Source organism: Pinus tabuliformis, chromosome 3_1 (genome assembly GCF_031772625.1).
Source record: "Pinus tabuliformis cultivar Carrire ecotype Pingquan chromosome 3_1, CPIR1, whole genome shotgun sequence".
NCBI lineage: Eukaryota > Viridiplantae > Streptophyta > Pinopsida > Pinales > Pinaceae > Pinus > Pinus tabuliformis.
Genome location: NC_142301.1, coordinates 757,971,918 through 758,260,275, shown reverse-complemented (window position 1 = coordinate 758,260,275; position 288,358 = coordinate 757,971,918). Strand labels below are relative to the sequence as shown.

Genomic DNA, 288,358 nt, shown 5'->3' with positions numbered 1-288,358 from the left:
CCCTCCCATGTAGTTCCATCCAATTGTACAACCCCATCACCCATATGTGAGTCATTTGGCCAAGTAACTAATCTATGCCTGCAACCACTAACTTATCATCAGAATATATATATACATATATAACAGGTTTCAAAATTGACTTAGAATTTCAAAGACAAAATATTAATTTTCATCAAACCAGGTGTCGTCAACTCATCATATCGAGTGCCTCTAGTGGTTTCCTGTCACACTCAATAATCATCAGTAAAAAGGTTTCTCAGTGTTAGTCATTGTCATAATAACATCATCATCATCACCTAGTCATTCACATCATTATTCATTGTGAACCAGAACTAATGCAAGTAGCTAACATAGGGGACACATCCATCATGGCTATCAACATCATAACATCAATGGAAACATACATATCCATCAAATTTATCATCATCGTAACATCAATAGAAAACATACCTATCCATCAAAGCTATCATCATCATGATATGAATAGAGCATACATATCCTTTACTGCTATCATCATCATAATTTCAATAGAGAACAAACGTAACCATTTATGCTACAATCATCATAATATCAAGAGAGAACATGTATAACCATTAATGCTACAATCATCATAATACCAATAGAGAACATACACAACCATTAATGCTATCATCATCATAATATCAATGAAGAACATACATAACCAGGGTTGGTCCCTACACTTGGTATCAAAGCGAGGTTTGAACCCTGGAGGCCTATGGGCCCAAGTTTGAATGTCTAGTAAGGATTTTTATTGTTCTTCTCTAGCTATGTATTAGGAACATAAATGTAATGAGCCTATATAGTCATTAGGCCGAGTATGCAAGTTTTGAACCTGTATGAAATTCGCTTGTATAATTTTGGTTATGGCTATCATCCATTCATTTCCAAACTATCTCCTAACCTTAGTGCATTGTAATCAATGGTTAGTTCTTTTATTGTAGTAGCCCTTTCACTAAGAAATAGGCTAAAAAAATAATATTTTTTTGTATCTATTGTTGTAAACAGGTCTAGGAATGGTTGGTTTATCCTTAATCAAATTTCGTAGAGATACGAAGGAACTAGCCTTCCCACAACAGTGAATATTTTGCACGAACAAACTCTTTTGGACTTACCTTCACTATTAAGCAATAACATTAAAACTATAATTATCCACTCCTAACTGATTAAATTGTTTCAACAACGAATGGATAGGAACCATGTTTCCACACATTTCATTTCCAATCAACTGTTTCAATGTTGAATGTCATGGCAGCCCCTTTTTCCCACATTCATGGTTTCATTGCTAAATGGTGTGGACGCGTACTTCAAAATTTTTGGGTCTTCACTCCCCAAGACACACACAAGATGTCATAATAACGAGATTAGGACTTTAGAGTGCGACCACGGAGAAAAATTCCTTCAAGAGAAGCTTTCTTTGTCTTCTCATCTGCATTCTATGCCTTCACGCAATGGAGATATTATTATTTTCCAAGGACTTCTGGTTGACTCGCACTGAGCTATCTGAAATCAATCCTTGCTTAGATGTCGAACAATTCCCTTGCATTAGGCCATATGATGAACCATAGTCTAGTAATGAGCAACACATTGTAAACTTTGCACAACGAAAGGACGTAAGGATCATGGTTTGAATGACTTAAGCAATGAACTTAAACATATATGTTGAAAAAAAAATACCCAAGAAACATTCACCTCTAGCCGGATGTTTGGAGTAGCAAGGACTTTCAAAACAGTTATGTTAGGTCTTATTATCTAGGTGTAGCAACTAAAGTCTAATTATAACCATTTAATCATTTTAAATTGATTCACAAATGTACCTGTGTATTATTTCTCCAAGTGAAATCATTTTATTAACATATGGTATCTTTAATTGTTGGCAACTCGCAATATCTATCTCTGAACTCTTAATTTCTATATTTTTTTGTTTAGTCAAACTCAGAGTAATTAATAGAATCCATCTTATAAATTACACTTGGCTTAGTCAAATCATGGTAGTTGACATTTTTCGTTTGGAATTTTTACTTTTGGCACGATGGAAACCGATTTACTTGATAAACCCCAACTTGGATTAACATTTGGCGCAATTAATCTTGTTAAGTGATATTATCATTATGAATGGACATTTAGTGTATTCTCTTAAATATTATCGATCATCGTAATTAAAAAAAAAAATCCCTCGATTTGCTAACGCAATTAAATTGGGATTGACATTCCAACTACTATGGAATCAAACCCTCGGTGTAGAGAATGATCCTCATGATTTTCTCTACGATCACTTTGACGCATGCCAAAACAATGTTTCTTTGCTCTTTACTGCTGCAACCATTGCAAAGTCACAATATATATTTCTATTTTCACTAAAATATTGCTTCCTTCGATGGGACAACCCTTAGAAGATCACTTTCACGGCCAGAGAATGCGTAAAAAAGTTATCACGAGCCCCTCAACTCTATCTCCATCTGCTTGCTATAAGTTGTCTAAAAAAAATAAAAATAAAATAAAATTTTATATATATATAGGGTTGGTCCCTACAGGGAATTCCACCTACATGAACGTTGTCCTATTGGCTGCTCCAGATTTATCATCAAAACCACCCATATCTCCAATCTCCTTCTCATTGGCCACATGAGGAAAAGCTCCAGCAGATGTAGTGAAATAGTCTGATCCATGCTTTTAGTCATGGATCAGACTCAACATAGCTATTTTTTATATTTTGTACCTGTAATAATAGTAAATAGTTCAACAAGTAGTTTTTCCTTATTTATGCAACTCATATGCTTGCAAACTTGTATAAATACTATTACATTGTTTGTGTAAGGGGGTTGGTTCGTTGATCAATGTATCAGATTGTACAAGACTGTGATCTTTTCTATATTAATACAAGTTATATGTTATGTCCATTTTATTGAGTAAACCCTTTTAATATTGAAGGGGTTGTGAGTAAGGGAGGGCCCCCTTTACTCACAACTCCATTAGTAGTACTAGCATATTCTTTTGATTATGTTTATGCAGTGATATCGTTGTTGCACAACTAGTGTTCTCTTTTCTGATTCAACAACATATATCGATTGATTTATGGTTCAGATTTATGTGATTCATTTAATCAGTTTCAACTTTCCATTATCAAATTGATTTCTTTTGGCGATGTGTTTGATCTTTTATCTTTTCTAATCAATATTAGCAATATCAGAGTTGTAGAGGGAGGTGAATCCACTCTATAGCCTTTGCTGCCAAGTGTTGATGCAGAAAAGAGGCATTAGTGTTGTGTATATGTGACTGATTTAATTAGGAAGCACTTGAGGTATCAAGCCTGCATATATTTTGCACGACATCTCGCAAGTTTACTTACCCTTGGTTGATAATTTATGTTGGTAAATTATAAGTCTATAATTTAACTCAACAAAGGTTTATCTTTCTGTACTATGTCACATTAGCAAGTAATTCCTTAATGAAGGTTTATCTTTGTGAACTATGTCACATTAGCATGTACCCAATTGTAATGATAGGGACCTTAGCCTCCATGGGCACAAAAGAGAGATGGGCCATTGTTGTTTATTTAGTGAAATATGTTGGTAATATTTCTCATTCAATTCATGTGGAAGGTTGTGAACCCATAAACCATAATTATTATTGTATAGTCCTTTGTCACATATGAATGGTGACAATTAATTAATGATGTCTAGATTCATGAGTAGTGAGTTCTTGAATGCCTTAATGCGAAATATATTGTATGTGACTAACAACAATGGTTACATAATATGAAACAAAGGATTCATTTGTTAAAATGGTCCTAATTAACATGATTTTTTCATAACATAACCATTAATCAAAGTACTGCAAATAAAAACAAAGCGCATAGACAATATAGCTCAAAGTATTAGCCCCTACAAGCAATGCAAATAAAAATAAAATGCTTAAACAATATGACACAATATTTTGAAGGACAAATTCATTGATTACAAAGGTCTTGATTAAAAGCATGTAGGGGATACAAGTAGTAAGAGGCTATATACAATAAAGACAAAGATAAAGTGATTCAACATTACAACACAATATCTCAAAGATTAAAGTGATTGACTACAAAGATCTTTGACAAAGCAAAGTAATGGAACTACATAGAAAGAATACAAAGTATGAGAAGGGAGGATGAAGAAGCATACAATGATTGGGTTTAATTAAAGAGGTTACTATATATATAGAAATAGTATCTCTAACTATTGTAATCTATAACTAATGTTACAAGGTGTAATATAAAGATTTTATATTTCTTACGGAATGAAGTTTTAAATTATTTCAAAAATACTTTTATGTCCAAAGTATTTATATGGTTTATGTGAGAGTCTTCCCAATCTAATCAATATGTCTCTTCCATTTATCAATTAAAAACTAAATTGGGAAAATAATTAATAAGCAATTTATGGAGTGGTATGAAGTGACAAGTTATTATATAATTTTTGTGATAACTAATTGTGAAAAGGAAAAAAGGACCATAAATATTAGAAAATTAATTAAATTACTTTAATTTTAATTTTCAAGATGATAAAATGTGATAAAAAAAGAAAATTGTATGACTATGAAAACTGAAAAATAATAAAAATAAGTATATATTAAAAAATAGACTTATATATATGATAATACATCCTTTTAAAGATGTTTCGTGATCACATGCATGTCAATTAAACTTGTAAAAGATGGATTCATAGTAAAGCCATATATAATTTCTGAATAAAAATTGTAGAGTTAGAAAATCATGTTAAAAATATAAAATCACACTTAGTAAAAAAACACTTATCTCATTGAATGTATTAAAAGTTATTTTCCTATATTTGAGGAACACTATTAATTTGGAACTTTGATGAACATTATTAATTTGGAACTTCACAAAGGGAGTTTACCAATGAATATTATTCCTTTTGTTTATGATTATTAATCTTGTTAAAGAAAATGCAAAGTGTAATCTTAATTTGAATGTTCTGAGCATTAACAATGATAATACTAAGATCTCCATATGGTAATAGTCAACTTATTTGAGTATATAACATAAAGTGGATGGACATGAAGAATGGAGGTAATTTATCCATACCCTATCCTAGATAGTGTGTTAAAGACTTTTGGATGAATAATAGATGTAATATAGTAAATTTATGTTTTGAATATTTTAACAATTTAGTGATGAGATGAATGGGTATGTAGTATTTTTGAAATGGTTTATATGTTCTTCTTCTTATTAATTTTATAATAGAAATGGATTAATGGATAAGTAGTGTGATGTATATTATGAATTTTAGTGGTTATAACATGTAATTTATCGTAATAAAATATATTCCCTAATTTTATTTGTCTATTCTATTTATCAAAGATGTTTTTTAGGGAACAATTCCTTAACAATTTTTATTTATTTATTTATTATATATATATATATATATATATATATATATATATTCTTTTATAACATATCAACCTTGTATTCTCTTTGGTATACCCTTCCCCCACTTTGGGGGTATTGTAGTTATATAGGAACTGTTGAAGGCACATGGGTTCCCTTTGTGGGAAGAGGAAAAACAACAACTCGATGGCTATGTTTTGTTTGTTTGTTTGAAATTTGGATTATATTACTGCAAAAATGGAGTACATAGAGTTTTCATTGGTGATCAGTGTTGTCATGCAGGGAAACCAACCCACGAGGACCAATTTAGAGTCTTCAAATTACAGATACTACACTTGACCAGAGTGCCTTTCAAAACTATATATAGATTTGAGCATCGATTATAGTATTGTTCCACCTAGGACTACCAGACTTCAAAATTCTTAAAATTGTAGAATACATGATTTTAGTTGACCATAGAAATACAAATAGGAAATTGTAGGATCTTGGCAAAGGAGGGAGGACTGATCATGTGCCAGGGGCCGCTATCGATTGCCCATGACTAAGGGTTGATGCTATCATTGCTACTATTGCGCCTTAACACAACTACCTCATTGCCAATGTTGTCGCGCCTCTCCCAAATGTTATCCAGATTATGGTGCACTTCTTACCTTGAGCCTTGTGCTCTGTCGTAGCTCTGTCATGAACCCTTATTCCCAGTGAAGGACCAGACTCTAGGCAATTGGTGCCAATTGATGACAATCGTGGCCATATCACCACATTGTGATGCCAATTCCTCTCTAAGAGAGGAGGAAGCTTAACCAGTGGATGATGCAATGTCAGTTGAGGGTGCCCTATCAGTGTCAGCTTACCATCCCTATGAACTAGAGTGACACTGGTACCAGCTAGGAGCATGCAAGAGAGGTGAGAATTCGCCAAATTTACTTAAGTGTTATCATTCCCATCATGGGAAAAAGATGCTGAGTGGAGAAAGATAGTTGCAGGGCCGAGTTTGTCTCCCATGGAGATCACATGAAGTCTGTTACCCTGTGCAGACCCCATGTCCAGTGAATTGCTAAATCAATTCTCTATGTTGAAGAGAAAACCAATATGCCCCGTCGTTGGTGTTGAGTTGGGTTGCCAAAGAACGACTATTATCCATGACATGGTTTCCACTGACTACCATATCCTTCATTAACAAATTTACCTTATCGAGCACCATGTCGAAATTCAAATGTAAAGCTCGTCCACACGTGCTTGCATTAATCTTCCTCGAGAGGATCTGAAGCAGGTTGATCAAATAATAATGGTTTTCCATCATGCGAAGTTGATCAAAGCATTTATTTATTGGGATGAGGATGGGTTGCACCCTGCGAGTATTAAAACCAAGGTATGCCATGGCTGAGGAAGACACTTGTTGATCCAGCTGGCGTCAAAATCCGCCCAGGGTAGTCTTGTCACCATGATGTTCCTACATTCACACCCGCAATGGGGGAACTTGATGGCTATGTTATTTAAAAATAAAAGTGGTTTTCTCATTAAAGATTTAAAAAGAATCTATTTTAAGTAATATTTTATAAGCGTAGTCTAACTTATAGATGAAATAGCCTTTTTCACTGGAATTCACCAAAATCCGGCAATACAATTTCAATATTTTTTGTTGTTTAAAATACATTTTTGAATGCATAAATGGATTCAACACCCTAAAAAACCCTCGCAACACTCAAATTATGCAGATTAAACAATTTAAACTCAAGTTTTTAAAAATCTCTCTCGGGTTTTGATTAAAATTAATGTGAAAAATGTCATTTCGTCTGTAAGTTAGACTATAATATATATATATATAAAATCAAATTAAAGAGACTTAAGATATTATCAATTCTAAATTACGAGATGTAATCCATTTCTATATCTCAAGTATTATTACTTGTTATCATTCTAATTCAATTAAAGATTGAAAACCATTGCATGATAAAATGAGTATGTGTTAATACGTTGGTACAAATAATCATCATGTTAATAATGTGTCAACATGGATGATCATCTCCTCGATGGAGGTACTTAATGTTGGCACAAAGGTGGCAGAGGATTGGATAGTCTCCACCTTGGGCAATTCCACGCCAAGATGTTCTAGCCAACCTAATGCTTTTATGAGTGTTGGAAATAATACTGAGAGGGGGGGGGGGGGGGGGGGTGAATCAGTATTATCAAGTCAAATATTCCCTTTTTCAAATTCAGATGATATACGCTACTTCAGTTAATTAAACCTGCATATATACGCAACTATGTCGAAATAAAACCGCGTATACAATGCAAACTTATAATTTACTTTATCTGTCAGATGTTGATTGTTAATCTGTGTATCAGAATCAATTAACCAGTAACCAGGAACAGTAAAAACAGAGCAGAAGACAATCACACACAAGAACACAAGATATAAGGTGGAAACCCAATGTGGGTGAAAACCACCTGCTGCAATTCGTCTCTATCTTCCTTTAAATTAGAAACTTCTTTTACAATGTACTGGTGCAGTCCTTTACTAGTACGCAGGATGCAACCTGCAGAGAGCTACAACCCTCTCTCGTTCTCCAGCTTCTCCTGGAAGGGAGCTACAACCCCCTTAGCTCTTGCACTAGCCAAGATACTAGTACGTAGGTGCTGGCCTACAGAAGGCTACAACCTTCTCTTTCTTTCAGGGACCACGTTTCATTAATTTTCAGACTGGATCCACAAATAACATCAAAACATCAAGAATTTTTGCATCAACCAATCACCTTTTCACCAATCAAAACTGAATCAAAATAAATACTTCTCTGACAACTGTACCCAGATCACAGTTACAGTAACCACACCAAATCTAAACCCAGAACACTGCAGTAATAAACAGAAGCAGCAAGATCACAACTCAAAATATATACGCTACTTTAATAGCCTGAAACCTTCGTGCATACGCTTCTGCGTATGGAACAACCTGTGTATACGCTGTTTTATTTCACTGAGCCAGCGTGTATACGTGCCTTCGCTTCACTGAACCTGCGTACAGATCTATAAAGGATAATTCGCTCTTTCAGATATTCAAACACTAATTAACCCAGATGATCAGTTTTATAGATCAAGCAAGTGCCACCTATAACCGATCAAAATCATACAAAGATACTATCATTCAAGCTTAAGGATTATGATCCATCAATAGAACTTATCCATCTCTTTGCGCTAAGGTTCCTCCTTCATTCAAATCCAGATCTGCACCATAACCCAATTACTAGTATTCCAAATCTAGCACTTTATCAGATATTCAATAATAATTCAGATAATCCCTTGCCACATGATCTCCTTCCTCTTTTATAGTTTTAGGCCTTCCACAATACCACGGTCCAAAACCATAATAAACCAATACCACGGACCCAATACTTGGGATCAACACATCTGACGAGGTACCATGGTCCAAAACCATAGGTTAAAATACCAAGGACTAACTACCACGGACCAAAGGTAAGTTCTCCAACATATACGCGCTTTTACTTGCATGAAAGTGCGTGTATATGCACACGTGCCTTTGAAACGTCTAACCCGCGTGTATACGCGTATTCGTCTAGATGAACCTGCGTATATGTCTTTTCCTTCATTCTGAAAGCCTGAACTGAGATCTGTTACGAAAGAGAGTTGTCATCAAGGACAACACCTGTGCCATAGCTCCAAACCTGTGCCATAATGCCAACAATGAGACCATCCTAGATCGACCTACACATTACCTCGCATGGATTATTGACTTGATATCACACAAGAAGCCTTAAACTCTAGAGTATTTAGTAGGGGGCTATCCATGGAGACCTCCACTCTACTGTTATCTATCATTTTGTTGTCTTTCTCGCAATTGTTTACCTTTTTCTCTATGGATTTATTTTGTGTTCCCCCTCTATGGGTCTACTTGATAGTTTAATAAGCTCTTTCGTCCTGCCCTCTTTAGAATTCATAGTCTAGAGGCCGCATTCCCTGTCCAAGGTCATTGGCCTACTTTCCAACTTAGAAGGATTGAAATTATTCACCTAGTTGCATCCCCTCTGACCTTTGTATTTATAGATTCTTAGTCTAACATGACTCTTCCTTCCTTCAACGACCATGACCCGTCAACATGCTCGTTGTCATGGGGCGATGGAGGTTGTGGTGTTATAGTTGTTTCATAGGCCCAAATTCAAGCTAAGGCATCAACACATCAATTCTATAATCCCGAGATCCAGGCTAAGCTTAATGAGGTCAAGGCAAGAGTTCGGTAAGAAGGCAGGGCATTTTAGATGCAAAGTTTCTAAATGGGCTAGCAGCATGGATACCCAACACCAAGTGCACTATAGGAAGGAAAAATCATTGCTTATATGTAGTTGACCTGTATTGTCAGCTGAGAAATTTATTGGGCAAGGTATTGTTGGATTGTAGGGATGCTTGAGAGCAAATTCTAACTAAAATGGTAGACATGAAGATGCTCCTTATGGACATCAAAGGGTGTCTATCTCACATGGAGGTTGCTTCACCTCTAGGTGCAACCAGCAATCCTTACAACAAGGATGCTACTTAGTAGATTGAGGTCGAAACCACATTGTCCTCCTAATTTCTATGTTTCGACTTTTTCTGTTTTCCTCATGAAGTCTAGGACTATGCTTTAAAGTTTTTTTCTACTACAAGTTGGTTTTCTCGCTTTAGGGATAACATTTAAACTTTTTAAACTATTGCATCTTCTTTTTACTCTTAAACTATTTATGACCATTGATAAGTAATTCTATCATTGGTTTGATTTCCCAAGTAGTAAGCTAAAGACAATTAACAACTTTTAGATATTGTAAATTTGGTGAAATTTCAATAAGTCTCTAGCTTACCAAAAGAAAGGAGAGAGATGATTGTCATCCATTACCTTTGCAAGTGATGTAAAAGTCATAAATGAAAGGTAATGGATGTTTGAAAGCTGGAAGATTTGTAGTTAAGCTGAGTAATGGTTGAAAACCTTCCATAAGTGCAAGTCATTGTAAAATAAATATTTGCATATGGATTATCGCCTTTAGTCTTCACAGTGATAGAGTTTCATAAACATTTTGATTGCAAAAAACAAAATACTTGTAACTTTTCTTTATTATTATGTGGAAATAACTTTCCTTACCATGCAAAATATGATTAAAATTAATATTCAACCTTATCCTAACCTTTCATTCTATTTAGAAAAGTACTTTACTTTGAATTCAAGGTCATTATAATAAAAATAAAATAGAAATTATAAAATAAATTTATGAGTTTTTACAATAAATACATAGAATTTTGAAATAAAATTGACGTTCTTTTCAATAAAATATTATTATTATTATTATTATTTATTAAAGATAATACATATTATAAATGCTTGGATAACTGAGAGTGGAAGTGAGGACTGAATTTTCAACTTTTTAAAAATTGATCGGAGAGGTTTTCATCGGGGAAAGGACTAAAAACCTAATGCTAATTTTTTAAATTAACAAGGCATAAAATCACATCATTATTTCGTAGAGTATTAAATTCTTAATGCGTGGCTTACTAGGTGCAAATCTTTAACTTAAATAACTCTTTAAAATATATTTTATTAAATCTTAAACAAACATATTAATATTGGCAATTCCATAACTTTCCTTACCATGCTAGATGTGATTAAAATTAAGATTCCAACTTATCGTGACTTTTCATTCTATTAATACATATTATAAATGCTTGGACTATTGATGGTGGGTGCGAGGACCGAATTTTGAATTTTTTTTTTTAAATTGAACGAAGAGGATTAAAAACCTAATGTTAATTTTTTAACGGATTGTAAATATAAATTAATGAAACATAAACAAGCATCATTATTTCCTAAAAAAATATTAAATTCTTAATGTGTGGCCTCCTGATATAAGTCTTTAACTTGTATAACTCTTTAAAATATTTTATTATTAAATCTTAAAGAAACATATAATATTTGCAATTCAATAACTTTCCTTACCATGTGACATGTAATTAAAATTAAAATTCCATACCATGTGACATGTAATTAAAATTAAAATTCCAACTTATCCCGACCTTTCGTTGTATTTGGAAAAAGGCTTTACCTTGAATTCACGGCCATATATAATAAAAATAAAATAGAAATTATAAAATAGGTTTATCAGTTTTTATAATAAATACATAGAATTTTGAGATTAGATTTACATTCTTTTCAATGCAATATTATTTTTTATTATAAATTTATTTATTATTTGTTATTATAAATTTATTTATTATTTATTAAGAATAATACATATTATAAATGTTTGGACGACTGGGATGGATGTGAACACTGAATTTTGATTTTTTTTTTTTAATTGAATAGAGAGGATTTCATTACGGAGAAGATTAAGTTTTACAATAAAAACATAGAATTTTGAAATTAAATTTACATTATTTTCAATGAAATATTATTTTTATTATAAATTTATTTATTATTATTAAGAATAATACATATTATAAATGCTTGGATTAGTGAGATGGATGTGAAGACCAAATTTTGTTTTTGTCTTTTTTTCTTTTAAAATTGAATGAAAAAGATTTCATCATCACACAGGATTAAAAACTTAATGCTAATTTTTAATAGGCCGCCAGAGTTGTAAATATAAATTAATGATACATAACCAAGTATCATTATTTCTTAAAGACTCTTAAATTTTTAATGCGTGGCCTAGTGGATGCAAGTCTTTAACGTGTATAACTCTTTAAAATATCTTTTATTAAATCTTAAACAATCCTATAATATTTGTAATTAAAATTTTATATATATATATTAATATTTTCACATCCTATCTAACTGTGATGAGTCAAACCGACATTCGCGGATAGCAGCCAAAGATGGCTGTCCTCACTGTTGGTTTTGACAACTGAGTTGATAGGTTTTTCCACCTAGGTGAAAAAAAAAAAGAAATATTTTATTAAAAACGATGATGATTTTCAACGTAATGTATCTTAGGTGAGCACATTGTGGGTCCCTTTGGAGTAGTAGGGGTTGGATTTTGACTAGCAGTAGAGGGTCGGACTTCACTTACCTTACCACATACCTGACTCCCGACGACCGACAATCTTGTGGGTCCCGCCACAACAGGTAGTGGTTAGAGTTATTTTCCCTTTGCGCGTTATTGATTGATCCCAAGCCTGACCTCCGACCAGTCGCGGTCAGAAATCGCTCAATCTTTTTTCTTGTTAGATTTTCCAAGAGCTCGACTCTGACCTTGGCAACGGTCGCCAGTTATTTCAGGCCTCGGTGACTGTGGACTCGGGAGTCTGGATCACTTTACAACATACAGTTGACGAATACTCTTATGTGGGATTGATGTATGGTTTGTCCAATGAGGTTATTCTAGGTTAAAATAATATTTTTTATTAAACAAATTATACTCATTTTAATAGAATCTTTTATAACACTACTGAGACTCATATTTGTTAAACTGACAAACTTCTAATCCAATTTGAGTGTTTAGTTTAAATTAGTGACTTTCATTTTATTTTAAATTTTATGTTACTTTATAAAGCGCGATACCTGGATGCGGGTGAAATTAATGAAATCCAAGGTTCTTAATGATGGACGGACAAGCTTGGTACTGCCAGCTGCAGATCAACGTGGCAACCCAGGAATTCATCTGGCGCAAGATGAATAATCTTAAGCGAGGAAGATTTGGTAGGATTTCTGAATTAATGGCTCGCTTCGTCCAAGGTGAAGTTATGGTTGTTATAATCATGGTGCTCTAGGCTATCCTTCCCACTATTAGCGTTCAGCCTTCATGTTCCAGGCTTTGGCTAGTTGTGGGTCTTGGTGGAAGTTTTGTTTCTGCAAACAGAGGCAAGCTTCCTGTCTGCACGTCGCCCTCCTGTCTGTGGTTTTGTTCTGCTGAGAGTCTTGAAGGCAGGTTAGTCTCTGTTATCAGTGGTAAGCTTTCAATTGCCCTTGAAGTTAGAATTGTGCCGCCCTCATCGTACTCTCAGGCCTGTTCTCTGCGATCAAAGTGGTTCCCTGTGCTATTTTATTACCCTCCCGACATCGCCTCTAGTTTTATTGTGCCTCCCCCTCATCACCTCAACATGGTACGCCAACGTATGAGGAGTCGCTCCGGGGGGAGCCGAGGTGGTCAAAGGCGTTCAAAGGCAAGTTATTCAGTGGATCCTACCCTGCCTCCTGTTAATATCCCCTCCTCCCCAGTGGATTCACCTCCTCTTAGCCCTACTCGCAGGCCAATTCCGAACAATGTGTTTCAGACCACTCACTTCAAGTTTCAGAGCAATCTTAATAGGCCAATGATCACAGCTCATATCACTATTATCCTCTCTGAAGAAGAAATCCCGCCTCATTCTATGGTGCATGTGGCATCTGAGCCTTCTCAGAGCGGTTGTAGGGAGGCGGACAGTCAGAGCAGTGAGCAATTTACAGCAGAGGGAAGCCTGGAGAATCGGAAGGGAAAGATGCTCGACAGGGGCGATGCTCCTAGCGATACTCTGCCTCTTGAAGCCTTTGTCTCGGTGGACGGGGAAGGAAATTCCACTGCCACTCATCCCCTCACGGCGAACCCAACGGGCGAGAATGTAGGAAACGAAGATATGTGGATTGGCATCGTGGTGGTGGAGGAGCCTCTGAATGAGGACGTGGCAATATAAGGCCACCTAGGCCTACCCAAACATTTTCGGTCTTACTGATGTCTCGTATGATCAAGTTCAGGCAGTTTTGGTTGCAGTTCTGGTTCAGCATCTACAGCCAGATGGTTTTGTTATTCCTCTCGGGCATTGGCAGTATAAAGATCTTATGGGTAGCTGGAAAAAGTTTCTATCTTGCTTTTGGGTCTTGTATTCTAGCTAGATGATTAAACCGTCTTTCCTTATGTTATGTTGGTCTATCTCTAGTTTCTACATCTGTTCTCTAGCTTTCTATAACTGGTTCTCCCAAGTTCGACCTATCCTGGAGCAGTTTTGCTGCGTTGAGTGCTCTCAAGTGATGTTATCCGAGGCCTCAACTCCTTGTAATATTATTTTGCTTTTTAGTTAATAGAATTAGTCTTTGCCAAGAAAAAAAATAAAGCGTGATTTGTTTATTTTTTCATGTGAGTGTTTTTCAATTGTTAAAAAAATATCACGGCGAAAAAATTGAAGGCAAGGTATTAATTTTAATTTAGTATATTAAATTTAAATGATACAATGATATAGGTTGTTTACAATGTATTTACACACCAAACATTTTTGTAATAAGTTTACAATAAAAATACCTAAGTATTTTAACTTGATAATGATATTGAGGCATAGTCTATGCCTATAATGTATTAACTTCATAGATGATATAATAGCATAATACATAATTGTAATGTATTTGACACAAAAAGAACCTGAATTTAAATTTGTGGTAATGATACTTATCTTGAAAGTAGGCACTGCGTCGTTGACGTGTCACTATCTTACTTCATTAATATGATTAAACACAAAACCAACAAAATAATGCAAGGTGGAACACAACTCCAATATGAGATATATAAGATACAACATAATTAGATGAATATCATTCATTTAACAATTGAATACATTTAAAAAGAAAACAACCTTTTACATTTTTTACAGGCAAATAAGTTTTAAAAAACAAAGAAACAACATTATGTGTGACATCAAATTCCACACTTAGCCAATAATATTTTTGATTAATATCTTGCGTATAATCTATATCGTCTATATTTTTAATTGTTTATCTTTCATAATTTGTTTTAGAAAAATATTCTTAACCATCAAAATTCCTTTGCAACCTCTTCACCCTCCATTATTTAATGACCACTAAATTATATCCATATGAAAATCTCAATTCATAAATTTCACAATCTATTTTAAAAAAATCCCTTTACAACCTTTTCACCCTCCATTATTTAATGACGACTGAATTTTATCCATGCAAAAATCTCCATTCATAAATTTCACGTCTGGTTAATAATTTTATATTCGTAAAAATAAAATTTAAATATTATTTTATTTAAATATAAAATCAAAAATACTATCCATCCAATATTTAATAATCACGGAATTATATCCATACAAAAATCTCAATTCATAAATTTAGTAAAAATAAAATTTAAATATTATTTTATTAAATATAAAATTGAGAATAGGAGGGTCAGTCTAACGCCTTGCGGTTTCGTGCACGGGCGCGCGCGTTCTTCCCGTCGCAAAGTTAAACTAAGGCAGCGAGCGACCATCGTTTATAGTTAGCCAAGGGTGCACATGAGCGGTGGGCATGCCGACTCATTGTTGGGGCGTCGGTTAACATAAGCGATGGAGATTGACTCAATGATGGCGATTGACTCAATGAAGTTTACACTTGGATGCAGGTTTCATTAGACCTTCAAGGTCCCCTTATGGAGCTCCGGTATTGTTCCAGCGGAAGAAGGATTCGAATGAGCTACGGATGTGCTGTGATTATCGTGCATTGAACAAGCAGACGGTAAGGAACAGGTATCCTTTGCCATTGGCTGCTGATTGCTTTGACAAGATTGCGAAAGCCCGAGTGTTTTCCAAGCTGGACTTGAGGCATGGGTATTATTAGGTGCGGATAGCTGAAGGAGACGAGAAGAAGACCGCGATAGTAACAAGGTATGGTAGCTTTGAGTTCCTTGTTATGCCATTCGGGTTGTGTAACGCTCCTGCTACATTTTGCACTTTGATGAATGATGTCCTACAACCATACTTGGATTCGTTCGTAGTAGTGTACTTGGACGATATAGTGGTGTTCAGTGACAACATGGAGGATCATAAGAAACACTTGGCGATGATGTTCGAGGCACTGAGGGCAAATCAGTTGTTCTTGAAGAAGTCTAAGTGTGTGTTTGCTCAGACCGAGATTCCGTTCCTTGGGCATATTGTTGGTCAAGGTACATACGGATGGAGCCGAGTAGGGTGAAGGCAATCGAGGACTGGGTTGAACTGAAGAATGTCCATGAGATGAGGGTGTTCTTGGGCATGACCAACTACCAACGGAAGTTTGTAGAGGGGTACTCCAAGGTGACATCGGCACTAACAGACCTATTGAAGAAAGACAAGAGGTGGAGTTGGACGAACAAATGTCAAGAGGCATTTGATGACTTGAAGAAGAGGATGGTTACAACACCGATACTGAAGTTGCCTGACTTCGAGAGACCGTTTGAGGTACACACTGATGCTTCAGATTTTGCCATAGGAGGGGTTCTTATGCAGGATGGGCATCCGGTGGCGTATGAGAGTCGGAAGTTGCAGGATAGAGAACGGAGGTATCCGGTCCATGAGAAGGAGATGACTGCGATCATTCACTGTCTTCATGTGTGGAGGCATTACCTGATTGGGAAGCCATTTGTTGTCAAGACTGACAACGTTGCAACAAGTTATTTTGCATCACAACCGAAGCTTTCTGCGAAGCAAGCTCGTTGGCAGGACTTCTTGGCAGAATTCGACATGACTATCGAGTATAGACTGGGAAGGCACAATGCGGTAGCAGATGCCCTTAGCAGGAAGGGACAACTTGCAGCATTGGAGGGAGAAGACCGGGCAGCTAGGAGTAGGAGTCAAGTTCAGATGTCAGAAGAGATGCAGAATAAGATCAAGGAAAGTGTTGAAACCGATACTTTGGCGTAGAATATAGTGAAGCAGATAAAGGAGGGGAAGACATGAAAGTTCTTTCTACGAGACGGGTTCTTGTTCTTTGGAAACCGACTCTATGTTCCAAAGTCATCTGGATTCAGGAGGCACCTTTTAAAGGAGTGCCACGACTCACCATGGGCTGGCCACCCAGGGATGCATTGTTCTTTGGCATTGTTGGAGAGAGGATTCTTTTGGGAGAAGATGCGGGAGGATGTAGAGAAGTATGTACATACGTGCATCATTTGTCAGCGGGACAAATCGGATACTCAGAGGCAAGGAGGACTATTGCAACCTTTGTTGATTCCTAAGAGACCATGGATGAGTGTCTCGATGGACTTCATCACTCAGTTGCCACAGGTTCAGGGGTATAATGGGATTATGGTCGTGGTTGATCGTTTTTCCAAATATGTTGTCTTTGTTCCTACAAAGATACCTTGTGGAGCCGAGCGGACTGCGGAGTTGTTCTTTAAGAACATAGTGAAGTATTGAGGGATGCCATTGAGCATTGTGTCGGATAGAGATCCGCGTTTTACAAGCAGATTTTGGACCACATTGTTCAAGCTAGTCGGGACAGAGTTGTTGATGAGTTCGAGTTACCATCCGCAGACAGATGGACAAACCAAGAGGATCAACGCATTGCTAGAGGACTACTTGAGACATTATGTGATGGCTGATCAGGAGAATTGACCTGAACTCTTGGATATTGCTCAGTTTAGCTACAATATTCAAAAGAGTTCTGCAACGGGGTATAGTCCATTTGAGTTGGTGAATGGACAGATGCCAGTTGCACCACATACCGTAGTGACGGGAGGCTTCTTGAGAAGTCCTCATGCGATAAAGTTCATGAAGGCTTGGGAGGAGATCTTGGAGTTAGCACGGTTGCATTGCACGATGCTGCAAGGAGGATGAAAAAGTATGCTGATCATGGGAGACAGGAGGCACACTTCAGTGTGGGAGATATGGTGTTTCTCAGGATTACCAGGGAGCAGTTTCAGCCAGCCAAGGGGACTACGAGCAAACTAACACGGAAGTATGAGGGACCATTCTGAGTGAAGAAGAGAGTGGGGGAAGTTGCTTACGAGCTGGAGCTTCCGCGCCATATGCACATGAAACATCCAGTTTTTCATGTGAGTCAGTTAAAGAGATGTAGACTTGATTCAGACCATCCAGAGAGAGCTGAACCTGTTAGGATATTCCGACACATAGGAAATAGTTAAGTACAACTTGGTCTAGTATAGAGTTAGGTAAAGTGTGTTTCTTTACCTTGTACATTTTGTAACTTACAATCCGACGGTCACGATATGTAGTGGTCTGACGGTTCATTCTCTCCTCGGTATTACCGACACTTGATCCGTGGCTTGACACCCGATTGGTCCATGATTTCTATTTAAAGCGCATGGAGGGTCATTTGTAGGGTAATCCGTGCATGAGAGAAGCTTATGTAAATTTTCATTCTTTTATTAATAAATTGCCTGAAGTGGCCGCGTTGGCTCAGGCTGTGGACTGTTTCCCTCTTTGAGGGTTTTAACCACGTCAAAAATACTGGTGTATTGATCTGCGATCTGGTTGTGAACAAGAAAAACTCTTACACCTTGGTCTTCTTAATCTTGGAAACTCTTCCAAGAAAGCGTTAGCCGCCCAGCAGCAACCAAATTCAAAGAATCCTAAGAAGTCATGTCCTAAAAAGAATGGTTCTAAACCAAACAAGGGTCCTAAGCAATCTCAGCCTCAGAATGAAAAATCATTTCAACAAAATGATAAGACAAATAAAAACAAATGGAAGAAGACTGATAGACATTGCAACTTTTGTAATCGAGATGGCCACTTAGAATCCAAATGCTTTAAGAAGATGGAAGCCTTGGAAACAGCGATGAAGAAACATAACATCAATTTGGAGCATTCTTCAACTTCAACTTCATCTTCAGGAATGGCACTTTCTGCATGTGGTTGTCAATAATCTTGGTCTGGTTATGCATTAAATGTATCTTCTTCTTCTCATTCTCATGAGTGGCTCATTGATTCTGGAGCTTCTTATCACATGGCCAAAAACAAAGCCATGTTTTCTTCTTTAAATGATTGTAACACCAAAAATATATATGTTGGTGATGATAGATCTCTTAGTGTTGTAGGGACTGGAACTGTTCATCTAGACAATGGTCAGTTTAATAATGTATTATGTGTTCCAACCTTATCCTGCAACCTTCTATCCGTATATCAGATAACTCATTCAGGTGAAGGTAAAATCGTTGAATTTTCACCTCATGATGTTGTAATCAAGGACCTAAGAGATCCTAAACAGATTTTAGCTACTGGCATTGCTGATGATTCTACAAGGTTGTATAAGTTTCACAACTTTGGGTCATCAAATCTTGCCTCACTATTTGCTGCTCATAACGATGAAGTGAGCAAACTTTGGCATGAGCATTTTTGTCACTTAAACTATCGCTCCCTTCAGCATCTATGTAAAGAAAATATGGTGACAGGTCTTCCTATGGTATCTTGCAGAGATGGTGTTTGTTCCGGATGTGTACTCCGAAAACATCATCGGGACAGTTTTGAAAAACGTGCCTCTTGGCACGCCTCAGCCCCTTTACAGCTTGTGCATAGTGATTTATGTGGTCCACTTCCAGTTGTTTCATTCTCTGGCTGCAAGTATTTCTTAACTTTCATTGATGATTTCTCCAGACGCACTTGGGTATACTTCTTAAAACTCAAGAGTGAAGTATTTAACACATTTTTGGCCTTCAAGGCCTTTGTTGAAAAACAATCTGGACATCAAATTCTTAAGCTAAGATCTGATAATGGCGGAGAATATGTTAAAAACACATTCATCAACTTTTGCACTGAGAATGGAATTCTAATGCAACATACTGTTCCATATACTCCACAACAAAATGTTGTAGCTGAAAGGAAGAATCGCACCTTAAAGGAAATGGCTAATTGTATGCTACAATCTAAAGGACTTGGTCTTAGTTTTTGGGCAAAAGCAATTAACTGTGCAAATTACATAATAAATCGCACTCCTACTAAGGCTTTAAAGAATATAACTCCAGAAGAAGCATGGAGCTCAATCAAACCAGATGTAAGTCACTTTCGTGTTTTTGGAAGTGAAGCATGGGCCCATATTCCAGATGAAAAGCATAAAGCTTTAGAACCTAAGAGTGAAAAATGTACTTTTGTTGGATATTCTGAAGATGTTAAAGGCTATAGAATTATTCCATTTAGGTCCAAAAATGTTATCATTAGAAGAGATGTAAAATTTGATGAAAATATATCGGCCTGCGAGCCTAGTCCGGCGGATGTGCCACCTCTCCCTATCTCTTCTACTTTTGAAAACATTTCTTCTTCAGATGATGAAAGTGAGGATGACAATCCTCCCCCACCATCTCAGGATCCTCCTTCATCTCCTCAGCTTCCAAAATGGGTTCTTGCTACTCGAGATGCAGCAGGTGATCTTGCCGGTGATCCTACAGATCAGCGACACACACGTTCTCAGTTTGACAGAGCCTCTTCTTTACTGGCTCAAGCTCCAGTAAATTATGATCCTGACACCTTTGCAGAAGCTTCAGGCCATCCAGATTGGGAAGCAGCTATGAATGAAGAATATCATTCATTATTGGCAAATGATACATGGGATCTTGTTCCTCTACCAAAGGGATGCAAACTTGTTAGATGCAAATGGGTTTACAGAACCAAGTGGACCAGATGGGAAAGTTGATAAACATAAAGCTCGTCTTGTTGCTAAAGGTTTTTCATAGGTTGAAGGCATTGACTACACTGAAACCTTCTCCCCTGTTGCTAAAATGAACTCTATCCGCCTTGTTCTTTCCCTTGCTGCCTCATTCAAATGGGAAGTCCATCAGATGGATGTTAAATCTGCCTTCTTGCGTGGGGACTTGCATGAAGAAATCTACATGGAACAACCTATTGGCTTCATAAAAACAGACTCCAGCCTTGTATGTCGGCTTAAGAAATCCCTTTATGGTCTCAAGCAAGCTCCTCGAGCTTGGTATGCCAAAATGGATAGCTTTCTTTTAGAATCTGGCTTTTCTAGGTGTCATTCTGACAATACTGTCTACACCAAGAAAGTAGGCAAGTCTCTTATCATTCTTGTTCTTTATGTTGATGATCTTATCCTTACCGGTAGTGATCCCAACCTTATAAACCATGTGAAGTCTAGCCTTAAAAAGAAATTTGAAATGACAGACTTAGGACACTTACATTATTTTCTCGGTCTTCAAGTCTTGCAATCCAAGGAGGGTATTTCCCTTTCCCAGTCCAAGTATGCCTGTGATATTCTACGCCATTTTCACATGGAAGACTGTAAGCCAGCCCCCTCTCCCTTCCAGTCTGGAGTCAAACTTTCAGTCACTTGTACTTCTCCTGAAGTTGATGCTACCTTATACCGTCAACTTGTAGGAAAACTTCTGTATCTAACCCATACTCGACCCGACCTTTCCTTTGACGTTGGCCTTGTTGCTCGTTTTATGCAAAACCCACGTGAAAGTCATTGGAAAGCAGCTAAAAGAATACTTCGTTATGTTCAAGGTACAGTTCAGTTTGGGATTCATTAAAGTGCCGAAGCATCTCCTCTATTGGTTGGTTTCACTGATTCCGATTGGACTGGTGACCCTGATGATCGGAAGTCTACTGCAGGTTATGTGTTCACTCTTGGTTCAGGACCTATTACATGGGATTGCAAGAAACAAGGTGCCATTTCTCTTTCTTCAGCAGAAGCAAAATATCGTGGTGTCGTAGAAGCTAGTAAGGAAGCCTTGTGGCTTCGTCAGATCCTGTCAGAGTTTGGCTTTCAGCAGCAGCATCCGACTACACTTTGGTGTGATAATCAAAGTGCCACTCAGTTATGCAAAGATCCAGTCTAACATCAGCGCAGCAAACACATTGAACTGCACATGCACTTCATCAGAAAGCTCATTCATGACCATGTTCTTGAAGTGCAATATTGTTCAACGGATGATCAAGTTGCAGACATCTTTACAAAGGCTCTCACAGAGGCGAAGTTCACTAAACTTCGATTTATGGTTGGAGTTCAGGAAGTTGTCACTAAGGGGGGATAGGCTCTAGTGCCTCCTTCCTTCTCCTATTGTGTCATATTTGTAAATCCTTCAATCCTATCCCAAGTTGTTCTTAAGGGGGATGTTAGGATATTCCGACACATAGGAAATAGTTAAGTACAACTTGGTCTAGTATAGAGTTAGGTAAAGTGTGTTTCTTTACCTTGTACATTTTGTAACTTACAATCTGACGGTCACGATATGTAGTGATCCGACGATTCATTCTCTCCTCGGTATTACCGACACTTGATCCGTGGCTTGACACCCGATTGGTCCATGATTTCTATTTAAAGCGCATGGAGGGTCATTTGTAGGGTAATCCGTGCATGAGAGAAGCTTATGTAAATTTTCATTCTTTTATTAATAAATTGCCTGAAGTGGACGCGTTGGCTCAGGCCGTGGACTGTTTCCCTCTTTGAGGGTTTTAACCACGTCAAAAATACTGGTGTATTGATCTGCGATCTGGTTGTGAGCGGTGTCCTTTGGTGTTCTGTCTGAGGAACTTACCCTGTAAATTCCTACAGAACCGCCAAGAGGACCAGCCGGGATTGTGGACAAGCCAGGACTGGAGTTGGAGAAGATTTTGAGCATCAGAACTACAGGGGTTGGTTGCCACATGAGAAGGGAATTTGTTGTGAGATGAAAGAATGCACCGGAGGAAGAAAGTTGGGAATCAGAGGACTCACTTTGGAGATGGAAGGACAAGATCGAGAAGTACAACAGGAAGCTGATGAGACGAGCAAGATTGTCGAGGGCGACAATGATTTCCAATGGGGGAGGATGTAACACTCTGCGGTTTCGTGCATGGGTGCGCGCGTTCCTCCCGTCGCAAAGTTAAACTAAGGCAACGAGCGACCATCGTTTATAGCTAGCCAAGGGCGCACATGAGCGGTGGGCAGGCCGACTCATTGTTGGGGCGTCGGTTAACATAAGCGATGGCGATTTTGGAGGTCTGCCGAAAGGGAGATCGCAAGCGTTGGAGTGTATAAACATATGGAGCCAACGCTCATTTGGGGACAACGACTTCGCACAAGGTAAGAAGTGCGCACAAGAAGTGCGAAGGTCGCACTTAACCGCAGATCGCATGGTGGATGCGCCCGCTGAGTCGGGCAAGGTATTGTCGTGCAGTACGGGTCGTAGTGCGGGTGGAAGGCGTAGAAGGGCGCCCGCCCGCCGATTCTTGACACGGGACTTGATTGTAACGGGCGCGGGTGTGCACGGGTGCGCCCGCCCGTCGTCAAAAGGTTTATGTGTGTAGTGTGGGTCGTGCACGGGCGCGCCCACCCGGTTGTAAACTTTGTATTGTATACGGTTGGAGGTTGAGGTGTGACCGCCGTGCGCTCTTGCACGGGCGGGCGCCCGCCTTGTTTATGAACGCCGGTGGAGCACCGCTCCCGGTCATTGTAATCTTTCTCATATATAATAAAAAGATTACTTCTTGTATATTGTTGGATTGTTATTGTTCTTATATTATTGATGGCTTCTGCACATTAATAATGTTAATTCATGATTATTATGAATTGTTGAAGGCGTAGTTCGTAAAGTTAATTAACGATGGATAAAGTTATTAACTAGGTGCCGCACCCGACCAATTTAAAGAAAAAAGAATTGGGGGCGTGACAGTCAGGGTCGGGACCTTTCTTCTGCTCTCCCAAAATTACTTCTGACTATGGCCAGACCCAATTGAGATTGAAGTTATAGTGGAATATTAAAAATTGGACATTTTTAATATTGAAATGAAAAAACATTTTTAAATATTTTTGCGTTGTGATATTATGATAATAAAAAATAAAATAAAAACATAAATTTGTGATGTTATGATAATAAAAAAAATTAAAAATATAAAGGAAATCCATTACTTAACAATGCCTCAAAAGATTTAATTTTAAGAAAGATATTCTGAACAATCCAAATTCCTTTGCAACCTCTTCACCCTCCATTATTTAATGATCACTGAATTGTATTCATGATGCAAAAATATCAATAATTTTATATCTGTAAAAATAAAATTTAAATATTATTCCATTTAGATATAAAATCAAAAATACCAGGCGCCCAACAGGTCGGGGTCTCCCTTCTGCTCTGGCAAATTTACACCCAACTATGGTCAGAACCAACAGGTCGGGGTCTCCCTTCTGCTCTGGCAAATTTACTTCTAACTATGGTCAGAATCGACTGAGGTCGAGGTTATTGTGGAATTTTTAACATTAAAATATAAAAACAATTTATAAATACAATCAGTTGCCTAATTTACTTCTTAACTACGGGTTATTGTGGAATGCTAAAATTAGACATTTTTAACATTAAAATATAAAAACAATTGTTTGCCTAGTCTTGTCTTCGTCTAAAATCTAGACATTTATAAATACAATTATTTATAAATCCTAAACATAAAATGACCCTCCCGGCAAAACCTATTCGAAAATATAAAAGTTGGAATTCACAAATAAATACACATGTTACTGACTGTGCCCAAAGTTTATACAAAGTTTGTATAAAGGTAAAGCATTACATTTCATTATGCGAATTTGTTTAGTACACAAAGGAGAAATGCAAAGGAACGTGAAGGAATCTCATCTATCGCGCTCTTCGGGCAAGGGGTGATTAAACCCTCCTCCTGTTCATATACTGCCTGGGTTTCCGCTTGGTGACAGCACGGCAACCAGTCGGCGCTCTTTGTCGTCGTCATCGATCTTTCAACGTTTCTTACTTGCTTGGTCTTTTCTTGGTCTAAAATTTGGACAGAAAAACTTTATGACAATTTGCTGAAAATCATATCAAAGAGATTTAGAAGAGTTGGTGAAGGAGCGTCTTGTTAAGGCGCTCTGTAAATAAAGGTCGTACTCTGTAAACAAATGTTATCAGTTCTAGTTTTGCTGATACCAAAAATTCTAGTATGGTTTTTGCTGGTGCAACTCAGGTCGGGTGCGATTAACAAAAAAAAACAATTTACCTAAAATCAAGAATACCTGACGGCTTAGATACGCACCTTTATCAACCCAAAAAAACATGGTTCAGTCATAAGGTAAGTGTGATTTTCAGGGTTCACCCACTTATAACGGCTTAGATGCGCACCACTTGTCAACCCAAAAAACATGGTTCAGCCATAAGATAAGCGTGATTTTCAGTGTTCACCCACTTATCAACATTTACTAAAAATCAAGAAAAAACATGGTAAACAATTTACTGAAAATCAAGAATAGGTCGAGGTCAGGGTTCACCCACTTATGACGGCTTAGATGTGCACCACTTATCAAGCCAAAAAAACATGGTTCAGCCACTTATGACGACTTAAATGTGCACCACTTATCAACCAAAAAAACATGGTTCAGCCATAAGGTAACCCTGATTTTCAGGATTCACCCACTTATCAACCCAAGGTTCACCCACTTATCAACCCAAAAAAACAATTTACTGAAAATCAAGAATACCGCAACCGGGTGAGGTCGAGGTCGGGGCTTTCCTTACGCTCTCGCAAATTTCCTTCTGATCGTCGAACCCAACTGAGATCGGGGTTATTGTCCACTATGTGGGGTTTGGAAGGGTCCCTTTTTAAAAATAATAATATTTTTAAAATATTATTTATTTATTTAATTTAATAGAAAATTGGATATTTTTAACATTAAAATCAATAATTAATATATCAGTGATATTAAATATTTAATTTGTTTAATTAAACTGTTTTCATTTTTTATTAATATATTAGTGATCTTAAATATTTAATTTGGTTAATTTAAAATGTTTATTTTTATTTTTGTTTTTTTGGGATATTGAATTCATTTATACTTTTAATTTTATACTCAATTCATTTAGATTTCTTTAGTTTAATAATTAAATCTGCTTATAAGTATTATAAATTTATTATTAATAAAAAAGATAAAACACAAAAGTTTAAACATTTATTTTAATTTTTTAATTTCAAAATACAACTACTTTAGGTGATTTAATTTTACTTTTCCCCCCACATATATATATATATATATATATGAGATTTGTAAATACTAATCTACAATAGATAATTTGATTAGAATAATTTAAAATGTTTCCATAATTATGGAGAATATTGAATTTATTTATATTTTTAAATGGAGAATATTGAATTCATTTATATTTTTAAAATCTTATATTTAATTTTGAATTCATTTATATTTTAGTTTAATAATTAAATTTGTCTATAAATATTAGAAATTTATTATTAATAGAAACGATAAATACTCAAAATTATTAGGTATAATCTATAATTTCGTAGAAAGGATTGCCATTCTTCCATTATTAGTAGACCTATTTCATAAATGTCACAAAGGTCAATATGTCTCCAGACTTGAACTCACTCTACTTATACACAAATTATGAACCATATCACTTGACCTAAGTTTTTTTTTCACAATATTGGTATTAATAATAATAACAAATTTAATTTATTAATTATATTTAATGTTTAATAATAATAATTAAATATATTTAATAATAATAATTAATAATAAGTAATAATTAATAGTTAACTATATTTAATCATGATTAAATTAATAAATTTAATTTAATAATTAATAGTTAACCATATTTAATAATTAATAATTAACAATTAAATATATTTAATAGTTATAAATATTAATATTTAATAATTATTATATTTAGATAATAATTAGTTAATTTTTATAATTAATATTTAATTATAAAAAATAATTATTTATAAATGACTTGTCCTAATAAATTTAACTAATAGTTATTGATAAGTGACTTGTCCTAATAAATATAACTAATAATTATATTTAGATAATTACTTTTTAATAATAGACAAATGCGTTATGATGTGATTTTCGGGGAAAACTTTTTTCAAAAACTTATATGGATCACAGAAGCCTAAATTCAACGATTAATAAATAGTTAACCATTAATAATTAATTATGATAATAAATAGTTAATTATATTTAATATTTAAAAATTTTGTAATGTTATATTAATTTTAAAATAAAAATAAAATAAAATATTAAAATTTAAATAAATTCGTTGAGGCCTTTCGAATCAACAAGTGTGGTTCATCATCATCTGGTGCTCATGATGAACCATACTTGTTGGTTCGAAATAGGTTGACAAAAAAATTCTCTTATGTGATTTCTAAGAAAAGACTTTGCTTAATTCATTATGGATCACAGAAGCTTGAATATATATATATATATAAATAGTTATTAAAATAATAAAAAAAATTGACCAATGGTATTGAGCCATGGGATTGATAATTGAATTCTCGCAATGGAAGAAGCATGGAAGAGATAATAAAAATATTCTAAATTTAATAGTAATTAATATTAATATTAATATTGGTATTAGTATTAATACCAATTTTAATTTTAGTATCAATAATAACAATAATAATCAAATTAAATAATATAATTTAATTAGTTAAGTTAATTTAATAATTAATTAACTATATTATATTTGATAATTAATAGTTAACTATATTTAATATTTAATCATTACTCATATTTAAATAATAATTAGTTATTATAATTCAAGCTTATGTGATCCATATCATAATGTATAAAGAATTTTTCCTAAGAAGTCATATTGAAGATTTTGGTCTACGCGTTTCGAAACGACAAGTGTGGTTCATCTTGAGGACATGATGAAGAAACAGATTTAAGAAAAAGGTCAAATAGAGAGACAGGTCAACTTAACAGCTAGAAAAAAAAGATTATGTTTGACTCAGAGAGGGAAAAAGGAAATGTTTAATAATTTTTTTTAACAACTATATAAAGATGAAATATATAATATTTATATATAAAAATAATAATAATATTAATAATAATTATTGATGAAAATAATACTAATAAATAATATTAATATTAAATATATATATATATATATATATATATATATATATATATTTATTAAATTAAATATATATATAACTAAAGATTAAAAATTAATAAAAAATAATTATAATATTACTAAACACTACTATTAATATTAATAATATTAATATCTATATATTATTATTTATCAACTAACGGTTATATTTAGTTAGGGTTTTAATAATATTTAATTCTTTTTATTTTATTTATATATATATATATATATATCAATATATATAAATAACTTAAAGACTAAAAACTAATATTGAATATATAATATTTATATTATTAATAATGATAATATTTATAATACGAATACTAATTATATCAAAATACTAATAAATAATATTTATATTATATTATATTGTAATATATATATATATATATATATATATATACTGTCAATATATATAAATAATTAAGGATTAAAACCAATAATAAATTAATTATAATATTATTATTTTTTTTACAGAAACGGTTATGAGATTTCATTAAATGTTTGGCAAAAAGCCATAATTCCGGTTACAAATAGCGAAGCTGGTTTCTAGGCATCTCTTCAACAAGCGGGACATAGCACATATGCTTGTGAATCGCCTCTTTTTACAATTTATAAAATGAACTCTTGCTGCTAATTTCCCGAGCTTATGAATGCATACAAATTGATTCAATAAAAAGCAGAAGAACATAGATGTTTAGGGAATTGGGTCCCAAGAGGTTTCATTATCTCTGAGAATAGTTTCGGCAGCTAATTGGACTGCCTTATTTGCCTCTATGTCTGCTTTTTTGTTGTTGTTTCTTAGGATATGAAAAAATTTCAAATTTAGGAGCTTTGTCATGCCTTTAATTCTTGTGATTGTCCTTGCAAGTCGTAGAACTGCTAAAGATGTGTTGGTCGCCATTGCTTTGACGATGACCTGGGAATCACTGAAAACTATTGCCTCCATGTGTCCCAGTTCTTTGAGCAGTTTGATCCCTTGAAAAAGGGCCATCGCTTCAGCTTGTATGCTTGAGGAGTGGCCCAGTCCCCACGCAAATCTGTGTATAGATGTTTTTTCTAGATTTATAATGAGCCCTCCTGCGCCAGCCATACTAGGATTTCCCTTAGCTGCCCCGTCAAAGAAGAGAGAAGGGAGTGTTTGTTTGGACATCCAAGATTGGAATTCTTCTTCATTTTTCCTGATTTGCCAATCTTGGAGAGATATAACTGAGGTTTTCGGTTTTTGAAAATTGAGGTTGAGGGCTGCTCCCAACTCAATATCCTGCTGGCTTATATTTGTGTCATCGCTTTTGTCTCTTATCCACTCATTTAACTGACCTTTCACTGTATTTGCTACTAGTCTAAAGTCTTGTTCCTTATTTCTGAAAATCCTTCTATTCCTCTCCAACCAGGTTTGCCAGCTGATGAATTTAGGCAGAGCAGTCCATGCTGCCTTAACTATCTTGTTTTTTGGATTTGGGCCTGGATACCTGGCCATCCACCCAGCAAACAGGTCCGGGACAGAGTGGGGGAAGGTGAGCATAAAATTCGATGGTCCAAGAAGCTCATGCCAGATTAGACCTGTGAATTTGCATTCCAACGTGAGATGAAGAGCGGATTCTGAACTTTCCTTGCATAGTGTGCATCTTGATGGCCCTAGAATGCCCCTTTTCTGTAGCCTGTCATCTGTTAGAATTTTTTGATGGCATAGCAGCCAGCAGAAGTGGTCAATTTTTGGAATAGTAGGGAACTTCCAAATGCCAATCCAGGGGGCAGGATTAGGAGGCACGTGAGGTCTCTCCATGCATTTGGCATAGCCCTGAGCCACCGTATAGCCTATCTGTTTCTGTCCCCAGCCTCTCGTATCTTTCCTTCTTGCGTGCGATGGAGCCAGCCCATGCAACATCATTAACAATGCATCAAACTCTGAGTGCAACGCAGGTGGGACTGCGATCTGTTTCCAGCCCGACCAGCTGTCTCCACTCCAGTTCGATATGTCCCAGAGCGTTTTGATATTGGCTTCGTCCATCCATGTCCTCAGCTTGATCCTGAGACCCGAGTCTGCCAGCGGAAGCCTGTTCATGATGCTATCATCCCACAGACTGATGTTTTTACCATTTTTTGGTATCCAGTAAGCGTGGTTTCTTATTAGAGGGCCAGTTTTAATGCTTAGAGTGCTAAAGGGGGTTCTGATTTGATTTTTGGGCTGCTCCAGACACCGGAGTCTCTTTCCTCTGTAATATTTCCTCCACAGAGCTAATTGAACCCATCCTGGATTTGGAGCTATGATTTTCCAAATCAATTTGGCTCCCATAGCTAAGTTTTGTATACTGAGATTTTTGAAGTTCAATCCTCCCTCCTGAAGCGGTCTGGAGACTATTTCCCAATTGACAAGAGGAATTCTCTTCTCATTATGTTTGCCTCCTTTCCAAAAAAAATTCCTGATTAGCTCCTCCATCCTCTTAATGATTCCCATAGGCGTCAAAAGAACAGAGAATTGGAATAACAACAGGCTGCTAAGCACAGATTTGATGAGCGCTGATTTTCGGGTAATGTTGAGCCAGGAGGATCCCCAGGCCTGCATTTTTGCTTTAAATTTTTCTATCTGTGGAAGCCAATCCTTGCTCAAAGCCCTCTTATGAAAGATAGGTAGCCCAAGGTATTTAAAGGAGTTCCAAGATGCAGAAACTGCAAAGCCTAGACATCTGGCTATAGAACTTGTAGAAGCAGCTGAGATATTCCAGCAGTATTTATGACATTTACCCTTGTTTAATTCACTACCCGAAGCTTTACAGTAGTCCTCCAGCACTTCTTTAAATTTGATTGTAGAAGGATGAGTTGCAGCCCCCAGCAGCAAGGTGTCATCTGCGAAGAGGGCGTGGTTGATGCTCTTAACCCCTCTTGCTATACACATGCCAACTATATCTTGGTCTTGTTGCTTCTTATCTAAATAGAAGCTGAGGACAGAGGCTTGCAACACAAAGAGGAGTGGTGAGAGGGGGCACCCCTGCCTCAGCCTCTGGACGCTTTGAAGAAGTCAGCAACCTTGCCATTCACTAAAGGAGCAATCCAGGGTTCCGAAATACAAGCTCTGATCCACTTGATAAAATTTTTACCAAACCCAAGCTTGTGCAAAACATCAAACAGAAAGCTATGTCTTACACGATCAAATGCATTAGCTAGATCTAGTTTAATAACCATACCTTTTTCTTTTCGACGAAGGCTGGAATGGATCACCTCTTGGACCAGGATGAAATTATCTACTAGCTGTCTGCCATGTATAAATCCACCTTGATTCTCCGGGATGATTTTGGGGAGAATTTTCTTCAGCCTGTTTGCTATTACCTTGGTAATCACTTTATATCCAATGTTACATAAGGATATAGGGTGAAATCTATTAAATGAGTTTGCACCTTTTTCTTTAGGAATGAGGGCGAGAAAAGCTGAGTTTGTGCAGCCTCCAATTTTCTGACACTCTTGGGACTTCTGGATCATTTTAAAGAGCTCCTTCTCAATGATCTGCCAACAGGTCTGAAGAAATCTGGGCGTGAAACCATCAAGTCCCGGGGCTTTGTCGGGATCCATTGCAAAGAGGGCTTCCCTAACTTCATTTTTGCTGATTTTGCCTTCAAGGGCCTGATTCATTTTAGTGGTGATGAGGTTGGGAACAACATCTAGCAGATTGTCATTTTGGCTAGCCTCCATGTCTTCGCTGTACATCTTCTCAAAGTGATCTGAAGCTGCCGAAATTCTTTAAGGTGCAGTTATCTTTTTTGATTTCAGAGATAGAATTTCGGCTTTTCCTGGATTGAGCTTGCTTGTGGAAAAAAGAAGAGTTTCTATCGCCAGCTTTGAGCCATAAACTCCTGGACTTGAGGCTCCAGAATTCTTCTTCTACTAGACAAGCCTTATGGAATTTATGCTGCAACTGATACTCCTTGTCTAGCTCTTCTTTGGTGATTTCAGCAGCTTCTAGATGGAGGTGCTGCTTTTCTAGGGCGCTTTGAATTTTTTTTCTTTCATCAGTAGGATTAAGCAAGGTCTTAACCCAACCTTTCAGCATAGCTTTTACTCTTCGAAGTTTTTCCTCCCAAACAAAAAAATGGGAACCCTTGACTGGATCTTTCCAGCAATCTCTGACCTTTTGCATGAAGTCTGTCTCTCTAGTCCATAGAGAGCTAAATCTGAAAGGAATAGGCCCCAGGTCTTTAGAAGTCAACAACTCTAGGCTAATGGGCTTGTGATCTGATACATTGCTATGGAGAATACACATTCTAGCCTCTAACCCAAGAAGCAAGAAGGAACTTTGAACAAAAAATCTATCAAGTCTTGTCGCTATGTGACCCGGCCCAACTCTCTTATTTGACCATGTGAATGTGCCAGTAATCGGCTTGATATCTAGCAGGTCCCAGTCTTGCATGAGGTCTTCCGCCCATTCTCTTGCCGGATCTCTAACGATGCTACCTCCTCTTTTTTCTGTTGAGAGGAGGGTGAGGTTTAGATCTCCGGCTATGATTATGTTTTCCAGATTCTCTAGATCTGCCAGGCTTTTGATGGAGTCCCAACAATTTTTTTTCTCACCTGCATTGTTAGGAGCATACACATTGAATAGACAAATAATATCCTTAGATTCTAAATGTTGCATTTTTAAAAAAATCCAATGGGTATTCAGGGACTCAGAGATTAATGAAAACTTATTAGTGTTCCAGAGCGACCCAAGCCCTCTCGATGCTCCACGGGCAGAAATTGCATGCGCTCCACTTTTATTCCAAAATTTTTTGCTTGCTTGGAGGAAAGCTGTGTCCTCCAATTTAGTCTCCTGGATGAGGAGGATATCCGAGGCTTCCAATATTATTAAACTATTCATTGCTTCTTCCTTAGCTGTGGTGCCCATTCCCCTACAATTCCATGAGACTATCTTCATCATTTATTCTTGCTGTGGTGAGCTCCCTTGGAGCCCTGGGATTGAATCCTCGTCATCTTCGAGGGTTTTGCCAGGAGTTTCTCTAACGTTGGCTGGCTTCCCTAGAGCTTGTCATTATAAGTTTCTTGTTCTCTTTTTTCCTTAGCAGACTTGCATCCTCTTGTAGATCTTCTAGGAGAAGACTGTGATCCACCTATTTCCCCTTCTTCCTCCGATTCCTCGGACTCTTGGGTTTTCTCCTCCTCTTCTGATATCCTCCCTTTGGATCTCTCCGATGCACTTTTTGTGAGGGGGGAGGCTTTAGATGGAGACGCCTCCTTTGGAATTTCTGTCTCTTGAGTGGTCATGATTTCAAATCCAAGAATCTCGAATTTATTCCCTTGGCGTTCCATGGGTGGTTTTCGGGTAGGATCCGCTTGAGGAGCTTTAGCATTTACATTTGAATTCTTCTTGTGAGAAGTTTTGGAGGGCTTTGCTTGATTCCATCCATCTTTCTTCCCTTTTTCTTCCACCCCTTTGGACGGGCAGTCTCTGGCAAAGTGTCCATAGACGTGGCACTTCCGCATTTAAATGGTAGCTGCTCATAATCCAGTTTTTGTACATGAATCCAGGGACCTACAATTATTTTGATGGCTTCCGGTAGTCCGACCTCCAGATCTACCTCCACACAGATTCTGGCACAGTCATACTGATCTTTGCTGTTAGCCTTGTCTACAAATTTGCCAAGGGTATTTCCTATGTGCTTTAGAGAGTCACAGTTCCAGCAGTGAACTGGAAGGTTGGGGAGTCTCACCCACACCGGTACCGTTGTACGCACATCCACCGTCGGATCGAAGTTTGGCGTCCATTTATTTAAATATAGACCTTGAGGGCCCATGAAGTAAGGACCATTCCAGAAAATGAGATCTTTGTCCTCTTTTGCAGAGAACTCAAATAAAAAATGTCCTCTTCCGAGGAAGTAAGAGGTTACCTTGTCTTTTATCGAAGGTGCCCAGTTCCTGGCGACCCAGTTCTCAGTTGATTTCGGGGAAGGCCAAAGTCCTATAAATTGACCAACCAGAGCTCGATCTGCCAGAGACAAGGCTACTTGGATTGGTCCTTCTGGTAGAAGAGCGATCTCGGGGATATCTTCTAGTTTTTTCACAAACTTTGCAGCTTCCATGCATTTCTTCTTGGGCAGAGAGGCCAACAAGGTTTTGAAGGCCTCAGCGGCAGAAGACGGAGGAGGAGAGGGAGGTCCCTATGGGGGAGTCAGCGCCTCCATGGTGGGCTAGCAGACCCAGCCAGGCCGGCCGTGGCCTGCAGCAAAGCCCTCAGCAGATGTGCGCGCAGGTTTCAAAACCCGTAGAAAGTGGATCCTGCAGGTTTCAGTGCACGCAGAATGCGGATCTCGCAGAAAGCTCTTTTTTATGGGTGTTTAAACTTCTCGTTCCATAGATATTTCATTATCTAATTTTCTAACATTTCCTCCCATGTACCAGGGATAGATACAATGAGAGAGGGTGAGCTATATGCGATCCACCTGACCTGCAAAGAAAATTAATAAATTAATTATAATATTACTAAACACTAGTATTAATAATAATACTAATAATAACAAAATTGATAATACTAATACTAATCCTAAAAACAAAAAAAATATATAAAGGGCCTAGACAAAGACGGAGAAAATTAAGAAGAGAAGGCGGGAATTTTCCAGCCGTCATCCCTAAAATGACTTCCTTAAACTTAAGATGATGGAAATGAGGAATCTTAGCGATAACCCTAGCCTCCCCAATGCATATATGATGCTTAGTTTTCTCTGCATGTTCGGCCAAGGCTGAGGATTTGGTCCTCCCGTGCTTGATATCAACTTCCCAAAAATTCTTTATATAATAATTAGCTATTTTTTATAATTAATATTCAATTATAAAGATTAATTATTTATAAATAATTTTAAGTAATTAATAATTATAATTAATTATAATAAATAGTTAATGATTTAATTATTAATGTATTAATTATTAATAAAGTAAATTAATATTCATTAATTAATATTAATTTAGTTAATAATTAAAATATCTTAATAAATATTAATCAAGATAATAATTAACCAGATTTATATACCTTGAGTTTTTAATATTAATCTTATTATTATTATTATTAAGTTAATAATTAATTCATTAATAATATTAATTACTAATTATTTATTAGTATTAATTACTAATTATTTATTAATAATTAATAAGGTTTATATATTTTGTGTTTTTAATATTAATTTTAAAGTTAATTATACTAATAATAATAGATTAATAAAATCGAGGGATGTGTTTATAAAATTTTCCGATTAAAATTCATGGATAATTTAAAATTAAAAATAACATTATTATTATTATTATTTCTAAGTGTGGTTCACGGTCATTTGAGTGGTCGCTACATCCACATCCACGAGTAATAAGCGGGTAATAATCCAAGCAGATCCATCCAAAGGGTACCCAAAACGTAACCATTGGCTTGTCTGGTCGAGCCTAACCCCAAGGTTGTTGAGGAGATTTGACCCGATGACCTCCCTATTAGCAAGGTACTTAGCAATGAGAACTAGATTAACGGAGCTATCCTTTGGGGCTATTAATATTGCCTTAATAATAATATTATTATTATTATAAACGGAAGGGATCAATAAACCCATAAGATCAATATTAAAAACCAAAAAATTTATTATTATTATTATTAATTAATACTTTATAATATAATAATTATTTAACACTATTTTATTATTATTATTATATATTTATAAATATTGATATTAATATAAATATTAAATTTATATTATTAATATCTATTAATCATATTTACTAATATTATTGTATATGTAATTAATATTAACCACACTTATTTAAATAAATAAATACAATTAAGCTAATTTAATACTATAATTATATATGATTAGTATCAACCACATTTATTTAAATAAATATAATTAAACTAATTACGCTGTAAGGCGTTTCCCTTTGAAATAAACCCCCCAAAATGCTTTTCTGTCCTAATAGTAGCCGTCGGATCTATTGTTAGACGATTGAACAGAAATCAGCCGTCTAATTTAATAAAAAATGTAATAAAACATTAAAAAACCTTAAACAAGGGTTAACGTATCAGTGATAATACCTACCGAATGAACCCGTCCTGCACACGGATATCTGCGTTTGATGCAGAGGAGAGGAGGGCGAGGGTGTTGAGGAGGGCGGAGTTGTTGCAGAGGAGGGTCGGTTCGGTCATAACTCCTGCATTTCTTGTTCGTGTTTGATCTATAAGGCTGCTCAGATGTTAAATATATTTGATTCGGTCTACTTTGTTCTGAGGGCAAATGAAACTCTCCGGGCTTATGAAGGTTGGTTTGAATTGAGGAATTTGGGATATATAAACACTGGCCATGTTCTCTGGACAATGGAATTGGGGATTTCTCCATAGGGTTTTAGTGTTTCAGGGTTTTGAGACTTGAATACCTCGAAAAGATTTGATGGGCGGGTTTTGAAAGTTAAAATCTCGAAAAAGATTCGATGGGAACAGGTCTTCCGCAGATTTGAGGAATGCAAAACATGGAGGACAATGTGCAAAGCAGCTGGAGTCTCCACAACAACAAAGAAATATGTGCCCGTTACGAGATTCTAGAGAGGGTTGGTAGCGGAACTTATTCGGATGTGTACAGAGGGCGGAGAAAGGAGGACGGTCTAATAGTAGCCCTTAAGGAGGTGCATGATTATCAAAGCTCTTTGAGAGAGATTGAGGCGCTGCAGAGGCTTTGTGGGTGCCCCAATGTTGTGAGGCTCTATGAGTGGTTTTGGAGAGAAAATGAAGACGCAGTTCTGGTTTTGGAGTTTCTGCCTTCCGATCTCTATTCTGTCATTAAGTCTGCTAAGAATAAGGGAGAAAATGGTATTCCCGAGGCCGAGGTTAAGGCCTGGATGATTCAGATCTTGCAAGGGCTGGCTGACTGCCACGCCAATTGGGTTATCCATCGTGACCTAAAGCCCTCTAATCTGCTCATTTCGGCTGATGGAATTCTCAAGCTCGCTGATTTTGGACAGGTAAGTATAGATGATTTAGTGGCTTGCCATCTGCTGCCTCTTTCGTGCTTTTTTTTCTTATCACCTTCAATCCTCCAGCTCTGTTTGACCCTATTTCTTGAAGTGTTTGTACATTCTGTTATGTTTCCCATTTCATGTTTTTAATATTTTAAAATATGCTGAAAGCCTGTTTATGGTTAACTGCATCTTCGTAGTAGTTCAAAATGTTAACAAATCTCACACGTGAAAAGTTCAATCTAAAATCTTGAAAATTTTGACTGATTCAAAGCGCTTTGGAAACTAGATAAATGAATTGATTTTGCCTTTTATTATAACTATTCGAGCAAATGTTGCATAGAAGCGCAAGGTTAATAGTTGCCCAAATTGAAACTGAATAGTGCTTAAAGTTTAGTGATTCTTCGTCAGTAGGATGCCTGAACATTCAATAACTTGGTGATCTATGAATTCGAAAATCAATACTTGCAGGCAAGGATATGTTAGGCCCCTATACTACTAGTGTAACCCCCTATTGTTATTAGTATAACCCACTTATTATATTGATGTACCCATGTAGTGCCCATATTGTTACTATTGTGCCCCATAGAAGCCCACTATTGTTATTATTGTGCCCTTACATTATTATTGTTATGTCGGCTTTGATTATGTTATGACCCCTTAGACTCCTATATATAGAAAGGAGGTTTTTTCATTTGTATCATCCAAGAATTGTTCATTTATGTAATGTAAAGGAGGTTTCCCCCTCGAAGAGGCTGAATTCTAAGGCGTTGATCTATCTTTTCTATCTTTTCTTGAGCTGGTTTCATAACATTTGGTATCAGAGCTTTGGATTCTAGGGTTTCGCTGCTCCAAACAGGTCATCGTGGCATTTTCGCTATAACTTTTTTCTGTGACGTTTCAGAAGTCGCAAAAAAAACCCATTTGAGAAGAAATCGCGCTGAACCTTGGGTCCGAATTTCAGAGCTTTTCGCGCGATATTTGCGGAGATATGATCTGAGGAAGTTGGTCTTTTTGCAGATTCCTGAATTACATTCAAAACAGGTGACCTGGGGAAAATCATCATAACTTTCTCTCTGGGGATCAGATTGAAATTTTGTAAGAAGTTATAGAAAGAGGACGGACTGTAGTTTCTTGTATGCATTTTTCAGATCCAAAGGTTGAAACAGTGACTCGTGGCACCTCGTACAAGTTCGCTCTACTGAACTAGTCTATAATCAGGTCATCTTGGGAGATTGTGCATAACTCTTTCTTGGAGAATCCAATTTGGATCAGACTAGTGGCACTGGAAAGAGGACACAGAGGGCTACTACAGGTCACAATTTTAGAACTTAAAGATCCGAAAGTACAGAGTTACAGCCATTTCAAGGTCGAGCTCCTAAAATCAAGAAAAAGCAAGATGAGGAAGTTTGATGGCAAGGATCCGGTAAATTGGATACTTCAGATGGAGCAATATTTTGATCTACACGGTGTACAACTGTTACAAAAGGTATGTATTGCATCTTCATATTTAGAACCAGATCAATTTTTATGGTACAAAGGGCTTTGTTCTCGTAAACAACTTGTTACGTGGTCAATTTTCACGGAGGAAATGATAGCACATCATGAGGATACAAAGAGCAACACCTTCTTTAGAGCAACACCACAACAATTGGAAAGAGTAAAAGGGCTTTGTGACATAGTGGAAAGCAAAATTATGGAAACCAGCAGTGTACCCCTCACAACTATAAATATGGAAGTGTTGTTTCTCCTAGCCTTCCACAACCTACAAGGGTTACACCACAACAATTGGAAGAAAAAGGAGAAAAAGGGATTTGTTGCAATTGTGATAGCAAATGCACTAAAGGTCATAAGTGTGCTGAGAAGAAATTATTTTACATAGAATCTGAAGAGGAGGAAGAAAAGGATCAAGAAACAACAAAAGAAGAAGATATACGTCAGGACCTAACCCCAGAGAAAGAAGAAATGAATCAGACCATATCTTGTAAAGCATTGACAAGAATTACCACTCCTCAAACTCTCAAGATAGAAGGACATATCAAGAAGAAAAAGGTGCAAGAAGTGAAAGATCACATCGAGAAAGAAGAAATGAATCCAACCACATCTTGTAATTCATTGTTCGAAATTACCACTCTTCAAACTATCAAGATAGGACATATAAAGAAGAAAAATGCTCAAGAAGTGAAAGATCACATCGAGCATCAAGAAATGAATCCGACCATATCTTGTAAAGGATTAGAAGAAATTACCACTCCTCAAACTCTAGAGATAGAAGGACATATCAAGAAGAAAAAGGTTCAAGTAGTGAAGGATCACATCGAGCATCAACAACAAGTTCTCCAACTTTTAAAGGATAACGCCACTTCAGTGCAAAACCAAACAAAACAACAGGTAGATCAACATCGTAGTGAAAAATGTTTTGATGTAGGTGTTTGGGTATTTTTACTGCTACATCTCAAGCAAGCTATTTATGAGAAGGAAATGTTGGCAATACTACATGCACTTAAAAAATGGCGACCTTACCGAATGGGAAGACTCTTCAAGGATGAGGATGTGGAAGCATTGTTTTGTGCTATTTATATTATCCAACTAGATTGGATAAACGAAGCAAGGGATGAATGGAAGAAGGATGAAGAAGTATGGCCACTTATTCAAAAGTTGCAAAATATCCCAATTCAAACAATATTGCCAGAAATTGAAGAGGAAAGAAAAATCATATTGGAACCAGGAGTAGTCATAGAAACAAGAACCCGACAGCTACAAAATCGATCAATTTCAGAGTATCTCATCAAGTGGAAGAACTTACCCGCTGAATATTCCACATGGGAGGACAAGAATTTTATACAGAAGCATCAAGAACTACTCAAGCGTTGAGGACAACGCTTTTTGAAGGAGAGGGGCATGTTAGGCCCCTATACTACTAGTGTAACCCCTTATTGTTATTAGTATAACCCACTTATTATATTGATGTACCCATGTAGTGCCCATATTGTTACTATTGTGCCCCATAGAAGCCCACTATTGTTATTATTGTGCCCTTACATTATTATTGTTATGTCGGCTTTGATTATGTTATGACCCCTTAGACTCCTATATATAGAAAGGAGGTCTTTTCATTTGTATCGTCCAAGAATTGTTCATTTATGTAATGTAAAGGAGGTTGCCCCCTCGAAGAGGCTGAATTCTAAGGCGTTGATCTATCTTTTCGATCTTTTCTTGAGCTGGTTTCATAACAGGATACTTGAAGAGCCTGAAGCGATCTATGAAGTAGAGTATGGGCTTCCTCAAGAGGGCGATCTATGAAGTAGAGTATGGGCTTCCTCAAGAGGGCGATCTATGAAGTAGAGTATGAGCTTCCTCAAGAGGATATCATTGCTGATGCCCCAGGAGAAAGGTTGATGGAGGAAGATGATAGTGTTAAGGGAGTGCGGAATGAAGGGGAGGAGGATTCATCCACTGCAGTTGAAACTAATTTTGATGATATGGCAGAAACTGCGAATTTGGATTTGAGCTGGAAAAATGAAGGTGATATGGTGATGCAGGGATTCACATCTGGTGTTGGAACTCGATGGTACAGAGCTCCGGAGTTGCTCTATGGAGCAACGATCTATGGAAAAGAAATTGATTTGTGGTCGTTAGGTTGCATTCTGGGGGAGCTCTTGATTTTAGAACCTCTCTTTTCTGGGACTTCAGACATTGATCAACTTAGCAGGCTGGTTAAAGTTCTTGGGACTCCAACAGAAGAAAATTGGCCTGGATGATCCAATCTTCCTGATTATAGGAAACTTTGTTTTCCTGGTGATGGAAGCCCCGTTGGTCTAAAGAACCATGTCCCCAATTGCTTAGACAGCGTGTTTTCTATTTTGGAAAGAATTGTTTGCTATGACCATGCAGCTAGGCCAAATGCTAAAGAGGTACTTGAGAATAAGTATTTTATTGAGGATCCTTATCCTGTCCTCACCCATGAATTGAGAGTTCCTGTTTGCTATGACCCTACAGCTAGGCTAAATGCTAAAGAGGTACTTGAGAATAATTATTTTTTTGAGGATCCTTATCCTGTCCTCACCCATGAATTGAGAGTTCCCTCACCTCTGAGGGAAGAAAACAATTTTTCAGAGGATTGGGCGAAATGGAAGGATATGGAAGTAGATTCTGACTTGGAAAACATTGAGGCTATTTTCATTTATTTTCATGGTGTCTGGAGGATTGGTTTCATGTATAGTTGAGTTATCATTTGTGACAGATTCAATGTCAGATAGTGTGTGGTGTTGATGCCAAGGTTTGTAGAATGGACGAAATGTTTGCCAATTTGTGATGAATTCTGCAGCAGAATGTCCTATATCTTGTACGATATGGTGAAAGGTTTTGTATAGCATAAGTTCAACTCTGCAAAAGTCAGCATAGCAAGGTTCAGTTGTGGATGGTATGGAGGAGTAACGTGGTATGACTTGAATAATTACTTTTGTAGGTCTTTGTTTCCATTTGTTTGTTTTGTGACGAGGATCATATGACCAAGATCTTGCTACTTCTATAAGTGATGTGGATTCTAGGATAGAAGGGTGCTGGATATATGTATCTATGATGTGTGGGGATGTAGTGGAGGTGGTGTTCGTTTGTGGAAGGTGCATAAGAATTTTTTGGTTTACGTTTAAAGAAAAGAATGGTCGACTACACAATTTTAATGGTAATTTTGGCAGCATATGGCAGGTTTCTTGTGCTACAGTGTCACGATCAACAAGGGTTTCTGCAAGAAATTTTCGAAATGCAAATGTTGCTGGGTCAGCAATGGGTGAAGCGAGGACAATTCTACGTAGCATGTGGTGGAAGATTTCAAGGTTTTTTTTTTGGATGCATATTTGGCGATATATTTTTCTGCAGCGTGTATGGAGAGTACAGGTTGGCAGTCAACATTTGCACGCCAAATAGATAAGATGGTAGGGTTATGGGTATTGAGTCGATCATCGTTGCGAGCAAGGGTGTATGTTTTTTGGCCATTGGAGTCAATGAATAAGGCTGATTTTGGATGTAATTCCCATGGTGCTTTATAACGACATTGGAATGAGGATCCATTCTTTCTTAGGCATGTGATTTCGGTGCATTTTGTGTGATGTTCAACGCAATTGATGAGTTGTTCATAATCATTGAAAGGATTGGTTCTGAAGATTTGCGGTGTGGACAATAGACAAGAGTCTTCGGGATTTGTTTGAGCAATTGGTTGGTTTTAAATTGATGGAGTACGAGGGTTCCAAGTGGAGATATATTTATCGAAGAAATGCCTAGTAATATCAACTGCTTCTATGTCTTCCCAGTTGAGGCTTTCCATATCAGGTGCATTTTCTATCCAAAGGAAACCATGGATGTGTGCAGATCCCCTATGTTGCCATTCATACCTATCAATTATGCATTTCTGTAAGATAATTTTGTAGTAGGTGAGGTATGATATTTAGAGTGTTACGAAAAAATGCGGTAGAATGCGTACATGTACCAGTAGTCTTTTGTCTGCAAGTTTTTCTCTAAGATAACCTCACGAAATGCTGTGAATCTATGGTGCATATATAGTGATGTTAAATGTGGGTTAGAGATAATGTTATCATTTCTCCATTATTATTGTTTTCCAATATCAGAAGGTTGACATCCGGGCATGATTGCATGAAGATCAGGCCATTTTGTATCAGCTTCACTTAATGTGAAGAAGAACGTCGGGAAACCGAGTTGAGATACCATTTCCGTCAGTTCATTTTTAGCTTTGTGCCAAAAAGATCTTGTTCCATGTAAAGAGCAACCAAATCGCATGACTTGCTCTGCCAATTGCTCATCTGGAAATTGTTCTAATCGGATGTTCAGATCTTGAATAGATGTTGGAAAGTTATCTGCGATGTTCTTTTTCACAAAAATCGAGGTTGTTGCTTGACTGCGATGTCGCATCATGAGATTATATATGTAATAACAAAAGTGTGGGTGCTTTCCAAATCTTTTATCGTAGTAATGTATGAGATGAAGTGCATATTCATGTAACTGTACTGCTTTCATTCTTAGTTGATTTGGCATTGCAGCTCTTGCGGGGAAAATGGTGGGGAAAGCAATAGAGAGTAGACCTTCTGTGTTGTATTCATTGATTGGGGATAAGCCAACTGTTGGCCATTCAATTCTAGTATCAGAATGGTGGTTATAAACATGTAAATAATGGTGTATTTCTATATTTGTATTAGGAATGATGGGTACGAATGATGATGTTTGGTGTAGGGATAGGTTTGCAGAATCTTCGGTGGGCTCATGTGGTGGTTCAAGTGAAAGGTGGATAGTTGTTTTTGTAGTATTGGAATGGCGAAGGGAGGAGGAGACATTAGTGGGGATTGCTGGTAAGGATGCTAGTGCGTTGTTATCAATACAAGCATTCTTATAGTATGGGTCATTTGCCAATTTTTATTCTAATGCAGCGAGAACGCAATGTCTACTGACAATGCAATCATAAGCCTTATGGTCACTATTATGACGAGTGACAATTAGAATGTCTAAGTCTTCAACACGTCGTGGCAACATGTTTACGGTTTTTGTAATGTCTCGAGGAAAACAAATTGTGTAGCCACTGTATTTATATTGGCCACCACGTGCATGTGTTACCTGCAGCATAGGGTTAACCCTAGCAATGAGCATTTCTTCTATTTGTGAAAGAGATGTAAGGACAGCTGGTTGAGGACTAGGGTCCATGTTGTTTGATAATGAGAAGCGATGACCCTTTGTTTCAGAGATGCATCTGGAGCAGCAATACATTTGGTTGGAATTGCGGATATGTATTCCAGGATATGATTCAAGACAAATGGAGCATGGGCATTTAGGTGCAAGTTTATCAATCTTTGCATAGAAATCTCGATGTGTTTCATTAGTATAAACGCTGTTGAAAACATGTGCTAAGGATGGGTTAGGGCAATGAGGTATGGATGTATTTGTTTGAGAGGTTTGCTGAAAAGATAGAGAGTTTGATAATTGCAAAGGAGGATTGTTTTTGGGGTGCGTCGTTTCAGACGAGGAATGTTGGTATTCCTTCTGTTTTTTGTGTTTTTGAAATTCTCTGATGCCTTTTTTTGCCTGATAAAGCTCGCGCCGACGTGCATTTATTCGTTCTTTATTTGTTGCATAATATCTTCAGGCATGTTCATAATTACAAGAAGAAGACATTCACAAAAGTTATGGTACCTATAAGCAAGAGAGGGGAAAACATGAATGTTAATTGGAGAGAACAACCATGTTATTGTATAAAAGCGAAAGAAGGGAAAGAAATTTAAGTTTTGAATAGTTTTATGTGAATTTTTTATTTGAATAATGTGTTTGAAAGAACACTTCAGTATTTTTCATTTATACATGTAGATAGTTTCATGTGTAATGCAGCAAGTTACCTCATTTTTTAAAAGAAAAAAGATGATAAGAATTTGAATTTGTCTACTCACATAATGCTAGATACAATGGAGGACAAATACTTATTTCAATGCTATATAAAAAAAATTCGTGAGAAGGCATCCAACAGTATATGGTGTAAAATTATATTTATAAAATATGATAATAGGAATTGTCAAAAAGCAAGGAATACATTTTGCGATATCTATCTACGATATCGAGACGTTCTGAATTTCTCGAAGGATGTTGTTGCATTCTGTCGTGAAATGCAAGGTTTCTTCTTTTATGATAATGCATTTCAACCGTGGTATTCCTTTAAAAGTTTCTGTCTTCACCAATAGTGTGAAGATATGATCTGTCCATAGAGCTTTGGAGACAATTTCCTTGATTAGATCTGGATCTGAGGATAATAAATAGAAGTCTTTGGCATTATTCCCAAGAATTGTAGATCCTACGTCTTCGAAAGCAACAGTTGAAGCTAATTCACCAGTGTGATCTTGTATGTCGATTTTCAGTAAGTATCTGTAATCACAGTCACTTACTTCAGCGTTGCATTTTGGGCAAAACCACATCCTTGTATTTTGTGGAATAAGTTTTTTCATGCATTTTTTCCCATCAACGATGGACGGGCAAGAAATGTAGTAAAAGTTGTCCATCCCAATTTTTGTTATTGTGCCCTTTAATTGGAAGAATGTTGGTTTCTCTAAGGAATCCATACTGTAAATAGCTGCAATTGTTAATTTTTTTTTGTTGATGGCCAAAAGGAGATCTTGTTGTCAAAGATGTAGAAGCTGCAGTCGAACCTTCTTTTTTAAACCATGACTTTAGCATGTGGGCCTCTTCAATGTCAGGATCTACAAGAATAATGGATCTCGTTGTAGTGCCGACATTTTTTTCCATTAAATTCTCCAACACGGGCAGACTTGATTGCAATGATGGGGTTATTTCCTGCAGCACATAGGGAGGAGATTTCTTGTGATACGGCATCAAAATTATCTCCCCAAAAGATTGCATCTATGTTATACCCAGACATGTCTTGAAGTTGTAGTGTTTGTTTAGTAACTTCAGAGCTGTCTTTTCTACGTATAGTGCACACACTGGAAATGTCTGTGACAATACCAAGAATATCAACAATGGAGTTGACGTTTGTTGTTCTGATATCGTTGATTGATTTTATATTGAATTGCACTGTTGGATTATGTTTTTTTCGCTGGCAACATGTTCTATGGTAGATGTTGCATTCAACAAAATTTCCCAGTCATTGTTCAGGTGGTTGTATTGATTATTATCCATTTTCACATTCCCTTTAGAGACAATGTAGACATTTCCATGTTGGATTTTGTCGAAAAAATAATCTGCGACATTGTTGAAACAAGTAATATGTATTTCTCCACCTCTATATCGAACAGGTCAAAACCAAACGCTTTACAGGGTCCGTATTGATTCTGAAATTGTTGAAGAGTTGTTTTCCTTTGGACGTATCCTTTGATGCACCAATTTAAGTGCTAAGGGTTTAGCGATTTGATGGGAATTTGAACTGGTAGAACAGATGGGGTTGGAATAGTTGGATGAGGGCAGTGTCTTTTTGATAAATGATATGGGTTCGATGAGGAAGGAGTGTTTTCATCAGATGTGATCGGGATACTCATAGTTTTTGGATTGCCAATTAAGGGTGCAAATGAAATAGAAATTTCGAAGTCTATTAGCTTTATAGACCTACACGACAAATGAGAGTCGTCAAAATAATTGTTAGACGCGGAAGTGTTATCGATAAAAATGTTAAATTTGAAATAAGAAATTTATAACAAACTTACATTGATGGACCAATAGCTGAAGTAGTCCAACTTTTAACATTTATAACAGAACCCTTTTGTAGCAAGCCTGTTGCTACGAGGTCATTGAAATCTTTTGGAAGCATAATGTGTTTCTTATGTGTTCCGTCTGAGATTGCAGTATGATATTGTGGATTTGGAATTTTGCATTGATTGTTTAGGTTCAAGTTCAACAATTTGTAGGTATGGTTGAATATGAGTTGATCCAAATAGCATTGAGAAAATTGCCTTCTCAATAAGGTTTGTTGTCATTTTCTGGAAGTAGAGATGACAAAATAGGTATTGTACAAAACAAAACACAAAAATGTTGTTTTCTTCGCGTAAGATGTTTAACATTCATTACATTCATATAACAGTACATGAAAATATATGAACTAAAGGGCAAGAAGCATGTTCAATTTGTTTCTAAATGAGTGGTTATCTAAGCTTGTAAACATAACAATGAAGATATTTATTACAACAACTTCTATATGATGATTCTTTTTGAAACATAGTTAAAACTATAAATTAACAATTTCAGAAACCTACGCATGTTAGAAACAATCAGATGGGCGTAACATACTTAATACTGTAAAATTGGAGAATGCACATGAGAAATATACTGTGGAGTATGCCACCGAATATCTCAATACTGGCTTTTGCAGGAGACAACTTACAAAAGAAACAAAACTGATAGAAAATATTGTAAATATTGTTTAAATGACCTGCATAAAAAACCCACAACTAGGAAATATAAAATGTGTTAGGTTCGAAATGAAACACACACCTGACTTCATGAGAAAATTGAGCAGAGAGTAACAAAAAGAAAAAAAATGGTATTGGCTTTATTAGACTGGGGAGAGGGTAACAAACTGTGGTTATAGATGGAACATATATCAAGTTGCTCACTACAAGGTATGGAAATGAATATCCTGAATCCTTTATATGATTCAATGAACTATCCCATGTTTTTGTGCATTGTCCACTCTCAATAGAAGCTTGATTGAAGGAATTGAAACTGAGAAACGGAAACAATCATCATCTTTTTAAATCATGATTAATGGTTCTACCTCCAGATGATTAAGGGGTCAAAGAGGGCATCAACTATCCCCCTTTTCGTTCATGTTGGTAGCTATAGGATTATTGCAGCTTTGCCTAAAAGGTATCAGTGAGGAATTTTTCCATATCATTTGTACATGACATAACTAACTTTATTTGGAGTATAAACAATAAGGAAAGTGTTGGTACTTTATACTATATAGCAAAGCTATAAGTATGGAAGTGAATGTAAACATGTGTTTGATATTATTCAATAAAGAGTTCTATAAACCCAGATGAAATCTAAGCGATGAATGCACATGAGAAAGATACCGTACAATTCTAATAGTCATCCAAGATTCAAAATTATAATAGAAATTATAGCTAATAGACTAAAAAGGTCCATTTTCAAGATAATATCAAAAGAACAGTTTGGCTTTCTTTCATAAAAAAGAAATCCAAAAGGCAATGAGAGCAACATAAGAAGGATTGCATACTATAAGGGTAAAAGAAATTGCCAAAGTTTAGGCTTTTATTTCAAGCCTGATGATTACAAATTATTAAAAAGAAAAAAGAATGGTTTTGACTTCATGAGAAAATTGATTGGAGAGTAACAAAAAGAAAAAATTGGTAGTGTCTTTATTAGACTGGGGAGAGGGTAACAAACTAGGGTTTCAGATGGAACGGATATTAGGTCGCTCACCACAAGGTATAGAAATGAATGTCCTGAATCCTTTATATCATTCAATGGACTAACTCATGTTTTTCTGCATTGTCCACTCTCAATAGAAGCTTGGTTGAAGGAATTGAAACTGAGAAATGGAAACATTCAGCATCTTTTAAATCATGATTAATGATTCTGCCTCCACAATAGTGTATTCTCAAGTTACTTACATAAACTCATCCATGGAAAATATATGGGGGTGAAAAAGAGCATATATATACTACATATAATCAGTGAGACCAGTACAGGTAGAGGTCACCTATATAAGTCCCCAAAAACATGCTTCAAAATACCTCCAATTGCAGACAAGGCAAAAAAAAGTTCAAATAACTAGCATAAGTGAAGGTCCAAAAATAAAATACATTGTAATTATGTTACAATCTATAATCCCGTAGTTGAAAAATTGCAGTCTTCAAAAGCAAAAATGGTTGTCCACAAGTTAAGTCCACTATGCTTGTTAATGTGAGAAACTCTTTTAGTTGAGAAAAATATCTTTGCAGCAAAGTTCTGTCCATGGTATAAAAAATATGAGACACATACCAAACTAGGGTTATAGATAGAACATATACCAAGTTGCTCACTACAAGGTATGGAAATGAATATCCTGAATCCTTTATATCATTCAATGAACTATCTCATGTTTTTGTGCATTGTCCACTCTCAATAGAAGCTTGGTTGAAGGAATTGAAACTGAGAAACGGAAACAGTCAGCATCTTTTTAAATCATGATTAATGGTTCTGCCTCTAGATGATTAAGGGGTAAAAGAGGGCATCAACTATCCCCCTTTTCGTTCATGTTGGTAGCTATAGGATTATAGCAGCTTTGCCTAAAAGGTATCAATGAGGAATTTTTCCATATCCTTTGTACATGACACAACTAACTTTATTTAGAGTATAAACAATAAGGAAAGTGTTGGCACTTTATACTATATAGCAAAGCTATAAGTATGGAAGTGAATGTAAACATGTCTTTGATATTATTCAATGAATAGGTCTATAAACCCAGATGAAATCTAAGCAATGAATGCACATGAGAAAGATACCGTACAATTCTAATAGTCATCCAGGATACAAAATTATAATACAAATTATAGCTAATAGACTAAAAAGGTCCATTTTCAAGATAATATCAAAAGAATAGTTTGGCTTTCTTTCATAAAAAATTAATCCAAAAGGCAATGACAGCAGCATAAGAAGGACTGCATACTATAAGGGTAAAAGAAATTGCCAAAGTTTAGGCTTTTATTTCAAGCCTGACTATTACAAATTATTAAAAAGAAAAAAGAATGGTTTTGACTTCATGAGAAAATTGAGGGGAGAGTAACAAAAAGAAAAAATTGGTATTGGCTTTATTAGACTGGGGAGAGGGTAACAAACTGGGGTTTCAGATGGAACAAATATCAGGTCGTTCACCACAAGGTATAGAAATGAATATCTTGAATCCTTTATATCATTCAATGGACTAACTCATGTTTTTCTGCATTGTCCACTCTCAATAAAAGCTTGGTTGAAGGAATTGAAACTGAGAAACGGAAACAGTCAACATCTTTTTAAATCGTGATTAATGCTTCTGCCTCCACAATAGTGTATTCTCAAGTTACTTACATAAACTCATCCATGGAAAATATATGGGGGAGAAAAAGAGCATATATATACTACATATAATCAATGAGACCAGTACAGGTTGAGGTTGTTATGAAACCAACTCACAAAAAGATAGAAAAGATAGATCAACGCCTTAGAATTCAGCCTCTTCAAGGGGGCAACCTCCTTTACATTACACAAATGAATGATTCCTTGATGATTCAAATGAAAAAACCTCCTTTCTATATATAGGAGTCTAAGGAGTCACAATATAACCCAACCGACCTATCAATAATAATATAAAGCCACAAAAATAACAATAGAGGCATTCTATGGGGCACAGTAATAACAATATGGGGGCAATAGGGGCACAACAATATTAATAAGGGATACAACTACAATAGTAATGGGGTAATCACTAGTATTATAGGGACCTAACATGCCCCTCTCCTTCAAAAAAGTGTTGTCCTCAACGCTTGAGTAGTTCTGGATGCTTCTGTATAAAATTCTCATCCTCCCATGTGGAATCTTCAGCCGATAAGTTCTTCCACTTGATGAGATACTCCGAAATTGATCGATTTCGTAGCTGTCGAGTTCTTGTTTCTGTGACTGCTTCCGGTTCCAATATAATTTTTCCTTCCTCGTCAAGTTCTGGCAATATTGTTTGAACTGGGAGCTTGTCGCCTATAACCTTCTTTAAACATGAAACATGGAAAACTAGGTGCACTTGAGAAGCTGCAGGAAGCTCCAATTTGTATGCCATCGTACCAATCTTTTGCAACACCTTGTACGGACCATAATACTTTGGTGATAATTTATTATCCTTCTTAGATTGCTTGAGGGACATTTGTTTATATGGTTGTAGCCGTAGGAATACCCAATCACTTACATCAAAACTTCTTTCACTGTGATGTTGATTTGCCTGTTGTTTCATTCTATTCTGCGCCAACACGAGGTTATCCTTTAAGAGTTGGAGGACTTGTTGTTGATGCTCGATGTGATTTTCCACTGCTTGAACCTTAGAATTTTCTCTTAAATATGATGTGATGGATGGTGGCTGATATCCATAAAGTGCCATAAATGGGGTCATTTTTGTTGCTGTATGGAAGGAAGTGTTATACCACCATTCAGCCAGAGGCAACCATTTGACCCATTGTGTCTGTTTATCAGATACAAAGCAACGAAGATATCCTTCCAAACATTTGTTTACTATCTCAGTTTGCCCATCAAATTGAGGATGATAAGATGAGCTATGAGCTAACTGAGTACCGAGACAAGAAAATAATTCTGTCCAAAAATTTCCAATGAAAATGGGATCTCTATCACTTACAATAATCTTTGGGTTTCCGTGTAGCTTTTGAATTGTTTCCATAAATGCAGTATAAACTGTACTAGCTTTAAATGGATGTGATAATGCACAAAAGTGTGCATACTTGGTAAGTCTGTCAACTACCACCAAAATGACACTCTTTCCCTCAGACTTGGGTAAACCTATGATAAAATCCATCGAAACCTCCTCCCAACGTTGGCTTGGAATGGATAAAGGTTGTAATAGACCCGGGGTCTTAATTGTTTCAACTTTATTTTGTTGGCAAACCAAACATTCCGCCACAAACTTTTGAATATCTGATTTAAGGCCATCCCAAAAAAATTCCTTCTTAACCCTGTGGTAAGTTTTTAAAAATCCTGAGTGCCCTCCTAAGGGAGAAGTGTGCAATTCCATAAGAATCTTTTGTTTGAGTTGGGAATTCTTACAGAGGTATAAGCGATATTTGTACCATAACGAATCATTTTTCCAGCTAAATGTATCAGATGTATTGAAATCTTGTTGTAACTTTTGAATAAGTGCCCACACTTCTTCATCATTCTTCCATTCCTCCCTTGCTTCGTTTATCCAATCTAGTTGGATAATAGAAATGGCGCACAACAATGCTTCCACATCCTCGTCCTTTCTTGAGAATGCATCTGCTACCACATTTTGCTTCCCTCTTTTGTAGATGATTTCAAAGTCATAACCCAACATCTTTGTGACCCCACTTTTGTTGCTCTTCAGATGATAATATTTGTTCTAAAAAGTATTTAAGGCTGTCATGATCCGTTTTTACCTTGAAGTGTCTTCCCATTAGGTAGGGTCGCCATTTCTTAAGTGCATGTAGTATCGCCAACATTTCTTTCTCATAAATATCTTTGTGTAAAAACTTTCCCTTGATTGGACGACTTTCAAAAGCAATGGGTCTTTCATCTTGCATTAAAACAACACCAATTCCATTTCCTGAAGCATCACATTCCACAATAAAAGTTTTTGTGAAGTCCGATGTAGCTAAGACTGGTGCTTGGCACATTGCCTCTTTAAGATGTTCGAAGGCCTTTCTTCAATAATGTTGTTAGAGGTGCTACTATTCTCCCATAATTCTTAACAAACTTGCGATAATACCCTGTCAACCCGAGAAATCCTCGCAGATGCTTTATGGATGTGGGGATTTTCCATTCCTTAATGGCTTTAATTTTGCTAGGGTCTACCTTAACTCCTTCATGAGATACAATATGACCCAGATATTCCACCTCTTATACTCCAAAGAAACATTTGGATCTTTTTGCATATAATTGTTTCTCCTCCAATAGTTGTAGTACCCTGTCAACATGTTCAACATGATCCTTCCACGACTTGCTGTAGATTAGTATATCATCAAAAAATACTAACACAAACTTTCTAAGGAAGGGTTTGAAAATGGAATTCATGAAACCTTGAAATGTAGAAGGTGCATTGGTAAGGCCAAAAGGCATGACCAAAAATTCATAATGACCCTCATGAGTTCTAAATGTTGTTTTCGGAATGTCTTCAATCTTCATTTTGATTTGATGATATCCTGAACGAAGATCCAACTTGGTGAAGTAAATTGATCCATGCAATTCATCCAGTAATTCATCAATGACAGGAATGGGAAACTTATCTTTAATAGTGAGCTTTTGAGCTCCCTATAATCCGGACACATGCGCCATGATCCATCCTTCTTGTGCACCAATACTAATGGAGCAGAGAAAGAACTTTGACTAGGTTGAATTATACCAGCCTCTAGCATTTCTGCAACCATACGTTCAATTTCACTCTTTTGGGCATAGGGATATCTGTACGGCCTGATGTTTGGAGGAACACTTCCTGGAATCAGATGAATAGCATGATCATGATCACGAATAGGTGGGAGACCTTTGGAAGTCTCAAATACCTTGGAATGATTGTCCAAGACTTTTTGGAGATCTGGAGAAATAGATGATTTCGATGTGGAAACATCTAGCGAACATAATTGTGCAATTTGACCTCTTTGTTCCTTTTTTAGAAGCTTTGTCATACCGTTAGAGTTGATTATCTTTCCTGGTTTCCCTGCAATACCCCTTAATTCAACTTCCTTTCCTTCCGCATAAAATTTCATGAAAAGTTCTTGAAAATTAAAAGCTATTGTACCCAAGGATTGTAGCCATTGGACTCCTAGTACAACATCAGCACCTCCCATTGGAATGGAAAGCATTGGGCTAGTCAATACATATTCTCCCATGGATAGCTTGATATTATGGCACTTTCCAAAGCAATTTATTGTTCCTCCATTTGCAACCATCACTTGACACTCTGGTGCTAGATATAGGAAGCAATTCAATTCTTTTGCTACCTTACAATGAATAAAATTGTGGGTACTTCCTGAATCAATCAACACTATTACCTTTTTCTTCTTGATTTGTCCTTCTATCTTGATGGTTTGAGGAGTGGTAATTCCAGCCAATGCATTACAAGATATGGTCGGTTTCATTTCTTCTTTATCTAGACTTTGTTCCTGGAGTATATCCTCTTCTTTTGACATTTCTTGCTCCTTTTCCTCTTCCTCTTCACAATCTATGTAGAATAATTTCTTCTCAGCACACTTATGACCTTTAGTGTATTTGCTATCACAACTGTAACAAAGCCCTTTTGCTCTTTCTTCCAATTGTTGTGGTGTCAACCTTATAGGTTGTGGAAGACTAAGGGCAACAACACTTCCATCTTTATAGTTGTGAGTGGTATGCTTCCTGGTTGCCATAATTTTGCTTTCCATTTTTCTTGCTAACCTGAATGCATTCTCTAATGAATTAGGTTCCCAAAGGCGAACATCATGTTGGATATTATCCTTTAAAGTCCCTATGAACACATCAATCCTATGCTCCTTTGGAATATTTTTTACCCTTATGTTCAATTTTTGGAACTCCTCAATGTGCTCCATTATTGAACCCTTTTGTTTGAGACTTATCAATTAGGTAAAAAAAGTGTTGCTTTTTTGTATCCTCATAATGTGCTGTCAATTCTTCCGTAAAAATTTCCCAAGTGATAATTTGTTTACGAGAGAAAAGCCATTGATACCATACAAGCTGATTTGGTTCCAAATATAAAGTTGCAATACGTACCTTTTGTGTGTTTTGCACATTATTGAGATTGAAAAATTGCTCCATCTGTAATACCCATGTCACGGGATCCTTGCCATCAAACTTCCTCATAGCTATTTTTGGAATATGGTGGATCTTCGATCCAACATTAGAGTCTATGAAATCATGATTAACATTTTTTTTGTTCGCATCATGAGTTTCCTTTACTACCCTTTCACCATTAGTAAGTATTTCTTGTAGAAAAAATTGTCAAATCTGCCTTCAAATCTATCTTCAAATCATCAATCTTAGCTTCCACGCCCTTTATCTTAGATTCCACGCCATTTATCTTAGCTTCTGTTAGCTTTTGTGAGAGTGAAATTTGTTGCACTTGGTCTTGTAATTTTGATATATCATGTAGCATTTCTTCCTCTTCTTCATGAGTCATGCTAGAGCTTTCAGGTTGCTTACTAGGTGTTTGAATTTTCTTTCCTTGGGGCATCAGTTACCGATAATAATGCTCTACTATGCCCTTTGAATTCCTTCAAAATAATTTTTCAAACCAAGCTTAATCAAAAATTTATAAAAATTCTACACACTTTTTTCACTTTGTAGGAGCTCGATATTGCCTCTGATGTATCTCTGTAATTTTAGATCATCTAGTTCTAAAATTGCAACCTGCAGTAGCCCTCTGTGTCCTCTTTCTAATGCCACTAGTCTGATCCCAATTAGATTCTCCAAAGAAGATTTATGCCAAATCTCCCACAGTGACCTGATTATAGACTAGTTCAGTAGAGCGAACTTGTATGACATGCCACGTGTCCCTGTTTTGACCTTTGGCTCTGAAAAATATATAGAAGAAACTACAGTCCGTCCTCTTTCTTTACCTTCTTACGAATTTTCAATTCGATGCCCAGAGAGAAAGTTATGACGATTTTCCCCAGGTCACCTGTTTGCAATGTAATTCAGGAGTCTGCAAAAAGACCAACTTCCTCAGATCATATCTCCGCAACTATATCGCGAAAAGCTCTGAAATTCGGACCCGAGCTTCAGTGCGATCTCGTCTCAAATGGGTTTTTCTTAGCTTCTGAAAAGTCGTAGAAAAAAAAAGTTATAGCGAAAATTCCACGATGATCTGTTTGGAGCAGCGAAACCCTAGAATCCAAAGCTCTGATACCAAATGTTATGAAACCAGCTCACAAAAAGATAGAAAAGATAGATCAACACCTTAGAATTCAGCCTCTTCGAGGGGGCAACCTCCTTTACATTACACAAATGAATGATTCCTTGATGATTCAAATGAAAAAACCTCCTTTCTATATATAGGAGTCTAAGGAGTCACAATATAACCCAGCCGACCTATCAATAAAAGCATAAAGCCACAAAAATAACAATAGAGGGATTCTATGGGGCGCAGTAATAACAATATGGGGGCAATAGGGGCACAACAATATTAATAAGGGATACAACTACAATAGTAATGGGGTAATCACTAGTATTATAGGGACCTAAAAGAGGTCATCTATATAAGTTCCCAAAAACATGCTTCAAAATACCTCCAATTGCAAACAAGGCAAAAAAAAAGGTTCAAATAACCAACATAAGCGAAGGCCCAAAAATAAAATACATTGTAATTATGTTACAATCTATAATCCCACAGTTGAAAAATTGCAGTCTTCAAAAGCAAAAATGGTTGTCCACAAGTTAAGTCCACTATGCTTGTTAATTGTGAGAAACTCTTTTAGTTGAGAAAAATATCTTTGCAGCAAAGTTCTGTCCATGGTATAAAAAATAGGAGACACATTTGCAACCTCTACCACCATAAAAAAATTCCAACGTCCTTCTCACATTGACAACTTCTCACATTCTACCAAAACATACAAGGTCCCATAAATTAACCTTATAAAAGTTGAACTTGGTATCACATCGACAAACTGTATGGCATGTTTACATTTGCAATAAATATGTTAGCAGAGCAGAGCTTTCTAAAAGCAAGACAGGGAGGAGGTCTGATAAACAACATTAACATTGAGATATTATATTTGAACATTGCCAAATTTGCAAATTCCTCAAAGAGATATGCCAAGGGGAATCAAGTGCCATATATTTCAACTCAAAATCTCTGATCAACAAACTTTGTATTTCAGAGCTTTTCAACTGCAACTGGGAAAAGTTGCTATAGTAGAAAATATTTCCCCTCTTTAAATTTGGTGACTCACTACAGCGTAAAGAGCAAACTCCATTGGTGTTGCAGGGCTTCAAATCTGAGGAAAAGAGTCAGACAAATGAGCAAATGATTTGGACAACAGATATGAGGATCCCATGCTTTCATCCATAATGATTTAATTTCTGCATCACTGAATTTGTAATGAAAGAAACTCAAATCTATATCAGCATTCTGGAGATAAACCCATCTAATCTGCAAGTCATTCATTGTGCTCTCAAACGATTTGTAGTCATGAGAGAAGAGGAAGAGGAAACAAATGATTTCATCCATAATGATTTAATTTCTGCATCACTGAAGTTGTAATGAAAGAAACTCAAATCTGTATCAACATTCTGGAGATAAGCCCATCTGATATGCAAGTCATTCATTGTGCTATGCCCCTTTTCGTTCATGTTGGTAGCTATAGGATTATAGCAGCTTTGCCTAAAAGGTATCAATGAGGACTTTTCCCATATCCTTTGTACATGACATAACTAACTTTATTTGGAGTATAAACAATAAGGAAAGTGCTGGTACTTTATACTATATAACAAAGCTATAAGTATGGAAGTGAATGTAAACAGGTCTTTGATATTATTCAATGAACAGGTCTATAAACCCAGATGAAATCTAAGCGATGAATGCACATAATAAGCGACTTGACTTGACTGTCCAATAACAACTAACTAAATCCCATATTCCTTATGACGCAAAGAAGCTACGGATGGTGGCAAATTCTTTGTTTTTAGCTGTAAAAGTTATAAGAGGAAGAGGAAACAAATGCTTTCATCCATAATGATTTAATTTCTGCATCACTAAATTTGTAATGAAAGAAACTCAAATTTGTATCAGCATTCTGGAGATAAGACCATCTGATCTGCAAGTCATTCATTGTGCTCTCAAATGATTTGCATGCGAGAGAAGAGGAAGAGGAAACAACAGAGTGGTTGAAGGATTTAGGGGATCCTAACAGTGATCTGATGGATTGGGCGAGGGAAGAGGCAATGGCTGCCTTCACCTGCCCTCTTTTGGGGATGTTCCTCCTCGAATGAGTAGCAGTAGCTGTAGGCATCTTGGTATTTATGTTTTGGACTGAATTCAATGGATTAAGCGGTTAAGGAAGATAACAGGCAGTGAATGCTTGAAATATTGAATGAACGGAGTGCAGAAGCAAGGGAGAGAGGGTTTAGAGAAATGAGATGATAACGAGTATTTAAGCTTTACTTTCCATATCTGAATGCAATGTGAATGAATCTAAATTCAGCCCATTTAGTCAAACTGTGCAAAATGTGTTGTTTATTCAAGGGGCGGGCGGCGGGCCAACCAATGAATTGACGAATAAGCGACTTGACTTGACTGTCCAATAACAACTACCTGAAGCCCATATTCCTTATGACGCAGAGAAGCTACAGGTGGTGGCAAATTCTTTGTTTTTAGCTGTAAAAGTTATAAGATTTAAATCTATTCAACATGTTACTGGGTATCTATATCACTCAATGCAGAGTTAAGGTTTATAGCCACTCACTTATGGATCAAAAGCATGATGAATTAGTAAACTCTTAGCTGTTGGATGTAAAAAACAGGATTCAAGTCTATTCTACATGTTAATGGGTATTTCTATCAATCCAATACATAGATGAAGTTTATAAACACCACTAATGGATCAAAAGTAGTTACACATTGCTCTATATTAGTTTAACCTCATTTAAAGACAATGCTGGGTAAAGGGCACTACATGTGTAAAACTCTAAAGACCTTTGATGTTACTGCTTCTTCATTCGGTTCACCCTCCCTTGGGGGCAGTGTTTTGGAGAGTGCCCTGGTTCATTGGAACCAAGATCAACTGAATTAACCGTGAGCTTTGCTGGCTAAAACCCAAAAGAAAATTGAAATATATTCTTGGGGGCAGTGTTTTGGAGAGTGCCCTGGTTCATTGGAACCAAGATCACTATTTCCCACCTCTCAAGTCCCGTGTAACAGAGAATTTTGGGTTATTCTAAGAATTGCTCACCTCTCAGGTCCCGTGTAACAGAGGATTTTGGGCTATTCTAAAATGAGCGAAACCATCGTTCCTCATTTGAAAAATTGACCGATTCTTGTATTCATCAGGAAAGTTAAAGTGCCCTCTGTAAAAGAAGAACATGTTTCCGTGACAGTTTAGAGCATTTAGGACTGCTTGTACTAGGTTATGACTTTGTTAAGACTGGATCTAGCTACAGCTACACAGAAACTTTCACCAAGAATATCAATGTGACCAATCAAGATGCAAATTGTTGCCATTAAGAGCCTAAACTGCCACTGGAGCATTTAACCTGAGAAACAAAAATAACAACTCTGCATTAGTTTCGAAAAGAAACACACCTGTTTAGTTTTCTTTGTTGTTTCTAGCTTGTATCAACAGGTAACTTGTAGGGCTTTGTCCTTAGGTAGAGTAGAATCAATCCTCCATACACCTGAGTTGCAGGTTCTCACGAACAACAAACATAAAGCAAAATATAGTAAAGGTAGGAAACATAAAGCAAAATATGAGATAAGAAAGGAGAACAATGACCCAATATATATATATATATATATATATATATATATATATATATAAACTAATAACTACCACCATAACCATTTGTGATGTAGAGGGCACCATATTCGCATGGAGGGCAAAACGATCCTGCAAAAAAAATGGCCTACGCGGCCCTCATGCAGCCAAGAAGAAGGCCCCTCGTCCTCTGCGGCCCTCGTCATCATCTTTCAATTCTCTGCCCAAACCCTTCTTTGCAGGTCCCCCGCCCTTCTCTGCAGCAACTCCGCCTGCACCCTCCTCTGCAAGAACTCCACTTGTGCCCTCCTCTACGCCCCCGCCCTCCTTTGCAGCAACTCCACCTGTGCCCTCCTCTACGCCCCCGCCCTCCTTTGCAGCAACTTCGCCTGCGCCCTCCTCTACACCCCTGCCCTCCTCTGCATCAAATGCAGCTATCCGCGTGCAGGACGGGTTCATCAACGTGATTAGGGTAAACGGTTCGGTAGGTAATAGAAATGAATTTATTAACCAATAACTAATAAGTTAACGTTTTTTAAGGGTTTCTTAATGTTTTATAACATTTTTTATTAAATTAGACGGTTGATTACGCTTGTATTGTCTAACAATAGATCTGACGACTACGATTAAGATAGAAAGGCATTTAGGGGAGTTCATTTTAGAAAAAAACGCCTTACATCATAATTATATTCAAATAACAAATGTCAATAAGTGAGAAATTAAACCTCTTATCTAACTTTTTAACCCAACTTTATTTTTTCCCTTAATTATTATAAATATATAATTATCTCTAATATCTACCATTTGTTTAAAATCAATAAATACAACTATAAAAAGGGTCAAAACTCTATAATCTAATACATTAGTTTTATGTATGTTTTATACATAAATTAGTATAAACAAAAGCCACTTTGCCTTTCCGTATCTCCACCGCCGTTGCTTATACCACGTGTGCTGCTGGTATGCGTTTTTCTGCATGCCAACTAGCTTTTGTGATAACTTAGATGTTCGAGGGTTCAGATCACAACATATATTTTATAAATTAAAACGACGCGGACAAATGAGCATAAACGAGTCCGGATATTTACAAAAGCAAAAATATTTGGTAAAAAGACAAAAAGGATTTCTTTGTCATCCAGTAATTCACTGTGCCGAAAACAAGGTGGGGCCGGCGGGGTTTTGCGTGGACGTGCATTTCAAAATCCCAAAACCCAAAACAAATTCACTCAGCGGCATCGATCAGCGCAGAAAACTTCAGGAGGACCTAATTGTGGAACCCAAAGGGTTCGTGCTTGGGTTTTGCGGCAACCGTGGGATTTCTCTCCTAAACTAATAATTTACTCCATATCTGAAGATAATATTATCGTTACAGAGAAAAGCTTTTTCGCTTTTCCCACTAAACAGAGCAATTTGGGCAGCAGCGAGAGCAGCAAACAGTGAGCAGTATGAGCAGTGAACAGTCAGCAGTATGAGCAGTGAGCAGTGAGCAGAGCAATTTGAGAGCAGCGAGCAGCAAACAGTGAGCAGTATGAGCAGTGAACAGTGAGCAGAGCAATTTGGGCAGCAGTAAGAGCAGCGAGCAGCAAACAGTGAGCAGTGTGAAAGCAGGGAGTTTTTTACGCAGTGGAAGTATTGAGCAGCAAGCAAGCAACAACAAATGCATTCAAACATGACAAAGGAACCAGAAATTTCAGAACATGTGGAGACAAATGATTTAGGACAAGTGAAAATTGCATCATTCGCCAAAGCTGGGAAGTGGGTTTGGGTCAATGCCAAACAATATCGGGGCATTTTAAAACGAAGAATAGCTCGTCTAAAATGGGAGCAAACAAGGAAGAAACTCCCTCGCAAAAAGCACCCAAACAAGTCTCCTCCACAAGCACGTGGCAACAAGAAGCCCAAAGGAAAAACCATTGATGATTTTGCCTTATATAGTCCCACATCCACACCTCTCACCTGGTCATCTAATCTTTATGTGAAAGAATTGTTAAATGCAAAACAAAGGTTGGAGGTTTTAGAAGCTAAAGGGCAGGAAAGAGATCATAAAATTCATATAATAACGGCTGAGAACAAGGCGTTAGCAGAAAGCAATAAAATTTTAGAAGAACAAGTGGCATTGCTACAGGAAGCTCTCCTGATAGGGAAGACAGAATGGCAACGCATGAAGGCGGATGTGCAAAATGTAAAGAAATCTGTAGTGGAAAGTACAGAGGTGGTGAATGTGAAATCATCCCAGGATAAAGGGAAAATGATTGTCCAAATAAACAACCACGAAGAGAACGCAAGAGAAGAAATGAAAGAAGATTCCACCAAAGTTTCTAAAACTTGGGCTCAAGTTATTAGTAATTCTGCTAATAAGGTTGACAGCATGCAAGATAGTGAAGGCAAGGAAAGACAAAATAGGGCAGCAAACATAATTATTAAAGGGGTGAAAGACTATGGAAAAAATGAATGTACTCTTGACCTTGCAAGAGACTTCTTGAAAGACAAGTTGCTATGGCAAGGACAAATATACCAAGCATGGAGGGTGGGTAAGTTTAACAAGGAGAGAGCCAGGCCCATAAAAGTCATTATGCCTAGCTCACGTGATAAATATATTATTCTAAGCAAGAAGCATCTCTTGAGGGGTTCTCGTTTTTTCCTAGAAGAAGATTTAACTGTAAAACAACAGGAGGAAAGAAGAGAGGAAATTTTAAAGGTTAGGGCAGCAAGAGATGAAGGAAAGAGAGCATGGATTTATAAAGGCAAAGCTGTGATAGCGCAATTTGGACCTCCTTCCAAAACAGAGCAGCAAGATGGTAATAAAGAAGAGGCAACAAACTCTTCAACAGGAAATCAGAAAGCAAGGTCAGTATGGGAAAACAGGGACAAAGACTCAAATGTGAGTCTTGCACGTCAAAATAAATAGCAATCAAGTCATACCCAGGTTTCCTTGAGATTAGTTTGTTGGAACTGCAGAGGTTACCCATGGAGACGAGGACCTGGGTTAGGGCCTATTGCGGAAAATAGAGACATAATTTGCCTCATAGAAACACATGAGCATGAAGGGTGCAAGACACCTTTGTTTGAAGGATACTGGAAGATGGCAGTGTGGAACAAGGCAGCAGGGAATGGCAAAGGGCACGGGGGTATCATGGTTTTAGTAAGGGAGAAAGAAGGTCGTCTCATTCAGTTAGAAAAAGAAGACTCAAATAAGCAATTCATTTGGTTCAAAATATCAGAAAATGGAAACCACATCAGAATTGCAGCATGCTATTTTGCGCCACAGGTCTCAAAAATCTACAAAGGCAGAGGGCTTGACCACAAAGATCCATTTGCAGCTTTAAAAGCGGATATTGCAACATATTCTCAGCTAGGTGAAGTCCTTATAGTGGGTGATTTCAATGCTAGGACTGCAAGTGAGCAAGCTAGCATTCTTTGTTGTAAATATGATTGTGACCCTATTTGGCTTACAGAAGAAAGCAATCATCAGTGGGAAAGAATTTCAGAGGACAAGGGCTGCAATCTCTTTGGTGAACAATTGCTTACTCTATGTGGGGCCTTTGATTTAGTCATTTGTAATGGCTTGACTAGATGGGCAAAGTCCGGTAATTTCACGTGCAATACTTATAATGGAGCAAGTGTGGTAGATTATGTAATTTGCTCGCATGGTTTGTGTGAGAAAATGGACGAAGTTCTGGTTGGAGATCAGCTGTGGGATTTGAAATCAGATCACAAGCCAATTTATTTATGTTTCTCTTGGATTGGAAAGAAACAATTAGAGTCAAAAATTCAGCGTGTCCAACAAAATCTTCCACAGGGCAGAATTCTTTTGACCCCAGAAAATTGTAATACCTTCAAAATGACGTTAGAGAGGCTCTTTGAGAAGGAGAAAATTACAATTCACAACCTTCATAGTCATGAATTAACACATTTAATTCAATGCGCACTTGCAAAGTGCAAAAGAACAAAAATTAAGAAGTCTGAAACAAATTGCTTTCCGGTTAATGCTTGGTTTGACGAGGAATGCAAAAAGGCAAGGAGAATCTGGAAAGAGTCAAACAAGGACAACATAACGCTCAAATCTTACAAGCATTTATTAAGCAAGAAAAAGGCTGATTTCATGGTTTCAAGGAGGGAAGAACTAATCTTCCTAGGGAAAAATAATCCCAAATTATTTTGGAAGGAGCTCCAACCGAAAAAGATACAAATTGGAAATAATATTTCAGCTTCTAGATGGTTTGACTATGCAAGACAACTCTATGAGCAGGTTCCCAAGGTTGACCCTCCCCCCTTGGTCAACACGGATACTAAACTCTTCACGGTACAAGAGGTAGAGATGGGTATCAAGAAGTTGGGTGTTGGAAAAGCAAAAGACTTAGCTGAACTCCAAGCAGAATATCTAAAGTGGGGCTCAAAGATCCTTGCACCTCACATTACAAAAATCTTCAACAACATCATACAACAAGGGCTCCCCACAGATTGGACAACTAGTCTGGCAATACCTCTTTTCAAGAGCGGTGACATCAATAATCCCTCCAATTATAGGACCATCATGATAAACCCTTTGTTTGCAAAGCTATTTGGAAGCATGCTAGAAAACAAAATTAGCAAGTGGGCAGAAGAAAGAAATAAGCGTGCTAAAGGGCAAGCAGGTTTTAGACCTAAGCATTCAACAGTTGATCATTGCATAACTCTAAGGCACATCATTGAAAAAGTTTGGGAGAATAAGGAAGAAGTCTTTTGTTGCTTTGTTGATTTCAGAAAAGCGTTTGACTCGGTTCCTAGGGATAAACTTTGGCAAAGAATGGAGGAACTTGGGGTTCCTAAACATTTGAGAGCAGCTGTGCATAGACTGTATGAAGAGGTGAAAGTCAAAATTAGAACTTCGGCAGGCATTTCTGAAAGTTTTAGAAGCGATATCGGGGTCAAGCAAGGTTGCCCACTGTCTCCGACCCTTTTTGGTTTATATATCGACAAGCTTGAGGAGTGGTTAAATTCGCAAGGAGGTGATGGTATCTATTTGTGCAAGTTTGTTATAAGGCTTCTTTTGTATGCAGATGACCTTATTCTGATTGCTAAATCGGCGCTTGGTTTGCAAGAGCACTTACTATCCCTTGAGCATTTTTGTAGAAGTGTGGGGATGCAAGTCAATATCAGCAAAACGAAAGTAGTGGTCTTCTCTAAGAAAAGAAAACATAATCAACATAAGTTCTACTTTGAAGGCAACATTCTGGAAGAAGTTGCGGAATACAAATACCTCGGAGTTGACTTCAACAAAAATCTAAGCTGGAATGGTTGTAGAAAGAAAATAACTTTGGGGGGTTGGAAAGCATTTTATGCTTTTCAAAATAGGTGTAGAGAGGCAGAGTTATGGGACTGGAAGACCACTCAAACTCTTTTTGGGCTTCTAGTGATTCCAGTGATTCTATATGGTTGTGAACTGTGGGCTAGTAGTACTTCCGACATGCAGTGGAGACAAATTGAGAAAATTCAGAAGCGTTTGATTACAAACAAATTTAAGATCAAAAGTGCAGTGCCTTATGATATCTTGTTAAGTGAAACAGGGGCTGCTCCTATTGAAGCAATTGCTATGGTGCGAGTCATAAGTTATTTAAAAAAAATTGAGCAAATGGAAGATGGTAGATGGCCTAAGGTTGTCTTTAATGATAGATTGTGCAAGAGCAAAAAAACTTGGATGCAACAAAATAACAAATGGTTTAGTAAATGGGATATTTGCTTGAACGCGTGCCCCATAAACAGCAAAGAGATAAAAGCTTTTGTTATGGAAAAGTTCCACAAACGTACTTGGGAGAAGGAGCTAGGAAGAAAGAAAAATTACTATATTGAAGTGTTTAATCCCACTCATAATCATCAACCAAAAGCATACATAGAGGCCAATATCTCTTGGAAAGCCAAAATTCTTATTGCTCAGTTAAGGACTAATTCTCATCAACTCCGTTGTGAAACAGGGCGCTGGAAAAGGCCAAAGGAAGTGTGGGAGGAAAGGGTATGCATTTTTTGTTCTTCCGGAAAAGTGGAAACAGAAAAACATTTTATTTTAGAATGTGAGGCCTTCAAAGACAACAGGGAAAGTTACGCAGATACGCTGGCAGCTAACTCTTGGGATAATCTATTTAACGAGGGGTTTGTCGAGAAGACGGGAGCATTTATTGTGAAGCTTCACAAAAAAAGGGCCGAATACATCAAGCAGATGAAAAAGCAATCTGTCCCATAGGCTATCTTTAGCCTCGTGGACGTTAAAATAATTTCTTCTTCTTCTTCATTTTGAATATTGCACGCTCCCATCACCAAAAATGGAATGCACCATGGAATGCACGCTCCCATGGTGGGGACACTTGCGAAAGTATATATACACACAGCGTGCTTTTCCTTTCATCTCGTCTCTTCTTCTCTACTCTGTATTACATTGGCTCGCCTTATGTTTTCTCCATGCTTCTTTCCTCATTCCTCAGCTGCATGGCCATGCATTTTGCGTTTTTCTGTTTTTTTTGGCTGTTTGTCTGCATTGTTTGGCCGGGCCATTTTTTCTGGGTTGTGTTTGCATTTTTTTCCTTGGGAGATTTTATTTTGTTGCTGCATGCAGAGCAGAAGAGGCGTTAGAGATGAAACCCGCGTACTCTATTATGAGTGAAGCTGTATGTATGCTTTTGTTTTTCGGATTATATATAATTCATATGGGTTTTACAAATTGTTTTTCAGTTTACATAATTTGTATGGGTTTTACAAATGAATTTGTACAGGGAGAAACTGCGTGGTAGAAGATGGTTGGCTGTGGATAGAGCCCTCATCATTCAACCATTTTTATTCACCGTGTCACTGTGCAAGATTGTAAGGGCTTTAACCGTAGAGATAATGCTTTTATTTTTTTTGGCAGTTCTTGCTTGTTTGGTTTTGACGCGATTTTTATCCGTATCAATGTGCTGCAGACACTCTCTGTCAAAGCCTTTGCACGGAATTTAGTAAAAGGTTACATGATACACGTGACGAGGACGAAGAATAAGGACGTGCAATGTACTGATTGGTGGATTGTACATTCATTTTGTTTTAAGGTATGCTACTTACTGATTCTGCACTCTCTTCGATACCTTTTAGCCTCGAAAGGAGAAAACATTCCAATTCGATTTCTCAGAGTCTCTGCAGTTACATATTCTGCAGGCATGCTTGTTTACCCTTATGATTTTATTTTGTATTTTGTGGCTGTATGGAGAGCAGAAGAGTCGTTAGAGATAAATTCTGTGTAGCCCATTGTGAATGGAGGTGAAGATATGCATTTGTTTTTCAATTTATAATATATTCAGATATGTTATTGTAATAAATTTGTACAGTGAATTTTCATCACAACCCTTTTTATTCAGTGCAGCTGTTGGAAATCGCAAGAGCTTTACCTTTAGAGATGATGCTTTTATTTTCTTTGGCAGTTCTTGTTTGTTGATTTTGGAACAGGTGACGAGTACGGCTCGGCAATGAGAAAGATGAGACGGGAAGCTTTGGTTTCTGTGTCTTTTTTTTTTTTTTTTCTCCTGTCTGATTTACCTTCCCATATGTCCATGCGAATCAATAGGACACCATGTTCTTTTTCGATTTTTTTTTAGCTATGTTTAAATGGTTCAGTGAATTTGGAAATTAGATGACACGTGCGATGAGATAGGAAGAATCCGAATGTGCAATTCGATGGTTGGTTTCGTACGTTCTTGCGGCTCATTCATTCGTTGAGGTATGCTGGTTACTGATTCTTCTTTTTATTCGTATACCCTTTTGCCGTAAAAAGAACAGAAATCATTCAATAATTTGTACATATTCTAAGGGCACGCATTCGGGCATTCTCGGTATATGTAAACTGCTAACCCCGTAGAGTATTGGGGTTAGCATTTCTCTTGGTATTTGCATTTTTTGTCAATATAATTCTATTTTGTCGCAGTATGGACAGGAGATTATAGATCGCGAGTCATGGTTTTGTCTGCAATTGTATGAAACCCTAAGAGGGTTGCTGTCTCTTTTGGGTGTTGGATGAATTAATGGAAAAGAACACTATTACTGCTACGAGGCCCTAGAGTTGACGAACACTACTACTGCTACGAGGCCCTAGAGTTGACGAGAACGAGTCTCCGTCGCGTAGGTACAATTCTTTGGATAGCGAGCTTTTGGATGATTGTTTGCATTGTTTGGCTGGGCATTTTTATATTATTGCATGATACAGAGCAGAGCATAGATGGATAGGTATGCTTTTGTGTATCTCTTTTAGCCTATATTTAAATATGTTTTGGTAATAGATATCTACATGGAGAATGGATAGGCGTTGTTATTTATTGAAGTGCTTAAACTTTCTTATTTTGTTTTCAGAATGAAGTTGGACGAAATCGCAAGAGTTTTAAAATCAGTGTCATGTCAATTGATAGTGATGGTCAGGTTATTCCAGATAAAGCTCTTTTGATTTTAATTACTTTGCATACATATTAATTTTGCCCTTGTTCAAACAACGAATTCTGATTTGCAACAGGTGAAGGGCAGGGTTTCATTGACGATGCAGATGAAACGAGAATATGAAGCTTTTGTCTCGACGTAACCTGGTGTCTTCGACAGGTTCGTTTGGGTTGCTTACATTATTTTTATATTTCATACCGTACCTGATTTTAAACATGTTCGCAGTGCTTTATGCTCTTTGAACGAGTTTGGGCCGTGATTTTCACCTTTTTGTCATCTCTCAGATTCGTAAATGAGATATAATGCCGAAGGAGGAGAGCAGAAAATTAATACTATGGTGGTTCAAACAAGCCTCCAACTCTTTTACTCTTCGCCCTGAAACAGGTGCATTTTCTGTACGACACCCTCCTACGTCAAACTTAAACTAGGTTTTACTTGTATGTATTCGATGCACTTTTTAAAGATTAAAATAGAAATAAAAACGGGGCATGCTAACCTTGGTATTATAAACTAGGTTTTACATCTATGAATTCGATGTATATTCGAGAGATCAAAATAGATATAAAAAAAGGGGAAATATTAAGCATGGTGTGATTACATATAAAAAGGGAAAATACTAAGCATGGTAGGATTACAATTTTTGCATATGAGCAAGTTCATATTTCATATTTGTATATTGATATTATTACAACTTGAACTACGACATGCTATCTTAGACCTAGGGTGTACATTTATGATTTATAAAGTGAATTTTGATTGTTACTATTTTGATTAGGTTATTTTATAATATTTAAAAATATATAATGATATGGTTATTTTATAATACTTAAAAGAAATAGAATGATAATAAGGAGTTTATTCGAAAAAACAAAGTTGCTTTGCTGTGCATTTTGAGTTAGTATTTTGCATTTTTTAGGAAATTCCTCCCAAAGTATTAAAGTGATAGGTTGTTTGGAATCTTCATCATGGTAATGGACAACTTCTTGTTATACTTGTTGAGATAAATGTTGAGGGGCTCAATCTGTCTTGGAATCTCAATGTAATCATGGCCCACAGGATGTTTGTCTCCATTAATGGTGTCATTTGTACAATGCCTCTCTAGTGATGAAGCTTATGAATTTGGAGGTGTATGATTTGCTACCTTGGTGATCTTGGCATTGGATGGGAGTTTTCTTCATTATTCGTTTCACGTTGCCTATGGGAAGGAGTCAGTGTTGCTGTTCTATCACTGATTGTAATGAAGTAGATGTGTTTTTAGTAGAGGTGTGTACAGTTCATGTTAGATTGAGTAATTTTGGATTAAAGTTTACATGTTCTATGAAAATTTGAAATTTTGGATTAAAGAGCTAGATGATTCTAGAGCAAAGGTTATCCTGAATTCATAGATGATGTAAGTGATTGTAGTTGTTAGTTGTATTAATACGCTATACTATATTAGATGATTCTAGATGTTTACCTTGGTAATCTTTATTTTGTTACACGTTGTGTATGTTATGTTTCATTTTGTTCCTTTATTTTCAATTGTTAACCTCAATATTTTCATTTTTCAATTTGTAAGCTCATTTTTTTTCATTTTTTACTTGAATCAAGTTTGGGATGCACTATAGTTTTGTTTTTTTGTAATATTATAACATATATCTATTCACCTCATCCTCTAGCTTGTATACAAGGATTGAGATATTCCACATGGCTAAGAAAGAGCCCTAGTCAATAATTGGTTCACAAAGAACAAAGGATGTCACAAATGAGATTTGAACCTGGGTGGGAAGGATTACAATTTCTATTTTCAACCACCTCAAGCTAGGCCCAATTAAGAAGATGCATTGTAGTTATTTGCATAACCTTTACCTTTAGTGATTTATGTTAGTTATATAACCTTTTGTGAGTGAGTGAGGTTATTAACTTATTACATAACCTTTAGTGGACCTTGCATCCAACCATCTCATTTCTATCAAATCTCCTCAACCACGAAGGCCTTCCCATCAATTGTCTAAACCACTACACATGCTATTATTCTTGTCATTGAATAAGAACATGTGTGAGATAGAATTGAGGTTAGAGCATGCTTATGTAGAGGTTACTGTGCTTAGTGGCAACATTATGAAAAAAGAAACATTCTCATGGCTGGAGAAGATGAATGCTACCATTAATAGACTAACGCTACCACTTCATGTCCATTGGACACCCAATGTAGCAATGCTAGTCAAAACTATTATAAAAACACCATGCAAGACCACTGCTCTTGCTTAGTTTGTATTTTTATAATAATGTATATGTGAATTTTTAAATCATAAAAATCATTTTCAAAGTAACTTGAGCATAGATATTATATTCCACCTTAGTCTCATGTTAAGACAAATAGAAGAAGTTCCTATTATTGCATTGCACCAAAAGGCAATTTCACTAGCTTTAAATTGGAATCACATTTGACCTAGTGTACATATTCGACATGACCCAATTCAATTGAAACTGGAGGTTGAGGTTTCTTTCAAGCACAAAATAGTTGAAATTTACAATTTCCACTACAATATTGTTTCAAATCCTAGCATATGCATTGCTTTCAATCTTTTCAATAATTGAAACAAATAGTATTCCTTATTCAAAGCAACAATATCAATAATAGCCTCCTCCAATCTATAGAAAGGATCCCGTATGGGAATCCAAGTATGGCTACCTCCAACGACCTTTTTGCAGATTGCTTTTGAGATTGCTTTTGAAGGAGGGTTTTTTTTTTCAAATTGTATATTCAATCTTCAATTACTTTCACTATAGTTAAGTTTCTGTGTTATAGACACTACAAAACTTGCACTAACCATAATTATGATTGTCTTCTCAATATCAATGAGAAAGAGGGAACTAATAATCAATGTAAAGAAAAAAACCCCAAATCAACTTGCGAAAAGATGTTAGCTATAGCAATTTATATTGACATGTTTTAATTAAATACTTTATTTTAAGCACTATTTTAATATGCACTTAAATGCTATTGTTGTAGGATGATTTTTTTGTTTGTTTAAAAGTGCTTAACTTTGTATAGTTAGTTTGGTTGCTCCAGGTAAAGGAATTTGCAAAGTGTTATAACTTGTACTTAAATACTTGTCCATGTTGTAATATGAAAAATATTTTCTTAGAAATGTTTTAACTTGGATATTTAATAGGGAATCTTCCCTATCCAACATGCCTTAACCTCACCCTTTGCTTCGCGCGTTAACCTATTATTCGTGCCAACACCACTATCAATGGAGACATATCGCAAAACACATGATCAATCAAGAACATTATCTATGATTGGTTAGTTTAATGTGCTAGCCATGCCCATTTAGTAAAACTAATACAATGGAAGATCCCTTACCTTATCTTTTCCTTGGTATTTGTTAATGTTCCCCGTCAATGGTAGGGACCATATGCCTTTTTTTGAGGTGAAGCTACCAACCTTTGCCCTTGACTTTCGATAGTTTGGGTGTCGTTTCTCCTTTTTTCCTTTGAATTTTATGACTTTGTCGATCATTCCATGCAAATTATGGTCTTTGAGAATACTCACCCTTGTTTTGTGTCTCTCAGTCATAGACATGCGACGGGGTGCATGAAAGATCCCTACATATTTGTTTAATTTATTTTATGTGTGCAAACTATTTGGGTTATTTGTCATTGGTATAAGTTGCATGCTTATCCAACTTGTAAAAAAACACTCTCCTTTACTCATTCTCAAACTTAATTATTTAAATTTTGAAAAGTGAAATCAATGACCTTGTTTCTTGGAAATAATATATCCACTAATATCGCCAGAGACAATGGCCTAGAAATCAATTTTATTATGGTATTTTTCAATGATCGCCAAGGAGTCTATCTCTCGTCTCCTACTCTTCTACTTTCAGTGACTAGTCTAAACATGCTAAATAGGCTCATATGAAAGGAGTTAGATAAATAAAACATTTTATTTTCTTTTACTATGGCATATGCAAAACATGAAGCCAAATCCATTGAAGCAAACACAACTCCAACAACCTAAATTATTAAATCTTCTTTTTTTTGTCCTATCATTTCCTTTTCCCAAGATTAACTCTGAACTTCTTATTTTCCTTGAGAAATATCTTTATATTCCATATGAGGAATATACGTGTTTTGGTCCTCGAGGGATTTCTCTCATAATTAACAATAAGGCTTGAAGCCATTACAACAAAAGCTCATCATGTCAGTTGTTGGAATTTAAGTTGGTTGGGGAGGATAACAATCATTCCTCCTAATCACCCAAGGAAAACCCAATTGACAAGATTAATCTCGAACCTTATGTGCTTCAAGCTAGCCGTTAAGCCATTTTCCTCCTAGGGGCATCCTAGTCTACTCGACACATCATCAATATCTCTGACGCTAAGCTTCAAGGACTCAATGTTTCAACATTTGGGGGTCCCTTTGGGTTTCAAGCATCAAGTGAAGTCCTCAAATAGCTCAGCACTCTACTCTGGGTAGGCAACAATGCACCATCAAAGTCAATTTCTCTCTTTGCATTGGATAGTATGAATTTTGTTGCTTTGCTAAGGAGGTGGGGGAATCACCACTAGAAGCCTCTATTGCAATGATGTAGACCACCTAACAAAAATGTCTCAAAATCAAGTGTAAACCAACAATCATTAGGTAACCTCAACCATGGATGCAACATAGTGGACCGTACTTAAAGTTAGGGGCACAACCTTCATACGCACATCACCTTCAAATATCTAGCTAGACCAAGTTTCATATAGGTGTCCCCTCTCTTATGTTTGGGATGGCTAGATGGATAGCCTTATTAGGCATTTCCAACCCCCAAGGGGAATTGACAGGTCCTAGGTCAACCCATCAGTCCATTGGTGCGATTGTAAATGGTGGCAATGGAGTGGGCAAGACCTTAGGGCCAGGTGCCATAGCTAAGTGACTAGTTAATGCTGATCCAACATCCTAGGTGTATGGATGTAACGAGGGAGCAATCGTGGACGATTGAGTTACCCCTTTCCCCAGTGTTCTTTTTTTTTGAATTTTCTACAAGGGGCACATTAGAAACCAATCTTCTGATCTGATAATTACTACCTAATAGTCTGCATATAGTTTACTTATGCCATTGATATTATTGAGCAATTGTACAAAGAATATTTCAATAGTAAATGCAACAAAAATAGTAAAGATCATAAAGAGACAACCATGCACGACAGAGACAACAAATTTACCTTGGGAAACACAAACTTCGGAGAAAACCAAACAACTTTTGTTCTAGGAGAAAATATTCTTAAGCAAGGTTTAGAATTCCAAAAATTGTCTAGAAATTTGTGCCAAAATCCAAGTCTAAACACCAATCAACCTGGTCAAAATTTAAGCTAGTCAACAATGGTCAAACTACCTATAAGTCAAATTTGGTCAAACTTTTGGCTTGGTCAACTTAGCCTCTACGATCAACTCAGAGTTGCAGTTGACTCTTGTGATCAAACTTGAACCTACGGTCAACCCATACAGTCAAACCTACAGTGAACTTGTCCTCTTCTATGATCAAACTCAGCCAGAAATATTGGTCTGAAAATAGTTCAAACTCGGTCAAATAGTCAAGAACTAGCTTGACCGAACCTCCAAGAATCTTCTCCTTTGACTTTGTATGTGTGGCTGGAATAGAAGAGAGAAAAATGATGTGATCCAAATTGGTCAAATGAAGATGTCACATTTTGTATTTATACTTGTCAAATGGGTGAATTTTGACATGAAGCCCAAAAGTTAAGATTTTATTTTAATTTCCATAATTTTTCTAGGCCAACATAGGAGGCCTCTTGGCATGCAAGAATACTTCTCTATGATACAAAAATCAACACTTCCTCTTAGTGAGGGAGGTATTTTCCTTGGTTGCAACAAATTTCCCTTAGCTGAAATTTCTCCTCCATAAGAAAAGTTCATGAGCTTGCTATGTTGATGCATGTTTATAGATAACTCCATCCTAGAGTGGGCAATGTAGTTCCTCATATTCCTGTCTATAGATCTCTCCATCCTTGAGTAGGCAATGTGAGTATCTACGACCTTTCACCTTTAGCCAAAGTCCTTAATGGCTCCTTAGGTAAATGTATAATCTTCTCTAGTCAAAGTCCTTAATGACCCAACCAAGTTCTAGCTTCTCAGGAGAGAATCTACCCTTGGACCATTCACCTGCAGCCAAAGTACTTTATCTCTTATCAGTTGAATTACATCTATTTCCTCTAGTCAAAGTCCTTTATGACCCAACGAAGTCCTTTTGGTAGCCATGTCCTTCTGGCTTCTTAGGAGAATTTCTGTACAATCTTGTAATTGCCTTGGGCCATTCACCTTTGGTCGAAGTCCTTTATGACTCAGCCAAGTCCTTTTGGCCTCTCAGGTGAATGTATCCATCACCCTTGGTCAAAATCCTTTATGACCCAATCGAGATCATTTATAGATTTAGGAGATGGTCTGCCCTGATCTTGCAAAGATATCAACTCTCCCCCTTAATGAGGAAGACATTTTGCATCACTCCAAGCTTGTCTTTGAAGTATGCAAACTTCACTCTAGATAGAGGCTTGGTGAGAATGTTTGCAATCTGCTTATCTGTGTATATGTACTGGAGCTCTACTACCCCTATTTGCACCATGTCTCTAATGAAGTGTCTTGATCAAGGAGTCTTGCAAGAAGCTTCCGAAGTCACATTGTTTCACAACTTACGACACAGGCTATGATATACTCCGATCTTTTTGTACTGAGTGCGACAAAATTCTTCTTCTTGCTAAACAAAGATATCATAACTAATCCCAAGCTGAAGCACCACCATGATGTACTATTTTTGTCCTCTGTACTCCCGGACCAATCTAAATTTGTATATCTTACATCCTCACTTGACCACTCGAGACATATCTAAAACCATTTCTATTGTACCATGTAGGTACCTCAACCATGCTTTTCTACAACCCAATGTATCTGCCTTGACTCAACCATATACTGGCTCAGGGTGTTCACTGCAAAGCAAATATCAGGATTGGTGTTAACTAAGTACATCAAGGATCTAATCAACTTACTGTACATTGTGAGATCCACCAAATCTAAATCTCCAATCCCAAGAAATAGTGTATCTGACTAGAATCCTTCATTTCAATCTTCGAGACCAACTCCCTCTGACACTAAAGCAAGTCTTTTTATGGTAGTTCTAGTTGCTCCCTTTGACACGGAAGCAAATCCTCCTGCCATTGTTGCTCCCCCTATCACATAAGTAAGTCCTTCTTCCACTGCTACCCCCTCTGTTACGTAAGCAAGTCCTGTTGTTGTTGCTCCCTCTATTATGTAAGCAAGTCCTTCTGTTGTTGTTTTTCCCTTTGCTATGTAAGCAAGTCCTTCTGTTGTTGTTTTTCCCTTTGCTATGTAAGCAAGTCCTTCTGTTGTTGTTTTTCCCTTTGCTATGTAAGCAAGTCCTTCTACTATTTGACATGGTATTTTCAAAGAAGGCATATTTCTCCTAGAGACCTTTTGTCTTTGAGCATCTTGAGAATCTCAACCCATGACATCCTCTAGGAAATTTTCTCCTTCCACTTTGTATGACAGTTTGCTCCCTCGGAACTCGAAGCTCTTCCTATCATTTGGCACGATTCTCAATGCCCTAACAATTTGTACAATTTCTTCCTTTTAATACCAATCACACTGTGGAGTCTGTGCTTGAGCCCTTAGATCATACAAAAAACTGATCATCTTGTCACTGAAGCAAAACTATCTTAGTAGTCCGTTTCCTCTTTCTGGGAGAACCCTCTTATCAAAAGCCTTGATTTGGTCTTCCCAATGCTACCAGAATCATTGCCTTGGTAGCCTTCATGATGTACTCATCTCTTGATTAAGAAGGAAACCGCTGAGGGCTGTAGGAAATTCAACTCCCTCTTGATCCTTGCCTCGCAGAAATCAATGAAGTCCATATGCAATATCATGAATCTTGGATTCTGTTGTCTTCTTCTGAGGTGGATCCTCATCCCCAACATCAGCTACTAATGCTACTTTCTTTCTTGCATGATTAGTAAGAGCTAGGGTTTCTTCCTCCCATTGATTAGGCTTATCAAGCCATTCATTGAGCTATCTAGCCACACCAAAATCTCAACAACAAGCTAGCATTAACACCAAGTTTACACTTGGATCTTCCACTTGCATTCCACATTCTATCAAGGAGATAAACAAAGTATACATCACACAAACTCCACTTGCATCCAATACTCCAAGTCTTGCTCTAGGGTTTCATCCCACATAGTCTAGGACTTTCTCACCCAAGACATCAATACAAGTCATAACGTCCAAGTATTCTCTAGAGTTTACTTCACACAACCCTTAAGTCTTCCAATCCTTGTACCACACACAAATAACACACTCCAAGACGAGTACATCAATAAATACTCCTCAACTCCCTGACCATAACAATCACTAATCACTTAGCTGTTAGCCCCTTTTCTTAACATACTTCCTTGTAGCCCTTTAGTCCTTTGCTAGACTTATGTCCAACCCTTGTCCAAGCCATGACCACCTCTAGTCTGCCCTTGAATGACATTGGTCCTAACCTTAAGGGTCTCGACCCTGCTCTAAATCTTCTTGTAGCTTATATTGGATTGTGGTAGGCCATAATAGAGCTTTCGATACGCTCAACCAACAACCTTTTAGACCCAAACCAACCTCGATCTACCTTAACTAGGCCTCGACCCTTCTTACATGGTCAGACTCCTTGATTCAATGTTCTTCTCTTGGATGCCTGAGGTTCCTTTGGGCTTCTCTTACAAACAAGTGAAGCCACTTCTCATTGCTTCTAGGTTGAATTTAATGGCTCCTCTTTAACAAGCTTTGATTCCATATTGAATTCTCTACATGATGCATAGTAGAAACCAATCTTCTAATCTAATAATTACTACCCAATAATCGTCATAAAATTTATCTTATGCCACTGATATTATTGAGCAATTATACACAAAATATTTCAACAGTAGATGTAGTGGAAATAGTAAAGGTCATAAAGCGATAACTAGGCACAATAGAGACAAAATTTTTACCTTGGGAAACCCAAACTTGGGAGAAAACCCAACTTTTCTTCTAGGATAATTCATTCGTTAGCAAGGTTTACAATTCCATAAATTGTCTAGAAATCTTTGCCAAAATCCAAGTCTAAACACCAGCCAAACTTGGTCAAAATTCCAGCTAGTCAATGCTAGTCAAACCACCCAATTAGTCAAATATGGTCAAACTTTTGGCATGGTCAACTTGGCCCTTGTAGTCATCTCGAACTTACGGTAAAACTCAGACCTATGGTCAAACATGTGGTCAACTTGTCCTCTTCTACTGTTAAACTCGGCTGAAAATCTCGGTGAGATAGCAGGTCAAACTCACTCAAATAGTCAAGAACTAGCTCGGTCAGACCTCTAAGAATCTTCTCCTTTGATTTCACATGTGTGGCTAGTATAGAAGAGAGAAAAATGATATGATACGAATTGGTCAAATGAAGATGTCACAATGTTTATTTATACTTATCAAATGGGTGAATTTTGACCATGGGTCACATCCTTTCATGGTGGGGTCGACTTGACAATTTGGAGACTACATGAAGGTCAAAAAATAAAATTTATTTTAATTTCCATAATTCTTCTAGGATGAATTAGGAGACCTCTTTGCATGTGGGAATACCTCCCTATGCTACAAAAATCAACACTTTTTCCATCCCTCTGGTGAGCTTACATGAAATTGATTTTTTATTTTATTTTATTTTAATTTCCATAATTCTTCTAGGACGACTTAGGAGGCCTCTTGGTGTGCGGGAATACCTTCCTATGCTACAAAATTCAGCTCTTTTTCCATCCCTCCGGTGCACTTTTTAATTTATGAAAATGCTTTGCTATGGGTGCATAGCTCAGGAGCCCAAGCATGTTTCTGAAAGATTTTGCATTTATTACCACATAAGATGAGGTGGTTTATTACACATCAGGGTTGGAACAATACAAGGGGTCTTTTTAATGACTAGAGCATCAAGTGCTCTAGGAATAGAGTGATGGCTAATGAGGGGGGTAGAGCTCATGCTAGGCTTTTGCCTACATGCTACTTTTAGTACTGAGCATCTTTTGCATTCTTCCTTTTTCTTTCAATGTGGATTTCTTTGTTTTTATCTTTCTTTTAGTTGCATCGACCTCCAGGGCAATGCTTTCCAACCTAGACCCAAGGATGCACTAATTTTAGTCCCAAAAATATTTTAAAATTTTCCTTTTTCTTTCAATGTGGATTTCTTTGTGTTTATCTTTCTTTTAGCTGCATCAACCTCTAGGACAATGTTTTTTGTCCTAGACCCAAGGATGAGGATGATAAAGTGCCAATCTTCATGACTAATGACCACTTTCCCAAAGAATGGATGTGAAATATAGGGAATGTTGAAAAGTAGTAAGTAAGGAATATAATGGGTACACTACTTCAATTAAAGCCTCCCTAATAGTGTCCTTCCTATAACCCTAAGGCCTTATAGGAGGTCCTACTAAACTAGGATCAAAGATGAACCACCCAGGTGAAGTGAGGATAGAAGAATATAACAAAGACTAGCCAATCATTCAGATCGCCCCTTGAATCATATTAGTATGCCCCAAACAATAAGAAAAAGCACATGATTACAAAATGTTAAGAGTACATGTCGATGGATGACCCACCTTCCTTAAAGGAGGAATGCCGAAAAAGAGAGAAATTTGATTGGAGCATATATGTGGAGGGTCCATGGCATATGTCAAGTGTTGATCAATAGGGTTGCTGGATGGTTGGCAATTTGTTAATTTTAGGTATGTTCTATGCTAGAGCAATTTATTTTAATTTTCCAATATCTCTTCCAGATTAGCAATCACATCAACATTAAAGTAAACTGCAGATAGAAGTTAAATATAAATCACAGAAGACAAGCCAAGACAAGAGGACACAATATGTGGTGCTAGCCAGGGACAAACCCCACAATGTGGGGAAACCCTTGATCAATTCTTCTTTTATGTTCTTCAAAGTTCAACAGAGAAAGTGAGAGAGATAGTACATTTACAATATAAGTCAACACTTTGACTTTTGATATTTGCAGAGATCAGTTGAAGACATATTGCTTCAACTGATTCTCTAAGGTGACTCCTTCACCTATCATAGTGCTGCATCTCGTCCATTTGCTGCACCTTACCGTGTAGTACCATCATGCTACATCATGCATCATCATGCTGCTCATGCTCTCATCACTATGCTGCCCATACATCATGCTGCCCATGATCTATTCACTATGCTGCCCATACATCATGCTGCCCATGATCTACTCACTATGCTGCCCATACATCATGCTGCTCATGATCTACATCATGCTGTCCATACATCATGTTGCCCTCTGCCATTATACATAGTGTGCCTTCCATGCCATGCTATGCCATGCCATGTCAATGAATATGCTGACACAATTCCATTCTAGATTATACCATTGACTGCTATCAACATTACTGCCCATCAAGTCATTGTACCTGAACAGGTCATAATATTGAGCCGCAGATGATATATGTGATCACTGTTATTATGGCAGCGGCTATATGTCAATCCATGAGCAGAGGATGAACATGTCTCTTCTAACTGCGTGAACATGTTTCTCATGACAATGATTGTGTGAACATATCTCCCATGACTGCGTATTAGTGTCCCTCATACCAGCGTATAAGTTTCTCTATATACCAGCGTATAAGTGTCTCTACAACTGCGTTAGGATGACATCATTGACAACGTATCTGTCTTCAAGGTCATGAGTCTTCATGACTTTGTATTAGCGTCCCTCATACCAGCATATACAGCGTATAAGGTCTCCACCATTTGCTGTGGATATGTATCTTCATGATCTGTACATAAGAGTTTCTATAACTGCGTATTAGTGTCATCATGTACAACATATATGAGACTCATTGATTTGCGTATTAGTGTCAACATGTACAGTGTGAACATTGACTGTGTGAATATCTCCCATGACTGCATAAACATATTTGTTATGACTGCGTGAAACCAGCGTATAACATCCACAATGTATCCACTATGAACAACGTATATCATTCACTATGAGCAGCGTATATGTACAGCGTATAAGGTCTCCATGATCTGTGTATAAGAATCTTTATGACCTGTGGCTAGGGCAAGTTTGTACTGCGGCTAGGGCATCATACACTTAGCCCAGCTTACTCTTTTGTGTCTCTCCTTCACCAAAAACCCAAGACGTGGAGAGGAGATCACATAAAGAGTGTGTACAAATGACTTCAAGTCCTCTTCTATTTATACTAAAATGTAGATGATGAATAGGCATGTCTATTGGGCTTCTGAGCCTACTCAAGTTGCTGGTCGGCTTGATAATAATTCCATAATCAAAATAAATTCATATCTCCATAAATACTTATCGGAATCGCATGATCTTTAGATCAATCCTACACCTCTCGACGAGAGGGATCTAATAAAAATATCAGCTGCCATAAATACGCTGACCCACATGGAGTTTGGCCCTAGTTGCCAATTTTAACACATTCCAACGAGGAGAATAAATTATTCTATGGGTTACCCACTTTTTGGTAGGTAGCATTTGGGTCTAACTCAAGGACATGCTCATTGTAGAGTGCATGATCCAGATACTTGAATGGGAAGTGCATGAGAAGTCCAACATTCCTTGGGGCTTTGTAGATCTATTTCTATTACATTCAAAGGAACTTGTTGATAACAACTATGTAGGGTGTTGATCATCAACCTTACGATATAGGATACAATAAAATAAAAGATAAAACACTAGCTAACAAGGCATCTAACTAATATGCAAACATATCAGCATGAATAATGAATAAAGTAGGATGGATACACACTAATGCAAAACACACAAACACAACGCAACCATCTAAATGTAGATGCATTGGGTTATACTAGGGAAATACTCCTTTAGGAGTTGGCCATTCACTAGTAATGGGATGGGGTTCCCTTCTGGGGTTTCTAGGATGCATGCAATAATTCTCACCGCGTTAGTCACTTTGTATGGTCCTATCCAAATTTGATCAAATTTCTTATGCATTTTGGGTTTTTTTTTTTTTTTTTTGTTCTCTAGCAATAAGACCAAACTTCTTGGCTCAAATTCTTTGGGCCTAGCCTTTCGATCAAATGTGGCCTTGATCTTATCTTGATTGTTATTTATTTGGTTTAAAGCAAGGCGAATGGATTCATCTAGCTCAATGATTTGATCAATTCTAGATTGCACAACGCATTCATGATCAATATGGCTTTTAAGCACTACAAAATGGGAAATTGTAATTATATTGGGAGCTTTCCTTCCAACCCATGCACTAGCTCAAAATGGCTATATCCTATAGCTTCCTTAATATTTGTGCGATTGGTCCAAAGAGCATACCTGATTTTACTATCCCAGCTCTTCTTATTATCCCCTAGAGTCTTTTTGATGATCACCATGAGGTTCTTGTTGATTGATTCGGCTTGCCCATTCCCTTGATGATAATAATTAGAGGAATAACCTAGTACGATCCCATATTTACAACAAAAAAAAGGCAAAGGCCATAGAGTTGAAGGCTTTAACATTGTTAATTACAATCTTAGCAGGCACACCAAATCTTGTAATAATCCACTTTTCAAGGAAATTTATCACCATTTGTGTGTTTTAGTGGGTATAACCTCTGCCCATTTGGTTACGTATCAATAGCTATTAAAATCCATTTGTGACCATTACTTGAATTATTTTTGAATTCATTGATGAAGGCAATGCCACATTGTTGAAACGATGATTCAATGTGTGAAATTTTATGATACTGTTGCAATTATTGATTAGTATTTTGCTATCTTTTCATATTATTTGTCTAATGCAATTAAATTGCACCAAATACTGAATAAAAAACAAATGCAACTTCATTGAAAAGAAATAATCACAGGAACTGAGAAAATTATACACACACAAATTTTTAACACTAGTATTTTTGGACAAATGTCCCCGGAAAAATCCTGAAGGGAAAACCAGTTTGCAAATGAGGATTTTATTATTAATTTTTTTCAGCAAAAATATTACAACAGGCTGTTGTAGAGTGGAAAACCTTCAAAATTTTTTTCATCACTTCTGCAAGTCTCCCTGACCTCCTGGAATCAAATTGTCCCACCAAAATCAATTCAGCCTCCCTTTGAAGCTAATTTCAGCTCACGCGTGCAACTTGGATGAGTAACTTGGACCTCCTAGCAACTCGCACTGCCTGGGAAAATTATCTTAGTCTCCACTGGAAAATCTTGAACTCTCCTGACAAATCGATTCTCTTGTGCAAATCAATCTCTCCTGTGCAATTTTCCTTGGTTTGGAATTTCTCCCTCTCTTAGCAATTCACATTGCCTGACAGGGTAATTTGCACTTCCTACTGGAGCAATTCGCATTGCTAGAAAATCGATCTCTCACTACGGAAAAATTGATCTCCAACTCTCCCTAGAAATTGCTGTGAAGTATCTCTCCGGAAATCTATGTTGAAATCCTTGCTGCTAATGTTCTTGTGCTGCATTTGCACCCCTTGCTGTCACTACAACTCTGTGTTTTTTCTCCAAAATGCCCTTCAATTTCCTCTTATGATCTCTCGTTAATGAATCAACGACCATGATCTAATCTCAATCTATGGCTAAGATCATCTTGACCCCATCAAGTGACTTTTCTGGAAGTCTCTAGAGGAAATTGTTGAAAAATGTGTAACTAGGTTCGATCTTTGTAAATATGAAATGTACTTTTGATTCTTGTATATTGTAAAATGAAAGAAAAATTATTATTATTATTATTTTTGAAGCATGGGTTTCATGCTCAAGGTCTTTTATTTTAGAGGTCAAGCACCCATTGAGTGCTTCTAGGGTTTGTCCTAGGTCAGCAAGTCAAAAGAGTTATTGTCATAAGTTAAGGACCCCATCGGGCACATTGTAACTTGTAAAGAAAATTATTTTTGTATTAAAATGAGTCAAAACCCCCTTCAAGACCAAGTCGGCCTGGCAGCTGAGAACACGACCTATTTTGAGGAGCCACGTCCACCTTGAGAAGCCTATATAAAGGAGGGAAATTGATCTCCTTTGGACACACTCATCACTCACTCATTCAAGTGAAGGAGGAAGAAAAGAAGGCTAGTGAAGAAGGAAGAGGATGAAGAAAGATTGTTTCTAGGCTCATTCTCTCTCACGCGTGCGAAGAAGGAAAGCTAGGGTTTGCTGCTTCAAGGTTGAAATTCTCTATCTACTGGAAGAAGATCAAAGTTGCTGGAAGGACCTAATAGGTCACCTACTAGCCCTAGACAAGGAAGTAAGGCAAGCGAAGTTACTGGAAGGCTAATTTCGCTCACACGTGTGGATGCAGTAGCAGTTGTAGGGGGTCGAAAATTTCCAGTGTTCCACGGGGACGCGTCCCACAGGGTCGGGTGCGCGCACCCCTCGCACCCCACGCACCCGGGACGGGGAGTCTCTTGGGGGTGCGTTTCCCCACGCATCCTTTTTGGGGAGTCTTGGGGAGACGCAAGGGGGTGCGTTTCCCCAGTGTGGGAGTCTAGACTCCCCAAGACTCCCCAAAAAGGGTGCTTCTGGGCGTCCCCCTTCAGTGTGGGAGTCTAGACTCCCCAAAAAGGGTGCGCCTGGGCGTCCCCCTTTAAATTTGTCTAATAAGACTTAAAAATTAAAAATTAAAAATCAAAAATTCAAAAATCAAAACCATTAATTTTTTTTTTTAAAACTAAAATTAAAACTAAATAACTAAAACTTAAAAGTCTAAACCTTAAAGTTAAAAGCTCATTTCATTTCAACCCAAAGTCATTTCCATTTCACTCTTAACTATTTTTGAGTTTGAACTTTGAAACTTTGACTTATATAGATTTAGTGTTCAAACTTTGAAAATATAATAGTATGTTTTACTTTCAATTTAGATTCTAGAATAATGAATGATGAATTTAGTCTAAAAAAAAAATTAAAATTAAAACTAAACAACTAAAACTTAAAAGCCTAAACCTTAAAGTTAAAAGCTCATTTCAGTTCAACCCAAAGTCATTTCCATTTCACTCTTAACTATTTTTGAGTTTGAACTTTGAAACTTTGACTTATATAGATTTAGTGTTCAAACTTTGAAAATATAATAGTATGTTTTACTTTCAATTTAGATTCTAGAATAATGAATGATGAATTTAGTTTTTAAATCAATGTAGATTGTAGAATGATGAACCATTGAATGATGAATGATATCGATCAATGTATTTGAATATTTTATTATTGATTTTTATTTTTGTTTTTCGAATCTCATGGTATGTATGAATAATAATTAATTCAATAATGAGACTTGTCACTTGAGTATGTCATATGAATGATGTATGTATCAAAATTAATGATGAGGGTGGATCAATGATTCAAATTTCAATTGTCTATTTAATATTTTTATGCTTTCATTATTGAACAGTGAACAATGAATATGAACTTGAATTATATATATATATATATATATATATATATATATATATATATACCTCGACGACTCCCCGCACCCCCGAAATTTCCCTAAAATTTGAGGGTACTCTCACACGTCCCCCCTGTGCGTCTCCCCGCACCGGAGTCTTGGTGGAACATTGAAAATTTTAGACATGTAGTAGAGGCTGAAATTCTAAAGTTGGGGGTCAAAGTTGTGCTGCTGGAAGAGATTTGACGGATTTGACTTGGACCAAGGAAGCACATCATCAAGAGAGGTTGGACTTGGTCTTGGTTTAGAGGTCTTGGAATTCGTTAATTGAAGAATCTATAAGAAGAGGAGATTTATGGGTTTTCCTCTTAAGTGGAGAGGTTTTGGCCCTGGCTTGCAGCCTATATCTTGTGTATGTGTACTTTTGTTCTTCTTGTTTTTGGTAGCTGTTTGATGATAAAAGAACATAATAATAAGAGAAGAAGCTAATAAGTAAGAAAAAGTAAAAAGATATCACAAGCAGTTATCATAGAAAGAGAAATCATCCTATCTATTGTCCTATAGATTTCTCAACATGGTATTAGAGCTAAGGTTGGCTAAGGGCATAATGAAGATCTCTACATTAAAGAAGTTCTTGAAGAAGTGTATGAAGGTGGCAAGTCAACTCAAGAAGGGCATCAAAGAAGTATGGAATCTCCTATTTTCTTCTAAGAAGAAAGTGACCAAGACATATATAAAGAATGAAGGACTATTCTCAGCACTCACTAGCACATTTCAAGATGAGAATATTTGGGTGATCGATAGTGGAGCATTGAGACATATGACTGGTCAACACAAGCAATTGAAGACATTATCAAAAGGAAAGTCCTATACTCCATAGAACTTGGTGACAATGCGAAATACCCTGTAAGAGGAATTGGATCAACTTCATTTGAGTTGGAGAAGGGAGGAAACATTCATCTCAACAATATCTTATTTGTTCTAGGTTTGCACAAGACTTTACTTTCCATTTCAAGTCTAGAAGAGAAAGGTGATAGAGTTGCTTTTGTTGATGGAAGAGTTGTAGTATGGGGTAAAAACTCAAGCATAGAAGATGCAAGAATGATTGGGATCCGTGAAGGAAGACTTCATAGATTGTTAACAGCCCTCGCTCAAGCTTTCGTTCACATTGAAGTTAGCCCATGTGAACTTTGGCATAGAAGATTCAGTCATCTCCACTCCGAAATCCTTCCAACCCTAAATTCAATAGTAAATGGCATCCCCAAACTGAAAGAAGATCACGAAGGAGTATGCAAGGGATGCGCATTAGGTAAGAAATCTTGGATCTTATTCATTCTGATGTTTGTGGTCCTATGACTCCTAAATCACTTGGAGGTAATCTATATTTGTTAGTTTCTGTAGCATAGAATGTGTTCTAGTCACGAAACTTGGTGGAGAGGCTAGAATATATGAGATCTCCACAACCCATAAATTGTTTCTGGATATTCCACCTAGAGATGGTTTAATTAGATTATTAATCTATTTTTTAATGTCTCCTAAGTCTAAACTTAGGGAAATTGGTTAATTAATCAAAATTAATTAAGTCAAGGTGAGAATCCTCTACAATATCACACAGATCGATCCAGAAATGATCTGAGCCACCAGTTAAGATTTAATTTTGGTCATTGGAGTCCCAACAGGAAGATATAAGAAGGGATTGATGTGGTGATAGAGATGAGACACTGGAGCAACAGTTCCTTGTGTAGATCGAGCTAGCAACAATGGAGTTCATGCCAGAGAGGGACACAGTGTCTACGAGGGGCAGGGACAATGATCTGGAGGAATATTTTCAAATCCGGAGAGGCAGCAGCAAGAGGCTGAGTTATTTTCAATGCAGGTACGTTAGTGCAGGAAGATCGAGTGCAGGGGTTGCTTACGGAATATCTTTGCCATATTTTCTTGTTGTGGATTGCCAGTGATCAACATCCAGATTGTACTCAGAATTTCACTGCTGCATAATAATAAAAACCCTCACTGCTTCACCGGTTTCCCACATTGGGTTTTTCTGGGGACATTTGTCCAAAAATAGCTGTGTAAAATTTATGTGTGTGTGTGCTAAATTTTCTCAGTTTCCAGCGTTATTTTCTATTGTAGTTAATTTGTGAATCACAATATGAATTATTTGGTATTTGCCGTAGCAGACAACAAATAAATTGTAAAATAATTTAACAGTTAGAAAAATAGTTTCTAGTTGCTGTGATAGATGAAATTTCCACATGGTATCAGAGCGTGAGTGATCAACTGGGAAGCTTAGAAGCGCAAGAGAGAATTTCGCTGTTGAGAGGGAGCAGCAGGCCGAAATTCCCAGAGGCTGCGTAGTAACCAAATTGGTAGTTCGTATTGTTGGGGTAGGAGTTCGACTTTTCAGTGTAGGTTGGCATAAAAATTTGATTTGCCTAGGACAGTGATTCCAGCAGTCAGAGGGAGCATCAACAACTCAGATTTTTTGCTAAGCAGATTTCTGGTTGGACTCAAAGGGTTTTGCAGCAGCAGAATCAACGTCGGGTGGAAAAGAAAAGCACACACGGAGAGAGGAATTTCCAGATTTCTCAGAGGGTCTCCAAATCCAGCTTTCTGGAGGAGATCCTAGATTTCTTGTTGTAGTAGGCAGTGCGGGTTTGCATAAGCAGTTAGCTCAAGTTGCTAGATCGTAGTTTGTGTGCTAGTTTCTGGAGAAGGACATTCGGAAAGGTTGAGCGAGTAGTCTCAGAGAGTAGCTAGAGACAGAGTTAGGCAGACAATAGCAGTTCAGTGCATTCCAGGAGGGAGTGCGAGTTCTAGAGTTGGTAACCGAGTAGGAAAGGGAGGAGATTCCTGTTTAAATCTCCAGTTATTTGAGTTTCACAGTTTTTTGCAGCTTTCTAGAGATGGTCATACGAGATTGTTAGAAGAGGCCATGAGAGCTAGCTACAATGCAGGTCTAGGTGGTAGATCGACTTCCAGTTTCCAGAGACAGGGATGGAGGAAGTATGAGTTGTCTAGTGCGAGTTGCAAAATGAAAAAGGGTCCCAACTAGGGACTAGGCTCAAAAGGAGATAGTGAGGTACCAGATCCAGGAGGAGGAGAGGAGTATGAAACTCCAACATGCCGAATGAGTAGGGTCCAACGTAGTTGCAACAAGAAGATCAATGAGATCAATTTCTGATTGTTGCAATGGGACTATCACCTTTGCTACAAGGGCCCACAGTACCACAATAGCAGATTTAGTGTTAGTAAACGCATATAGTCATTCAAATGACAGTTGCATAGCTAGATGTAGTCAGTAACCGGGAGACAGTTGTAGTTAGTACCCAGGAGACAGTGGCAAAACTATTTGCAGTGACATAGGCAGTGTGAATCGCCAATTGCAGTATGCAAGTGCAGTTTTAGCCAAAAGATTCCCAGCGCAGAGCTACGTAATTCAGTTCTAGTGTAGGAGGACAATGCGAGTTGCCAGGCGGGGATAGAGAGATTTCTCATAGGGAGATCAAAACTCAGAGGGAGTAGTCCTATGGAAGTTAGCACTTCAGGATCTAGGAGATTCGACTCATTATTGTAGGAGTTGCAGTAGCAGTGCGGAAGCATTAGCAACAATAGTATGAGTAGATCAGACTTCGCTATGATGGCAACCATACCTCCAGGAGTGAGGTGTGGTGACTTGGAGCTATAGTCCAGAACTTCAGAGATTGGGCAGGATCCTTGAGGTTCCTCTACATGGATCATCACTTGGCTACAGAGGCCCACAACATTCGGTCGCAGGATGGATCATTGTCAGAGATGTAGTTAGATTCCAGAGTGACAGTTGCAGAGTAGTAGCATTCAGGTGTTGGGGAGCATATTACAAAGTTGGCAGCAATGTAGAGTCAACAGTAGTCAGATTCCTTGGTGGACAGTGTAGTAGCTAGTAGCAGTCAGGACTCGGGAGACAAATACATCATATTGAACATAGGTGATTCAATATTTAGGATGATTCTCAGTTGCAGTAGTTGCATTTGCAACAACATCAGATGAGAGGAGTTGCAGTGCAGATGCAAGATTGGCAAAAATATGGCAATGTTAGCAGCAGCAGAGATGTAACATTAGAGTTGCGAAGTGTTTGGTGGGCAGTATCGCCAGACATCAGCAGCATGACAGGGATGGTATAGAGACAAGGTGTTGTGGTAGGATGTGCAACACTATAACACAGACCTTGCTAAGAGGGAGCGTTAGTTTTTGTAGCATCAGATGTGTTCTAGTCATGAAACTTGGTGGAGAGGCTAGAATACATGAGATCTCCATAACCTAGAAATCGTTTATGGAAATTCCACCTAGAGATGGCTTAATTAGATTATTAACCTATTTTTTAATGTTTCTTAAGTCTAAACTTAGGAAAATTGGTTAATTAATCAGAATTAATTAAGTCAAGGTGAGAATTCTCTAGAAACTCACACAGATCAATACAAAAATGATCTGAGCCATCGATTAAGATTTAATCTTGGTTGTTGGAGTCCCAATAGGAAGATATAAGAAGGGATCGATGTGGTGATGGAGATGAGACACTTGAGCAACAATTCCTTGTGTAGATCGAGCTAGCAGCAGTAGAGTTCGAGCCAGAGAGGGATGCAGTGTCAGTGAGGGGTAGGGATAGTGATCCGGAGGAATATTTCCAAATCTGAAGAGGCAGCAACAGGAGGCTGAGTTATTCCCAGTGCAAGAACGTGCGAGTGCAGGAACATACGAGTGCAGGAACGTGCGAGTGCCGAAAGACGAGTGAGGGAATGCGCGAGTGCAAGCAACGCGAGTGCCAGGGTTGCTTAGAGAATATCTTTGCCAGAGTTTTTTTTGTGGATTTCTAGTTTTCAGCATCTAGATTGTACTCGGGATTTCACTGCTGCATAATAATAAAAAACCCTCACTGTTACACCAGTTTTCCCACATTGGGTTTTTTCGGGGACATTTGTCCAAAAATGATTGTAAAATTTATGTGTGTGCTAGATTTTCTCAGTTTCCAGCACTATTTTCTTCTGCAGTTTATTTGTGAAAATCACAGTATGAATTATTTGGTATTTGTTGTAACAGAAAACAAATAAATTGTTAAATAAATTAACAATTAGAAAAATAATTTCCAGTTGTTGTGATAGATGAAATTTTCACAATACTATGTCACATTCATAGATGACCAGTCAAGGAAAACTTGGGTTTACTTAATGAAATCCAAGGATGAAGTATTCATCAAATTTCAAGAATTCAAAGCTAAAGTAGAGAACCTTGCAGAAAGGAGAATGAAGGTATTAAGGTCTGATAATGGAGGAGAATACACATCCAAGGAAATTATAGCCTTTTGTAAGGAATCTGGGATTAAGAGGGAGCTGATAGTCCCATATAATCCCGAGAAAAATGGAGTTGCAGAACGAAAGAATCAGTGCATTGAAGAAAGTGTAAAAGCTATGCTACATGATCAAGATTTACCAAAATTTCTGTGGGGTGAAGCTACGAAGACAACTGTATACATACAAAATTGAAGTCCCCACAGGTCACTAGATAACATGACTCCTGAAGAAGCATTCACTGGGAAGAAACCAAGCATGGATCATCTCCGAATTTTTGGTTTTCCTGTCTATATTCATATACCAAAGGACAAGAGAAAGAAGTTGGATCCATCAGGCATGAAGGGAACATTTGTTGGCTACAATAATTTGTCTAAGGCCTATAGGATCTACATAAAAGGACACCGAATATAAGTTAGTTGAGATGTGATAATTGACGAAAGTATTGCATTCAAGAAATCAAAAGATCTCCCTGTGGACTTTGATGTTGAAGAACTACCAGTATTTGAAGAGGAAGTTACCAGGGAGGAAGACAAATCAAATCATGAAGTTGAAGGTCCCAGTGAACCCATTCAACTAGTGGTAATTCTCGAAAATAGAGAGAGACCTAACAAGTTGAAGTCTATAGTACTAGATGCAGAAGGTCATGGAGAAGTTCAAGGCATTGTTCACATATTGACTAGATGAAATCAACATAATATGTCCTCATATGGAATATGAGGTGGTTGACAAAGATAAACGAACAATGGATAAAAGTTCCTGGGGAGCAATATGTGGAGAAAGGAAGAAGAGATCGTAAAAGATGCAACTATGATCACGAAAGGAATCAACATCTGATGAATAAAATAATTGACCATGAAAGGTATGAAGACTCTGATGCAGTTTGGAAAAGAAGAAGACCCTTGACATTGTATATCTTGGAGATGTGTCAATATGTATGCAGGATGTTGATGATAAAAGCATATGTCATGATGTAAGGCCATCACAAAGGTAATGTTAACTTGATGTTTATTTTTTATTTTTGAACAATATTTGGATGGGCTAATATAGGGATACCAAAGGAAGTGTTATGGATGTCATCTACAACTGGTACACATGTGGTGGGATGAAAGATCCTAAAGAAAACATGATGTGGAGAAGGTAGTTGTATGATGGGAAAACCAGATATGGATTAATGGATCACTTTCCAATGAAAGAAAGGATGACATGACTGACATGATTCATGAATGAAAGTGATTGATGGTCTATGCCCTACAAAGAAGTCCCAAAAGATGAAGGCTCCATAACAAAGAAGATGAAATTCATGACATCGAAAGAGGGAGCCTTACAAGCAACTTATTGTCCAATGATCTCCACCTAGAGCAGAAAGCTGCTGAAAGCAAGTCCCTGGTTAAGAGGGAGCTTGGACAAGTCCTTGATGAAGAGGGAGCTTGGACAAGTCCTTGATTAAGAGGGAGCTTGGGTAAATTCCTTTTATAGGAATGGGTACATTCCTTCACAGGAATAGGTATATCCTCCTTGGTTGAAAGGGAGAGATAGACACACCATTCTTGTCTTCACTTTGGGAAGAAATAATGGAGGATTGGGTAAGCATTGTTGGAAAATAAGAAAGGCAGTAAAGATTGTCTTGATCTTGATAATTACTTGTGATGTTTCTTATTATTGTTATTCTTGATATTTTCTTTCTTTAGTTCATCAAGCAATTACCAAAAACAGCATCACATAAAACAATAGACACCAGATGTAGGCACATGCTAGGGCAAAATCCCCCTCGAGGGGAAAACCCAGTAAGAATAATTCTTCCTTTCAATAGTATTCTTTGAGACTCTTCACCCTAGACCAATACTAGCCCTTCCATCCACACCAAGTCAACCACGACAAGATTGGTCTCTTCCCAACAACTTTGACTATGTAGCAACTTGCAGCAACTAACAACTTCTGACAGTAGTCCAACTTGGAAGACTTCGATCTCCCAATCCAGAGCACGAAACAGAGAGAGACCACCACCAAAATTTCGATTTTCCTTGACTCCTTAGACTCACCCAAACTTGCATTCACTTCGGCTTCTCGACAACAGACTTTCTCAGCTATCCACTTCGCACTTTTGCCCAACAATAGGATTTTCGCACTTCTTCCTAGTAGAGTAGAGAGAATTCAAACTTGATGAGAAGTGATGCTCCAAATGAATTCAATGACCTTCCTTTATAGGGTTCTTGTGGGGTCGAATAGGGTCTTAGGCCGACTTGATCTTCCCTTAGGTCGACATGGTGTGGAGTTTCCATAATTCATATTTGACTCAATATTAAACCTTTTTACATGATTCAAAAGCCCAAGAAGGGTCTCTTTAAATGTACAATAATTCTATAGACTCAGAATAAATCCTAGAAATCCTCAATGGGGACTTTGACCTAAAACATGGTGACCCAAGCATGAAACCCATGCTTTAATAAGTCACAATAATAATAATAATAATTCTTTTCTTTATTCTTTTGACAAGTACATTACATGATGACTCAAGTACATTATTGAAGACCAAACATAGTTACATTTTCCAACACTCCCTCTTAACTACAGAGGTATTCACAATGTACATATACAATGGAATATCTCAAACTATATGAACCATAAAGAACTTTAGGCACTGCAATGCCATGGACTAGATTCCTGACTAGAGCAATCTATCCAAACAATCACTCAATAGTTTAGGCACCACAATGCCATGGACTAGATTCTTGACCAAGGCAATCTATCCAAACAATCACTCAATAGTTTAGGCATCGCAATGCCATGGACTAGATTCCTGACCAAGGCAATCTATCCAGGTGGGACTAAGATGGACTTAAGCTTTCAGCCCCTCTAGGTACCATCAGTCTTACTTGCTAACCATCAACCCAAAAATCCAAGTGTGTATCCAAAACAGAGCTCAATAATCAACACCACCTTTCCAAATTCTTAGACATCAACACAATGTGTTGGCTAGATGTCCTCCGAGGCAATGCTTCACACACAAAGCCTCAACACCCCTTGATCTAGCAGATCAAGAATAACCAATCTCTCCCAATCAAACTAATTGGTATCCAGTATCCTATCAAATCCTTTAAGAGATTCATCTGTACAAACACAACCCCAATCAATAATATACTTTCGCATGTACCATAATCAAATACAAACCTCTAGGGTCTTACAGACAACTTGATGTTGCTTCTCAACTTTTCATAGTAGGAATATCAACCAAATCTTTGATAGAAGATTCCTCAATCATATGTTTTCCTTCCTGCTTCTCATGCAACAACATATCGTCTGAGATTCATTCTTCACTTAATACCAAGCTATGCTCTCCCTCTCAACTAGAAAGCACCTCTTTATCCAGATTCCCTCTTAATCTTAAGGAGATCTCTTCTATTCATGCTTCCTCCGGGAGATCAACTTCTTCTTTTTGTCATTGGAGAATCTTTCATGGCTTCCAACCATTTCATCAGAGTTATAATCATCCCCATCATGCTTATCACATCAATGAACATCTTCACCAAGTTGAATATTGTGTACCTACACAACTTCAATAACAAGTATAACCAAGTCTATAGAAGCATGATGTTAGCCATATTAAAAACATGGAAGCATTTCAACTTTATTCATATCAGATACCCAAACATACAAACAAGAGACATATACTCTTCAACATCTTGCTAGGGACCCTAGACTACTTCATAACAACATTTATTCTGTCTAGGGTTTCAATGTGTCTTCCAAAGGTATGACATACATTACTACAACATATAGAAAACCCTAGAAACAATTCAAAATACATATAGATCTACAAAGCATCTAACAACCTTTCAAAATACATATGTTAGACTTCTCACTAGGGGTTCATATAACCCCGAGATTTCATATAAACAATTCCATCAAAGTCAATCACAGCTTAGTCATTAACCTGACCAACTTTCACTAAGGTTAGTTCCAACCCGTAGCTTTTCAATCAACCATCAATCAGTCACTAACATGACGAACTACCACTAGGGTTAGTTGCAAACCATATATTTCAAGCAATCATTAAACTCAACCAAAAATTCAAATTTCAACAAATCTCTCACACATCTCAAGATAACATTCATCAGAGATTTCTACTTCCACTAAGGTTCAACTCCAAAACCCTAGAATTTCACAAACTCAACAATCATTACAAATCTCAAATCATCATATTTCAGAGATTTTACTTTGACTAAGGTTTAATTCCAAAACCTTAGAATTCCATTTTCACACTCTCAACAATCATTACATACAAATATCTCAGATTGTTACATTTTACACTTGACAATGTCACTACAAGGATTTAATTGCTAAACCCTAGATTTTCAGATATTATCATCCTAGAATCTTAGACAAGGACTTCCATTAAATCCTATAACTCATGACCACCAATGACTAGGTCAATACATATCTAGGAGTTCATAACCATACACAAGCATATCATATCTCCAACAACATTAATACATCTTGACCTGGATCAACCTAAGATTTTAACCAAAAGGACATATCTATATATATGCCTAGATTTGATCATCATGCAAATACATTTCATATCATGTGTTAGTCAAACCCAACTTCACAACAATATCAAATAAGAGTTAGACACACACTCATTTTGATTACACTAGGGTTTGATCAGACAAACATACACATACCAAGGAAAACATTTTTAAGACAATGTAAGGGTCTTGCTCACACATTCCACCAAACCCCAATGAGCTAGGGTTCCAATGTAGAAACATAGCAAACCCAACATTACCAAAACTTCAAAGGTTCGGGATTTTAGACCTCATCATTCAACCCTAACAAGTTAGGATTTCCAGATCACACCAAAATTCCAAACAAGACATCATCAATAAAACTTCAACTAGCATTTCACAATCACCCTAAGCAGCTTAGGATTTCAGACATTCACATTAGCATACCCTTCGGTTAGGGTTTTCCAAAACTTGTCTAGGGTTCTACATAGTCAATCAGGAATATGAGTGGGTTGGGTAGATTTATCAAGAGATGAATCACCCTAACCAAGACAACAGAGGGAGAAAGGTGATTAGTATTTAATATAATCAAAACTAAATGAGTACATGAACCGAAAACAGAAAAGACATGAGATACTTATCTATGAGAGTTGTTGGGAGTTCCCTCCAAAGCTTGAGGGAAACCTACAAACTTAAAGCAATACAAAAATGTCTTTTCTGAAGATATGTTAAAAACCTATAAATTCTAAAACATATAAAATAAGTTACTAAAGAAAATGACTTAATAGTGTAAGTCCCTAATGTCAAATTCTTCAGGCTTGACTTTATTTGAGTCTCCTTCTTCAGCAAAGTTGGCTTGATCTATTCCTCTCTTCTTATTCCTTGGATTCTCGGGACAGTCACTCTTGTAGTGACCTTTCTTATGACATTGATAGCACTCTATCTTAGACATGTCAACTTTCTTCCTTGGCCCCTTCGATCTATTTCCTTTATGATGAGCAACATAAGCATTTGATACTTCTTCAGGATTGGCAACCATTGAGATCCTTAATTCTTCTTGACTACATGTGGTCCATAGTTCTTCAAATGTGGGAGCTAGCTTCCAACTGTTGAGACCTGAAGCAAAAGCAGCCCAAGAGGGTGGCAATCCTAATATAACAATGATCACCAATTCTTTGTCTGGAACAATCTCATTGATGGCCAAAAGATCATCCTTGAGTCTAGCTATCTTTACAAAGAAGGTTGCCACAACATCTTCTTTAGTCATCTTCGTATTCCTCATCTCATTCTTCAAACTTGCTACTTGACCAATGTTCTTAATAGTGAACAATTTCGACAAGGCTTCATACATCTCTTGAGCATGATCAATTTTAGCTATGAATGGGACAAGATTGTTTTTTATCCTTTCTACCATCAGAGTCATAGCCACCAATTCTAGATCCCCAAGTTTCGCTTTGTCGGCATCACTGAATTCTTCTGTAGGCTTCTTTACATTTCCTTTAACCAAGTCTAGCACCTTGTTCTTATCGAGGATTAGGTCAATCCTCTTCTTCCAGGATCTGAAGTTATATGCTCCTTCAAGTTTGTTCTCACCCTTGATTGAGTTACGCAACTTTCTTGAATATAATAGACTCTTTCCCTGAGATAGTGCCTATGAATGGATCTGCCTTTTTCTTCTTTCTTCACCAAAGCTTCGATACCATGTTGGAAAATCAGTAAGGCAGTAAATATTTTCTTGATCTTCATAATTACTTGTGATGTTTCTTTATTATTGTTATTCTTTATATCTTCTTTCTTTAGTTCATCAAGCAATTACCAAACGCAACAGCACAAAAAACAATAGACACCAGATGTAGGGACATGCCAGGGCAAAACCCCCCTCGAGGGGAAAACCCAGTCAGTGTAATTCTTCCTTTCAATAGTATTCTTTGAGACTCTTCACCCTAGATCAAGACCAGACCTTCCCTCCACACCAAGTCAACCTCCAGAAGATTGGCCTCTTCCCAGCAAATTCGACTATGCAACAACTTGCAACAGTTAACAACTTTCGATAGTAGTCCAACATGGAAGACTTCGATCTCCCAATCCAGAGCACGAAACAGAGAGAGACCACCACCAAAATTTCGATTTTCCTTGACTCCTTAGACTCACCCAAACTCACATTCACTTTAGCTTCTTGACAATAGACTTTCTCAGCTACCTACTTCGCACTTCTGCCCAACAATAGGATTTTCGCACTTTTACCTAGTAGAGAGAAATCGAACTTGATGAGAAGTGATGCTTCAAATGAATACGAAGACCTTCCTTTTATAGGCTTCTTGTGGGGTTGAATAGGGTCTTAGGCCGACTTGATCTTCCCTTAGGCCGACATGGTGTGTTGAGGTTCCGTAATTCATATTTGACTCAATACTAAACCTTTTTACATGATTCAAAAGCCCAAGAAGGGTCTCTTTAAATGTACAATAATTCTATAGAGTCATAATAAATCCTAGATATCCTCAATGGGGACTTTGACCTAAAACATGGTGACCCCAGCATGAAACCCATGCTTTAATAAGTCACAATAATAATAATAAAAGTTCTTTTCTTTATTCTTTTGACAAGTACATTACATGATGACTCAAGTACTTTATTGAAGATTGAACATAGTTAAATTTTCCAACAAGAATCTGGCATCCAATACTCTTTGAGGATGTGGTAGGGCATCCAATATAAGAGTAGTTGTAGAGGACTGATATTCTTTGAGGATTGGGAATCCAAGATAAGAATAGTCTTGGAAGGACATACCCTGAGAGAACCCTGGTGGGGTATATTCCTTGAGAGACAATGGTGAAGGTGTCTATAAATCATTGGTCTCGCTAGCATTGTGCTATGAACTTGTGGAGAGATAGAGCTATTAGTCAAGGCCTTGCTATGTGACAATGCTGGATGATATGATGCTAAACTGATGGGTTGCCAATCCGACTCTTCTTCAACCTTACAGCTTCACAGCTTCGACTTTGCAGCTCCACAACTTTGATGCAACTTTAGAATTTCGTCTAGCCCAGTAACTGTAGAAACCCTAACAAAAGAGAGAGAGGGAGAGAGAGGCCCAAAAATTCAATCTTGTTTTTCTTCTTCTTCTTGATCCTTTTCTAGCTTCTACTTTGAGGAGATCGAACTTGCTTGAGAGTGTGTCCAAATGAGGTCGAGTTCCTTCTTATATATAACCTTTTGAGGGGTATGGATTGCTATCTTTAGGCCAACTTGTCCCTTCATGTAGGTCGACTTGACCTTCTTTTTGCGATGACGAGGTCTTGGAGGGTCTTTTGACTCTATTTTGACTCAATAAATTTTTCTTTACAATATGTAACATGGCAGGATGGGTCTTTAATACATGACAATGACTCAATTGACTTTATGACAAACCTAGAAGCACTCAATGGGTGCTTGACCTAAAAATAATTTTTCCTTGAGCATGAAACCCATGCCTCAAGAACAACAGTAATAAATTTATTTCTCTCTTTTCATTAAATCCATAAAATCATGATAACATATGTCATTATGAAGACTGAACCTAGTTACATATTTTAACACTCCCTCTTAACTAGGGAGGTCTTCAGAATCCATACAAGGTACTTATTAATACTGACTAATTAAGTCATTTCCCTAATCGATTTATCCCAATTAATAGTGATTAATTAAGCTATTTCCCTAAGTTAGACTTAGGAAAATTAATTAATTGCTTAATTAAATCTAATCAAGGCCTTTTCTCGCGAAACCAATTCTGGGTATTGGAGAAAATGTGTTTCCTAGCCTCATAAACACGTTTTGAGACTAGAACACCAGTCAAAGCTACACAAACTAACACAATGACTATAGACTTCAAAGGGAGAGCAGGGATTGATTTTTTACTAGCAAATAATTGCCATGCCCGACAAGCTCTTACAAGTGTATATTAGCAAAAATTATAGGCCAATAATAGCTCGCCCTTAGGATTTTATGAGTCGTGGTTTTGGCCACATAATGTTCCCCACAAAACCATTCATATCATTCATATGAATCCATTATAGCAGCTAGTCCTTTGGTTTGATACCGTTGCTAGTACATTAGAGTCTTAAATCTCCTTCAATTGGTATTATATTGGATCAGTGTCCTCCATTTAAATATTCCTTATGTCTGCTTGACCACCTCTTGCAAATCAAACATGAGATGAATACAATGATTCACGAGGATAACTATATGCAATATGTATAGGTCACTTGGATAAACCCTAAGGGTGGGTTACATCTGAAGATGGCTTTCTATATGAAGTGATGAGGGATGGAATCATTGTTTGTCCCCATTACATGTTTCACCATTGGATGCACACCTTTTATAATCCCTTAGGATAGTTCAGAGTTAAATCTCACCGTTTGCAGATTAAGACAAGCCCCTAGATAGATTATTTAGATAGATCTGCCAGCTATGTCATCTTTGAGAGATTGAGTTGAAGGAGCACTTCATCTTCTATTGCCCTATTTATTATGAAACTCGTGGAAGATTTCATTACCTATTCATAGGGATCCAAACCCTTTCCAGTTTCTTCTAGTACTCACTAAATAGTTCTAGCCCTTTACATCCAGGTGTCCCTTACACATTGTACCTGTTACTGCAAATCTAGCAGACCTAGTGCAAAGCCTCACTAAGAAAACTATTTCTTATGGCAACAAGAGATTGGCTACCACTTGTTGATTTTTCATATAATAGAAATTGATCTTCTAATTTGATAATTACTTTCCAATGATTTCCAATTGTTTTATCTTATGTCACATATATCATTAAACAATTATACATAATAAAATCTCAACAATAATACAATGATAACAATAGGATCATAAAGAGACAACTAAGCACAAGAGTGACACAAAATTAACCTGGGAAAAACGAACATTGGGAAAAACCCAACAAACTTTTCTTCTTAGGAGAAATTGTTCTTTGGCAATAATTACAATTCCAAAATTAATCTAGGAATTTGTGCCAAAATCTACGTCAAATATACCAGCCAGACTTACTCAAGGTATTAGTCAATTAATGCTAGGAAAACCCTCAAAATCGCCACTTTGGGTGAAGTTTTGTTCTAGTCAAATAATCTTCTACGGTCGACTTTGGGTTTGTGGTTGACCCTTGTGTTCAACTCGAACTTGTGGTTGACTTCCTGTAGTCACAACTGTCAAACCTACAGTCAAAGCTCTTTTTTATGGTCAAACTATCCAAAATTTTAGTCAAATAAAGCTTCTTTTCTGTGGTCAAAGTCAGCCAAAAACTAGCTCAAACACAGCTAGTCAGTTTGGTCAATCAACATGTCAATAATTTGCCTTTGGTCAAACTTTAGATTTTAGTCAAAGCTTTGTAATTTCGTCCTTCTTCTACTCCCATTTGTGGCTGCTAGATAAAATTAGTTTAATGATCTGAATTTGTCCAAATTGAGTAAGTCGAATGTGTATTTATAATTGTCAGTTGTGAGAAATTTACCAAGGGTCACACTCTTTCAAATAGTGGGGTTGACTTGACAGTTGGGGCTTGCATGAAGCCCAAAATAATAATTTTAGTTTTTTTATTTTATTTTAATTTATTTCTAAAATTTTCTTTGGTCGACTTGGGTGGCCTTTTTGGCATGTGGGAATACCTCTCGATGCTTCAAAAAATCAACACTCCTTGTTAACAAGGGAGGTATTCTTAGCAACAGATTCCCCTTGCTGAAATTTCTCCTTCCAGAGAAAAGTTCAAAAGCTTGTCATATTGATGCATGTCTATAGATAACTTCATTCTGGATTGGGCAATGTAACTCCTTATACATCTAGGGTTGGCCAAAGTCCTTGATGGATTCTTAGGAAAATTGTATCAATCTCCTTTTGGTTGTTAAATTATGCAACTACGGTCAAATTCCGCTTTGGAAAACTAATTTGATGGAGATGATGATTTCATTGAATTCCTCTTTTCAAGAGGACCAAAATCGACCTAAAAATCACCAAATTTGGACAAGGGAAAGTGTACTTATGAAGAAAAGCCCACATATGCACATTTGGACAAGGTTGGCCCTAAAACAAATTGGTCACCCAGGGAAGCCTATACATACAAGTGACCTCAAGCTCATTTGGACACCACCAAGCATATTTTGCTTCTCTTCATTGATTGGCTTGGACAGGTTTGAGGTAGGGATGGCAACAAAAGTTCACAAAGGTTTGAAATTACAGGGTTCGAGGCTCTCATTTGTTTTATGGTTTTTGGGTTACAGTCGCAGGCACTTCATAGGGAAAATTCAACCACAGTCACTAGCTTGCAGGCATCAAGGGCGCGACTGGAAGCCTCCAGTCGCTCACATAGCTCCTCCAACATGTGACAGGGAAGTTTGACTGAGACCGAAGTTGACCGCAAAAAGGAAAAGTTGTCTCTAATAAATTATGATGCTGGAAACTTATTTCTGAAAGTTGTTGGGTTGTTTTGCTGATGATATTGTATTGGGCTCATTGTATTCTTTACTAGGCATTTTATGAAAATCTAATAGAAGAAGAATTTCAAAGGGTTTTCCCCCTAGTGGGGTTTTTCCCTGGTCTTTGACCAAACTTGGTGTCTCTTGTTGATGTGTTCATTGTCTACTTTGTCATTGCATTTATTATTCTATCTTGAATTATTGTTGATGAATGGAACAAATAATTGTAATTGGAAAGATTGCTAATTGAAGCATTGAATTGGGCTAAGTAATTGATATAGCATAGAACAATTTGAAAATTTATCATGGCATCAGAACTAAGGTGAAGGACAAGACCAAAAGGAGACAAGCATTGAAGCAATCATCTTTGGAAAGTTGAAAGAGTCGACCTAGCCAAGTCAAGATGACTTCCTTCTTCAAAGAAAATGAGAAGTTGGGTGACTCATCCAAATTCGCTGCATGGAAAATCAGGTTGGAGATCATAGTTGATAACAATGATGTTTTAGACTACATTCAAGGAAAAGTACCTGAGCCACCAGAGAATGCTTCTGATGCTGTCAATAACAAGCACAAGAAAGGTGAGTTAAAAGCAAAGCAGATAATAGTTGATGGTGTGTAAGATAATTTACTTGCATATGTTGGAAACTTGAGGTGGTCTAAGGACATGTATGGTAAGGTAGTTGGCATGTATGAAGTCAACAATTTGAATGAGATCATATCCTTGAAAGATCAACTCAAAGACAAAAATATGAACAAAGGAGAGTCTGTGCAGTCCTACATAATAAGGATATCTCGTCTTAGAGATCAATTGCAAAGAGTTAGGGAATTTGTGCCTGACAGGGAATTAGTGATCGTGACTCTAAGAGGTCTCCCTCTTATTTGGGAAACATTTATTACTACTATAAGCAACAACAATGACCTCCCATCATTTGATGAAATTGTTGGAAAGCTCACTCAAGAAGAATGAAGGATGATATCAAAAGGAAGGGTTCAATGATCAAAGAAGGAAAGATGACAGAAATAATGATCACAATGGAAGTGATGGAATAAGAAGAAGAGATGCTCCAAGTGACCATAAAGAAGATTGTCGTCCACAAAAGAAGTCAAAATTTTCCAGGTATGAAAGAAATGTCGTGAATCAATCTGAATATATTCTTATTTCTGCCCTTGCTAGTTCATCTCCTCCGGATTCATGGGATAATTGGTTGGTTGATAGTGGGGCCACTCATCATTTCTCTAGTTATAAGGAAGTTCTCTCTAATTTGGTAGAGAGGGAGTCAAATTTAAAATCGTTCTTGGACATAACTCCACTCATCTCATTAAAGGTTTTGGGTTTGTCAAATTTCATTTGAATTCCGAGGAATCTATTTTGCTCCATGATGTGATGTATGTGCCTGGATTGAAGAAGAATTTGGTATCAATATCCACTTTGGAAGACAAAGGGATGAGGGTTGCCTTCATCAGGGGAAATGTTCACTTGGCCTGTTGGATCACCTATGAGAGATGCATTCACTTTGGGATCAAGATATGAAGGACTCTACAAGATTACTGGAAGATCAATTCTAGCATTAGTCCATGATACTAATCATCTAAGCGACCTATGGCACCGAAGGTTGTCCCATCTACATTATGATGCTCTTCCGAAATTGGTCTCAAGTATTTCCAAGGTTCAAGCCCATCATGAGGGAGTATGTCTAGGTTGTGCTAGTGAAAAGAAGACAAGGGGACCAATCCCCTCTAGCGAGAATAAGACAAATGACATCCTCCATCTCATCCATTCTGACATATGTGGTCCAATGCCCGTGCATTCTATTGGTGGCCATCTCTACTATATCACCTTCATTGATGACTTCTCAAGAAAGACATGGATATATTACTTGAAGCACAAGGATGAAACCTTCAAAATGTTCAAGGAGTTCAAAGCTTTGATAAAAAATCAAACAGGGAAGAAAATCAAAATATTCAGGTTCGACAATGGTGGAGAGTACACATCAAAGGAGTTCATTGATTTTTGCAAGAAGGAAGGTATCAAGAAAGAGACAATTGTGCCCTATACTCCTGAACAAAATGGAGTGGCTGAAAGAAAGAATAGGTCCATTATAGAAGCTTCCCGTGCCATGCTCCATGATCAAAAGTTGCCAAAGTTCCTTTGGGGAGAAGCAACAAATGTTGCCGTATATGTTCAAAACAGGGTACCTCATCAAGCATTGGACAACAAGACCCCCAAAGAAGTATTCACAGGTGTCAAGCTTGATGTTGGTCATCTCCGTATCTTTGGCTGCCTCGTATACTTTCATGTGCTGAAGGACAAAAGGAACAAGTTGGAAGCCTCAGAAAGAAAAGGTATGTTTGTTGGATATTGTGAAAATACTAAAGCATATAGAATATATATTCTTGGTCAAAGGAAGGTTGAAATTAGTAGGGATGTTACATTCGATGAAGATTTTGCCCTTGGAAAAGAAAGGGACCTTCCTTCGCCTCCTCCTCTTGAGAAGAATGGGGATACGAATATTCTAGATGGTCCGTCCATGCCTGAATCTTAGACAGATATTGTTTATGATCCCATGGAGCCCATGGATCCCTTAGATCCTCCTCCATGTGATCCTCTCGCCAGGAAGAGGCCACTTTGGCTTCGAGACACATTACAAGATGATGAGAGACGTGTTCCTGTTTGAAGATAATTTAGAGAAAGGAAGAAGCCATGCAGGTACGATGGATATGTTGTAGCCATGAGCACTATGATTCAAGCCAAACCTCCCACATTCGAAGAAGTTGTGAAGGAACAAGTTTGGAAAGATGCTATGGCCAAAGAATAAGAATCGATTATGAAAAATGACGTATGGGATGTTGTGTTGAGACCAAAAGGGATATCTGTGATGACTTCAATGTGGCTATTCAAGATCAAGCATGGATTTGATGGTAGCATTGAGAAATACAAGCCAAGGTTCGTGGCTCGAGGATTCTCCTAGAAAGAGGGAAAAGATTATGATGATATATTTGTACCTGTGGCTCGATATACAACCATTCATTTGATAGTTTCCATTGCCGCAAGTCAAATATGGACCCTTCATTAGATGGACGTGAAGACTGCATTCCTCCGTGGCATGTTACAAGAAGAAGTGTATGTTGGGCAGCCACAGGGATTTGAAGTAGAGGATTGAACGACACATGTTTGCAGGTTGAAGAAAGCATTGTATGGTTTGAAGCAAGCCCCCAGAGCATGGTACGCCCGCATAAACAATTATTTGGTGAAGTTGGGATTCACAAAAAACAATGTCGATCCCAACCTCTACTTCAAGGTAGTCCAAGGTATGCCGTTGATTTCAGTTTTATATGTTGACGATCTATTCTTGATAGGTAGTGAGCCCCTGATGATAGAGTATAAGAGGGAGCTAGCCTCTGAATTCGAGATGAAGGACCTTGGACTCATGCACTACTTTCTAGGCCTTGAGGTGCGGCAAAGGCCCTATGAGATTTTCCTTTCACATGGAAAATATGTTGTGAAGCTGTTGGAAAGATTTGGAATGTCAGAATGCAAGTCTCCACCCACACCAATGGAAATGAACTTTAAGAAGTTATGTAGAGAAGCTACAAGACCCAATTTGGCGAATCCATCCGAGTATAGACAATTGATTGGGGCTCTAATGTTCTTAGTGAACACCCGTGCAAACATATGCTATGTAATGAATACATTGAGTCAATTCATGACTGAGCCTCTCCATGCACACTAGATCACTGCCAAACACATTTTGAGATACTTGCATGGGACAATCACACTTGGTCTAATATATTCTGCTGGAGATGTTTGACTTCACGGATACATCGATGTTGACTGGGCAAGAAACATTTTCGATGGGAAGAGTGCGTCTGGATGTTGTTTTAGCCTTGGATCTTCCATGATGTCTTGGATGAACAGGAAGCAGAAGTTAGTAGCTTTGAGTACCGTCGAAGCAGAGTATATTGCCGCTAGCATGGCTAGCTACGAAGCAGTTTGGTTTAGGAAGCTCTTTGGAGAGTTATTTGAGCAGGTCCTAGATACTACAATGATATATTGCGACAATAAGAGTGGGATATGTCGGGGAGAGAATCTCGTATTTCATGACAAGTCCAAACACATAGAGATCCGATATCACTTCATTCGAGACATGGTACAAAGAGGAGTCATTAGACTCTATCACATATTGACAGATGAACATATTGCAGATATTCTCACCATGGCTTTGCTGAAAGGGAAGTTCTTGGTCTTCAAAGAGCATCTTGGATTGATGGATGTGACCGCTCCAGATAAGGGGCATCGCTGATCAAGGACACTGAGCTAGCTCTTCCCCCCTGTTTGAGCTCCTAGGGTGTGGAATTGAGATAAAGGGCTCTTGGGGTTGAGGGATCTCTGAACAAATGGGTATTAACCCTATCTGTTACCCATAGGGTTGGAGATGTTGCTCCCCTATCTTTGTCTTTGCAGAGTATACCATAGTTGGCATCATACCCACAAGACAGGCTTGTTGTGATTGTTCCTCTCCGTTTGGCGAACAGGTCGAGGAGGCTTGGGGCCGTGTTATCCTTACCTTTTGGTAAGTCGGGTATGTTGCCCAAGCTCAGATTATGATGCAGGTGTTCTACCACATGACTCTTGAGGGGCATTGTTGGGAAGATCGGTAGGCAATGGGATGGGTTGAGATGTGCTCCCCTATATCACCTATTGCTTGATATGGGTTCGAAGATATTTAGCTCCTCCATGAGAATCTGGGCTGAGATGTAATCCCAGATTAGGTTTCAGATTGATATATTCTCTCCAACGATGTAGAGGGTGGTAGCGTTAGCTCCCCTATGATTCTTCTTCTTTAGATTCAAGAATGTTTCAGCAGATAGAGCTGAGAAAGAGATGGGACATGATATGAAAACATGATACACTTGACATATTGATCGATAGTTAGGTGGAATTCTCCCTAGTTGAAAGGGAGTGTTAAATTATTCAACTACAATCAAATTCCACTTTGGACAACTTATTTGATGGAGATGATGATTGCATTGAATTCCTCTTTTCAAGAGGACCAATACCAGCCTAAAGATTACCAAATTTGGACAAGGGAAAGTGTACTTATGAAGAAAAGCCCACATATGCACATTTGGATAAGGTCGGGCCTAAAGAAAATTGGTCACCCAATAGAAGTGACCTCAAGCTAAGCTCATTTGGACAACACCAAGCATCTTCTTCTTCTCTTGTTCGTTGATTGGCCTGCATAAGTCTGAGGCAAGGACGACAACAAAAGTTCGCATAGGTCTGAAATTACAAGGTATGAGGCTCTCATCTATTTTAGGGTTTTTGGGTTATAGTCACAGGCATTAAGGGTGCAACTAGAAGCCTCCAGTCGCTCGCACAACTCCCCCTGCATGCGATCGGGAAGTTTTACTCATATTTGACCAAAGATTGAAGTTGACTGTAAAAAGGAAAGGTTGTCTCTGATATATTCTGATGTTGGAAAGTTATTTTTTGAATGTTGTTGGGTTGTTTTGCTGATGATATTGTATTGGGCTCATTGGACTCTCTGTTGAACATTTTATGACAATCTAATAGAAGAATAATTTCAAAGGGTTTCCCCCTAGTCTTTGACCAAACCTGGTGTCTCTTGTTGATGTGTTGATTGTCTACTTTGTCATTGCATTTATTGTTCTATCTTCATTTATTGTTGATGAATGGAAAGACTAATTGTATTTTGAAAGATTTCTAATTGAAGAAATGAATTGGGCTAAAGTAATTGATATAGCAAAGAACAATCAGAAAATTTATCATTGGTCATGACCTAGCCTAGGCATCTAAGTTTTTATTCAGAGAGAATTTGCCTTTGGACCAGTTACCTTTTTGGTCAAAGTCCTTTACAACCTAGTCATATACTTCTAGCTTAAAAGATGAACTACATCTATAACCTTTGGTCAACACAGCCAAGTCTTTTTGGCTTCTAAGGAGAAGATCTGTCCAATCCTATAATTTCCCTAGGACATACACCTTTGATCGACCTAATCAAATCCTTCTAGCTTCAATGGTGAATGTGTTAGCCCTCATTATTTCCTTCTAAAGAGGGATACAATTAGCATCAAACTGAGCTAGCCTTTGTCCACAATCTATTTATTTGTGGATATGTAGTGGAGCATTCTTGCTCCTCTCTGTATCATGTCTTGGATGAAGTGGCCTAGTCATATCCTTCTAGATTTTGAAGCAGGTCTTCTTGTGGTAGTCATGGCTGCTCCCTTTGTCACGTAAGCAAGTCCTTCCACTATTGTTGCTCCCTTTGTCATGTAGGCAAGTCCTTTTTCTATTGCTACTCCCTCTATCACGTAAGCAAGTCTTTCTGCTATTGCTACTCCCTCTTTCGCATAAGCAATTCCTTCTCCTATTGTTGCTCCCTCTTACTGGGAGAACCCTCTTGCCACAAAGTTTGCTTTGTTCTTTCAAATGCTGCTTGAATAACTGCCTTGGTAACCTTCATGATGTTGAGATATTAGGTCTAATGATTAAAGAGAAAGGTATTGGCCAAACTTTGAGAGGTTGAGATAAGAGTTGCAAAAGTTCAAGTACACTTTCCTAAGATTTTTGTGATTTAGAAGAAAGTTGTTATAAGTCAAGATTTTTATGATCTATAGAATTAGACCATACATTGGCATATAATAGCTTGAGAAATAGCCTATAAATTATATGATCAACAAGGGGATAAAGGCTACCAAAGTGGCAAACAAGGGATAAGTAAATAATGAAGTTTTTATGGTTGAAAAATATATATGACAACGATAATTATCTGGACGCCAACCCTAATTTTGGGGTCAAAACATGCAATACATGTTGTATGTTTCCTTTTTTATAGTTATTAAATGCAATCCTTATCTATAGGGAACAAGTAGACATAATATTGCTATAAAATGCAAATTTGAACTAACCATAACCCTAGTTACCATGCATTAAGAAGAAAAGGAATAATTAAGACGATCACCACCAACTAGTCTAGTGTCTTCTCTCAATTGGGCAATGGAGTCAATACTGGCGAAGTCAAAGATAGAGCACTTGTGTGAAATGCATGGAGAACTAACAGGGCTATCTTAGAAACCCTAACGACTTCTTTAAAGTGGCAATTTATGATCAAATTATGCATAGACCAAGTTCCTTTTATGGATTCTCGTAAGACAATTTTTTCATAACATATAAAAACAAGTTTTCATGAAAGATTTTGCACTTTTTATGGCACAATAGAAACCCTAATTTCAAAAAATTGCATGCAAAATGGAAGAAAATAAACTATAAACCTATGCTATTCAATCGAGAATCACTTCATTAATCCAAGATGTCTCCTCATGCAAAAATATCCCTCCCAAGATAATTCACTCCATTACTCATCCATAGCAACCAAGAAAAAAGGGCATGAGAGATAGTGTGCACTTTTGAAGAGAGAGAGAAGTGTGATGAATGTGTGATGATAAAAATGAAAGTGAATTCCCTCTTTTTATATGAGGGACACTAAGTTACTTGTCATAATTTTACAAGTAAAAGCCCTAAAAGTTTGCTTAAGCGTTCAACCGGGACTAAAGGTCACAAAATGACCTTAAGATAGCTTCAAAACATAATAAATACATCAAAATCTCCTACATGTGGGAATAAATGCTCTCCATGATGTTTCCATCTTGCCAAAATGGACAATCTCCAACAAGCAAGTGATAAAGTGGCTCAAGTGCTCCTCACTCAGAAAATGATCGAAGTGCATGAGTACTTCTTGAAATAATCCCTTCTCCATTATGACATCATCTCTAAGAAGGTTCACTTCACCCTTGTAGGGCATGTAGGGATGACATGGAAAGATTTGAGGCCAGCATTGGCATCTAGGCATTGTGTACTATCCCTCCTAAATCATCTTAGTTATCTCCATCATCATTTGGGATCTGTTAACATCCATCAAACAAGGTTAAGGCTAGCCTGGGGGAACCTTGGGTCCATTTGGGCTCATCATCAAATAAGACAACACCTTGGCATCCTAGTACATCATTTCAAAATTTCGAGGTGTAGCAAGGACATACAACCTTGTGGAGTCTCATCACAACCCAAAGTACATCTCATGAGGGCAATGTTGGGGCTACAAGGTCATATTTGCTCTCAACAATGGGAAAAACATCCTTTGAATGGTGTTGGACAAGTGTCAAGTATTCCTTCAAAGGACCTTTGCTACATAAGTAATGAACCACCTAAAACATATGCACAAGATCAAGTCAGATCAACATCATTAGGGACAAAAACCCTTAAATTATCATGGTGGACCATAGTCAGTATTAGGGACACAAAAATAATTCACACAAACATTGTCTTCCAATCTTTTTCTAGGTTAGGATTTGTAAGCAAGTTATCACGCTTGTGTTAGGGATGATTATACCTTTACCCTTATTCATTGCTTCCATCCCCTAAGGGGAAGGACATTTTACTGGTATACCATCAATCCATATGTGCATGTGATAATGATGGTGATGGAGTGGGTAAGGCTTCAAGGAAGATAGCCATGGTACAAGCTATAGAGGGTCCAACATCTCTAAGTACTAAAATGAGAAGAGGGAGCAACCATGGAGATATTAGTTACCTGTTTTCTTGGCCTGCTTTTTCCACGCCTTTGTTGTGCCTTCTACTTTAATGATTTATCTTTCTTTCTTGCATTAACTTAAGAGACCAAGCCCGCTTTATGATTTTCCAATATCCCTCAAAGATGTAGCAATTTATTGCTCATTAGGGTTCCTTTATGATGGAGCATGATACATTGATGGTTTGGGTGATGGCTAATGATGGGGGTAGAGCTAATGCTAGTGTTTTTCCCATGTTCTTACCATATCACATCCATCTTTTTCCATTTTTCTTTTCTTTAGTTGTGGATTCATACGCTTTTATCATTCTTTCAATTGCATCAACCTCTTAGGGAAAATTTTGATGCCCTGACTCAAGAGATGAGGATGTAAGGTGCCAGTTCCAATGTCAAATGACAATCAACCCAACGAATGGATGTGGATAATATGGGGAACATTGAAACATGGAATGTGATAAGTATGGATTACCTTGTTCACACTACTTCAGTTAGTGCCCCTTTTGAAGGAGTGACTGTCACACTGGACTAGCGACAAAGGATAACCTCTCAGGTGAAGCATGGGAATGAGGGTACAATCAAGAGCAATCAATCATCCAACTTGGCCTATGGCCCATATTAGTATGCCCAAAAACATTAAATGAAAGCACATGTTCAGAATAATGGTTAATGTACCTTTGGATAAATGATTCATCTTCCTTCAAGAATCATGCTAAATGGAAGAGAACACTAATTTAAGCATAAGTGGAGAGCTTTGGCATAAAGCTATTTGTGGGTCATCATAGGGCTACTAGTTGGTTGGTTGACAAATGAGGAGAGAACTTTTCTCTTATGGGTTACACACTTTAGGTGGGTAACATTTGCCTCCAACTTGGGGACGTGTGCTAATTGTAGAGCGCATGAGCCATGGGCTCGAATGGGGAGTCCATGAGAAACTAAACAATCTCGGATACTTGTAGAGTTGTTACCTGTACACTCACAACAAATTGTTGATAGCAATTGAGCAAGGTGTTGATTGCCACCCTTGCAATTTAGGAGAATAATAATAATAAAATGTTAGCTAAATAAAACATGAAATCTAACTAGGATGAAAGTAAAAATCAACATGTAGAAAATAAAATAAGGATGTAAAAACAAGAATGAAAAGTGCACAATCCTACTTTAACTATGTATTACTAAATGTGCAAGTTTCCATTGAAAGGTTGAAGTGCTTGCCATCCGCTGTATGACAAGGAGCTCCATAAAAAATGGTTATTTAGAAATAATTAACCCCCATCTTTCCTTGAATCTTATAAGGGTAAGGGTTGTCATTAACAAGGACAAGATCCCCAACTTGGAAATCTTCTTCTTGCGTCTTGACCCATTGTTTCCTCTTGTTTTTGTTTCTTTTCCTTTTTCTCTGGAGGAAGGCAATTGTGTTAAATTTGGAGTTAACATGTTCTAATCATGAGACCGTTACTTCAGATATTCATATCACCCATTTTTCATTAACAATTACATAAAACCATTATCATGACTGTAGCTGAAGAAAGAACATAGACAAAGGAAGAAGAAGACAAGGCAAGGCAAGAGTACACAGGGTATGGCTCAAGCCAGGGAAAAACCCCAAGATGGGGAAACCCTTGATCAATACTTCGTACTATTCATCATCAAAATGTTCAACAGAGAGAGATAAGATACAAGGTCAATACTAACTTGACGTTCTGAAGATCTAGACAACAATACTTAAATAATGAGTGATCTACACATAACTGTAATCTATGCATGAACTGGAGATAGCCAGAAAGGATAAGACAGGCTAGGGCAACATATAGTCATCCATCAAAATACTGAGTCTGGTTAGGGCTACACAAGAATCACTGACATCCATCCAAAACACATCCCCATGACTACGACTAACTTTAAGATAAAAGGATCTTCCATTAGAGCGAGTTTCTGATCATGAAAGGCATCTCAGCCTCCTTTACTTGGGATATACACAACGACCCTATCTGAAATAAGAGGACAATGGTGCGGCCTCATAAGGAGAGGGTTTCTCCTTCATCTTATCCACAAACAAGCCAAGAAACAAACTCGCTCTGTCATTCAACTCCCTAACGTAAATCTGCAATAGTAAGATAGCCCATACAAACTTATCTAGATCTATGGTTGTCCATCAAAGAGATATTCGACCCTAGAGCAAAAGTGAACCCAGAAACAGATTATCCTTTGACCGCCTTGAAGACTTCGGCTGCCACAAACATAGATCCAAGCCTTCAATGATCACAAATGAGGGAGAAGGATCCTCTATATATACAATTCGGTGGAGATGAAGAGACATGTCTTTTGAGATGATTGAGCCGACATATGGAAGAGGCCAACCTTGATAATTTACATGAGAGAAACATAGATTCAAAAACTCATTTTTCCTTATCCGAATTTGGCGATAATTAGATCGATTTTGGTCCCCTTAAAAAGAGGAATTAAATGCTGTAATAATATTTCCCATAGGAGTTATCCAAAGTGGAATTTGGCCCTAGTTGCCAAATTTAACACTCCCTTTCAACTAGGGAGAATTCCCCTTGTCAAATCATCAGTCATTTTCACTAATCATCATGCCACCCTGTCACCCTGAACCATCTCAGTGTCTCATCTCTGCTCTGATCTGTTGAACATTGATATAATAGTGAAGAAGAATTGATCGAGAGTGAGTCACAAGACCCTACCACTCTCCACTGACGAAAGTCATTCTAGAGGTAAAACCTCAATCAAACTTGATCCCAGATCAAGTTGAAGAACACCATGCATCCTAGTCATAGGCAGTACGATAGTACCCGATGCATCCATAGATAGTGCAATGGTCCCTAACCACTTTTCCCAACTCACTGGCTAGATGATAGGTACTTCCCATGTGTCTCGGACTACATGGGTAGGGTGATACTGAATCAATAACAGGGAAAGAATGTATGACATCCTGCTCACAACCACACATAGGGAAGGGATGAACCACATCCTACAATCACACGTAGGGAAAGGATGAACCACATCCTACGATTACACATGACAACCACACGTAGTGAAAGGATGAACCACATCCTACGTAAGAAAATCACCAAGAGTAGGGAAAGGATGAACCACGTCCTACAAACAAAAGTCAGAATCACATGTAGGGAAAGGATAAACCACATCCCACAAACACAAGTCACAACAATCAATCACAGGAAGGATCCTACACGTGGGAAAAGGATGAACCACATCCCACTGACATGTCAACCAAAAATCGTAGGGAATGAGCATCCTACATGTGGGGAAATGATGAACCACGTCCGACTGACATGTCAATAGATGCCTATATGCATCTCTCGCTGGGGTATCTGTAGGAGAATGTGAACCACTCATCCTACTCATATGCATAGGAGAAGGTGAACCACTCATCCTATGCATATGTCATCAATAGTAGGGGAAGGTGAACCACACACCCTACGAACGTGTCCGCAATCGTAGGGGAAGGTGAACCACTCACCCTACATGCATGTCAACCACCATGGGGTATCACAGGGGAAGGTGAACCACTCACCTTGTACACAATGCACCAATAGGGGAAGGTGAACCACTCACCCGATGGTTGCTCATAGCTCAAAAGGTACCCCAAGCCCCTAGGAGCTCCAAAGTTCAATCTTCAGCCAAGAATCCCTTCATATAGGGAATAATGTCAAGTTGCTTTCTGAAAATCAAAACTAGATCAATGGGAGCCTCATAGCTCCATCCAACATCGTATAGATGTATATAGAAGCATATTGACTTATAGAAGAGATCTTGGTAGCACTTAGCAATCCTCTGCCTCTTGTATATCTTGATGAAGAAAATATTTGACTGATTTCACTCCCTCTTACTTAGGGAGACCACAACCTAGACTTGACTTTTCAGAGTGCTCTGTGTCCATTAGATAATATGCTCATCATGAGATCAATCCACTTAAACATTGTTGGAAATAACACTAAGAGGGGGGTGAATCAGTATTAGTCAAATCAATAATCTTTTTCTTTTCATACTCAAATTTATATACGCTAGTTCAATGAAGGTAACTCGCGTGTACACACAACTGTTTTTAAGGCAACCAACGTATATCCAACAAACTTATGATTCAGTTAATTCATCATATGCTGATCTTTAATTAGTACATCAGTACTTCATTAACCATATAAACAGTAACCATGTGCAGTAATATCAGAACCAGACCATGGGCACCGCGAGGGACTACCGGTAGAAGAAGGTGTGCGAGAGGAACCAACATGGTAGGACGCGGCTCGTTCTCTAGAAATTCACACCTCGATTCAAGAGGATCAGCGCAGCTCAATTGTTGGGGATGTGGGGGGCCGCATTTCCAGCGTAACTGCCCAGAAGCGTCATCGGACATATTGCAAAGCACTGGGAGGGAGCCGATATCAGCCAAGCGAAGTAATCATAGGATTCATGCAGTAGTCAACCACGACCAAGCAGCCCATCAATCCACTGTAGTGGAATCTTCAGGTATTATCAATGGTGTAAAACTCAAAATCTTATTTGATACTGGTGCCACAGATAGTTTCATTTCGTCATATGCATTAAACAAATGTGGGCTGGCAGCTCGTAGACAAAATGATTTCCACCAAGTGGAAATGGCCTCAGGAGAACTCCAAACTGTGGGCTTGAGTGTGGATCAATGCAAAATTGACCTAGGGGTCTGTTCGACTAAACTAAAAGTCTATGTCACAGCCCTAGGGACGTATGATCTTATCATAGGTATGGACTGACTGGAAGCTCACCAAGCGTGGGTAGATTGTTATGGGAAAAGGATTTTGGGCTTAAATGATGAGGGAGAAGTAATCCAAATTCAAGGAATTAAGAGAGAAATTTCTTTGCGCTACATTTCGGCAATGTAGGTGAAGCGTTGTTTAAGAAAGGGTTGTCAGGCTTATGCAATTCACGAAGTAAGCCAGGAAAAGGGACCATCCTTAAAACAATATCCGGTGCTAGCTGAGTTCTCGGATGTATTTCCAAAAGAACTACCTGGATTACCCCCGGTAAGAGAATTGGATCTCACTATTGAATTAAAGCCAGGTACCCAACCGATCTCTAAAACACCTTATAGAATGACAGCTCCAGAACTTCAGGAATTGCAAATCCAGTTGAAGGAACTACTCGATATAGGGCTTATTCGGCCCAGTACCTCACCTTGGGGCGCTCCTGTAATTTTTGTGAAGAAGAAAGATGGATCCTTAAGATTATGCATAGACTATCGGGACTTGAACCGAGCTACAGTAAAGAATCAATACCCTATGCCGCGAATCGATGATCTTTTCGATCAAATGAAAGGAGCTTCTGTCTTTTCAAAAATTGATCTTCGATCAGGGTATCATCAGCTAAGGATTTCTGAAAATGATATCTCTAAGACAGCATTCCGGATACGTTTTGGGCACTATGAATTTACTGTGGTACCATTTGGGTTAACAAATGCGCCAGCCGTATTCATGAATCTTATGAACAGTGTTTTCCGTCAGGTTCTTGATAAATTTGTACAAGTCTTTTTAGATGATATTCTCATCTATTCCAAGAATGAAGAAGAGCATAAAGAGCATTTGCGGTTAGTACTGTCCTGCCTTAGAGAACGTCAGTTATACGGAAAACTGTCCAAGTGTTCCTTCTTTCAGGAAAAGATTCATTATTTGGGTCACATCATATCAGGTGAAGGGATTTCAGTAGATCCTGAGAAGGTAAAAGCGATCATGGACTGGCCAATACCGAAAAATGCACATGAGATACGAAGCTTTATGGGCTTAGCAGGTTATTACCGGAGATTTGTGGAGGGATTCTCCAAAATCGCGAAGCCAATCACAACCCTCCAGCGTAAAGGTGTTAAGTATGAGTGGACCGAGGAATGTAATAATGCATTCTCTGAACTCAAAAGACTACTCACCAGTGCACCAATCCTAAGAGTCCCTGATATGGGCAAAGACTTTACAGTATGTACTGATGCATCCAAGCAAGGGCTGGGTGCAGTATTGATGCAGGATAAGGGAGTGATAGCTTATGCTTCCAGAAAGCTAAAGCCTCATGAAGAACTCTATGCCACTCACGACTTAGAGTTGGCCGCTGTAATGCTAGCTTTAAAGATCTGGAGACACTATCTGGTGGGACGAAATTTTACACTTAAAAGCGACCATCAAAGTCTACAATATTTGTTCACCCAAAGAGACTTAAATGCCAGGCAAAGGCGATGGAGTGAATTCCTAAGTGAATATGACTTCGGAATATCATATATTAAGGGAAAAGAAAATGTAGTAGCCGATGCCTTAAGCAAGAGACCCCAGATATTTTCTCTCATACCCATTAAAGTGGACTTAAGACAACGAGTACTGGATCGTCTTATAAAAGACAGTTGGTATTTAAAGGTGAGGGCAAGTCTTGAGGGGATTAAGGCAAAAGAATCTAAGTTCGAGGGTTATGAATTAGAAAGCGATGGGATCTTGCGATTCCATGGAAGGATGTACATCTCTGATGATAAAGATCTTCGAGATACCATCCTCAGGGAAGCTCACAAAGCCGTATATTGTGCTCATCCTGGAGTAGGGAAAATGTATGCGGATACCAAGAAACTCTTCTTTTGGGCAGGCATGAAGCGTGATATCGCTCAATTTGTTGCAAAATGTATGGAATGTCAGCAAGTAAAGGCAGACCATTGTCACCCAGCGGGTCTCTTACAACCCCACGACATACCTATGTCTAAATGGGAGACCATCTCTATGGATTTTATCACTGGACTACCTCTTACTTCTCAAAGACACAATGCCATTCTGGTAGTGGTGGATAAATTAACAAAAAGCGCCCATTTTATTCCGGTAAGAGATACTTATGATGTTGCTGACGTAGCTCGAGTATTCATAAACGAAATTATCAGATTTCATGGAGTACCTAAGAAGATTATATTCGATAGAGATTCGCGATTCACTTCCAGATTCTGGACGTGCATGCAGACAGCCTTAGGTACTCAGCTAAATTTAAGCACGGCTTACCATCCTGAGACTGATGGGTAGACTGAAAGAGTAAATCAAGTACTTGAAGACATGTTGCGGATGTATGTAATGGATCAGCAATCCCACTGGGAAAAGTATTTACCCTTGGTTGAATTCGCATACAACAACAGTTACCACAGTTCGATTGGGATGCCTCCATTTGAAGCTTTATATGGCAGACTGTGCAGAACACCGTTAAGTTGGGACAGGTTAGAAGATCGAGTGATATTAGGACCAGAATTAATCCATGAAATGGAAGCGCAGGTCAGACAGATTAGACAGCGATTAAAGGAAGCACAGGATAGACAAAAGAGTTATGCTGATGCTCACCGATCTGATAGAAGGTATGAAGTAGGGGACCAGGTCTTCGTCCGCATCAAGCCAAACAAAAGTACTATTCGATTCGGAAAAGGGACAAAGCTGTCACCCCGATTTATAGGACCGTTTAAAATCGTGGAAAGAGTTGGACCTGTTGCTTATCGTCTTGCCCTGCCACCTCACCTGCATAGAATTCATAATGTATTTCATGTTTCTGTGTTACGACATTATGTAGCTGATCTATCTCATAACATCCAATGGAAAGAATTGCAGGTATCAGACGAGGGAGCCATAACGGTCGAACCGTTACGTATACTGGAACGTAGAGTCCGACAGCCGAGGAACCGCCTGGTGGACCAAGTTAAGGTCCAGTGGGACAAGTATAGTCCTGGATCAGCGACTTGGGAAAATACAGAAGACATATGTCAGAGATACCCTAGTTTATGTCCATTTTGAAGAACTTTACACTATGTTTAGTATATATTTACTTCACCTCTGTCAGAGAACCAAAAACATTTGAATGATTAGTGATAAACATGAAACTTTGCGGCATAATATATGTTTAAATCCCTGCTGGTACGTGGATACCAAAATAATATATGTTTAAATTCCTGCTGGTACGTGGATACCAAAATAATATGTGTTTAATTCCTGCTGGTACATGGATACCAAAACAATATATGTGATTATATTACTAAATTATAAATGTTGAAGTAAAGATAAGACCGTCAAATGATCTTACTTCTGGTAGAAATTGAAACAATATAAATCTGTTTTATTTTATGCATGTCAAAATGAGCAACTGAAATAAAAGACAGGAAGTGAATACATCCTATAGAAAAGTCAGAATACATGCATAGAAAATAACAAAATTCTGTTATGCTATAGTATCATATGTAGATAGTACATAAGTTATTTCGAACATGCTGATGCACATTTTACAAATGCTGGGTAAGTGTAAGATTGCAGATAAACTATGATTGCAGATAATTGATCCAATTTTCGAGATGACCACGTGATGACAGAACTCAGATCAGTTAAAGCTCAAAGTGATTCTATGATAGGGTAGTAGCCCTGATACTACTGGAGGGGTGGAGGTGTTACCCACCGTTTATCCTCCGAAACCTGGAGTCATGGGAGGACTGTGCGAGTCACGCTCCCCTAGACGTGTGATGATGACTGCCGGATGCCTACTGGGAATCAGGTCGGTATAGCCGACGCTGTTACCTTCGTGTTATGAATGGCTAGGTCAGTAAATTGACGCCATGGCATACTCTAGTAGAGGATGGATAGGATGGGAGCAGAAGAGATTAGGAAGGATAGGATGAGTTTGAATAGCTTGGGGACCTGGATAGAAAAGGGCATGTCCGTTAAAACCTTGAACTTAAAGCTCTAACTTCGGGACGAAGTTTTCAGAAGGGGAATGTATGTAACAACCCTGCTAAATTAATCCATTTTATAAAGTTTTAAACTCTATAATAAAACCAATTATGTGGGAATTTAAAACTATAAGTATGATAAGTTATATATATAATTTAAATTTAAAACATATATAAGTTTAAATTTTATAAAATATATAACTTAACCTTATAATATACATATATATATTAATATTACAAAACATGTAATTGAATTTTATAAAATATGTATATATATATCTAACTTGTATAAAGTATAAATGTGATAAAGTATAAATAAAACTTTATATATAATGATATAAAGTATAAATGAAATTTTATATACGATGTTATAAAGTATAAATGAGACATTATAGAAAGGAATGTTATAAAGTAAGTAAATTAAAACTTTACAGATTATGAAAGGTGTATATGCTAAGGTCAATAAATTGATTCATGATATTCTATACAATAACCTACCTATGAGTCACCCCAGCCCATTAATAAAAGCGCGTTCGAAGCAGCTGGGTACTTATTGCTGAACGCAGAAGTCAGTGAAAAAATATCCCAGAGCCTTCAATGCGAGGAAGGCGGTGGCTGCAAGTGGGAGGGCGGCCACCGCCAGACCAGTGATTAAATAGCAAGGCCTGAACCTGAAGTGGGGGGAAAAAACCAGAGAGATAGATTCATCAACAGGAAACCGGGATGAAAGACTTATCAGTGGAAGAGCTTAAGTGATCTGAGTTCTGGGCACGGAGGGACAGAGAGCCTCTGTGGAGAGCTTCTCTGGATTGAGCAACCAGGTTGCTCTGTTTGGTCGGGTGGTATTGGCCATCTCGAAATTGAATCAAATCAGTCAGTCAGCAGTTCAGGATCGCCAGTTCAGTAACAGAATCGGAAGTCCGCCAGCAGTTCAGGTAGGTGCAGCTTACAGTTTTATGCATTATTGTTTTCAAATTTTATGTGTATTTATATGGTTGCTGTAAATTCGAAATTAGGGCACTACACATGCTCTGATACCATGTGTAGCACCCTAATTTCGAATTTACAGTAACCAGATAAACACTCATATGAAATTTGAAAACAGTAATGCATAAAATTGAAATCTGCACCTACCTGAGCTGCTGGCTGACTTCCGATTCCGCTGCTGAACTGGCAATCCTGAACTGCTGACTGATTTGATCCAATTTCGAGATGGCCAATACCACCCTACCAGACAGAGCAACCTGGTTGCTCAATCCAGAGAAGCTCTCCACAGAGGCTCTCTGTCCCTCCGTGCCCAGAACTCAGATCACTCAAGACTCTTCCACTGCAAAGTTACTTCTCCTGGTTTCCTGCTGATGAATCCATAATTCTCTGGTTTTTCCCCCCCCCCACTTCAGGTTCAGGCCCTGCTATTTAATCCCTGGTCTGGCGGTGGCCGCCCTCCCACTTGCAGCCACCGCCTCCCTTGCATTCAAGGTTCTGGGATATTTTCCACTGACTTCTGCGTTTAGCAATCAATATTCAGCTGGTCCGGACGCGCTTTTATTAATGGCTGGGGTGACTCATAGGTAGGTTATTGTATAGTAATATCATGAATCAATTTATTGACTTTATAACATATAACCTTTCGTATAATCTGTAAGTTTTAATGTTTATAACATTCCTATATATATACTTTATGACATCATATATAAAGTTTCATTTTATACTTTATAACATTTTACTTTATACAAAGTTATATATATATATATATATACTTTATATAATTCAGTTACATGTTTTGTAATATTAATATATATATATTATAAGGTTAAATTGTATATTTTATAAAATTTAAACTTATATATGTTTTAAATTTAAATTATATATATAATCTTAACATACTTATAGTTTAATTTTCCACACAATTGGTTTTATTATAAAGTTTAAAACTTTATAAGATGGATTAATTTAGCAGGGTTGTTACATACATTCCCCCTTCTGAAAACTTCGTCCCGAAGTTAGAGCTTTAGGTTCAAGGTTTTAACGGACATGCCCTTTCCTATCCAGGTTCCCAAGCTATTCAAACTCATCCTATCCTTCCTAATCTCTTCTGCTCCCATCCTATCCGTCCTCTACTAGAGTATGCCATGGCGTCAATTTACTGACCTAACCATTCATAACACAAAGGTAACAGCGTCGACTATACCGACCTGATTCCCAGTAGGCATCCGGCAGTCATCATCACACGTCTAGGGGAGCGTGACTCGCACAGTCCTCCCATGACTCCAGGATTCAGAGGATAAACGGTGGGTAACACCTCCACCCCTCCAGTAGAATCAGGGCTACTACCCTATCATAGAATCACTTTGAGCTTTAACTGATCTGAGTTCTGTCATCACGTGGTCATCTCGAAAATTGGAATCAATTATCTGCAATCATAGTTTATCTGCAAGTTTATCTGCAATCTTACACTTACCCAGCATTTGTGAAATGTGCATCAGCATATTCGAAATAACTTATGTATTATGTACATACGATACTATAGCATAACAGAATTTTGTTATTTTCTATGCATGTATTTTGTCTTTTCTATAGGATGTATTCACTTCCTATCTTTTATTTCAGTTGCTCATTTCTTGACATGCATAAAATAAAACAGATTTATATTGTTTCAATTTCTACCAGAAGTAAAATCATTTGACGGTCTTAACTTTACTTCAACATTTATAATTTAGTAATATAATCACATATATTGTTTTGGTATCCATGTACCAGCAGGAATTAAACACATATTATTTTGGTATCCACGTACCAGCAGGAATTTAAACATATATTATTTTGGTATCCATGTACCAGCAGGAATTTAAACATATATTATGCCGCAAAGTTTCATGTTTATCACTAATCATTCAAATGTTTTTGGTTCTCTGATAGAGGTGAAGTAAATATATATACTAAACATAGTGTAAAGCTCTTCAAAATGGACATAAACTAGGGTATCTCTGACATATGTCCTCTGTATTCTCCCAAGTCGCTGATCCAGGACTATACTTGTCCCACTGGACCTTAACTTGGTCCACCAGGCGGTTCCTCAGCTGTCGAACTCTACGTTCCAGTATACGTAACGGTTCGACCGTTATGACTCCCTCGTCCGATACCTGCAATTCTTTCCACTGGATGTTATGAGATAGATCAGCTACATAATGCCTTAATACAGAAACATGAAATACATTATGAATTCTATGCAGGTGAGGTGGCAGAGCAAGACGATAGGCAACAGGTCCAACTCTTTCCACGACTTTAAACGGTCCTATAAATCGGGGTGACAGCTTTGTCCCTTTTCCGAATCGAATAGTACTTTTATTTGGCTTGATGCGGACGAAGACCTGGTCCCCTACTTCATACTTCCTATCAGATTGGTGAGCATCAGCATAACTCTTTTGTCTATCCTGTGCTTCCTTTAACCGCTGTCTAATCTGTCTGACCTGCGCTTCCATTTCAAGAATTAATTCTGGTCCTATTATCACTCGATCTTCTAACCTGTCCCAACTTAACGGTGTTCTGCACGGTCTGCCATATAAAGCTTTAAATAGAGGCATCCCAATTGAACTGTGGTAACTGTTGTTGTATGCGAATTCAACCAAGGGTAAATACTTTTCCCAGAGTGATTGCTGATCTATTACATACATTCGCAACATGTCTTCAAGTACTTGATTTACTCTTTCAGTTTGCCCATCAGTCTCAGGATGGTAGGCAGTGCTTAAATTTAGCTGAGTACTTAAGGCTGTTTGCATGCACGTCCAGAATCTGGAAGTGAATCGCGAATCTCTATCGGATATAATCTTCTTAGGTACTCCATGATATCTGATAATTTCGTTTATGAATACTCGAGCCACGTCAGTAACATCATAAGTATCTCTTACCGGAATAAAATGGGCGCTTTTTGTTAATTTATCCACCACTACCAGAATGGCATTGTGTCTCTGAGAAGTAAGAGGTAGTCCAGTGATAAAATCCATAGAGATGGTCTCCCATTGACCTAGGGGTCTCCCATGAAGTATGAAGTAGGGGACCAGGTCTTCGTCCGCATCAAGCCAAATAAAAGTACTATTCGATTCGGAAAAGGGACAAAGCTGTCACCCCGATTTATAGGACCGTTTAAAGTCGTGGAAAGAGTTGGACCTGTTGCCTATCGTCTTGCTCTGCCACCTCACCTGCATAGAATTCATAATGTATTTCATGTTTCTGTATTAAGGCATTATGTAGCTGATCTATCTCATAACATCCAGTGGAAAGAATTGCAGGTGTCGGACGAGGGAGTCATAACGGTCGAACCGTTACGTATACTGGAACATAGAGTTCGACAGCTGAGGAACCGCCTGGTGGACCAAGTTAAGGTCCAGTGGGACAAGTATAGTCCTGGATCAGCGACTTGGGAGAATACAGAGGACATATGTCAGAGATACCCTAGTTTATGTCCATTTTGAAGAGCTTTACACTATGTTTAGTATATATATTTACTTCACCTCTATCAGAGAACCAAAAACATTTGAATGATTAGTGATAAACATGAAACTTTGCGGCATAATATATGTTTAAATTCCTGCTGGTACATGGATACCAAAATAATATATGTTTAAATTCCTGCTGGTACGTGGATACCAAAATAATATGTGTTTAATTCCTGCTGGTACATGGATACCAAAACAATATATGTGATTATATTACTAAATTATAAATGTTGAAGTAAAGTTAAGACCGTCAAATGATTTTACTTCTGGTAGAAATTGAAACAATATAAATCTGTTTTATTTTATGCATGTCAAGAAATGAGCAACTGAAATAAAAGATAGGAAGTGAATACATCCTATAGAAAAGACAGAATACATGCATAGAAAATAACAAAATTTGTTATGCTATAGTATCGTATGTAGATAATACATAAGTTATTTCGAATATGCTGATGCACATTTCACAAATGCTGGGTAAGTGTAAGATTGCAGATAAACTTGCAGATAAACTATGATTGCAGATAATTGATCCAATTTTCGAGATGACCATGTGATGACAGAACTCAGATCAGTTAAAGCTCAAAGTGATTTTATGATAGGGTAGTAGCCCTGATTCTACTGGAGGGGTGGAGGTGTTACCCACCGTTTATCCTCTGAATCCTGGAGTCATGGGAGGACTGTGCGAGTCACGCTCCCCTAGACGTGTGATGATGACTGCCGGATGCCTACTGGGAATCAGGTCGGTATAGTCGACGCTGTTACCTTTGTGTTATGAATGGTTAGGTCAGTAAATTGACGCCATGGCATACTCTAGTAGAGGACGGATAGGATGGGAGCAGAAGAGATTAGGAAGGATAGGATGAGTTTGAATAGCTTGGGAACCTGGATAGGAAAGGGCATGTCCGTTAAAACCTTGAACCTAAAGCTCTAACTTCGGGACGAAGTTTTCAGAAGGGGGAATGTATGTAACAACCCTGCTAAATTAATCCATCTTATAAAGTTTTAAACTTTATAATAAAACCAATTGTGTGGAAAATTAAACTATAAGTATGTTAAGATTATATATATAATTTAAATTTAAAACATATATAAGTTTAAATTTTATAAAATATACAATTTAACCTTATAATATATATATATTAATATTACAAAACATGTAACTGAATTATATAAAGTATATATATATATAACTTTGTATAAAGTAAAATGTTATAAAGTATAAAATGAAACTTTATATATGATGTCATAAAGTATATATATAGGAATGTTATAAACATTAAAACTTACAGATTATACGAAAGGTTATATGTTATAAAGTCAATAAATTGATTCATGATATTACTATACAATAACCTACCTATGAGTCACCCCAGCCATTAATAAAAGCGCGTCCGGACCAGCTGAATATTGATTGCTAAACGCAGAAGTCAGTGGAAAATATCCCAGAACCTTAAATGCAAGGGAGGCGGTGGCTGCAAGTGGGAGGGCGGCCACCGCCAGACCAGGGATTAAATAGCAGGGCCTGAACCTGAAGTGGGGGGGGGGAAAAACCAGAGAATTATGGATTCATCAGCAGGAAACCAGGAGAAGTAACTTTGCAGTGGAAGAGTCTTGAGTGATCTGAGTTCTGGGCACGGAGGGACAGAGAGCCTCTGTGGAGAGCTTCTCTGGATTGAGCAACCAGGTTGCTCTGTCTGGTAGGGTGGTATTGGCCATCTCGAAATTGGATCAAATCAGTCAGCAGTTCAGGATTGCCAGTTCAGCAGCGGAATCGGAAGTCAGCCAGCAGCTCAGGTAGGTGCAGATTTCAATTTTATGCATTACTGTTTTCAAATTTCATATGAGTGTTTATCTGGTTACTGTAAATTCGAAATTAGGGTGCTACACATGGTTTCAGAGCATGTGTAGTGCCCTAATTTCGAATTTACAGCAACCATATAAATACACATAAAATTTGAAAACAATAATGCATAAAACTGTAAGCTGCACCTACCTGAACTGCTGGCGGATTTCCGATTCTGTTACTGAACTGGCGATCCTGAACTGCTGACTGACTGATTTGATTCAATTTCGAGATGGCCAATACCACCCGACCAGACAGAGCAACCTGGTTGCTCAATCCAGAGAAGCTCTCCACAGAGGCTCTCTGTCCCTCCGTGCCCAGAACTCAGATCACTTAAGCTCTTCCACTGATAAGTCCTTCATCCCGGTTTCCTGCTGATGAATCTATCTCTCTGGTTTTTCCCCCCCACTTCAGGTTCAGGCCTTGCTATTTAATCACTGGTCTGGCGGTGGCCGCCCTCCCACTTGCAGCCACCGCCTTCCTCGCATTGAAGGCTCTGGGATATTTTTTCACTGACTTCTGCGTTCAGCAATAAGTACCCAGCTGCTTCGGACGCGCTTTTATTAATGGGCTGGGGTGACTCATAGGTAGGTTATTGTATAGAATATCATGAATCAATTTATTGACCTTAGCATATACACCTTTCATAATCTGTAAAGTTTTAATTTACTTACTTTATAACATTTTTTCTATAATGTCTCATTTATACTTTATAACATCGTATATAAAATTTCATTTATACTTTATATCATTATATATAAAGTTTTATTTATACTTTATCACATTTATACTTTATACAAGTTAGATATATATATACATATTTTATAAAATTCAATTACATGTTTTGTAATATTAATATATATATGTATATTATAAGGTTAAGTTATATATTTTATAAAATTTAAACTTATATATGTTTTAAATTTAAATTATATATATAACTTATCATACTTATAGTTTTAAATTCCCACATAATTGGTTTTATTATAGAGTTTAAAACTTTATAAAATGGATTAATTTAGCAAGGTTGTTACATACATTCCCCCTTCTGAAAACTTCGTCCCGAAGTTAGAGCTTTAAGTTCAAGGTTTTAACGGACATGCCCTTTTCTATCCAGGTCCCCAAGCTATTCAAACTCATCCTATCCTTCCTAATCTCTTCTGCTCCCATCCTATCCATCCTCTACTAGAGTATGCCATGGCGTCAATTTACTGACCTAGCCATTCATAACACGAAGGTAACAGCGTCGGCTATACCGACCTGATTCCCAGTAGGCATCCGGCAGTCATCATCACACGTCTAGGGGAGCGTGACTCGCACAGTCCTCCCATGACTCCAGGTTTCGGAGGATAAACGGTGGGTAACACCTCCACCCCTCCAGTAGTATCAGGGCTACTACCCTATCATAGAATCACTTTGAGCTTTAACTGATCTGAGTTCTGTCATCACGTGGTCATCTCGAAAATTGGATCAATTATCTGCAATCATAGTTTATCTGCAATCTTACACTTACCCAGCATTTGTAAAATGTGCATCAGCATGTTCGAAATAACTTATGTACTATCTACATATGATACTATAGCATAACAGAATTTTGTTATTTTCTATGCATGTATTCTGACTTTTCTATAGGATGTATTCACTTCCTGTCTTTTATTTCAGTTGCTCATTTTGACATGCATAAAATAAAACAGATTTATATTGTTTCAATTTCTACCAGAAGTAAGATCATTTGACGGTCTTATCTTTACTTCAACATTTATAATTTAGTAATATAATCACATATATTGTTTTGGTATCCATGTACCAGCAGGAATTAAACACATATTATTTTGGTATCCACGTACCAGCAGGAATTTAAACATATATTATTTTGGTATCCACGTACCAGCAGGGATTTAAACATATATTATGCCGCAAAGTTTCATGTTTATCACTAATCATTCAAATGTTTTTGGTTCTCTGACAGAGGTGAAGTAAATATATACTAAACATAGTGTAAAGTTCTTCAAAATGGACATAAACTAGGGTATCTCTGACATATGTCTTCTGTATTTTCCCAAGTCGCTGATCCAGGACTATACTTGTCCCACTGGACCTTAACTTGGTCCACCAGGCGGTTCCTCGGCTGTCGGACTCTACGTTCCAGTATACGTAACGGTTCGACCGTTATGACTCCCTCGTCTGATACCTGCAATTCTTTCCACTGGATGTTATGAGATAGATCAGCTACATAATGTCGTAACACAGAAACATGAAATACATTATGAATTCTATGCAGGTGAGGTGGCAGGGCAAGACGATAGGCAACAGGTCCAACTCTTTCCACGATTTTAAACGGTCCTATAAATCGGGGTGACAGCTTTGTCCCTTTTCCGAATCGAATAGTACTTTTATTTGGCTTGATGCGGACGAAGACCTGGTCCCCTACTTCATACCTCCTATCAGATCGGTGAGCATCAGCATAACTCTTTTGTCTATCCTGTGCTTCCTTTAATTGCTGTCTAATCTGTCTGACCTGCGCTTCCATTTCATGGATTAATTCTGGTCCTAATATCACTCGATCTCCTAACCTGTCCCAACTTAACGGTGTTCTGCACGGTCTGCCATATAAAGCTTCAAATGGAGGCATCCCAATCGAACTGTGGTAACTGTTGTTGTATGCGAATTCAACCAAGGGTAAATACTTTTCCCAGTGGGATTGCTGATCCATTACATACATCCGCAACATGTCTTCAAGTACTTGATTTACTCTTTCAGTCTGCCCATCAGTCTCAGGATGGTAAGCCGTGCTTAAATTTAGCTGAGTACCTAAGGCTGTCTGCATGCACGTCCAGAATCTGGAAGTGAATCGCGAATCTCTATCGGATATAATCTTCTTAGGTACTCCATGAAATCTGATAATTTCGTTTATGAATACTCGAGCTACGTCAGCAACATCATAAGTATCTCTTACCGGAATAAAATGGGCGCTTTTTGTTAATTTATCCACCACTACCAGAATGGCATTGTGTCTTTGAGAAGTAAGAGGTAGTCCAGTGATAAAATCCATAGAGATGGTCTCCCATTTAGACATAGGTATGTCGTGGGGTTGTAAGAGACCCGCTGGGTGACAATGGTCTGCCTTTACTTGCTGACATTCCATACATTTTGCAACAAATTGAGCGATATCACGCTTCATGCCTGCCCAAAAGAAGAGTTTCTTGGTATCCGCATACATTTTCCCTACTCCAGGATGAGCACAATATACGGCTTTGTGAGCTTCCCTGAGGATGGTATCTCGAAGATCTTTATCATCAGGGATGTACATCCTTCCATGGAATCGCAAGATCCCATCGCTTTCTAATTCATAACCCTCGAACTTAGATTCTTTTGCCTTAATCCCCTCAAGACTTGCCCTCACCTTTAAATACCAACTGTCTTTTATAAGACGATCCAGTACTCGTTGTCTTAAGTCCACTTTAATGGGTATGAGAGAAAATATCCGGGGTCTCCTGCTTAAGGCATCGGCTACTACATTTTCTTTTCCCTTAATATATGATATTCCGAAGTCATATTCACTTAGGAATTCACTCCATCGCCTTTGCCTGGCATTTAAGTCTCTTTGGGTGAACAAATATTGTAGACTTTGATGGTCGCTTTTAAGTGTAAAATTTCGTCCCACCAGATAGTGTCTCCAGATCTTTAAAGCTAGCATTACAGCGGCCAACTCTAAGTCGTGAGTGGCATAGAGTTCTTCATGAGGCTTTAGCTTTCTGGAAGCATAAGCTATCACTCCCTTATCCTGCATCAATACTGCACCCAGCCCTTGCTTGGATGCATCAGTACATACTGTAAAGTCTTTGCCCATATCAGGGACTCTTAGGATTGGTGCACTGGTGAGTAGTCTTTTGAGTTCAGAGAATGCATTATTACATTCCTCGGTCCACTCATACTTAACACCTTTATGCTGGAGGGTTGTGATTGGCTTCGCGATTTTGGAGAATCCCTCCACAAATCTCCGGTAATAACCTGCTAAGCCCATAAAGCTTCGTATCTCATGTGCATTTTTCGGTATTGGCCAGTCCATGATCGCTTTTACCTTCTCAGGATCTACTGAAATCCCTTCACCTGATATGATGTGACCCAAATAATGAATCTTTTCCTGAAAGAAGGAACACTTGGACAGTTTTCCGTATAACTGACGTTCTCTAAGGCAGGACAGTACTAACCGCAAATGCTCTTCTTCATTCTTGGAATAGATGAGAATATCATCTAAAAAGACTTGTACAAATTTATCAAGGTACTGACGGAAAACACTGTTCATAAGATTCATGAATACGGCTGGCGCATTTGTTAACCCAAATGGTACCACAGTAAATTCATAGTGCCCAAAACGTGTCCGGAATGCTGTCTTAGAGATATCATTTTCAGAAATCCTTAGCTGATGATACCCTGATCGAAGATCAATTTTTGAAAAGACAGAAGCTCCTTTCATTTGATCGAAAAGATCATCGATTCGCGGCATAGGGTATTGATTCTTTACTGTAGCTCGGTTCAAGTCCCGATAGTCTATGCATAATCTTAAGGATCCATCTTTCTTCTTCACAAAAATTACAGGAGCGCCCCAAGGTGAGGTACTGGGCCGAATAAGCCCTATATCGAGTAGTTCCTTCAACTGGATTTGCAATTCCTGAAGTTCTGGAGCTGTCATTCTATAAGGTGTTTTAGAGATCGGTTGGGTACTTGGCTTTAATTCAATAGTGAGATCCAATTCTCTTACCGGGGGTAATCCAGGTAGTTCTTTTGGAAATACATCCGGGAACTCGGCTAGCACCGGATATTGTTCTAAGGATGGTCCCTTTTCCTGGCTTACTTCGTGAATTGCATAAGCCTGACAACCCTTCATTAAACAACGCTTCACCTGCATTGCCGAAATGTAGCGCAAAGAAATTTCTCTCTTAATTCCTTGAATTTGGATTACTTCTCCCTCATCATTTAAGCCCAAAATCCTTTTCCCATAACAATCTACCCACGCTTGGTGAGCTTCCAGCCAGTCCATACCTATGATAAGATCATACGTCCCTAGGGCTGTGACATAGACTTTTAGTTTAGTCGAACAGACCCCTAGGTCAATTTTGCATTGATCCACACTCAAGCACCAAACCATGGGCACCGCGAGGGACTACCGGTAGAAGAAGGGGTGCGAGAGGAACCAACATGGGAGGACGCGGCTCGTTCTCTAGAAATTCACACCTCGATTCAAGAGGATCAGCGCAGCTCAATTGTTGGGGATGTGGGGGGCCGCATTTCCAGCGTAACTGCCCAGAAGCGTCATCGGACATATTGCAAAGCACTGGGAGGGAGCCGATATCAGCCAAGCGAAGTAATCATAGAATTCATGCAGTAGTCAACCACGACCAAGCAGCCCATCAATCCACTGTAGTGGAATCTTCAGGTATTATCAATGGTGTAAAACTCAAAATCTTATTTGATACTGGTGCCACAGATAGTTTCATTTCGTCATATGCATTAAACAAATGTGGGCTGGCAGCTCGTAGACAAAATGATTTCCACCAAGTGGAAATGGCCTCAGGAGAACTCCAAACCGTGGGCTTGAGTGTGGATCAATGCAAAATTGACCTAGGGGTCTGTTCGACTAAACTAAAAGTCTACGTCACCGCCCTAGGGACGTATGATCTTATCATAGGTATGGATTGGCTGGAAGCTCACCAAGCGTGGGTAGATTGTTATGGAAAAAGGATTTTGGGCTTAAATGATGAGGGAGAAGTAATCCAAATTCAAGGAGTTAAGAGAGAAATTTCTTTGCGCTACATTTCGGCAATGCAGGTGAAGCGTTGTTTAAGGAAGGGTTGTCAGGCTTATGCAATTCACGAAGTAAGCCAGGGAAAGGGACCATCCTTAGAACAATATCCGGTGCTAGCCGAGTTCCCGGATGTATTTCCAAAAGAACTACCTGGATTACCCCCGGTAAGAGAATTGGATCTCACTATTGAATTAAAGCCAGGTACCCAACCGATCTCTAAAACACCTTATAGAATGACAGCTCCAGAACTTCAGGAATTGCAAATCCAGTTGAAGGAACTACTCGATATAGGGCTTATTCGGCCCAGTACCTCACCTTGGGGCGCTCCTGTAATTTTTGTGAAGAAGAAAGATGGATCCTTAAGATTATGCATAGACTATCGGGACTTGAATCGAGCTACAGTAAAGAATCAATACCCTATGCCGCGAATCGATGATCTTTTCGATCAAATGAAAGGAGCTTCTGTCTTTTCAAAAATTGATCTTCGATCAGGGTATCATCAGCTAAGGATTTCCGAAAATGATATCTCTAAGACAGCATTCCGGACTCGTTTTGGGCACTATGAATTTACTGTGGTACCATTTGGGTTAACAAATGCGCCAGCCGTATTCATGAATCTTATGAACAGTGTTTTCCGTCAGTACCTTGATAAATTTGTACAAGTCTTTTTAGATGATATTCTCATCTATTCCAAGAATGAAGAAGAGCATAAAGAGCATTTGCGGCTAGTATTGGCCTGCCTTAGAGAACGTCAGTTATACGGAAAACTGTCCAAGTGTTCCTTCTTTCAGGAAAAGATTCATTATTTGGGTCACATCATATCAGGTGAAGGGATTTCAGTAGATCCGGAGAAGGTAAAAGCGATCATGGACTGGCCAATACCGAAAAATGCACATGAGATACAAAGCTTTATGGGCTTAGCAGGTTATTACCGGAGATTTGTGGAAGGGTTCTCCAAGATCGCGAAGCCAATCACAACCCTCCAGCGTAAAGGTGTGAAGTATGAGTGGACCGAGGAATGTAATAATGCATTCTCTGAACTCAAAAGACTACTCACCAGTGCACCAATCCTAAGAGTCCCTGATATGGGCAAAGACTTTACAGTATGTACTGATGCATCCAAGCAAGGGCTGGGTGCAGTATTGATGCAGGATAAGGGAGTGATAGCTTATGCTTCCAGAAAGCTAAAACCTCATGAAGAACTCTATGCTACTCACGATTTAGAATTGGCCGCTGTAATGCTAGCTTTAAAGATCTGGAGACACTATTTGGTGGGACGAAAGTTTACACTTAAAAGCGACCATCAAAGTCTACAATATTTGTTCACCCAAAGAGACTTAAATGCCAGGCAGAGGCGATGGAGTGAATTCCTAAGTGAATATGACTTCGAAATATCATATATTAAGGGAAAGGAAAATGTGGTAGCCGATGCCTTAAGCAGGAGACCCCGGATATTTTCTCTCATACCCGTTAAAGTGGACTTAAGACAACGAGTACTAGATCGTCTTATAAAAGACAGCTGGTATTTAAAGGTGAGGGCAAGTCTTGAGGGGATTAAGGCAAAAGAATCTAAGTTCGAAGGTTATGAATTAGAAAGCGATGGGATCTTGCGATTCCATGGAAGGATGTACATTCCTGATGATAAAGATCTTCGAGATACCATCCTCAGGGAAGCTCACAAAGCCGTATATTGTGCTCATCCTGGAGTAGGGAAAATGTATGCGGATACCAAGAAACTCTTCTTTTGGGCAGGCATGAAGCGTGATATCGCTCAATTTGTTGCAAAATGTATGGAATGTCAGCAAGTAAAGGCAGATCATTGTCACCCAGCGGGTCTCTTACAACCCCACGACATACCTATGTCCAAATGGGAGACCATCTCTATGGATTTTATCACTGGACTACCTCTTACTTCTCAGAGACACAATGCCATTCTGGTAGTGGTGGATAAATTAACAAAAAGCGCCCATTTTATTCCGGTAAGAGATACTTATGATGTTACTGACGTGGCTCGAGTATTCATAAACGAAATTATCAGATATCATGGAGTACCTAAGAAGATTATATCCGATAGAGATTCGCGATTCACTTCCAGATTCTAGACGTGCATGCAAACAGCCTTAGGTACTCAGCTAAATTTAAGCACTGCCTACCATCCTGAGACTGATGGGCAAACTGAAAGAGTAAATCAAGTACTTGAAGACATGTTGCGAATGTATGTAATAGATCAGCAATCACTCTGGGAAAAGTATTTACCCTTGGTTGAATTCGCATACAACAACAGTTACCACAGTTCAATTGGGATGCCTCCATTTGAAGCTTTATATGGCAGACCGTGCAGAACACCGTTAAGTTGGGACAGGTTAGAAGATCGAGTGATAATAGGACCAGAATTAATCCTTGAAATGGAAGCGCAGGTCAGACAGATTAGACAGCGGTTAAAGGAAGCACAGGATAGACAAAAGAGTTATGCTGATGCTCACCGATCTGATAGGAAGTATGAAGTAGGGGACCAGGTCTTCGTCCGCATCAAGCCAAATAAAAGTACTATTCGATTCGGAAAAGGGACAAAGCTGTCACCCCGATTTATAGGACCGTTTAAAGTCGTGGAAAGAGTTGGACCTGTTGCCTATCGTCTTGCCCTGCCACCTCACCTGCATAGAATTCATAATGTATTTCATGTTTCTGTATTAAGGCATTATGTAGCTGATCTATCTCATAACATCCAGTGGAAAGAATTGCAGGTATCGGACGAGGGAGTCATAACGGTCGAACCGTTACGTATACTGGAACGTAGAGTTCGACAGCTGAGGAACCGCCTGGTGGACCAAGTTAAGGTCCAGTGGGACAAGTATAGTCCTGGATCAGCGACTTGGGAGAATACAGAGGACATATGTCAGAGATACCCTAGTTTATGTCCATTTTGAAGAGCTTTACACTATGTTTAGTATATATATTTACTTCACCTCTATCAGAGAACCAAAAACATTTGAATGATTAGTGATAAACATGAAACTTTGCGGCATAATATATGTTTAAATTCCTGCTGGTACATGGATACCAAAATAATATATGTTTAAATTCCTGCTGGTACGTGGATACCAAAATAATATGTGTTTAATTCCTGCTGGTACATGGATACCAAAACAATATATGTGATTATATTACTAAATTATAAATGTTGAAGTAAAGTTAAGACCCTCAAATGATTTTACTTCTGGTAGAAATTGAAACAATATAAATCTGTTTTATTTTATGCATGTCAAGAAATGAGCAACTGAAATAAAAGATAGGAAGTGAATACATCCTATAGAAAAGACAGAATACATGCATAGAAAATAACAAAATTTTGTTATGCTATAGTATCGTATGTAGATAATACATAAGTTATTTCGAATATGCTGATGCACATTTCACAAATGCTGGGTAAGTGTAAGATTGCAGATAAACCTGCAGATAAACTATGATTGCAGATAATTGATCCAATTTTCGAGATGACCACGTGATGACAGAACTCAGATCAGTTAAAGCTCAAAGTGATTCTATGATAGGGTAGTAGCCCTGATTCTACTGGAGGGGTGGAGGTGTTACCCACCGTTTATTCTCTGAATCCTGGAGTCATGGGAGGACTGTGCGAGTCACGCTCCCCTAGACGTGTGATGATGACTGCCGGATGCCTACTGGGAATCAGGTCGGTATAGTCGACGCTGTTACCTTTGTGTTATGAATGGTTAGGTCAGTAAATTGACGCCATGGCATACTCTAGTAGAGGACGGATAGGATGGGAGCAGAAGAGATTAGGAAGGATAGGATGAGTTTGAATAGCTTGGGAACCTGGATAGGAAAGGGCATGTCCGTTAAAACCTTGAACTTAAAGCTCTAACTTCGGGACGAAGTTTTCAGAAGGGGGAATGTATGTAACAACCCTGCTAAATTAATCCATCTTATAAAATTTTAAACTTTATAATAAAACCAATTGTGTGGAAAATTAAACTATAAGTATGTTAAGATTATATATATAATTTAAATTTAAAACATATATAAATTTAAATTTTATAAAATATACAATTTAACCTTATAATATATATATATTAATATTACAAAACATGTAACTGAATTATATAAAGTATATATATATATATATAACTTTGTATAAAGTAAAATGTTATAATGTATAAAATGAAACTTTATATATGATGTCATAAAGTATATATATAGGAATGTTATAAACATTAAAACTTACAGATTATACGAAAGGTTATATGTTATAAAGTCAATAAATTGATTCATGATATTACTATACAATAACCTACCTATGAGTCACCCCAACCATTAATAAAAGCGCGTCCGGACCAGCTGAATATTGATTGCTAAACACAGAAGTCAGTGGAAAATATCCCAGAACTTTGAATGCAAGGGAGGCGGTGGCTGCAAGTGGGAGGACGGCCACCGCCAGACCAGGGATTAAATAGCAGGGCCTGAACTTGAAGTGGGGGGGGGGAAAAAACCAGAGAATTATGGATTCATCAGCAGGAAACCAGGAGAAGTAACTTTGCAGTGGAAGAGTCTTGAGTGATCTGAGTTCTGGACACGGAGGGACAGAGAGCCTCTGTGGAGAGCTTCTCTGGATTGAGCAACCAGGTTGCTCTGTCTGGTAGGGTGGTATTGGCCATCTCGAAATTGGATCAAATCAGTCAGCAGTTTAGGATTGCCAGTTCAGCAGCGGAATCGGAAGTCAGCCAGCAGCTCAGGTAGGTGCAAATTTCAATTTTATGCATTACTGTAGTCAAATTTCATATGAGTGTTTATCTGATTACTGTAAATTCGAAATTAGGGTGCTACACATGGTATCAGAGCATGTGTAGTGCCCTAATTTCGAATTTACAACAACCATATAAATACACATAAAATTTGAAAACAATAATGCATAAAACTGTAAGTTGCACCTACCTGAACTGCTGGCGGACTTCCGATTCTGTTACTGAACTGGCGATCCTGAACTGCTGACTGATTTGATTCAATTTCGAGATGGCCAATACCACCCGACCAGACAGAGCAACCTGGTTGCTCAATCCAGAGAAGCTCTCCACAGAGGCTCTCTGTCCCTCCGTGCCCAGAACTCAGATCACTTAAGCTCTTCCACTGATAAGTCCTTCATCCCGGTTTCCTGCTGATGAATCTATCTCTCTGGTTTTTCCCCCCCACTTCAGGTTCAGGCCTTGCTATTTAATCACTGGTCTGGCGGTGGCCGCCCTCCCACTTGCAGCCACCGCCTTCCTTGCATTGAAGGCTCTGGGATATTTTTTCACTGACTTCTGCGTTCAGCAATAAGTACCCAGCTGCTTCGGACGCGCTTTTATTAATGGGCTGGGGTGACTCATAGGTAGGTTATTGTATAGAATATCATGAATCAATTTATTGACCTTAGCATATACACCTTTCATAATCTGTAAAGTTTTAATTTACTTACTTTATAACATTCCTTTCTATAATGTCTCATTTATACTTTATAACATCGTATATAAAATTTCATTTATACTTTATAGCATTATATATAAAGTTTTATTTATACTTTATCACATTTATACTTTATACAAGTTAGATATATATATACATATTTTATAAAATTCAATTACATGTTTTGTAATATTAATATATATATGTATATTATAAGGTTAAGTTATATATTTTATAAAATTTAAACTTATATATGTTTTAAATTTAAATTATATATATAACTTATCATACTTATAGTTTTAAATTCCCACATAATTGGTTTTATTATAGAGTTTAAAACTTTATAAAATGGATTAATTTAGCAAGGTTGTTACATACATTCCCCCTTCTGAAAACTTCGTCCCGAAGTTAGAGCTTTAAGTTCAAGGTTTTAACGGACATGCCATTTTCTATCCAGGTCCCCAAGCTATTCAAACTCATCCTATCCTTCCTAATCTCTTCTGCTCCCATCCTATCCATCCTCTACTAGAGTATGCCATGGCGTCAATTTACTGACCTAGCCATTCATAACACGAAGGTAACAGCGTCGGCTATACCGACCTGATTCCCAGTAGGCATCCGGCAGTCATCATCACACGTCTAGGGGAGCGTGACTCGCACAGTCCTCCCATGACTCCAGGTTTCGGAGGATAAACGGTGGGTAACACCTCCACCCCTCCAGTAGTATCAGGGCTACTACCCTATCATAGAATCACTTTGAGCTTTAACTGATCTGAGTTCTGTCATCACGTGGTCATCTCGAAAATTGGATCAATTATCTGCAATCATAGTTTATCTGCAAGTTTATCTGCAATCTTACACTTACCCAACATTTGTAAAATGTGCATCAGCGTGTTCGAAATAACTTATGTACTATCTACATATGATACTATAGCATAACAGAATTTTGTTATTTTCTATGCATGTATTCTGACTTTTCTATAGGATGTATTCACTTCCTGTCTTTTATTTCAGTTGCTCATTTTGACATGCATAAAATAAAACAGATTTATATTGTTTCAATTTCTACCAGAAGTAAGATCATTTGACGGTCTTATCTTTACTTCAACATTTATAATTTAGTAATATAATCACATATATTGTTTTGGTATCCATGTACCAGCAGGAATTAAACACATATTATTTTGGTATCCACGTACCAGCAGGAATTTAAACATATATTATTTTGGTATCCACGTACCAGCAGGGATTTAAACATATATTATGCCGCAAAGTTTCATGTTTATCACTAATCATTCAAATGTTTTTGGTTCTCTGACAGAGGTGAAGTAAATATATACTAAACATAGTGTAAAGTTCTTCAAAATGGACATAAACTAGGGTATTTCTGACATATGTCTTCTGTATTTTCCCAAGTCGCTGATCCAGGACTATACTTGTCCCACTGGACCTTAACTTGGTCCACCAGGCAGTTCCTCAGCTGTCGGACTCTACGTTCCAGTATACGTAACGGTTCGACCGTTATGACTCCCTCGTCTGATACCTGCAATTCTTTCCATTGGATGTTATGAGATAGATCAGCTACATAATGTCGTAACACAGAAACATGAAATACATTATGAATTCTATGCAGGTGAGGTGGCAGGGCAAGACGATAGGCAACAGGTCCAACTCTTTCCACGATTTTAAACGGTCCTATAAATCGGGGTGACAGCTTTGTCCCTTTTCCGAATCGAATAGTACTTTTATTTGGCTTGATGCGGACGAAGACCTGGTCCCCTACTTCATACCTCCTATCAGATCGGTGAGCATCAGCATAACTCTTTTGTCTATCCTGTGCTTCCTTTAATCGCTGTCTAATCTGTCTGACCTGCGCTTCCATTTCATGGATTAATTCTGGTCCTAATATCACTCGATCTTCTAACCTGTCCCAACTTAACGGTGTTCTGCACGGTCTGCCATATAAAGCTTCAAATGGAGGCATTCCAATCGAACTGTGGTAACTGTTGTTGTATGCGAATTCAACCAAGGGTAAATACTTTTCCCAGTGGGATTGCTGATCCATTACATACATCCGCAACATGTCTTCAAGTACTTGATTTACTCTTTCAGTCTGCCCATCAGTCTCAGGATGGTAAGCCGTGCTTAAATTTAGCTGAGTACCTAAGGCTGTCTACATGCACGTCCAGAATCTGGAAGTGAATCGCGAATCTCTATCGGATATAATCTTCTTAGGTACTCCATGAAATCTGATAATTTCGTTTATGAATACTCGAGCTACGTCAGCAACATCATAAGTATCTCTTACCGGAATAAAATGGGCACTTTTTGTTAATTTATCCACCACTACTAGAATGGCATTGTGTCTTTGAGAAGTAAGAGGTAGTCCAGTGATAAAATCCATAGAGATGGTCTCCCATTTAGACATAGGTATGTCGTGGGGTTGTAAGAGACCCGCTGGGTGACAATGGTCTGCCTTTACTTGCTGACATTCCATACATTTTGCAACAAATTGAGCGATATCACGCTTCATGCCTGCCCAAAAGAAGAGTTTCTTGGTATCCGCATACATTTTCCCTACTCCAGGATGAGCACAATATACGGCTTTGTGAGCTTCCCTGAGGATGGTATCTCGAAGATCTTTATCATCAGGGATGTACATCCTTCCATGGAATCGCAAGATCCCATCGCTTTCTAATTCATAACCCTCGAACTTAGATTCTTTTGCCTTAATCCCCTCAAGACCTCCCTCACCTTTAAATACCAACTGTCTTTTATAAGACGATCCAGTACTCGTTGTCTTAAGTCCACTTTAATGGGTATGAGAGAAAATATCCGGGGTCTCCTGCTTAAGGCATCGGCTACTACATTTTCTTTTCCCTTAATATATGATATTCCGAAGTCATATTCACTTAGGAATTCACTCCATCGCCTTTGCCTGGCATTTAAGTCTCTTTGGGTGAACAAATATTGTAGACTTTGATGGTCGCTTTTAAGTGTAAAATTTCGTCCCACCAGATAGTGTCTCCAGATCTTTAAAGCTAGCATTACAGCGGCCAACTCTAAGTCGTGAGTGGCATAGAGTTCTTCATGAGGCTTTAGCTTTCTGGAAGCATAAGCTATCACTCCCTTATCCTGCATCAATACTGCACCCAGCCCTTGCTTGGATGCATCAGTACATACTGTAAAGTCTTTGCCCATATCAGGGACTCTTAGGATTGGTGCACTGGTGAATAGTCTTTTGAGTTCAGAGAATGCATTATTACATTCCTCGGTCCACTCATACTTAACACCTTTACGCTGGAGGGTTGTGATTGGCTTCGCGATTTTGGAGAATCCCTCCACAAATCTCCGGTAATAACCTGCTAAGCCCATAAAGCTTCGTATCTCATGTGCATTTTTCGGTATTGGCCAGTCCATGATCGCTTTTACCTTCTCAGGATCTACTGAAATCCCTTCACCTGATATGATGTGACCCAAATAATGAATCTTTTCCTGAAAGAAGGAACACTTGGACAGTTTTCCGTATAACTGACGTTCTCTAAGGCAGGACAATACTAACCGCAAATGCTCTTTATGCTCTTCTTTATTCTTGGAATAGATGAGAATATCATCTAAAAAGACTTGTACAAATTTATCAAGATACTGACGGAAAACACTGTTCATAAGATTCATGAATACGGCTGGCGCATTTGTTAACCCAAATGGTACCACAGTAAATTCATAGTGCCCAAAACGTGTCCGGAATGCTGTCTTAGAGATATCATTTTCAGAAATCCTTAGCTGATGATACCCTGATCGAAGATCAATTTTTGAAAAGACAGAAGCTCCTTTCATTTGATCGAAAAGATCATCGATTCGCGGCATAGGGTATTGATTCTTTACTGTAGCTCGGTTCAAGTCCCGATAGTCTATGCATAATCTTAAGGATCCATCTTTCTTCTTCACAAAAATTACAGGAGCCTTCCCTGGAAGTCCTGATTGTAAAGGCCCTGCTGGCCCTATATCCTTTTTGATTCCAAGGTGTTCTTTTGCATAACGGCTACATTCGACTGCCTCGGCTACCGATGATGGTTTCCACATATTTACCAAGGCTCTGATGCGAGGGTTTAACCCAAATATGAAGCGTTCAGCTTGACGTTCATCAGAGTCTAAGTAGGGAATGTATTTTACCAGCTCCATAAACCTTATTTCGTACTCTTCCACCGTTTTACTTCCCTGAATTAGTGTATGGAAGGCTCTGGCTTGCTGCTGTTGAAAGTATGGAGGTAAATACTTCGCGCGGAACCTTTCCTCAAACAGATCCCAAGGAACGTTGTCTGATGTAAGGTGTAGCTGCTTTTCCAGGTTTCCCCACCAAATCAGGGCACTTTCCTTTAGTTGAAACACGGCAATTTTTGTTTTTGCTGAAGGCGAATATTCTCTTAACCTAAAGCACCGGTTCATCCCCTCCAACCATGCCTCAGCGCGTTCACCAGCTGACCTCCCGAAAATTCTGGGAGTCTAATTTTCTGAAGCTCTCTAGAGATGTCTTCTCTCGATCCTCTGGGCTCCAAATTATGTGGTTTCCGCTGAACTGGTGGCTACATGCTGAAATTCCTCTTTGTTTTTAGCCTTAGTTGATTCCTTTAATGTTTCCAACAAGGCCTCCAAAGAGTTCATTATCACAGTCAACTCTGGCGTTGGAGCGTTTGATGTTGACGGTTGCCTTGGTGGTGACGAGGGTGAGGGGGATGGCGATGGTGACGGTGGCGACATTAATGGTGATGATGCTGCCTGGTCACGTCGTCGTCGCTCATACGTCTTTACCATCATAATGGTCCCTGAGCACAAATAAAATGTATATATATAAAAAAAAATTGAGGCGGATAACCAAATTTTAACACACCAATTTCTTTGCAACTTCACATTTAAAACGGGTATAGTTTTGCTATTTTTACCCGCTAGGCGGATCTTACTGGTACCGAGGTCAAGGAGGATGGCCACGCGACCTCCTTGTCCTAATGCAGGGTTTTCTAAAAATGAATAATGCAGAAGTGCATGGTTATTAGCCCCTAAGGTAAGACATCCAAAGTTTATTTACCTAATAACATCCCCAGAACGAAAACGTTAGCTTTTCGTTTACAATGTACATCGGTAACATAACTGTCATACCTCAACCTGACTATAACATTTAAGGGGGGTCATCCGTATCCATACCCCGAATAAATTACAAGGGTATGGATTAAATCTTTAGCTTGTATGATTACCAGCATTGACAATTTTGGCAATAAATTGCAAGCAGTTTGCTATTGGTTCTAACATGCCGGTGCCTCCACTGATTGGAGCATGTATTAGCTAATTGAAATTCCAAAAGTCAGAAGTAATCAACTCAGAAGTAGTTCTTCCTTCAGGTGATGGAAGTGTGCTAACTTATGGTTTCCTGCCATGACAAAAACCTAAGGGCAGAATGTCACACCCTTATACAGGTGAGCACTGATTTTAATGCTTGCACAGATCAACGCTACAGTTGCTCTGGGCAGAGGAATTTGAGGTACTTTTATAGCACATTAAAATATATTATTTCACAACAGTTTGATATATATATATATTAATATTAAGCGCCTAATGAGTGATATGAGCTGGCCATGGATTAAAACATGAACCACTATTATAACATATAGTTTTTAATGGCTACCATTATGCATACTCAATTTAATTGCTGAACTTAATTTATTTAAGTATATGGCACTCTTAGCATTACACAGTCACAATCTCGGCATGATTGTGACCTCACAGTTATACATTTTGGCATTCTAGACACAGTCAAGATCTTGGTGAAAATAGCAGTCATGATCTTGTTCTTTTATGAAGACAAGGTCCTGATCCTTATCTCGGTGTAGCTATCATAAAGACCACATTGTTATGATCTCAATAAAGGTACAGCAATGGTGACCTCAATGAAGGTACAACAGGGATGATTTCAGTGAAGGTGCAACAGTGGTGTAACTGTGATGGAAACTGATTTGTAAGAGGAGGCTTAGATTTATTTAAAAGTTTTAACTGTCTTTCATGAAAAGAACGAATAATCTAGGGCATGCAGTTAAGGAGTTAACAACATTTCTCTCTGATGGAGAGCACAGGCAGTGAACCTTTAAACAGAGGACAGCTGCTTGCTTGCGTGCATTGTTTCTTTCTTTGAGCAGAGGATATGATTTGTGGATAGTTTATTTCTCTTGGTTAGAGTTTTACAGCTATGGACTATGATTTTCCAATAATGAACAGAGTTTTGCATTTCTAACTCCTAACTTAGTAACTAAAATAATATTGCCTACTGAAATATTAAGTATAAATCATAATTATCATGACTGGGCATGTCTATATCACATGATCCATACATTGTACTTTATATATGGCAGTGCTACATGACTGCACATCATCACTGCACCTATACACTATATCTATTTTCACAGTGCACACAGATACTTCTGTAACACTGAATTAACTTCAACATCTACATTTGTATATGTGTGCACAGAATAAACACGCATGTACACACACGTGTTATGAACTTATGTGTATGCCTATGTCTGACTGTAAACAGTGCAGGGCTAGCCATCCATCCCTGTAGGTTAAAATTGATGTATTAACTTTACGTAAGTAATATAAACATAGTCATATTCTTATACAAACACCAGTTTATTCAATTATTTTCATTGAAATTCAAATTTAGCTCAATACATTCACAACAGCACATCATATTGAACATCACGCATCATGAAGATCAGCAGATATTTTAATGTAGACGGCTCCTCTATGTCTTGGAGGGGGCATGGATAGATGACCAAATTTATAGACATGTAAATACAATTGTGTTGAAGGAAATAGAGAAAGCTGAAAGTCAATATATAGAGATTTACCACGCATATAAAATAGACATAGATAACCACTGGAGAATTGATTGTGAAAAGCACTAAGGATAGATCTAAGGTTATTGCCCTGACAGCGGCATTATAGTTTTGGGTTTTGTGGAGTTCGGATGGGCCTGACGCCATGTTACTTTTATATATCCTAGCAACTTAATTTAGTGAATTTGCAGCAATAAAAGAAACTGAAATTGTAACCGTCAAATACGTTCACCAACCAACTGCGTATTATACCCTAGCATGCACAACGGCAAAATAAACCTGAAGACAGTCACACGATAAGACACAGTGGTACTGGAGATACCCGATATCCTTTTATTTATCCCCAATTTGGAAAACCTATAATGCGCGTGTTATTTGGAAATGGTTGTTTGGCTGTTGGTGTAAAGTCCCACCTGGGCACACAAGACCCGCGTTCGATCCCCAATTTAGACATAAATTCCTTCTGGCGTGTATTATATTATTTTATATTTATATATATATATATATATATATTTTTTTTTCTTTTTGACGATGACGAGTCTGATGCGCTTAATCTTGATGCGAAATTGAGGCATTTGTCTGAGAGAAAACGAACGCCGGTTTCTGAGCTTCCGTAATGGCCGCTTCTTCTTCGAATTTGGACGGCGATATTGTGGTCTTGGAGGTTCGATCTCCCGAAGCCCGTTTCGATGGTAGCGCCGGTATAGAAAGGCGAATTTCATACGAAGAGCACTTGCCATTGCATATATATTGAATCGTACATTGATAATGCCTGCACTGTGGTGCCGTTTAGATAGACTTTGGTATGGACATCAGGGATTTGCCAGGAACTAAAACAAGACAGCCTTTTCTATGCCCTTTGGACCATGTTTTGAGGTAAATATAATGCTGGAAAGACAATCTGAACCGATGGCTGTGTTATGAACAGTGATAGAGAACAACCTGAAATTGTCAGATTGCCCAGAAACAGGTAGCTAATAGAGAGGCGAATTTCAGAAATCGATGCGTGGAATTTACAGAACGTGGAACTTTTCATTCTGCCAGAAAACGATAGAATCGATGCCAGATACGGGTTTGTGAGGACCGTGATGAGAAATTGCAAGGATTTGAGATTTCAGGAGCGTGTTTTTTTTTTACAGGTGTAGGCCAATAAGGTGCCGCAGAGTTTAAAACTGCGCTCTGATACCATGTGTAGTGCCCTAATTTCGAATTTACAGCAACCATATAAATACACATAAAATTTGAAAACAATAATGCATAAAACTGTAAGCTGCACCTACCTGAACTGCTGGCGGACTTCCGATTCTGTTACTGAACTGGCGATCCTGAACTGCTGACTGATTTGATTCAATTTCGAGATGGCCAATACCACCCGACCAGACAGAGCAACCTGGTTGCTCAATCCAGAGAAGCTCTCCACAGAGGCTCTCTGTCCCTCCGTGCCCAGAACTCAGATCACTTAAGCTCTTCCACTGATAAGTCCTTCATCCCGGTTTCCTGCTGATGAATCTATCTCTCTGGTTTCCCCCCCCCCCACTTCAGGTTCAGGCCTTGCTATATAATCACTGGTCTGGCGGTGGCCGCCCTCCCACTTGCAGCCACCGCCTTCCCACTTGCAGCCACCGCCTTCCTCGCATTGAAGGCTTTGGGATATTTTTTCACTGACTTCTGCGTTCAGCAATAAGTACCCAGCTGCTTCGGACGCGCTTTTATTAATGGGCTGGGGTGACTCGTAGGTAGGTTATTGTATAGAATATCATGAATCAATTTATTGATCTTAGCATATACACCTTTCATAATCTGTAAAGTTTTAATTTACTTACTTTATAACATTCCTTTCTATAATGTCTCATTTATACTTTATAACATCGTATATAAAATCTCATTTATACTTTATAGCATTATATATAAAGTTTTATTTATACTTTATCACATTTATACTTTATACAAGTTAGATATATATATACATATTTTATAAAATTCAATTACATGTTTTGTAATATTATATATATATATATATATATATTATAAGGTTAAGTTATATATTTTATAAAATTTAAACTTATATATGTTTTAAATTTAAATTATATATATAACTTATCATACTTATAGTTTTAAATTCCCACATAATTGGTTTTATTATAGAGTTTAAAACTTTATAAAATGAATTAATTTAGCAGGGTTGTTACATACATTCCCCCTTCTGAAAACTTCGTCCCGAAGTTAGAGCTTTAGGTTCAAGGTTTTAACGGACATGCCCTTTTCTATTCAGGTCCCCAAGCTATTCAAACTCATCCTATCCTTCCTAATCTCTTCTGCTCCCATCCTATCCATCCTCTACTAGAGTATGCCATGGCGTCAATTTACTGACCTAGCCATTCATAACACGAAGGTAACAGCGTCGGCTATACCGACCTGATTCCCAGTAGGCATCCGGCAGTCATCATCACACGTCTAGGGGAGCGTGACTCGCACAGTCCTCCCATGACTCCAGGTTTCGGAGGATAAACGGTGGGTAACACCTCCACCCCTCCAGTAGTATCAAGGCTACTACCCTATCATAGAATCACTTTGAGCTTTAACTGATCTGAGTTCTGTCATCACGTGGTCATCTCGAAAATTGGATCAATTATCTGCAATCATAGTTTATCTGCAATCTTACACTTACCCAGCATTTGTAAAATGTGCATCAGCATGTTCGAAATAACTTATGTACTATCTACATATGATACTATAGCATAACAGAATTTTGTTATTTTCTATGCATGTATTCTGACTTTTCTATAGGATGTATTCACTTCCTGTCTTTTATTTCAGTTGCTCATTTTGACATGCATAAAATAAAACAGATTTATATTGTTTCAATTTCTACCAGAAGTAAGATCATTTGACGGTCTTATCTTTACTTCAACATTTATAATTTAGTAATATAATCACATATATTGTTTTGGTATCCATGTACTAGCAGGAATTAAACACATATTATTTTGGTATCCACGTACCAGCAGGAATTTAAACATATATTATTTTGGTATCCACGTACTAGCAGGGATTTAAACATATATTATGCCGCAAAGTTTCATGTTTATCACTAATCATTCAAATGTTTTTGGTTCTCTGACAGAGGTGAAGTAAATATATACTAAACATAGTGTAAAGTTCTTCAAAATGGACATAAACTAGGGTATCTCTGACATATGTCTTCTGTATTTTCCCAAGTCGCTGATCCAGGACTATACTTGTCCCACTGGACCTTAACTTGGTCCACCAGGCGGTTCCTCAGCTGTCGGACTCTACGTTCCAGTATACGTAACGGTTCGACCGTTATGACTCCCTCGTCTGATACCTGCAATTCTTTCCACTGGATGTTATGAGATAGATCAGCTACATAATGTCGTAACACAGAAACATGAAATACATTATGAATTCTATGCAGGTGAGGTGGCAGGGCAAGACGATAGGCAACAGGTCCAACTCTTTCCACGATTTTAAACGGTCCTATAAATCGGGGTGACAGCTTTGTCCCTTTTCCGAATCGAATAGTACTTTTATTTGGCTTGATGCGGACGAAGACCTGGTCCCCTACTTCATACCTCCTATCAGATCGGTGAGCATCAGCATAACTCTTTTGTCTATCCTGTGCTTCCTTTAATCGCTGTCTAATCTGTCTGACCTGCGCTTCCATTTCATGGATTAATTCTGGTCCTAATATCACTCGATCTTCTAACCTGTCACAACTTAACGGTGTTCTGCACGGTCTGCCATATAAAGCTTCAAATGGAGGCATCCTAATCGAACTGTGGTAACTGTTGTTGTATGCGAATTCAACCAAGCGTAAATACTTTTCCCAGTGGGATTGCTGATCCATTACATACATCCGCAACATGTCTTCAAGTACTTGATTTACTCTTTCAGTCTGCCCATCAGTCTCAGGATGGTAAGCCGTGCTTAAATTTAGCTGAGTACCTAAGGCTGTCTGCATGCACGTCCAGAATCTGGAAGTGAATTGCGAATCTCTATCAGATATAATCTTCTTAGGTACTCCATGAAATCTGATAATTTCGTTTATGAATACTCAAGCTACGTCAGCAACATCATAAGTATCTCTTACCGGAATAAAATGGGCGCTTTTTGTTAATTTATCCACCACTACCAGAATGGCATTGTGTCTTTGAGAAGTAAGAGGTAGTCCAGTGATAAAATCCATAGAGATGGTCTCCCATTTAGACATAGGTATGTCGTGGGGTTGTAAGAGACCCGCTGGGTGACAATGGTCTGCCTTTACTTGCTGACATTCCATACATTTTGCAACAAATTGAGCGATATCACGCTTCATGCCTGCCCAAAAGAAGAGTTTCTTGGTATTCGCATACATTTTCCCTACTCCAGGATGAGCACAATATACGGCTTTGTGAGCTTCCCTGAGGATGGTATCTCGAAGATCTTTATCATCAGGGATGTACATCCTTCCATGGAATCGCAAGATCCCATCGCTTTCTAGTTCATAACCCTCGAACTTAGATTCTTTTGCCTTAATCCCCTCAAGACTTGCCCTCACCTTTAAATACCAACTGTCTTTTATAAGACGATCCAGTACTCGTTGTCTTAAGTCCACTTTAATGGGTATGAGAGAAAATATCCGGGGTCTCCTGCTTAAGGCATCGGCTACTACATTTTCTTTTCCCTTAATATATGATATTCCGAAGTCATATTCACTTAGGAATTCACTCCATCGCCTTTGCCTGGCATTTAAGTCTCTTTGGGTGAACAAATATTGTAGACTTTGATGGTCGCTTTTAAGTGTAAAATTTCGTCCCACCAGATAGTGTCTCCAGATCTTTAAAGCTAGCATTACAGCGGCCAACTCTAAGTCGTGAGTGGCATAGAGTTCTTCATGAGGCTTTAGCTTTCTGGAAGCATAAGCTATCACTCCCTTATCCTGCATCAATACTGCACCCAGCCCTTGCTTGGATGCATCAGTACATACTGTAAAGTCTTTGCCCATATCAGGGACTCTTAGGATTGGTGCACTGGTGAGTAGTCTTTTGAGTTCAGAGAATGCATTATTACATTCCTCGGTCCACTCATACTTAACACCTTTACGCTGGAGGGTTGTGATTGGCTTCGTGATTTTGGAGAATCCCTCCACAAATCTCCGGTAATAACCTGCTAAGCCCATAAAGCTTCGTATCTCATGTGCATTTTTCGGTATTGGTCAGTTCATGATCGCTTTTACCTTCTCAGGATCTACTGAAATCCCTTCACCTGATATGATGTGACCCAAATAATGAATCTTTTCCTGAAAGAAGGAACACTTGGACAGTTTTCCGTATAACTGACGTTCTCTAAGGCAGGACAGTACTAACCGCAAATGCTCTTTATGCTCTTCTTCATTCTTGGAATAGATGAGAATATCATCTAAAAAGACTTGTACAAATTTATCAAGATATTGACGGAAAACACTGTTCATAAGATTCATGAATACGGCTGGCGCATTTGTTAACCCAAATGGCACCACAGTAAATTCATAGTGCCCAAAACGTGTCCAGAATGTTGTCTTAGAGATATCATTTTCAGAAATCCTTAGCTGATGATACCCTGATCGAAGATCAATTTTTGAAAAGACAGAAGCTCCTTTCATTTGATCGAAAAGATCATCGATTCGCGGCATAGGGTATTGATTCTTTACTGTAGCTCGATTCAAGTCCCGATAGTCTATGCATAATCTTAAGGATCCATCTTTCTTCTTCACAAAAATTACAGGAGCGCCCCAAGGTGAGGTACTGGGCCGAATAAGCCCTATATCGAGTAGTTCCTTCAACTGGATTTGCAATTCCTGAAGTTCTGGAGCTGTCATTCTATAAGGTGTTTTAGAGATCGGTTGGGTACCTGGCTTTAATTCAATAGTGAGATCCAATTCTCTTACCGGGGGTAATTCAGGTAGTTCTTTTGGAAATACATCCGGGAACTCGGCTAGCACCGGATATTGTTCTAAGGATGGTCCCTTTTCCTGGCTTACTTCGTGAATTGCATAAGCCTGACAACCCTTTCTTAAACAACGCTTCACCTGCATTGCCGAAATGTAGCGCAAAGAAATTTCTCTCTTAATTCCTTGAATTTGGATTACTTCTCCCTCATCATTTAAGCCCAAAATCCTTTTCCCATAACAATCTACCCACGCTTGGTGAGCTTCCAGCCAGTCCATACCTATGATAAGATCATACGTCCCTAGGGCTGTGACATAGACTTTTAGTTTAGTCGAACAGACCCCTAGGTCAATTTTGCATTGATCCACACTCAAGCCCACGGTTTGGAGTTCTCCTGAGGCCATTTCCACTTGGTGGAAATCATTTTGTCTACGAGCTGCCAGCCCACATTTGTTTAATGCATATGACGAAATGAAACTATCTGTGGCACCAGTATCAAATAAGATTTTGAGTTTTACACCATTGATAATACCTGAAGATTCCACTACAGTGGATTTATGGGCTGCTTGGTCGTGGTTGACTACTGCATGAATCCTATGATTACTTCGCTTGGCTGATATCGGCTCCCTCCCAGTGCTTTGCAATATGTCCGATGACGCTTCTGGGCAGTTACGCTGGAAATGCGGCCCCCCACATCCCCAACAATTGAGCTGCGCTGATCCTCTTGAACCGAGCTACAGTAAAGAATCAGTTATAAAATGTTATAACATATACAGGAAATGTTATAAGCGTAAATATCAACTACCCTAAAAAGAATCTATATATGTATACCAGTTCATTAATAAAGTGGGTGGAACCAGCTAAGTAGTTATTACAGAGCGCCGAGGACAGTAAGAAGATGAGAGAGACATCAATGCGTGGGAGGCGGTGGCTGCAAGTGGGAGGGCGGCCACCGCCAGGCCAGTGAATAAATAGCGGAGGCCTGAACCTGAACAGGGGGGGGAATGGAGCAGTGAAACCAGAGGGGGAAAATGGAGCACTGAAACCAGAGGGGGAAAATGGAGCACTGAAACCAGAGGAGGAGAAATTGAGCAGTGAGAGAGATTTGCTACTGGCAGAGCTTTAGTTCGTCTGAGGTCCTGGGCACGGGGGACAGTGGGCTTCTGTGAGAAGCTTGCTGGATTGGGTAGCCAACTTCTACTCAATCAGGCTGGGCGGAATTGGTCTCCCTGGGTAATTGGAGCTCAACAACAACAGTATCGACAGCTTCACAGGATCAGCAAGCAGTTCAAGTAAGTGCAAAAATTAAGTTTTTAAGCTTCCTGTTTTCCAATTTATGAATATTTACATGTTTTCTGTATTTCGAATGCTGGGCATTACATAAGGTGGAAACCCAATGCGGAACAAAAACCACCTACTGCTGTCTTCTTTTAATATAAGAAAAACCTGTTTACAATCTTGTGCTGATGCAGACTCATACTAGTACGTAGGCACCCACCTGCAGAAGGCTACAACCTTGTCTCGTTCTCCAGCTTTTACTGGAATGGAGCTACAACCCCCTAGCTCTTGTACTAGCCGATCCGTTTACTAGTACGTAGGCATCGGCCTACTGAAGGCTCCAACCTTCACTCGTTTTCCTGCTGTTATTGGAAGGGAGCTCCAACCCCTGGCTCTTGTACTGGCTGATATGTTTACCAGTACGTAGGTGCCGACCTACAGAAGACTACGACCTGTTAAAATTGGCAACCAGGGAAAAACTTCATGTGGGTCATCTTATTCATGGCTAATAATATTTTTATTAGATTCCTCTCGTCGAGAGGTGTAGGATTGATATAAAGATCATCCAATTCCTATAAGTATTCATGGAGATATGAATTTATTTTGATTATGGAATTATTATCAAGCCGACCTGCCCAATAGTCACATCTATTCACCCACCAACGTTGTGTATAAATATAAGAGGACTTTTCCTCATTTGGACTCACTCATCTCATCACATCTCTCTCTCTCTACTGCGCAGATATGAGTCTCTTCTCTACTGCGTTGAAATGGGTCTCTCTCTCTCACACATGTGAAACCGGAAGCTGTTGAATTTGAAGCTGCAACTGCAGAAGTAAAGATTGACTTGCGTGGCCTAGAAGATCTCCTTTTTGGAACTGCGCTGTAGGTTCATCTGAACCTCCTTTGAAAGCCGCAACGTTTGGTGGTGGAATGAAGTCAATCCGACGAACGGTTTGCAAGATATCGACTGCCCTAGTTTGAAGCCGGAAACTGCTGAAACTGAAGCTGCAACTGCAGAAGTAAAGATTGACTTGCATGGCCTAGAAGATCTCCTCATCTGAACTGCGCTGTAGGTTCATCTGAACCTCCTTTGAAAGCCGCAACTTTTGGTGGTGGAATGAAGTCAATCCGACGAACGGTTTGCAAGATATCGATTGCCCTAGTTTGAAGCCGGAAACTGTTGAAACTGAAGCTGCAACTGCAGAAGTAAAGATTGACTTGCGTGGCCTAGAAAATCTCCTCATCTGAACTGCGCTGTAGGTTCATCTGAACCTCCTCTGGAAGCCGAAACTTTTGGTGGTGGAATGAAGTCAATCCGACTGTCGGTTTGTGAGATATGCTCTGCCCTAGTTTGATAATGAAGCCGCTAATGCTGATGCTACTGATCTAGGGTTTGCTACTGCTGATATGAATCAGATTTATTGTACTATTTCTCTCTGCTGAATTATTGAAGATAAAAGAAGATTTGATCAAAGGGTTTCCCCACACATTGTGGGGTTTGTCCCTGGCTAGCCGCCACATCTTGTGTCTCTTGTCTTGGCTTGTTTTCTGTTGATCGTTTAATGTTCTATCTGCACTTTACTTTATGTACATGTGATTGCTAACCGATGGAATATAATAAGAAAAAGAAGTAAACTGTTATAAGCATAGAACATACCATAACTTAACATGGTATCAGAGCCGAGGTGAAGACAAAGCCCGAGCAAGAGAAAGAGCAATCATTGAAGAGAAGATTGGCAAGGCTATCCTAAAAGAACTATGGGGTCCTCAACACTCTTTCCTGCCGAAGACAAGCTCCATGAGAAAGCTAACTATCACGGATGGAAGATGTCTATCGATCTAACCCTTGAAGATCAAGGAGTGCTGGACCATGTAAGAGGCAATATTGTTGAGCCTTCATCAAATGCATTTGCTGCTGCCTGGAACAAATGGAAAAATGGAGAAGTCAAAACAAAGAAGATCATCCGGGACTCTATCGACAAGCGCTTGGTGGCCTACATCTCTGATCTAGACACCTCCAAGGAAATCTACGACAGACTGGTGAGTTTATTTAAAGTTAATGATGCAAATCAAGTTTTGTTTCTTAGAAATAAGTTGAGAGAAATGAAGAAGGGTAAAGATGAAAGTATGCAAGCATACTTCTTAAGAATCACAGAGATCAAGAACGATCTCCTATCTATTGGGGAAACCATTACTGACAGAGAAATGGCACTCACAACTCTCGGAGGATTACCATCTGAATGGTATGTGTTCAGGACTACTCTTCTGAACAATAATGTAATTCCTAGTTTCGAGGAATTAATGGCTAGATGCATTCAAGAACAAACAAGGGTGGAAGAAAATGACGATGTTTCATTTGCAATAAAGCAAGGCACTATGCAAGGGAATGCCCTGATAGAAAGGACTCTCACCGTGACGATGATCAAAATCCCTCTCATGGTAATCGAAGGAATGGAAAATTCAACAACAAAGGTAAGAGGAGAGCTGAGAATCAAGGAAGAGGACAAGCATTCAAGAAGGCTAGAAATTCCAGGATGTATGAAATGCACCTAACCTCAAAAAGAACCTAGTGTCCATCTCGGCAACGGAAGACAAAGGCTACAAGGTAACCTTCAGCGATGGCAAGGTACGTATATGGAAAAATAATGTTAAATATGCCTTTACACTTGGGTTTAGTTTTGATTCATTATATCAGGTCGATGGAAGTCTACTAGGTGTCATGTCTTATGACACATCTCTTCAGTCCGAACTTTGGCATCAGAGGTTTACCCACCTTCATTACAAAGCTCTACCCGATGTAAGACAGATGGTAACAGGGATGTCCGAATTCCAAGTAGAGAAAGAAGGTGTATGTCTGGGATGTGCCAAAGGAAAGCTCAAAAGGGGACCATTCCCCTCAAGCCAAAGCAAGACCTCCGATATATTACAATTGGTTTACTCAGGCATACCTGAGGTTGGCATTAAGAGGGAGACTACTACACCACATACTCCTGAGCAAAATGGTGTGGCAGAAAGGAAGAACCGCACAATTATGGAAGTTGTCCGGGCCATGCTACATGATCAAAGTCTTCCTAAGTTTCTATGGGCTGAAGTTGCAAACACTGCCGTATATGTACAAAATCGATGCCCTCATCAAGCATTGGGTTCCAAGACTCCTGAAAAAAAATTCACTGGTAAGAAACCTGATGTTTCTCATTTTAAAATTTTTGGAAGCCCTGTATACTTTCATGTGCCGAAAGAGAAAAGAAATAAATTGGGAGCATCTGGAAAGAAGGGAATTCTCGTGGGCTATGGTGAAAATACTAAAGGCTATAGAATCTATGTAGCCGGTCAAAGGGAAGTCATAATTAGTCATGATGTCACCTTTGACGAAGATATGGCTCTCAGCAAGGTGGACAATCTGCTGACTTTGAGTAGCTCTCAAGAAGCCGACACCAGGGAACCGAAAGAAAAGGATGATGAATCAATGCCTGATGTAGAAGAATCCATGGATCCGATTGATCCTCATCCACATGGGCCTTCCTCTTCTAGGGAGAGGCCTTCATGGCTTAGGGGGATACTTGATGATGCTGAAGGACATGCTGCACCCTGAGGAACCTTCCATCAAAATAAGAAACTTAGTAGGTATTAAGGATACTTGACCATCATGAGCACGATCATACAAAATGAGCCTTCGTCATTCTCAGATGCCGTCAAACATCAAGTATGGAAGGATGCTATGACTGAAGAATATGAGTCTATCATAAAGAATGATGTTTGGGAAGTAGTTCCCAGACCCCAGGACAAGACTGTTGTTACTTCCAAATGGCTTTACAAGATAAAGCATGCAGCAGATGGAAGCACGGAAAAGTATAAGGCTCGTTTTGTTGCTCGAGGTTTCTCCCAAAAGGAAGGTATAGACTATGATGAGATATTTGCACCTGTTGCCAGATATACAACCACCTGCTCGATCATAGCCCTTGCCGCTTCAGAAGGATGGAACCTACAGCAGATGGATGTCAAGACTGCGTTCTTGCATGGCTCGATCAAAGAAGAGGTCTACGTGGAGCAACCCGAAGGATTTGAGATTTATGATCGAAAATCTCATGTATGCAGGTTGAAGACAGCTCCCTATGGGCTGAAGCAAACACCCCGAGCATGGTATGAGAGGATCGATAGTTACTTGATGAAGCTGGGATTCACTAGGAGTGAAGCTGATCCTAACCTTTACTTTAAGGTTGAAGATGACAAGCCTCTCATACTAGTGTTGTATGTGGATGACCTCTTTCTAACAGGTGCAAAACCTCTCATTCACAAATGTAAGAGGGAGATGGCTTCTGAATTTGAAATGAAGGACCAAGGACTTGAAGTGTGGCAGAAGCCAAGGGAAATTTTCCTATCTCAAGGAAAATATGTGGTAAATATATTGGAAAGATTCGGTATGATGGACTGCAAGCTTGTGACTATCTCGAGGATCTTAACTTTTAGAAGTTATATGGTAGTGATGTCGGACCAGACTTGGGAAATGCCTCTGAGTTTCAAAAACTCATTCGCATTGATGTTCTTGGTGAACCTCCGTCCGAACATATGTTTCGCAGTTAGCATTGTTTGAGCTCATATTTGGTTGAGCCCCACTGGATTGATGCCAGGAATCTTCTGAGATGTCTTCAGGACACAATCTCTCATGGATTAAGATACACTGCCGGAGTTGTGAGACTACTTGGATATACTGATGTTGATTGGGTAGGCAATGTGGTGGACCGTAAGAGCACTTCCAGGTACTGTTTCACCTTGGGATCTGCTTCGATATCCTGGATGAGCAGGAAGCAGAAGTTGGTGGCTTTGAGCACTACCGAAGCAGGATATATTGTTACTAGCATAACCTCGTGTGAGGAAGTCTGGTTGCGAAAGCTCTTCAGTGAGCTGTTTGGATTTACATTGGATACCACTGTGATTCTCTGTAACAACCAGAGGTGGGATTCGATTATTGAGGAATCCCATATTCGTCAGTTGCTCCAGCAGATAGACATCATCTGGGATATGGTAAGTCGATGAGCAAGGAAGCTCCATCACATTAAGATGATGTACAGGTTGATACACCTTGTCAAAGCCCCGAGGAAAGATCTAATCTGTGATTTTCCCAAACGACTTGGAGTCGGCAAGAAACCTTTGTACAAGGGTCCTGCATGTTGCATACATTGAGCTCTGGGAGCTCTGAGGGCTTGCGGTTCCTACTGGAGCAACATATGACCACAGGGTGACCCACCCTCCCCTGGTGGTGCACACTGGAACAAGATGATTCGCTCTCTTGTGGGACAAGATGATTCGCTCTCTTGTGGAACAAGATGATTGGCTCTCCTGTGTAGCAGGATGATTAGTTCTCTTGTGAGGCCTGGATTGAAGTGTTCTTCATGGTAGCCTGGATTGATGTGTTCTCCACGGCGATTGTAGCAGGATTGATGTGTTCTCCTGTGAGGCCTGGATTGATGTGTTCTCCATGGCAATTGTAGCAGGATTGATGTGTTCTCCTGTAAGGACAGGATTGATTAGTTCTCCTGTCGAGGCATCCTACCCATGCAGTGTGGGACTCATGGGAAGTACCTCTCATCTGATCAATGAGCAAGGAAATGAAGTTAGGGACCATAGTAGTACCGATGGACGCATCGTTGTAACTACCGTACTCCCTACGCTAGGATGACCTCCATTGATCTGGGATCAATGATACTGGTCTGGGACCAGTGGTAGGAGTTGTACCATACTATGACGCTGACTTCGGGTCGGTTGAGACTGGTCTGGGATCAGTGGTACATACTCTGAGATTGACTTTGAGTCAGTGGAGGATGATATTGGTCTGGGACCATTGGAGTTGTACTCACTATGACGCTGACTTTGGGTTGGTTGAGACTGGTCTGGGACCAGTGGTACATACTCTGAGACTGACTTTGAGTCAGTATGATACATCCTCGATCATTTCTTCTTCTTCATAATTCGGACAAAAGTAGAGTAGAACAGAACAATGCAAGAGAAGAGCAGAAGAGAACAGATTAGTGCAGGGCAGAACAAGACAAAGCAGAACAGGCAAAATAGAGCAGAGCAGGGCAAGGGTTAGGCTGTACAAGGCAGTGCATTTGATGGATGAATAGTAACGACCGATAGACAGATTGCAGATGAAGTTCTCCATGGTTGAGAGGGAGTGTTAAAATTGGAAACCAGGGCAAAACTTCATGTGGGTCATCTTATTCATGGCTAATAATATTTTTATTAGATTCCTCTCGTCAAGAGGTGTAGGATTGATATAAAGATCATCCAATTCCGATAAATATTCATGGAGATATGAATTTATTTTGATTATGGAATTATTATCAAGCCGACCTACAACTCATGTAGGCTTAGAAGCCCAACAGTCGCATCTATTCACCCACCAACGTTGTGTATAAATATAAGAGGACTTTTCCTCATTTGGACTCACTCATCTCATCACATCTCTCTCTACTGCGCAAATATGAGTCTCTTCTCTACTGCGCTGAAATGGGTCTCTCCCTCTCACACATGTGAAGCCGGAAGCTGTTGAATTTGAAGCTGCAACTGCAGAAGTAACGATTGACTTGCGTGGCCTTGAAGATCTCTTTGGAACTGTGTTGTAGGTTCATTTGAACCTCCTTTGAAAGCCGCAACTTTTGGTGGTGGAATGAAGTCAATCCGACGAACGGTTTGCAAGATATCGACTGCCCTAGTTTGAAGCCGGAAACTGCTGAAACTAAAGCTGCAACTGCAGAAGTAAAGATTGACTTGCGTGGCCTAGAAGATCTCCTCATCTGAACTGCGTTGTAGGTTCATCTAAACCTCCTTTGAAAGCCGCAAATTTTGGTGGTGGAATGAAGTCAATCCGACGAACGGTTTGCAAGATATCGACTGCCCTAGTTTGAAGCCGGAAACTGCTGAAACTGAAGCTGCAACTGCAGAAGTAAATATTGACTTGCGTGGCCTAGAAGATCTCCTCATCTGAACTGCGCTGTAGGTTCATCTGAACCTCCTCTGGAAGCCGAAACTTTTGGTGGTGGAATGAAGTCAATCCGACTGTCGGTTTGTGAGATATGATCTGCCCTAGTTTGATAATGAAGCCACTAATGCTGATGCTACTGATCTAGGGTTTGCTACTGCTGATATGAATCAGATTTATTGTACTATTTCTCTTTGCTGAATTATTGAAGATAAAAGAAGATTTGATCAAAGGGTTTCCCCATACATTGTGGGGTTTGTCCCTGGCTAGTCGCCACATCTTGTGTCTCTTGTCTTGGCTTGTTTTCTGTTGATTGTTTAATGTTCTATCTGCACTTTACTTTATGTACATGTGATTGCTAATCGGTGGAATATAATAAGAAAAAGAAATAAACTGTTATAAGCATAGAACATACCATAACTTAACACGACCTTCTCTCTTCCTCCAGGGACCACGTTTCATCCAATTTTCATACTGGACCCATCAACAACATTGAAGCTCAAAATCAATCACCACTGCAATACAATCATCAAATACATCTGCGTTAACCAATCATTGAAACTCAATCATCAATATCTGAACCACTGAAGGCCCATCATCACTGAGGCAAATCACAATCAACCAATCTGAACATTCAAAACACTGTCATCAAAACACAATCACCAGAACACAGAGCAGACCCGGAACTCTGCAACAACCACTAGAACCAACTGCAAATTCAAATATCATATTTCATAATGTATACTCTACTTTGATGAGCCAAACCAGCGTTTATACGCGCTTTTACCAAAGCGAACCAACATACAGATCTGCAAATTCTAACTTGAAAACTTCACAGCTCTTTCAGAGTGCAGTCATACCCAGATCATAACATTTGCAGAATAAAACATGCGTCAGTATTAAGATCTATACTATCCATGATCAAACCACATAATGATAATACATTTTAGGTCATGATGATCTTGATCCATCATCCATCATCAACCACATAGGTGCATCTTTAGTTCAGATCAAGCAAAGCATCAAAATCCATAACCTGTATACTTGATCTCACACTTCATCAGATATTCAATACTTGCACACCTTGCCTAATGATCTTCTCCTCCTTATATAGTTTTAGGCTTTTCTCAATACCTTGGACCAAATACCTAGGGTCAATACCTCGGACCAAAAACTTAGTTTTCCAACATGTACGCCCTTTTCCTCTTGTGAAAGTGTGTATATACGTTATACGCCCCTTTTGTTCTGTTAACTCGCGTGTATATGCTCATTGCACAAAGTGAACTTGCATATACCTCTCTTTCTTCATTCTTTGGAGTCTGATCTATAATCCTTTGTTGCTGTACTGCGAAATGTCATCTGAATGAGTTGCCATCAAAGACAACACTTATATCATAATGCCAACAAACACGTCATAAGATAGGTATGTCCTTTGTTGTTCCATATAAAGTGGTATGTGAAATACTGGATTCTTGGAATCCTACTCTTTGCTTATTGAAGAGCTAACTGAAATGGCTTCATAAAAGACATGCTTACTGCTTTGAGCATTCAACCTAAACAAGCTTCTAGACATCAGTGTAAGATGAATTACATCATCTTTCTTTTCATCATATTCTGCTTCAACAATTTAGATAGTGTACCTTAGACGACCTGCAAAGTGTTTGTATCAACATCATCTCCTTAAATCTAAAGAGGACATCAACTCCCTCTAAATCATAGCTTCCCCCTGAATATTAGGAAAGAAACCTTGCCCATTGAGTCATCTGCAATCGGTTAGAAGTCCTTATGTCCTTTGATATGGACAACCTTCTTGAAATAATCATAGGGAAAGAGGAGTTATCAATCCATTCGAACATTTATGTATGAAGAGGAGTTGACAGATGGTATTTACCAGTTTCCTGAATTGTTTCAACTTCATTTGGACCCCCCCAGAGGAGATTTCGATGATATTCTTAGAAAGGGTGGAGGAATTTTGACATCAACCACTGCTTAGGTTCATCCATGTCAACATGGAGAAAGGACAAGAGCATTGTAGCCATCTCTTATTCTTAGATAAACCTATCATGGATATATAAGGTAGTGGTGATGGCTCATACAATGACTGCTGAACCCACATCATCAGTAGAAGATATTATTTGATTAATCCAAGCTTTCTTGTTTGCATTCCCCAGAAACTCAAATACGAATTTGCTCACCAGATGGTAGATATCTTTTGCCATCTCATTTGATTCTGTACTTCATGGTCAAGATCTTGATCTTGAAGAAAGAAGACTCTTAGTCTAAGATGTCAAAGTCGAAAGTTCATGCAACTATTACTGTTGATATTGTGAGAATGTTGAGGTGACAAGTGGTTTACTTCAAAAATGCCTTCCAGGTTATGAGAACTGTCATTCAATCACAAAGTTATAACGAAATATGACTTCACGTTGTTACCTCATGTAGCATTATTGTCACCTTTGTCTTGATTATACTGCAATCACAAGGGTGCTGCTGAAGTATCCATACTCATAACCTTAGCTTCAAGTCCTGCCAATATCTTGATGGATTTGAAGTCCTGTGCTGACCACACCTAAGTAGTACTGTCATATGAGGCAGTGACCAAGAAATATCCCTCCTATGGATCAATTTGACCTGTGAAAGAAGGTGAGAATGAGCAGGTATGATATATATATTATTGCCTCTTCCTTAGGTCCCAAATGTGACAAGAATGATCCTTGCTACTAGTTGCTAGGTGATAACCATTTGGAGAGAACTATGTCAATGACTGATTTCATGTGGCCTTCAAGAGCAAGAACGCTTCTTCCTATACAAGGATCCAAATGTATGTAACCCACAGGTTGTTGCTAATGAACCATCATGTTGATTTGGGGTAGCATCGGATGTGCTCTAGCCACGAAAATTGGTGGAGAGGCTAAAGAACATGAGATCTCCAAGGCCCAGAAATGGTTTGGGTAGAATCTAACCAGTTTGGGAGATATTAAAATAGTTAATATTTTTAATGGAGCTCCTAAGTCTAAACTTAGGAAAAATAAAATATTAATGTGAAATTAATATAAAAATGAGTTAGAATGGTCCAAAAGTCATGGATCAAGCCAAATATAATCTTAGCCGTTGATTAGAGATTTAATCTCGGCTGTTGATGGACCAACGAGAAAAGTATAAGAAGAGGCTTGAGGGTCAGTTGGAGAACACATTGAGGGAGACTAGTCAGTTCAATTTCTAGAGCGGGGTTATCTGAGAAATTCGAATTAGTGGTATGGAGAGTAGCAGGAGGCAACAAGTATGGAACAGAGAGTCAGGATCAACAACAGAAGACCAACGCAGAGGCAAGAGAGGCAGACGCAGAGGCAGCAGGAGACTGCGCAGTCACTAGAGGGCCTGCATGGATGACGCAGAGAGGCCCAGTGCTGACCCAAACAAGTAGGGGTTGACGCAGAGTGTCTGGAAGCTACGTAGAAGTTAGCTAGGCTGACGCTGGGACTGTGAGAAGTGTTGGAGAATTTCTCTCTCTATTGGGTAAGCCAATTTGGCACGTTGTTGTATTGAAGAATTGTTGAATAATAAAATCCTCCCTTGCTGCACCGGTTTTCCCACATTGGGTTTTTCCGGATACTGTTGTCCAAAATATCTGTGTTGATGTGTTGATTCTTGTGCATGTGTTTGTTTCTGTATTAAGGTGTGATATCTGCAACATAATTTATTTTAATGTTTATTGAAGGGATTTCATAAATAACTTATTGGAAATAAGTAGGCAAAGTAAATTAGATGTTGCAGTGATAGAATTTTCACATGGTATCGGAGCAAATAATTAGAGACAGGAAGGGAAATCAGTTATGGGTCGAGACCATGATGGAGACGCATCCACGTCAGGGGACTTGTACAAATTTTCAGAAAATTGCACAAGAGAGAGATTTCAATTTTTCTATGTTGGCTTCTAGGCTAGAAGAAGAAGTGGCTTGTATGATTAGTTCTGCATCATCAGAAGTATGGAATATAGACAGTGGAGCCTCTTGGCATATGACGGGTATCAGGGAATATTTCACAGAGTATTGAGAGGAGAAGATGAACTTTCAGATCACTATGGGGAACAAGGCAAAGTGTACTCCAATAGGGAAGGGTACCATAGTTTTTCAAACAGAATCAAGAGAACGGTTTTGTGCTACAAATGTGCTGCATGTACCAGGATTGGGGATGAACTTACTTTCTGTGTTGCAACTTCAAGGCAAGGGCTATGACATCTACTACTTCATCAAGGAGAAGGTATACGTCAAACACTTGAGCTGGAGAAAGAAAGTGCAGATCGGGATCAAAAGTAACAAGTTGTACAGATTACAACTAGAATCACCAATGGCACTAATAGGCACTCATGGAGACAAGGACTTGAACGAACTATGGCACAAAAGAATGGGACATTTGCACCATGGGGCTCTGAGAATTCTCAGGAGTAGTGTAATCGGAGTTACGGATCTTAGTACGGACCAAGATGATGTATGCAGAGGATGTGCTCTAGGAAAGTATGCAAAGGCAACATTTCCTAGGAGTAAACACAGGGCCAAGAGTGTACTAGGATTGGTACACTCAGATATTTGAGGACTTGTGTCAACCAAAGCTCTTAGTAGTGCCAAGTATTTCCTTACCTTCATTGATGACCACTCAAGGAAAATTTGGATTTATTTTTTGAAAACCAAGGACGAGGTTTTCTGTCGATTCAAAGAGTTCAAGGCTCTGGTGGAGAATTTGACTGGGAAGAAAATAAAAGTTTTGTGCTCAGATAATGGTGGAGAGTATGTCGATAAGGACTTCATTGATTTTTGCGCTAAGGAGGTCATCAGAAGAGAATGGACAGCTCCTTACAATCCAGAGCAGAATGGAGTAGCAGAAAGGAAGAACAAGACTATTGTAGAAGCATCTAGGGCCATGATGTATGATCAGGATATGCAAAAATTCGTGCGGGCAGAAGCATGCAACACAACAGTCTATGTTCAGAATAGGACTCCTCATTGGGCGTTGGGCAAGATTACTCTAGAGAAAGTTTTCACAGGGAAGACGCTTGAAGTCAGTCATTTCAGGATAGTTGGGAATTTAGCATATTGTCGGATACCCGAGGAAAAGAGGAAAAAGCTGGATCAAATTGCGAAAAGGGGATATCTAGTGGGATATAGCGAGAACGCTAAGGCATACATAATCTATCTTCCAGGGAGCAGGAAGGTAGTGGTTCGACGAGATGTAAAGTTCATGGAAGACAGGGATTTCAAAAAATCTCGTGAGATGCCTTCTGAGGAGCAGTCAAAAGAAGAGTTGCTGGTTAAACCTCTTCAACCAACAGAAGTAAAGAATTCTTCCTCGGATAAGGAAGATTCACAGGATGAGGAGGAGCTAACAGAAGCACTTGCTGGTAGAGGAAGAACTAGCAGGGAACTTCGTCAGATTCTGCGAGATGTAGAGGATTTCATTGGTGCGTTAAAAAACAATAAGAGGGAGCAAAAATAGCTAGATAGATATCAGGCATTAACATCTCAGCATGGGGAGCCTGCTAGTTTCAAGGAGGCAGCTTAACATCAGGTTTGGCTAGATACGATGGTAGAGGAGTACAACTCCATAATGGTGAACGATGTCTGGGAGGTTGTGCCAAGGCCTCAAGACAGATCAGTGGTAGGTTCGAGATGGATCTACAAGATCAAATATATGCTGCAGACGACAGTGTTGACAAATACGAGGCCAGGTTTGTGGCTAAGGGGTATGCTCAAAAGGAAGGAATTGACTACGAGGAGACCTTCGCCCTGGTAGCCAGGTATACATCTATTAGGACCGTGATATCTCTTGCAGCACAGGTGGGGTGGGAGATTCATCAGATGGATGTTAAAACGACATTTCTGAATGGGGTAATAGAAGAAGAGGTATACATCGAACAACCAGAGGGCTTTGAGACACATGAGAAGAAGTCTCATGTATGCAGTTTGAAGAAAGCCTTGTATGGGCTGAAACAGGCACCTAGAGCATGGTATGGTCGAATCGATGGCTACTTGCAGAAGATGGGATTTGTCAAGAGTGATGTGGATCCAAATCTCTACTATCTGGTTGTAGAGAATGAGCCACTAATCTTAGTATTGTATGTGGATGATCTCTTTCTCAAAGGATCATCCAGACTCATTGAGGACTGCAAGAAGAATCTAGCCTCAAAATTTGATATGAAGGATTTGGGACGAATGCATTACTTCCTAGGGTTGGAAGTTTGGCAGCAAAAGGGAGAGATCTTCTTTGGGCAAGGGTGGTATGCTACAGAAATCTTGAAAAGATTCAGGATGGAGGACTGTAGACCCATGGCTACTCTAATAATCACCAATTGGAAGAAGATTGATGCATCAAAAGACAAGGATGTTGATCCCACCTTATACAGGCATCTCATAGGGTCCCTGATGTATCTGGTCAATACCAGGCCAGACATTTGCTATGCTGTCAACATCCTCAGTCAATTCATGGTGGAACCAAAGAGGGCGCATTGGGTAGCAACCAAACACGTTCTCAGGTATTTATAGGGAACAGTCGATTATGGACTCTTGTACACCAAGGGTAAGGATATCAGATTAAGTGGATTTACTAATGCAGATTGGGCAGGAAGTTCAATGGATCGGAAAAGTACCTCTGGTTACTGTTTCAACATTGGATCAGGAATGATTTCCTGGTGTAGTAGGAAACAAAAGTCCGTGGCTCTGAGCTCATCTGAGGCAGAATATATGGTGGCGAGCACAACTTCGTGTGAGGCCATATGGCTTAGAAAACTGCTTGTGAACCTATTCAGAAGGAAAATGGAGGCGACTAGGATCATGTGCGATAATCAGAGTTGCATCAAGCTCTCTGAGAATCCAGTGTTTCATGATCGGTCAAAGCATATTGATATTTGGTGTCACTTTGTCAGAGACTGTGTCCAACGAGGAGCTATACAGTTGAGATACACTCCTACACGAGAATAGGTGGCAGACATCCTCAACAAGGCCCTTGGAAGGACAAAATTTGATAACTTCAGGGAAAAGATGGGGATGATAAAGAACCCGTTTCAGTAGCAGAAATGAGGGTGATAGTAGCATGGATGCAGAGGGAGTTGTAGTGTGGATGCAGTGTTGGGAGAAAAGGACCAGCAAAAACACGGATGCAGAGGGAGTTGCCACAAATGTAGCAGTGGAAGTTGAAGAGCCATGGGAAACAGTACAGGATGCAGCAGTGTAGAGGATGTTGGGCAGGGAGGCTTAGCATCAGCACAGGGACCGATGCTGGACGATCAGGGTGATACTCAGCGAGGAGTATTACTAGAGTAGAGTCCTCGCTAAGAGGGAGTGTTGATTTGGGGTAGTATCGGATGTGGTCTAGCCATGAAAAATGTTGGAGAGGCTAAAGCACATGAGATCTCCAAGGCCCAGAAATGGTTTGGGTAGGATTAACCAGTTTGGGAGATATTAAAATAATTAATATTTTTAATGGAGCTTCTAAGTCTAAACTGAGGAAAAATAAAACATTAATGTGAAATTAATATAAAACTTAGTTAGAATGGTCCAAAAGTCATGGATCAAGCCAAATCTAATCTTAGCCGTTGATTATAGATTTAATCTCGACCGTTGATGGACCAACAAGAAAAGTAGAAAAAGAGGCTTGAGGGTCAGTTGGAGAACACACTGAGGGAGACCAGTCAGTTTGTTTTATGGAGCGGGGTTAGCTGAGAAATTCGAACTAGTGGTCTGGAGAGCAGCAGGAGGCAACAAGTACGGAACAGAGAGTCGGGATCAGCAACAGAAGGCCAGCATAGAGGCAGGAGAGGCAAATGCAGAGGTAGCAGGAGACTGCGCAGTCACTAGAGGCCCTGCGTGGATGATGCAGAGAGGCCCAGGGCTAATGCAGACAAGCAGGGCTGACGCAGAGTGTCTGGAAGCTACATAAAGGTCAGCTAGGCTGACGCTGGGACTGGGAGGAGTGCTGGAGAATTTTTCTGTCTGTTGGGTAAGCTAGTTTGGCACCCTGTTGTATTGAAGAATTGCTGAATAATAAAATCCTCCCTTGCTGCAACGATTTTCCCACATTAGGTTTTTCCGGGGACTGTTGTCCAAAATATCTGTGTTAATGTGTTGATTCTTGTGCATGTGTTTGTTTCTGTATTATGGTATGATATTTGTAGCAAAATTTATTTTAATGTTTATTAAAGGAATTCCATAAATAACTTATTGGAAATAAGTAGGCAAAGTAAATCAGATGTTGCAGTGATAGAATTTTCACACATCAAACTGAAAAGCAGTCCCATACACACTTCAGTTGTGGCCTTCTTGCAAATCCCCGTGATAACATCCCACAATTTTCACGTCTTGTCAAAGCTAGCAATGCCCAAATATATTCCATATGGGTAGAATGCGAGATGAGCAAGACGATGGCCTTCATATGTTTTCATCAGAACTCTTACAAAATTCCATAGCAGTATGATCAGCACAGGCAGTCATTAAATCGCAGATTGTAGGAGAAAATGCCACATCAGTAACTCGATCTGTATGTCCCTTAAAGTAGCAATCTTATATCTTTGTTATACTCCATAATCTTGTGACACCATTCTGAGTACTTGTAGCTAACAAAGTTCTATCTGAAGAAAACACATATCCAGAAGAGGTCTATCATCTTCAATTCTATTAGGCTTTGATTTTAGAAAGGATTCAGGTCTAAGATCGTTAACAACCATTTCTACACAATTATGATAAAGCTCATAATGTGCTTCAAGTCTCCTAGGAACTTTAGAAAGAATGGGATTACCTTCAAAACCCCATACATCAGATAATTCAAACATATTATAGTTGGAACAAAGTTGGCAAGGCTATAATTGATGAAAAGTCTTCATAAAAATTGACAGTGTTGTGAAGATTGCAGAACAATTTAATACTATACTAGAGGATAAGGAAACGTGGAGACAAACACTCTAATTTCCATTGGTGTCAAACAAATTTCGTACAAGGCAAACCTAGGTGACAACCCCGCTCTTTCTAATTAACAAGATGAACCAAAGCATTCAAGTGATAAGTGAAAAGGGCATGGTCCAAGAAACTCACAACCGAGCCTCGATGCGAGTTTCTTTTGCATCATCACATCTGATTTTTCAATGATACATATAATGAAGCGATAGCCATGCGTGATCATACTTAAGACCCTGTCAAGTGATGCAAGACCTTATCTCAATGCATAATCACAGAGATTGAAACCATATGCCATCCATATGTTATTGCAGCTATTATATTGTGATCATGTAGTAGCCATACTTCAAGAGAAATCATATGCAATTAGTGGTCCCGGAGAGTGAGATCAAAATGCGAATCCTATAGCAAGTTATAGTGCCTCAGACATGTGAGTAAGAATACCTCATTAGAGAGTTTATGCCTTCATTTATAATCTGAACGATATAAATCCAGTAGAGCTAAAACAAATTTTAGAGATCTCCTAGCCCAGAGCTATTTTTTCGTGGAAGCCAACGACAATAAGGATCGTATCTGAACAATCTGGACCACCTGCTATAACCGTTAGCCAGCTAATAACAACTGGAAGCCAGAGAAATTGAAGTAGAATATATATAATCCTATATCTAGTCTTGTCGTAATACAACTCGTGGCCATAATTCAACTATAATGTGAAAGAGCCATTATTCTACTGAGACTGATTTCTGAGCTAAGCCATGCAAACATAAATTTTGTGCTTAACCAACCAACGAGATATGCCTTAGAGTAGTGTCATTGTCAATCTGAACTCATATGACTGATAAATCTAACTCTACCTTGGGCTTGACTTTTCCCAACTCCGATACCATGTTAAATTTGGAGTTAACATGTTGTAATCATGAGACAGTGTCACAGTTACTTCAGATATTCAAATATTCATATCACCCATTTTTCATTAGTAATTACATAAAATCATTATCATGATTGTAACTGAAGAAAGAACATAGACAAAGGAAGAAGAATACAAGCCAAGACAAGAGTACACAAGGTATGGCTCAAGCCAGGGAAAAACCCCAAGATGGGGAAAACCCTTGATCAATTCTTCTTATTATTCATCATCAAAATGTTCAGCAGAGAGAGATAAGATACAAGGTCAATATTGACTCGACATTTTGAAGATCTAGACATAACAACCCTTAAATAATGAGTGATCTACATATAACTGTAATCTATGCATGAACTGGAGATAGCCAGAAAGGATAAGATAGGTTAGGGAAACATACAGTCATCCATCAAAATACTGAGTCTGGTTAGGGCTGCACAAGAATCATTGACATCCATCCAAAACACGTCCCCATGACTGTGGCTAACCTAGATACCAAGAGCTTCCATTAGAGCGAGTTTCTGTTCATGAAAGGCATCTCAGCCTCCTTGTGTGACCTCATAAGGAGAGGGTTTCTCCTTCATCTCATCCACAAACAAGCCAGGAAACAACCTCGACCTGTCATTCAGCTCCTTAACATAAATCTGCAATAGTAACATAGCCCATACAAACTTATCCAGACCTGCGGTTGTCCATCAAAGAGAGATTTGGCCCTAGAGCAGAAGTGAACCTAGGAACAGATTATCCTTCGACCTCCTTGAAGACTTCGACTGCCACAGACATAGATCCAAGCCATTCCGATGATCACAAATGAGGGAGAAGGATCCTCTATATATACAATTCGGTGGAGATGAAGAGACATGTCTTTTGAGCTGACATATGGAAGAGGCCGACCTTGATAATTTACATGAGAGAAACATAAATTCAAAAACTCATTTTTCCTTATCTGAATTTGGCGATCTTTAGATCGATTTTGGTCCTCTCGAAAAGAGGAATTCAATGCTATAATAATATTTCCCATAGGAGTTATCCAAAGTGGAATGTGGTCCTAGTTGCCAAATTTAACATGTTGCTTGACATACACTTCCCCCAAATTCTTTAGCAACCTTTGGTCTCCCAAAATATTCTAGGCTCAAAGTACTTCCATACCACTTGCAAGTTTAAATGCTCAAAACCCTCTTCCTTCTTCGTGGACTCTTCGGTGAAAGAGGGAAGGGGAAGGGATCATTGGTTATTGACATCCTTGGATTAGTATGATTTTCATCCTCTGATCCTCTATCAACATTGAAGGTATTGTTTCTTTGTTCCATGATGTCTTCAACATGTTCAGCCGTATCTAGCTCTCTATAAAGGATAAATGGCTTTGCATTTGATGTAAGTATGGTGGTATAGGATAGGTCCATCTACAAATGCCTTCCAACAACGATTGACCTTTTGCATGTGAAGAGCATGCCCCAAGCATTGGGAACATTAGTAACCACTATGTCCATGAGCACATCTATATCAACGTTAGCAACTAAATAAACTCTAAAATCTTTGATTAAACCATGGACAAACATAGATCTTGATTCAAAACCACATGCATTTCTGTATGTTCTAATGATTTTGAATTCCAATAGGTTCATGACTTTTAAAGCCATCACATTTGCTAAGCCTCTAGAGCCAAGCATACGATTGTGTAATATCAAATAATTAACTACTAATGACAACAAGAAAGGTGCATGTCCTCGATTGTTTCATCATAATAAATGTTTTGCAATATCACAGAAGGATCATTTGGTTCTCTATCAAGGTTGAGAATCATTCCAACTTGGCCTCTTTGAGGTTCAATATTTATGAAATGTGAGATAGGGATGGACACATATACTTTAGTCAACACGCTATCCAAATCTACATCTAGTAATATCCCATTGCCTTTGTTAGGAGGAACAGGTTTGGGATTGTTCTAACTAAAGGGTAAAGATGCGTTGGTCATATTTTTCGATGTGGCATAACTATCACATGCCTCATGGTTTCCCGGCTCATTACCTTTCTTAATATAATGCAACCTCTTGAACCTATCCCTAGCTTCAATAGAATTAATATGCTCATCATCATTCTTAACATGTTATTTGGTTATCTCTTCTTGTTGTTGTTGTGCAAGAGAAGTTCTATTAGGCAAGGTAGTAAAGGGATTGGAGTCATTTATCAAATTCAAATACTTTGGACTATCCTCCTCTTCAACTTGATTATGAGGACATTCTTCTTTAGTGTGGAAATAATTACAACGTTGACACCAAGGAAAAGCCTCTTGATTTATCATGTTAGTAGGAGCAAGAGTGTTAGGCACAATTAATTAAGGAGCACTCTTACCACCACTTGGGTTTTGATTCCTTCTAGGGGTCCTATCATTGTTATCTTGAGGCTTGCTTGGATAATTACAGTAAGAACCTATTTCTTTGTCTAAGATGGTCAAATCATAGCAAGTCATCCTTGCATTAGCTCTTTAGTGACATTATCAATCTTTTGGCCAACGGCTTGTAAGGTCAGGACAACTTGTGTGGATAGCTTATCTTTGAACTCAACTTTGGCTCTAGGATAAGATAGTATGTCAATCTTAGAGGGAAAATTGTGTTCAATAGTTATAGTATAAAGTTTGGCTTGCTCAATGGTTGTAGGTTCCTTCTCCTGAGAGACATCTCTAGGAAAATAATCAATGTAGAGTGCAAGGATAGTTCAATCAATAGGCCTTTAAAAGCAGTTCTTTGAGTAATTTGTCAAACCTTTAAGTGAAATCCTTGACACTTTCATTTTCCATTTTCTTAGCTTGGTGGAACTTGGCTAATAATTGCATACTACCTTTGATGGTTTCCCATCTTTGATTGAAAGACTCATGAAATTGTTCCCAATCTTTGATTCCTCTTGGAGGTAAATTTAGGTACTAACCTTGAGTACTATCCTCTAGGAAAATTGCAAACTATCGCATAACTACATCCTCATCTTGGATATTTCCCTCACCAACACGCTAGTAAAATCGATCAATGTGTTGCTCAAGATTCACTATATAATTCCCATTGAATTTGGGCCACTGCTCCTCATACTTGTTAGGAAAATTATGAGGGTACCCTTGAATGACACTCATATCAAGGGGTTTGTAAACACTGGTGAGCCATGGCTGTGCCATTATGGCAAAGGTAGAAGGGCTACCAAAAGGGATTTTGCTAGCGGAGAGATAGTAGTTGTGCTCTTTGGAATAATCTTCTTTCTAGGAGGAATGGCTCCTATGGACTTGTGACTAGAAGTTCTTGTATAGGAATAGAACTTGGGAGTCACTAGATGAGAAATTTTAGTTTTTTTCTTTGGGATGTTCTTATCAAAAGATATTGAATCATAGACTTTGTATCACGAGGAGGTGAACTCAACTCGTCCTTGGAAATGACACCAAAACATTACTACGAAATCTAGGAAGCCTAGTGCAAAGCATCACTAGGTAACATAGGTCTTATGGCAACAAGAGATGAGCTACCATTGCCACCTCAGTGGCTTCTCTCCATCGATTTACTAGTAGATGTTATCCCCATAGAAACCACCAACAAGATATTGAACAAAGAATGGTTGAAGGGTGATGTGAGGTATAATGATTAAAGAGAAAGGTATTGGTCAAACCTTTAGAGGCTAAGATAGAAGTTGCAAAAGTTCAAGTACATTTTCCTAAGAATTTTATGGATTTAGAAGAAAGCTATTATAATTTAGGGTTTTATAATTTGCATATTTAAGACATATAATGGCATATAGTAGCTTGAGAAATAACCTATGAATGATAAGACAAGGGAACAAAGACTATCGAAGAGGCAAACAAGGGTTAAGTAAACAATGAAGCTTTTATGGTTGAAAAATACATATGACAATAATGAATATCTAGATGCCAGCCCTAATTTCAAGGTGAAATATGTAATTAATACTATATTTTTCCCTTTAATATTTACTTATGCAATCCCTACCAATAGAGATACAACAAATAGACATAAAATTGCTATTAAATGCAGATTTAAACTAATTGTAGCCCTAGAAACCATGCATTAAGAAGAAAAACGAGAAATTAAGATGATCACCATCAACTAGTCTAGTGCCATCTTTCATTTGGGAAATGGAGTCAATAATGGATAGGCCAAAGATAAATGGATTTGTATAAATAAGGTGGAGAACTTAAAATCCTCTCTTCGAAACCCTAATGACTCCCTTAAAGTGGAGATTTAAGATCAAAGGATGAATATACCAAGTTCCTGATGGATTCTTGATTTTTTTTTTGCATAACATATAGAAACAAAATTCCATGAAAAATTTTGCACTTTTTAATATAGCACAATAGAAATCCTAATTTTAGAACATTGCATACAAAATGGAAGAAAATTGATAATAAACTTATATTATTCAATCAAGAGTCCCTTCATCGATCCAAAATAGTCTCCTCATTCAAAAGTATCTCTCCCAATGCAATTTGTTCCATAATTCATCCATAGCGACTATGAGAAAAAGATAGAGCTAGTGCAAACTTGTTAATAGAGAGAAGTGTGATGATACGAATGAAAGTGACTTCCCTCTATTTATAATTGAGTCACTAAGATAGATCTAGTGCGAAATTCTTAAGAGAGAGAGAAGTGTGATGACACGAATGAAAGTGACTTCCCTCTATTTATAATTGAGTCACTTTTCATAAATTTACAAGTAAAAGCACTAAAAGTTTGCTTGAGCATTCAACTAGGCCTAATGCCACAATCCAACCTTAAGATAGCTTCAAAGCATAATAAATACATGAAAATCTCCCACATGTGGGAATACATGCTTTCCATGATGTCATCCTCCTAAAATGGACAGTCTCCATCAAGCAAGTGAAAAAGTGTCTCATGAGTGCTCCTCACTTAAGAAAATCATCAAAGTGCATGGGTACATCTCCAATTAACTCCTCCACCATAACGTCATCACCAAGAAGGTTCACTTCACCCTTTCATGGCATTTGATGGTGATGTGGCAAGCTTTGAGATTAGCGTTGGAGATTTTTCATGATGTACTAGCCCTCCCTAATAATTTTAGTGATCTCCATCTTCATTTGGGCTCTGGAAAAAGGAAACATCCATCAAACATGATTAAGGCCAGCTTGTGGGAATCTTGGATCCATCTGGGCACATCATTAAATAAGCCAACGCCTTGGCTTCTTGGTATAATGTTTCAACATCTGGAGGTGTAACAAGGGGCATCTAACCTTGTGGAGTGTCATCAAATTCCAACGCCCATCTCAAGAGGGCAATGCTGGGGCTACAAGGTCATATCTACTTTTAACGATGGGAAAAACATCCTTTGAATGGTTTTCTATAATTGTCAAGTCTTCCTTCAAAGGATTTTCATTACATGAGGAATGAACCACCTGGAATATACACCCAAGATCAAGTGAGATCAACGTTGTCAAGGACAAAATCCATTAAAGAATCATAGTGGACCTTATTCAATGTTAGGGGCACAAAAATGGTTCACACAAACCTTTCTTTTCAATGTATTTCTAGCTCAGGATTTGTAAGCAAGTTACCAAATTATGTTAGGGATGATTATACCTTTAGCTATATTAGGTGCTTCTAGTCCCCAAGTGGAATCACATTTTAAAAGTAGACCCATTAATCGATATGTGTGTGTAATAATGATGGCGATGGAGTGCAAAAGACGATGATGGCCAAAGCCATGGTACCATCTAAAGGGGGTCCAACATCTATGAGTACTATAATGAGAAGAGAGAGAAATCATGGAGTTGTGGGTTTCACCTTTCCTTGGCATGCTTTTTCCACCCCTCTGGTGCGCCATTTACTTTAATGATTTATCTTTCTTTCTTGCATTAGCTTAAGAGACGAAGCTTGCTTTATGCTTTTCCAATACCCGTCAAACATGTAGCAATTTTTTGCTCATTGGGGTTGGGACAGACATTTAGGATTCCCTATATGACAGAGCATGATATGTTGAGGAATTGGGTGATAGCTAATGTGGGGGGTAGAGCACACGCTAGGATTTTTCCCAAGCGCTTATTATGTCTTAGAAACCTTCTGCATTTTTCTTTTCTTTAGTTGTGGATTCATATGATTCAATCCTTCTTTCAATTGCATCAACCTCTTAAGGAAAATTTTTGGGCCCTGACTTAGAGATGAGGATATAAGGTGCCAGTTCCAATGAAACTGATAATCAACCCAAAGAATGGATGTGGATAATAAGGAAAATATGGAATGTGATAAGTATGGATTACCTTGGGCATGCTACTTCAATTGGTGCCTCTTATTGGTGCCCCTCGTGAAGGATGGACCTCAGGGAAGGGCACGTTAGACTAGGGCAAAGGATAACCTCTTAGGTGACGCATGGGATCGAAGGTACAATCAAGAGCAGTCAATCATCCAACGTGGATCGTGATCCTTGTTAGTATGCCCCAAAACATTAAACAAAAACACATGATTACAAAAATGGTTAATGTATCTTTCGATAAATGACACACCTTCCTTCAAAAAACATGCCAAATGGGAGAGAGAACTAACTGAAGCATAAGCTGAGAGATTTTATGTAAAGCTATCTATGGGCCATCATAGGGCTGCAGGCTTACCAGTTGAAAAATAAGGAAATAAACTTTTTCCTATGGGTTACCCACTTTTGGTGGATAATAGTACCCACGCTCTCTATTATCCTTCTAGGTCAGATCTTGTTCATTGTATTACCTCCTTTTTATGGTGCTCCCATTAACTAAGGGCACAAAAAGATAGGTTGATTACAACATTGCTTCTATCTGCAGGTCAGTGCGGACCAGAGGAACAGTTCCCCCTGCCAAGAGACCTTGGAGATGTTTCCAAACCAGATCCTTTACTAACAAGATGACCAGATCACCTAGACATCATTAGCGAGTTATAGTGACCATACAACATTGCAGTATATCTTCCCCTAGCTCTTCTTTAAGACATTGTCCTATCTTGAGTTTTCTTCATATTAGCTCAAATGTTAGGAGAGGTAGATCTAGTGTATCATGATCTAGTCCCTAGATCCTCTCCCTCTGTACATCTCCCTCTTGTTGTTGTTTCCTACACTTGGATCCAAGGGTTTTCTCATGTTCTCACATACATACTGCTTGCTTCTTCTTTATTTCATATTCTTTATATAGTAAATTTTTTAGTATTACTGCTTTGCATTGACATCATTGTGCTCAGCAGTCCCATTGACCTACCTTTGTGGTTATTTGTTGGACATTAATATAATTATATGATCTATCTAAACTTAGCTAGACTAGGCAGGATTAAACTGGTCTACTGGTGGATATATGGGAATTCTTGGAGCAAAAGACCATTGACATATTCCATGTCACACGAATAGGGTTACAAATTTAAGACTTCTTCCACTCATGTGGGCAAAGCAGCCACGGTTCTCCCTTGGAACCATTCTGATAACCCTCTCATAATATCGACATTTTCTCTGCTCACACCGTCCTTTCATCATGAGATTTTGTGTCAGGTTCTAGAGGCATGGCAGCTATGAGTTCACATTCAGGTTCCATATAACCAAAGATAGGAAGTCACTGTGGATGGAAGAGAATGGGAGAATGGAATAATTGAGACACTCTCCAAGGAAAAAGCATGAAATATATTCTCTCGTGTGGACAGTATGTGTTTTTTCTAAAAGTCTCATGAATTTGGGTTGAACACTCACCTCAAAGGTTAGGGATAATTTGGGGAAAGATATATGGTGACAAAAATAGTATAATATTTCCCCTTGGGACCCCACTTTCCATCCCCCCTTTTAGTATCATGGCCCCTTGTTGCTCCTACAGGAACCTTTTTGGTGGATATTATTCACGATGGTAACATCAATCCTTGCTTATTACTTGAACTCATAAAGATGCACTATTTGGGCCTTTTCCTTGGACTCCGAAATAGGCATATTGCAATATAGTCTACGTTGCGGGGTCACTAGAACTTATCTGCCCTAGCTTGATATCCATCAAAGCATCCATGTGCTTTCATCTTATTCATGATTTACTATCGTGCATCCAAAGGTTGCAAATTGGTGTATTACAATACCCTGCCTATCCATCGTAGCTCATTACATGATCTGTTAACCATGCACTGATTGTGCCTTTTCCTTGGACGCCAAATTAGTGAATTTTACTATATTGTCTTCATTATAGGGTCACTAAAACTTATCTGTCCTTGGTTGATATTCATCAAATCTTCCACGTCCTTTCATCTTATTGAAGATTTATTGTAATATGTGCAAGGGGTGCAAATTGGTGTATTACAATACCCTACCCGTCGGAATCGCGCTGTCCTTAATTCTACTTGCAGTGGAACAATGAACAACCAATGATACTTTGTTGTCTCATCATTTGTTATCATCTGCAATGGTACAATCTGTGTTGCTAGTTTGCATTAGTTGGCTTTTCGAACAACTAGGCATAAGAATTCCTTTGCTGAGTTTAGATGCTTCCAAGTCCTTTGAAATCCCAATGACACAAGACGATCTCAAAGGAAGATATACTTGTTATAGTCGCTCATATGAAATATCATGCCAGTGACTTTAAATCCAAATTATACATTTAATAGAATGTTTTCGTAGTCCACTACTTTTCTGTATAAAGTTTTGTTTGCTTCTGTTGGTTGCCACAAGCAAGGTTCAACATACTGTCTTTCTCTAGAGCATTCAATCTATGCTGGTTTTACATCATGTCAGATTCTAGCCAATCTGTCACTGCTCATTCACCCATTCCTCTTAGTGGGATCCTCTTTTTTTCAACCCCGCATCTTGTCACGTCATTCGCATAACAACAAAATTTCATGATATTTTATTTGCATCATGATCATGTTCTGTCAAAAGTTTCATCTACTCATAAAATCAAATCTATTTTACAAATCAATTAATAATGCTTAAAGCAAAGTAAGATAGGTATTAGAGTACTCTGGTGGGCAATTAACCAATCATATGGAGCATGGATGACGCCATGCTTGCTAGTTTTAGTTGTGGCAAATGAAAGAACTCAATCTCTACAAGAAAAGTTGTCCTCTACCATGGACCCATGCTTCTACATTCCCATTCAACTCATCTGCTTTTGTTGTGCTTGTGTCCCTCTCATTTACAAGTGCCAGGATTGTCACATTATCTTCTATTGATAGCGATTGTTCCAAAGAAGGTTAGAGGCTTTGTCTTGCCATTCTTCTGAAATTTGAGAATTATATTTTAAGACACCAAACGACCAAAGCTTTTGTTCTTTGAAGGTCCTTTCCAACGACTGGAAATCTGGCAAGTTTGGACTTCAGGTTAAATGGTACAGCCTTTTGAAGTTTCCAGTTTGTTACCTTTCAACAAGTCTGTTCATATACCTGGACTGAAATAAAAACTTTCCGCATGCATTTATGATTGTCCCATCAATGTAGATTTTAATATCACGTAAAAAAGTTATTACTTCCTAAATCCTGCCCTGTTTTATCTCATTACAATGAAGTAATTCAACGACTATTGACACAATTACTCTCTCGATAGAATCTAGCATGCCTGTTAGAAAGGATGGATTCGAGTGCATAACAAGCACCTTCTATTAATATAAATTTGCTTCGAATAACTTGCATTGATGCTTATAAAAATGCAGTTGTTTTGAAGATGAGACAAAACATTGTTCTGTTCTCGCTGCAGATTTTTACTAGGGCAATGGCAACCTCATTTCCTTTAAAACTAGGCCTGGAAGGTAGAGTTCTATGTAATATAGGGCTGGAGGGTAGAGATCTTTGTAATCTCCTACTCTCCTCCACTATCTCGTTCACAGTCTGCACTGATCTGCTTTTTTTAGTTCACTCACATGAAGCTTGGATTTAAAAAGTTAATGTAGTTATAACCAACTGATGCTGAACGCAGCCTATTCTATTCCTAACAACTTAAAAGAAACTTTTGCAGAGAATTTTAAATGCCCATTCTTTACCATATTGAGCAAGAAAGCACAAAAGTTGCCTGTATAAATGTAAGTTGCAAGAAATGTGAAAATTTCTGAAATTGGTATGACTGAAAAACGTGACCTTGAAAATAGAAATGCCGTACAGAACGTGCTATATATACAAAAAATAAATTAACAAATAAAATTAGTAACAAATTATCTTGCAAGAAAAAAAAGAATGAAAGACATAAATGCCATTTTAGAAAGAAAACTAATTCTATATTTACTCTCATAGATGATTGCAGGATGTGGAATCCAGAATTAGCCTTTATATATAAGTTTGTATATCCAAGATTTGAAAATCAACCTTTATACATGAGGACATATGTGCTAAATAAGAAATAAAACATGAGCTGAAGACAATTACAGTTACATATCATAACAATGCTCATTCTCATCAACAAAAATAGAATGAGATGCTTGTTCAACAAAAGTAGGGTGTAGATTGGAAAAAGTGGCAACTCTACTAGTACTTCCATTTGTATCACCATCAACATCAAGAGCAGCAAGAGAGAGCACAAAGTTTGGACAGTTTGCTTCCACATCCCAATCTTTATGAGGTGCACTTGTATATTCTTCCCCCTACGAGACACAAGGTAGGCATAGGTTTGAATGCATATATACAAGATCCTCGGCCTTTTGTGTTTCCAACCTATTGCACTTCACAAAATGAATGAAAGTCTAGGTGCTCTAATTACATTTTGCTTGCCACTTGTGATAGGATATGAGTGGCAAGGCTTTGCAAATGAGCACCATTTGCCCTATGATGAGTCCACCATTTAACTTGGTTCATGGTCTTCCTCTCATTCAAAATTGATATGTCTGCAAATTCCTCTAATCTAGCAGCAAAACAGGAAAATTTCTCCCTTAGATCAGTTTGTAAAGACGCAGGAAACAACCTCTGAAAGGATTTCTTGAATCCATTGGCCACCTCCTTGTCCTTATGTGGGGCCTTCCTCTTCACATTGCTTTGATCATTGAAATCACCATCATCAAATTTTGGATTTCTAACACATGCCAAAGTGTGCAATGGAGTGTTAAAGCCATTTTGTCTCGTAACAATGATGGACCTCACTTGCTTTGCAAAATCAAAATCAATAAAGAACGAATGAGAGCCTCTTGTGTATAATTTCCATGGTTTTATCAAGCATAGTATCCATGCCATCATAAACCTCTCCTAGGAAAGATTTGTTTGTGTTTGGATCTTAGAGAAGATCAAATGCAGTTAATATGAACTTGAGCAGAAAATTAATCTTGCGCCACATATTTTCATTGATCAAAACCCTCCTCACCATACATACTCTATATGAATCTTTTTGTCTCCATGCAACCCAGGTTGCACCCACCACCATATTCATTAATGCAGTTTTGACTTCAACAAGGTGGCACAATGTGATGAAGTTTGAGGCATATCTTGTCTCAACAACTTTGAGTGAATCCAATTTACAGTATTCTCAATATATTGCTTGAGATTGGTGGTGGTTGGTGATGAATTTTATAATCTCCTTAACCTGCCTTGTGACTATCTTAATCCATTCTGTTTTAGAAAATCAGATCTAGATTATGGACAATGCAAGGAGTCCAAAATATATGATTGTATCGACTCTCAACTACAATCCTTGAACAATCCTTGGCTCATTTGTAACATCAAGGAAATGATTGCTAGTGCAAGCCTTATCGATTCTGCTTCTTTGATGCATTCTGTTTAAAAAAATCAGATCTAGATTATGGACAATGCAAGGAGTCCAAAATATATGATAATATTGACTCTCAACTACAATCCTTGAACAATCCTTGGCTCATTTGTAACATCCAGGCAAGGATTGCTAGTGCAAGCCTTATCGATTCTACTTCTTTGATCCTTCAACCTTTTGAGCATCATCTTGTTCTCTTTTAAATGTAGCTCTCGTCTGCAGATTTCTAGTATGTGCAAAAAATGTAGCCCTCACCTCCAGATTTCTAGTATGTGCAAAAACTTCAATAACTTTTATCGCTTTATGCAAAATGTGAGCCTTGACTCGTGTGTAAGAGTCCTTGAAGGTCCTATCAATTTTACATAAATTGCACTTCCATTCCCATGTACCCCAAGCACCCATTTGCTTGAATTTGGTAGCCCAATTTCAAAGAGGAGAGTATTCTTGCTGCCTAGTTTCTTGAGAAGCTTTAGGGAAACTAAAAACACCACTTTAAGAAGCTATGAATTCTGCAAAAACAGTAAATAAATTCACTCACCCACAAAACTACTTCCCACATCCTTCTTCTTGTTGCCCACAATTGTTCTCTTGCTGGAAATGCACCAAAGCTTGCTGCCAATGCTCCAATGCACAACTAAAATGCTTGCTGGTTTTGTAGGAAGCTCCTCTTGCTGAAGAATGTGTGAAAAATAAGTGAAAGTGCCTTTTTTTTATAGAAAGAATGAGGTTGTTAGGGTTTGTAGAGAATTCTAATTTTATTTTATTTGTAGATGATACTATTTTTAATTTCTTTAAAATGAAGTTAACTTAAGGCATGAATTAAACTTAAATAAACTGATAAATTAGGTGTTTTTGGGCCATGGGAGGGCCCCACGCCTTTCTTTGCTGCTTGAGCAGACCCACACAAGCCAACGAATGCGTCAAATTGCCGTAAAAAGGCCTGAAATGTCGCATGCCATACCATATAGCATTTCCGTACCGTGAAATACCATATGATACAACCAACGACATTTCGGGGCCCTTTTGGGGCTATTTTCATGTTTTGTGGTGTTTCGGGTATTGGTACAACAACTGGGGTGGGATTTCTTGCAACACAAGTATAAATCCTTCAATAGATTTGCAACCCAATCAAAGCTGCTAAAAATGCGATGGGAGCACCATTAGTAAGTCACATCACACTGAGTGCAAGATATATGAAACTAAGGATTTTTATTCATTCTTGGAGGCTCAAACTTTTATTTTTTGTAAAATACAGATTCATTACCCCTGTTCAATCATAGTCTTCATTATATTCATGAGGAAATATAATTTTAATTTTAGAAATAAGCAGTATTACTTCAGGATGAATATTGACAAACTGCCCTTTCATAACCTGGACCTTCTCAGGCCACCTAGGCCATATTATATCTATGTTTGGAAGTTTGCAACCATTATTACTTCTTGGATGTCTTCAATGCTTAGATTTTTATCTGTTCACATTGGAACCAAATTTAATAATTTTAGTTTGCAATGGGGGTATCTCGCTGAAACTCATTTTATATCCTTTGCTGCTTATGCACATATGCAAGGTTTCTTTAAAGTGTAATGGTCCATATTTGTTTATGAGAAGAAACATTTTAAGTTTTAACCCTTTTAAAATTACACCAAGTTCTTTGTTCCTTTTGTTCAACAAAGAACATGTTGCATCAAATTCTCTTTTTTCGTTTGATTAGAACAGAGAAAACAGAGCTACGTATATCAAGTGGTTAACGTTATTCCTATTGGTCTCACTTCTAGTGAATTTTGCATCTGGAACAACATTTTGAAGTAGCACTGAAATAATACCACGCTCGTATTGAGGTGGTGTGTGAACAATTTGTGATCACACAAATCTGCTCTAGCAGAGCTGCCGAATGTTATAGGCAATCTAGCTCTGTCACGGCCTTCTTGTTGTTGGATGCCTTTTTGTTCGCATTGGTGCTTTTCCAGTCTTAGGAGGTGTTCATGGAGGTTGTATGTTGATATCAAACTGTGTAAACCCAATTTGGTTTATGCACACAATTTTTTTTTTCAGAAAGAAAAAGCTTTATATTATATTGAGGCAATATATACAAAATAGATATGATGGATCTGTTTAAAGATCGATGGATGATCATCTGAAAGAGAGACAGACATAATAGATCTGATGGATTTGTTGCAAAGATCGCCTGAGAGAAGACTGATAGTCAAAATACGTAGCATCTAAAGATGGAGGAAGAAAACCAAAAGGGGCTGCCTGCAGAGCCAGCCATGATAATAGAGACAAAAAAACCACAAAGGTTCAGCTTCAGCGGCTTGGAGAAAAGAGAGCGGAGAAAAGAGATAGGACATATATGGAGGAGAGGTTTGAGTCGTCAAAATTTTTTTTGTTCCTCCATTTCCAGAGGCTCCATAAAGCGATGGGAAGGATTGGACGAAGGGAGGCAATCTGTCTACCCCACCATGCAAAAGCTGCATCAACAGAAATGAAGCAAAGGTGCGGAAAGGAGAAGAGCTGTGCTAGATCGGACCAGATTTGTTGGGAAACAGTACATTTGAAAAACAGGTGAAAATTGGTTTCCTCCTCCAGCTTGCAGAGGGCGCATCTACTAGGCCCATGCCAAGAGCGCTTTCGCAAGGACTCCCAAGTCAGATTTTTGTTGAAGAACACCAGCCACGTGAATAAGGTCACTTTGAGGGGGCAGCCTAGATTCCACCAGAGTGCTGGAAAACGCTTGCAAATCAGTCTATTTGAGAATGATATAAGATCCATATAAATGTCCTTGACAATTGCTTGAGAGGAGGAAGGAGATAATGACCAGACCAAATGGTCATCATCAGCAGAACGCACAATACCGCCCTGAAGGAGAGAGATTTTAAGAATGTCCCATTGTGGGGACAGCTCCAGAGGAATGCCAATGTCGAGAGCGTCCATGAGCACTGGAGAGGGGCCTCTCCAATCCTTGATAACTCTGTCCCATGAGAAAAGGCCAGCTCTGTGTAGATGGAATAGGATAGAAGAAGGAACAAAAGAATTACCCCTGAAACCTGCAAAAGAATCTATGCCAATAAGAACCTTTCGACCTGAGTGAATTTGCCATTTGAGATTGCTGAGGAAGTAACGCTGGACCCGTCTGAAGCTAAGCCATATGGCAGACCCGTGCTGCAACCCAATTGTATGAAACCTGAACCAGAACTCGATGCCACGACCTTTTTGGTATTTATGGCGGATAATATCACTCCAGGGGGAGGTGCCGAAAATGCCTCTCCAGAGGGTTTTGCAGAGAAGTGCAGTCCCAAAGAGTTTTATGTCCAACAGGCCCCAACCGCCTTGCTTTTTTGGCCGAGTTAAGAGATCCAGCTTCGCAAGATGCATTTTACGCCTTTCAGCTTTTGCTCCCCATATGAAGTTTGCTGTAATTCTGTTGATGGCTTGGATGATGCGAGCCGGGAGGAGATAGAGGTGACCCCAGAAAACCGAAAGCTGCGATAAAACCGATTTAACAAGCACAACCCTGCCGCCCAGAGAAAGGGATCTGAATTCCCACAGTGCAATCTTGCAGAAGAAACGATCAATAAGCCATCGCCAGTCGGACGTCCTGTAGGCCTTTGCTTTGAGGCGAAAACCAAGGTACTTGAAACCATCAGACAGAAGTCTGGATTCGATTCCAAGAAGCTGTGTTATCCAGGAAATCAGAGCATCATCCGAGCCGTTATGGAAGAGAATCGTTTTGGCTTTATTGATGGCCAGGCCCGAGGCTTTTTGAAAACGGTCCAACATTGATTTAATGCACAACCATGTAGTCCTGGATAGCATAGCAAATAAGAGAATATCGTCTACAAACAGGTTATGGGAGATATGGATATGTTTGCACACCCTGACCGGAGAAAAATCTTTTAACTCCACTGCATGGTTGATATGAAGACTTAAAGCATCGATGGCCAAGATAAAAAGGAGGGGCGACAGCGGGCAGCCCTGCCGGAGGCCCCTTTCGGCCTGAAAGAACTGAGAAGGCCGGCCGTTGATCAAAATGGCATAGTTGACTGTTTGAATACAGCCCATAATCCATCGAATGGCATCCGGATTCATCCCGATTTTGGCTAGAAGACAGTGTAGGTATCCCCAGTCTAAGACGTCAAAGGCCCTCTGCAGGTCGATTTTCAGAATGGCTGCCCTGGAGTTGTGCATAGACATTGAATGCAGGCATTCTTGCGCACAGGCCACTGCATCATGGATATTTCGGCCCTTTAAAAAGGCGTGTTGATTTGAAGAGAGATGAATTGCCAGAGTGCTTTTAATCCTAGCTGCAATGATTTTAGTGATGATCTTGAAGGAGATGTTGCAGAGGGAGATAGGGCGGAAATCCTGGAAGGATTCAGGCTCGTCCTTCTTGGGGATAAGGGCAATCAGAGTGGACGAAAGATGGCTGTGAATGTTGCCTGAGAGTCTGGAGCCCTCCACCATACCCAGCAAGTCATCTTTGAAGAGGTCAAAAAAATGGATAAGAAAATCTATTGACCATCCATCGGGCCCTGGGGCCTTGTCCTTTTTGAAGGATTTCATGGCCGAAAGGAGCTCGTCTTTATCGACGGGGCGGAACAGTGCCTCATTCTTTTCTTGATCAAACATCACTGGCATCAGGTCGATTCCCCATCTAATATCGCTGAAGCAGCTTTCATTGGATCTACTGTATTGTTTTTTGAAAAAGCTTACAGCCAGCTCTGAGATGTCTTCTTGGGAGACCGCATAACCACCATGTTCATCCTTGATTCTCCATATGAAATTCCTTTCCCTCCTTGCATTGGCGAAGTTATGGAAGAATTTCGTATTTTTATCACCCTCATGCAACCATATGGCACGGCTTTTGAGCCTCCATTTAGATTCTTCTTGTTTTAGCAAACAGAATCTCTTATTTTCCAGCTCTCTGATGCGGCATTTTGTTTCAAAAGAGCATGTGGAGAAATCAGTCGAGTCCAGCATCTGGTCCAATTCCTGTTGAATCCGATGAAGATTTTCTTTATCCTGCTGGTGCTTTCGAAACTGCCATTTTTTCACCAAATCCCTGATCTCAGCCAGTTTTTCCCTGAAAGTTGTAAAAATAAATTGTTTGTCCCGGCCTTTGATTTCTTGCCATGCATTCTGAATGAAGGTGTTGAAAGCGGAGTCAAGGAGGAGGCTGTTGTCGAACTTAAAGGAATAGCCTTTTCTGAAGATTTTCGCCGGCCAGGAAATAAGGATAGGAAAATGGTCCGATATCATGACATTTTCCACCGAGAGTTTTGGCATACCCATTTTGTCGATAAGACTAAAATGAATAAACATTCTATCAAGCCTTTTGGCTATATAGGCTTTTCCAATCCTGCTGTTTGACCAGGTCGGCTTTCTTTTGGCAGGAATAATGTCGACCATGTTCTTATTAATCATCTCAGAGTTGATGAGGTCCGCCAAACAATTATTTATCTTCCCCTGACCCCAGACCTCATTGGAATACAATGCTACATTGGAGTCGCCTGCAATGAGAAGATTGTTCATGTTGAAAAGCTCGGATGCAAAAAGCCTGGTCCAGAAAGGGGTTCGAGCTTTATATGGAGCGTAGAGGTTGAGGATGTTGATCGGAGCATCTACTCCTCTGACAGAAGCCGATATTAGAATTCCTGCAAAACACCTGTATGCCTTGGCTTTGACCTTGGTGGGGTCCCATAAGGTAATCATACCGCCTGATAATCCATTTGCCTCTGTAGCAGCCATGTGCCATGTAGGCATCATTTTCCTGAAATACAACAAGGAGTCCTCCTTCCTGTGCATGGTTTCCTGGATAAGAATGATTGAAGCCGTGGAATGAAAAAAGAAACTTTTTAGCGTGATGAATTTTGGGTCCACGCCGAGGCCCCGAATGTTGAAAGATATGATGGGGATCATTTGGAGGGAGATGCAGCCTGGCTCGCTCTAAGGGGCTGAGAATTGGAAGCATCGATAATGGGGATCTCAACAAGTGACATATTCCTGATACCTTCATTTGACAGAAAGGATCTGCCCCGGAAGTGACGACTGCTACCTCTTCCTTTCTTCCGGACAGTGATATTTTTAGCCGATTCTGGGCTGATAACAGGCGAGGCTGGGCCAGGCTTATGAACCGAGAGAGGTACCAGTTCAAGGGAGTCTCGGCTGAGCAAAAGGTCAAGGTCACTGTCAATGAGATTAACAGGAGAAGAAACAGGAGAGTTAGGAGGGGTCGGATGGGCACATTGCGATTTCCCTTTCCTGTCTATATGAAGGGGATGCGGAGATGAAGACGAGATGGGAATAGGAATGGAGCCGACAGAGAAATCTTTTCGGTTTGAAGGCCCAGGAAGAGAGTCCGAAATAAAGTCCTTCTGATGCATGGGGGGCGGAGAAGGAACAGGGGGGGCCTCTGTAGGCTCAGAAAACGGAGATACGCGGCAGCCTGAGTCATCACAGATGATCGGGCAATTTGAGGGTGGCGGGCTGCATTGAGAGGAAATTTTTAATGGAGGAGGTGGGGGATTGTGAAGTGGAGTAGAAGATGTGGGCGATGATTGACTGCCGCTAAGGAAGGATTTTTTGTTGCGCCTCCTTTGATCAAATAATTTAGCACTAGGGCAATTTTTGACCAAGTGACCAGTTCTTTTACAGGCAGCACATCTAAACGGAATCCCCCAGAAATCTAATCTCTGGTTAATGACCTGATCCCTCCAACTGATCTCGATATGATCGGGATAGCCGCCTTTGAAAGGTTTCTGTATTAGAATCCAGGCAATGCGCTTGTCACGTTCACCCAGACACCAGGGGTCGACGTAAACGAACCGCCCAATGGCATTACCTATCAGTTCTAGGGATTCATTTGACCAAAGTTCCAGAGGGAGGTTGGGACATTTAAGCCAGATAAGGTTGTTTACCGGGGTGTTTTTCAGAGGGTTGAACCCTATGTACCACTTGTATAAAGCGAGAAAACTTCGCTTGAACACCCAAGGTCGGCTACGGATAATTTCAGCATCTTCAGCGCAGAGGAAATGGAAACAGTACCAGTCACACATAAGGCTGGATATCACTGGAACGTAACCTATGACCGGTTTCCAGAATTTAGGCAGCCAGATCCTCATATCCTCGTCAGACATCTCAGGAAAATGCCATTTCCCGATGAGTGCATTCTGCTGAAGGCTATCAATCCTCTCATCCAGCTGGGCAATTTCAATGCGGAGCGCCCGAGGGGGAAGTGAAGTGTTGGCAGGTTTGTGCTGCTTTTTTGAATTGCCACCTGTGTTGTTTATGTGCGAAGAGCCCTTTGACATTGATGGCTTGACAACAAGGCTGTCGAGGGATGCCAGGGCGGCAGCTGACCAGGCATTTTCCGCGTTGACAGCAGCCTTGACAAGTTCTTCAGGTGCAATGGAGTCATAAACTCCCTCCATGCACCGCCAAAAGGGGAAAAAACGAGGATAAGTACAGACGGGATGGATCAATAGTTATGAATGGGTACAGATATTTGTCAAAGCCAACCACCTTTACGGCACTGCTACATAGGTAGTAATGACCAGAGTAAAAGAAACAAGAGAAGGAGGACAAGGGAAGGTGTAGTAGGGTACGGGGATATCTATTTCCGAGACCAGAAAGGTATGATCCTATGCACTTCAAAATCCCGAAACGGATGTATTCGTACCGAGGGATTTATTGGAGCATAATGCCTGGACAAGATAGCGATGGCCGGAAAATTTGAATTGGTCGGGAAGTGACGTAGCTTCGGCCAGGCCACCGGAAGGCAAAGACAGAGGAACAGAGTTCGATTCGAGGTCTCAATTGGAGATTAACGAATAGAAACAGAACAGGGTTCGATGTCGGAACCTCTGAGATAGGAAGAGGATTATGCTAAGGGTTCATCACAGAGGACGCAGCAACAGTAAACCTTTACTATGCACCACCAGCCTCCGATATTGAACCTGACATCTTTACAAGGCTTGTAAAAGACGAAAAGGTTTCTGAGTTTGTTGAGGAAGGTTGGACACATCCTATCAGAACTGTGAAATGCACTAAAAGCAGAAATAGCTAGCCGTGATGCATTTGCAGTCTAAGTCCCTTAGAATCCACAGCCAGATAATACTGGAGAAACGCAGAAAAACTTAAAACATTCAAACAAAATAAGACTAGAAGGAAAGGAGGAAATTAACTGACCAGGAGACGGAACCATGACACCCAGAACGCCCGAGCTCCATGAAATATTAGAATAGCATACAGCCAGGATGGAGGGGAGAATTGCTAAGATAACAGAGCTAAGAAAAAGCAGAAGGGGTAGAGAGAACAAGCGCGGGGAGAACTGCAAGCTAGTTCAGAGTTGCAGCAGCCAGGGTAGAAGGGTGGTAGAAAACTGCATGCATGGGGGATTAAGCAAAAATTTTCTAGAGTCGCAGCAGCCAGGGTAGAAGGGTGGCGAAAGAAGCTTTTAGCAGGAAAACTGCATGTATGAGGGATTAAGCAAATTGATAACTTACGAGATTTGTCGCATGTATGGTAATGACCCGTCTTAGGCGCTGGTTGGCTGAGCTTGTGGCAAGCAGGCGATGAAAAACAGTGGAGACGACACGTCGAGGCTATGGCTCCGCTCCAGCTCCCTCCTCTTATGCACACAAAATTTACTCTCAAGAGGCCCATAAACAACCAAGAGCAAGGATAAATTCCATGAAAGTGTGGACTGATATTAATAAAGTTCATTTACTATAGGAATATTCAATAGAAGAATGAAATTAGGAATCCATAAAAAGATAGAATTTATGTAAATAATGAAAAAGATATGAATGATGTAATACAATAACCACCTATGTGGCTGTATATATACACATTGACTAGTAAGTGTTGCTAATGGTCACACCTTTTAGTTGAGTTACATGTAACTTTATTATTATTTATTAATATAATTTTGTTTATATTTTTGCACCAAGCGGTGCTTTACAGCCCAGTATGAGGGAGTTGTTGTCACATAGCGTAACATTTAAAAATAATAAAATAATATTTACACAATAAATTAAAAAATAATAATAACAAGAAAAATAAATCTCAGCCATAAATAAAATCTTTCAATTTCCACCCTAATTTTACATCAACTTTATATAGATAGATAAAGTAATTGAAAGTAATATATAGGAGATTTAATTTTTTCACTATTTAATATGGAATTGACACATGACATGTGAAAATAATATTATTGATATTAAATAATATGTAATTTATTCTATTTTTAGTTGACATGTAATATTTTTAAAATATATATATTAATAACAAAAAATATTTTTGTGTCACCCATAGATAGAATATTTCAATGTCCATATAAACTAACATAATTTTGTATCAACTAAAAATAAAGTAATTTAAATTTAAATGATACTTACGTAAGAAATTAAGAAATAATAATAACCAATAGAGATCCATCTTAATTCTAGATCTACAAATACTCTAGATGAATCTCAATGTAGAAACCTCTCCTCAAGTTTGTTTACTCAAAAAGAGGTTTAGATCTCGAGAGATCCGGAATTAATATGGATCTGCCCTGCTTTATAAACATATATGTTCATTACATTGTCTTTTGCATCCTTGGAATATTATTCTATGACTTCATATGCTTTAAAAAGACTTTACAAATATTTTTCAATAATTTTTTTTTTAAGCTTGGCAGATCTTTTCTATTCCATTTCGGAAAACCAGATAAGGTGAACATACACATCCAACAATGTTAGATGGCATCAATGCACCCATTGGGAAACCGAGTTTGTTGGCCATCTAACTGCATTGTAAGCCATCCAAAATTTAAAGGTTCTCACATTGTCTAGCAGTGCAATATAAGTTTGAATATCATTAATACTCCTAATAGCTATATATCTGAAACATAAACTGAGAAACTGTAAAGCCATCATATGAACGAGTCAAAATTTTCACAAAACATGACCATGCTAATCATCCAATTACTCATCAGAGGAGTCAATAGGCATCAGATCTTTGGCATCGGAACCCAACAGTTTTGTCTGAGGAAGGCAAGGGACGTGCTTCTCAATCCAGCTGAGGCAAATATTTTGGAGTTGGATTTGATGTTGGATCAATTGAAATTCGCTGTGAATTTCTTGAAGGTCTGAATCTGGTTTGGATGGCTCAGCAGAACTGGACACTATTGCTTTTGCCAAAATGTTCTTCATAAGCTAGTATAAATAGATTGTCTGTTGGAACTGAGTATATCTACATTGAGAATGACCAGGATCCTGGACTAGAGGTTGCCATTCCTCCAAGTCAAAATCAATGTTCTCAGCTTGCTGCTTTAGCTCCGTTTCCCAACCAGAAATCAACTAATGGATAGGGGGAGGTGTATTACAATGGTAAGCCTGAGCGACCCACATTCTGGAGTTGGATTTGATGTTGGATCAATTGAAATTCCCTATGAATTTCTTGAAGGTTGGAATCTAGTTTCAATGGCCCATCAAAATTGGACACTATTTCTTTTGCCACAATGTTCTTCATAAGGCAGTATAAATAGACCATCTGTTGGAACTGAGTATATCTGCCTCGAGAATGACCAGGATCCTGGACTAAAGACTTCCATTCCTCCAATTCCAAATCAGTTTTTTCAGCTCGCTACTTTAGCTCTGTTTCCCAACAAGAAATCAACTAACGGATAGGGTGAGGCGTGTTACAATGGTAAGCCTGAGAAACTTCTCTAGTTTTCCCAACATTACCACGACGCCCTCTACCCCTGGCTAGTGAAGGCTAAGCTTGCCCATCACCACGCCCTCGACCTCTGTTGCGGCTTTGAGCCTGGCGTCCTTGTCTTGTGTTCCTTTTGTGAAAGGAGGGTCAAGCCATAGGGCTGACTTGTAGACCACACAAGGGTGCATTGAACCAAAACCAAAAAATTCCAATACCAACCATTGAGGCACTCGACCGAGTTGTCACCCGACCCACAGAGATAAAGATAGGCATGGGAGCTTTACCAGGCTGGAAGTGGTATATCCCTGAGAATATGAGAAAGCATAATACAGAATAATAGTAAGCAATAGATTTAGAGAATCCATAATCCTCCATGGCTTCATCGCAACCTTGACCTAATGGGCCGTATTTGTTTGCCTTTAGAGCCCAGAAACCCTTTGAAGATGGGTTTATCCGTCGGACAAGGTGGTTCTTCTTACAAATAATTCGAGCTGCTTGAAATAGTTGGTATATCATTAAAAAAATAATTTGTTCAAAAGCCTGTAAACCTAGAACACTAGATAAAACCTCAACAATAATTGCAGATTGCAGAGCCATCAGAGAAAGAAGAATACCATATAGCACAAAAAGACTGTTAGGGAACTCGGGATGGGGTTTGCAATTGACAATACTTGCCTCAAAAACGACCCAGGGACCCTCAAAACTTTCCAAACTCCTCAATTTAGAAACAACCATCTTAATGTTCAAGCAATGAGAGATAACCAGGCCTAAGAGGATCGCTTGCCGACTGGGAGACGAGGATGTGCAGGAGCCACCCGTCCACAACTGCTCTTGGAACTTGAGAAGATGCTTAACGATGACAAATGACCAAAGAACAATTTTGGCACAGAACCGTAGAACTAAGCTTGATAATCGAAACCCACGCCTATCGAAACACCTTACAAATGCAAGGAGTTAAATGAGGGCTGTCATCTGGCCACCTTGCTTTATACTTCATTATTGAACGTCCTTGGCTCGGATCCCACGGAGACCACTATGCAAGCTCTCACCCCAATCGGGGAATACTTTTATTTATATTTCTTTAATTTCACCAAATAAATAATAAGCTTTAATAACATATTTTCTTTATGATGTTTTTCTTCTACTCTCAATTATTGGACATTCCCTTTATTATAAAGTTCTATGACTTTAATTAAAGCTCTTTACCAATTAAATGAACTTAACTTTTTAACTTTACTTGATATGCCTTACATTATAATGGATATATATAAATATTTTATTATTACATTTTGTACACACTTAATCCAATAATTTATTTTTGGGATGTAGTGACTTTTAATTTGGTTTGTGACCCTTGAAATTAATTGCGACAAGAAAACATTTTCCTTGAGATGCGTATACTCCATGACGTTGACCCACCAAATCGATATTTACAATAGAATATTTTAGGAAATTCTTCCTTCTCCAAGTTGGTATGAAAAACATTGGTGTGAAAGGGCATGTCCATTGGCTTTGATTGTTTTGTTTGGCTATCTGTAGATTTGTTGACCATTCTTTATATATCGATAGCTACAACAGTACCCCGAAGGCTTGGTCATGGCTAGAGTCCCACCAACGTGAAATTTACCTCTTACTGATTGCGAATGGAATGATTATCAGTTCAATGGATATATGGTGGCTATGTGAAGTTGACAAGATAGACACTGCTACGCAATCGCTGCATTGTCACTTGGATCAGCGAAAAGATGCAAGGCGTGACAATTGTGGATTTTAATATTTCCTTAGCAATTGCGATGTGCAATCCTCATTTTAGACGGTTCCAAGAGGCAAAATGTAGGTAGCCACACCATATTCTTTCACTCTAGATTTTTCTCTTTAAATTATTATTAGTTTGTTTTGTGCAATCAGTCGTCTCCCTGATGTTGCGTTTTTCTTTTCCTGTATATGCAATTTTCGTTGTATTAGTAGAGTTTCCCTTTAAATTTATTGATATTTGATAGGTTCTTCGACTTTATAATAGAAATAATTTTTAAAAATTTTGGCCACAAGGCAATGGTGGTGGTCAAATACTTGTTAATCAGGGAAAACTTGAAAATTTGGTGTGGCCAGAAGCCATCAAATTTAGGGTAACAAAATTCTTGACTAAAACTTTAAAACTTTAGTGAAAAGAAAGATGGCCAAGGATTGAGATCAAATATGGCCCTTTGATACACAATTGAAATGAACAAAATTCATTTACTGTTGAAATATCCAGCATGAAAAAGACAATAAACATAAATCTTAAAATAAAATATATAAAAATAATATACAAGATATGAATAATGAGACAACATAATCTCCATGTCAGTACATACACATTGTCTAATATGCATGCATCTTAGATAATGTGTCACTTCATTAATTATTTTTTATGATATATATATATATATATATATATATATATATATATATATATATATATATGTATGTATATCCATTATAGATGTTTATGTTTCACTTTAAGATTACCCACTACAAATTTGGTTCTCAAACAATGCTTAATATCTTGCCACATAAGGATTGAGGAACTACTAATAAGCCCCTTTTGGGATAAATTTGCATTTCACTGTTCAATGTTCTATGATTTCATGAAATTGTGAATCATAACTCATAATTCCCTCTAGTAGGTAGACGACATCAAATGCAATTTTGGAAATGGGTCCCATAGTGCCTTCGACTTAGAAATATCTCCAGCCTTGCTTGTGGATTGAATTCTGGGTTTTATCTCAACTGCATTAACACTAGGTGTACAAGAAATTGAGCCATCAATCTTTATGTCTAGTGAAATTGATGTTCTATGATTTCATGAAATGGTGGATAATAACCCACAATTCCATCTACTAGATAAACCACATCATATACAATTTTGCAAATGGGTCCCACAATGCCTTCGAACTTCAGAATATCTCCGGTCTTGCTTGTGGGTCCAATTCTGAGTTTTCCTTCAACTCCATTAACACTAGGTGTACAAAAAATTGAGCCATCAGTCTTTATGTCTAGTAAAAATGCTACCATGTTTGCAATTAAAAGTGCATTAGGTCCACTTTGATCACACTATGTAGTTTTAGATTTTGTTTTTGAATTTGATTGAGATGAAACACCACAAAGTCCTCTTGAGGTGATTTTGACTACCTCGATTGCTGCGTTTCCATTATTAAATACCATAACCTCATATTCGTATATGGGAGGAATCAATTTATCTAGTTATCATGTCATCATCATTTTCTATTTCATTAGATTGCCTTTTGATATTTTCATTTTTGTTGGATCAAAGTTTGAGCATAATTCCTTTCAACATGGCCTATGAAAGTGTTTAAGATATTTTCTACCTTATCCATGACAACACTCAAATATTCTACATTCTCGATTAGTATCACTATTGTACATACCCAACAATATGATAGTAAAAGTATTTATTTTTAAGTATCAAACCAAACAATTTGCAAATAACTATAGAGGTTCATCAATTTGAACTTAGAAGCTTGGATAACACTTGGTGTTGTGCTCAGCATATTTCTCTTTTATATTGGGTAATTAAAACACAAATTTCTTTTTAATTAAGCTCATATCTCTAACTTAGAGTCCAATTCCTCTCATAATAGCCATATAATATAGTTTCACATGTAGGATGATTGCATACTTAGTAGTAACTTATAACTATATCTTCCATTAATATATACAACTAATTATTTAGGTTATAGAATTCATAGATTATCAGTTGCGTTCATGTTATTGAAATTTGAATGTTACAAAACATTAATCCATAGAGCCATTTTCCTTGAAGAGAAATATGTACATCCTAAATCTTACATGCTTCTAAGATGGTTCTAAGCATCAGTGCCACTGGTATGAGAACCATTATGTAGAGGTAAGGTGTTGTTGGAGCCAAAAGATTGACACAAGCACAAACCTTCTCATTAAACACATGGTGAACTATGCATGGTAGAGCTATGGATGGTGTTGGCCATAGGTAGGGTACCAGTTGGCTCTCCCATGATCAGACATGCATCTCCATTGATCGCCTGATTTGGAGAATTTGGTTTAAGCACTTAGCTCAAGGATTTAGGGATAACTTAGGATGATACACATGACCACAACAATATTATAGTATTATCTTGTGGACATCACTTTCCTTCTCCCCTTGTGGTATCATGGTTGCTTGCTTCTTTCAAGGCAACCTTTTTGGTGTATATTCTTTGTGATGGTAATGTCCATCCTAGTTCATTATATGAACTTGTAAGCATGCCCTAGTTAGGCCTTTTCCCTGGTCTTTGAGTTGGGCATAACCACAATATAGTTTATATCATAGGTTCACTTGAACTCAACCCTTTTAGATTGACAATTGTCAAATCCATTGTCCTTTCATCTTCTACATGATTTAATATTATATATTTGAAGGGTGAAAATTGGAGTATTACATGGGTCCATTAGAAACTGAAGCAATTGTCAAATTTTAATTCTTCATAGTGCTTGTTTTCAAAGTCGAATACTTGGTGTGCATCTTTATTATTATTATTTAAACTTGTCCTACCATCATTTTCTCTCAATTGCAAAATCCTTTTGCTTTGTGATTTTTGAGGCTGGTAACATTGCCTTTTAAAGAAATCCTGAAACTCCACTACATCTTCTTTAGATATTTTGATGAGTGTTGCTTGGCCTTATATATTGTAGGTTCTCAGAGTTATATCTTCTTCACATAGGATTTCTCGACCACCAAACATGACCAAGTTGATCATCTCCTTCTCAATGTTTATGGATAGAGGCAACAAGATACAAGCAAAGAACAATTGCACCTTAGTTTCCAAATCCATGAGATAACATGGAGACCTCCAACCTTGGCCTTTAAGACACCATGGAAATATTGTGTTTGGGCCTAAGATAGAGGTTCTAGTTACAATAGACATTCCTCTCCTTCATCCTCTAAATCTTAGTAGAAGGTGGCCTCTTCCTACCCATGGAATGTTATTTTCTCCTTGAATTTTTCACTTAATTCATTGACCTTGTAGATTACATATCAGTGTTCGATCTTCCTGTCTGAGTTGGATCTCCAATACTGCACTTTTGCACTTCCTTAGATTTGACACACTAGAATGGAAGTCCTCCTCCCCTCCACACTGAAATGCCTCTCTTAATGTCTTGTGTTGCTGTATGGTGTGTATTCCTCCTTTTCTTAATTTTGATTTTATAACTTTATATCGGGCTAAATCCCAAACCCTACTCTCTAAAGTGATTGATGACTGAGATTATAAAATAATCACTAAAGCAATTTACTTTACTATTCCTAAGTTTCTTTCGATCAATTAGGCAACATAATATTATGTTTCCCTTAGTTTAAAACTTAGGCTTAGCTACATTTGCAACTTACTCGCACTTGAGCAAGTGTTCTAGGAAGATCTGTGGGCAAATTTTGCACACCTAGACACTTAGGCTTAGACAAAAGTACATGTCGCCTCAAAATCTAGCAGGTCTTGTGAGAGACCTCACAAGTAGAAGGCTAGAGCTTGTTGCAACAATTAGGGAGGTTTCCATTGTCACCTCGACAATCTTCCTCCTGCTCTTTGTTGGCATTGCATGATAAGGGAGCTTCCCAATGATCCCTTAAAAGGCATTCTTGATTATATTGCTCAAGGTGATGACAATATGGTCTAGGTGAAGACACTATTTTATGGACAAAGGAATAATTCTTTTTGTAAAGGAAGAAAGTGTTATAAACAAATCCTAGAAAGAGGAACTTATGACCCAGGGTTTCAAGATGTGTAGTTAAAAATGAATTTTTAGGCATGCATATTACACATCAAAGAAAGGGATAACAAAAGATAAAATCAACAAAGGAAAAGACAAGTCCTCAAATTAAGCCTTAAGTTTAAGTCCTACCCAGAGTTAGGGTTTTTCTAGGGCACAAATTGCTCAGAGAAGATGATGTCATCCCCTTTAATTTAAATTTAACCATGCAAGAGGCTAGATTTTGAGGTAAATGGCTCAACAAGGTTAAACTCAAGGTAAATTACTTCCAAAGCTCATCTAGAGATGCCCTAATTGAATTTGGTCCTATGAATTTGTTTTAGCGGCGTGTTGTGAATAACTTAGAGAATAAGGTAAAGGGAAAATATTGATTTTTTTTACCAACACCAAGGATGCCAATGCCTATCCCTCCCTGCATGATGAAGTCTTAATGCTAATTCAAGAGATAATAGATAGAATTTTGGAAACCTTTTGTTTTCACTTGTACAAACCCTAGCTATCTTTTTTGTGAGGGAAAAATTAAATAGGTGAAGCTCTTTATGAAGTCCCTTATGGATTTCAATTAACATGCAACAAGCAGTGAAGATTTTCCATAAATAATGTGCATTTAGACATGGAGCAAAGAAAACCCTAGCAATAATTAGCTACACGAAAAACAACAAAAAAATTTAGTAAAAATTTACAATTCTTCCATGAAATAGCCTTCTTTCAATCCCAAAAAGACATCTCCAAGACAAATATCAATCTACAACAACCATAACACCATAAAGATCACATTTCCACAACTAGCGAGTTTACACAAGGCTAAGTCAAGCTCTCTAATGTTAGAAATTGTAGGAAGAAAGGCTCAATCTAACTTTTGCCTTAGTTAAATTGAGTAATTTGATTTTCCACATGAGCAGGATAACTTGGATGGCAATTAACTTGTGTGACATGGTCTTGTTACCTAGTTACATTAGCAAATTCGAGTTTGTAGGCTTGGAGTTCAGTTGTGCATGTGGTGATTGCTAAAATTTAGCAATCTAGTTCAATTATTTTCAATTGAACTCAGCTAACTGAGATCAAGTAATTAATTGAATTAGTTGAAGGTTAGTTGAGTAGTAATGACTACAGTCAACTCAGTGATCTCTCGATTAACTGATCAATAAACCCAAAATAGCCCAAACATGAATGGAATTTGAATTGCCTAGATGGAGTGGAGGAAAGGCAAAAATGTAAAATTAATTGTATACTAGTTTGAGTGTACATATTTTGCATTGGAGGTAGGTGTTCAATCCTTGGGAATTGCACAAGAAAATAGGGAATTTCCCTCTTCTTTAGGAGCTCAATTTCTCCAGAATTGCATAAGGAAATAGGATGAAGTTGGGGGTTTGAATAGGCTAAGTGTTGGCTAGAGATAGTCATTCCGCAGGAGAACAGGTTTACAGTGTAGGTTGTGCTTCAAAGCTGAAGCAAGTCATTGTAATAACTTATAATTTCATCTAAATTAATACAAAGAGGCAAAGGGGTTTTTCCAGGTTGGGTTCCCTTGTAAATCATTGTGTTCTCGTGGTTTTGATGTTTGCATGTCATTGCGTGTGTTTCTAAATTGTGATTTCCATTCCGTAGTATTGTAGAGAAGAATTTGTGTCCCTTGTTTTTAGTTCGAATTCTTGAGCACTTGCAATTTCTCTCAAATTTATACATGGTATCAAAGCCTTGAAATCACACTAGAAACCAATTACTTGAGCCTTTCCTTTAGAAATTTCAAATTGTAGGTTCAATGAAGCAATTTTTCTTTTTTGTGGGAAAATGTCTTTCAACAGATTGAGATTGGAATATGCCTTAGAGGGAAGCTCGAATTTCATAGCTTGGAAGGATAATATGGAAGCAGTGATCGATAACAATGGAGCATTGTAATATATTAAGACTAATATTGCAAAACCTCTAGAATCAGATGTGTTATTGCTTAAACTAGCAGGGGTCCTAGGAGGGGGTCCTATAGAACAACTACTAGGTCAAGGGGCATCAATGGAGTGATAACCCACTGTCACCTCAGCTAAGGCTCCCTGCTTTTTACAAACTTTCACCGATGGGAGGAGACTTGATATAAGGGGAATCAATCCATTTTGGTTATGTGCTCCTTAGACCCTTTACATTATTTAGCCTCCGAACCTAATTGTTGGGCACATGTAGATAAATGGATCCTATCCCTGAAGGATTTTTATCTCAAATTTCAGGCAATCCATAAAGATGCAAGTTATAGCAGACCAATTAGCCAACTCTCTCTTTACCTTAGGACAATGACTATAGAAGTAGTAGCAACAAAGATGTTACCAGTGATTCGAGTTCCCCTGACAAGAGTCCTAACCTTGAATGTAATGAACCTCTTGACCTAAATTGGACCTTTTTCTTTCATGGCACAAAAAACAAGTCAGGGGTCAACGCAGGTGTTTACATTGTTAATAGGCCAGATGAAATGGGCTCCATGCTCTTCACCTTAAATTGGACTTCGAGGGTTCAACAATATGGTAGAATATAAAGTTTAGTTCTTGGAATCTCCACTATTTGGAACCTTTAGGCATGTGAGTTGCATATTTACAATGATTCTCAGTCGTTTCCCCCTCCAATGGATCCGAGTCCTATCGATGAGTGTTCATCACCACATCATCCTCGCCTAGCTTAGGGCCTTCCCCCCTTGGTTCCATGATATAATGGAGTATCTCACATCTGGCAGAGTACTGAAGCATGCTCTTAGGTCAATAATATGGCTTCTTGGATATGCGTCCACTTGTTGGATTTTAATAAGTGGCACTCGGGGCTTTGATGGGATCATATTGTGTTGTATAAATCACCCCAAGTCAGTTAGCCTCATGGAAGAGGCTCTTGCATGTGTTTGTGATGGTCACTTTGGTGTATAGGCCATGCGTCTTAGGGGTAGGGGTTACTACTATTGGCCCAAGACGTGTGATAAATTTTGTTTGTTTGTAAATTGTTGTGTCTTATGTAAAAAGCGTAGAAATCTCATTCATGCTTCGTCACATGAATTAGTTCCCATAGAGTCACCTTAGCCCTTCTCTATATGGGGCTTAGACTTGATTGGTGTCATTTCCCCACCATCCTTCAATGGATATAAATTGGTCATCACTGTTACAATTTACTTCATGAAATTAGCTAAGATCGTGAGTTGATATTATTTGGTAGAAGATAGGGAGATCGATGCCTCCCCACCTCATACTTCTAGTTATACCATAGCGATGGACATTGAGTTAACAACAGTGGCATCAACGACCGAAAGATGATATACTCGTTTCACAACATAGTTGAACATAAAGGTATTCAATATTTAGGGATTGGTTAGATTCATATATAAGATTATGGTCGTTATGCAGATTATGGGAAGAGTTATGCAGCCCTTGCAAGCCCTCACCAAGCTTGATATTATATAATTTTTTTTGAGAGAGCAACCCCATATCCCTTGATATTAGTATTACTATCTATATATAATTGTCCTAGTTGCTCCTTAATCCATATATTGAACCCTACCTTCCAATCCATTCCTTGTTATATAAGTAGGTCTTCCACCGACCCCCTGAGTGAAGCGATACAGGTGCATAGAAACAGGAAGTTGAAGGAGAGGGAAGCAAAGCATATACTTTGAAAAGGGTTCTCGACCATTGATTAGCGTCTGGGAGACGATAAGCTCATAACCGATAGGCACAGTTATAAGGGAAAGTTGTTGGAGGGTGACTCACTAGGGAGGAGCAAACAACCTATCCAAGATAACCATATAGGATAGAAACACATACTAGTTGAATGAAACGCTATAAAACCTTTTGGGTATAGGAATGAAAATCCCATTATATTTCATCCCCACGACACATCAATCAGAAAACATACAAATAAGAAATTGAACATAGGGGTTTCATCATATAAACCACCCCCATAGGAAGATAGACTCTTCAACCCAAATACAAGGAGTACAATACTCACCCGGTAATGGGATACACCAAGAATCTAGCCTTGGGATAAACCCCAAACCCCCTAATATGGTCTCCGTTCGTTCAAGTTACTCTTTTAGTCTTATTATAGTTTTGTAATCCTTACTCATTAATCTTTGAGGTAAGGTAGGAATTAGGTCAGCTCAAAGTATAATGGTATAGACTAGACTTATCAAGATAGAAGCAAATAAAAAACACATTTATAAGCCTTAGATTAGGAAAGGACACATTCAAAAGTATTAGATATATATTAGAAGGTATTCATCAGTAATAAGTAAGGTATTCTTCTTTAGACATTAGAAAAATAGAAGTGAGGTATTCCTAGAATCAAGGGGTTACTTAGGTATCATTTAGTATAGGTTTCTAAATTAGATCTTTGAAAACAATAAGGAAACCTCACAATAGATAGATATATCCTCTTCTTATTACAGTCCCATATAAAGAAGAGAAGGTCTTAGATAGATCAGAGTACACAAGAATCAGGTAGACCACAGTAGACAACAATCAAGTACATTACCATTGGATACCTTGGAACACAAGACCCACAACCCTCGTTAAGCTCTTAGTCAACCTTAGAGGAGAAAAATCTTATATAGGTTCCATTCTTATTAAGCTATTAGATAGGTAATCAACTAGACCCCTAATACAAATTCTTTAAATAGAAATCTTAGGATTCTATACATTATAGTTAGGAATATAACTTTGACTTTAACTTAGACTTTTCATATATTACACTAGCTTTAGACTCTACTTATACTATTGTGTGGAACTACAACTATACTACTTGAACGAAACTTATATCCTCAATGTATTAGACTTCACTTTATAACTTAACCAAGCTTACTAGTTATTATTAGACACAACTACTAACAAATCATCAGGGGTCAGGATAGAACCTCCACTACTCACCTACTTTAGATATCTTCTTCAAAACACAAACATCCATCAACTCTAGGAATAAATACTACCTGGCCAACACTATCATCTCTTCCTATCACAAATCAACAATAATTGTAGCCTATTACAAAACACCGAGGGCTGAACCGAAACAACTATTCCCATTAGGCAAAGTAACAATAAGTCTACCTGCTCAACAAGGAAACAAGGTGACTAGAACTAAGCAACCTCACTCTCTCAAGGCGAGGACAAGGATAATACCCTCATACTAGCAGATTGGTTTGGTCACGTAACATAAATAAGATACTTGTACTACCAAGTCTAACACAGAGACTGGTAAAGATAATGTGGAACAACTGACCTACTCAATTAGATACTTGCAGTCAGTAGAGATTACTTTTATACACTTATACTGGAACCAAGAGCTATTTCATGATTAGAAGCAGAACCATTAGGAACAAAACAATGGATACGGGAGGAGGAATCTATTTATCTAAGTGCCACTTGCTATTGAACTAGTGAGAACATATGGTATCATCATGCCCCAAATACTACCTATCCACGTACCCACCTTTGACACCTGTTCCTCCACATTTGATATGTGACCCATACATAGTTGAATCATTCCCATCTCACAAAGGTTTCTAAGAAGGTTGTATTTGGAAATGTATACCTTGGATCATATAAGGTGGACTTAGGCAATCAGTCTTCAATTTTACACCTTTCGAACGTACTCATTCATCAGGAAGCGACATTAGTCAAATGCGGATTGGGACATTATAGACAATACTTCTCAATCTCCACGGAGCTACACTACTCTCTACACTAGATACTCGGTAAATAATCAACACTACTAAGCACTACCCCCAACTCAGCACTACTAAGTACACTACCTAACCAAACCTGAACCCAACAGAAACTAACCAACCAATCTATAGAGACCAGAAAGACCAAGCTGTCTATTCAAGCAGTGAACAGGTCAAGGTGTATGCACAATCAATTCTATTTATGATACAATTGATCACACTAGTAGGTTTACAAGCAAAATACAAGCTTCAAATTCTAGTACTGAACTTCCACATGGCACCTTGTCAACATGTAATTCTTACTAGTTCAGTGGATCACTTTCTGAGATAAGGAAGGGAGCTATGGATATGATGATATCCTTAGGTTTCTTTTGAAATTCCATGCTGCTAAGTTTCTTGTTTAGCTTCCGGGGTTCTCTTCTCTTTTCAATTTGAATTTTCATTATGTAGTTATCTTCTCACTTTCCTTTTCCTTTCTTCTCCCGAGTGAAACTTTGCGCCTCTTATTAAACTGTAATACCTACTAAGCTACTGATTCACATAGTCTAGATTTTGTAGTGCACATTTCGAAAAAAGAGATAGCCTCATATAGTTAGGCATAACCCCTTACACTGTGATCAAGCTCTTGTCCATCCTGGATTCATATATGATCTTATTACCTGGTACTATTATCTAGACCCAGTTATTCCCCTAACTTTGTGCAAACATAGACAAAGTGAGATTCCATCCATAGTGAGCCACAAGTTCTCACAAACTATAAGATATGGGTGGCTTTCTATAATATGAGCCTTATCCTTATTAAAGTTTACTTACAAGGCCACTATTAGTGCTCCCATTTCATGTTCCTAAGGTCTGATATCTCCGCCTTCATCTTAATAGCCCTTATATATATTGACTATCACTCCATAGCCTTTAGTCATGCACCATAAACCCATCATTACATAGACTCCATTACCATTTTGATTTTGAGTTGTATCTTAGCCTGTGGTTATAAAGATTATAACCCTACCAACTAGCACAAATAGTTCTAGCTACTTATGCCACCATTATCACTTAGTCCTATGCAGTCACAACTTGCTTGTAGCCACTGAACAATTCTACATTAGGTTGCCACACCTATCTTTATAGGGATTCCCTTACAGACCCCATCATATGCTCGATCTACCATTTGTGTGCCTTTGCATTAGCCTCTATCATACCCTATTGTAGTCCTATATGGGTTAGCACCACAAGTCCATTCATTAACTATTCTTATTATAGCTTTAATCTTCTTAGTTACACCTTAACATACCATAGAGGGGAACTACAACTATACTACTTGAATGAAACTTATATCCTCAATCTACTAGACTTCACTTTATAACTTAACCAAGCTTACTAGTTATTATTAGACACAACTATTAACAAATCATTAGTGGTTAGGATAGAACCTCCACTACTCGCCTACTTTAGATATCATCTTCAAACAACAGACCTCCATCAACTCTAAGAAGGATCGATCAATGAACAGATAGAGAGTGATTCCTAAGGCCTATTCACAAGAGAGGCTCAATCAGATATCTTGCTTGCTTCAAAAGCAAGGTGATAGGCTCTCTAGGAAGGGTAAAGAGGATCCTTGAGCCTATGTTTGGAGGATATGCCTTAACAAGAGGCTTCCTAGACCTAAGGATCCTTGTGGATAAGAGGCTTCTCTGCAATCCTTGTGGAAATGGAGTTACAAAGTTGCGGGATCACATAGAGCCAAGAGGACCCAAAACAAGGTCAAGGGTATGGAGTTAATCAACCAATGAGGGGCTTGACCTAATTAGGGTAGGGAATAAGATCACAAGACTAATTTTCTTTTGAGATTTGAATGCAATAATCCCAATGAGGACGCTAACCCAAGTCAATATAGGGCAAGAATTGGTCTTGTAGCTAGGGCTTGCTATATCTTTGGATTGCACTGTCGGATTTGCTTAAAACGTGGAGGACCTATAGACAAAACGCCAACGCGGTAGTGGACCAACAATTGAGGTGATTGGATGGATAGAAGGGAATTCGATTGATGCCCTAGGAGACCTATTAGGGGTAGGAGAAAGCGAGGGCGAGAAAAATAATAGTTAAAGTGACCACCAGTGTTTGGATTAGTGATTTGGAGAGAATTAACCCAATCAAGTAGTCCTTTTGACAACTTCGCATGGAAAATTAGGGCATGCAACAACTACCAAAGGAATTTACTCTTCGACATTCAATAATTGATGACTTGGCAAGGTATATTTAATGAAAATAACCTCTAAGAACATTCACCCATTCATACATGACACATGTAATGCATGCAACACTTAAAGAGATAAAAAATTCCACAATTTTGTATAAATTAGAGGCAATTTCAGACCTAGATAGCGAAATTCCCAGCAACATTCATGTGACAAGATAAAAATAAGAATAAACATGCAAAAGAGATTACTTACATGTACAAAGAGTATATCCAATCATCAAATTTTGACAAGAATAAAGCTCCAAGATCAAGAGAATAATATCCAAACATCAAAATTCATCCATGAAACCAAACTTGTATTCCAAAAGGGAATGTCAAATTCTCCGTGTAGATACTAATTCCAAATCCAAGTGATGATGAGAGAAATGAATCACCTCTCTTGAATTTATATGATCTCTAAAGAGTTTGATTTGCCTAATTAGGCCTAATTAAGCCCCAAATAATAAAATAATGTGCAATAATAACATCCCTTAGTGATAAGCCCACTAAGATAGCTCAATAACGTAAAAATAAACCTCTCAAGAGGGTAAAATGATCAATATAATGGGTTGTTGGGCCATTGACAAGGCCTAATGAAGTCCAAAGTGTGCCATGGTGGGAGAATGGACTCCAAACATAGTGGACAAGGGGTTGGCCCCTTGTTTTCAAAGCGAGTCACTGTGGTGCTCCCAAGTCGGTGTGGGGGCACAAGGACATCCTCATGGGTTTCCAAGTTGATCGATAATGCCTGCAAACCATTTGTAAGGACTAAGATAATGACATAAGTCCTCCCTTTGTCTCTTGCAGTGAGACACATCCTCATTTGGACCTTGGAACCTCTACCACGTGTGTGGTACAAGTGTGAAGTCGGCTGGGCATGGTGGTCCAGGTGCATCATCCTCATCCAAACAATGGAACATGAGTAATCTCTAAATGGTATTGGGGATTCATGAAGTACTCTCTGCTATGGTGGAGGCCCATGGCTCTCAACGCTCACCCTATAAGTGCAAATGCGGCCCTTTGGAGGGCTTGGACACTGTATAGGTAGACCAAACCCCAAATAGAGACCCACCAACAATCCTGCATAAGATCCAATGCGTCCCCTTGCCCTCCAATACAACAAATCATTAGAATAATCAAGTAAAAGAGATTAAAAATCATGGAATCAATGGGGCACTTCATGGAGGCATGCCCTTCCATAGTGGGCTTTGGGATGTACAAGTGTCTCCAAGCTTAATAAGGGGGTTAACCAAGGAGCCTATTAGGTGGTTTCAACCTTTAAAGAGGGTGACATGTCCATGGTGCATCCATCAGGTGGTAGGTGGCAAGTGATATAGTCATGGAACATAGTGGGGATCAGGGGATGCGGTAGACCACATGTCATGGTACAAGGGCAGCGATGATGAGGAAAGCCCACACTTGGGTATATGAGTGTAGGAGCGATCAAATCGTGGTACATGAGCTACCCTCGCCTTTGTCTTTCCACCCTTATTCATATGCCTTTTGCCCTTGATTGATTTTCTTCATAACTGCTCAGGGCTCATGGGAGAGCATGATGTGTAGGATACAACAATAGGTATCCCTTTTGGTGGGGCATTTCATTACCTACCAGGGGTTGGGACAACCATGGGTTCCTTAATGTGGAGGGGGCTCATTTAGGGCCCATAGGAACCAGGGCGATGGCTATAAATAAAGGGTAGAGCACATGTTTGACTTTTGCCCACATGCTAAATTTGTATGTGTTGGCCATCTATTGCATTTTGTGGTACATTTCCTGTTGAGAGTGGCCAAATTATGCTTTTTTTTTGTTTCATTTAGCTGCATCATCCTTTGGGGCATCGTTCTAGGTCTGACCCAAGGTGAAGACAAGGGGAGGGGGTGGCTAACCCTATGTGGACCCAGTGGGCACATGTGGACTTGGATAGGAAAAATGATGAATCGGGTTAGAATGAGCGAAGGGAGTGATGTTTATGGTGTTGGGAAGCGGGATCATGCAACCAAAATTAGGATTTCCCATGTAGTGCCAGCCCTAAAGCTCATAGCCAGTAAAGGAGATCCCACAAGACTAGGATACAAGGCTAACCACCAAATCGGGCAAAGGAGACAAGCATATGGACCTAGCCCACTCATTTTGCCGAATCCCCCCACCAATCCATGCCCGAAACTGTCCATTAAATGTAAACAACAACACCCAATTACTGGGCCTTCTCGGGAAGATGTACCTTCTTTTCGGGAACCCGTACCTACTCATCTGAAGCCTATACCTGCTCCTGCTTCTTTGGAACATGCACCCTCTCCACTTGGTTCTTTCCATAATCCACATGTTTGCCCATCGATCTATAGAAACCATGCTCTCTAAATCCAAGTATGATACCAACGGAGCTAGAGCCTCTAGGCTTGAGTCTTGCCTTCCCATCTTGGAACAAGAACTCAAACCCTTTCCTCTTGATCACCGAGGCGTAAATCACGCTATCTCTGAGTCCTGGTACAAACAGTACATCTTGGATTCGCATCACACGTCTTGCCTCCATTCTGAATGGCACAACAACTGATCCTCAGATCTCCAATTGTCTCTTGTCGCCCAACACCATGTGCAACTTTGAGTCCCATTCAGCTAGAGTCTCAAAAACCTCCCGTGACCCTGTCATATTCTTCGTCAGACCACTGTCCACGTACCATCCATCCTCATTGACAATACCCCGCGAGAAATGAGAAATCATAGCAAAGTCCTCCTCTTCCAATCTCCTGGAGAGATCATCTTTCTCAGCTGAAGTGGCAACATCGGCGACCTGCTTCCCTTTCCTTTTCTCATAATCTCCCTTCTTCTTCATTGGACATCTTGATGAATAATGACCCATAGTCTCGCAACTCGTCCTGAATGAAGTCATCCCACAGCCTATCCCAGCTTGGGAGCTTCTTATAGGCAACGATCCCTTTGATGAAGGGCTTCCAATCCTCGGTGAACCCTTTCACCATATCTCCATCTAATGTAGACACACCGATGGCAGTAAACTCATCTTTGACCTAAGACAATCTCGTCAGATACAAGGTCACACTTTCACTGTTTATCATCTAAGTGGACTTCAAGTTATACTCCAATAGCAATACCTGGTTCTCGTTCTTATTCTGGAACAAATACTAAAGAGCCATCCACATCTCATGTGCATTGTTCTTCTTGGACAAATGAGGTATTAGGGCATCCTTCACACCATCTAGGATGATCAATCTCGTCATTGCATCCAAATCTTCATATATTTCAAGCTCCTTAGAGACGGTTGGCTTCCTGATCTCTTTCTCAGCGAACTCGCAGAGTCTGTTGACCTGCAAGACCAACTTGATCCTTTCTTTCCAAGGACTATAGTTGGACAACCCCTCCAACCTATCCTCATATCGGATACATGCTTGCAACTTTGACATTGTAGTGAGCCCTTCACTTACAATGTGAACAATTCCCTCTCACACTGTACTTCGTTGCGCACAACTTTGATTTACTTACTTCCAAAATATCCTAGACATTCTCTAATACCATGTTGAATTTCCACGACCTTGGGTCTAACTTAGAGTCTTAAAATCACTAACCCTACCAAACCAAGAATCTCAACCATAAACTACTTTGCACAGCAGAAATATAAAGCAGTAAATCACATATGCACAAATATACATGGTTTTTAACAAAATTGTACAATCCCAAACTTCGTTATATTAAACCAAATCTGAATAATACAACAGTCTATGGTATACAAGATACAATGACAAACTTCATTGCAACTTCGATGTCGTATCTTGTCCTGTCGATGCTTCACTCCTGTACTGCTCACTAGTAGTGCCTTAGTCCATCAAGGTCACTACACATCGAGACTCCAAGAGGTTTGCCTCCTAACAATGCTACAAGTCACTTCTATTGCATGGACACGGGCTCATCAAACTACTCTCTAGGCTGGCGAATACCTTAGCTCCAATCTTCCTTCTAGTAGCCTCTTTCGTCCATTAAAGAGCTACTCATAAGGTTCAAAACTTCACCCAATCATGCACCAACAACGTCCTTCTTGTCTGCTACTATAGGGCTACTTTGGGTAGCCAACACATTGCCCTCCAATCAGATCAACGACACCCAATCGTGTCATTGCGGAATTTGCACCGATGAAGACACATGATCAACCAATCTCGTCTCCAAATTGGCTCCCACAGGCTTCGAGTCAATCTAATCCAAACTGGTCACTTCTTGACCCAATGTTCCTTCACAAAACACTGTTGTCCTCTATGTTTGCATAATGCTGTTTCTGACAGTCTTGTTTAGGGCACTTGCTGCAGCCCTTAACTCCTTTGACAGTCCCCAAACAACCCTCTAATCAACTGTAAGATACCCTTGAGGGACTCCTCCTTGCTGCGTTGTTATGTAGGGCATATACCAACCCCTTAACATGCCCTACGCAAGCCTATGCTATGGTTTTATGGCCTGTGGCCTAGCACACAAAAGTTCTTGATCAAACAACCTTTCAAAACAATGCTGAAACAACAACGTAATGTCCTCTGCTCCTCGGGCTAGAAGCCCAACATCTTGGCCCTAGAACAACTCCTCAGACCTGTCTTGTTAGCCCTCAAACAACCCTTAGACGGTCCACAACCATGCCCCGTAGTTCGGCCTCCACTTTAGACTTCTCCCTCGTTTTTCCTTGATCCTTGCTTGCTATAGCTAGGGCATCTGAATTTCAGAGCTATCTTGGATGAATGTTACACAAGATGGATGCTCAAATAACATCAATTCACCCTCCTTTTATATCCCTATGACTGGCTCCAACGAATTGTTGAAGAGACCCATCTGTTGGATGAATTTTACATCAAGCCTACATGACTTAAAAGCCAATAATTACTAGTTAACTTCAAGAATTCATAGCTTTGTTTCTAGAGCTCCGATTTGAGTGATCTTTGGAGCGTTGGAATTGGATCACCAAGCTCAAATTCATCATAGTTTTGACCCAAATCTTGATGGTCGAAAAACCCCATACTTGGGGTTCCAAGTCCACAAGTGACCCTTATGGCACTTTGCCCTCCAAACTCTAAATTGTAGGGCTTGGAGTACCTCCCAAGCTACACAAATCAACATTACCTACAAAGTGGTCGGTAACATATGGCTTCAACTAGGACATGATCTCTCTGAAGAGTGCATTAATGTACTCAAACGGGGCAGTCATGAGAACACAAACAATCTCTTGTGACTGCAAACCTGTCACTTGCACATATCACAAATCGAGCACACAGAGCAACATGCTTTCACGACGTCTCATGATTGCACATGCTTATATTGGGCCACTAAAAATCAACAAATAAATAAAATTTACCCTAAATGCAATTTTAACCTAAATGCAGCTAATCTAGCATGAGAATATCATATGATGCCAGTGCAACGAACATATTATTAGATTAATATAAAGCGAATGAGGACACAATCACATGGAGGATGATGTGGGTGGGAGGCGGGAAAATATGGTATCCACTCAATGTAATGAGAAGTCCTAGAAGAAGGCAAATAAGTCAATCTAGAAGTGCAGAGCTTCTCTTCTAGGTGTAGGATGGAAAAACGTACGACCAAACTCAAGAACTCCCTATCACAACCCCTCTTCATAATGTTATACGGTATACCTCATGGATGCCACTTGGAACACAAAAGGGGACAACATATTGGTTGCTCAATGGAGTAATTGTATTCACAACCCTGAAGGTATGAGGGGGAAGAAGGGATGCATCTAGTGGATGGTTCTTCCTCAACATCATACCTAGGAGGGGAAAAGGGATCATCAATGATGGTGATAATGTGAGAATGGGCAAGGCAAGGGCTCGTGGATAATGTAGCTATGTTATTGAGATTTTGGAGAAGGCATGGGAAAGCAAGGCCTTTGTCAATGCCATCATCAATGTCATAAATATAACTTGCTCTTTCCGCAAACCTTCTTCATTCATGGGAAAACAATGGTCCTCCCTGTTGATGGTGAGGGTATGCATATCATCATGAGTAATGTCTTGGAGAAAAGGAGAATCATTTTCAACCTCATTTTCCATGTCAGTATCATAAATAGGGTCACAGTCAAAATGATGGCTGCCCACATCCCATTTTCCTTAATTAATGTACAAGAAATCAGAAATGTCAACTTCACAGGGAGCTACAATACCCACATCTTCAAATGCCATTTCTTGAATGAAATTTCCCACTTCATCGGGTTGATCTTTGTGTATTTCAATGGGGTCTTCACTCATACCATCTCCCAAATTAGGATCTCTCAAAAACTCTCCGCTTGCTTGCTCATCTTGATTTTCCTCAGAATCATCCTTATTGCTAGGTGCGTAGAATTCTTCTTCCCTCTTCTCTTGTAGAACAATAGCTAAGGTATTTGTTACATGAGTTTGGTATAATGCTTCAAGGAGAAAGGCATCAATAGGTTTGTTGTTATATTCACATTTCATTTTATAGAGTTTCTCCTTTTGTTGGTGTAACTGGAAGAACAAGTTGTTAGCATTATATTCCCCTACTAACTCCTTGCATTGTGAGAATTTCTGAATCTACACATCAGAAATCCTACTGCAATCACTGGTTTATCATCTCCTACTTTTTTTACATTCGACTAGTTATTTGATTATTTAAACAACGATGAAAACACTATTGCATACTACACATACATACAAATCATGAACTGAAAATAAAATGAGACAAAGACACAAGGGACACTATTATTTTTGGACAATCGTCCTCGGAAAAACCCAATGCGGGAAAACTAGTGCAACATATAGAGGGTTTGTGTTATTAAGCAAGCAAAATTTGAGTACAACAGGTTGCCCCTCACACTGGCTAACCTTTCAGAGAAATCTTAGCAGCAAGAAATACGTACGAGGGTTTACCTCGTTCTCTAAGTCACAACTGATTAATTGAATGGCTGACTTCGGCAAGCACTGTGAAAATCCCAACACAATCTGCTCTAGGCGGGCTAGTGTGTTGCCTCTGGGAGACTGCATCACTTCTTTGCTGGATCGATTTGCTCCCAGGAACTTCGAATTCAGCCCTCCTGGCTCAGAACATCGAACTCCCAACAAAATCTCGAACTCCCGACGATTATCTCACATTTCCACTGCAAGAACCCTCTTGGGCTGCGTTGGCGTTTGCGTTGCCTCTTTGACTAGTACTCATTGGCTCAGAACTCCCTTCTGATCCAACTCTCTACTACTCTGCCCTTCTCACTGCAACAGATCACTTGTTCGATTTTCTCAGCAAATCTCGCCTCAAAAAAATCGGACTGACTAATCTCTCAAGTGTATCTCCAACTGACCCTCAAGCCTCGTCTTATACTTTTCCTGTTGATGAATCAGCGACTGAGATGAAGTCCCTAATCAACTGCTAAGATTAAAATAGACTTGATCCTCGTCACTTAGAAGTTTCTCACCCATATTCTTATTAATACCCCTTAACATTTTGATTTTCCTAAGTTTAGACTTAGGAACCCCATTAAAAATATTAATTAATTTAATAACTCCTCATTCGGGTGGAATTTATCCAAATGATTTATGGGTCTTGGAGATCTCATGTGTTCTAGCCCCTCCACAAAATTTCGGAGTTAGAGCACATCTGGTGCTACCCACAATAAACATGCATGACCTACTATATTCGTTGATTCTTTCTTGCAGGATCCAGTGGCTTTTAGGATCAAACTCTTGTCATCCTATTCGGAGCATACGACCTCCACCTGATCGCCAATGGCCTGCAATTCTATAATTGACATTTCCTCGTTATCCTTGTCTTCTTGGTAATCTTGGTCATCCAAATCCTCATTGGGTATCGAGCCATATTTTTCTTAGATATTGCGAGACAAGGAATTGAATGCACTAGTATAATAAGCAAGCTCAAAGAAATGATATTCTGTAGGGCTTTCCTCATACTCTTGTGTTATGTTGTGGAGGTCTAACTTGCTCTTGTTATAGAAATTGAGTATAAAGTTTTCGTTTTCATGCTCTATCAAAAGGTCACAAAGCTCAACCCACACATCTAATTTTTCCAACAGGTTTTGGACATCGTAGGGGCTAATGTCGTGGACACTTTTCTTATCACAACCCGCCATTTCTCATGATTTTGCATATAAGGCCAAAATGGAGTTGCCACGGTGAGTCTAAGTGCCTTGACATATGCTTGCTTCACTGTACAAGCATTAACTATAATGTTCAATCAAGAACTGGGGCCTCGTTCTTCTAGTGGAGTCGCCAATAATAATATATCATTGATGTCAGAAGGAAAACAAAACACATGTCTCGTGTCCCTGACAACGTCGCCAAAATGTTACTGCTCAAACTAGTAGGCGTCCTAGGAGGGGGCCCTATAGAACAATTACTAGGTTAAAGGACAACAATGGAGCGATAGCCCACTATCACCTCAACTAAGGCTCCCTTCTCTTTACGGACTTTCACTGATGGGAGGAGACTTGGTATAAGGGTAATCACTAGGAAGGATGGATCAATGAATGAATAGTGAGTGATTCCTAAGGATTATTCACAAGAGAGGCTCAATTAAATAGCTTTCCTGCTTCAAAAGAAAAGTGATAGGCACTCTACGAGGGGAAAAGAGGATTCCGGAGCCTAGGTTTGAAGGATATGCCTTAACAAGAGGCTTCCTAGACCTAAGGTTACTTATGGATGAGAGGCTTCTATGTAATCCTTGTGGAAATGGAGTTACAAAGTTGCAGGACCACACAGAGCCAAGTGGAGATAAAAGCAGGTCAAGGGTATGGAGTTGATAACCAATGAGGGGCTTCACCTAATTAGGCTAGGGAATAGGATCAAAGAACTAATCTTCTTTCAAGTTTTGAATGCAATAATCCCAATGAGAACGCTAACCCAAGTCAATCTAGGGCAAAAACTGGTCTTGTAGCTAGGGCTTTCTATATCTTGGGATTCCATCATCGGATTTGCTTCAAACTTGAATGACCTCTAGACAAAACCCCAATGCAGTAGTGGACTAAATATCGAGGTGATTGGATGGCTAGAAGGGAATTCGATTAATGCCCTAGGAGATCTGTTAGGGCTGGGCCTAGAAAGAGAAGAAGGCAAGAAAAATAATCATTTGTGACCACCGATGGTTGGATTAGTTTCTTTCCTTTGGAAGAGATGGAGTCAAGGTGAATTTGTGATTTGGAGAGAATTAACCCAATCAAGGAGTCTTTTTAACAACTTTGCAAGGCAAATTAGGGCATGCAACCACTGCCAAAGGAATTTGCACTTCGATGTTCATTAATTGATGACTTGTCAAGGTATATTTAATGAAAATAACCTCTAGGAACATTCATCTACTCATACATGACACATGTAATGCATGCAATGCTTAAAGAGATCCAAAATTCCACAATTTCCCATAAATTAGAGGCAATTTCAGACCTAGATAGTGAAAATCCCAACAACATTAATGTGACAAGATAAAAATAAGAAAAAACATGAAAAAGAGATTACTTACATATACAATGAGTATATCCAATCATCAAATTATGACAAGAATGAAGCTCCAAGATCAAGAGAATAGTATCCAAACATCAAAATTCATCCATGAAACCAAGCTCATCCTCCAAAAGGGAATGCGAAATTCTCCAAGTAGCTACTATTTCCAAATCCAAGTGATGATGAGAGAAATGAATCACCTCTCATCAATTTATATGATCTCTAAAGAGTTTGATTTGCCTAATTAGGCCTAATTGAGACCCAAATAATAAAATAATGTGCAATAATAACATCCCTTGGTGACAAGGCCACCAAAATAACTCAATAACGTAAAAATAAACCTCCCAAGAGGGGAAAATGATCAATATAATGGGTTGTTGGGCTTCTGAGAAGGCCTAATGAAGTCCAAAGTGTGCCATGGTGGGAGAATGGACTCTAAACATAGTGGACAAGGGGTTGGCCCCTTGTTTTCAAAGCAAGTTACATGGTGTTACCAAGTTGGTGTGGGGGCATAAGGACATCCTCATGGCTCTACAAGTGGATCGATAATGCCTGTAAACCATATACAAGGGCTAGGAGGATGACGTAATCCCTCCCTTTGTCTCCTGTAGTGAGACACATCCTCATCTAGATCGTGGAACCTCTACCAAGTGTGTGGTACAAGTGTCAAGTCGGCTAGGCATGGTGGTCCAGGTGCATCATCCTCATTCAAACAGTGGAACACGAGTAATCTCTAAATGGTATTGGGGATTCATGAAGTACTCTTTGCTATGGTGGAGGCCCATGGTTCTCAATGCTCACCCTACAAGTGCCAATGTGGCCCTTTGGAGGGCTTGGACACCGTATAGGGAAACCAAACCCCAAATATAGACCCACCTGGAATCCTACATAATCAAGTAAAGGAGCTTACAAATCATGGAATTAATGGGGAACTTCATGGAGGCATGCCCTTCCATAGTGAGCTTTGGGATGTACAAGTGTCTCTAAGCTTAATAAGGGGGTTAACCAAGGACCCTATTAGGTGGTTTCAACCTTTAAAGAGGGTGACATGTCCATGGTCATCCATCAGGTGGTAGGTGGCAAGTGATATGGTCATGGAACATAGTGGGGATTAGGGGATGCGTCGGGCCACATGTCATGGTAAAAGGGTAGCTATGATGAGGGAAACCCACACTTGGATATATGAGTGTAGGAGGGAGAAAATCGTGGTACATGAGTTACTCTAACCTTTGTGTTTCCACCCTTATTGAAATGCCTTTTGCCTTTAATCGATTTCTCTTCATAACTCCTCAGGGCTCAGGGGATGAGAGCACGATGTGTAGGATATAGCAGTAGGTATCCCCTTTTAAGGTGGGCCATTTCATTGCTCGCCAGGGGTTGGGACAATCATGGGTTAGAACTCATGTTTTGCTTTTGCCCACGTGCTAGATTGGTATATCCCGACCATCTTTTGCTTTTTGTTGTACATTTCTTGTTGAGAGTGGCTAAATTATGCTTTGTCTTTTCGTTTAGCTATATCAACCTCCGGGGCATCGTTCCAAGCCCAACCCAAGGTGTGGAAAAGTGGAGGCGGAGGCTAACCTTATGTGGACCTAGTGGGCACATGTGGACCGCGACTGGAAAAATGATGAATGGGGTTAGAATGAGCGGAAGGGAGTGATGCATATGGTGTTGGGAAGTGGGATTACGCAACCATAATTAATATTTCCCATGTAGTGTTAACCCTAAAGTTAATAGCCAGTAAAAGAGATCCCACTGGACTAGGATACAAGGTTAACCACCAAATCGGGCAGAGGAGACAAAAGTATAGACCTAGTCTACTCTTTCCGCCGAGTACCCGCACCAATCCATGCCCAAAAGTTTCCATGAAATGTAAACAAAAGCACCCAATTACACAATTATAAGTCATACCTTCGAGGTTGGAAGGCCCACCTTCAAACATACGATCATAACAGACGGGCGAGGGACCACATGGTTGGCTCAGGTGGTGGAGAAAATGGCACATCGAGCTATCTGGGAGCTGCAATGGGTTTGTCGGCTAAGGACTATCTAGGAGAATTTTTTTCTCCTATAGATATTAGCTACAAAGTGGTAGGAAATAAGATGCACAACGGTTAACCCATGGAAGAAGGATGTTGCAAAAGCTAGGAGAATCCTCCTATACAGTGTGAGAGACCACATAGTCTCAAATTTACATGGAAAAGAAACTCCATTTGCTATGTGGAAGGCACTCACTGAATTATTTGAAAATGGCAGTGAACACAGGAAATTGGTACTGGAAGATAAGTTCACAAACATCATGATGTAGAAAAATGAATCAGTGGTCCAATATCTCACAAGGTTCACTCAAGTACGAGATGAGCTTGGAGGGGTTGGAGAAAATGTACCATCAAGTGATTTGGTGAGCCTAGCTCTCCTAGGTCTTCCAATATCCTAGCATAGCTACCAGGACTCTGTAAACGGAGGGGAAAAATTACCAGGAAGAGATCAGAAGGGACACCTGAGATGGAGTAACAACCAGAGCTTTAGAGGAGGAGAATTTTCCTTGGCTAGGAAGGGAAAGAAGGCTAAGGACAAGAAGTCCCAAAGCAAACCATAATCCAGGTAAAACAATGGCGAGAAGGAGTTGAGCAAGATAAAATGTTTTCACTGCCACGAATATGGGCACTATGCAACAAAATATCTGCACAAGAAGTCTAACAAGAAGCCTTTAGAAGGAGCAAGAGGTGAAACATTAACCTCACAATTCGAGTTAGACTTCGCCCTAATTGCATGAATAGCCAACATTGTTAAGGGGAGTGTGTGGTACCTAGATTCAAGTACCTCGTTGCATATGACAGGATGCAAAGAATCCTTAGTAGCCTAGAGGAAAAGGATCTCCAGATGCATATCAAACTTGGTGATGACGGGAGGTACAATACTCAAGGAATTGGTATTGTAACCTTTAAGGGGGAGTCGAGCTCTCATCTCCATCTCAAAGATGTCATGTATGTACCTGGGCTCAAGAAGAATTTGATCTCTATAGTTGTATTGGAGGATAGATGCTATGATGTTATTTTCAGTAAGGGGAAAGCCTTTTTGAAGAGCTTACAAATAATGGAATCCATGGGGCACTTCATGTAGGCATGCCCTTCGATAGTGGGCTTTAGGATGTACAAGTGCCTCCAAGATTAGTAACGGGGTTAACCAAGGACCCTATTAGGTGGTTTCAACCTTTAAAGAGGGTGACATGTCCATGGTGCATCCATCAGGTGGTAGGTGGCAAGTGATATAGTCATGGAACATAGTGGGGATCAGGGGATGCGCCAGGCCACATGTCATAGTACAAGTGTAGCTATGATGAGGGCAACCCACGCTTGGGTATATGAGTGTAGGAGGGAGAAAATTGTGGTACATGAGCTATCCCAACCTTTTTTTTTCCATCCTTCATATGCATTTTTCCTTTAATTGATTTTCTTCATAATTGCTCGAGGCTCAGGAGATGAGAGCAAGATGTGTAGGATACAACAATAGGTACACTTTTGGTGAGGCATTTCATTGCCCACCAGTGGTTGGGACAACCATGGGTTCCTTAATGTGGAGGGGGCTCATTTAAAGCCCATAGGAACTATGGTGATGAACATAAATAAGGGGTAGAGCTCATGTTTGGCTTTTGCCCACATGCTAAATTTGTATGTGCCGGCCATATTTTGCATTTTGGTGGTACATTTCCTATTGAGAGTGGCCAAATTATGCTTTTTTCTTTCTTTTAGCTGCATCAACCTTCGGGGCATCGTTCCAGGCCTGACCCAAGGTGAAGACAAGGGGAGGGGGAGGCTAACCCTATGTGGACCTAGTGGGCAGATGTGGACCCGGATGGGAAAAATGATGAATGGGGTTAGAATGAGTGGAAGGGAGTGATGTATATGGTGTCGAGAAGCGAGACCACGCAACCAAACTTAGGATTCCCATGTAGTGCCAACCCTAAAACTAATTGCCAGTAAAGGAGATCCCACGGGACTAGGATACAAGGCTAACCACCCAATTGGGCAGAGGAGACAAGAGTATGGACCTAGCCCACTCTTTCTGCCGAATCCCACCACCAATCCATGCCCGAAAGTGTCCATGAAATGTAAACAAAAACACCCAATTACATAATGTTAAGTCATACCTTCAAGGTTGGGAGGCCCTGGTCATAACAGATGGGCGAAGAACCATATGGCTAGCTTAGGTGGTGGAGAAAATTGAACATCAAGCTATCTCGGGGCTGCAAGGGGCTGTCGCTTGTCGGTTAAGGATCATCTAGGAGAATTTTTTTCTCCTATGGATATTACCTGTTGAATTTCCAAGACCTTGGGTGATCAAGGTTTGTTCAACTACCAGAATCATCCAAGCTCTTTTACTTGTGTGATGTTGTTAGAATTGCATTTTAAAGAGCATAAAAGAACATAGGGGCATGCTTAAGCAAGAGGAAACATGACAACGATTAGCAAGACAAAACACGAGACATTTGATAACGAGTTCATCTAGTGTGGACTACGTCTCCGGGCTCGGTGTCAAGATGGTGTTGGCCGCTTCATATAATGCTGGAAATGATGATGTTGTACATGGACAACACTTTGTCATAGCAAGGACATGCACCCTCAAACAAGAGTGGCTTGTCCCTCCACGAGACGTTCCGATTATAGGAATTGTCACTGAAGAAGGCTTCCTCTCAGCATGACAAACTAAAATGATTTCACACAATGTGGCAATGAGCATCCCTTCAACATAGTTACATAGGGATCTCCACAACAATACATAACATGACAAGCTAAATACATCTCACATAATGTGGCAAAATTGATCCCACAACATAACATCAAATAGGTATCTCAAAACATAATACATCATCTCAACAATTATGAAGGAAAACATGACATGACTGATTCATGTACCTTCACCTCTGAAGTTGGCCGAAAAATGGAAGGCTCAGCTGCAAAAGCTGACTGCACCACTGAATTTCTGTCGTTGAGAGGTGTAAAATCGACTATCCATTTGTCGAATTCCGACACCATCAAAATTTGGGCTTGTAGGAATCTTTTAGATTCCGTGTGATTCTCCAAAGATTCTATTTTCCGGGCTGACTGGAGATTTGCAACTCAGATCACAAATCTGATTACGCCATCATGATCCTCGCGAGATTCCGAGACTTTTGAGTGTAAACTCGGTTGCATTCTGACTCTGTCGAATTTCAGCCTCCAAAGAATCTGGAAGATTCCCTCAAGATTCTTCAAATATTCTGCTTTGCTGAGAATTTGCAAATCTGTTACTCATGGTGATTCTGATTTCATCATCGCGTCTCCTGCAAAATTCTGGTTAAAATGACTACAGACTTCATATCATTTTGACAAAATGGAAATTTACCTCCCAAGAGAATCTTTGGTCATCAAAGAATATTCTATCTCAAAATACGTTCAAATCATGGTTTCGCCCTCTGGCACTACGTCATGGTTCTGTTGCCTGGCGAGGTTCCATTCACACTTAAGGTTCTGTCCTGCAAATAAAATAATATTAAATCTTGAGATTTGCATCGGTCTTCCCTTCACCTCTCGGACTATCGAGCTTAATTAATGTTGCAGGGTGGATTTCTCAATGGACAGGCTGGTGGCGCATTGGTAATTCTGGGCATTGGTTGAGGAGAGGTTGGGGGATCAAATTCCGCCCCTCCTTAATATGGCACGGTTACATTCATTTATGTTTTGTTTTATTGTGTTGTTGTGAGGATCAATGTTGATAATATCGCCGAGATATCGGCGATATTCGGAAATATCGCGATATTTTCGGCGAGCCGATATATCGCCGACAAAATATCGTGATATTTTCGGATTTTGAAAATATCGCGCGATTTCCGAAATATCGCCGATATTTCAGAAAATATCGCGCGAAAATCGAAAATATCGCCCGGTGACTGTAAAAAATTTCTGCACGGCCTATAAAAATCCGATTTTGGTTTTTTTTCATATCATTTTCATTTCTGATTGCTGGAGAAGGAAGGGGAGAGCTATGTGGTTGCTGCCAAGGAGGGTTTGAGCATTCTAGACCCTAGTATTGATATGCTATTCATGGTAATGTTAAATTCTTAAAGTAAAAGTGACATTCTCCTTAATCTTCATTTTCATCCTTTTACTTAAATTTTTAACATTACCATGAAATGACTCAGGATGTTTGAGAGTGGTTCCGGCCTCATTGGATTTCATATGGAGAAAGTAGAATTTTAGATTTCATTCAAAATGCAGCAGACTTATCAGTTTTTTAGGATTTTAGGATTGGGAGATTGTAATGTTTCCAGGTGACACCACCTACCCGGGCTACCCCTGCCACCAGTAGAGGACGTGGTCTACCTCCTATAGCTCCTACTTCTAGTTCTTTAGCTTCTAAATCATAGCAAACTCCATTGCCAACTCCACCAGCACCAGCGTCTACATCTAGAGGGAAAGGGAAAGCTGTGGCATTTTCTTGCAAGAGGGGCAGAGGAAATCAATAGGATTAGACTTTAGTTATTTTCTTATGTGCTTGTAAGTTGTACATGAACAATGAACATTGAATATTCAAGAATCAAGACCAAGCATATCACATTCTAATTTCTAAATAGTAAATTTTGATTCTATTTATTTTTTTAAAGTGAAATATGAACTTTGAGAAATAATTATATTTTAATTTGATTAGATAAGCTGCAACCTACAATTTAATATGGATAAAAAACTATATTTTGGTATATATATATATAAAATGTGTCCCTCGTGTCTTGTTTCCAGGTCGTTGTGTTTCGTATTGAATATTCGTATTTACATGTCCTCCGTGTCTCGTGTCCTCGTGTCATGTGACTTAGCTTAGACAATATTTATGTATTGTCTCCGTGGAGGGTGGAGTCTGAGGAGCCCCTCTTGGAGGAGTCACCTTCATGGTTAGAGCCAGTGGCAGATGATCCATTAGAGCAGGGGCAGCAAGAGGAGGACTCGGAGTCAGAGGAGCAGCAACACTCAGAGGAGGAGCAGGAGGAGGAGGAGGAGGACACTGCGGGAGCATCAGCATCAACACCATCTGCTATAGATATAGGAGAGCATAGCCCCATACCTAGCACTCATTATTTGACATTAGGTGCAGAGGCAGGGTCAGGGCCTCCTACTACTAGGGGCAGGCCTGGCAAACAGCCCATCATGTTTTCCCGTAAAAGGGGGAGAGGGCAGTGATTTCAGATAGATAGCTGCTAGTTTTATTTGTTGTGCTACATATAACTCATGATGATGAGATACTTTTATATATGTGATGTTATTTTGTATTGGTTCTCCACATTTGAGTCCTTGAATGGACAATTATCAGGGATTAGCAGGATTTGGTATCGCCTTTGATGTATCATTTCTATTTGACATCATATATATCAGTGTTTTCTTCATATTTATGTGCCAATGTGTTTATTTCATGTTGTTATTGCTTTATATGTTTAAAAATCTGAAAAAAATGAATATATTATGCATTTTTTATGCTTGCCGATATTTGCCGATATTTTGCCGATATTTTCGCCGATATTGCCGATAAGATATTTTCTGGACCCTCGCCGATATTTTCCCGATACCGATATTATCAACACTGGTGAGGATAACCGGGAGGCAGGTCGAGCACAGTGGCTGGGCAAGTTCAAGCCTCGTCGCCCTAGGAATTGACACTTAGCATGGTGTGGAGGGTGTGGGTTGGGTTTGCCAGTGGCGGCTTGCCCAACATTAGTGCATTATGCGATGGCGCTGGCGGGGTTATGGCTCGCCTCGCAATTTAATATATTTTTTTGTTTTTTCCTTGAAACAAAGTAGTCATTTTTTGAATTTGCGGAAAATAAGGTTTACTAGGCAAATTAAGTAGGCCACAATTTCGCCCGCCCAGTGGCCGGATTCCGTCGACTGCTGCCGATGCAATTTGTAGGTCCATTAACCTTGCCACTTGGCCAAGTCAACCCTAAACTTTGACTTGCTATAAGTACTCCATACGAGCTCGGATTTGAGTGTCATTCGCATCGTTGGAATCAGAGCGACGAGGATTACAATCTGATGCTGGGTTTGTTGCATTTTGACCACTTTGAATTTTGACCATTTCTGAGCCCACATGGATTACTACATGTGTCTGGAGCCACTTGAATCATTAGGTTTAGGTTATAGTCTTAAAATCATTGACGCTACCAAACCAAGAATCTCAACGATACACTACTTTGCACAGCGGAAATGTAAAGTAGTAAATCACATATTCACAAATATACACAATTTTTAACAAAATTGTACAATCCCAATCTTTGTTATATTAAACCAAATCTGAATAATACAACAACCTATGGTATACAGATACAATTACAAACTTCGTTGCAACTTTGATGTCATATCTTGTCGAGTTGGTCCTTCGCTCACATACTGCTCACTAGTATTGCCTTAGTCCTTCAAGGCCATTACACATCGAGATCCGAGAGGGCTGCCTCCTAATAATGTTGTGAGTCACTTATGCTGCATGTACACAGACTCATCAAACTGTTCTCTATGCTGGCCAATACTTGAGCTCCAATCTACCTTCTAGTAGCCTCTTTCGTCCATCAAAGAGCTACTCATAAGGCTCAAAGATTCACCCAATCACGCACCAACAGCATCCTTCTTGTCTGCTGCTCTAGTGCTACTATGGGTAGCCAACACTCTGCGCTCCAATCAGATCAATGGCACCCTATCACGTCACTACAGAATCTGCACCTATGAAGACACACAGTCACCCAATGTCGTCTCCAAATTGGCTCCCACGGGCTTCAAGTCAGTCTGATCCAAACTGATCACTTCTTGACCCAACGTTCCTCCACAAAACATTGTTGTCCTCTATGTTTGCATACTGTTGTTTGTGGCAGTCCTGGTTAGGGCACTTGTTGTAGCCCTTAACTCCTTTGACAGTCCCCAAACAACCCTCTAATCAACTGCGGCATACCCTTGAGGGAATCCTCCTTGCTACGTTGTTATCTAGAACATACAGTAGCCCCTTAACATGCCCTACGCAAGCCCTTGTTGTGGTGTTATGGCCCGCGACCTAGCACACACTAGTCCTTGATCAAACAACCCTTCAAAACAATGCCCAAACAACTGCTAAACTTCAACATAATGTCCTATGCTCCTTGGCCTAGCATCCCAAAATATCGGCCCTAAAACAACTCCTCAAAGCTGTCTTTTCAGCCCTCAAACAGCCCTTAGACAGTTCGAAATGATGCCCTGAACTTCGGCCTCCAAACAAACCTGTCCATGTTGCTCCAAGGCCTTGTTGGAAATACTGAGAGGGGGGTGAATCAGTGTTTCTTTCTAATTGTTCTTTTTTTTCACCAAAACATTTATATATGGAACACAGAAATAAATAGCTGGAATAAATGCTTTTATTAACACAAATAGTGCAATGAAATAGATACAATATATAAATGGTTGCAATCAGTTGCCAAGCACCAACTTGGACGTTAGTGAGGCTCCAACCTCCAGAGCACCAACTCTGCTTTGCCAAGGAAATAGTTCTGCACTTAGGAGCACCAACTCCCAAGGATTCCAATCCTTTCAGTTCTGAGGCTCCAACCCCGTGGGCTCCAACCCTGACTTGGTATAAACTGTTTTGCTGTAGTTCTCTGCTCCCAAGCCTGCTGAGCTTCTGGCTCACTCCTGTTCTCCTGCTTCTCCTGCCTCTGCCTGAACTTCGACTTTCTCTCGCTCTGATTATACACACACACAGTCCTTTCCTTGTTTTTCCTGTTTTATGTATTCCTGATGCCTCTGACTGTTCGTTTCCGCTTTCCACTGGCTCTTCGGCTTCCTCAACGCTCACTTTAGCTTCCTCTCCGCTGGCTTGTTTTTTGGCTTCCCGACTCTTCATGTCGCCTTGGCTTCCTCTGTGCTGGCTTATCCTTTGGCTTCCCAGCGTTCGGCTTCCTCTGTCTCTTCGAGTTCACCAACACTCTAGGGACACGTAAATTCATAAGAGAGGACTGAAATACACAGAGCAAACATGTTGCGTATTAAAACTGTAACAACGCTCCTTTTTCAATAATAATAGCATACACAGGACTTTATTGTTTACAGAGAGATTTCATTGGAGAGATAGTACCAACAAGGAGGCCCCACATGCCACATCACCATCGCAATCACAATCGGCATCGTTCAGGCCTACTGAACTATCAGAACCGTTATTTATGCATTTTGGCCTTCAAAAACCTCGGGCAATACATTTTTTGAAATACACAGGAATATACGAGAAAACCCGACCGAAACGCTAAAGGGCGGACTTCAAAAACATTATACCCGCATCTATAATTGCATCGGGTCTGTTCCTCCATAACGTTATCGCAATCAGCAATCGCGGCTTCCGGAGGTCCTTTATACATCAAGCCCATGACATCGCCGATGGCCGACGGCCGATTCTTCTGCGGATGCGATATAGTATTGAGCCAAATTGTAATGTTGCATCGGGTTCGCAACATATATCGCAATCGGCGCTTTCAGGGGTATCAACCCTTTGTATATTGCGATATGCGAGTTCCGATGGGCGGATGTGATATAATATTAAACCATTGTGTAATGTTGCAGCGGGTCCACAACATATCGCAGTTATATGATATTTATATATATATATATATATTGCAAATTTGCATGTTTTAACGTGGCAAGACTTAAAGGCCCGCATATATGAAATACACTTAAAACCCGCTTTGAAGCACTTACCCAGACTTCCGCATATATATGTATTATGTTCTTCTTTGGCTCTTTGGCATATATTACCCCCGATGGTTCTTCTTTGGCATACATTGCTCCCGATACTCCCGATATGCGTCGATAGCTTTGTTTTGCTCCTCCGATGGCTCTGTTTGCTCCTCTGATAGCTTTGTTTGCTCCTCTCTATTTTTCTCCTCCGATAGCTCTGTTTGCTTCCTCTGGCTCCTCGAATATTGCCATATTGACATCAATGACAATCTATGTCAACTGGGCTCCACTTCTGACTTTTGCCACGTTGTTCCTTGGCCCTTTCTTGTTGTAGCTAGGGCATGTGAATTTCAGAGCTATATTGGATGAATGTTGCGCAAGATGGATGCTCAAATAGCATCAATTCACCCTCCTTTTATATGCATATGAGGGGCTCCAACAAATTATTGAAGAGACCCATCGTTTGGAGGAATTTTACATCAAGCCTACATAACTTGGAAACCAATAATTACTAGTTAAATTTAAAAATTCATAACTTTGTTTCTAGAGCTCTGATTTGAGTTATCTTTGGACTGTTGGAATTTGCTTGCCAAGTTCTATCACCTCAAATTTTCCCAATCTCAAATTCGTAATAGTTTTGACCCAAGTCTCGATGGGTGCAAAACCCCATACTTGGGTTCCAAGCCCACAAGTGACCCTTGTGGCACTTTTCCCCTGAAACCCTGAACCCTAGGGCTTGGGTACCTCCTAGGCTACACAAATCGACACTTCCTCTTAGCGATGGAGGTACTTCCAAGACTAGCAAGTCTCTCGTCATCATCATCATTGCTCGCCACGGTTGCCCAACTCCTGGCGCTCACAATCGCAGCAATCCCTGTACGGTGAACTACACCCTTTTTGGAAGTGTCGCTATCATTACTGGAAGCATCTTGATTCTTCTTCTTATCCTGTAACGTCTTCCACTCTCTCCATGATTCTTTCTTTCCTGTTGTAGGAGCACCCTTGCTCCCCACTGACCATGCGCTCTTCTTGGGTTGCAGAGTGTCCCTTTGAATCTATGAGCTCCCTCTTGAACTAGACTCCTTTTGAGTGTTTGGAACCTGTACCTTCTCGAGAAAGTGTACCTTCTTCTCGGGAACCCGTACCAGCTCCTCTAAAGCGTGCACCTGCTCCTGCTTCTTTGGAAGCTGGACTTGCTCCACCTTCTTCTTCCCATAATCCATAGGCTTGCCTGTCAACTTCTAGAGAGCATGCTCTCTAACTCCAAGTATGATACTAGCGGAGCTAGAGCCTCTAGCTCCAAGTCTTGCCTTCCCATCTTGGAACAAGAACTCAAACCCTTTCCTCTCGATCACCGATATGGAAATCACGTTATATCTGAGTCTTGGTATAAACAGTACATCCTGGACTCGCATCACATGTCCTGTCTCTGTTCTGAATGGCACAACTCTCAATACTTGGATCTCCAACTGACTCTTGTTGCCCAACACCATGTGCAACTTCAAGTCCCATTCAGCTAGAGTTTGTCCACTTACCATCCATCCTCATTGATAGTACCGTGCAAGAAATGAGAAATCATAGCAAATTCCTCCTCGTCCAATCTCCTAGAGAGATCATCTATCTCAGCTGAAGTGGAAACACTGACATCGTGCTTCCCTTTCCTTTTCTCATCATCTCCCTTTTTCTTCATCGAACATCTTAATGAATAATGACCCATCTCGCTACAGTTGAAACATTTGACTTTACTCAAGTCCTTCTTTTGCTTACCCTTCATTCGTGATGCAAGTTCCATGTCATCTTCTAAAGCCTTCTTCCAAATGAAGATCCTCGTCTCACAACTCTTCCTGAATGAAGTCATCCTATAGCCTATCCCAGTCTGGTAGCTTCTCCCTGGCAATGATCCCTTTGATGAAGGGCTTCCAATCCTCGGTGAACCCTTTCAAGGAAATCCTTACCATATCTCCATGTAAGGTAGACACACTAATGGCAAGAAGCTCATCTTTGACCTGAGATAATATCATTAGATACGAGGTCACGCTTTCACTGTTTATCATCTCAGTGGACTTCAACTTATCCTCCAATACCAGTACCTGGCTCTCATTCTTATTCTGGAACAAATTCTGAAGAGTCATCCACATCTCATGTGCATTGTTCTTCCTGGATAAATGAGTGATTAGGGCATCCTTCACACCATTTAGGATTATCAATCTCGTCCTCGCATCCAAATATTTATATATTTCCAGCTCCTTAGGGTCAATTGGCTTCTTGATCTCTTTCTCGGCAAACTCCCAGAGTCCGTTGACCTGCAAGACCAACTTGATCTTTTCTTTCCAAGGACTATAGTTGGACAACCCCTCCAACCTGTCTTCATATCGGAGACTTGCCTGCAACTTAGACATTGTAGTGAGCCCTTCACTTACAATGTGACCAATTCCCTCTCACATTGTACTTCATTGCGCACAACTCTGGTTTACTTACTTCCAAAGTAGCCTAGACATGCCTGATACCATGTTGAATTTCCACAACCTTGGGTCTATGTTAGAGTCTTGAAATCACTGACGCTACCAAACCAAGAATCTCAACCATAAACTACTTTGCACTGCAGAAATATAAAGCAATAAATCACATATTGATCCGTTAATGAAAAAGGTATTATAGACTATGTGTGAATTTGTTATGTTACTTAATGCAATGGATCGAAAAGATTGCGAATAACATAAACAATTAAACCATTTGAAAATATGCTCAAACACATTAACACAACAAAATTTAATAAAGGAGTTGACCAGACTTCCTGGCTACGTCTCCTGGTCCTTTCGCTTCCAATGTTGACCTCTTTATTATGTCTTCAAAAATGATGTTATAGGCATGAGCTCAAAAACAGAGTCTCAAATGAGAAAATGGATGTCACCACTGTTTCCAACTCGAAGTTTCGAGTCAAATGAGTATAAACTTGCTCATATTTGGCCAAAGTGATCTCCAGATCTCTTGGAATGAGAAAAACCACCTTTGCATTGTCAAAAACCACCTTTTGTGCACAAAACCGCCTCTGCAAATCCAAAAACCACCTCCGAAAACTAGCACTCCTTGTTTGACTGTACCTGCAAATAAACTTTAAAACAATTTCGTGTTGGCTTGTTGACAAGCTCGAAGGTATGGTGCAATGGCAAGCGCTTGTGGTGAAAGGTTATAAGGTTTGGGGAGGTCAGCGGGTCGAATCCCCCGCTCGACGCTCCAGCGTTTTGTAACGCCATATATATATAACATATATCATGTATTTGATATGACATTATTAAAGTTGTTGCGATATGGTTTGTGATATGGTTGTGATATGGAACCTTCGATTCATCGCTTGACACCTGTTCAGCTCCGGCGGTTACAATAACTTTCAAGGTTAAGGGTTCGACGGTTTGGGGTTGACCCAACCGTCCGACACTTTTCTGGCGGTTACATCGTTATCAAACATAAATACAACCTTATCTCCTCAGTTTAATAAGCAACACATTGGCTCATTCGATGAGTGGAATCCGACGAAGACTTAGGAATTTGGGAGGTTAGGGGTTCGATCCTCCCTGACCCCTAATTTTTGGGATTGACATGCCAACATTGGACAAATTCGGGCTGCCATGTGTCAGCACCAGATTGGTCCAAATGCACCAATCAAAACCAGCCACGTCACCCTCCTTGTTGACATTATCACAGGCATGTGGCGCATTCCCGGGATGACACGTGTCTTGCTGATGTCATCTTTGACTTTATGACTGTTGATTTTGACTTTGACTTTTGTTGCCCTAGTTTGCCTAAAACTTTGACTGGCCTTAACTTCTTCATCCGAACTCGGATTTTTGCACCGTTTGCACTGTTGGAATCATCTCGTCGAGCACTTCGACTTGATCCCACTTTCAACTGAAATTGGAGACTTTGATCCAGAGACAAAACTAAATCCATTTTGGGTTACTCCTCCCCATGGAAGCTTTTGGACCACCAAAAGTTGGTTTTAGTTATAGAGTAAGTGAGGATAAAGTTCCCTCACTTTTCCAATTTCTATCCATCGTGCCTTACTTGGATTTGTACCTTTGAGTCCAACTTGAAGATACTCAACATTTTGCCGTCGCGAAGTCCTTATCCTCCTATCAAGAACTGTGTCCTCCTGTAGCTCATTGAGATACTCGAGCAAAAGATCTTCAATGGAAGGTAGCTGACCTTGCTCTTCGGGATCTTCAATCAATGAAGGTTTGTACAATCGCAAGTTTTCAACATTTACGACTGAATAGATTTGCATATAAGTTAGTAGATCTAGGCGGAAAGCATTTTCACCAATTTTATCAAGTATTTTGAAAGGACCATATCTAATTGGTTTCAACTTCTTACCTTCCCCTTGCATCTTTCTTTGCTGATGTACAACCAGACTTGATCACCAACTTGAAAACTGTGCTCAACTCGATGCTTATCATGCCACGCTTTATACTTTGCTTGGCTTCTTTCCAGTTGTTCCTGTATTTCCCAGGTGAATTTCCTGGATTTGTTCAATGAACTTGGTTGCTTTGTCCACATCACTGTGTCCATCAACTGCTATGTCTTTACCAAAGACAAAATCCAAGGGAGACTTTGGTGTAAAACAAAAACAAGTCTCAAAAGGAGATCTCTGAATAGAAGAATGTTTCGCATGGTTGTAAGCATGTTGCACATAACACAAATGCTCATCCCAAAGTTTGGGATGCTTGCTGCATCCTCAAAGCAACTGTATCATTGTCTTGTTGACCACTTCTGTCTGACTATCTGTTTGCGGATGAAATGTCGTGCTCTTCTTTAACCTTGTGTCCATTAACTCCTATAGACTTGACCAAAACTTCCCGACAAATCGAGAATCTCGATCGAATACAGTAGAAGTGGGTAACCCAAAATGGACCCATACATTTTGAAAGAACAACTTTGTAGTTTGTTCAGCGGTGATCTATTTATTACATGGTGTCAAAATACACATTTTACTAAACCTATCCACAACTACATACAAATAATCATGGCCCTTTCTAGACTTTGGCAATCCTCCAACAAAATCCATGGAAACACTTTCCCAAGGATGAGAAGGAATTGGCAATGGAGTATACAAGCCTAATTTTCTATTACTTGGCTTGCTTTTAGCACACATAGTACATCCTTTAATATATCTAGAAATTTTTTCATTCATTTGTGGCCAATAGCAGAATCTTTGTAATTGTGCAACTGTTTTACTTACACCAAAATGACCTGATATGAGAGAAGTATGTGCTTCTCGAATTATGTTAACTCTTTCAGTTTGTGGAATGCATAACTTTCCCAAATGATATAAGAGTTTGTCCTTTATGTAATAATCCAATTCTTCTACCTGCTTGCCATGACTTAAAGTTGCATATACATCCTTAAAATCTGTGTCTTGAGCATATTGTTCTATGTAACTTTCATGATTTACTGAATTATGCTTAAGTATTGTGGATGCATTTATAATTGGTCTTGATAACATATCTGCAACCTTATTATGTATGCCCTTCTTATATCTGATAACAAGATGAAATTGCTGTAGGAAACCCATCCACCTGTAATGTCTTGATTGTTGCAATTTAGTTTGTGAGTGTAAGTATTGTAGTGGTTGATGATCTGTATGTATGATTGTTTCTCTACCCATTATTTAATGTTTCCACTTTTTAACACTCTGAACTAATGCATATAATTCCGTATCATATGTGGGATAGTTAACTATTGCTGAAGTAAATGTCTCAGAATGAAAGCATATAGGCTTTTCGTGCTGCATCAACACTGCCCCCATGGCATATTCACTTGCATCTGTCTCGATCTTGAATGGATGTTGAAGATTTGGCAGTGCTAGTATTGGCGTTGTACTGATCCTTTCAATGTGTCCAAGGCAAGGTTGCACGAAATGGGGAAACGGGTACAAGTTTCCGAAACGGGCACGGGTATGAAATGTGACCCCCCCAAATTTTGGAAACGGGGAAACACGAATATATATATATTAGGACATTTAAGAAATATGTGCAATCATAAAGCATATATGATACATTCTAATTTATTACATTATGATAAAATTGTCAATTGTCAATGCATAAACTATAAGTCTCTAAATTTACATCACATTTACTCATGAATGATCACATAATGAAAATAGAAATATCCAAAATCAGCCACGAGCAATTTCTAATTTCTTGTCTCATGCTTGATTGGGAGTCTTCTCCTACATAGTCGAATGACCTTAGTGCTATTGATTAAATACAATTTTCATACCCTAGTACCCTACATGCTCTTGATTATTGGGAGTCTCCCCTGCATAGAGGGATTGGTTCTCTTGATTAAATACAAGTTCCATACCCTAGTACATGATAAAATCCAATGGAAACATTGCAATCCCCCCAATCCTGAAATCCTGAAAAACAGATAAGTCTGCTGGATTTTGAGTGAGATCTAAAATTCGACTTTCTCCATATGAAATCCAATGAGGGCGAAACCACTCTCAAACATCCTGAGTCATTTCATGGTAACGTTAAAAATTTAAGTAAAATGATGAAAATGAAAAATAAAGGAGAATATCACTTTTACTTTAAGAATTTAACATTACCATGAACTGCATATGCCTCAAACTTCCTAGTGAACTGCATATCAACACTAGGGAAAAAGTTCATTTTTATAACTTTAGACAGGCATCCATAAGCAACTAGAAGGCATTAAAAAAACCTAATTAAAATTAGAAGACAAATTAATAAAAAATAAATTAAAAAAAGTCAAGTTGCATGTGGAAACAGCGTCGTACGGCCCAGAAACGCGTTTCTGCCCGTACTGGCCACGTTTCCACCTCGAGAAATGTGCCAGTACGGTAAGAAACACATTTCTTGGCCATACCGTACGCGTTTCCGCGTTTCGTTTCCGTTTCCGTATGGAAACTCCTCCCCTGCTAGCGTTTCCTGCAACTTAGGTCGAGGGATTTCTACTGTTTGCCTCCCCACTGAAACCCCTGTTTCACACTTGTCAATGCATTTAAAGGAGCTGTAATCAATGAAAAGTTAGCAATAAACTTTCTCCAATACTGCGTTGCCCCTAAGAAACTTCTAACTTCTGTAGTAGTATTGGGATTAGGCCAATTTACTATGACTTCGACCTTAGAGGGATCTATCTTCAATTCACCACCCCCTACAATATAACCCAAATAATTTCAAGATGTTCTGCCAAATTCACATTTTGACAATTTTACATGGAGATTTTCTCTTTTCAAAATATCTAAAATCTGCTTTACATGCTTAACATGTTCATCCCATTTTCTACTGAAAACAAGAATGTCATCTAAATAGACTATTACAAAATCATCAATGAATGGCCTAAATACATCATTCATGACTCGCATGAATGTGGCTAGAGCATTAGTTAAGCCAAAAGGCATAACCATCCATTCATAGAGTCCTTGCTTCGTTTTGAAAGTAGTGTTGCATACATCCTGTTTTGCAACTCTGATCTGATGTTAGTCCCTTCGCAAGTCTAATTTAGAGAAGTAAACTGCATCTTTTAAGTGATCTAACAAATCATCAATATGAGGAAGAGGATAACGATTCTTTATTGTGATTTTATTCAATGCTCTAAAATCAATGCACATTCGCCACGAACCGTATTTCTTTCACACTAACACAATAGGTGATCCGCACGGTGATGTGCTTGGTTGAATAAACCCTTGATCGAGCAACTCCTGTATCTGCGTCCTTATTTATGCATTCTCTAGAGCTGATAACCTGTACATTCTAATGTTAGCTAGTGGAGCATCTTGCTGCAAATAAATCTCATGTTCTATCTCTCGCTTGGGTGGAAGCCCTTTAGGCTCTTGAAACAGAATATCATAATTAGAAACAACTTTAACTAGATCTGCTTTCTGTTTATGATTACAATTCTTTGAATGCATTGGATTTATCAACATCCTTTGCTTTTACAATCATAAGTAAAAATTGTTTACTTGCATTTACAATTCTTTTCATCTGTCCAAAATTTATGAGAGAGATGTTATCTTTGAGTTTATGAGCTCTTACAATATATTCAATTCCATCTTTAGTGAGTTGATACTTATTTTCAGTTCGATAGAAGATACCATTTCTATCGTACAAGTGTGGACTTCCTAATACAATTCCACATATGTCCAATGGGACTATGTCTAACTCAACCTCATCTACAAACTTTGACCCAATAGCAAAATGAAGTTTACATTGTTTTGTAACTTGTAGTTTAGTTTTATCACACACCCAACCTAATGGATATGGCTTTTTATGAGGTTTTATTTCTAGACCCAACTTCTTTACAATTGTTTCAGCAATCAAATTAACTTGTGATCCACTATCAAATAAAGTATCAATCTTAGTATGTTTGGAAATGACTCTAATGTGAAATAGCTCATTTCTTTTCTTCTCATCATTAACATTATCAACAGAATCTGAAGAAGTACTTGTAGATGCTTTAGAATTTTTACCTTTAATAACTGTAGCTGTAACTGTTGTTTCGTCACCTGAATTTGATCCCAAGTCCTTTTGAATAGCACCAACATTCTTTCGCTCTTTACTCCCGAACTTCTTAGGCTTCAATTTTGGATGCAGTGACCAGCAGTGTGCCTCATCGTGTCCTTCTTACAATGAGTGCATGAAGGTTTTCCTTCTTTACAGTGCTTGTTTTCTTCTCTTTCCACTTGAGTTTCTTCTTGCCCTTATTCTTGCCTTCAATAGGTTTGGATGATTTCCCAACATCTGGGGTTACATTTTTACCTCTAGCTTCTAGATGAGTTGCTTGAACAGATACATCATTTAAGCTAGTTGGATTGAACATAAGTATGGTAGGCCTCAAATAACTATGAAGACCACCTATGTATTTCAACGTTTCTGGTAAGTCTAATGAAATACCTAATGTTAAAGTTCTCTTACGAAATTCTTGAGTATAACTTTGAACACTTTGACCTTTTAATTGACGTAGTGTTTGCCAACTCATCATTGCTTGTTGCATGTAAGCCAATGGATAAAATTGCTTTTTAATAGCAGAAACAAATTCATTCCAAGTTGAAATGATATTTACCATGCTTTTGGAGATCTGCTTGAGTCTTGCCTTCCCACCATACAAGTGCGGTTCCTCCAAGTCGAAGGCTAGCAAGCTGGATCTTCTTTCTTTCTGAATCCACTTTCTGCACCCTGCAATATACATCAAGTTGCCTTATCCAATTATCAAGCTTTTCGACATTAAGTTCGCCATCATAAATTGGCAAATCAAATTTTACATCTAATTTGAGCAAAGAGGTTTTCTTCTTCTTTTTAGAACTAGATTTGTGAAAAGAAGACGACGATGATGATGATGATGGTGATGATGGAGGAGATGGAGGAGGCTTTTCTTCCTTTCCTTTATCTTCTTTATCTGGAGGTGTAAAAAGAAAAGGTTCCTTTGCTCCTTTGTCTGGTGTAGGTGATGAAGTGCCTTCACCTTTACCCTTTTTAAACTCATGATACATCTCTTCCACCATGGCACGTATCGTCATGAAACTATCCAAGAATTGGGATTCTGACCCAAGTGGATTTTCTTCCGCCATTCTTCTTCAAGAAGAGATCCTTCCAATTTCTGGGTTTGCTTCAACAAGCTCTCATTCGCCTCGTTTGAGCCCCAACCTAGTAAGCATTCAAATCTTCACACAAACTTGTCAAACCTTAGAAACCTTGAGCTCTGATACCACTTGATCCATTAATGAGAAAGGTATTATAGACTATGTGTGAATTCGCTTATGTTATTTAATGCAATGGATCGAAAATATTGCGAATAACATAAACAATTAAACCATTTGAAAACATGCTCAAAGTTCAAACACATCAACACAACAAAATTTAATAAAGGAGTTCACCAGACTTCCTGGCTACGTCTCCTGGTTCTTTCGCTTCCAGTGTTGACCTCTTTATTATGTCTTCAAGAATGTTGTTATAGGCATGAGCTCAAAAACAGAGTCTCAGATGAGAAAATGGACGTCACCACTACGTCCAGCTCGAAATTTCGAGTCAAATGAGTATAAACTTGCTCATATTTGGCCAAAGTGACCTCCAGACCCCCTGGAATGAGCAAAACCACCCTTGCACTGTCAAAAACCACCTTTCTGTGCACAAAACCGCCTCTGCAAATCCAAAAACCACCTCCAAAAACTGGCGCTCCTCGGCGGACTGTACCTGCAAATAAACTTTAAAACAGTTTCGTGTTGGCTTGTTGACAAGCTTGAAGGTATGGCGCAATGGCAAGCGCTTGTGGTGAAAGGTTATAAGGTTTGGGGAGGTCGGCGGGTCGAATCCCCCGCTCGACGCTCCAGCATTTTGTAATGCCATATATATATAACATATATCATATATTTGATATGACATTATTAAAGTTGTTGCGATATGGTTTGTGATATGGTTGTGATATGGAACCTTCGATTCATCGCTTGACACCTGTTCAGCTCCGGCGGTTACAATAGCGTTCAAGGTTAAGTGTCCGGCGGTTTGGTGTTGACCCAACCGTCCAGCCCTTTTCCGACGGTTACGCCCTTATCAAACATAAATACAACCTTATCTCCTTAGTTTAATAAGAAACACGTTGGCTCATCTAGTGAGCGGAATCCGACAAAGACTTAGGAATCCGGGAGGTCAGGGGTTCGATCCTCCCTGACCCCCAATTTTTGGGATTGACATGCCAAAATTGGACAAATTCGAGCTGCCATGTATCAGCTCCGGATTGGTCCAAATGCACCAATCAAAACCACCCATGTCACCCTCCTTGCTGACATCATCACAAGCATGTGTCGCATTCCCGGGATGACACGTGTCCTGTTGATGTCATCTTTGACTTTATGACCATTGACTTTGACTTTGACTTTTGTTGCCCTAGTTTGCCTGAAACTTTGACTGGCATTAACTTCTTCATCCGAACTTGGATTTTCGCACCATTTGCATCGTTGGAATCGTCTCGTCGAGCACTTTGACTTGATCCCACTTTTCAACTAAATGTGGAGACTTTGATCCGGAGGCAAAACTGAATCCATTTTGGATCACATATGCACAAATATACACGAATTCTAACAAAATTGTACAATCCCAAACCTCGTTATATTAAACCAAGTCTAAATAATACAACAGTCTATGGTATACAAGATACAATGACAAACTTCATTGCAACTTCGATGTTGTATCTTGTCGTGGCGGTCCTTCACTCCCGTACTGCACATTGAGACTCCCAGAGGGTTGCCTCCTAACAATGCTGCAATTCACTTCTATTACATGGAGAAGGGTTCATCAAACTGCTCTCTAGGCTGGCCAATACCTGAGCTCCAATATTCTTTCTAGTAGCCTCTTTTGTCCATCAAAGAGATACTCATAAGGCTCAAAACTTCACCCAAACACGCACCAACAACGTCCTTCTTGTCTGCTGCTCTAGCGCTACTTTGGGTATCCAACACACTGCCCTCCAATTAGATCAATGGCGCCCAATCAATCATTGCGGAATTTGTACCGATGAAGACACCCAATCACCTAATCTCGTCTCCAAATTGGCTCCCATAGGCTTCAAGTCATCTGATCCAAACTGGTCACTTATTGACCCAACATTCCTTCACAAAACACTTTTGTCCTCTATGTTTTCATATTGTTGTTTGTGACAGTCTTGGTTAGGGCACTTGCTGTAGCCCTTAACTCCTTTGATAGTCCTCAAACAACCCTCTAATCAACTGCAACATACCCTTGAGGGACTCCTTGCTCTGTTGTTATCTAGGGCATACACCGGCCCCTTAACATGGCCTACGCAAGCCCTTGTTGTGGTTTTATGGCCTACGGCCTAGCACACATCAGTTCTTGATTAGACAAACCTTCAAAACAATGCCCAAACAACTCCTAAACAACAACGTAATATCCTCTGCTCGTCGGCCTAACAACCCGACATCTTAGCCCTAGAACAACTCCTCAGACTTGTCTTTATAGCCCTCGAGCAACCCTTAGACAGTCCGCAATCATGCCCAGAACTTCAGCCTCCAAATAGACTTGTTCATGTTGCTCCTCGACCTCCACTTTAGACTTCTCCCTCGTTATTACTAGACCCTTTCTTGCTATAGCTATGGCATCCGAATTTCAGAGCTATCTTGGATGAACACTGCACAAGATGGATGCTCAAATAACATCAATTCACCCTCCTTTTATATCCATATGAGGGGCTCCAACGAATTATTGAAGAGACCCATCTATTGGATGAATTTTACATCCAACCTACATGACTTGAAAGCCAATTATTACTAGTTAACTTAAAAAATTCATAACTTTGTTTCTAGAGCTCTGATTTGAGTGATCTTTGGAGCGTTGGAATTGGCTCGCCAAGCTCCATCACCTCAAATTTTCCAAAGCTCAAATTCATGATATTTTTTTATCAAAATCCCGATGGGTGCAAAACCCCATACTTGGGTTTCAAGCACACAAGTGACCCTTGTGGCGCTTTGCCCTCCAAACCCTGAACCCTAGGGCTTGGAGTACCTCTGAAGCTACACAAATCAACATTACCTACAAAGTGGTAGGTAACATATGGCTCCAACTAGGACATGATCTCTTTGAAGAGTGCATCAACGTACTCAAACAGGGAGGTCATGAGAACACCAACAATCACTTGGGGCTGTAAACTTGTCACCTGCACATATCACAAATCGAGCACAAAGGGCAACATGCTTTCACGACGTCTCATGATTGCACATGCTTATATTAGGCCACCAAAAATCAACAAATAAATAAAATTTACCCTATATGAAATTTTAACCTAAATGCAGCTAATCTAGAATGAGAATATCAGATGATGTTAGTTCTAATGCGGAAATCAAGATGCAATGCATCCTACCCTAACATGCATATGATACAAAGCTAATGCCAAGTGTAATCATAAAGTCAGTGCAACCAACATATTATTAGATTAATATAAAGCGAATGAGGAGACAATCACATGGAGGATGATGCAGGGGGAGGCGGGAAAATATGGTATCCACTCAATGTAATGAGAAGTCCTAGAAGAAGGCAAATAAGTCAATCTAGAAGTGCAAAGCTTCTTCTAGGTGTAGGATGGAAAAATGAACGACCAAACTCAAGAACTCCCTATCACAACCCCTCTTCATAATGTTATACCTCACGGATGCCACTTGGAACATGGAAGGGGACAACCGATTGGTTGCTCAATGGAGTAATTGTATTCACAACCCCAATGGTATGAGGGGGAAGAAGGGATGCATCTAGTGGATGTTTCTTCCTCAACATCATACCTAGGAGGGGAAAAGGGATCACTAATGATGGTGATAATGTGAAAATGGGCAAGGCAAGGGCTCGTGGATAATGTAGCACATCCTGAGTTACATTTTTTAAGTGTAGTTGCATACAAATCATCACAGTTCCTTCATACGCTTTTTTTTTCACAACACCTCTGTGACTGTCACCTGTGCTGCTGTGCATATTACAGAGTTCTGTAAAGTATAATTTGTAGGTCACAAGTTTCAGCAAATGTTCTAACTTTTCACCATCAAGTATTCTTAATTGTTTAATCATTTTTTTTTGGTAGGTGAAGGATTTGGCGACTGTTGCAACTGGCAACTTGCACTTGCAAGTCATTTTTATTACACCCGTGGAGTGTGGACTTTATAACAGCAAGAAGATTAATGGCTCAATCATCCAAGGCAGCTGGCAGAGGTCAAAGGAAAGACAAGGGTGGTGCTTTTCGTGGTCCCCCCCCCCTCAAATTTTTTTTGTTTTACCTTCTATTGGTCATAGTGCCCCAAGTGCTTAAAGTGAAGCTTTAGGTGCTTCTCAGCTGGCATTAACATATGATGTTGTTGTAGCAAGACAACAAGCACAACTAAAAAAATACCCTCTATGGAAGTATGTAACCAAGAAACAGGGGCCAAAGGTTGGTGTGGGAGGGAATGTGCTTTGGTTTTGTAATTTCTGCAAGGGTGAATTTAAGAGTACTTACTTTCGAGTTAAGGGCCATTTGTTGGGCCTTCTTTGTGGAATTGGAGCATGCAAAAAGATCAGTGCTAAAGAAAGAATGGATTGGAAAGGGAGGATGCAACTAGCTTTGGGAATGTGGTGGCAGCAAGCAGAAAAATTAGAAAAAATGAAGATCCTCTTCCATTCTTGAGGAATGCTTGTAGTAGTAGATTTGGGAGAGGGGTTGAAATTCAACCTTAAAAAAAGAGGGCAGCCCAAACTTGTGGTGGTCCAGTGAAAAAGATTTTTCAGCCTGAGAAGTGAGATGAGGTTGATCTTACAATGGCATTCTTTTTCTATCTCAACTTCATTTCTTTTAATGTTGCATGGTGTCCTTTGTATATTGAGATGTGCCAAGCTCTAGTTGATATGGCTCCAATTGGGTATGTGCCTCCAAGTTCAGAGAAGCTTAGAACCACATTGTTGGTTAAGGCAAGGAATGAGGTGGATAAAATTCTACAACCTATTAAATCATCATGGATCTCATCTGGTGTCAGTGTTGTTTCTGATGGATGAACAGATACAACACGCCATCCTCTCATGCAGGATGATGCAAGTGTGCAAATCATCACAGATAATGCACCTGTTTGCAAAGCTGCTAGCTTGATTGTGGAAACTAAATATCCACAAGTATTTTGGACACCATGCATTGTTCATTCTTTGAATTTAGTGCTCAAATCTATTGCTTGAGATGTGACATGGATTGGAAATCTTATTGAGGATGCACGCCATATCTGAAATTTTGTATAAAACCATACCAATGCCCTCACAATATATAAAGAGTACACACATCTATCATTGTTGAAGATTGCAGATACTCGGTTTGCTTCCTCATTCATCATGTTTAAGAGGTTGAAGGAGTTGAAGGCTGCTCTTGGGGCCATGGTTATTTAAGATCTTTGGTCTTTTTGGAGAAAGACGGATCAAACTGCTTCAAAAAAGGTAAAGGCCATAGTGTTAGATGATGGTTGGTGGGAGAGGGTGGATCGTACCATAAATATCATGAACACTATCATTTCTTTCTTGCGGTTTGCAAATATGAAGCAACCCATCTTAGGAGAGGTTTATGAGTGTTGGGATTCCATGATTGAGTCTGTGAAGACTATTGTTACGGAGAATGAGTGCCCTGGATATGAGACATCAACAGAGAGGTTATGGTCCACCATACATGATATTCTTATCTCTAGGTGGGATAAGAATTGCATACCTTTGCATTGCTTAGCTCACTCTTTGAATCCCAAGTACTACAGTCAAGAGTGGCTCCGTGGTGGGACCTCACACAGATACCCTCCTCACATGGATGGAGAGATTTCACAGGGGATGAAGATAGCATTCAGAAGGATGTTTTAGGATAGAGCATCTTTTTTTGAGGTGGAGGAAGGCTTTGTAGAGTTCTCCACTGGCACCAGGAGATTTGGTGGGTATGATGTACTTGGAGATAGGGGGGTCAAAGATGCCTATGCTTGGTGGGTAACTCATGGGGTAGCATGACCTATTATACAACAATTAGCTGTGAGGGTCCTCTCTCAAATTACTTCATCTTCTTGTTGTGAGAGGAATTGGAGTACTGATGGGAATCTATATAGTTTGAAAAAGAGCAAGCTTGAGCAATCCACGGCGGAGACAATGGTGTATGTGCACACCAACGTTCATCTTATTTACAGGCAAAGGCAGGAGTGGTTGAAGGGAAAGACAAAGATGTGGGATGTGTTTCTTTATGATATGGGCTTTGACGACAGTGTTGAATTGGCATTAGCCAACATGGATCTTAATGACCTGGTGCTAGAGGGGTCATACTCCACGCCAACAAATGCAACAGAACTAGAAGCTCTTGGATTGGGCATAGAGGAGGAGGATGGAGTAGAGTCAGATGGCAGTGGTAGTGATGGTGATTATGACATGGAGGACATGGAGTATTGATAGAGTGACGAGTTGTGGACTCGTGGCTCACTGGCTAGTGGCTAGTGACTCGTGACGACAGTGACGAGCTATGATATTCCTACTTATTTTGTATCTACTCTTTTGTATTTTCCAGTGGCATTCTCTCAGGAGTCAATATCTATGTAAACAGTGATACATTTTGATTTTGATGACTTAATGGAAAATCTTCATTTTACGGTTTAATATCTAAGTTCTAAATTTATAGTTAGTAGTTTCTTATGTGCTTGTACATGAACAATGAACATTGAACATTCAAGAATCAAGACCAAGCATATCACATTCTAATTTCTGATCATATCTATTTTTTTAAAATGAACTATAAGTAATTATATTTTAATTTGATTAGATAAGCTGCAATTTAATATGGATCAAGAACTATATTTCGGTATATATATATAAAACGTGTCCCTCGTTTCTTGTTTCCAGGGTCGCTGTGTCTCGTGTCAAATACTCGTATTTACGTGTCCTTTGTGTCTCATGTCCTCGTGTCATGTGACTTAGATAGTGAGCAATTCCTAAGGACTATTCACAAGAGAGGCTCAATTAGATAGCTTTCTTGCTTCAAAAGCAAAGTGATAGGCCCTTTAGGAAGGGCAAAGAGGATTCTTGAGCCTAGGTTTGGAGGATATGCCTTAACAAGAGGCTTCCTGGATCTAAGGATGTTTAAGGATAAGAGGCTTCTATGTAATCCTTGTGGAAATGGAGTTACAAAGTTGCGGGACCACACAGATCCAAGTGGAGACAAAACCAGGTCAAGGGTATGGAGTTGATCAACCATTGAGTGGCTTCACCTAATTAGGGTAGGGAATAGGATCAAGGAACTAATTTTCTTTCAAGATTTGAATGCAATAATCCCAATGAGGACACTAACCCAAGTCAATCTAGGGCAAAAATTGGTCTTGTAGCTAGGGCTTGCTATATCTTGGGATTCCATCATTGGATTTGCTTAAAACTTGGAGGACCTCTAGACAAAACCCCAATGCAGTAGTGGACTAAATATCGAGGTGATTGGATGGCTAGAAGGGAATTCGATTGTGACCACCAGTGGTTGGATTAGTTTCTTTCCTTTGGGAGACATGGAGTCAAGGTGAATTTGTGATTTGGAGAGAATTAACCCAATCATGGAGCCTTTTTCACAACTTCGCAAGGCAAATTAGGGCATGTAACAACTGCCAAAGGAATTTACACTTCGATGTTCATTAATTGATGACTTGTCAAGGTATATTTAATGAAAATAACCTCTAGGAACATTCATCCACTCATACATGACACATGTAATGCATGCAACACTTAAAGAGATCCAAAATTCCACAATTTCGTATAAATTAGAGGCAATTTCAGACCTAGATAGTGAAAATCCTAGCAACATTCATGTGACAAGATAAAAATAAGAAAAACATCAAAAGGAGATTCCTTACATATACAATGAGTATATCCAATCATCAAATTATGACAAGAATGAAGCTCTAAGATCAAGAGAATAATATCCAAACATCAAAATTCATCCATGAAACTAAACTCATCCTCCAAAAGGGAATGCGAAATTCTCCAAGTAGCTACTAATTTCAAATCCAAGTGATCATGAGAGAAATGAATTACCTCTCATCAATTTATATGATCTCTAAAGAGTTTGATTTGCCAAATTAGGCCTAATTGAGACCCAAATAATAAAATAATGTGCAATAATAACATCCCTTGGTGACAAGGCCACCAAAATAACTCAATAACGTAAAAGTAAACCTCTCAAGAGGGAAAAATGATCAATATAATGGGTCGTTGGGCCACTGAGAAGGCCAAAGTGTGCCATGGTGGGACAGTGGACTCCAAACATAGTGGACAAGGGGTTGGCCACTAGTTTTCAAAGCAAGTCATGTGGTGTTACCAAGTTGGTGTGGGGGCATAAGGACATCCTCATGGCCCTCCAAGTGGATCGATAATGCTTGTAAACCATATATAAGGGCTAGGATGATGACATAAGCCCTCCCTTTGTTTCCTGCAGTGAGACACATCCTCATTTGGACCCTGGAACCCCTACCAAGTGTGTAGTACAAGTGTGAAGTCGACTGGGCATGGTGGTCCAGGTGCATCATCCTCATCCAAATAGTGGAACATGAGTAATCTCTAAATGGTATTGGGGATTCATGAAGTACTCTGCTATGGTGGAGGCCCATGGTTCTCAACGCTCACCCTACAAGTGCCAATGTGGCCCTTTAGAGGGCTTGGACACCGCATAGGGAGACCAAACCCCAAATAGAGACCCACCTGCAATCCTGCATAAGATCCAATGTGTCCCCATGCCCTCCAATACAACAAATCATTAGAATAATCAAGTAAAAGAGCTTACAAATCGTGGAATCAATGGGGCACTTCATGGAGGCATGCCCCTCCATAGTGGGCTTTGGGATGTACAAGTGTCTCCAAGCTTAATAAGGGGGTTAACCAAGGACCCTATTAGATGGTTTCAACCTTTAAAGAGGGTGACAGGTCCATGGTGCATCCATTAGGTGGTAGGTGGCAAGTGATATAGTCATGGAACATAGTGGGGATTAGGGGATGCACCAGGCCACATGTCATGGTACGAGGGTAACTATGATGAGGGAAACCCACACTTGGGTATATGAGTGTAGGAGGGAGGAAATCGTGGTATATGAGTTACTCCGACCTTTGTTTTTCTACGCTTTTTGAAATGCCTTTTGCCTTCAATTGTTTTTTCTTCATAACTCCTCGGGGCTCAGGGGATGAAAGCGCGATGTGTAAGATATAGCAGTAGGTACCCCTTTTTAAGGTGGGGCATTTCATTGCTCACAAGGGGTTGGGACAATCATGGGTTAGAGCTCATGTTTGGATTTTCCCACGTGCTAAATTTGTATGTCCCGACCATCTTTTGCATTTTGTGGTACATTTCTTGTTGAGAGTGGCCAAATTATGCTTTTTCCTTTTCTTTAGCTTCATCAACCTCCAGAGCATCGTTTGAGGCCCGACCCAAGGTGTGGAAAAGGGGGGGGGGGAGGCTAACTTTATGTGGACCCAGTGGGCACAAGTGGTCCCAGATAGGAAAAATGATGAATGGGGTTAGAATGAGCGGAAGGGAGTGATGTATATGGTGTTGGGAAGTGTGACCACACAACCATAATCGGGATTTCCCATGTAGTGTCAACCCTAAAGTTAATAGTCAGTAAAATAGATCCCACTGAACTAGGATACAAGGCTAGCCACCAAATCGAGCAGAGGAGAAAAAAGTACAGACCTAGCCCACTCTTTCTGCCGAATCCCTGCACCAATCCATGCCCAAAAGTTTCCATGAAATGCAAACAAAAGCACCCAATTACATAATGATAAGTCATACCTTCGGGGTAGGGAGGCCCACCTTCGAACATACAATCATAACAGATGGGTGAGGGATCACATGGTTGGCTCAGGTGACAGAGAAAATGGTACATTGAGCTATCTGGGGGTTGCAAGGGGTTGTTTGCTACCGGCTAAGGACCATCTAGGAGAACTTTTTTCTCCTACAGATATTACCTACAAAGTGGTAGGTAACAAGATGTACAACGGTTAACCAATGGAGGAAGGATGTTGCAAAAGCTAGGAGAATCCTCCTGGACAGTGTGAGAAATCACATAGTCTCAAATTTACATGGCAAAGAAACTCCATTTTCTATGTGGAAGATACTCACTGAATTATTTGAAAATGGCAGTGACCACTAGAAATTGGCACTGAAGGACAAGCTCATAAACATCAGGATGCAAAAAAATGAATCAATGGTCCAATATCTCACAAGGTTCACTCAAGTACGATATGAGCTTGGAGGGGTTGGAGAAATTGTACCATCAAGTGATTTGGTGAGCCTAGCTCTCCTAGGTGTTCTAAAATCCTGGCATAGCTACCAAGACTCTGTAAATGGAGGGGAAAATTTACCAAATTGGTAGAGATTGTGGTCCGATTTGGTACAAGAAGAGATCATAAGGGACAACGAAGATGGAGTAGCATCTAGAACTTTAGAGGAGGAGAATTTTTCCTTGGATGGGAAGGGCAAGAAGGCTAAGAGCTAGAAGTCCCAAAGCAAACCAGAGTCCAGCGAAAACAATGGCAAGAAGGAGTGAAGCAAGATATAATGTTTTCACTGCCACAAATACGGGCACTATGAAACAAAATTTCCGCATAAGAAGGCTAACAAGAAGCCTTTAGGAGGAGCAAGAGGTGAAGCATTAACCTCACAGTTCGAGTTAGACTTAACCCTAATTGCATGCATAACCAACACTGTAATGGGGAGTGTGTGGTACCTAGATTCAGGTGCCTCATTCCATATGACAGGATGCAAAGAATTCCTCAGTAGCCTAGAGGAGAAGGATCTCCAGATGCATATCAAACTTGGTGATGATGGGAGGTACAATACTCAAGGAATTGGTACGGTAACTTTTAAGAGGGAGTCAGGCTCTCATCTCCATTTGAAAGATGTCATGTATGTACTTGGGCTCAAGAAGAATTTGATCTCTGTAGTTGTATTGGAGGATAGAGGATATGATGTTATTTTTAGTAAGGTGAAATCCTTTTTGAAACATGTAGCTACTGGGAAAATGAGGCAGATTGGAGTTTGAGTGAAGAACCTATACAAACTTCAAGTGGACGACTGTGCTGCACTGAGTAGAAAGCAGAAACTGTGCAGAGTTGAGATGTTGGAACTCTGGCACAGGAGATTGGGTCACTTACACCATGGGGCCTTAAAAATCATGCAACAGATTACCACCGGCCTCCCGAAATGCACCCTTGACCAACATGATATCTGCAAGGGATGTACATTGGGGAAATATGTAAAATCCACCTTCTAGGGCTAAGATAGTAGAGCGGGAGAAATCTTGGAGCGATTCTACTCTGATGAATGTGGACCCTTTTCTATAGTATCGACAACAAAACATAGGAATTATGTATTTTTTGTTATAGAATGTTCTAGAAAATGTTGGATTTTCTTCATGAGGAAAAAGGATGAAGTGTTTTCCAAATTTGTTGAATTCAAAGCATTGGATGAAAAGGAGTCTGGTCAAAAATCGAAAGCCTTGAGAAGTGATAATGGAAGAGAATTTGTTTCTAATACCTTCAAGGAATTTTGTGCCAAAGAGGGTATTATAAGAGAACTGATAGCACCCCATAACCCATAGCAAAATTGGGTGGCTGAAAGGAAAAACAGGAGCATAGTTGGAGCTGCAAGGGCTATGTTGCATGATCAAGTTGTGCCATTGCATCTATGGGCATAAGCATGTAACACTGCAGTTTATTTTCGAATTTTTGGAGGTACTGTGCACTGTCATGTCTCCAAAGGTAGTAGGAAGAAAACGAAGCTTACAACTGAGATGGGGTCTTTGTAGGATACACAGAGACTCCACATAACTATAGGGGTGTATTTTCCCTCACTTCGGATGACAGTGGTGAGGAGAGATATGAAGTTTGATGAGGAGAAGGCGATGAGATGCTCTCTAGAGCGAGAGTTGAGTATCCAATAGATGAGGAGCTTCTAGTTCTTAAGGAGGAGCCTCAGACAGAGCTTCAGGATCTTGTGGAGTAGACAGGAGGCCCAGTGGAGGCACCCACTCAACCAAAAACTTCCAAAGAGGGGAGGAGGAGTACCAGAGAAGCTGACAAATTGGTACTGTTGTCGCACAGATTGACACGACAATGCTCGGACCGGGGGCTGTCGCTCTGATCCCCGATCTCTCCATTTAAGCCTGTCTCCCGCGGCTAAGGGGGGTAGACCCTATGAAATGACGAAGACCAACTGTCGACCAGTTGGTTGGGAGCACATCAAAATGGATTATTGTTAACAGGAAACTAATGATTTATAACAAGCACGATATGATAAGCACTAAATGGATTTTGTTAAGTTTAATAGACCAGTGCCTTGCGGATTTAATGTTTAAACGATTAATTATCAGATGCTGCAGAAATATAAACCATGTAAAATAATCATTTATCATCAAATAACCCAAGCGATGCAAGATTTTCAACAAATGCACAACGCCTTTAAATGATCCAGCAATTAAACTTCAAGAAAAATTAAATGCTTTAAATGATCATAAAATTTAAATGCTGACCAGCTACCACTTTCATATAGCCAACTTGTAAATAAACATTTTAAGTGCGTTTAGCTATAGAAAAATGGACCACGAAAAATGAATTTTCAATTTTTTTTTATTAAGCTTTTTCAAAATATTTTTTAATTTTTTAAATATTTTATATATATATATATATATATATATATATATATATATATTTGTTTGCAAGTGTTGGAGCAGCATGGAAGGAATCCGCAGGAAGTAATTCTGAAGAGAAATGCAGAAACGGCGCTGTGAGGAGACAGGGATTTGATTTGCAGCAGAGTGAGAGGAACTTTAAATATTTTCCAGAAATCTTGACAAAAATTTTTAACTCGCTCTCCTTCAGATTTCTTGAAACCCTCATTAAAAAAAATTTAGATCTGAATCCCCATAGTATTTGTTTTCCGTAATCCCCATCAAATTTTGGAAAAATCTTCAAACCAATCCACTTTGTAGTGACATGGGTGCATGGTGACACTCGACGTCAATAGGATTTGTTTTTCATGAAACTTCCAAGGAGCCTTGCTTCGTCAATATGAGAGCTTAAAACTAATAATAAATACAATTTTTTACATTATCACATTGGAGTCATCAACATAGTTTTCAATACCTTCACAATGATGCTTGTCTTACCTCACAAGCCTATGTTCCTTAAAATCTTTGAAGAACAATCACTTTTCCAATGGATGGTAATTTTAGAGCTAGATTGTTCTATGTTGTAGATAATTGCATTTTCAAATAATTTTAACTTTTACATCACATTCACCCCCACACTATCATATAAACATTAGCAATTATGTAGAGAGAACAATAATGCAACAGAACAATAAACAACAATAGAAGAAAAGCATGCACAAATAGAGACACCAGATTTAGGTCAAAGACCAGGGGAAAAACCCACCTTTTGTATCAGCGTCTTGCTCATCCATACATATATTGCCAAAATATCCTAAAGTTTTGCTAAATTGCTTAAATTAGCATATAACTTCAACCCATTTGGTGTAAAATAACTATTAATTGAACTATCATTTTGTATGGACCACATCTCAACCCATTTGGTGTAAAATAACTATCCATTGAACTATCATTTTGTCCATAGACCTACTACTTACCATTTTTGTCTTAAATCGTTAACAACCATCTCATCTCCATTATTGTCCGTAACGTGCCTTTCTACCCACTTGGCCTAAACTTTCCATTTTTGTTTGCTTCATATTAACTTTTATCATAGATATATTTGTTGTGTATATGTTACATTCTTTGCATAATTAGGCCCAAGTGAGATTTGGCACACGATTTTCACTTACGTGCCTTTCTACCCACTTGGCCTAAACTTTCCATTTTTGTTTGCTTCATATTAACTTTTATCATAGATATATTTGTTGTGTATATGTTACATTCTTTGCATAATTAGGCCCAAGTGAGATTTGGCACACGATTTTCACTTTTAGCGGTTTTGTGCAGCCCATGGTTCCGTAATTCCACTGCGATTGTATTCTAATTCAAGGTTAATTGATTGGGGATTTATGAATAATATAAGATATGCATATTGTATTATAACTTTATAAAGTTATAATATAGAAAAATATTTATGTTTTTCTTGTTTTGGGTTTCTTGGTTAAAATCCCTATGTTAAATGTATATGTGTGTCATTGCATCTTTTCTGTTTTGATTAAGAATTTATTTGCAAAAATTCATTGTATAATGTTAAAAACCAATAACATTGAAGTCTACATAACTATCTGTACCTGCAAAAGATACATGATCAATAGCTTTATAAAGTTATAATATAGAAAAACATTTATGTTTTTCTTGTTTTGGGTTTCTTGCCTAAAATCCCTTGTTAAATGTATATGTGTGTCATTGCATCTTTTCTGTTTTTATTAAGAATTTATTTGCAAAAAATTATTATATAGTGTTAAAAACCAATAATATTGAAGTCTACATAACTATCTGTACCTGCAAAAGATACATGATCAACGCTTCTTTTCATGAAGTTCTGAATTGTGAATAAAAGGGTAATCCCGATTTTTTCATGGCGTACTGAATTGTGAATAAAAGTGTCATCCCGAGAAAATTTCACTCTGCAAAGCTACTTGTAGGATCAAATCATCCTAGCAAAAACCCTTGTACTTTTCATCTTATTGATGGATGAATACCCTCGCTAAATTTGAGACAATACTTTGCAATGTCAAGGTAACCTTCTTTGCTAATTGCAGCCCTATTTATATGGACCACGTCTAAACCTATTTGGTGTAAAAATTAGCAAAACAAAAAAGAGAGAACCAGCAATTATTTGGAGCTTAAAAATTAGCAATTTAGTGTAAATTTGCTCAAACCTATAATCCTCATAAATAAAAGACTTGTTTTAATCCTTCGACAATGTATAATTCATGTCTCTCTTGAGACTGTATCATTCATGTCAATTGGGATTGGTTCGTCCGTACCATACTTGCAAGATGGTTTTCGGCAAACAATTGTGTGGGAAAAAGGTTCGTCCAAATAATCATTTCTCCCTAAATAATCCCATATCTAGATAACCCTGGGAAGAAGGGGTAATAGTTGTATTTCTGCAGGTTACACTGCCACCTGAGACCACCTTCTAATTTTGATATCATACAAGAGAATACAAAGATTTACACACAGACTTGGGTAGCATGGGTCAAGCTAATTAGCTTACTACTACTTTTTTTTAAATTACTTTCAAGCTTGTAAATTTAGACATAGATAAGCTATATTTAATCAAATATTTCATATATATGTATTGTTATGTGGGCTCCCTCATTACTGAAATAATTGTATAAATGTAATAGATGTTGCTGGATTTTGAAGATGCTTCTTGCTCCCGAAATGGAAGTAATGCTGGGCAAGATAGCAGCTTCTTGCTTTTGAAAGATGTCATATATATGCATTGTTATGTGGGCTCACTTATTACTGAAATAATTGTATAAATGTAATGTTGCTGGCTTTTGTAGATGCTTCTTGCTCCCGAAATGGAAGTAAGGCTGGGCAAGGTAGCAGCTTCTTGCTTTTGAAAGATGCTGCTCACTGCCGAAATGGAAGTAAAGATGGATAAGGTAGCAGCCTGGAACCAGGATTGACATGGATAATTACATATAAATAATTATAGTGCAATGGAGAATTTCTTCCTCGTTGTTGGTACAAAACCAGAGTGTGTGGCTCCGTCCTTCTCTGGTCCCTATTAAGCACCTACTTATTTCTCTATCAAGCTTGTCACCTTACGCCCCATGGATGAGTAGCTAGCTCTCTTTTGCACCTTGTTATTGTCTGCAATGTCAGGCCTATTCAGAACCTACTCAAAGGGTTTCCTTTCTGCAATGCTGGACCCATTCAGAACCTCAATCAAAGGAGATCCTCAAGCTTGCTTGCTTTTAGTCAGATAGATAGACTCATGCTTGCTCAGTTTTAGTGTAGGTGCACTCACACTTATATAGTGAATTCTACCCTTCCATCTCTCAAATCTACTTTAGATACTTTTATCTACTTTGTAGCAAGGCAAGAGAGTGAGGATGTGGTAAAGATTTGTAGAAGGACATGCAAATGGCCACGATGAACCATCGACTTGGGAACAGGTTTCATATTGTTGGAGACTTCCAGAAATCTTGAACAGTATGAATAACTGTGAAGTTTCTAATTACTTATAACAGGTAGGTTTCATATTGTTGGAGATTTCTAATTACTTATAACAGGTAGGTTTCATATTTTTGTTGGAAATTCATGGAAATCTCCAACAATATGAATAACTGTGAAAGCCTCCGATCACTTATAACAGGTTTCATTGCACTTACAGGTTGACATCAACTTGGTGACACTTGAGATCAATAACTGTAGAAGTTTTTAATTACTTATAACAGGTAGATTTCATACTGTTGGAAATTCATGGAAATCTCCAACAATATGAATAACTGTGAAAGCCTCCAATCACTTGTAACAGCTTTCATTGCACTTACAGGTTGACATCAACTCGGTGACATTCTTGACTGTGGTGACATACAGAAATTTACTAAAATGCATAAAGCCCAATGTTATTAATCTACATAGAGAAACGGAAAGGTGAGAGGAAATGAACCATTTCAACGAGTCCATTAACGACTATTGTAATTTACTTCTAAGTATTTTTTAAACTAATTTTAAATAATGAGAAATAAGTAAAGATTATTGCTCTCTATCTTGGGCAATTTAGTCATATTAATATTATCTTGGGCAATTTAGTCATATTAATATTGTGTAGGTGAATGAAAAAATATCAACACTTTTCAAAATTTATAATTTAAATAAAAGTATAAATAAAAAATACTCGAAAAATTTTAGTATATGTTATAAAATGTAATGAGTGAATATGAAGTTAGATGTCAGTGAGGATTACGGGGAAAACTATGGTTCTTGTTAAATAAAAATGGAAATATTTATATATTTGCATGAGAATGAATTGGGATAGGGAAAGCTAAATTGAAACAATTTTTTAATAAGTATATTTTTTATTAGAAAAATAGTTTTATGTCTATGGTTATTGTTAAATAAAATGGAAATATTTATATATTTTCATGAGAATGAATTGGGATAGGGAAAGCTAAATTGAAACAATTTTTTAATAAGTATATTTTTTATCAGAAAAATAGTTTTATGTTTTGCTTATGATAGTGATTTCTTAAAATTTATTAATAATGATTAGCTTGTATTCAATAGTTTTGGAGAGAATATAGAATTTCACATATGTGATGCAACCTATGAACTTTGGTGGTGTGGGAGAGTATAGAATTTCACATGTGTGATGCAATCTATGAAGAAATATAGTTTTATGTTGTTTTTTTATTAAAATAGTAGTGATTTATTAAAATTTTGTTAATAATGATTAACTTGTAACTCAGATTTCTAGAGAATATAGAATTTCATGTGTGTGATGCAACATATGAATTTTGGTGATATATAACTAAGGTTTTTGAAAGAAAATTAGTTTATGTTATTTTTCTTATTAAAATGGTAGTGATTTGTTAAAATTTCATTAATAATGATTAACTTGTAACCAATAGGGCAGGAGAAAATATAGAATTTCACATGTGTGATGCAATATATTAATTTTGGTGATCCATGACTAAGGTTTTTGTTTTCAATGATTATATCATATTAACTTTGGTAATCTATGACTAAGGTTTTTGTTTTTAATGATTGTATAGTTAGTAAGAAGCGAAGAAATAAGATAACCCCTCTACTAGTTTGCATGTCTATATAAGTGTGTTAGATTTTGAGAAATGCTATTGAACATGTTTTAAAAGTAGAAATGTATATATAACTTTTACAATTCTTATTATTATTCTAAGTGAATTCATTACAATTTTGTTTTTTACATGTTTATCATTTTAATTTAGCAATTTATTTGAACTTTTTAAAAAATTAGTGAGTAATAACAATAATTTTAACCTCATTACTAAAATCAATATATCCTCTATCATATGGATTCCACACATTGTATTGGGATGGTTAACTTGAAGAAAAATAAAATATCTGGGAATTAGTTTGGGTGCTTATTATTTTCAAATCAAAATGAAAAGACTACTTAATTGGATTGTTGGACACCTAATCCTCAATGGGTTAGTGTGGAAGCCGAATGGACAAAAGGAGTCCAAGAGACATTGGGATGTGGAATCCAACGGTCAGATATTGTACTATAAATGTAAATCAATTGTTAATAAAAATTGTACTCTCCTGATTATCTTTCATATCTCTCTTACTGTCCATGTGTATTTAACATGGTATCAGAGCCGCTTGTTTTTCTGTGGCCTTTTATGTGCATGTCAGTCCTGCACCTCTACCCATAATCCTGAAATAGTAAAATTGGCGTGCTAGATCTGCAAATTCAAATGTTTTATATCAGCGTGGTCTTCATTACCTGTGTCTGAGCTGCCTTGAATAGCGCGGATGTGGTCTTCATTACCTATGTCTGAGCTGCCTTGAATAGCACTGGCCTGGTCTTCATTACCTGTAACGTTCCATGCATATTTGACGCTACTTAGCACCTTGCCTTCCTGCATGTCAGAACTGTCATTACTATTCCGGGAAAGACTGATTCCAGTGCTAGAAGAATCGTGCAAGAAGAAATCTTCGTTGGATATGCAGGGCATTTTTCTCCGCCTGAATTTTTGATATCATATGTTTTGCTATAGTCGGTAAGGACGCCAGATTCCTGCTACCGGATCTTCTAGAGGTTCCTTTTGCTAGAGCCGTTGATGAAGCCATCGAGTCGGGCACTTACCGTCTCGTTATTTCGCCATTTATAAAGTGATGAAGTTTCTCAATGTTGGATTCGAGAGAAAACACAGAAGAGCCAAGGGTATAATACTTGAATATGCATTCTCCCGCAACTCTTTGTTGTAGAGACATTGTGGCAACTTTCCTGGGTTGTGTGCATACCAAGGAACCTTTGTTGGCAAACCCCGTGTCTGCAAGATACTGTACCAACTCAGTACTCTTTCCAGAACCTGTCTTTCCAATCAGTATCGTTACCTGGTGCATGTGGACTCGCTGAATGGCTTCCCATCTGCTAAAATACATGGACAACGCCGACTCGAGATGACTGCACTCCATAAAATTGGAAACACATTCCAGAGCTACTTTGTCGTTTTCAATTTCATCAGGTTTGGGCCTTTTTTAAAGTTTGTATAGTAGCCACCTGCAATCTTTTGTAGTGAATGGAGGGCCCAACCAGATTTGAACCGGTGTCCTCTTGACATCGAGATATTTTGAGGTATTTTGATTGATCTCTTGTCAAGCACTCTGCCACTGAGTTACAGGCGCTGCGACGCTATCGCCCATAACCGCATATTCAGAAACCGGAGAAATTCCTTAGAGGTGCTCAAACCCAGGACCTACTGCTCATTCTTGGACACGAGAACCGATCTGGAGCTGGTGAATCAATTGCCAGATTGCTGCCCAACTGCATTCATTGCTGTAGTGACAAAGAGGAATAATAGAGGCAAGTGTATTTTTGGCTTGAACAGGATTTTCTATTTGTCCAATGATTCCATTATGTGACTGCCTTTGAGATTTCCTGAAAATATTTTCTCATTTAGTGTGGCATAATAACAAAAGAAAATATTTACTCTTGTCCCACTGTGTCTAGTAAATAATTTTGGGACCATTCCGGCTACGAAAGGAGGAGAGGTGGATTTGATTTTGGCATTTAGAGAATGTGAAAAATTTGATGGAGTAAAGGAAGATGATTCAATACTGATTATTGTTGGTATCACGCTGCTGGAACGCTTTTAGAACGTTGTTTGGTGTCAGAACGTTGTTGGAACCTCCACCTTCCTTACCACTCTCATGTTGTCCTTGGTATCGTTATTGTTTGTGTGTTGACTGCATATACGTTGTCTGTACTACACATATGCTGACTCTCCCATAGTCCCCGGTGGTATTCCCATATTTCACCGTTGAATATATATATGTATTACCCTATTGCGTTGTTCATATATACCCTATTACGTTGTTCACATACACGCTATTCATATGTTCATATATACGCTGTTCATATATATGTGTTACCCTATTACATTGTATACATTGTCTCCTTGCCATATCATATAACCGTGTCCACCTGTAAAATCAATACATTATTTGCTTCAAGTTTGAGCCAACCTGGATGTAGTTTAATACCACCATTCTGAGTTAGACCGACACCGTTTTAATAACACTAGTTTTCAAACAACGCCCAAACTAGTCATACATTCATCGTATTACAGAGTTTATCAAATACTCGACGAATTTTACCAAGAAGCATATTTTTTAGAATAGAAAATATGCACAAAACATTAGCGTTTGGTGGCATGACAGGCAGAGAGCAATTAAAATCATGATAAAGTGCAAAGGGTTCTAATGGAGCTTCAATATCCGAGAACTTGATAGCTAGAGGCTCAAATTAAGATTCATATTGACACAACGTTGTTGTGACTACTTTGCAAGGGTGGAAAATGTGTTCCTGTATATCTCGTTTGGAAAATGTCCATGCTAAGAACGCTGCTCCAGCGACAGGAGGAACATGACCAGAGATATGTGCTCCACCATTTGAGTTTGAATTGGAATTATTCTCCATGTATGTGAACCGAGAAGGGCAAGAGGCATCCTGTACTGCTATAGTTTCACTTGAAGGAATGCTAGTAGATGCAAGTTCTTCTGGCTTTTGATCATAAAGATCCTCTTTTGGCTTAGTTGTAAGCCTTTTTTGACACCAAGCTCACCAGTTTTATTTCCAACAATTCTCTTTGCTACCAGTGGTTTTTTAACTGTACTTGCAATAGCTGGAGGTGGAAGACCTACTTCAGCTTTAGAAGGAACTGCTTGAGGTGCATCAATTTCATCATTAAAAAAAAAAAAATCAGTTGCTAAAGTTGAACTCTTCCCAACATTGTTTTTGAGTTATTTTGGATATAGCTGCAAACAAGTTGTATGATTGTTCGGTTCTTTTTCAGAGACATTGCTGCAACCTTTTGATATTCTATAAGACTTATATTCAAGAGATATTTTTGATGAGCTAACGAAATTGGGTGCCAGAACTTGGTCTATTGTAGATGCTATTACTGAGATTATATGACTATATCAGGTGTTGAGATATAAAAGTTTTCAATAAGAACCAATCTGCATTATCTAGTTTGTTGACTCCTTGCAAATTTTGAGAAAGAAAGAATTATAGTGTTGAATGAATACTTAAGTTACTTCCTGGTATGCTTCAAGACTTTCTTGGCCTACTGTAAAGCAATTCAAGTTGATCCGGTTTCAGCATCTTCGAATTCTACCTGTTGCTTCTTGTTGCACATTGATCATTTGCTACACATTTATAAGATATTGCTCTGTACTGTGAGTGGGTATTACTTTTCTGCATTAAGTAGTAGTTGTGATCAGTTTTAAGGTATAAATGGCTCTAATTGGTGAAGTATTAGAGTTCCTCAAAACCCTGATACGATGTACTGTTGAAGACACAATAAAAATCAGCAAAGTCAATCTTGCTCATGTTCAAATATGTCTACAAAATGCACAAGAGAAAATTGATTTTTTACAGCTTGAATCTCAACTTCAGCAAGAAGACTTAAAACAGAGGAGTCATCATTCTGAACATGTTTCTGTTCAGAACATTGAGACTGCAACCCATCAGAAGCAAGTCATTAATGTTACAGTTGGTTCAGATTTAGATACAAACGCAGAAACTCAGCCTGCACTTCCCAAGCCCATCATCAGACCTTGGGAACAAAGTGTCCACAACAAGCACAGAACTGGTCTTGGATATGACAAGGACTTGTCCTTTCATATTCCAGACTACTCAAAGCGTATTTAGTTTCAGAGTGCTGGATTCATTCATGACAGTTCACCTGCTCATCATGACAGTTCAACTCCATCTGCTCCAGACTCTGCCTCTCTTCCACAGCAACAACAGATTGTAAAATGCCAACACTGCGACCGAGTTGGCCATCTGAAAGATTACTGTTTTGATCTTCATCCATGTAAGCGCTGCCATAAAACCAGTCATTCTTCACACAGATGCTTCAGAAACAAACGTCCTGCAAGAACAAAGATTCATCTTGGATGGATTGCTTCTTGGAAATGGGCATCAACAACCAAGAAGATATTCCAAACAAATGTCAAAACTTGTTCCAGAATATTGAACAGTCTTGCAGTTGAGTTTCCTCCATCATCTCACCTTGTATCTGACAGGGGGGGAAATGATGGTCATCTACAAGCTTCAAAGTCACATCAAGCGAGCCTGAGCCACAACCCGCCACACCAGTTTCAGAGTTGTAGCCAGAGACAAAGATGCCCGTGAACATGCCTTCAGTTGGCAATCTGGGACACTTCCTCTAGCAGAAGACTTCAGCTTCTTGCCAGATTTGGAAGAATTCCAGGAACAAAATTGAGAACACTTCCTCTAGCAGAAGACTCCAGCTTCTTGCCAGTTTTGGAAGAGTTCCAAGAATTGCATTAAGCATTCCAGAGTTGTTGGTTACCCTTAAACCATCACAGGTTGAGACTTCCCTTTTCAGGTTGAAGTTCTCCCTTTTATGCGGGGTGAGACCTCCCTTTCATGGTTCAAAGTTTCCCTCTTCAAAACAATAGGAGCACTTCCTCTAGCAGAAAACTTCAGTTTCTTGCCAGTTTTGGAAGAGTTCCGGGAACTGCACTAAGCGTTCTAGTGTTGGTGGTCATCCTTAAACCACCGCCCTTTATACCAACATTTCATAGAGCACATTCAGCCTAGTGCTGCCATGCATATTTGCACATTTTGTATTACATCTCTCTTCTTGGACTCATACATAACCCTTCGGATTAAGGGGGGAATGTTGGACACCTAATCCTCAATGGGTTAGTGTGGAAGCTGAATGGACAAAAAGAGTCCAAGAGACCTTGGGATGTGAAACCCAACGGTCATATATTGTACTATAAATGTAAATCAATTGTTAATAAAAATTGTACTCTCCTGATTATCTTTCATATCTCTCTTACTAACATATCTAGGAATTAGTTTGGGTGCTTATTATTTTCAAATCAAAATGAAAAGACTACTTAATTGGATAAAAAAAATAAATTATCCTTATAATTTTCTTTATTAAATATTATAAAGTGTTATTATTTTTTTTTTTTAATTTATTAAAAAATAAATTAAATCTAATTTTATTCACTTTAAAATAGAAAACAAGTTTATAAATAATAATAATGTACTTAATATTATTATAAAATTGCAGTGTATGAAATTAAACTAGCAATTTTTACTTAGATCAAAGCTCTACGAGTAAGAATACTAGCAATTTTTACATAGATCAAAACTTCAAAATATATATATATATATATATATATATATATATATATATATATGCCTCGTAGTTTCTAGAATAGAATGTGATTATTAATACCATATTGTTGAAAAATCTATTTTTTAGACCTATATATATATATATATAAAAGATTAGATTGTGTTAATCAAATTTTATTTTTAAATTAAAATTGGAAAATTTGAAGTTTATGGGGAAAATTGTGAGATTCAAGTTCAAATCTCCCTCTAGGTTTTAAGAAAAGAAGAAGAAGCAAGGGGGAATTTGTATTATTAAAAAGTTGTTTCAATATAATAAAAGAGTTATATATGATGAATTCAAAATTTTAAATAAAAAGTAATAGCTTAAAAATAACCCTAGTTTTATATGCATCTATAAGTTCTATAGGAGACTCTTAATATAAGTTAATAACTTTGAAAAACATAATACTTAATATACACTAATAACTTTGAAAAGGAGACTCATATTATATTAATAACTTTGAAAAACATAATGTTTAAAAAACATTTGATGAGTAATAGTTTTATTTAAGGTAACATGGAGACTCCTAATATACTAATAACTTCGAAAAACATAGTGCTTAATGAAACACATGAATAATAGTTTTATCCAAGCTAGGATTCCCAACATTGGGTTGTCTATATATGTAAACTAATAGTTTTATCTAAGAACATAACTAGCATTACAGAACATACGTTGGATAATACCGAGATTTTCTCTTCATACTTAATAACACCTTTCTTATTTCTTGTAAATCCAGTGATCTATTGAAACAAAATAAATGTCAAACCCAATACCAAATAGAAAAGTCAATAACAAACAAAGGAGAAAAACTTGCACAATATTTATTATGGTTAATAGAACTTTGTTTATAATTTCCAAGATTATTTTGAAACAATGAAAACAAGAATCCTTGAATTCCATAAAATGCCCAACCACCCGAATTAAAATCTACTTTGCATGAATAAATAATTTAATTATCACAATGAACGTAGCCTATAATACCTTGAAGATATATAAAAACATAAACTTAAAGACATTGCTAGGGCCAAGACTTATTAAATCATTCCAATGCAAATCATAGAGTAATTGTTAACTCCTTAGTTCCAACCAACAACTGAGGCTATGAAGCTAAAGTCTAAGTTCCTTATGACTTCTACCTTGCCATAGATCAATTATCCTCTCCTTCAAGATCATGTTGCTTTTTCATGTCAATCATATGGAGTACCCCAATCATTTGATAATACTTACTTTGCATTGAAGTGGTAATTTGTATTTCCTTGACACAAGTTTATTGTAGACTATAGCTCCAAAATATTCTATGCACATTCATTATGGTATAGTTTGGTTCCCTACAAAATTGTTAATCCTAATGATCCCCTCTTTTAGCTTGGAAGCTTCATTGGCTTACATTGATGATTGTTATCCTTCAAAAACCTATTAGAAATATATCTTTTAAAACTGTTGGACTTTTTTATTGGTTCTACTAGTTATGATAGATGCAAAACGATAATCATTTGGAAGGGAATTAGAGATCATCCAATTAATTATTACACTTATCGTAGACTATAGCTCCAAAATATTCAATGCACATTCATTATGGTATAGTTTGGTTCCCTCCAAAAATGTTAATCCTAATGATCCCCTCTTTTAGCTTGGAAGCTTCATTGGCTTACATTGATGATTGTTATCGTTCAAAAACCTATTAGAAATATATCTTTTAAAACTATTGGACTTCTTTATTAGTTCTACTAGTTATGATAGATGCAAAACTATAATCATTTGGAAGGGAAATAGAGATCATCCAATTAATTAATTATTACACTTAGTCTCCTACGATTTTTATTTTAATTATTAAAAAAAATCTTTAATCCCTACATACATATTGCTTCACTTTGAACCTCAAAATTGAAAATGATTCACTGTCAATGAATGGATTTGAAAATTATTAGCTAATCACCATTTTTACATATTTTTTATTTGAATTATTAAAAAAATTCTTGAATCCACACATACATATTGCTTCACTTTGAACCCCAAAATTGAAAATGATTCACTAAAATGTCGTTTCTCAATCAAATCTTAACCCAAAAAAAAAAAAATGTTTTTAATAAGTTTCCTATGCCCATCAAAATTAAAAAACAAATTGACATAAATTGGTTTAAGAATGATAGATAAAATTTTAAAATTACTATAACATATTAAATAAATAAAAAAGTATACACTAATTCAATAAATTCGATATATATATATATATATATATATATATATATATATATATATATATATATATATATATATATATCCTTTAAATGTAATCTTAACATAAACATAACTCTACTTTGATAACTTATTATTCTTTCTTTGCAAATGTGTTATTGGGAATCAAGGAATCAAGTAGTTTCTTCTGGAACTTCGACCCAACAGTTTCTTCTACAACTTTGATCCCAACAACTATCCAACACTTTGACTTGCCCATCAATTTTATATCACTTCGACTTGCCCAACAACTTTCTAGCACTTCGACTTGCCCAGCAACTTTCCAACATTTCGACTTGCCCAACAACTTTCTAGCATTTTGACTTGTCTAAGAATTATAGAAACCCTAACACAAGAGAGAGAGAGAGAGTGCCCAAAACTCTGATCTTACTCTTCTTCTTTTTCGTCTTTTTCCAACTTCTATCTTGAGGAGATCAAACTTGCTTAAGTGTGTGTCCAACTGAGGTCGATTGCCTTCTTATATACAGGCTTTTGATGAGTATGAATTGTTATCTCTAGGCTAACTTGTCCCTTTATGTAGGCTAACTTGTTGTTAGCCCTTTGAGAAGTTCATGGAGGGTCTTTGACTCTATTTTTGACTCAAATAAATTTTCTTTACAATATGTGACATGCCCAAAAGGATCTTCCATACATGACAATGAATCAATTGACTTGTAGACTCAATGACAAGCCCTAGAAGCACTTAAAGGGTGCTTGAACTAAAAATAAATTTACCTTGAGCATGAAATCCATGCCTAAGGAATAATAATAATAAATTTATTTTTCTCTTTACATTAAATATATAAAATCACGATTACATTTTTCATTATGAAGACCAAACCTAGTTACATATTTGAACACTCCCTCTTAACTAGGGAGGTATTTATAATCCATGCAAGGTACTTAGACATTCTAAATATGGAGAATTCTCGTAAGAAGAGTCAGATTGGTAAGCCATAATTTTGCATCATGCCAACCAAGATTGTCACATAGCAAGGCCTTGAATAACATCTCTATCTCTCCACAAATTAGAGCACAAAGTTGGGGAAACCAATGACTAATAGACACCATCATCATTGTCTCTCAAGGTAGATACCCCACCTGGGTGTTCATAGGATATGTCCTTTTAGGATAATTTTTATCATGGAATAACACATCCTCAAGAAATTTCCTCTTTGATTACTCTTATCTAGGATGCCCTACCTCATCCTCAAAGAGTATCGGATTCCAGATGCTTACCCATTCCTCCATTCTTTCTTCACAATATGAAGACAAGAATGGTGTGCCTATCACTCCCTCTCAACTGGGGAAGGTATAACCATTCCTATGAAAGGAAAGTACCCAAGCTCCCTCTTGTCTAGGGACTTGTCCAAGCTCCCTCTTGTCTAAGGACTTGTCCAAGCTCCCTCTTATCCAGGGACTTGTTTCCAACAACAACTCTTTGGTGGAGATCATGGTACCTTCAACTATTAGTGGAGATCCTACTTTCAATGTCATGAATTACATCTTCTTTATTATGTTCCTTTCATCTTTTGTAGGGCATCGACCATCCATCACTTTCATGAACCATATTCATACATCTAACTTTTCTTCATATATCTACCTCTTCTAAGTCATGTTTCCTCCATGATCTTACATCCTACCACATGAATGCTAGTTGTAGGTGACATATACAACTCTCTTATGGGAGCCCTATATCAACCCATTTAGATGTTGTTCAAAAATAAAAATAAAAAATGAACATAAAATCAAAGTTACCTTTTGTGATGGCCTTTGATCATGACATTTGCTTCTTGCAACATCAACATCATGCACACTCTTAAACACATCTCCGAGACTTAATGTTAAGGGTCTCTTTTTTTTTACAGACCTTATCAGAGTCTTCATACCTTCTCTATGGAGATGTCATAACCAATTATTCTAGTCATCAGATGTTGATTTATTTTCTTACATGATGATAGTTGCATCTTTCACGGTCTCTTCTTTCTTTCTTCTCATATTGCTCCCTGGGAGCTTCCATCCATAGTTTCTTCATCTTTGTCAACCTGCTCATATTCCATATGAGGACATATTATGTTGATTTCATATTGTCGATATGTGAACCATTATTTCATGCATTTTTCGAAGGGAAGAGATCCATTTTCTTTGATCATACTCATGTGGTAGAGCATTTACCCATGCTATCTGCAACTATATGATGACATGACTTAATCTATCAAATATATACATGCCTCTTTTCTCCTTTTGGTCATAGAGACTTCCTTAGGAAGCTTCTTTCCCTTGATTGAAAGTATTTTAACCATCTTGATATGTTGCACTCCTTTGTCACCATACCATCATCCTTCTAAATAATGAATTCCACACAAGGTGAGGCACTTGCTTCTTCCAAGGGAGGTGAAACTTTTAATGAAGATTCCAAGGGAGGATCTTGAATATCCTAATGTTGCAAATTCTCCTTCCTAATGATGATGATGCATGGTGAACTATTTTTATCCTTTACCATGATAGATGACTTTCTTCTACCCATAAGTACTACTTATGCTTTCAATGAGGTAACTAAGAACTACTTTCTTTTTATGGTTGTTGCTACAACCATGTAGACTTCCACTTAAGCTATCCTAATGATTTCATGAGCCCTTACTTCAATTATATGATGCCATCTTCTAATATGATGTATCCTATCATAATCATTTATGTCATGATAGCTATTAAAACTAAAAAGAACTAAGTTAAGGAGATTATCTCAGTCATAGTAGAGATATTTCACTTCCTCCTTTGATTTCCTCTTTTCAAGATCTTCCAATTCTTCAGTGATATGGGATTCATTCCTTTCTTTCCTTTTGTTGTCCTTCTTGAGGTTAGGAAAATTCCTCTTGCAGTGCCCATATTGCTGATAACTATAGCATTGGATCTTCGATATATCGATCTTTTTTTTTATCTGAGGACCAAACTTCCCAAATTTTCCTTTCCTCCTAACCATAGTAGCAAATGCTTTACCTTTCTCATTTGACCCTAAATTTCATTTTTCCTTCAACCTGGTTTCTTCAATCTTACACAATGATGAAAATTCACTGAATGGGGTAGCTTCTTTCCATATATGCTTGAAACAAAGTTGCCCCATCCCTCTGGTAGTGCATTGAGCACCATGGTGGTCATTTCTTTATCAAATATTATTTACCCAAACCTTATAGTTGGTCTCTTATTTCTGACACCCTCATGATATATGAATCTATTCCTTCTTCCTTTGATGCATTCATCTTATATAGCTTGGTTCTCAAATATATGACTTCCCCAGTGGTGCTTATAGAGAACAATTATACTAATTTCTCATAGATTTATTTTGATGTCTCCAACTTTGATACATAAGGTATGAGGGGATCCTTGATGGATTCTATAAGGATCCTTTAAGCCCTTACTTCGCCTTTCATGTCTTATATAGAGCTTGAGCTTCTTCCTTTAGAGGCTTAGTGATTGAACCCTTAATATGTCCAATGACTTCATTTTCTATGAGGATCAAATCTGTCCTCTTCTTCCATGCAAGAAAGTTTGATGAACCAGCCAAGTTGTTTCTCTCTTTGCCAAAAATAAGTCATTTTAATAGATTCAGACATAGATGTAAAGATACTTACTTGTCAAATGAAGATACTACTTGATGACGAAATCTTAAACTTGATGTCTTTCTTGATGATGTTTATAATAGAAGATGTCTTCTTGATTAAGATGTTTTCCTTCAAGTATGTTTTGATAGTGATCCTTGACTCAAGAAGAGGGAGATCACCTTGATTCCTTGATGATGATGGAAGAGCTTCTTCCTGCTTCCCTTGGATATAAAGACTTCAAGATGCTTCAATGTATAATCCTTCTTTAAGTGGAGGTAGGGTTGTTGAGATCTTTGTGATAATGATTGAAAAATATGTGATCTTTAAATAATGCTTCAAGTGAAAAACCCTTCTTCGGATGAGCTAGGGTTTTGAGGTCTTTTTTTATGCTCCTTATTTACTTCCTTCAACATGCTCTAGATAATCTTATTGTGCTTCACCCCTTCAGTATTCCTTCTTGATGGTTTGATGTCCTCTTTGATATCTTGACCTTTTTCAATATTCCTTCTTCAAGCTACCTTTTCTTATCTTGTTACCTTAGCTCTGATACCATGTTGAGAAATATAGGGCACCCAGATTAGGTAACTTCTCTTACTTTAATAACTGCTTGTGATGTATTTTTATTTAATTTGATTAACTTCTTTCACTTGATTATTATTAGTGTTATCTATCATCAAACAACTACCAAACAATAAAATCAATGAGACAATAAGACACAAGAGGCTTCATTAATTCACATGGAGCTTGAGGAGAAACTTCATTTATATCCACATAGCTCGAAGATGAATTTTATTTACTCTTGGAAAACTCAAAGATGAATTTCTCATACGAATGCAATCAATTTTCATTCACTACATTTGATTCACTTATATAATTTTATTGTTAATTTCTAAGAGTTGAATTTGTGCTCTGTATTAGCCCAGAATTTTCAATAGAATCACCAAGATAATTTCGATCAAATTCTCTAACATATGTATCGTCTATGCTCAAATTACAATGCATTTTAGACTGTGTTTTCTACCCCTAGTATTTTCGCAATTCGTTGTATGAGATAGTTCTAGTCATTGCAACCTGAAACTATGTTTTCCTTGTAAAAGCCAATTAATTATATTTTGGCGCTCATAACACCAAATTTGATTGTGTTGCACCTTTAAATTTATCTCTTGGTGTATATGACTGAGGCCTTAAACCATGCACTAACTATTGTCATAATGACATCATCATGCCACATGGAGGCCTCTTATTAGTGCCACATGTCACTCAAAAACAATCCATTTTTCCACTCAATACGTCTAATTCCACCTGCCACATGTCATTTCACTAGTGAGCCACATCACTACCACCTACTGCCATGTGTCTTCTTATCATTGGTCCATGCTATCTTTCTACTGAGTCACCGCCAATTGTATGCCAACTGTCATTAGTATGATGGAGGGGTTAGAGTTTGTTTTTCAACCATTTCCTTTTTTAATCAAAAAGTGTCTATGGCAAGATATTTATGTTATTTACCATAAAAATTTATCTATCACGCCTTCTATCTCACCCGCGCTCATCGCATCGACACTCGTAACGTTCCGCCACTTGAATTGGACATGGAAAGATGTGAAGTATGTATGTCTTTTGATGACAGTTTCTTGTCTGGCGCTTTTTGTCTCACACCCTGCTCATTGTGCCAATACTCCATGTCCTCATCAAACTGAACTTGGCATGGCGCGTTGTATGTCAATTGAATGTAGACTTCCCGTCAATTTCCTTCCCTTTTAGCGCTTTCTATCTACCACACCAATGCTCTAGAACTCTATAACCTCTTCAACTTCAACTTAACTAGTTACTCGATCAACTGCAATTAACAAATAGTAAGGAACCATTCACATGACATTTGTACGCAAATATTTAATGTGGAAAGCTTTCCGAGAGAAAACCTACAAATTACTATGATGTAGATCTAATCCAATACGTCAGATTACATAAATATTTGTGAGTGCCAACTCAGAGGAGGCCCCAACCCCCTCAAATTAGCAAGGACCAACATGATGTTGCCAAGAAAATCTATATTTCATTAAACTTCATACTCAGATATGTGGTAATGTTATTCAATTATGTATCAAACCAATATCATTGCTCTATCTTTGGCATCCTCCTCCCTTTCCTCAATTGAATCTTTTCAGTCATGTGCAACTTGACAACTTTAGCTTGAATATAATTCTCTCTTGCACTCACAACACAATAGTAGCAACAACTTCACTTCATCTCACACACACTACACTCAATAGAGCATGGTTTCTTTTTTCACTTCACCAATTCAATCCTCTCTAGCATAAATAGAGGCTTCATTAATTCTATCCATATAACTTGAAGATGAATTTTTCATACAAATGCAATCATCTTTCATTCATTGCATTTGATTCACTCTTATAATTATGTTGTTAATTTCTTATAGTTGAATTTGTTAGGTCCCTATAATACTAGTGTATTCCCTTATTATTATTGTCATTCTACTCCTTATTGTTATTGTTGTGCCCATGTTGTCCCCATATTTTTATTATTGTGCCCCGTAGAAGCCCACTATTAATATCGTTGTGCCCTTACATTATTATTGTTATGCCTACTTTGATTATATTGTGACCCCTCAGACTCCTATATATAAAAAGGAAGTCTTGTCATTTGTATCATCCAAGAATTGTTCATTTGTGTAATGTAAAGGAGGTTTCCCCATCGAAGACACTGATTTTGAAGTCGTTTATATATCTTTTCTTCTATTTTGTGAGCTGGTTGCATAACATCTGGTATCAGAGCTTTGGATTCTAAGGTTTCGCTGCTCCAAATAGGTCATCATGGCATTTTCGCTATAATTTTTTTCTATGACATTTCAAAAGCTAAAAAAACCCATTTAAGACGAAATCGGGTTGAATCTTGGGTCCGAATTTCAGATCTTGTCTCGCTATATTTTCGAGGATATGATCCAAGGAGGTTAGGGTTTTTGCAGGATCCTGAATTACATCCCAAACATGTGACCTTGGGAAAATCATCATAACTCTCTTTGAGCATTTGATTCAAATTTCATGAAAAGTGACAGAAAGAAGACAGACTCTATTTTTTTGGGTATCATTTTAAGAATGTAAGGTCGAAACAGTCACACGTGGCACGTCGTACAAGTTCTCTACTGAACTAGTCTATAATTAGGTCATCGTGGGAGATTGGACATAACTCTTTATTCAGGAACCCAATTATGATCAAACTTTCGGGGTTCGAAAGAGGACTTAGAGGGATATCACAGGCTGAAATTTCAAAACTTGGAGATCCAAAATTACAAAGTTACAATCATTTCAAGATCGAGCTCATACAAAGTGGAAAAAAAAGGTGTGTATTTGTTTTTAAATTTGCATAAGCCTTGTTTGAGAAAGTAATTTGAAGTGATTCAAAAGGCATTGGGAAGCATAATTATCATTCATTGATGACCCGAAGAAAGAAAATGGAAATACCTAGTAAGCAACCTGAAATCTCTACTGTGACACATGAAGAAGAAGAAGAAATGCAACATGATATATCAAAATTATGAGACCAAATGCAACAAATTTCGCTATCACAAAAAGTATCTGAAACTAAGATGGATGATTTAGATAATGGAATGGAAGCTAAGATGGATGGTTTAGATAATGGAATGGAAGCTAAGATGGATGGCATGGAAGCTAAAATGGATGGTATAGAAGCAAAACTTAAATGCAACATGGAAGATTTGAAGATAGATTGGACAAAGTTTCTACAATAAATGCTTACTAATGGTGAAAGGGTAGTAAAGGAAACTCATGATGAGAACAAAAAAATGTTAGTCATCACTTCATAGACTCTAATGTTGGATTGAAGACCCACCATGTTCCGAAGATCAATATGAGGAAGTTTGATGGTAAGGATCTCGTAACATGGATACTATAGATGGAGCAATATTTTGATCTCCATAATGTGCAAAACACACAAAAGGTACACATTACAACTTTATATTTAGAACCCAATTAGTTTGTATGGTATCAATGGCTTTGCTCTCGTAAACAAATTGTCACTTGGGCAACTTTTTGTGGAAGAAATGATAGCACATTATGATGATACAAAAAGCAACACCTTTTTTAGCCAATTGATAAATCTCAAACAAAAGGGTTCAATGGTGAAGCACATTGAGGACTTTCAAAATTTGAATATAAGGGTAAAAGAGGGGAAATATGACCCTCCTCATATTTCAAATTAAAGAGGGGAAATCTGTTTTGCACCTTATATTCATGAAAGCAAGCTATAACTTGAGAAAATGGAAAATTAAGAAACATGGCCAGGCAGAAAAATGCAACAAAGAATATGTGTTAAAGCCCCTATAGTGAGGGAGAATAGATTGAAGAGAAATATACATAAACAAATTGATGTTGAGATAGAAGACTCACAATTGCAAAAGAGAGTAAAGGTTCAAAGAGAAGAAGAAGAAGAGATTTTTGAGTTTAATACTGCAACTAGATATTGTTTTGGATATCTCTTCTTACCTAGCCAAGTCTATCATTTTTTATTTTCAAAACTCACATACTTATGGTTATTTAGATATCCCTCTATCCCGCTCTATATGTTCTTATATGTAAATGTTGATAAGTTTGGCCATTTTGGTCTAAATATGTGGGATTAAAATAATCAAATGAAATATATGGTTGAATGGACTAGTGTTGTTAGGAATAATCAAAATACTGAGGGCTTTTTTCATAACTTGTTATCATTCATGGCCACTATACATACTATTTTAAATAATTAGTAGCCTCTAAGGATTTTGCCTGAAGCAAAAGAGTTGTTGTAGCTCAACAAGGACACTAGAGTGGGGATTGGTATATTTTTTAACATTACACTAAGATAATATTTTATGGGGATGAATTGCCACCATATCATTTGTCAATATTTTTTCCTATGAGGATATTTTCTCTTTAATTTATAAGGCAGAGTCTAAATGCTGACCAAATTATTTTTTTCTTGCACGCAAAGGGTATATTTTTAAGCTAGAAAGAATTGTTGGTCCATTCATTAGGAATAACCAACAATCCTTCCTACAAGTTGAAAAAATGATGAAGGAGTTTCGATTTGATCAAGGACAGGAGTAGAAACATGCCCCTCCTCATATTTCAAATTAAAGAGGGGAAATCTGTTTTTCATCTTATATTCATGAAAGCAAGCTAGAACTTGAAAAAATTTAAAATCAAGAAACATGGCCGGGAAGAAAAATGCAACAAAGAATATGTGTTAAAACGCCTGTAGTGAGGGAGAATAGATTGAAAAGAAATATACCTAAACAAATTGATGTTGAGATAGAAGACTCACATTTGCAAAAGAGAGTAAAGGTTCAAAGAGAAGAAGAAGAAGAGGTTGTTGGCATTATGATAAAAGTGTTGTCCTTGATGGCAACTCATTCATAGGTCAGTTAAGTTTTGATGAAAGGTAACTCACAAAATAATAGGTATACTTAGAGGTAACAGGGCATTGGTACAGAAGAACAGGAAGATGGAACTAAGGACTACTGTTCAGAATAAAGAAGTTGAAGGAAAAGGATGGTATAAATTTTTTTAAGAAGTATACACAAGTCCACTTAATCAGAACAACGTATACACACTAGTCCACAGAACAAAAAGAGCGTATATGTATACACACACTCTCACAAGAGGAAAAATGCGTATAGGTTGGAAAATCAAGGAGTTTCAAGAGTAGTGAATACCAGGGGTCAATACCATTGTATTATCCCACAATATTGAGCAGAGTAATGACTATTGGATCCCATCCAAGAATACCACGTGTCCTAAGTGGTTTTGGTCCAAGGTATTGAGAAAGGCCAAAAACTATATAAGGAAGAGAAGATCATAAGGTCGAAGTGCAAGTGAAAGGGATTCTAAGGACTACTTCTATCGAAAGTATATTTTATGTTACAGGGGCTATGCTTGTGATTTGATCTGAAATATTTTGTGCACCTTGAATTCAATATTGGATCATGATCATGAGACCTGAAATGACTTATTATTGAATGATCTGATATTGGTTGGGCTAAATCTGATTGTGTACACTTGTTTTACTCTTTAAATGTCATGATTTGCGTTTTTCTGAAGTCTGAAATAGCAGCGAAATTATGAGTTAATAGTTGCAGATCTATACGCTGATTCATCTTGGTAAAAGTGCGTATACACGCAGGTTCTACTCTTCCAAGTAGCATAGACAAAGGAAAAGCCTTTTCTTCAGATCCGACTAATGTATCTAATCAGTTCTATTTTTTTACTGTTGTTTGTTAATGAGGTCTTCTTAGATCTGAATGTAAAACTGAATGCATAAGGAATTTGGAATCTAATTGATTGATTGTACAAGTGAGAAGGGTGATCTTTGCTACTGCATATGTAAAGCTCTGTAAATTGACAGTAGATGTTCAGTATATTACTGGTTAGTACATAATTGATTCAGAATTTTTATGGTTCAATAGTTTTGAAGGTACACGCAAGTTTGATTAAAGGAAGTGGTGTATACACGTAGGTTGGGTTCAGTAAAGTAGCGTATACATTTTAATGCATGATTTTTGAGGTTGTAGTTGATTATGAATGATGATGCAGGTTTTTGGGTTAAGCACAATGTTCTGGTGTCAGTGATCTGACTATTCAGATTAACTGATTATTAGTTGATGAAGTTTGAAAGTTCTGATGGGTCCAGTATGAAAATCTGATGAAACGAGGCCTTCATGTGTATTGTTGTGTGCCAGGAGCATCCAGTCTGAAAATTTATGAAACATGGTCCCTGGAGGAAGAGAGAAGGTCGTAGCCTTCTGTAGGTCGGTGCCTACATACTAGTAAACACATTGACTTGTACAAGAGCTAGGGGGTTGTAGCTCCCTTCCAGTAGAATCTAGAAACCGAGAGAAGGTTGTAGCTTTCTGTAGGTAGGTGCCTGCGTACTGGTATGAGTATGCACCAGTACAATATTTTAAACATGTTTTCTTATTATTAAAAGAAGACAGAGACAACAGCAGTAGGTGTTTTTCACCCACATTGGGTTTCCACCTTAAATCTTGATGTTCATGTGTGTTGCTTATGTGTGATGTTTTATTCTATTTTTATTGCACTGCTTAATAAGTTACTGATGCACTGGTTATAGATCAACACATGATAAATTAACTAAGTCACAAGTTCTCTTGGTACACGTTGGTTTCACTAATCATAGTAGCGTGTACACACTAGTTCCTTGATAGAAGTAGAGTACATATATCTGTTTGGGAAATGAAAAATTATTGATCTGATAATATTGATTCACCCCCCCTCTCTCAGTATTATTTCCAACAATCAGTATCAGAGCAGGTCCTTCAGAAGAAGCTTGATCGCTTGAAGGTAGAACTTTCAAAATGAATAATCATGAAGGCACAGGATCCATCAGACCACCAATCTTCAATGGGAGCAACTTAGTATATTGGAAAATAAGAACCAGATCCTATCTACAATCGCTTGGAGCCGATGTTTGGGAAATTGTCGAAGGAGGATATCAATTTCCAGCAGCAATTCCTACAGACTCTGCAGGTAAGAATTTATACGAAACCAATGCCAAAGTTGTCAATACGTTAATGGGAAGTCTGTTAGAATCAGAATTTGTCAAAGTCAAAGACAACCAAAGAGGTATGGGACAAAATCATTCAAAGCTACGAAGGAGACTCTCAGGTAAAACGTGTTAAGCTTCAAACTCTCAGAATTCAGTATGAAACTCTTAAGATGCATAGTGATGAGAGTGTTGCTAGTTACTTTTACGTATAGATGAAATTGTCAATTGTATGAAGAATCTTGGTGAAGAGATAGAGGAAGCTACTTTAGTTGAGAAAATTTTGAGATCTTTGTCTTCTAAATTTGAGTCAAAAGTGTCTGCCATAGAAGAAAAACAGGATCTTCAATCTATTAATGTGACTCAACTCCATGGAATCCTAACTGCCTTTGAAATGAGAAAAGGAGGTCCATTAGATATGAGAGAAGTCGCTTTAAAGTGTCAGCAAAGGGGAAAGAAAAGGAAGAGCACAATGAATCAGAACACATTTCAGAAGAACAAGATGAGGTAAATTTTTTCAAGAAGCTTCAACGGGGTTCCAGAAGATTCAGAGGTAAGTTACCTTTCAAATGCTTTACTTGTGGTAGAGTCGGCCATTATGCTGCCAAATTTCCTCATAAAGATAAATATGAAAAAGGAAAGGAATATGCAAAAGGAAATAGAAAACAGGTTGTGAATAGAAGGAATTACTATACGCATGAAGATAGTGATGGCTTAACTAATAGTGATGAAGATGAAACTAGCCAAGATTATAGACTACTCATGGCTTATGACAATGATGATTTTTTAGATGCCTTAGAAGAGGAAGACTTTCTTGAAGAAGTCAATAAACTCAAAATATGTTTAGAAGAAAAGAATATGATCATCGATACGTTGACACACCAACTCACTAAAAGAGAAAAACACAATGAAAATCTAGAATGTGAAATTGTGGGTCTAAGAAAATAACTTGAGAAGACAAAATATATTAATCTTAGATTTCCTAAAGGATCTGGAACTTTAAATGAAATCATCAAAGTTCAGTGTTCTCCTCTGATAAAGATGGCTATACTGAAGAATCATCTTAATCGCAAAAGTCATCAGCCTCCACCAGAAGCTATCTTGATGCAGCAAAGACCAGTGAACAATACGTCAATCGTCAGCAAAGGCCTAAAATTACTCATCATGTAAATCATACCCAATTTACTCCAAGGATGAATATCAGTAGAAGCTTCAACCAACAAGTAAACAATGCTAAAAGATTCTATGATCGCAGAGAATTCTTTAATGGGCAATGTTTTTCATGTCATAACTTTGGGCATAAGGCTGCTCAATGTGTTGCTTACAAAACCATCATGACCAGAGAAGCACGAAATCAAAGGAGTGTAACATGAATCAAGAAAAGTTCCTATAATAACTTTTCTCCTCTTGAAAATGAAGTAGAATGTTCGATTTGTAACAACTTTGGTCATGAAGAATTTGAATGCAAGAGAAAATTTCGGCCATCACTTCAAAAGGAGAAAACATCATTAAATCCCAAGATATGGAGAAAGAAGGAATCTCAATAAGAAAGATGTGGTATAGCTCTGTATGCAGAAGGACAAAAAAATCAGTGGTACATCGACAACCAATGCTCCAAACACATGACGGGTGATAAAGAGAATCTTCATTCATATAATGCTTTAGAAGAGGAAAAGAATGTCTCATTTGGAAATGACAATCCAGTTGTCATTAAAGGCAAAGGTTCTGTCTTATTGAAAGAAAAGGTTAAAGCTAGAAACGTCATGTATATAGATGGTTTAAAACATAACCTGTTGAGTGTCAGTTAAATGTGTGATCAAGGAAATGAAGTTGTGTTTCGATCAAATGGATGTGTGGTTCATGAGCTTGATACAGGGAAGACCATGATCAAAGGAACAATAACTCGAAACAACCTATACATACTCAAAGGAGGACAACAACAATGCTATCTAAGAAAAACAGATGAACACTGGCTATGGCATAGAAGATTGGGACATCTAAGATTTTCTCAAATAAGAAAGGCATGCAGGCTCAAAGAAGTTTGTGATCTTCCAGATATCTGCATCCCAAAAAATACCATATGCAAACCATATCAAGTCAGTAAGCAAACAAGAGTTCACTTCAATGAAAAAGAAGGATCAACAAGTAAGCCTCTTGAACTCATCCATACTGATTTATGTGGACCAACATGGAAAAGGTCGCCTCGTGGAGAAGAATACTTTATTTTATTTATTGATGACTTTTCCAGGATGTGTTGGATAGGTCTACTAAAGCATAAAGATGAAGCATTTGAAAAGTTTAAAGCCTTCAAAACTTTAGTTGAAAATGAATCAGATCAAAAAATTAAATGTCTCAGATCTGATTGAGGGGGAGAATTCATATCAGATGAATTCTTTGACTTTTGTGAACAACATGGAATAAAGAGGCAATTCTTCATCACAAGAACTCCTCAAAAAAATGGCATGGTGAAAAGAATGACAAAACAATTTAACAAATGGCTTGAGCAATGCTTGATGAATCTGGAACCCCTGCAACCTTATGGGGAGAAGCTGCATTTGTTGCCATGACTATTCTCAACAAAGCAAATGTTCGGGTAAATAGCAATCAAACTCCATATGAAATTTGGTATGGTAACCCTCCTGCTGTAAAACACTTTAGAGTGTTTGGAAGCAAATTTTTCATCAAAAGGACTGATTAAAAACTGGGTAAGTTTGAACCCGGAGTAGGCTAAGGAATTATTCTTGGTTATTCATCCAGAAGTAAAGGATACAAATGTTATAACAAAAGACTTCGGAAAATTGTTGAAAGCATTGATGTTGTAATTAATGAAGAATGCATAAATCTGGAACAAATGAAACCATAAAGGAATATGAAAATCAAGAAGATGGGGAATGCTTTCCCGCATCAAATCAAAATGATATAGAAGAAGAAACCAATGAAGAACCAGAAGAAGATACAACAAACAGGGAAAAGACTCCATCCAGGTATGTTCAGAAGAATCATCCATAATCTCAAATTCTAGGAGAACAAGGGGTTGGTGTACAAACAAGAAGAACTCTTACAGGGACCTCAAGTTATCTAGCATTACTATCCTCCATTGAACCTCAGAATGTAAATGAAGCCTACAAGGATGAATTTTGGGTCAAGGCCATGGATGAAGAGTTGGATGAAATTGAAAGGAATGATACTTGGGAATTAGTTCCTAGACCTCATGATAAAAATGTTATAGGAAAAAAATGGATATTTAAGAATAAGATGAATGAAAATGGAGAAGTTATTAGAAATAAGGCAAGACTTGTTTGTAAAGGGTATGCTCAACAAGAAGGTATAGATTTTGAAGAAACTTTTGTACATGTTGCCAGACTTGAAGCCATAAGGATGTTTCTTGATCTTTCTAGCTTTCGAAAATTCAAAGTATATCATATGGATGTAAAATCAGCTTTTCTTAATGGAGATTTAGAAGAAGAAGATTATATTGAACAACTAGAAGGATTCATTCTTCAAAATGATGCAAAAATCGTATGCAAGCTCAAAAAGACTCTCTACGGTTTAAAACAGGCTCCAAGGGCTTGGTATTACTGCCTTGACAAATATCTACAACAACAAGGTTTCACAAAAGGCTCTACAGATAGCAATTTATACACAAAGGTTGAAAATGATAAACTACTAATTATTGTTGTTTATGTTGATCATATCATATTTGGTAGTAATGAAGAATCCATGAGTTAGAAATTTGCTTCAGTAATGCAGCAAGAATTTGAAATGTCCTTACTTGGTGAACTTACTTATTTTCTTAGTCTACAAGTACAGCAAACAAAAGATGGTATCTTTCTTTCACAAACCAAATATCTCAAGCAGATCTTGAAGAAGTATGAAATGGAAGATTCTAAACCAGTATGTACTCCAATGGTAACAGGATGCAGTCCCAGTTCTAACGATGAATCACCAGAAGTAAACCAACCAACTTACATAATCAAAGGGGGAGAGTATTTTAGTGTTGTATGTTATCTCTAACAGTTTCTACAACTTGTAGTAATCAACACCATCATGGTTTCCATCAAGTCCAAAGGGGGATATTGTTGGCATTATGATACAAGTGTTGTCCTTGATGGAAACTCACTCACAGGTCAGTTCAATTTCGATGAAAGGAAACTCATAGTATAACAGGTATATTCAGAGGTAACAGGGCATTGGTACAGAAGAACAGGAATATGGAACTATGGACTACTAATCAGAATAAAGAAGTTGAAGGAAAAGGATGGTGTAAAGAAGTTTAAGAAGTATACGCAGGTCCACTTAGTCAAAACAACGTATACATGCTGGTCCACAGAACAAAAAGAGCATATACGTATACACGCACTCTCACAAGAGGAAAAGCGTGTATAGGTTGGAAAATCAAGGAATTTCAAGAGTAGAGAATACCAGGGGTCAATACCATGGTATTAGCCCACAATATTGAGCGGAGTAATGACCATTTGATCCTGTCCAAGAATACCATGTGTCCTAAGTGGTTTTGCTCCGATGTATTGAGAAAGGCCAAAAACCATATAAGGAGGAGAAGATCATAAGGCCGAAGTGCAAGTGAAAGGGTTTCTAAGGAATATTTCTATCTAAAGTATATTTTATGTTTCATGGGCTATGCTTGTGATTTGATTTGAAATATTTTTTCACCTTGAATTCAATATCAGATCAGGATCATGAGACCTGAAATGACTTATCATTGAATGATTTGATATTGGTTGGGCTAGATCTGATTGTGTACACCTGTTTTATTCTTTAAATGTCATGATCTAGGTTTGTCTGAAGTCTGTAATAGCAGCGAAGTTATGAGTTAATATTTGCAGATCTGTACACTGGTTAGTCTCGGTAAAAGCGCGTGTACATGTAGGTTCTACTCTTCCAAGTAGCGTATACAAAGGAAAAGCCTTTTCTTCAGGTTTGACTGATCTATCTGATCAGTTTTATTGTTTTATTGTTGTCTGCCAATGAAGTCTTCTTAGATCTGAATGTAAAACCGAATGCATAAGGAATTTGGTATCTGATTGATTGATTGTACAAGTGAGAAGGGTGATCTCTGCTACTCCCCATGTAAAACTCTGTAAATTGACAGTAGATGTTCAGTATATTGCTGGTTAGTATATACTTGATTTAGAAGTTTTATGTTTCAGTAGTTTTGAAGGTACACGCAGGTTTGATTAAAGGAAGTGGCGTATACACGCAGGTTGGGTTTGGTAAAGTAACGTATATTTCTGATGCATGATTTTTGAGGTTGCAGCTAGTTCCGAATGATGATGCAGGTTTCTTGGTTCAGCGCAGTGTTCTGGTTTCAGTGATCTGACTGTTCAGATTAACTGATTATTAGTTGATGAAGTTTGAAAGTTTTGATGGGTCCAGTATGAAAATTTGATGAAACGAGGCCTTCATGTGTATTGATGTGTGCCATGAGCATCAATTCTAAAAATTTATGAAACGTGGTCCCTGGAGGAAGAGAGAAGGTCATAGACTTCTGTAGGCCAGTGCCTGTGTACTAGTAAACACATTGGCTAGTACAAGAGATAAGGGGTTGTAGCTCCCTTCCAGTAGAAGCTAGAAAACAAGAGAAGGCTGTAGCCTTCTATGGGTAGGTGCCTGTTTACTGGTATGAGTCTGCACCGGTACAAGATTGTAAACATATTTTCTTATTATTAAAAGAAGACAGAGACGACAGCAGTAGGTGGTTTTCATCCACATTGGGTTTCCACCTTAAATCTTGGTGTTCATGTGTGTTGATTATGTGTGATGGTTTATTTTGTTTTTACTGCACTGGTTAATAAGTTACTGATGCACTGGTTATAGATCAACACATGATAAATTAACTAAGTCACAAGTTCTCTTGGTATACAATGGTTTCACTAATCACAGTAGCGTGTACACGCTAGTTCACTTCACAGAAGTAGCGTATAAATTTGTTTGGGAAATGAAAAATTATTGATATGATAATACTGATTCACCCCCCCTCCCCCCCTCTCAGTATTATTTCCAACAAAGGTACAAGTTAAATTAACATCGGGACCCTCAAATCAAAGAGGTTTTCAAATGAAGTTGGGAAACCCAGAGTGCTCTACCTCCTCCTCTGTTTCCATTGGTTTGACAACATTCTCATTTGAAGAAACTCCCTCCACCACATAATTGTTACAAAGGAATTATCAACAAATTGAAGAAAGAAGTCATAAGGTGAGAAGCAACATGGCAACTCAGCTAGTAGCACAAGAAACTCCAACTTATCAAACAAGACTACTCTCTGCTATGGATTTAGAAAGGAACCAATTAAAATTGTCCCTCATGCATCCAGTTGTTCAGTCTCTTCCTTCAAGACTTGATTTTAAAACATTAGATCTATCCATAAATGTAGTTGACATCCCATTGCCTAGCAATATTAATTTGCATAAACAAGAATGGGAAATGCTCTACAGTGACCTAAGAAAAATCTCTTTGATAGTAAGTAAAGCATAAAATCTTTTGGATAAAGTTTCAAATCAGCTCAAGCAAGAAAAGGTAAATTGTAGGGCACTGCATAACTAAAATTACGACTATTAGAAGCTAGTTGTTAAATTGGGAATAAATCCAGAAAATAATGAAGTGATCAAAACCCTATTACAAAACATAGAATATGAGATGAAGTCATTAAGGAAGAATTTTAAAATTCTGGGACTGAGCACACTCAAATAAATGAACTAACTCAGGTTGAGAAATAAAAGGAAGTGTTGGTGAGAAAGCTAGGGGATAGAAATAAAGAAATTGTCATTTTACAGAACAAGTGCAGGGCTTAAAACAATAAATAAAAATCCATGTTTGCACTATTGTGGTCCCAAGTGAGTCAAGTCACCCCTCAGAGAAGCTTACAAAATTTATGGGTGAAGTCATAATTTCATAGGTTGAACTAAAGAAAATTTAGGACAACCTAACTCAAGTAAAGTAATAGCTTGATATCAAGGATAAGCAGTTAAATACAACAAAATAAAGCAATGATTAGTTGACCACCAACAACAAGGCAACACAAGATGAGATCAAGGAATTACAAAACAAATTGAAGGGAAATATCTCTCTAATTGAAGCTAGACAAATTATTTGGGATATCCAGGAGGTCGCTTCTATATGGGAGTATATTCATATATTTGATCAATAGAATATTATGATGAATGGGTCTAAATTAAGCATCGGTGCATGCAAGAAAATTGTATAGCAAGAAGAAATGAAGGTAAAAAGATGATTAAATATTTAAATGAAAAATCTTCAAATTAACTGAGGGCATCATATATCATAGACAGAGCTGGAGTAATTATGGAAATTAGTAAAAAGAATGAGAAAAAACTACTTTGTATTCAGGCTAAGAACATATTAAAGGAGGTTCACAAGTTAGTATATTTTCTTGATTCCAAATTTGACCAGAGGACTAGATATATTCTACCCAGTGATTGGGACCAGAAGGAAGTCTACTTTCTTGGGAACTATATGAAAAGAAATTAGTGGATGCTAAAAGTAGAGCAGATACAACACATGAAAAGACTGCAATTCTAAAGGAAGTACTATAGTGAATTATTTGCAGAGGGACTTCCAACTTCTTTGGCTGATGAAGACAACATTTTTTGCAAAACTTTATTATACAGAGCTTTCAAATTTGAGATTTGCATTCCAGAAAATGATCTAGTGTAAAATCCTAGCTGAAGCACGTTGGAAGAAGTGTTAAAGGTTGATTAATCCTATTGAAATAGAATTTTAAATGGTGAAACCAAGCATCAATCCTCAAAGTCAATGTTCCACTAGTCATCATACTTCTCAAAAATGAAAAAATTTCATTTTGTAACATTGTAAAAAAAAATAGTTACAAATAGTTATGTAGTTATAGATGTTTTGACAGTTACCTTTATAACTAATTTTGATGCAATATTTAAAAGACATGAGAACCATTAGAAAAGGGTTCTGATTTTGGAATTTTTGGTACTTGTGTAATCATCTTGGCTTCCTTGGAGATAATAACAAAATTCACCAAGTTTATTCCAATATGTATTAGTACATTTTAGTATGTGTTGTTTCTCTTATGTGTTTTCCATATTCATTTCCTTCTTTGAAACACATGTATTATATTAGCATATTTATTTGAGCAAGTTACAAATGTATTTTATGTTTCCTTAATAGTTATAGTCAATACCTGTAAGTTCTATTTAAATACATTTTAATAGGCTCTCAACTGCTTCTGCAATTCCATATTTTAATCTATATCATTCAAACTTTCATCTTAGAGTTTTAAACTTGGATTATATTAAAGGGCCCACATTATAAGCCCTGGCCTCTTATTAGTTCTCCTCCAGCAAAATAATTAAAGTCTTGCTAATATAAGGCTAATTTGGGAATAAAGATTCATCTCCAAGATTAAGATCTGTTACACAAGGGAATATATCACCTTTGGGAACATTTTAATAAATTTTTAACAATCTTTTAAAAGTTTTGAAATAGTTTTTTGGATGTCCTAGGCACTGGTTCCCTTTCAGATAGGAGCTATCTCTAGGGTGACAACATAAGGTACCCTGGGAAATGTTACCCACCAAAACTGGGTGACCCCATATGAAAACCTTTCTCCCATATTTGTCCTCAACCAACAGACAACAAGTTTTGAAAACCACTAGTGTAATCAATGTATTGTGCCATTGATCTACGCTCCCTAAGACAATCGTATGTCCCCTCACCCATCTATCAAGATAATTTGTTTGAAGGTGGGAAATCTAATCCTAAAGGTATGTTTTTCATTGTGCAATCATGTGCTTATGATTGTTTCTCCTTGGGTGCTTTGGGCATGGATTATTGGGTGACTTGGAAGGAGTAAGTGTTTTGAATATAGTCTTGTTCACTCACCTTAAATGAGGGGTTAATCCTTAATCCTATTCTTGTGGGGTCTCCCCTAATGGCTTATAGCTTCAGGATGGGCAATACTTGGAAAACTGTGATTTTGGTAGCGCATTCCTCGAATTCCTCCCATTGAAAATTTTTTGTAAAGAGCAAGGGATCTTTACTAAAGTGACATTGGGTCATTGTCCCATTGTTGTCACTTAGTCAAGTAGTTGTCCTTTAGGTCTTCCATTCCTTAAGGCTATAACGCCCTCCTCCCACAATTACCAAAGTTCACCATTCCACAGGGGTAAATATGTGACGAAGAGTGACTACGATATGACTCAACCTCCTAGGTACATTTAAGGAAGTGGACATGTCCAACCAAAACTTTATTGACCTTCTTTAGGAGCTACAATACCTCCAAGAGATAAACAACCACTTTAGGTGCCATAGCCCTGAGTTAACTTGATTTTTCATTGACCTAGGTTGTCATTTGCATGCATAACAATGAAAGCCAAGGACTATAAGCCTCTAGTCACATGGATAACTCTGCCTCCCAGTGACTGTAGTCTAATTTACTAAGTTTTGTGCTTACAACCCCAAGATCTAAGCCACTTTTTCAGGGCTAGGTTCCAGACCTCTGCAAAGAACTTGGTAAAACTTTCCGAAATGATGAATGACATAAGGACAAAGCCATCAATGCAAAACTTAGACAAGAACTTGACCTAACAAGGCATGACGATGACAAACATTTCATCAAACACATTGTGAACATGCAATCCACAGGTTATAAATGCATATATGAACATAGGGGTCTCCTACTTATCTAAAAATCATCAAGAAGGTTTGATGCCCTCTCACAATAGTTGCAATAACATTTATTAGGTCATGCATTCATAATCCATTCATTTACTAATCGAAACAAGATGAGATCCATAACTAAACTTTGTCATAAAACCATGCTTATAACTAGCTTATAACCAGAATAATAACAATGATAGAACAATCGTCAAAACCACATAATAACAAGTACATTTACTCATAAAATATAAGAGGAAACAGGCTCTTATTAACATATGCAAAATCCAACCAAGTGAAGGACTTCCACATACCACCCGACCATAGATTGGGTTGAACCAAAAATTTCTTTCAGCCAATCACCCCCTTGCCATATTCAAAGTGTTATCACTTAGAGAAAACCCTAGTTGTAAGGGAAAAAATCTAAAGTAACTTTTAACCGCTTTGAGGTTGAAAGTTGGCCCTTCAACTTTGAGAGGGCTCTCTCCCTAAACTCAGCTACCCAAGGTCATAGTAGTAGAAGGTTTGTAATATGTTACATGGTCAATTGATTGAGAAAGAAACTAAGTTTGGTTGGTCTGTAGGAAAACTTCACCATTGGGCATGGAGTCTAACCCAATCAATTTTATATAAACCACAAGTTTAGTGAGAAAATATCACAAAAGCGGGATAGTAACAACTCCTTTGACAAGTTTAGGAAATTAGAGAATAGTAAAGAAATTAGTGTGATCCTTAGGTGAAAAGAAAGTAATAAATATCTAAATACAAAAATTTGGAGCACGGAGATATGAATTACAATTCAACAACCTGGTATTCAAAAATTAAAGAAGATATGAAACTTAGAAATAGACGGGGAATTGCAAACACAAGAATTTCTACAAATTGCTCACATAGATTGTTGTAATAGTAAATGATTACATCATGCACTGCACATAAAAAGGATTTCTTTCAAAAGATTCCAACCATTTCCAGTTACAAGGTCTTTGTATTTATAGAATGCTCACACACTATAAGCAAATTTCCAGCAAACATTTAATTACAAAGTCTAAAACTAGATGAGCAATTCTCTAATTAAAAATTAAATACATTACATCATTCCATTATAGAACAAAAGAAATAATATTTTGTATTTAAAGATCATGTTTTTGTTGGATTCATGGCTGAAGCTAAGGATCCCCAAGTTGAATTTGAAGAAGTGGCATCCAAGTCAAAGTTGATAAGGTGTTTTTTCTATAAAAAAAAAAAACTAATTTTGGTGAATTCCTGAAATTTAGGCTTCAAAGATCAATTTGAATCTCTAAAACTGTGATATTTGTGCAACATATGAGAGAGGTTTTTGTTAATTAGCTCTTTTTCAACAAAAACCTCTTTGGTTTTTCAAAAAGTCGTTTCCATCTATTCAGAAATGATGGTCGTGGTTATTGTCTTTTACAGGAAAAAACAGAGTTTTAACTAACCATTTTTACAAAAATGTGTTGCTACTTTGGTTGTCGACGCTTTAACCTTCTTTATTACAAATCGACACTGACACTCTCGTTGTCAACGCTTTTAAAAATGATTGACTAAATTGAGATAACAATTGGCTCCACAGGGATGTTGTCGATCATGGATGGCAGCAGGAACCCCATAGACCATAGGTTTTATCCAAAATGATGATACCAACTGAACAAAAACAACTTGCAACTGAAATCAAACTACAACTTTAAGATGAAACTAGAATTGTACTTGCTACAAAATGAAATTTGAAAAACTCAGTGCTGAAAAACCAAACTGAAATTCTTGTTTTCCCCAACAATATTATTGCACACAATCCTACTTTAACCTGCTAAATAATTGTCAGATCAAATGACACAAAAATGCCAATACATCCAATCAAGTAGTTTCTTGAATAATGTAGCTCCTTGATTGTGTTTCGACAAAACAAAAACTAGAAAATATAACTGCAATGAAAACTGATAATGGAACTAATTTTAACAGTGAAAATATGATTGAGAATGTAGTCTAGAAAATTCATCCATACAAACGACTACATGATCTCTGATATCATAAAAATCACATCTTGTTTGATGATCTAATTGTTCCTTTTGCTTCAACTATGAACTGTCAAGCTCGTGATTAAAGTCATAATATTTGTCATTCTGAAAACCAAGGGGAAGCAATATATCTTTTTTCTTCTGCATAAATGAAACTTCAAAAGAAAGATCCCGAAATGGAAAAATCTGGGGTAAATTCTGATCTTATAAAGCTTCAATCTTGATTTCAATGTCATTGGCCAACTCTTCTAAAAAGTAAATTTTATCTTTCGAGCTACATTTGCATGACTTTAAATAAGAAGAAAAAAATGAAGAAAAAATTTCATCCACTTCATCATCAGTGTACATATCATTCCATTCTTTAAAACCTTGAATGGAAACAGTGTCTGCCACAAATTATATTTTCTTCATCCATGTTCCCATAAAGATGAGCTAAAAAGTTGAAGAAGATCTTATAGATTCTGCAGGTAAACCTTCAACACAACTTCTGCACTTTCCTTGGAATGAATCATAAAAAATTCTGATAAAGACATCTTCATATTTGACTCTAATAATATTAGTAAAGTCAAGAAAATTTGAAATATGCTTCAAAGTCAAGCTCAAATCCTCTACACTAAATTTTGAACCATTCCTAAAAAAAATCATCCTTGGGTAAAGGATTAGGGAAATCATGATTTTTTGAAAATTCCGAACATGCATATCTTGAAATGATTGTAGCACCATCTAAGTCCTTCATTAGTGTAGTGGAGTCACCATTGAATTCTTTGAGATACATATCCTTTTAATAGTGGAGTTTCTAGAGCAAAATCTTGGATCTAAACTGACATTCACATCCATGTTTTCTCTCAGAGATTTGATTTAAAAAATCAAGTCATTCGGGGAGGATGTATCCTTCATTCCTCAACAATGACTCCAAAATTTTATCACTTAGAGAAAACCTTAACTGTAAGGGAAAAAATATAAGGTAACCTCTAACCGCTTTGAGGTTGAAAGTTGGCCCTTCAACCTGGAGAGGGCTTTCTCCCTAAACTCAACTACTCAAGGTCATAGTGGCAGAAGGTTTGTAATATGTTATATGGCCAGATTAATTGAGAAAGAAACTAAGGAAGGTTGGTTTGTAGGAAAACTTCACCATTTGGTGTGGAGTCTAACCCAATCAGTTTTATATAAACCACAGGCTCAGTGAGAAAATATCACAAAAGCAGGATAGTAACAACTCCTTTGACAAGTTTAGGAAATTAGAGAATAGTAAAGAAATTAGTGTGATATTTAGGTGAAAAACAAGTAATAAATATCTGAATACAATAATTTTGAGCATAGAGATATAAATTCCAATTCAACAACCTGGTATTCAAAAATTGAAGAAGATATGAAACTTAGAAACAGACAGGGAATTGCAAACACAATAATTTCTACGAACTAGCTCACATAGACTGTTGTAATAGTAACTGATTACATTCACGCACAGTACAAAAAAAGGCTTTATTTCAAAAGATTCCAACCCTTTTCAATTACAAAGTCTTTGTCTTTATAGAATACTCACACACTATAAGAAAGTTTCTAGCAAAGATTTAATTACAAAGTCTAAAACTAGATGAGCAATTCTCTAATTAAAAATTGAATACATTAAATATTTCCATCATAAAACAAAAAAAATAATATTATGTATATGAATATCATGTTATTGTTGGAGTCATGGCTGAAGCTAAGGATCCCCAAGTTGAATTTGATGAGGTGGCATCCAAGTCAAAGTTGATAAGGTGTTTTTTCTAAATATAGAAAAAACTAATTCTGGTGAATTCCTGAAAAATAGTCTTCAAATATCAATTCGAATTTCTAAAACCATGACAACAAAATCTAAGATATTTTCCATTAATGGGCCTGTTTTTGACAAAAACCTCTTTGGGTTTTCCAAAATTCGTTTTCAGTTGTTCAAGAACCACGCCTGAAGTTACTGCCTTTTATAGGAAAAAACAAAGTTTTAACTGACCATTTTTACAAAAATGTGTTGTTACTCTGGTTGTCAACACTTTAACCTTGTTTTACAATTTGGCACTAACACCGTCGTTTTCATCACTCTTAAAAATTATTGACTAAATTGAGATAACACCAAGCATGGATGTGGGACTCACAACAAAACAACCAAGGCTTCCTCAGGCTTTACAGCATATCCCATCATTACCAGTCAAGGGATTTATAGGCCTGAAACCCTCACCTATACAACAAGGATTTACTGCAATCCCGCCATTACAGGCAAGGGGATTCCTAGGCCCAAACAAAGAAACATACACTACCAGGCTTTACCGTGATCCTTCCAAGATCAGCTAAGGGATCACTAGGCCTTAAACAAGCATGGATGCCTCCAAATTTCTTCACCAATACCTTGAGAAATTCTCCCTTCTCCACCCTCAATCTTTACCATGTATCTCGCCAATATCAATAAATGAATTTCTAGGCCCTTGGTGATTTGATAATGAGATCTAAGACAATTAATAAGGTATTACAGACTCGTGCATGGATGTGCTTATGTTATTTTGTGCAATGGATCGATCAGATTGTGAAATACATAGACTTTGAATCAGTTAAAGACTATAATAGACAAACACATAAAAACACAGCAGATTTAATAAGGAGTTCACCCAATACTCCTGGGCTACATCTCCTAGTCTAACCCTTAGTGGTGGCCTCCCTATTAGGTCTTCAAACAAAGTTTTTTTTACAATAGTGATATCAGTTTGAGTCTCACACACAACAAATGCAATTACAAGAGCTTCACTTGAATCCCTCAAGCTTCCTCTAATACACAGACTCCCTCATAGCTCTCGATCTCTGTCTTCACTCTATCTCACATTTTCTTGCAACACTACCTGTCTGTTTGTTCTTTGTCTATAGCTTTTAAAGCCAACGTTGCATGTTCATTTTGGTTCCTGTCTCTCGGTCTCCCCGGCCTCTGTACACTTTGAATCCCTTTGCCAGCGTTATACCATCATTGCTAAATGCATGGAGACGAGGTGGCCACCCATTCTGAAACGTAAGAGTGTCGCAGGCCTCTACAACTCCTAAAACAGTCGCGCTCTGTTTTCATAGTGAAAATGTATTTTCACAGAGAAATTCCGCCAAAACTCAATATCTCGGACTTTAAAAGTCCTTAACTATGATACATTCCTCTATCGGGTCCGCCTATAAGTTGCTATCGTATATCGGAAGGCTCCGTCCCTTTGTGTTTTGGAGATACAGCGAAAATCGAGAAATACATTAAAACTGGCTCTATTACGGACTTGAAATTATATAGAATAGCCTTAAGGCACCCCTTCGGTTCCGACTTATCGCATCAGCGCTTTCCTCTTCACTTTTCGTTTGACAAACGAAACTGTGAAAAAATATAAAATCATTGCAAAATCCTGCATATCGAACTCCAAAATATATATGTTATCACCTAATTGCCCGTCGAGTCCAGTTCATCGGGTTGCTCTGATTGCAATATCGCAATCACTCATCGCAATACCCCCAGGCTGTTATAAGCGCTCCTACAATCCCCCGATAGCGATCCTGCGACGTAGTGTGGGCCGTCGATCTGTGCGCTTGATCGACGGTCCATATTAACTCCACCAATCGCCATCGCCATATGCCAATATCGCCTTTCTCCGTCACAATCCTCGAGTGGGTTCCGCCGATAAGCGCTGATAGCCACCGCCGATCGGTTCTGGACCGTTGATCAGCCAAATCCAACGGCTACTGTGTATTTCCCTTTTCCGCCTCCGATAGCTCCATTTTCTCTGTTTTCACGGGTTTTGGGCCTCCCGATAGTGTTTCTTCGCCCTGCTAAGGGTGTTTCCTCTACGATAACTTTGATATTTTTACAAGATTTCAATATTTGGCACGATTTTAAATGGATTTATGAAGACTTAGAGAGCATTCTCAGATCCATTTGGATCACGCCTTCCCACTGAAAAGGCTTTTGGACCACAAAAAGTTGGTTTTCAAGCATCGCTTAAGTGAGGATACAACTGCCTCACTTGCCCAATCTCTATCCATTTGGCGCTACTGGGTTTTGAACCTTTGAGTCCAATTCTAAGGTACTCCATGTCCCCTCTGCGCATTGTCCTCACCTTCCTGTCTAGGACTATATCTTCCTGTAGCTCATTGAGGTATTCAGGCAGCAGATCATCAATGGAAGGCAATTGACTTTGCTCTTCAAGATCTTCAATTAAAGAAGGTTCAAACAATCTTAAATTTTCTATATTTATTACTGAATAGATGTGCATGTATGCTGGCAAATCAAGGTAGAAAGCACTCTCACCAATTTTCTCAAGTACCTTAAAAGTCCCATACCTTATTGGCTTCAACTTCTTTCCTTCACCTTGCATTCTGTCCTTGTTGGTATACAGCCAGACTTGATTGCAACTTCGAAGTTGTGCTCCACCCGGTGTTTATCATGCCTTGCCTTGTATTTGGCTTGGCTCTTTTCCAACTGTTCCTACACTGCCTGATGAATTTCTTGGATCTGTTCAATGAATCTGGTTGCTTTGTCCACATCACTGTGTCCAACAACTACTATGTCTTTTCCAAAGACAAAATCCAAGGGAGACCTTGGTATGAAACCAAAACAGGTCTCAAAAGGAGATCTTTGTGTAGAAGAATGTTTAGCATGGTTGTAAGCATGTTGCACATAACATAAGTGTTCATCCCAAAGCTTGGGATGCTTGCTGCAATAACCCCTGAGCAACTGGATCATTGTCCTGTTGACTACCTCTGTTTGGCCATCTGTCTGTGGATGAAAGGTTGTGCTTTTCTTCAGTCTGGTGTCCATTAATTCCCACAGACTTGACCAAAACATCCCAACAAATTTGGAGTCTCGATCAGATACTATGGAAGTGGGTAACCCAAAATGTACCCAGACATGTTGAAAGAATAATTTCGTTGTTTGTTCAGTTGTAATCTGCTTATTACAAGGTATTAAAATACACATTTTGCTGAACCTATCCACAATAACATATAAATAGTCGTGTCCCTTTCTAGATTTTGGCAATCCCCCAACAAAGTCCATGGAAACACTTTCCCAAGGGCAGGAAGGGACTGGAAATGGAGTGTACAAGCCTAGTTTTCTATTGCTGGGCTTGCTTTTAACACACATGGTACACCCTCTTACATATCTAGAAATTGTTTAATTCATTTTTGGCCAATAGCAGTATCTTTGCAACTGTGCAACTGTTTTACTTACACCAAAATGACCTAATATCGGGGAAGTATGTGCCTCCCTAATTATGTTAATTCTCTCTGTTTTTGGCATGCATAGCTTTCCCAAATGATACAAGAGTTAGTCCTTAATATAGTAATCCAATTCTTCTACCATTTTTCCATTACTTAATGCTGCATATACATCTTTAAAATCTATATCTTGAGCATATTGTTCAATGTATCTTTCATGCATTACTGAGTTGTGCTTAAGTATAGTAGATGCATTTATCATTGATCTAGACAACATATCTGCAACTTTATTGTGTGTGCCCTTTTTATATCTGATGACTAAGTGAAACTGTTGTAGGAAACCCATCCACCTATAGTGTCTTGACTGCTGCAATTTAGTTTGTGAGTGCAAGTACTGAAGTGGCTGATGATCAGTGTGGATTATTGTTTCTTTGCCCATTAAGTAATGTTTCCACTTCTTCACACTCTGAACTAATGCATAAAATTATTTATCATATGTAGGGTAATTATGTTGGGTGTGGAGCCTGATTATCTTCTATATTCAAAGGTATCGCCACATAGGACCCCAGTTCGAAATGGGGGCGGCAACCCGTAAAATATTCGCTGCAGGGGGGGTCCAGGGGGGGCTAAAAACAACTGTAAAATTGCCTTGTAAAAGTATAGTAATTTCTAGTCAATCTGGGTCGTTCATTAGGCGGATGATCTGACGGTAGAACTTGTGTTTAGTTTAGGGTTTTTTTGCCCTAGAAGGCAACCCCTCTCTTTGTATGAGGGTATTGTATTTGAGGTTGTGCGATAGATGTGTATTCTGTGAGCGAAAAACAGAGAGGTGAGACTGTGAGAGAAAACAGAGGATATTACAATGGATTTGCTGTAGGTTGTGTCTCTTCATTTTGCTGGATAATAGAAAGGAAGGACTGTCTGTTCGGGGTGGACGTAGCCCAAACTGGGTGAACCACGTATATATGTGTCTCTCTTGTTTTGTGCATTTTCTGTGTTTATATTTCTGCAATATTTTATGTGTTCCATTGCTCCGTAATATATAATTTTCTAACAAATTAACTACTATAGAATTAAAAGTCTTAGAATGGTAGCATATGGGTTTACCATGTTGAATAAACACTGCTCCCATGGCATAATCATTGGCATCTATTTCGATCTCAAATGGTTGTTGAAGATTTGGCAATGCTAGTACTGGTGCTGTACTAATTTTTTCTTTCAAGGTGTCGAAGGCTTTCTGCTGTTTGCCTCCCCACTGAAACACCTTGTTCAATCCTGTCAAAGCATGTAAGGGAGTTTCAATTAAGGAAAAGTTAGCAATAAACTTTCTCCAATATTGTGTTGCCCCTAGGAAGCTTCTAACTTCTGTAGCAGACTTGGGTTTAGGCCAGTTTACAATGACTACAACCTTAGAGGGATCTATCTTCAGTTCACCACCCCCTACAATATGACCCAAATAATTCAAATTTTTTTTACCAAAATCACATTTTGATAATTTAACATAGAGATTTTCTTGCTTCAAAACATCTAGAGTCTACTTTACATGCTTTAAATGTTCTTCCCATGTTTTACTGAATACAAGAATGTCATCTAGATATACAATTACAAAATCATCAATAAAAGGCCTGAGTACATCATTCATTACTCTCATGAAAGTGCAGGAGCATAAGTTAAACCAAAAGGCATAACTAGCCATTCATACAGCCTTGCTTTGTTTTGAAAGCAGTCTTCCATGCATCTTGCTCTGCTATTTTGACCTAATGGTAACCACTACGTAGGTCCAACTTGGAAAAGTAAATGTCTTTCAGCTGATCCAATAGATCATCAAAGCAAGGAAGGGGATAACAATTCTTGATCATTATTTTATTCAGTGCTCGGTAATCGCACATCTTCCACGAACCATCCTTCTTTCTCACCAACACTATTGGGGGTCGCATGGCGATGTGCTTGGTCTTATGAACCCTTGCTTAAGCAGCTCATGTACCTGCTTCTTGATTTCTACATTCTCTAAAGTGGATAACCTGTACATTCTGATGTTAGGCAATGGAGCATCTTACTGCAAATTATTATCATGTACAATTTCCCTTATGGGTGGTAGACCTTTAGGTTCTTGAAATAAAATATCATATTCTGAAACAATTTTTTCTAAATTGGCTTGTTGTTTAGCATCACAACCTTCAAATACATTGGTTTTATCAGACTTCTTTTCCTTTACAACCATCAGTAAAAATTGCTTGCATGAATTTCCAATCCTTTTCATCTACCCTGAGTTTATGAGAGTATAATTATTTTTGAGTTTGTGAGCTCTTACAGAGTATTCTATTCCATCTTTAACAATTTGATACTTATTTTCAGCTCTATAGAAAATGGCTTTTCTATCATACAAGTAAGGACTTCCTAAAACAATCCCACATATATCCAATGGAATTACATCTAACTCAACCTCATATACAAATGTTGAACCAATGGCAAACCTAAGTTTACGTTGTCCAGTCACTTGTAGCTTTGCTTTATCACATAACCAACCTAATGGATATGGCTTCTTATGAGGTGTGGCTAGTAATCCCAGCTTCTTTACAATTGCTTAAGAAATTAAGTTTACTTGTGAGCCACTATCAAATAAAGTATCAATCTTTTGATGCTTGGAAATAACTCTAATATGAAAAAGCTCATGTCTTCTTCTCTCATTTTCTTCACTATCAATAGTTTGGGCAAAATTACTAGAAGATGCTTCAGAATTTTTGACCTTGTATACCTGTGGCTATGATGGTTGTTTCATCACCTAAGTCTAACCCCAAATCTCTCTGAACAGCAATAACAACCTTCTTCTTCTTACCATCGAACTTCTTGGGTTTTAGCTTCGAATGCAAAGACCAACAATGTTCATCATCATGTCCATCCTTTTTGCAATAAGTGCATGAAGGTTTGGCCTTTTGTACATCACTTTCCTTCCTCTCTTTCCATTTCTGCTTCCTCTTTTCCTTGTTCTTGCTTGTAGTGGGTTTTGATGATCCCCCAATCTCTGGGTTCACATTTTTGCCTCTAGCCTCTAGATGGGTAGCTTGAATAGATACCTCATCTATGCTAGTAGGGTTAAACATGAGAATGGTGTGTCTCAAATAACTATGTAGACCACCTATATACTTCAGCAAAGTTTCAGGTGAGTCTAAATAAATGCCTAGAATCAAAGCTCTTTTTCTAAATTCTTGAGTGTAGCTTTGTACACTTTGCCCTTTTAATTGGTGAAGAGTTTGCCAACTCATCATAGCTTGCTGCATATAAGCTAGTGGATATAA

At 38.3% G+C, this 288,358-nt stretch overlaps 1 long non-coding RNA gene and 1 pseudogene across 3 annotated transcripts; both read left to right on the top strand.

The window, feature by feature from the left end:
- Nucleotides 1–36,429: 36,429 nt before the first annotated feature.
- On the top strand, nucleotides 36,430–41,147 carry LOC149189588 (cyclin-dependent kinase F-1 pseudogene; annotated as a pseudogene).
- A 24,451-nt stretch (nucleotides 41,148–65,598) lies between these two features.
- LOC149189587 (uncharacterized) lies at nucleotides 65,599–248,049 on the top strand. Of its 3 annotated transcripts, XR_016256416.1 has the most exons (7): nucleotides 65,599–66,312; nucleotides 66,517–66,815; nucleotides 66,939–67,004; nucleotides 67,096–67,178; nucleotides 67,304–67,403; nucleotides 246,866–247,558; nucleotides 247,702–248,049. It is a non-coding gene; the product is annotated as an uncharacterized LOC149189587 (long non-coding RNA). The 3 variants fall into 3 exon arrangements; XR_016256414.1 differs by having other exon boundaries at nucleotides 65,611–66,312; nucleotides 246,866–248,049; XR_016256415.1 differs by lacking the exon at nucleotides 66,939–67,004 and having other exon boundaries at nucleotides 65,607–66,312; nucleotides 246,866–248,049.
- The last annotated feature ends 40,309 nt before the right edge of the window (nucleotides 248,050–288,358 follow it).